General features: G+C 40.3%; 4 protein-coding genes and 1 pseudogene across 5 annotated transcripts in view; 3 read left to right on the forward strand and 2 right to left on the reverse strand.

The window, feature by feature from the left end:
- LOC133418472 (bromo adjacent homology domain-containing 1 protein-like) overlaps window positions 1-27992 on the reverse strand; it is a 30874-nt gene extending 2882 nt beyond the window's left edge. Inside the window, 5 exon segments of the mRNA XM_061707165.1 lie at window positions 701-860; window positions 2364-2722; window positions 7822-8573; window positions 9510-10530; window positions 27903-27992. Of these exon segments, the coding sequence (XP_061563149.1) occupies window positions 701-860; window positions 2364-2722; window positions 7822-8573; window positions 9510-10510 (2272 nt within the window). The 5' untranslated portion in view covers window positions 10511-10530; window positions 27903-27992.
- A 30365-nt stretch (window positions 27993-58357) lies between these two features.
- Window positions 58358-59293, forward strand: LOC133464809 (uncharacterized). The gene has a single exon (XM_061746997.1). It carries the CDS (start codon window positions 58358-58360, stop codon window positions 59291-59293), a length of 936 nt encoding a protein of 311 aa, XP_061602981.1.
- An 8354-nt stretch (window positions 59294-67647) lies between these two features.
- Window positions 67648-109992, forward strand: magl (MAX dimerization protein MGA-like). 2 transcript variants are annotated; one of them, XM_061746799.1, is made up of 22 exons: window positions 67648-68205; window positions 72945-74128; window positions 83680-84142; window positions 84387-84483; window positions 85551-85664; window positions 85772-85888; window positions 88260-88373; window positions 89293-89683; window positions 91882-92089; window positions 95349-95574; window positions 95724-95884; window positions 97575-97800; window positions 97901-98130; window positions 98627-98848; window positions 98991-99228; window positions 100769-101352; window positions 101444-101493; window positions 101635-101665; window positions 102577-102747; window positions 104212-104323; window positions 105585-106154; window positions 108250-109992. In XM_061746799.1, the coding sequence occupies exons 2-22, from the start codon at window positions 72972-72974 to the stop codon at window positions 108990-108992; spliced, it is 6225 nt and encodes a 2074-aa protein (XP_061602783.1). In that variant the 5' UTR covers window positions 67648-68205; window positions 72945-72971; the 3' UTR covers window positions 108993-109992. The 2 variants fall into 2 exon arrangements, with proteins under 2 accessions (XP_061602783.1, XP_061602784.1); XM_061746800.1 differs by having other exon boundaries at window positions 102580-102747.
- Window positions 109993-121985: 11993 nt separating this feature from the next.
- Window positions 121986-170547, forward strand: LOC133464584 (mitogen-activated protein kinase-binding protein 1-like; annotated as a pseudogene).
- On the reverse strand, window positions 170327-180978 carry LOC133464583 (galectin-3-like). The gene is made up of 6 exons (XM_061746655.1): window positions 180928-180978; window positions 178507-178550; window positions 177832-178329; window positions 174989-175077; window positions 174745-174916; window positions 170327-171096 (listed from the first exon to the last, which is right to left on the reverse strand). The coding sequence occupies exons 2-6, from the start codon at window positions 178543-178545 to the stop codon at window positions 170938-170940; spliced, it is 957 nt and encodes a 318-aa protein (XP_061602639.1). The 5' UTR covers window positions 178546-178550; window positions 180928-180978; the 3' UTR covers window positions 170327-170937.
- Between the last annotated feature and the right edge of the window lie 70449 nt (window positions 180979-251427).

Genomic DNA, 251427 nt, shown 5'->3' on the forward strand with positions numbered 1-251427 from the left:
TTCTTTGCTCATTTCTTTCTTTCTTTCTTTCTTTCTAGGCTCATTTCTTTTCTTTCTTTCTTTCTTTGCTCATTTCTTTCTTTCTTTCTTTCTAGGCTCATTTCTTTCTTTCTTTTTAGGCTCATTTCTTTCTTTCTTTCTTTCTTTCTTTCTTTCTTTCTTTCTTTCTTTCTAGGCTCATTTCTTTTCTTTCTTTCTTTGCTCATTTCTTTCTTTCTTTCTTTCTTTCTTTCTTTCTTTCTTTCTTTCTTTCTTTCTTTCTTTCTTTCTAGGCTCATTTCTTTCTTTCTTTCTTTCTTTCTTTCTTTTTAGGCTCATTTCTTTCTTTCTTTCTTTCTTTTAGGCTAATTTCTTTCTTTCTTTCTTTCTTTCTTTCTTTCTTTCTTTCTTTCTTTCTTTCTCTTTCTTTCTTTCTTTCTTTCTTTCAGGCTCATTTCCTTCCTTCCTTCCTTCCTTCCTTCCTTCCTTCCTTCCTTCCTTCCTTCCTTCCTTCACGTACGTTGTGCGTCGATTTAACACAGAACCATAAATCATCTTTACACAAAAACGTCATCAGCGGGAATTTATCATTTTTACCACGAGATGACAAATTCTTACCGTGGGGAATTTTTTTGACGGTATATCATGAACGGTAAAATATCGCCCATTCCTACCTGCAAGCAAACATCTTCTTTCTTTAATATATTCTTGTCTCATGTACCTGTCTTGGGGTCCTCCCACAGCGCTGAAATCTTTGCGACGTATGGGAGGGACTTCTTCCTGGGGCCGGATCGCAGCAGCACCGTGTCTCTAACGTGAATCACTTCTCCGTCCCTCTCCACTCCTTCATAACACTGCCGCATGGCTGCTTCCTCTTCCCCCTGACACAGGAGTGCACACATGCATCACATGAAGTAGAGCTGGGGATCGATTCAAATGTCAAGAATCGATTCGATTCCGATTCTTAAGATTCAGAATCGATTATCACCATTTGATTCGATCCGATCCGATTCGATATTGATTTGGGTTAGTGTTGCCTGGATTATATGACTGTAAAATAACTATTGAAATAATAATTTCACAATAATTATTGTGAAATAACTAAGAAATAAATAACTCAAATGGGCATTTCAATATCCATTTAAAGTGCAAAAAAAGAAAGAAATTGCAACAGCTCATACAGTAAACAAATTATTTTAGCTTGTCTGATTTATTCTGTCACCAGACACACAGCTTGCCACTAAGCACCCGGCATTTTTCAGGTATTTCATGACAAACCGTGTCCGATAACAGAGAAACCAAACAAGTTATAGTAAATATAGATCAGGGGTCGGCAACCCGCGGCTCCAGAGCCGCATGCGGCTCTTTAGCGCCGCCCTAGTGGCTCCTGGAGCTTTTTCTAAAATGTTTAAAGTTTAAACATTTTTGAAAAAGCTCCGGGAGCCACTAGGGCTCCTTTTTTTTCTCTTTTTTTCTTCCTTTTTTTCTTTTTTCTTCTCTTTTTTTCCTTTTTTTTCTCTTTTTATTTCTTTTTTTTTCTTATTTTCCCTTTTTTCTCTTTGTTTCTTCCTTTTTCCTTTCGTTTTTAATCTCGACATTTCGACTTTTTTCTCGACATTTCGATTTTTTTCTCGAAATTTTGACTTTTTTCTCAACATTTTGACTTCTTTCTCAACATTTTAACTTTTTTCTCAACATTTTGACTTTTTTCTCGAAGTGCATAATGAAAAAAACATCTTCCCCCAGTTATACAGTAACTAATATAGCTACATGCAGCATGTGTTGCCTTCATTCTAAGGCTGATACAAGACTTTTCATTTTTTGCGGCTCCAGACATATTTCTTTTTTGTGTTTTTGGTCCAATATGGCTCTTTCAACCTTTTGGGTTGCCGACCCCTGATATAGATTATATGAACTTCATTGAACTAATATAACATTTAGAAATTTAAGCTGAAATGTCCAGCATTTTCTCTAAAGAAAATTTAATTTAGTTCAGGAGTTTTCAAAACTACTGGGACTACTGGGATTAAAGTTCACCAGGTAAAAATGTAATGATGAAAAAAAAAAAAAAAAAAAAAAATTAATAATTTTTTTTTTTTTTAAATCAATCTTTAGACATACAAATCGATTTTTAGGAATTAATATGAGAATCGATTTAGAATCAGAAAATCGATTTTTTTTCAACACATGCATCACATGAAGCTCTGTGATCTCAGCAATAATCTTCTCCCTTTCTCTCTTTCCACATCTGTGATCCTGCTTGGGAGCTTTGTTAATGTGCACATCGGGCAGGGTATCATCATACAGTGAAATACAGAGACAATTAGAAGTGGCTCCCTAATCTCTCGCTCCTTTCGGCATTACAGTTTTGCAAAGGAACCTACCGCGATGAAGACCTCCCTCTCCGTGGGGATTCCGACCGGCCGCCAGCCGTTGGTGGCTCGTCTGCGACTGACTTTCTTCTGTTTGTTGCTGCCGAGGCTCGGCACGGGGGACGTCTGGTTCACGGGGAGCCGGGTGCGGCCCAGGGACAGGGACCCGTTGGTGGCCTGGGGGCTCTGCGGGCATTCCCTGGCCAGTTTTAACCGGGCCTGGGGCGGGTCTAGGCCCGACAGGGGGGTCAGCAGGTGGGGTTTAGTCTGAGTGGAAGTGGGCACACTGGGGAGAGGGTAACTGGAGAGGGGCATGGAGGGGGCGACCAGAAGGGAGGGGTTGTGATCACCCTGAGGGGAGGAGTAACCCTCTGGAAAAGAAAAAAAAAAGGGGGAAAGTGTCATTAATGATTAAAACACCTTTTGATTAGGGCGGGGATCGATTCAAATGTCAAGAATCGATTCGGTTCCGATTCTTAAGATTCAGAATCGATTATCAAGATTTGATTCAATCCGATTCCGATATTGATTTGGGTTAGTGTGATTAAAACAGCTTTTTGAGCTGTTGCATGAATTATATGACTGTAGTTATGCAAAATATTACTACTAGTATTATATTGAGATTAAACAGCAAGTATTGGCAGCTAATGATGCTGTAAGGACCAATCATCTCCCAGAATGCTGATAGAACTGCTTTCAGAAACATCATGTGGGTCAGAATTACCAAACAGATCCAGGGAGGAAACAGAGACGGATGAAATCGGTTTTATCGGTTTTATTTTTTCCCACATTCCGCTTTTTATTTGTTCCATTTTCGGCGTATTTTAGTTTTTAATTTTTGAACATTTGGTTTTCAGCATTTTTTGCAAATGTAACCCCAAGACAGTTTATAAAGTAATGAAATATAGACAATTTATGGAATTATAACCTAACACTTTAAATAATAATAAATAATATTTTGGGGATAAACAAAAAAATAACCAAAAGTTGTAATGTAATGATGGAAAAAAAAAAAAAAAAAATCGATCTTTAGTCATATGAATCAATTTTTAGGAATTAATATGAGAATCGATTTAGAATTGGGAAATCGATTTTTTCCAACACAGGCCTACTTTTGATAAAATATAAACCTCCTCTTGCAGATGATTGGTTGAATTCATAAGCGTTTTCCCTTCAACACAATAAACCAGAGGCTCTTTATCAAGGTTTAAGTCTGCTACCGTATTCTGCCCTCTGTCCACTCTCATATGGGTATCTTAGACAAAGCACTGTTGCTTGAATCCTCTCAATGGGCTTTCATTAATAGTGGCATGACGAGGGCACACACCCCTCTTTCAATAACTCTCCATAGGGGTTCCCCAAGGCTCAGTACTGGGGCACTTTCTATTTACCATTTACGCAACTTCATTGGGTCCAGTAATCCGCTCGCATGGGTTCTCGAATCACTGCTATGCAGATGATACCCAGCTTTTCTGTCGTCCCCAACAGTCGACCTTACCTGCCTCTGTGACATCTCCTCAAGAATTAAGGAACTGCACTCTCAACTACATATCTCCAAGACTGAGCCCTTGGTCACTCCTCCCCATCAGTTTGTCCAGCAGGATCATAAAATCAACATATCCTCTACATTTATTACCCCTTTCATGGTGGTGGAAGATCTGGGTGTCAAGATAGATGACCAACTATCGCTCTCTAACCAGGTTAGCATCGTTGTCAAACAATTATTACATGAAAAAAAAAAGATAATCATGGTTGTACTTAAATAACAATGCTACCAAAGCCCTGGTACTGGCTGTGGTTATCCTCCGCCCTTAACTACTGGAATGCCCTCCCGGTTGGTCCTTTAGCTTGTGCTGCAAAATGTTTACAGATGGTTGAGATCACAGTGGCGCATCTGGTCTTCAATGAACCTAAAAAAAAGGTAATTACCCTGAAGTGGCCATCAGTAGCAGCTCTAATCAAAGTTAAATCCCCTCTGCTGTGTCACAGATTGATATCGTGATTGGTTCCCACCGACTCAAGCATACAGGTTAAAGCCCCAAATCGCTGGTTGCATTCTTCACAGGAATATTGTCTGGCAGTGCCCCGCCCACAACCCCCCCCGCACAAGAAACTCTCAGTCCACACAGTTCTCAGGACGGCAGTAGCTCAGGTGGTAGAGCGGGTCGTCCATTGATTGGAAGGTTGGCGGTTCGAATCCCGCTCCGTCCCAGTTGCTGTCGTAGTGTCTTTGGGCAAGACACCTCACCCCGTGTGAATGTGTATGAATGTTTGGTGGTGGTCGGAGGGGCCGTTTGGTGCAATATGGCAGCCACGCTTCCGTCAGTCTGCAGGGCAGCTGTGGCTACAAAACGTAGTTTACCACCACCGGTGAGAATGTGTATGCACTTTGAGATTCATTCAATGTAAAGTGCATTACAAGTTAAATTCATTATTATTATTATTATTATTCTCACACAGGTGGAACAACCTGACAGCCGCTATCAGAGCAGGGGTGTCCCTCTCTATCTAACATGCTCTTGAAGATGCACCTTTTTCATCTTCATCTCTTTCTCTCCTAAAATAATCTACTATCATCCTCCTTTGCACTTTCTATTTGATGGGATCCTCTATCTGCACTTCTGACTGTTTTTCAGTTCACACTTGTGATTACCTTTCTCCTTTAGAAACTGCACTTCCGCACCTCTCTTTCCTCTCTACTTGACTGTGTTGTTTTGGACAAAAGTGTGTGCTGAATAAAATGTAATGTAAAATATCCAATAATACTAATAACTCCAATGATCTTCCCAGAGCATCCTTCACACATCTCTGGAACAGCATATACAGGACTGTCTCAGAAAATTAGAATATTGTGATCAAGTCCTTTATTTTCTGTAATGCAAAGATGTCATACATTCTGGATTCATTACAAATCAACTGAAATATTGCAAGCCTTTTATTATTTTAATATTGCTGATCATGGTTTACAGCTTAAGAAAACTCAAATATCAAATATAAAATTAGAATATTCTGGGAATCTTAATCTTAAACTGTAAGCCATAATCAGCAATATTAAAATAATAAAAGGCTTGCAATATTTCAGTTGATTTGTAATGAATCCAGAATGTATGACATTTTTGTTTTTTTTTTAAATTGCATTACAGAAAATAAAGAACTTTATCACAATATTCTAATTTTCTGAGACAGTCCTGTATACATGATTTTGTCCATTATTGTTAGGGATGGGAATCGAGAACCGGTTCTTGTTCAGAACCGCTTCCCAGTGTTTCAATTCCCTTTTCGATCCCAGTGGGCACAAATGTTGTCATCAAGCATGTTTCTATGCAATGTGGATAAGCCAGCAGTCAAAACTAAATATGGCGCCCAAGCGATACAAGCGCTCGAAAGTCTGGTTACATTTCAGTAAAAATGACGACAACAGGGCAACTTGCAATACTTGCCAAGTGAATATTTCGTCAAAGGGAGGAAATACTACCAACATGGAAACACATTTGTGCACACAGCAATATCAATCAATGAATATGGCGTTTTCGATCCGCTCCAGACCAACGTAGGTAACTCAACCCAGCAGCAGCAGCAGCAACGTTAGCATGTCCTTGGCTAATAATACTGCAGGTAAGTAATTAACTAACGGACACTGCTTATCATATTACTGCCAGTTGCCTCATTGTTGGCTTTTTTTTCCAAATGAGAATCGATAAGGGAATCAATAAAGAACCGAATCGTTAAGCAGAATGGAAAATGGTACAGTTTTGCCACTACCGGTTCTCCGTCTTCCCCCTAGATTTAGTAAAGTCCTCGTGCCCGTTCACCTCATGGCTCATTAATTTCTTCATAAGGTTGCTCCCGTTACATTTAGCAACATTTGTACCACTTCTGGGAAAAATCGCACCTTTGCATAATGAGGATTTCAGACTAAAAACACATCATACTGCTCACATGATATTAATGTTTATATGTTAACTCAATCCAACAACTCGTGTCATTTGCTGAATCAAACAGTAATTTGCAAAAACGCATAACAATGTGTTGGATTTTAGAAGAACAAGGAAAATTTGGGGGTCTGTTTATAAAATTGGTGCACCTAAATGCTGATAGATTAGCAATACCTTGCAAGTATTCAGGATACTGTTATCAGAATTGGGCCAATTTAAATACTCCCCATTTTTAGCACAAATGTATTTGACTCAGTAATCACTGAAACGAAAGATTTCTGAGTGCACAAAGTACATCAAATGTTGTGTGCCATCTTCAATGTCATGAAAATACATAAAAAGAGTCCGTCTGTCTGAGTTGTGGCTCTGTAACTCTGCCCCTGCTGAGTTGATGAAGTTATCAGCTCCGAGCCAGGCCTCGCTGAAGACACCCTGCTACGGTAAGGAGCCGCACTTCCTGGAAAGATTACAGCACGCTATTATCAGGTAGCTGGAACATCAGTTTGCTACCCAGCACTGATGAGAGCCTTGCATATCAGGGCTGTTTGATACCTGCATCCGGATGTACTCTGGTGATACCTAAACTCACAGATTTGAAGATAATGGAGCCATTTCTGCTTTTTTCCCATTCTCTCTATATACATTTATGAACGTAACACTAAGATTTGATTACTTTAAGACAGGGGTGTCAAATGTGCGGCCCGTGGCCCGCATGCGGCCCGAGAGAGGTTTTCATGCGGCCCGCGAGAAGTTTCCAACGCAAAAAACCGAAATGTTAATTTACTAAAAAGGAAGGCATAAATAATTGCCATGAATCGCAGCATATCCAATAATATATTTCTTCTACAAATCCATCGTTATTCCACAAAGAGAGCAGTTTGACATTTTTTTAGTTTTCTACTATTATATATTTTCGCAGGAAAAATATCACTGCTAAAAAAGATGATAGAAGATATTTATTCTGAGAATTTCAGTTTTGATTACGAGGATAGTGACAAAGTAAAACAGTTAAAAGAGAAGTGCTGACTTTTTCGGCACAATGACGTAAATATCTGTGCCAATATTTAAAAATAAATACACTTAATTGTACTGGAAAAATCTCTAAATCACAAAGAAACACTTTCGGATGTAATAAGAAAGAGTTAGCTTTTAATTCAATTTCCTATAAAAAAGCGAAATATAAAAAAAACACTTGTTTCCGTTTATCTTTGTAAAATGATATTAAAAGTACTATTAATTACTTTCATAATTTGAAAAAAAAAAACGAGAAATTTCAAGAAAAGATCCTGAAGAAATATATTTTACATAGAGTTTAAACAAAGTGCATATTTTCTTTAAAATTAACTAAACTGATATTTGATTAGATAACAATAGTAAAAAAAAAAAATTAGAATTTTTTTTTTCGCACCGTTTGTTATTTTGAGCGTGCGAGAAAAAAATTGGTCAAATCCGGCCCGCCAGGCAAAATGAGTTTGACACCCCTGCTTTAAGAGACGTTAAAAAGGGTTTGAAAGGGGTTCATGGGTTCCACTCACCTGTCTTGATGCCGTGTGTGCATCCAGTACATCCTGCGTTGAAAGAGCAGCCTCTGCTCGTGACCGGCGGCATCGATCTGTAGGTGTAGCCGCTGATCCCGCAGGCCTCGCCGTAACACGGGGAAGTCACAGAGTTGTAGTAAGCAGGGTGGGCTAGCCCTGAGGAGTGGGACACCTGCGGCCCCAGCAGCTTGGAGCCCGTCACCCGGTTGGGGTACAAGCTCGACGGGCTGAAGTTGAGAGGTCGCGAGGAGAGGGCGGCCGAGGACGCTCCAGTGTGTGTCGGGTGGGCGATGTGGACGTAGTAGCTGGAGAAGCAGGGGTCGGCGGCGCAGAGGCAGGGGTGAGGGCTGAGGGCGAGGGCCGCGTGCGGGTGGGGGTGTGTGAGTGACGGGGAGGTTACGAGGCACTCGCGCTTCACGGGGGTCATGGCTGAGTTGAGCGAGGGATCGTCCGAGTCTCCGTAGGGCTGCTGGCTGAGGAAGAAGGCCAGGCGGTGGCAGTACTCCACCGAGCCCTCGGGGGGGCAGCAGTAGTACGGGCTCAGCTCCGTCTCCAGCGGCTCCTCCTTCACCTGCTTCAGCGGGTACGCCAGCATGCTGCGAGACTGGTAGCCCGGCTTGGTCAGGCGGCGGACGCAGCTGCCCGCCTCCCACTCCACCTTGGGCTCAAAGTCGGCCTTCTTCTTGCAGGCCGTGCAGCCGACGGGTCGGGGGGTGGCTGTTTTCCCCGTCCGCTTCTGCACATGCTCCCTGTGTTTAGGGATGCAAATTATCGATTATTTCATTAATTGACAGTTGATAACCTTATCGATCGATCATCGATTAGTTGATAAGCGGCGTTTTTCCCCCATCTGAGATTCAAACATAATTTTTTTTGCTTATATAAAATACAAAGGACATTTTAATGTATTCCTTAATCAAATATTTATTTGATACAAAATAGGGCTGTTCGATTTTGCCCAAAAATAAAATCTCGATTTTTTTTCTCAAAATCCGATTTTCGATTACGATTATTTTGTGAATTGACAAAAGGCAAAGAAATGATTTCAAATATGCAGTTTTTTTATTGAACATTTGCCCCATTGGGCTTTAAGTGCAAACTTTGCTCTTATTAAACCAAAAATGAATGAATAAAGTGCAAAACTCTGTAAAATAAGTTGAAAAAAAGTTTTAAAAAATATAATAAAATATAAAGTTTTATCTCTGAAAAAAAAAAATCATCAAATCAGCACTTGCAAACATACAGTAAGTTATATTTCCAATTAAATAAAACAAGACATTTTCTAATTAAACTAAACTGGGTCTTTGCATGCTAAATAATAATGCAACCCATGAAGGAGGTAGAGGTGTGTAATGTCAGTCATTACATTTGCTATTCACATTTGCAAGTTTTTTGCAAGGAACACGAGCCGGTCTACCTGGTGGCATGTTACATGGCATGCCCCCTCCTACACTAAAGAGCCTCTCCGATGGGGCACTTGTCGCACGTATTGAGAGGTATTTCCATCAATCATTAATATGTGTGCAGACAAGGTAAAAAAAAAAAAAAAAGTGAAAAATCGATTTTACGATTTTCACGTTTTAACATCGTTCTAATTACATAATCGCGATTACGATTTAAAATCGATTAATCGAACAGCCCTAACGGCAATTAATCGAAAATCGATTAATTTTTAACATCCCTACCTGTGTTGGAGTCTGACCCGGGGCTGCTGCTTGGGGGCGGAGGCCGCGGCAGGAGCCGCTGCACCGTCCGAGCTGACAGTCGCCGTCGGCGCGGCCTTCACCCGCTGCTTACTGGTAGCGGAGGAGCTGGTTAACTTCAGCAGAGCTGCGGCGTTGAGTCCAGCCAGTCGTCTGGGTGCAGGAGCATCCAAACACGCCTGGCTCAGCCCGGCTGTTTTATCGACTTGTTTAACTTTGGCCTTCTTGATCAGCTTAGAGCTTTGGCAATGCTGACGCTTGGGAGATGTGGAGACTTTACTGATGTTCCTTCGTGAAGCCTTTGGGCCTCCGGAGACCCCGCCACTGGTTGCATCTGTACCCGGGGAAAGCCCTCCATCCGGGGATTCCTCCTGCTTCCTGGCCTGCTTGGCTGCGGGCTGGGCATCGGTGGGTCTTTCCAGCAGCAGAGTGTTGACGGCCTCGGCGTTGAGGGAGGCCAGTCTGCGCTTGCGTGGCTCTAGACCTCCCAGCCCAGAGCACTCGCCGTAACTCGGGCTGCTCTGCTTTAATTTGCTTTTTGGTAACGACTTTGCTTCTTTGCGTCTCCCCTTTTTGGATTTGCGAGCATCCTTCCCTTCCTTGTCTTTAGCCCCTTCCTTCTCACGTAAGCTTTCCTCCAGTCGCGTGAGGAGGACGTGGCAGCTGCGTCCCTCCTCATCTGAATTCCCGGCCCTCCCCCGTAGAGGGTACGACTTCCGGTCCCGTTTCTTTTCTCGAACCTGGTCAAAATGTCTGCTCTGATCTGTCGTTATTGCTCGTCTCCTCCTATCGTTCACCCGGACACCCGAGGCTTTCCCCTGTTTGGCGATGTCGCTGATTTTCTTCGTCCTGCCGAACCGTAACGTGCGCTCGGGCCAGGCGCCGCCCATGGTGCCACCATGGGGCCAGAGACGGCTGCTGTCCCCCCAGTCCACCCTGCAGGGGCTCTGCCTGAGGGACGTGGTCTGCCTGGCGTGAGTCATCACATGCTTCTCCACAAAGCCTGGGGATAAGAAACCCACAAAAAAAAAGGTCAAAATTCAAGTTTTAGTCCTCCTTACTTTTAACCAACTACCGAACGGCCAATACGCGGTACACTCATTGGATTATAACGTTTTAAACTTATAAACACAGAGAGCTGTGAATCCCAAAACAAATGTGCATTTTTATAACCTCTGTTCAATCATCATTCTGGAGACTTTAGCGTTGTTTCATATCAGAAGTCTTTAACTGCTACGACCTAAAACTACACAAAGCTGTAATAGCTGTTATAATGTCACATTAGGGCTGGGCGATTTTGGACAAAAAATAAAATCACGATTTTTTTCTCTGAAAACCCGATTTTCGATTTAGATTTTTTTGGTAAAACTACAAAAGACAATGGAATAAATTGTTTCAAATATTTTATCTTTATTTTTAAAGAAAAATAGCAAACAAATTTCCCTATTGGGAATGAAGTGCAATTGAAAGATACTGTAAATCCTCCTTGAGTTTAGTAAAGTGACAACATTTACAATTTTCTTCACCAAACAAAGATGACTAGACGAGCTCTGTCTGTAATGCAGCCAGCTGCAAAAAAGGAAAATTGATTTTCCGATTTCGTCTTGATTAGTAAATCCGATTTAGATTTGAAATGGATTAATCGCACAGCTCTATGTCACATAATCATAAACGGACCATCAGATTCAATACAGGAAGAGAGATGAGCTCAAATCTGTCCAGGGTGTACGCAAGGGTCTACATCGGACCTGCAGTTCTTTGACTGGCCACTAGGCGCTGACCCAAAACGTGAGTCAATTACCAATGACTCTCATGTGACATCGTCCAATTTTGTAACAGAAATAAACATATTTAAAGGGGACCTATTATTAAAAAACACATTTTTTCTTGCTTTAACATATATAAAGTGGTCTCCCCTCAGCCTGCCAACTCAGAGAAGGAGGAAAGCAACCAAATTCTGCAGTGTCTGTACAGCCGCCCGGATGAGCCGTCCAGTGTGATGTGGATCTACGAGCCGTTCAGATTCTGCTCCCGTCGTTACGTAACGACGGGAGCGATTTACATTGGTTGGCCTCCGATGCGTGAAACCACGCCCACAACTAACTCCGCCGGCCGGAGCTTCCGCCATTTTTCCGTAGCGGTGTATCGCGTCATCGCGTCAGGCAGCCAATCAGCACAGAGCCTCATTATCATAGCCCCGCCCCCTCAGAATCCCGCATAGATAATGAGGTTAGAGAATGGGAAGATAAAGACATGGCTCAGAGGCTGAATTTCTAATTTATTTAGCAAAAACAATCAAAAACTTGTTTTTCAAGACATTCAAGGCCTGTTTAAAATAGGTATTAGATGCCATAATAGGTCCCCTTTAAAGCGTGGTTAAAACAAAAACACCATAGAAAAACAACTGTGATTAGGGATGATGTCTTTTGATTGACAGACAACGTTAAACACCTTTCATTCAGGATATTTAGTGAACCTGACCTCTGAGCTGTAATAAAGTAGCCCAATATTTGGATATGTGGATATTCAGCCGTCATTCAGGTGGACATTCAATTTACAATTTGGTTATCCAGATTGTTTTTTTTCTTCCTTTCTTCCTTTGCAAACAGCCAGTTCCAGGGCCGTCACTCAGCGGCGCCTGTGAACACCACCTACAGTAAAGGCTTCAGTTCATTCTAGCTGTTAAGAAACATGACAGCATGATAGACCTCAGCTGTGTGGCACTCAGTCATTTTCTATCCGGCACATTTTCTTGCACCCTTTTCAGTTGGTTCTCACCACCACTAATAACTTGTTAGCTTTCATGCTGCTCTTCAGACCAAGACTATGTGACAGAGCAGCCTTCGCCACTTTATTTTCCAGTGGATACAACCTCCCTTGGGCCATACACAACCTCCATAGTTGATACAAACGACTAAACTTTCACCACTGAAGCGTCTGCGTCCTTCAAGCGACCTTCCAACATTTCCAGACCTTTCCAAATTGATAACCGTGATAAAAGGCCGACCTCTCACAGGGCGCGGTCGGGCTCCGCTAGTCCTACCAGGACTCATTTCAGATGTCGTTTCAGGTGACACATTTGAAACGACGATGTCTGGGCAGTAGGAATGGGCGGTATGGACTAAAACATTTATCACGATAATTTCTGGCATTTATCCCGGTAACGATAAAAATGACGATAGAAAAAATACCAATTCAACTCCACCTTTTTAACTATAAATCTATCACTACATTCAGTCTTTGGAGCCCCCAAAACACTGCTCTAAAAGATACTAAATGCTACTAAACTACACCAATTAAATTGAATTGTTTCTTTCTTTCAGGCTCATTACTTTCTTCCTTCCTTCCTTCATGTACGTTGTGCGTGGATTTAACGCAGAACCATAAATCAGCTTTACACAAAAACGTTGTCAACGGGAATTTATCGTTTTTACCGCGAGATGACAAATTCTTACCGTGGGGAATTTTTTTGACAGTTTATCGTGAACGGTAAAATATCGCCCATTCCTACTGGGCAGATTTGATCACAATGAATGTTAAGTAATAATAATAATAATTTGCATTATAGGTTAGAATAAGCTAACTGAGGCCCCGTTTACAAGGAGCAAAAACTGAGGCGTTTTCATGCGTTTTGGCCGTTCGTTTACACGAAAACGGAGCTCAAAGTCACCAAAAACGATAATTTCTGAAAACGCCGGCCAAAGTGGAGATTTTCAAAAACTCCGTTTTCACGTTTGCGTATAAACAGAGGAAAATGGAGGAAAACGGAGGAAAACGGAGATTTAGGCTCAGAACATCACAGAAACGTCACCAGCATCATTTGTGCGACCTGTGTTTACAATTTGTTTGGCCACCGTCAATATTTTCTTGTATTTTATATTCTAAAGTCACACTTAAAAAGTAAGACCCCGTCCACACGTAGTTGGGTATTTTTAAAACCGAATATTTCCCCCCCTCCGTTTATAAAATAATTTGTATCCACATTACATCGTTTTTTTTTAAAAACCCTTCCACAAATAACCGAAGATCTGCGTTTTCGACCACATTCATAAGCATTCTAAACCTGTAGATCATCTGCGCCTCCCGGGGAAGATGCACCTCCGCGGTGCGCAGCTTCCCCGGGAGGCGCGTCTCCTTCTCTGTAAGCCGCAGTTAACGAGCCCGAGTCCCCCCGTGTCCCGGCCGCCACGGAACTGCCGCGTTAATATTTTAATATCTTCGGTTTAGCACATACCCGGTGGACCATACTACGTGTGGACGGGGTCTAACTCCACTTCTCTGTCACTCCAAACGAAAGACTCTCGTTCAGTCTTGGAAGTAACTGGCAGTCAAGGCTGATTTATGGTTCCGCGTTACACCAACGCAGAGCCTACGGCGTAGGGTACGCGGCGACGCGCTCCGTACTGCCCCCTGCAGGTTTGGCTGCTCATAGCACCTTAACAGCGTTTTCATGCCGCTTCGTATAAACGAGGATTTTTTTGAAAACGTAGAGGGGGAAATATCCGTTTTTATAAATACCCGGCTACGTGTAAACGTGGCCTGAGTTGTGAGGGCCCTGTGATGGACTGGTGACCTGTCCAGGGTGTAACTCCTGCCTCTCACCTGAAATTAGCTGGTATAGGCTCCAGCAGACCCCCGTGACCCTGCAAAGGATAAAGCGGGTATAGATAATGGATGGATGGATGGAGTTGTGAGGGGGGCTTCCAGGGCTGCTCGTTCATTTGTCCATTTATGGATTAACTATAGTTGGGCGGGCTCAGTTCCTACCAACATGGTGCCATTTAGAAAGAGAAAATAAAGACTTTAATTTTTTGTCCAGTCCCTTTTATACAGTGTGTGTACCCCAACCTTTGCTTAGTGACACCTAGGACCCCTCCCCATTCATGACCATGAAGAAGCATAGAAAATGACTGGATGGTGAACTCCGCTATTTAATGTCTGTCTGCAATCCCCTTATCGTGAGAAGTCTTATCTGGCGTGTGTGTATGTGTTTGTGTGTGTGTTTGATGCCGTATTGGAGATGCTGATGCACTCATTCCCTGCGCTCGTTGCCTTATCACCCCATGTGCACACAGTATGCGAGTAACAGCTTGTTAAGGCCAATCGTTTACTCTGAAAAGAGAAAAATCCAGCCTCTAACCTTCAGCTCAATGAACATCGGACAGCAGCGAGACAAATGAACAAGCAGACTAAATGCCTGTTTAAACTTATGGCCATTTTTAATCACTTCAATTTAGCAGCTTCACAACGGCCGTGTAAATAACCAGACTGCTAACACAGAAAATCGTTACGTCCACCGTTCGATTCGCTGTGTATGATTACCCCACTGTGAAATTGTTTTTGCAGTTAAAATATAGCTGGAGAGTGGCTGGGGTACCGCTTCTTGAACATACTGAAACTGCAGCTCAAACAACAGAAGTATGTTTATTTCTAAAAAGACGATGCCACTTTATATCCTATGTCTTCAAATTTAGGTAATAGGTCGAAAGAATGAGGGGTCATGAAGCTTCTTTAAAGTACATTTCTTATGCAGAAATGCATCCCAAAGGGCTCTGCAACACAGACGCACAGCTAAAAGGACACAACTGAGGAAAATAAAAGAAACAGCAGTTTAAAAATAACAGTAAAACGGAAAATATACAGTCAGTGTTTGTGAATAGAAGCGCAAAAAGACTTCAGTCCTACTTTAAGAAATTATTCAGTCAGATTACAGGAAGACTAAATATTTTACGTGGATTTTAAATTCCAGTTTTGGGCTAACTAAGGCCACGTTTACACATAGCCGGGTATTTACAAAAACTGATATTTCCTCCTCTACGTTTTGAAAAATATCCTCGTTTACACAAACCTGCATAAATTCGCTGTAAAGGTGCTATGAGCATCCAAACCTGCAGGGGGCAGTGTAACGAGAAGCGTAAAGTCATGCTAGCCAATCGGAACCCTGGAAAAAAACGTCAACAAATGACACGTGTGAAGCCTGAATAATATGGTTCTGCGTTAAATCGACAGCGTAGCCTACATACGGTGCGCGTCGCCGCGTACCCTACGCCGTAAGCTCTGTGTTGGTGTAACGCGGAACCATAAATCAGCCTGGACTGCCAGTTACTTCCAAGACGGAACAAGAGTCTTTCGTTTGAGTGACAGAGAAGTGGAGTTACTTTTAAGTGTGACTTTAGAATATAAAACAGGTAAAATACAAGAAAATATTGACGGTGGCCAAACAAATTGTAAACACAGGTCGCACAAATGACGCTGGTGACGTTTCTGTTGCAGAATGTGACGTTCTGAAGCCTAAATCTCCGTTTCCCTCCGTTTACAAGCAAACGTGAAAACGGAGTTTTGAAAATCTCCACTTTGGCCGGAGTTTTCAGAAATGATCGTTTTTGGTGACTTTGAGCTTCGTTTTCGTGTAAACGAACGGCCAAAACGCATGAAAACGCTACAGTTTTTGCTCTGTGTAAACGGGGCCTAAAAGTAATAAGATGTTCTTTTATGGTTTGTTTTTTCCTCCAAATGTCACTTAAATATACTGGGTGTCTGCTGCTGAAGAGAACGACCATCTTTGGTGCCGAGCTACGACCTTACAACATCACCGAACCCTCGCTGCTCAAAAAAGCTGCATTTTAAAATATAGGCAAAAGTGTGATATGGCATTTTCCATCCATCCATCCATTTTCTATACCCGCTATATCCTTTGCAGGGTCACGGGGGTCTGCTGGAACCTATCCCAGCTAATCACAGGCGAGAGGCAGGGGTTCACCCTGGACTGGTCGCCAGTCCATCACAGGATAAGGCATTTTTAAAAAGATATATTTATAGTTACAGACGCCGCACCACAAAACATAGAAAATGACTGGTGCAACAGTTTCTTGTCTTTAAGCATTACTTTCCATGATTAGCCGTAATCAGATAATGAAATCCTCTCATTAAAGCCGAGTTGGGAAAAAGTTTTCCCCCCACAGGCTCATTTCCCCAAACTAGTCCAACGCTCACACTTTACACAGTTTAATAAAACACATCATTCTGTTTGTTATCACGTCTTATGATAAAAACCAGCTTCAAACGAAGCTTACACAACTGTTGCATGTAGGTGTACACAGTCCTCCCGGGGATTTAACTAGAAGACATTTTCCAGGGAGTTTTTCCTTCCTCTTACATAAAAGATAGAGCAAACCTATGTTGAACATGCTCGGTCTAAAAACATCCTTATGTACCCTTGAACATCACACCATCTTCACTCAAACACGCTGCTATGGACTGATGTGATCGATCCTGATGAGCATGGATAAATACTGCCACAAGAGGGCATTGCGATCGCAACAAGGTTCCTACTCACTGGCCCGGTATCGTCAGCGTTTTTTAAATGGACCCCGTTATCAGCCCGATGAAGAAGGTGAGTTTAACGTGCGCTGGGACGATGTAAATGCTGGGGGTGTTACTGCCTCCCCCGGGGCCTGAAGCAGAGTAGAGGGGAGGGGAGGCGAGTCAGGGGGCGCTATCGGCATAACATACCCCAGTAGGGATGGGCGGTATGGACTAAAAAATGTATCACGATAATTTCTGGCCTTTATCCCATAACGATAAAAATGACGATAAAAAAATACCAATTCAACTCCACCTTTTTAACTATAAATCTATCTCGCTCTCAGATCCGCCATGTTTGTTACACAAAAACGTCATCAACGGGAATTTATCCTTTTTTCTTTCTTTCTTTCTTTCTTTCTTTCTTTCTGGCTCATACCTTCGTTCCTTCGTTCCTTCCTTCCTTCCTTCCTTCCTTCCTTCCTTCCTTCCTTCCTTCCTTCCTTCCTTCCTTCCTTCCTTCCTTCCTTCCTTCCTTCCTTCCTTCCTTGTTTTCTCCCTTCCTTCCTTGTTTTCTCCCTTCCTTCCTTCCTTCCTTCCTTCCTTGTTTTCTCCCTTCCTTCTTCTTTTCTCTCCTTGTTTTCTCCCTTCCTTCCTTCTTTTCTCTCCTTGTTTCCTTCCTTCCTTCCTTCCTTCCTTCCTTCCTTCCTTCCTTCCTTCCTTCCTTCCTTCCTTCCTTCCTTCCTTCCTTCCTTCCTTCCTTCCTTCCTTCCTTCCTTCCTTCCTTCCTTCCTTCCTTCCTTCCTTCCTTCCTTCCTTCCTTCCTTCCTTCCTTCCTTCCTTCCTTCCTTCCTTCACGTACGTTGTGTGCCGGTTTAACGCAGAACCATAAATCAGATTTACACAAAAACGTCATCAACGGGAATTTGACAATTGACAAATGACAAATTCTTACTGTGGGGAATTTTTTTGACGGTATATCGTGAACGGTAAAATATCACCCATTCCTATACCCCAGCTACGTTTCTCTGCCTCTTATGCCTGATGTTACTGTGATCATCCGTTTACTTTTCAAACACCCAAAAACTCCCCCTGGTTGGTTGCACTCAGGTTACATCATCGACTTCCAGCCACTGCCATTCTGTGTACATTAGGCTTGATCCACGTTTCTGTATTACCCTTGGAGGCCAGTAATTGGCGTGGTCAGTTTGAAGTGTGACCTTTGGTCAGTTATGTAAAAAAAGGTCAGACAGCATGCTAGATTAAGTTATTAAACACGGGGGTATCCCCCACAGTAAAAGGGCTCTGGTAACATAAACGCAAGGCGTGTTATGTGTCACCTCGGCCCTGAGGGCGAGTTCAGGAGAAGGTGAGTCGGGAAGTGTTATACACATAACCTGTGTGGAATGACGTATTGTAACCACATCAGCAAGATTTATACGCTGTCAAAAAGGTGTGATTTTCAAAAAGAGGATGGCCGGGTTTTGCTTCTTGCAAAGCCCCAGTTTGTCATTTCTGTGATCAGTTGTTCAAACAATAGACAACAGTCTTGCAAATATTGCACTACCTGTGACTTCCTGCTGCCGTTACTTTCATCAGCCGTTTCCTTATTATATAAAATAATATATATATATATGTATATTGTTTTTTAATAGGGACTCTGTTTATAAAGAAATATTGTAACTGGAACTCTAATTACTACATAGTGGCTTTAAAGTAGGAATGGGTGATAATTTACCAGTAAAAACGATAATTCCCGTGGTGACGTTTTTGTGTAAAGCTGATTTATGGTTCTGTGTTAAATCCACGCACAACGTACGTGAAGGAAGGAAGGAAGGAAGGAAGGAAGGAAGGAAGGAAGGAAGAAGGAAGAAGAAGAAGGAAGGAAGGAAGAAGGAAGGAAGAGAGAGCAGGAGAAAGAAGGAAGGAAGGGAAAAAAGGAAGGAAGGAAGGCAAGGAAAGGGAGAAGGAAGGAGAAAAGAGGAAGGGAAGAAGGAAGGAGAGAGCAGGAGGAAAGAAGGAAGGGAAAAAAGAAGGAAGGAAGAAAGAAAGAAAGAAAGAAAGAAAGAAAGAAAGAAAGAAAGAAAGAAAGAAAGAAAGAAAGAAAGAAAGAAAGAAGAAAGAAAGAAAGAAAGAAAGAAAGAAAGAAAGAAAGAAAGATTCCCATTGATGACGTTTAGTAGTATTTAGTATCTTTTAGAGCAGTGATTTGCTCCAAAGGCTGAATGTGGTGATAGATTTATAGTTAAAAAGGTGGAGTTGAATTGGTATTTTTTTTTTAATCGTCATTTTTATCGTTATTGGGATAAATGCCAGAAATTATCGTGATACATTTTTAGTCCATACCGCCCATCCCTACTTTAAAGCATTCACTTCAGGTCTGATTTTGCCATCATTACTGACATATCTAGACAGCGCTCTATGCGCATATTAAAGTTAAACTGCAGTATAAAAAGTGGATTATTGACTGTAACCCCCCCCAAAAAATAACCACATTTTCTTTTCTTCTAAGAAGGGACAGAGTCGGCGGGGGCAAAGACACTTCTGGCCCTCTGGCCATGCAGTATCTCGCCTGTATGTGCTTAAGGCCAATTGGCCTGCATTTTATTGGCAGACTCATCTCTGGAAAAGTAATGGCTTTGTTGATAACAGCTCACACTTTTCCTTAATGAGTTTTAGATTATACTTGTCAATTCATGGCAACGATGCCACGTCTTATCGCAGTTTTTTTTTTTTTTATCAAGTTTTTTCTTGTGTTTGTTAAGATCTTTGTGTTTTGGTGCGAAGCGCTCCGAAGGATCGGCTTCGTCTGCAGCGTAAACACTTTTAATCGACCAAACTGAAAACTCATTAACAGTCAAATCCCGGAAGACTTTTCAGACGTGTTGGACTCTGTTGGACTTGTTCTGACGGGGCTCCTGCAGCAGGAAAGCAGTGAGCGTGTATGAGACAACCTGGCAAAAGCCAGTGAGACGTACAGTAAGCCGCAGGGCTCCTGAACCAGCCTGTCCACAGCAGTAGTAAACATTTGCATTTACATTTCTTAAATAGTCTCAATACCCTAAAACCCAAGAAGGCAATATCAATATTACTTGTAATTTGTTGACGAAACAGTGGGCACCTTCCGTGAATGAAAAGCTCAGCAGTGTGCATGTTTATGCATCGCTCTCAATCCTCGCAGTGTCACAGGGTAACTAACTCCCGGCTCTGCTTCTCAGGCAAGATGTAATTAGTTTATAGTGGTGCGACCTCGCAGGCTGACACCAACATTCTTCGAATCTAAAATTCAGCGGCGTTTGCACTGCATTTTTAACCAGAGTACAAGATAAGCGCGTAACATTTTGTCGCCGAATCTATCAGATGAAGGACCTTAAGTACCTGAATAATCAAGAATCAATCACTGCAGGCTGTTTTAAAGTTGCATTTGCATTTCTGTGCAAATATAACCCCTTTTATTGTTTTTTTTTTTTCTAACCCTGAAGCACAATGTTCCACCTGAAGAGAAGCGCTCATAGGTGTAACCTGGAAGACGTTCTTGTGTGTGCCAGCTTACGGACAAAGAGACAATTTGGTACTTTAAACACATGCCTGATGATTCTCAGGAAGTAATTTCACATTCGCAGGAAGATCAATGACCCTGCACTCTGTCTCTAATTGGTAGGAAAGCAGAACATCAATTCCTCAGTATGTAGACTGTTTCTCAAGTCTCCTCTCGAGGTGGTGTCAAACAGAAACCCAGATGATTCGACGACACGAGGACAAACAACTCTGGTATAAAAGTCACCTTATGTACTAGTCTCGAACAAAAGCTACACCTGAGCTAAGACAATAATTTCCGTTTTTTTTTTAAGTGTTTACTAATGTTTTTGTGCAAGTCCTCCTGGAAAAAAGCTATATCTGGTATATGCACAAAGATCATTCATTATTCAAGAAGAATAACATGGGATAACATCATTAATAAATAACTATTATAGGATATTTATATATTGGCTTCATCGTGGAGTCACTGCTTGTTATGTTAGGTACCTCCTGGAACTACGATTGGTTGGGTGAGGATTAAACGGTTAGTAGACAGAAATGCAGACAGACAGATGCTAAACATGGACAGAAAAAGAAAGAGAAAGGAGGAGACAACAGAGAGGAAATACAGCCAAAATGACACAGAAATTATAAATATACAGACGGAAGTGAGAGTAAAAGCGAGGTGGCCCCACAGAAAAAGCTAAGCAGTCTTCACGGACACTGTTTTAAATAGCAGTCTCTGACAGCAATCGGGGAAGATTTCTGATCAGGGTTGCAACTCGTGGCTGAGTCTCCCGATCCTGTTTAGTGAGACGTTGCCAGGCAACGTAGGGAGAAATTCTGATTCCAAGGTGCATGCAAAATTAACTTATATGTGCAAATGAATGACTGACACATTTAAAAAAAAAAACACATACATATATATATATATATATATATATATATATATATATATATATATATATATATATACATACATATATAATATATATATATATATATATATATATATATATATACATATATATATACACACACACACACACACTAGGGATGGGCGGTATGGACAAAAAAATTATCACGATAATTTCTGGCATTTATCCCGATAACGATAAAAAAAATACCAATACAAAAACGTCATCAACAGGAATTTATCCATCCTTCCTTCCTTTCTTCCTTTCTTTCTTTCTTTCTTTCTTTCTTTCTTTCTTTCTTTCTTTCTTTCTTTCTTTCTTTCTTTCTTTCTTTCTTTCTTTCTTTCTTTCTTTCTTTCTTTCTTTCTTTCTTTCTTTCTGGCTCATTTCTTTCTGGCTCATTTCTTTCTTTCTTTCTTTCCTTTCTTTCTTTCTTTCTTTCAGGGTCATTTCTTTCTCTCTGGCTCATTTCTTTCTTTCTTTCTTTCTCTCTCTCTCTTTCAGGCTAATTTCTTTCTTTCTCTCTCTCTCTTTCTTTCAGGCTCATTTCCTTCCTTCCTTCCTTCCTTCCTTCCTTCCTTCCTTCCTTCCTTCCTTCCTTCCTTCCTTCCTTCCTTCCTTCCTTCCTTCCTTCCTTCCTTCCTTCCTTCCTTCCTTCCTTCCTTCCTTCCTTCCTTCCTTCCTTCCTTCCTTCCTCCCTCCCTCCCTCCCTCCCTCCCTCCCTCCCTCCCTCCCTCCCTCCCTCCCTCCCTCCCTTCCTTCCTTCCTTCCTTCCTTCCTTCCTTCCTTCCTTCCTTCCTTCCTTCCTTCCTTCCTTCCTTCCTTCCTTCCTTCCTTCCTTCCTTCCTTCCTTCACATACGTTGTGCGTGGATTTAACACAGAACCATAAATCAGCTTTACACAAAACGTCACAAAAACGTCACCAACGGGAATTTATCGTTTTTACCGCGAGATGACAAATTCTTACCGTGAGGATTTTTTTTGACGGTTTATCGTGAACGGTAAAATATCGCCCATTCCTAATATACACCCTTCAAGTGGACGCAGTTTAGTGCACGAATAAAACATACAACGTGAAGATAGTACCCCTAAAAAGCAGAGGGAAACTTGCTGGTGTGTACTTAGGGATACTACTAGTAAATGTTACTGAAAACAAAAAAATCTTATTTAGATCAAGCCATGCACCCCCTTGCCTTTTTTTCTGCGATCCCTGATTGGATGCAGGTTCTTGTGAAATACTGACCCCCCCACACACACACACACACACCCCCACTCACTCACTTGATGCACTTGTGCGTTACTTTAACAATGCAGGAGAACAAGAGAACCTCACTCCCTTTTATAGTAGCAGCTATTTTACTTGACAGCTTTATTTATTTTGCAGTGGTCATCCATCCAGCTCGCTGGGCTATCGCAGAAGTTGATGCTACGGCAGAGACAACTGCGTACACAAACACACCTAAGGCCTATTTAGATAACCAGTTAACCCAACATGCAATCTTTTTGAACTGGAAACAACCTGTAGATGAAGTAAGAACACGCAAACTCTGCACGCAGAGGCTGCAGCTCGCTACTAGGTCCAAACCCAGAACCTTACTGGGGTGAGAAAAAAGTGGAAAGTACCTCTGTGTCAACCCTGGATTACCGGTTTAAAATATAAACAAGCCAGCAAGTTATATAACATTAATATAGATCAACCAAGATGCAACAGTAAAAAGATGTAATCATTACTAAATAATAACAACAGGCCTAATATTAAAGTAACATATGATTCTAAGATGGTTTAATTTACTTAATAGATGCGGTACTGTGCAAAAGTCTTAGGATGTGGCTCACTGGACCATCTGTACCAATCAACCTGTATACTGTGTCCGGGCTAGGGATGGGTGATATTTTACCGTTCACGATAAACCGTCAAAAAAATTCCCCACGGTAAGAATTTGTCATCTCGCGGTAAAAACGATAAATTCCAGTTGATGACGTTTTTGTGTGAAGCTGATTTATGGAAGGAAGGAAGGAAGGAAGGAAGGAAGGAAGGAAGGAAGGAAGGAAGGAAGGAAGGAAGGAAGGAAGGAAGGAAGGAAGGAAGTAAGTAAGTAAGTAAGTAAGTAAGTAAGTAAGTAAGTAAGTAAGTAAGTAAGTAAGTAAGTAAGTAAGTAAGTAAGTAAGTAAGTAAGTAAGTAAGTAAGTAAGTAAGTAAGGAAGGAAGGAAGGAAGGAAGGAAGGAAGGAAGGAAGGAAGGAAGGAAGGAAGGAAATGAACCAGAAAGAAAGAAGGAAATGAGCCAGAAAGAAAGAAAGAAAGAAAGAAAGAAAGAAAGAAAGAAAGAAAGAAAGAAAGAAAGAAAGAAAGAAAGAAAGAAAGAAAGAAAGAAAGAAAGAAAGAAAGAAAGAAAGAAAGAAAGAAAGAAAGAAAGAAAGAAAGAAAGAATAGACAGACTGAATGTGGTAATAGATTTATAATTAAAAAGGTGGAGTTGAATTGGTATTTTTTTGGTATTTTTTTGGTATATCGTCATTTTTATCGTTATCGGGATAAATGCCAGAAATTATCGATCGTGATACATTTTTTGGTCCATACCGCCCATCCCTAGTCCGGGCATGATGTTGGTGCACCCTCAGGCATCCCATTCCCAGGTTTTGTGGTTTTAACTACATTTAAATGACAATACATATGTATTTTACTGTCTCTTTATCAAGATTTAAAAAAAAAAAAAAGGGAAAATAGAGCCATAATATTAGATGATGATGACTTAAATCAGTTTGGCAATTATCCATCCATCCATTATCTATACCCGCTTGATCCTTTTCAGGGTCACGGGGGTCTGCTGGAGCCGATCCCAGCTATATTCAGGCAAAAGGCAGGGGGTACACCCTGGACAGGTCGCCAGTCCATCGCAGGGCCACATATAAACAGAAAACCAGACACACTCACACCTACGATTTAGAATCATCAATTAACCTAGTATGTAGGGCTGGGCGATTTTGGACAAAAATAAAATCCAGATTTTTTTTCTCTGAAAACCCGGGAATGAAGTGCAATTGAAAGATACTGTAAATCCTCCTTGAGTTTAGTAAAGTGACAACATTTACAATTTTCTTGCAAACAAAGATGACTAGACGAGCTCTGTCTGTAATGCAGCCAGCTGCAAAAAACGAAAATGGATTTTCCGATTTTCCAAAAAAGGAAAATCGATTTTCCGATTTTCCTTTTTTTTAACATCGTCTTGATTAATAAATCTGATTTAGATTTAAAATCGATTAATCGCACAGCCCTACTAGTATGCATGTTTTTGGACTGTGGGAGGAAACCGGAGTACCCGGAGGAAACCCACGCAAGCACGGGGAGAACATGCAAACTCCACACAGAAAGACCCTGCTGGGCCTGGGAGTCGAACCGGGGACCTTCTTGCTGTGAGGCAACAGTGCTAACTACTAAGCCACCGCACTGCCTAGTTTGGCAATTAATCAAATGAATATTAACCATGTTTTAATGATCCCTAATAACTATACAAGCCCATCTCATTCAAAGTCAACATCATGTGGACCCAAAACAAAGTCACACAATGTTCAGAACAAAATGACTCCAAGCAAAAACTATTATTTAGTGTGATGTCCTTCAAACCTAACACGGAATTAACCCTTTTTTAAAAGAGACTGCATATACAGACATTTACAATATTAGTTAGGATTCAGTTCCATTCAAGTTTAAGAGAGAAAAAGTTCCTGTATTGGCTATTTAGAAACCAGAATATAATATGAACGTCATTTAAACGTTAGTAAAAGAAAAGGACATGGTTTGCCTGAGACTTTTGTACAGTACTGTAGCCAGGCATTGAAGTGAGCTACGGTGCACAGTAAAAGACAGAAGGCAGGCCCAGTAAGAGAAGAGAAAAACTACAGCTGCCAAAACCAGTCAAAGTAGCACTTTTAACAAGACGACGTCGGCTAACATTAAACCATCTTAGACGACACATTACCCCTCAATTAACTGCTTCTAAGTCATTCTAAATTACCCCTGAATAGTCTCAAGTCCATAACGTAACATTTTCATTACAGGCAGTTAAAGTAAGCATTAGCTTTATTGTTTTATGTTCTGACTTCAGTTAATATGCTTTTTCCTCTTGAACTCACAAATAATATGCTAAATCAACACTTCTTCATAGAATTAATCCATTTTCATTCTATCCCATTAATTATGGCTCTAAGAATTTGTAATCAGCAGGTTTAACAAGCCTCCAAGGGATCCAACTAGCTGTATTTGCGTTCTCACTCACGGTGCAAAAACCAACCACCCCCTATTTTGAAACGATTAAAAAAAACAACAGAATAACCACAGTGTGTAAGTAATAATGTTGATACGTCAAAAAAGATGAAAAATAACAGATTGTGAACAATTATCTTAAAACGTTATGTCAACAAATGCACTATCTAGTGCATGATGGGAAAATACACCGGGCCGCTGGAATTCCTTAGCTAACCCAAATATGCTTTCACTTCGACTGTAACTACACTGCAACACACTACAAAACACTCTCAAACTCTCTGCCCTCACATCACAGTCTGTCTTCAATCAAAATCTGCAACAAATTACAGTTGACTCTTGCACCTGTTGATCAGACCGACTTGCCACATCCCATTGTCTTAATGTTTTTGTATTTATATTCATTGTACATATTTATTGTACTGATTTTTATGCAATTTTACATAACATGTTTTTTTATTTCTAGTACCCCCCTTCCCCTCTCCCCTCAAAGTGCTTATACTCTTTGTTCAGGCTGCATTTGCAAATAAGAATGTGTTCTTAAATTGCTTGCCTGGGTAAATAAAGGTTAAATAATTTATTTCACATTTCTTTTACATTATACTTAACATATCGGAGTTTATCATCGAAGTGAGTAATTTTAGACCCTATTATTGCCACTTTACTCAACTTAGGGCTGTGAAAAGCCCGTTTCTTCCTCCGCTGCTTTTAACTTTTCAAAGAAGACATCAGACGAGAGGTGACAAGGGTAAAGGCTCTTTCTGGTCGGATTGTTCACTTCACGTGTCAAATGATAGACACAACCTGCAGCAAGATATCAGCCAGGGGCGTCAATTGGGTATGGCAGCCGCCACACCTTGGCTTCAAGGGAAAATGTAAATGTTTGTTTTTTAAATACATTTATGGAATTACTCTGTGTCTATTTGTATTGATTATTCTATTACTTAATACATATAGAATAACTACAAATGCAAATCAGAACAACATGATTGATTTCACTAGTTATTATACACTGCAAAAACTGAAAATCTTAACAAGAATATTTGTCTAATTTCTAGTTAAAATGTCTAAGTTTTAGTAAAAAAAAATCTCATATCATTTAAGACAAGACTCAAAAACAACCATTTTCACCTGTTTCAAGTAGATTTTCACTTAAAATAAGTGGAAAATCTGCCAGTGGAACAAGATTTTTTTGCTTGTAATGAGAAGATAAATCTTGTCCCACTGGCAGATTTTTCTACTTATTTCAAGTGAAAATTTACTTGAAACAGGTGAAAATTGTCAAATTAGTTATTTTTTCTGGTGATGACTCTTGTTTTAAGTGTAATGAGATTTTTTTTGACTAAAAATTAGACATTTTAACTAGAAATAAGACAAATATTCCTTTTTTTTAAACTTTTTGCAGTGAGCGAGACTGCATTTGAAAAAGTTCCAATTTTCTTGACCACACAGATAAGCTACATAGACTTCTGTGATGAGTATTTGCTGTACGTGTTGATTGATACTCTAGTTAAGTTCTGTGACTTGTAACCTTGCCATACCTTAGCTTCCACTGAATTGACGCCACTGATATCAGCACCCGCTATATTCCAACAAGCTCTCAAAAAAAAAACCCAAAAAACAACCCAACATTACATGAGCAGTCAACTAATAAGCAGCGTTAAGAGGCGCCTTCACAGCCCGCATTACACCTGTAATTACGCCTCATCTTCTCCGCCTTTCAACGCCTCTGCCTTCAACTTTCAGGTAAAACCCCGTCAAAAATACCATATTTACACTAAAAGAAAAGGAAAAGGACAGTGTTAAGTGGTGAACTTGGCCTGTGTGGATCAGTCCGACAGGCGTGGACGGTTCGTGACGGACGAGTTGTGTTTAGGTCGGTCGAATTTGAACCATCGGGACTGTGTTTTTTTGTTGTTTTTGTTTTGTCACAGACTTCCACCTCAGCCTTGAGCTTGATCTCGCTCGGATTGGATGTCGAGGTAAGAAATGCACACCTAAAACGCACACTTAGTGGGTAAAAAAAAAATATATATATATATATAGGCTGTATAATAGAGCCTATGGGCCAGTGTGGCTGCGATCACCAGAGGTATAAACGCGGAGCCCGGCGCGCAGAAACACGCACATAAAAAAGCCCGAGTGTAATAAAAAGGGCCGTTCTGATCCTGATCACGGTCTCGGTTTGTCCGGGTTTGTCCGGGTCTCTCGGTCCGGGTTTGTCCGGGTTTCCTCCTCACACGCCCGGCCGCCGCTCCGGGAGCTGCTCGGGCTGCGGCGCGTCGGCGCAACTTCACACATCCGCCACATTCACGGAGCACATTTCAAATCAAATAAAATAAAACATGGAGAGAGAGAGAGGTGGCAACTTACTGGCCGCCACGCTTCCTCCTTCTCTGCTCGACGGGTTCTGGGTTGGCAGCAGCAGCAGGAGGAGGAGGAGGAGGAGGGAGTCGGACTGGTGCGATGGCAGCGAGGACTGGGAGAGCTGGGGAGGAGCGCAGCCACGGAGGAGGAGGAGGAGGAGGAGGAAGAGGAGGGAGGGGGGGGTGCATGCATGCGTGCATGCGTGCATGCATGCATGTGTGTGCGCTCTTCCTGGTTGGGCTCCCAACGCTTTTGCAGAAACTTCATCTAAACCAATTGCCATACGGACCAGCCTCGCTTGACACCCCGGTCCTCCAATGACGGACCAACAGCTGTGCAGGGGAGGGTGGGGGGGTAGGGGGGGACCGGAATATTGGCAATGATCGAGACAAGTTGGCTCCAGACATTCAGACTAACTGCGATGCATCCAGTCCCCCCACTCCCCCAACCCAACCCAAACACACACACACACACTGAGATCCAGAGAGATTTCACAATGACATTGATGTCAACCCTTTAGATAGCACACTTGTGTGGGCTATGGGGTGTCAACAACCGAAACACTCCCAAAACTTTGAGTCAACAGGCTTTACAACGAAAGTTAAGAATGTAAAGGCTGAATTATGCTTCTGCGTCAAAATGGCGCCGTGCCTACGGCGTGTGGTTTGGATCGACGCAGACCACACGGCGTCACTGACGTGCACCTCCCGAAAATTGTAACTACGCGTCGAGGAGACGCAGACCACACGCAGACAGAGAGGGCTGTGATTGGTTCGCTTGGAAGCAACGCATTTCCGGTTTACGGTTTGAATCAGTAGTGAACTTTCAGCGCTCTTTTCTTCGTTTATGTGTGATTTTTTTTTTTTTGCACAATAGTTGTCCTTATTTCTTTGATTTACTGTGACCGGAAAAAGTCAGATAAACCATTCAGGAAAAGATCGCTAACTAGCGGCCGCGGGGGGTACTGCACCGCGACGAAATGGAGTGACGGAGAACTCCGAAGGGTTTAGCACGGCGTCACGGCTGCGGCGTTTGCTCTGCGTTGGTTTGACGCAGAAGCATATTTCAGCCTTAACTACGGTTCTACGAATCCCGAATGACCGCCAGAGGCGGTGCTTCAAGCACTGAATATTCCCCTTCGCGCATGCGCAGTTCCAGTACAGCAGGGGTGTCCAAAGTCGGTCTTCCAGGGCCGGTGTCCTGCAGGTTTTAGATGTTTCCCTGCTTCAGCACACCGTGATAAAAGTAGCTGTGTCACCAACAGAGTTGTCCAGACCTTGATGGCAAGCTGGTAACGACCAGTAATGTGAATCAGGTGTGTTGAAGCAAGGAGACATCTAAAACATGCAGGACACCGGCCCTCGAGGACCGACTTTGGACACCCCTGATGTACAGTATACCAACATTGCACCTGTGACCCCTGGATGACCCGGTGAGGTCGATATCTTCCGGCTTCGTCAGAGGATCAGTTCCTTTTCATCTTCTCGCGTGCAGGTTTGCTTTGGAAGCGTTGAAGCCGCATTTCAACAAATCTGACTTGTAGTTCGTCGCTGGAAGTTCCGTGATCGTTGTCGGTCGGAGCAGCGGACAATTCGCCCTCCGGGAACTGCGACGGCAAAACTTTCTTCTAAGTTTGTTAGCCCGTCCCGGCTTGAGGGGGGTGACAGCACCGGCTTACCGGCGAACACAAGGACGCACCGCGTCCACGTGCTAACAAACTTAGAAGAAAGTTTTGCCGTCGCAGTTCCTGGAGGGGCGAATTGTCCGCTGCTCCGACCGACAACGGTCACGGAACTACCAGCGACGAACTACAAATCAGATTTGTTGAAATGCGGCTTCAACGCTTCCAAAGCAGAGAAGATGAAAAGGAACTGATCCTCTGACGACGCCGGAAGATATCGACTTCTCCGGGTCATCCAGGGGTTACAGGTGACATTGTTGGTATATTGTACATACTCGAACTGCGCATGCGCGAAGGGGAATATTCAGTGCTTGAAGCACCGCCTCTGGCGGTCAGCAGGGATGAAATAGAACCAGTTCTGTAAAAAAAAACTTAATATTGATTATAAAACAAAGCCCCCTCCATCAAGTCTTTTTTTTTTTTTATAAAATTCGTATGAGAGCTGGAATAAGAAATAAGATTAAGCAATCAAGTTTTGAGTCAAGCAGATACACGTAAATGCACACAGGAAAGTCATTCCTTCAACAGGAAATATCTAGAAAATTCTACTGGCTCACACGTTGTGGTGCTAATGGTGCAGGAAGCACGGCGGCGCAATCAAACGACAGCGAGCCACAACATTATGACAGCTGACAGGTAACATGAGGAAACACTGCTCATCTCGCTGCAATGCGATGATCTGCTGGCATGTTCTCCATGTTTCCTGGCTTTTACGTGGACATCATGTTGGCGGTCTAACAGTTTTTTGCAGATCACATCCCCCAACACGGCAAAATCATCCCCCTACAGCAGAGCTTCCTCCAGCACAGCGAGAAGGCAGCTACACAAATTATCAATTTAAAAAAAAAAAGGGCTCAAAGGGACACAACAAAGAGTCTGTTGTGTTCATGTTGTTTCCAAACTCCCCAGATACCAATCTGATGGGACCCGACGGCTCGCCAGACCGACCGTCCACATTCACTTCACCAAAAATCTATGTGAAATGGGTCTGGCATCCCCACCAATTCCCAGAGCCATTTCCACCATATAAAAATGTAATAAATAAATAAATAAAATCAAACAAACACAACAGGGCAGGGCGGGCTTTATTGTGTGACTAATACAGGAGTGTCCGTGGATGCAGAATCAGTTATTACACTTTGGTTCAACATGTTTTTCCAGCCATTACCGTCATTTACCAGCGTTCCTACTTCATGCATGCCCTTTCAGATGTTTTCTGTTGATACTAGTCTGGTTGCAGCTGTGTCTATGTCACGTGCTTCAGCTCTCTGATTGGTTCTATGTTTATATTCAATGATATCCAGAAACAGTTTCCCCTGGAAATAAAATCCAGAAAAACCAGACGGATTTCACTGTATTCGAGGAAAAATTAAAAAAAAAAGTGTGGACAGCTGGCCGGTCCTCATGATGACGTATGTGAGAAGGAATCCCAGTCTATAGAGATAGAACCTTAAACCACAGGACCCAGGGGATCCATCAATAACATCCGTTGCCAAATCACTTCAGGACACCCTCAGGTGTTCTGTGTTCGGGCTCCTTTCAAAGCACAAGGGGGATCTGCTCAACATGAAGCAGCTGGTTAATTGTATGTATGGTCAGTGCATTTACTGAGAATCCTGAATTCAGATCTTCACTCAGCGGGCTCACTCTTGGTGCATTTTAGCAGTGTTCAAATGCATCCCCAGAGAGATACCCTCAAAACTCCTGAAACGTCTTAGGTTCATTTTTATTTTCTCAAATGTTATGTCATTACATTGTAATGCTTTTTCACCGCTTCCTCCAACACATCCCACTAAATTCAATTGGGCACTGGATGATTAACGGACATGGGGGGTATTTTTACTGACTGGTGTTATGTGAACATGAAATCCCCACCGAAGTGGCCACAGCGGTACAGTCTTCCAATATCTGTGATGCTCTGTGACGATATTTACACTGCTGCTTCTTAGTAATCTCATTTGTCGAAAAAGAAAAAGAAAAAATTAAGACTAAAGTTTCTTTTTCCTCTTTTTGATATCGTCATTCATTACGGGTACAAAAAAGTAGGCCTGTGTTGAAAAAAATCGATTTCCCAATTCTAAATCAATTCTCATATTAATTCCTAAAAATCGATTCATATGTCTAAAGATAGATTTATTTTTTTTTAAAATTTATTTATGTTTTTTTTTTTCATCATTACATTACAACTTTTGTTTATTTTTTTGTTTATCCCCAAAAAGCAATGTTTTGTTGGACACGAGAATAACTGGTGCCATGTTTTTGCCTTTAAATATGTTTAAAGGTATGAAAACATTAAAGTGTTAGGTTATAATTGCATAAATTGTCTATATTTCATTACTTTATATTACTCTCTTGGGGTTATATTTGCAAAAAATGCTAAAAACCAAATGCTCAAAAATTAAAAACCAAAATAGACCGAAAATGGAACAAATAAAAACAGAATGTGGGAAAAAATAAAAGCGATTTCATCCGTCTCTGTTTCCTCCCTGGATCTGTTTGGTAATTCTGACCCACATGATGTTTCTGAAAGCAGTTCTATCAGCATTCTGGGAGCTGATTGGGCCTTACAGCATCATTAGCTGTCAATACTGTAATATTTTGCATAACTATAGTCATATAATTCATGCAATAGCTCAAAAACAGTTTTATTAACACTAACCCAAATCAATATCAGAATTGAATCGAATGAAATCTTGATAATCGATTCTGAATCTTAAGAATCGGAATCGAATCTTGACATTTGAATCGATCCCCAGCCCTACAAAAAAGGCATTTGTTGTACTCGGTGGGTACTACCCCTATCTAGAAGTCTATTTGTTTTTATTTCTGTTTAATTACATCTGTTTGGCTTATTGAGTATCTACATTTTGTCCCTTTTGTTCAGACTCCGTGAGCACTTAAAAAGAGGGAGGTTATGTAATCTCAGAGACGCAGACCTTGCCGTGAATAAACGGCCAATTTGCTGCTTAATTTAAACACCAGACCACTTTAATGTCAAGGAAGGGGTGATGGAAGTCAGAAAAGCTGAAAGAGTTAAATACGTAGTTACCAAATCTATTTAAACTCTCCCACAGAGACGTCAAGGTTTTAGTGCCATGGGGAACAAGGGTGTAAACCTACTTCAGTGTGGGGGAAGAGACGGTAATAAACTGAAAATAAAAAGCATCTCAGATCAAACTTTAGCTGAGGTTATGATCGTAGGTCCCTGCCATCTGGGCTGGCATTTAAAGTCTCAGGCTTTCTCTCTGACTCACAGAAAACACCTCTCACCAAATCCCAACAGTGCATCTCTAAAAGTAGATTTAAGCTTTCTGCCCTCAGAACCACCCATCAGACCATTCAACACAAAAGCAGGACTGCTGTCTTTAAGTGGGAACACTCGGGACACAAAAGAGCTCCACATCTCAACACCGATAACGGATCAACACCTGAGACTCCCTGCCTCCGTCTCTCTCTGAGCCGAGCTCTGGTCTCTCTGCTTTCTCATGATGACACCACCGTGAAACACTTGTCTCCTTTTCTTTTAAAGATGCATCAGTCTGTTTTATTAATCACTGGGTAAATGTCACTTTTCAAAGTATGTTTAGAGGATTGAACAACGATAAGATGTAATCTCAGTTGACCTGGCTGCTTAACAACAAGGCATTATGCAAAAGAGACAGGAGGAGCTAAATTGCTAAGCTAAATAAAATAAATGAAGGTTAATTTTCCAGAATCACTAGATGTCTAATATATTTCCAAGTGTATGAGTCCACAACCTCATGGAACCAACCAGAAACCTACTTGGTCTAGGAAGCCGACATAAATAATCACAAACCAAGTCAAAATTACAGAATAGAAGCCACTGAATATACATCAAGAAAATCATAAAGCATAAAAAGATCATGTAAAGATTGTTTCTTTAGTTAATATCATTTCTGTGAGACAAAGGGTACGGGAATTATTGGGATATACAAACAAGATTTTATTCAGCCAAGCTCACAGGACAATGGTAGTCTGGCCAGACCACATGAAAATTGGTTAAAAATCTGTTGCAACATGCTTTCCTGCAGGCATTCCCAAGCCCCATTCACACAGCCAGATGCTTTCACCTCTGTGCCGCCTTTCTTTCCCACCCGCTGCACTGTGTGAACCGAGTCGGAGCCGACTGCGGAACGTAGGAAAGTACAGAAAAGGGAAGGTCTTTTGATTGGGAAACGGCATAAAAGTTTTGAGAAAGCACACACTGGGGAGGCAACGTTGCACCCTCCTGGGATCACTGTGAATGCACAGCTGGAGACTGGAATGAAGAGGGGATTTATATCATAGCTGGTATGTTAAAGTGGCTGCAGAGGGTATATATATATATTCCACCCTACATTGGTGGCCCTGGCCTTCCTTTCTCTCCCTCAAAATTACTGTCTGACAGTTATTATAATAATCATTTTCACTTAAAGAGTTAATTAAACTTCCATTGAATTGAACTTAACATAATCAAATTCAATTAGACAGAATTTAAGCGTATGCGGGAACGCTGCTGAAATTATTGTCTCATTGTGTCAAATAATCAGAATCTAATTTTTCGAGAAGAAAACTCCATCATCTGAGCCATATTGTTAGATGACAAATAAATCACACTGTTAAGTGTGCAAAATTAATCTTCACTGACAAAATGTTCTCTTTAAACTTAGAATGGAGGGGGGGGGGGCAACTAAGAATATGCACAAAAAAGCAGAAACCTTGATATTCATGTAGCACTAGGGGTGTAATTCATAGCAAATGCTATAACAATGGAGCAGGTTTTACTGCTGCTTAATAATAAAACAAGGTTGTGGTGTTTTTGTTGTTGTGTTTTTGTTTTTTTTAAACACACAATCACTAGCAATCTTCCAGATCTGTATCATCTATGAATCCATCATTGCTTAAATGAACCAGTGCCATTGGCATCAAAACAGCTCAGAGATACCTGCCAGTAACCCATCAATTGCAAGACAAATAAAAGCCAGCCGTGCATGCCGATATACAACATTTTGAGTTACATGTCAAGTGGAAATGACACCAGAGCACATAGTTTTACAAATTAATAACAAAAGCAGCAAACAGCCCCGATGCTACCATGGACGCCAACACGACCGTCTTGGGTGAAAAGCCTCTGACACAGCCTCAAAATGTCAAGCTCATTCTAATGTTGTACCATCTCCTTTTTGAAATCATTTGTGTTTTTTTCTTTAAAAAAAAGGTAGAAAGTACATTCTGTCATTTGGTTCTCTAAGGAGAAATTATATTGTTGCATGGTAGATTGAGAGAAAAAAAAACAACATTAAAATAGCACAAAGGAGGTTAAATCACTTTTACAACGCTGTCCAGGACTATTCTCGTTTCTTCTCTAACTTGGTTGCTCTCTCATCTTCCCTTCCAACATTACTTTCTTGAGTCTCTTAAAGGAGCATGAGGCTCCTTTTAAGAAATGAGACTCTCTAGCGCCACCCTTCGCCACGACGGCCGTCAGGGGTACTGCAGCCAACAGTGAAGCCGGCACGGGAGAACGGGGAGAACGTGCATGCAGCGTCATTTGACGTCACATCCGCAGGACAGCGCGGGAAATTCGCTCCGAATTGCAGCACATTTTGCAGCACACAGCCTGTTCAAGGCAATGGAGAGATACACTAGAGAGATACAGAGGGCTCATTATTTTTGGTTTGGAACGCTTCATCTGACATTATTACTAGAAAACTTAAAACGTATACAAATTTTTTTCATAAATCCTGCCTCAATCCTGCCTCTTGCTCCTTTAACTAATGTTATCTGCCATGATGTCCTAGATGTAAGCTAGATTCCTCGCTGCGAATGCGTGACAAAAAGCTGCAAGTGATGCACCATAGTGGCAAGAGACGAGCGGGGCGGGGGTCCAAAGTTACTTTGGCTGTTTGCTGCAGATGTCTGGGACGGAAGACTGCAACAGCTGTAAAACACTTCCTAAAAGAAAAAATATTCGCTCAAATGAAACCCATTGTTTAGTATGAAAAAAGCATTTTACGCTGCTTTAATACAAAGAGAAAATCAGAAATCAGTAGACGGACTGCTGGAAAGCTGGATCTTTTTAAAAAACTGTCATTGCTGTGGGTAAATTGGAGCTTTTGGCTTTTTATTCTGGCAACAACTGAGATGATCTAACATCCAGCGATCACAGGTGGACTTTCTGTAGACACCATGGCGGGAAACTTGCAGCCAACAGCTGAATATGGAGGCACTCCTTCAAATGAACATGTCCTGGATTACACCATCTGTTGGTGCATCCCACCTTTACTTTTGCCACTCCATCTGCAGTCTCCATCTGCCTGTATAGTCTGAGAGCCACGCAGAGCGGCACTGCTCTGACCAAAATGTTCTTGCACCAACCTCAGTGAAACATGTAATAGTTCAGTTGCAATATTCCCCCTGTGACCAATACTCCAAGCTCTTCCATTTGATTTTCCAGATCTCACTTTCCCCGTGACATTCAAAAGGAGGCAATTGTTTAAATGTCCTTCTCTCTTTTGCCAAACATTCTTATCTCTTTATGAGGATGTAACCAGGAGCATCTGGTGGCATCGAGTATCATCCCCATATTGTCCTTGAAAAACTAATACAAAAGAATCATTTGAGGTTGCTTTAAGCATGATGGCAATTGATTATTAGATTATAAACTTACAAACGGAATCCTTTTTAAAATTTTGAATCATTTTGGTGTAAATCCAGAAGGAATTATGGAGCCACTGACCGAGACAAAGGGAGCTGAACGTTTCATCTGAAGATGAGCTATTCAGGAATATCACGATAAAGTCTGTTTCGTCACCATCTCGCTTTAGTGTAAAGGGCATCTAATACAGAAACTAAGATACACATCCAGATACTAAACTTTGTACACACATGCTTTTGAAAAAAAAAGATGTTAAAAATATGTAACTTGATGTTTTATCACCCACAATTTTTCAATTCATATCAATTCAATGTCAATCCATGATGATTTTTTTTTCTTTTTTCATCCCCGATTTTTTCCCATTTTCTTCCCCCAGTGCTCCTACCTAAGTCAGTCCTGGGCATTGCTCCCTCTACCAACCCCGGGAGGCCCCTGCACAGAGCTCAAGCCTCCTTCTTAATCTGCCAACCCCACCCAGGGTGTGGGTGCTAAAGTCATGGGGGAAGTAAATACACACTCAGAGAACACACCCCCGGCAGGAATTGAACCCAGGACCTTCTTCTGCTGTGAGGCGGCTGCACTACCAGCTGCGCCACCGTGCCCCCCAATTAGGGATGGGCAGTATGGACTAAAAAATGTTTCACGATAATTTCTGGCATTTATCCCGATAACGATAAAAATGACATTAAAAAAATACCAATTCAACTCCACCTTTTTCACTAAAAATAAATAAATCTATCACCACATTCAGTCTTTGGTGCCCCCAAAACACTGCTCTAAAAGAATACTAAATGCTACTAAACTACACCAATTAATAAAAAACAATTAAATGAGTAACACCTGACTGCAAAACTGTAATGACTCAGATCCGCCATGTTTGTTACACAAACACGTATCAACGGGAATCTTTTTCTTTCTTTCTTTCTTTCTTTCCTTCTTTCCTTCTTTCCTTCCTTCCTTCCTTCTTTCCTTCCTTCCTTCCTTCCTTCCTTCCTTCCTTCCTTCCTTCCTTCCTTCCTTCCTTCCTTCCTTCCGGCTCATTTATTTCTTTCTTTCCTTCCTTCCTTCCTTCCTTCCTTCCTTCCTTCCGGCTCATTTATTTCTTTCCTTCCTTCCTTCCTTCCTTCCTTCCTTCCTTCCTTCCTTCCTTCCTTCCTTCCTTCCTTCCTTCCTTCCTTCCTTCCTTCCTTCCTTCCTTCCTTCCTTCCTTCCTTCCTTCCTTCCTTCCTTCCTTCCTTCCTTCCTTCCTTCCTTCCTTCCTTCCTTCCTTCCTTCCTTCCTTCCTTCCTTCCTTCCTTCCTTCCTTCCTTCCTTCCTTCCTTCCTTCCTTCCTTCCTTCCTTCCTTCCTTCCTTCCTTCCTTCCTTCCTTCCTTCCTTCCTTCCTTCCTTCCTTCCTTCCTTCCTTCCTTCCTTCCTTCCTTCCTTCCTTCCTTCCTTCCTTCCTTCCTTCCTTCCTTCCTTCCTTCCTTCCTTCCTTCCTTCCTTCCTTCCTTCCTTCCTTCCTTCCTTCCTTCCTTCCTTCCTTCCTTCCTTCCTTCCTTCCTTCCTTCCTTCCTTCCTTCCTTCCTTCCTTCCTTCCTTCCTTCCTTCCTTCCTTCCTTCCTTCCTTCCTTCCTTCCTTCCTTCCTTCCTTCCTTCCTTCCTTCCTTCCTTCCTTCCTTCCTTCCTTCCTTCCTTCCTTCCTTCCTTCCTTCCTTCCTTCCTTCCTTCCTTCCTTCCTTCCTTCCCGTACGTTGTGCGTGGATTTAACACAGACCATAAATCATCTTTACACAAAAAAATCATCAACGGGAATGTATCGTTTTTACCGCGAGATGACAAATTCTTACCGTGGGGAATTTTTTTGCCGGTATATTGTGAACGGTAAAATATCGCCCATTCCTACCCCAATCCATGATGATTTATTGAACAAAATCTAAAGTCAGTACCTTCGTCTTGCTGCCAGCACCATCATTCTTAATGCTGTATAAGTGGACTTGAAATGCACAAGCCCGATCCAATTATAGAGCAAACAATCTTTCACTGCAAGTGGACTGTGGGAAGAGCCGGTTCTGGATCTCTCAGAAATGCAAACATGCTCACAGACCCCCTAGTGCTGCAAGACGGTGACACCTGGAGAGCCGAAGGGTCTGATGAGATGCCGCTGCCCCAAAGGATTGCAAATCCTTAGTCTGTCATTAACTCTCCCAGTGATTAAAATGTGACGGCAGCCGTGGAAGCCGTCAGAAGCGGAGTAAATTCAACCGTCCGAGGTGGGGCTTCTGCAGCGAGAGGGCCACTAAGGTTAATTATGAAATTATCGCAAAAGGGTGGCGCATTACACTTTGAGGCTGTATGCTATTTACGAGAAGTGGCAACACTCGGTAAGGTAATGGTAAAGGCTGTAATTACTTTTATTTAACACTAAAGGCAAGGGGGTGTCCTCGGGACAAAAAGAGCAAACACATTTCTCTGAATGGAACCAGGCAGTTACGACGGTAATGCTGCTCTTCATCAGAGCCGCTCCTCCACGGAGCTGCTGAAACAACAGACGGGGCAGTATAAAAATAAAACAAAAGAGACCATGCTGGTGCACAAAACATTTGATGAGGTGTAATATCCCACTGAGAGTAAATCTGCAATAGTTCTAACAGGTCTATCTCTAGGCCATCAAAGGCAACGGAGTCATCTGAGGTGTATGAAAACAAGATTTATCACAATAAAGGGTTCAGTGGAAGGGTGAAGACGCAGTGCCGAAGTCGCTTCAAACTCTTCCTTCAAAACGCTTGGGTCCTGTGAAGTTCCTGTGTTCTCGTCTGGAGTCTGTTCAAAGACTTTCAGAGACGTCTGGTTCTGGGCTGACGCTACAAACGGGACCGGTTCAGAGCCGGCTCAACGTAAGACCCTCCTAAGAGCCGGTTTGTTTTCCCAAAGCCAGGAGCTGGTTTATCTGCACTCATCACATTTTTGGTTTCATGTTCCATGAAAACTGATGTCTTGATATCGCGGGTTATAAACGCACTTGTAGGCAGTCTGCGTTTGTGCATGCTCTTTGCAGCGGGGACTAGTGTTTCCAGAAGCAGCCCGTTGCTTATGAACGCCTCTGGGAGCAGGATTTATACATTTCAAGCAGAAGCTCATTTACCACCTGTTATCGCTTCGATGACGCAGAGGAGATGCTCCACCAGCTCTGAATTTCTAAAATGGTGCTTTTCATCTTCAATACAAAGAATTAGGTCCTGTCCCAATACTATCACTACCCCTAGTTTTCATCCCTACCCCTAAATTTTGCGCGTTCCCGTGAGGGTAGTGGTGTCCCAATTCCTCTTTCCACCTAGGGGTAGTAAAGAAAAGTAGTGTAGTGGCTATGAATCTGTCTACGGATCGAGTGTTTTCGGATGCTCACTAGTTTGATCTAGGGACAGAAAAATTTCCCAGAATGCTTTTCGTCGTCATTTGCGGACTGAATCAAAAAAAAAAAAACATGGCGGACATTTCTTATTTTTTAGTGAATAAAATCTATATTTTGAGTTAGTTTCTGCATAAAAATGGGTTTTGATTACATTTTGTAGTGAGAAATATATATTTTACTTTTATAATATTCACTCAGTGAATGTACATAATCACTCGCTTGCCCGTTGTTGCGAAGTCTTTTTCAAACCTCGCCAGAATAAAGGCTGATTTATGGTTCTGCGTTACACCAACGCAGAGCCTACGGTGTAGGTTACGTAACCTACGCCGTAGGCTCTGCTTCGATGTTACGCGGACCCATAAATCAGCTCTGGAGCCGGCAGGCAGAAATCTCGAAATTTTCAGAGCAAATTTCTTAACAGGCGTAGCTACAACTGTTAGATTTCGTCTATTAAACCAACATTTATCTTCCTAAATGATTTATTTCAGCCAGTGGTAATTCTCAACAGAACTGCAGGTTTCTCTCCGGGACGACGGTGCAGGTTGACCTGGCGATCACGTCTGTACTCCGGCTGCTGCTGCTCCGAGCCGGCGGCTCTTATCATCTCCGAAAACATCGGGTCAAATTTCTTAATAGGTGTTATTTGTATAAACTGAGCCCAGGTTGGGGATCTTAATGGTTACTTTTACACCTGAAAAAATATTAAAACTTAATTAAGTGGCATATTAACAGCGCTACAGCTGAAATTAAAACAGCTTTTAGCTCTCAGCTTCCTGATTTTAGGGGTGGTGCTGAAAGTAGGAATAGGGGGAGTATTGGGACAGGCCCCTGGGAAGATTTCAAGTGCCCTAAAATGTTTCCCTTCTTTTTTAGGGGTAGTGAAAGAAAGTAGGGCTAGTGAAAGAAAGTAGAGGGAGTATTGGGATTGGGCCTTAGTCTGGTTCCTCGAGATTCGACTTTGGTTTCCAGAGGCCAGTACCAACGGATGCAGGAGAAACCAACCAAAGACATCCAATATGGCATCCCAATTAATGTTGATCAAATGCATTATAAGCCATTCTGCAGCCATCTTGGTTGCCTTGCAACTCTCGGGCGTTCCTGTATGACTGGTCAGATAAATCCTGTCCCCCTGCGTTTCGGTACATTCTGTACCAGCAGAAACCGCTGTGGATGCAACGGGTACCAGACTCATTTCACAGGAGAGAACATATGCTGAGTGAATGTCTGAGTCAGGGGATGGCTGGCCAAGCTATGAATTCAATTATCTGTCAATCAAGGCAGACACTCAACTTAACCCCTTTAAAGAGTAAGTGGGGCCCAAAGAAAAACCTGGAAGGTTTTATGGTTCTTGGGGCTGTCAGTTACTAATTTAATGGTGTGTTTAGGCTCATTATCTTATTAAGGAATCATCTTTTTTTCTTTTTGGAGAAAAAAACTGCCAGAACTGTTCCACACCACTTCCATCCATCCATCGTCCGCCGCTTATCCGTTCCCGGGTCGCGGGGGCAGCAGCCTCGGCAGAGATGCCCAGACTTCCTTCACCCCAGACACTTCCTCCAGCTCCTCCGAGGGGAGTCCGAGGCGTTCCCAGGCCAGCCGAGAGACAGTCTCTCCAGCGTGTCCTGGGTCTTCCCCGGGGTCTCCTCCCGGTGGGACATGCCTGGAACACCTCCCTAGGGAGGAGGGACATGCCTGGAACACCTCCCTAGGAAGGCGTCCAGGAGGATCCGGTACAGATGCCCAAGCCACCTCAGCTGACTCCTCTCAATGTGAAGGAGCAGCGGCTCGACTCCGAGCTCCTCCCGGGTGACCGAACTCCTCACCCTATCTCTAAGGGAGCGTCCAGCCACCCTGCGGAGGAAACTCATCTTGGCCGCTTGTATCCGCGATCTTGTCCTTTCGGTCACTACCCAAAGTTCATGACCATAGGTGAGGGTAGGTGCGTAGATTGACCGGTAAATCGAGAGCTTCGCCTTTCGACTCAGCTCCTTCTTCACCACGACGGTCCGGTACATCGACCGCATAACTGCGGACGCTGCAGTTATGCGTAAAAAGTAGATTATATTGAAAGTAAAAATACTAGGTGCCTTTGAGGGCAAAATCTGTTGCTTATGATTACATACGTGGCATTTTATTTGTGGAGTGTCAATATTGTCAAGTTACCCTGGGCGATTTGCTAAAGAGAGCCATTAATGAAGATTTACCTACAAAAAAAAAAACTATCCATATACAGTGGATAATCAATTTCAACCGATAAACAGCAAGTCTGTTTGGTTTGAAGGTGTTGTTTGATGTTTGGCGAGGAAGATTCTTTGAAGAAAACAATCTGACGAGTGCTGGAAGAATCCAACTGTCCCTACGAGGCACGCTGTTGTGACGCCAGTATCAACTGGTTCTTTCTGGCATGGTTCCCAGTCAGGCAGCCTCAGCTAAACACTTGCAGGATAATCTGTCTGAAAAAAATCATTTACAAAAGAAAGTTTTGCCACACAAATTTGAGTCCTTCCAGTGCACCGCCCCCCCCCTCCACACACACACACACACACACACACACACACACACACATGTCCATAAAACCTACAAAATGCACAAAGTAAACTCTGCTCCTCAGCATCGTCTTTTAAAAGATCATCATTTGTAATCAATTTTAATTGCAAATGTTAAATTGATAATTTGAGGTGTGGATTTTTCTGCTGGCAGAACTCTGTCGACCGTTTACACCGTGGTCGTCTTTATGGCTCGGTCATTAGTCCCGCCTGCGTGGCTGTTAAATGACGGGTCGAGGTGTGAGTCATTTAAAGACCTCAATATCAAATTTTACGACATTCCCGACGGTTTAGTGAGGTGGCGTGCGGTATGTTGGATCAAAGAGAAAAATGTGGGAATGAAGCGCAAGCGTGGTGGAAGAACGAGCCTGCTGGAGAAAACCCCAAAAAGATTCATGTTCAACCACAATAAAGCGGGTATGTAGCAGAGCAGCTCGCCGCAGGGCTGCCTCGCAGCAGCCCTGAAAAATTAGACTACATCTAAAAGTACTCATTTATGAGTGTGAAGAAGGGAAGCAAAATTATAAATGCCAAAGGTCAGTCTTTGTGAATACAAAGAGTGACCTTTAGTTTCTTTGTTCCACCCAGGGCTGCGGGACAAAGCCGGTGCATGGGAAGCTGATGAACTGGGTTTAATATATTCAAACCAAGTTGACGGAAAATTACGAAGTCACGGAAATAAAACAAAGAGTTTGTGAGTGCTGAGTTTTATTGTTCATACATCCACCCTGATGCGCGGTGCGACCGGGACCGTTACAGACGGATGAAGACAGGAAGAACAGAGGGTCAAACTGGTAGCGCAAAGGAGACGTTCAGAGGTGTCAAGTAACGAAGTACAAATACTTCGTTACCTTACTTAAGTAGAAATTTTGGTTATCTATACTTCACTGGAGTAATTATTTTTCAGACGACTTTTTACTTTTACTCCTTACATTTTCACGCAATTATCTGTACGTTTTACTCCTTACATTTTAAAAACAGCCTCGTTACTCTATTTCATTTCGGCCTTTAAAAAAAAACTATCCAGTTAAATTGCTCCATCCGGATAGAGTGAATTTGGTTGTGGTTGTTTCAGATGTTCTTGTCCAGTTTTGTTCTTACATCCGTTCCCTCAGATTCCTGCAACTAAACTTGGATGTACATTCCAATAAAGGTTAGGATAAATGATAACATGCCTCTGAAGTTTGACTTTTTGCACCATTACAATACTTATAGGCAACTAGTCATCATATCTTCTGCTCTCTGAAACACATGTTAATGCTCAATAGTACACATATATGGTTCTTTAATATATTTGCATTATACTAAGATACATTCATTTTCAATGGCTTTTGTCCTTAATGGCTTTTTTCCCCCTTACATTACTTTTACTTTTATACTTTAAGTAGTTTTGAAACCGGTACTTTTATACTTTTACTTGAGTAAAAAACTTGAGTTGATACTTCAACTTCTACAGGAGTATTTTTAAACTCTAGTATCTATACTTCTACCTGAGTAATGAATGTGAATACTTTTGACACCTCTGGAGACGTTTGAGAACCATTATTTTTAATTTAATAGGCGATCAACAGTAGAAGACCGATATAATCTGAAATTTTAAAAGGAAATGTTGTATTTTTCACTTCTCTATGCATTTTTTCCCAAAATTGTTTACTCCAATAAAAGAATGAAAGATGATAAATTAGCTTTTGAACTATTACAAAAGATCTGCATTTTATCTTAACGTCCTTATTATTATTGCAAAGCTGAACATTCTGCAAAAAAAAAAAATCTTCTACACATTATTTGATTTGAATTACTGTCTGGGGCTCACAGAAGAGTAATTATAATGTTTTACATTTAAGAAAAACAACAGCATTAATCTTATGTTCTCCCCAGTTTGTGGAGAACTGACGTATAAGTAACTAATAATGCAACAGTGCAGCCTAGTAGTCACAGGGAACAGTTTCCAAAGGAACCTTCTCATTTTAAACTATTTTTCATGACATTTTGCTCATAATCCTTGTATTTTTACTGAAGTGAAAGTTTAAAATAGAGATGGCTTTGGTTATGGCGGATCACTGATCTGATATTAATGTTAATCTTATTTTTATTAACAATTAAACTTTTAATTTTCCAAGTTTACATCAAATAAGAGTACCAATTGAAGAAATCCTGGAATTAAACTTCAAGTGCACAAAAGTGCAAAATAAAAAAATCATTCCTATTCAAATGCCGTCAAGCTGACTGTCTGCATTTCTTTTAGCCAACATGAAACATGTTCAGTCCACTAACGGATGGCAGAAAGAATGCAATGTGCTCTGCTCTCCAGCAAACTTCATTCAAAGACTGAAGCATGCCAGGAACCACTGTTCAACAGAGGCTCCGACTTTTTTAGCTTCTGACTTTCATTTAAAAAAAACAAAGAAAAAAAACAAACAAAACGCATGCGGCCAAGGCCATATTTCAGATGTCCATGACTCGTAAACAGCTCCACAAAAATCCGCTTTTCAAAATCTCTCATGGTTTCATTTCAATAAACTTTTAAGTGATCTAATATCCTCCCAAACCTAAAAGATCAGACAAAAAGTCGACAAACCAAGAACAGATGTGTATGTGTGGATCAGAACCTCATGTTTTTCCTCTTCCTCTGATCAATCAAATCTCAGGTCACTTCGACTCCTCTACTATACAAGAATGTGAGTACAAATTTTAAAAGAAAAGTGTAAAAATTAATGCCGATGCTTCTCCATTAATAATGCAGCTGTCATGAGAGGGATACGTACTACTGATCTGAGGTCAATATCAGATACAGAGATCAATACTGCTTAAATAGCTGGAGCAGGTATTAGATTTATTGTGCATATGTGATGCTGCAGTGTGTGTGTGTGTGTGTGTGTGTGTGTGTGTGTGTGTGTGTGTGTGTGTGTGTGTGTGTGTGTGTGTACATGGTGGCAAGAAAAGTGTCTTAACAACTTGGATTTGACTGGCCTGCTGGGTGGTACATTGGTTAAAGCAAGTGGACCATGTACTGAGGCTACAGTTCTCCTGCAGCATGCGCAGGTTTGAGGCCTGACTAGGCATGGGTGATATTTTACCGTTCACGATAAACCGTCCAAAAAATTCCCCCACGGTAAGAATTTGTCATCTCGAGGTAAAAACGATAAATTCCCCTTGATCCCCTGATTTATGGTTCTGTGTTAAATCCACGCACAACATACGTGAAGAAAGAAAGAAAGAAAGAAAGAAAGAAAGAAAGAAAGAAAGAAAGAAAGAAAGAAAGAAAGAAAGAAAGAAAGAAAGAAAGAAAGAAAGAAAGAAAGAAAGAAAGAAAGAAAGAAAGAAAGAAAGAAAGAAAGAAAGAAAGATTCCAGTTGTGTAACAAACATGGCGGATCTGAGTCATTACAGGTTATTTAGTTGGTTTTTATTAATTCAATATAATTGGTGTAGTTTAGTAACATTTAGTATTCTTTTAGAGCATTGTTTTGGGGGCTCCAAAGACTGAATGTGGTGATAGATTTATAGTTACAAAGGTGGAGTTGAATTGGTTTTTTGAAAAAAAAAAATGTATCGTCATTTTTATCGTTATCGGGATAAATGCCAGAAAATTATCGTGATACATTTTTTAGTCCATACCGCCCATCCCTAGCCCTGACCTGTGGCCCTTTCTCTCTCTCTACCCCGTTCCTGTCTACACTTAGAATAAAGGCCACTAGAGCCACAAAATATGTATGCATGTATGTATGCATGTACAGTATGTATGTATATATATATATATATATATATATATATATATATATATAATATATATAAATAAATAATATCGTGTTGGAAACCCCTTCACTTCTGAAAACTATCATCCAGGAACACAGTTCCGCCTTAAAAGATTTACTGTGCTGTTGTCTTTATTAGGTCTGTGTTCATTTAGGTTCAACTGATAGAAAAGATCAAAGTAGAAATGACAGCACATCTGGGATAAAGCATATAGACCACCGCAGGTCAGCATGAGGCGATACTGATGTTCATTTAACGTCTGAATCAGCAGAACCGTGTTTGAGACGATACCCAACAACAGTTTGTTCTGTTGTAAAGAAAGTAAGAGTCCAGGTTGGAAAGCTTTGCCCATCACAGTTACTTACTGAAAATACTCGGCATTAAACAAAAACTTAATTAAAGGAGGCTTTCAACTGTTAAGTACCTGAAAGATAAAGATACTTCACTTTCAAAACTGCAAGTTTAGAATCTTTTTCCAATCGCAGCAAAAACGTAATCTTTCCATTTTTAATTCATGTGAAAACTATATTTAACAGGCAATTATAAAAACTTAATGATTCAAATGTCTTCACTAACAAACTCCATTTGACTTAGAAAATATAAACAAACCTAGAATTAGATACCAACCTGTTTACCAGCGTATTATATTATCTCTCTCTATCCCCTTCCTGTCTACACTTTGAATAAAGACCACTAGAGCCACAAAAATCTTTTTTTTTTAAAACACTTGGAGTTGACTAAAAAAAAAAAAAATTTGGTCTTCAGCTTGCGCTGAGGGAACACACACACACACCTCCACCAGTGGGAATGTTTAATGGATGTGTTCAAGAGCAAGACCAAGAGGAAGAGAGTTTGCGTGTTGCCATCTTAAGCCAGTGGTTCTCAATTCTGGTCCTTGTGGGCCGTTGTCCTGCATGTTTTAGCTGTAGCTTTGCACCAACACACCTGATTCTAGTTAACGGTCCTCATTAGCTTGTCACCAAGATCTGCACAACTCTGCTGATGACACAGCTACTTGTATCACGGTGTGCTGAAGCAGGGAAACATCTGAAACATGCAGGACAGGGGCGCCGCGAGGAGGACCGGCATCCAGAACCACTGGCTTAAGCCCGTTAGAGGAAGACCGGATCACTTTTTACAGAAAATCAATGCACAGATCCAGCCGATTCACATACATTTCTGCAAATGTATTGTAATATTAAATAACAATTTAGAAGTCTGTTATAATAACTAAATAATAATAATAATAATAATAATAATAATAATAATAATAATAATAATAATAATAATAATAGGAAAATAATGTTTACAGGAGACAAATTGTAATTGAATAATCCTTTGATCAAAATATCACATTTATACAGTGCAAAACTTCTTTTTCAACCTTGTCTGTACTGCTCATTGCAACTGGTTTTAGGGGGCGGAGTCAGACACTCGGTTTCACTCCAACCCCTCCTTCATAGGATGTACTTTTGAAATCCAAGTTACAGCTTTGTACACACTTCCGTGGTACAATAAATGCAGCGGGATGGGATTTTAGGTGAAGATAAAGACGAGGAGCTGGTTAATACTTTGATCCGGGTCTGTGATGTCACAGAACCCTGCACATCTCATGGTTCCAGATCTAAACAAAGAGATAGGATTATTTTGCCTCAATTTCTTTAAATGGTGTTGACTTCAAATGCCAAAATAAGTGGTTTCAGCCTAAGAAAGTCTGATTTTCACAATATGTCCCCTTTAAATCAAATCTTACGCCTTCATTTCCTCCACACACCAATCCTATTGAATCAATAATGGGCCTCTTCTGTTATGCAAAGCCTGAATATCAGGATTTAAAAAGTGGGTTTGGTGAATCACTACTGTCCTCTGGGCTCTTCGCTTTTAATCAGGCTATTTCTGCATGGCTGTATAATTGCTCTACCTTCTCCAAATTGAATGAAGAGATAAAACATTTGTCAATTTCATGTTGGAATCTTTTAATGTAGGTTTTAAAAAAGTGGTTTACACACATTTGGGCCTGATTCGGGCTACTTGTGGTCCATGCAGGCCGGCCAGGGAAGAGATTTGTGTCTTGGTCTCATCCAGGAGTTTTTTTTCCCCTTTTCTCTAATTTGCTTTTGGGTCGACAGATTGCAGCCTACCTCTTAAATCAGACTGTTTTTTCCCACCACTATTTGCCATCATCGCCACTGGCAGCACGAAGCCAACACATGCAGTTTGGAAGGATCTTTTCTTTTTAGCCCACCAACAAACTCAGTGCTGCTTCGTCCTATAACAATACCATTTTCTAGTCGTCTCTCTACGGTTTCAGCTCCCAGTTAATGACCCAAACACTCACACAGCTTCCCATCCTAGCACTCTGCTCAGCGGGACGCATCCTTTGGTTTTCCCCCGTCAGAAATATTCAACAAAGACCACCGAATTAGCCACCTATTTGGTCCCAACATGGGGGGACCATGTAGAGTAATTTGCTCAAACCGGCCCTACTTTGGGCGGTTATGGTTCAGCTTCGGCACCGACGACGACTGCTACACGACAGACCAGATGTCTTCCAAAGTTCATGAACTGAGCCAGACGTGGGTTTTCCAGAGAAAATCAAGACTGTGGTCGTGTCTGGTGGATATGTGGCTGCTTCAGGCAGCTACACAAAACACACACACACACACACACACACACACACACACACACACACACACACACACACACACACACACACACAAAGACACAAAACTGTTCAAACAAAACAAAAGGGGGACCAAAGAAAAGTGTGGATTTGGGCCAAGTTTGGGCCAAACATTTCCTGTTATCAAGACAGTATGGACATGTCTACAGGAATATAGACATATCCAGGGCCGAAGAACATAACCTCCTATCTGCAAAATTGTCTGATTGGTGTTTTTCACTTTGGATGACATCACAAGGTGGGCTGCACCTATTCAGCCTGTCTGTGGTCCCAAAACAGTGAAATGTATAGGGGTGTCCCTAAAAAATAGCATTCTACAAGAAAACAACACAGTTTTTTGTGTTTTCTCAAAGAAGTGAAATTTTCAGATAGGAGGTTATGTTCTAGTGGCCCTTGCATGTAATGTTTACCTGGGAAATGGTTCATGTGACTTCCTACCTGTGCAGGGCAGGTGTATATCATTAGGAATTCCTGTTTGAGCAGTACCCTGAAGAAGGCTTGCGCCGAAACGCGTGGGTCTCTGCTCCCATGTTTTTAAATGTATTAGCCATATTTTTCCACAAGAAGAGTGCCTTGGACTCCCTTTTTTGACTAGATATTGTTTTTTTCCCCAACACCAAAGAGCACCTTCAAGATTTTTTCTGAACAATTCCCTGAGCACTTCGGATTTTTTCTTCACTTGAGGAGGTTATGTTCTTCGGCCCTCGATAAGCTTCTACTACCTCTATGATGCAGATGGGGAGCAGAATAACTTGGAAACAGACTAAAGGTTAAACGCGGCGGGCGCCTCGGCTGGAGTTAGGGCTGTGACGTCACCTAATTGCTCTGGAGCCTCGTCTTCACCTGAACGAAACCAGCGACGAATTCTGTTCTTTTTTCAGCCACTTCCACCTTGGATGGTCACGATCCCCCACGCAGTGGGAGAGACGTGTGCACCTTAAAGTTTGTTATCCCCCATGCAAACCCGCACACACACAACCTTGACGTAAATACAGTCATTATAACACCCCCCCGACCTCCCCACCGGTGATAACACACATCAGACCGGGCACCACTCCCTGGGCAGCTCCATCACCACAGCCATTATCTGCCTCTGCACCGTCCCCGGTGGCACCGGTGCACGACTTCCCCACACGCACCGAGGAGAGACGCTGCCTGCGCGGATAAAAGTGCAACATTTACGCAGCGACGCTTCTTACCGTCACGGAGGGTTGATTTTTGTGGCAGCTGCTTCCTCGTCCTTTCCCCGGGCGTGTGTCAGTATAGTAGTGGGATCCTCGTTTTCCTCCCCGATGAAGCTCTGGTGGAGGAAATGAGCTCAAGTCTGCAGGACAGCCAACTCTCTCCCCAGGTCCCCCGAGCACAGCCTGCTGAGCCTGCTTTTTTTTTTTTTTTTTTTTTTAATTATTATTTTATTTTATATTCCCCCGTCCCAAAGCGAGCACGAAGCCCGACCGCTGCCGCCGTGGAGACGCGTGCGCGCACGCCGCCTCTCTCCCCCCGTCGCTCCGCGGCTCAGCTCAGTTCTGCGCTCCCTCCGCCTAATGAACAACAAGCAGCAGCACAAAATGACTGACGGCCCGCAGCGCTGACAAGCTGGGTGGGCTGTGTGTGTGCCCCCACCCCAGGTCTGATCCACGATCCACGGCCAAAAGTCTCCTTCAAAACACGAGTGACAAATGTGTTTTTACATAACAACAACATCCTCATCCGACTTTTTCTGCCGGAGCATGTGATGACAGCGTGGGGAGGCTGTTAAAGGGGCATGGCCGCGTCACTGCAGACGGGAGGAGGGAGGGGGGTGGGAAAACTGTTATTGCGTCGGAGCTCTTGAACTTTCTGAGCGGTTAATTGGAAAAGGTGTGTTGTACAAGCTTATGGACTCAAAGTGGCAGTGTGGGGGGGTAAAGTCATTCCAATGGGCTGGGAGGTGTTATGTGACCGGCAGCCCTTCTCAAAGTCAATGGATTTTAAGTGATTGGGATGGGAACAAAGTTGGGACATTGTCTTCCTTGCAATATTCTAGTAGTACCCACTCCCGTGGAACCCGTGGCCATTAGGGATGGGCGGTATGGACTAAAAAATGTATCACGATAATTTCTGGCATTTATCCCGATAACGATAAAAATGATGATAAATAAAATACCAATTCAACTCCACCTTTTCAACTATAAATCTATCACCACATTCAGTCTTTGGAGCCAAATCACTGCTCTAAAAGAATACTAAACGTCATCAATGGGAATTTATCTTTCTTTCTTTCTTTCTTTCTTTCTTTCAGGCTCATTTCCTTCCTTCCTTCTTTCCTTCCTTCCTCCCTTCCTTCTCCCTTCCTTTCTTTCTTTCTTTCAGGCTCATTTCCTCCCTTCCTTCTCTCTCCTTCCTTCTTCCCTTCCTCTTTTCTCCCTTCCTTCCTTCTTTCCTTGTTTTCTTTCTTTCTTTCTTGCTCATATCTTTCTTTCTTTCTTTCAGGCTCATTTTGTCAGGGTTTGACACTTCCCCCCAGCGTTTTTGACTTTCAGTTCTGTCTTGCCCCGCCTGTGTCCCATCTGCCCTGATTGTGTCCGCACCTGTGTCTCGTCATGTCTCGTTATCCCTTCAGTATATCTTGTCTTGTCATTCCTTGGTTCCCTGTCGGTCCGTACCTCGTCTTCCTCCATGTCTCCTCGTACCCTTTTTATGATCCTGGTTTTTTGTTCATCCTGCTCTGCAGCGCCTTGTTTTGCCTTTTTGTGGATTAAATCCTTTTTGTTTTGAGAACTCCTGCCTCCAGCCTCCCTCTGTCTCCTGCACTTGGGTTCTAAGCAAACCAACCATGACACATTTCCTTCCTTCCTTCCTTCCTTCCTTCCTTCCTTCCTTCCTTCCTTGTTTTCTCCCTTCCTTCCTTTTTTCCTTGTTTTCTCCCTACCTTCCTTCTTTCCCTGTTTTCTCCCTTCCTTCCTTCTTTCCTTGTTTTCTCCCTCCCTTCCTTCCTTCCTTCCTTCCTTCCTTCCTTCCTTCACGTACGTTGTGCGTCGATTTAACCACAGAACCATAAATCACCTTTACACAAAAACCTCATCAACGGGAATTTATCGTTTTTACAACGAAATGACAAATTATTACCATGGGGAATTTTTTTGACGGTTTATCGTGAACGGTAAAATATCGCCCATTCCTAGTGGCCACTTTAGTAAGTACATCTTAACACTTGCTGGGTATCACATGGCAGCAACTCACTTCATTTGGGCATGTGGATAGGGTCAACTTGGTGAAATTCAAACTGAGCATCCGAACAGGGAAGAAAAGGAATTTCGTGGCATGGTTGTTCAGAAACTGCTGATATACTGGGAATTTTGCACAACCATCTCTAGGGTTTAAAGTGATTGGTCCAAACAAGGAGAAAAGCCCAGTGAGTGGTAGTTATCCGGACAAAACGGCCTTGTTGGTGTAAAATGGGTAAAAACTTTGCCCTGTCTGATTAATTTCGACTTCAGCTGTAACTTTCAGATGGTGGGATCAGAATTCAGCATAAACAACATGAAAGCATGGATCCATATTGCCTTGTGTCAATAGTTCAGGCTGGAAGTAGTGGTAGTGAAAAGGCTGAAATATGGTTCTGCGTCAAAATGGCGCCGTGCCTACGGCGTGTGGTTTTCGTCCACGCAGACCACACGCCGTCACCTGCGCCGTCACTGACGTGCACCTCCCGAAAATTGTAACTATGCGTCGAGGCGACGCAGACCACACGCAGACGGAGAGGGCTGTGATTGGTTCACTTGGAAGCAACGGATTTCCGGTTTGAAGCAGTAGTGAACTTTCAGGGCTCTTTTCTTCGTTTATATGTGATTTATTTTGTTTTGGTTTTTTGCACAATAGTTGTCCTTATCTCTTTGATTTACTGTGACCGGAAAAAGTCGGATAAACCATTCAGAAAAAGATCGCTAACTAGCGGCCGCAGGGGGTACTGCACCGCGACAAAATGGAGTGACAGAGAAGTCCGAAGGGTTCAAGACGGCGTCACGGCTGCGGCGTGTGCTCTGCGTTGGTGTGACGCAGAACCTTAATTCAGCCATAACAGTGTTGGGGATATTTTCGTGTCACACTTCGGTCCCGTTAGTACCAGTTACACATCCCACAGTCTACCTGAGTATTGCTGCTGACCACATCCATCCCTTTATGTGACCAGTGTACCCATCTTCTGATGGATACCTCCAGCAGGATGTCACATAGCTCAAATCATCTCAAACTGGTTTCTTCACTGTACACCAGTGGCCTTTAGTCACCAGATCTCAATCCAGCACAGCACCTCTTGGATGCGGTGGAATGAGAGATTTCCATTATGGATGTGCGTGGAAGAAATTTGCAGCAACTGTGTTAGGCTGTCATCCCAGTGTGGACCAAAAACTATGATGGATACATCCATCAGCTTGTTGAAGCTGTGCCACAAAGAATTAAAACAGTTCTGGGGGCCAAATGGCCTCCAACCTGGTACTAGCAATGGATACCTAATAAAGTGGGTATAAGGTGGGAACAAAGCTGGGGTTTAAAGAGTCTTCCTTGCAATAATCTAGTCGTAACCACTGCTGTGAAACATCCCCACCAAAGAACCCCAAAAAGATAACTTCCACTTGTCTGGGTTCAGGTCAAATGGACACGAGCCTATAAGCAGAGGCCTGGACCGCCCTCTCTTCAGAGGGATACCAAGGCATTCCCAGGCTGGCAAATCAATATAATCATTCCATCATGTCCTGGGTTTGCTTTGGGGCCTCCTCTCTGTTGAACATGACCAGAACACATCCCCAATGACATATCATAATTCAGATTCCTGGACCACCTCAGCTTGCTCTGTGTGAAATGCGGCAACTGTACTCCCAGTCCCTCCCGAATGACTCAACTTCACCCAGTCTTGAAAAGAGAGTCCAGCCCCTGTCTTGAGAAAACTTATTTCAGTCTTGTTCTTCTTCCTGGATTTTTTCTCTCCCTCTTTTTGGGCCAGCAGCCCATGTTATTACAAATAGTGAAAACTTTTGAAAATGTTGGTGTTTGGAGCTTGAAACTAGATGGTCCAGTTGAAAGACGGCGTAAAACCCACATTCTCCATGGTTTTCATGAGATCGACTCTTAAAAGATTTTTAGATTTTGTCATGAAATTCAATCTTGTATATGAATATGAAAATGATCATTCCTTTCTCTCTCGTTCAGCCACATGTCAGTGTTTTTCTGCCTTTTCTGTAACTATTTCACAGAATTAATTGCCTCCACCAATAAGCTTTTTGATTTGAAATTCACTACCAAGTGTCAAGCGGATGTTTTATTTTTGATTAACCATACATTAAACAAACAATTACATATTATACACTAGCTGATTGAAAAATGATGCAGTTTGAATGCGGCAGCTCCTACACATTAGCATTTTAATGAATTTTCATGTTGTATTGTAACCTTGTCAGCACAACTCAATTCCAAGCAGAGTCCTACTGTATATGTGTTATTTTGGTTTGAAAATAAAAGTCCTCCACAACATCAGTTCCTATTGAACCCCATGAACATTTATATGACATATTTAGTCACAGACATTTTCAGTTTCTGTAGAAGCACCAGTTTTGTATAAAATTACCTCAAATGAACACTGTCAAGAAGAAACCAGCTTAGAAATGGAATCAATTTTATTCACTTGAGGCCACTTGCACCAGCTGGTTTTCTTCAGTGGATTCATGTGGTATTTCCAGACTCATCTATCATCAACTGATGACTTGATGCTGAGGTTTTCACTTGAGCATCAAGTCATCTGAGAACTGAACTTTACCTTGTTCTGGATACCGGGGGGCATTTCACAACAACTGAAACTCTATTTCAAACAGCTTTACTGAGGACGTGTTGAAACAACCTCTATAGCTACTGTAGTTTAGCCTGCGCTCAAACTTTAGACCTCGTTTCTATTTGCCTTACATCATTCTATATGAAGTATACAAGATGTTTTCAACACATGTATGTTTTTGTTATGGTTCGTTTGACGCTAATGCTAACATTGCTAATGCCACCTCCTCCCTACCATGGGAGAAAAACATATTATTTAAGTTTTGACAGCCTACACTTGTAGCTTTTACAATTTTACCACATTGTCAAACAACTAATATAAGTTCATTTTTCTAAAGCTTGCTAGTTATGCTGTGCTAGCTAGCACTGGATGCGAGCACAGCGTACATTATTTCCCAAATCTGACCGAGGGGTTACAAGAGGTTACATTTTTCAAAGCACATAAGGTAAATAATGCTGTGAAAGAGACCAGAAGGTGGAGTTTCATATCTGTGTTAGAGATTGCGGAGGTTCTGATAGGAATTAATGGATTGACGGTCATTTAAAATGACTGAACAGAAGCAAAACTAAATGTGTCAGCAGTGTCACAACCATAGACTAAAATAACAATGGACGAAGCATAAGGTCACATGACCCAGGACATTCTGAAGACTGGTTCTGAGGCCTATTTCCTTCGTACGGAGTGCAGCCATGTTGCTCGGCAAGACAACAAGAACACGTGCACCGTGATTAAAGTTAGCTTTGACTATCGGGTCCTTCAGTGGATCCCTGCTGAAATATCTCCAGAGCTGCCGGCCAGCCGAGGAACTGCTTCTGAATGAGCCTCGAACCGAGATTTGAATGGTTGGTTCTTGGTCACAACAAGCACGTGTTCAGGAAAGCTAAATTTAGTTCCTGTTATGAATCTGTGGCCCAGCAAGCAGCTCTTTTACCAACAGCATAAAGGGAAACTATGCATTTGAAGCTAATTTCAGAGCTGTGATGACTGACACCATTTCCGGATTTAGCCTTTGGGGTCAGTAAAGCCACCTGCATGAACTTGTTTTATTTCTATATTATTATTTATATTTCACAAATTTTCTGATTGAATGGGCACAAATGCTGCTATATATTAACACAATTAGTGTCTTATTTGGTTTAGGAAATTACTTGAGCACCAACAACCTGGGTTGAAGTCAATGCAGATTAAAACACTTTCAGGTCTTCAACTGACCACTGCTCAATCATTTTTTTAAAGTTTGACATTTTAACAATGTAGTTAAAATGTCCAATTTTGTAGCATAAATAATCGTATTTACAGACTGGTTGAAAATAAAGAAAACAAATGAAGGTTTACCGGCAGCTTGTGCCAGCTGTGCGTTGGCTAAATGCCACTAAAATGGGAGGTCCTGTTGCAAATATTCACCAGAAGCTCCTCAGTTTTTCCAGCATGGATCAGATGAAGGAGCCAGGAGCCAGGGCAGACCATTTTAGGACCTTCCCAACCAAAGTCTGCAGATAACTCCACGAGTAGCAGGCCGAGTGACGGCGGGTCCCAGTGGAGCACTGCTAGACCTCTTCTCAGCCCTAATAGGTAGGTCTAATAGGTTGACATGAGGTTAAAATAGCTAACTGTGACTGAAACAAGGTGAGCGTGTTCTAGCTGGATGCCCAGGGATATGCTCTGCCATTTGCAACATGGCACTGCACAGTATGAGGGAAAAGAGGTTTAAAAGCACTCTTCAGACAACTTATGAGTAACATCCAGGGGGGGTTGTCCAGTTCTTTTTATACTGCATTAACCAATCGGGTTCAAGCAAACGTGAAAGAAAAGAGACATCTGGTGGTTGAGGTAATTTTCTTCTTTTTTTTTGAGGACACAGCTATTGGAATCAAATCTTTGCTGCAAGTTAAACCATAGGCTCTCTAGGGACAATGCAACTGGATATAAGAGATTGTATGTCTAATAGGGGAAATAACTGGATTAAAAACTGAACCATGTATTAAATAAAATGTATTTATTTATAGACCCCCTTTCACAGAAACTAGTCTCAAAGGGCTTTACAATAAAAACATAATAGCAATAAGAAGCAATAAAACATGAAACAAAATGCAACAGTATAAAACAACATAAAACATGCCTCACAGTGCTCTATCAATGAGAGCTATGAGAGTTTAAAAAAACTATTTTAAAATTGATCGTAAAAATTACTGGAAGCCAGCGAAGAGTTTTTAAAATCGGAGTGATGTGGAGTTGGATAAAAGGAGTCTAGAACAGCGTTTAGAACAGACTGCAGCAGACGCAGGGATCGTTTGTTCAGACAGGTAAAAGCAGAATTACAGTAAATCAGCCGTGACAAAATAAAAGCATGAACAATAGTTTCTATTTCAGAAACAACGTACGTGTCTTAATTTTGCTATGTTTCTGAGACAAAAAAAGTCAGTTACTGAACATTAGCGTAATGACCCTGAGGGTATGCAAACTAGATTTTACAAATGCTCCAACAGACCTGAACCTCAGGTTTATCGTTGAGATATAACCGTCATGAGCAAAAGACCAAACCAGCGATGGATCTTCTTTTAGCTTTTAGTCACAGTTAAGATGGTCTGCAGTGTGTGGTGCACATTTCTTTAAAAAAAAAAGGACGAAAAAACAGGTCTCTGACTGACTATTTTTGCATGGAGATAAAAGACCACAACTTCCTACACTGTCCACACTCATTACATAACACTTAGTTCATCCTTTTGCTGCCAGTGTAGGTCTTATCCGTAATTACATGCACACACTATGGGATTCACAATTAAGCTGAATCAGGCCGCAGGGCTTAGTTAAGGAGAACCTCTCCTAACTAGACAGCACCAAACACCAAAGTAGACAAGTTGGAACATGAATTGGTCCTGTGCCTACAGCAGGGTCCAGAAGCCCACGTCCCATCACACCTCGCCCTCCGTTTGTTCGCCACACGCACACAGTGACGTACGGCGGTGCCAGTCCTTTTTAATATGAGTTATGAGTGTATTGCAAGTGCAGTTTTTATGGAGAAAAGGTTTCCTAGAGAATTCTAGCTTGCCTGCAGAAATGGAGCACATTTCCATGAGATGTGCAGCTCATCTTGAATGTGTACCGAATGCTTTACAGGGAAATGAGAAGTGTGCACTAGTACGTGTGTATGTACAGGAACACAAGTGTGTGATCCATAAAAGTTAAGATAGATGATTGTTTGGTTTCTGGGCAATGGAAATTTCATGAATTAAAGTCAGTAAGGGGATGCTACTGTCGTACATAGCAGGTCTATACGGTGTTTCTAACACAGTATAATCAATAGTGACTCTGAGGATGTGTTGACTCATGCTCTTTTAAAGCACTGATCGTTCTATATTTGTATTATATCCCTTTCGGAGGCATGACACCTTTCGCATTTACCCTTGCAAATGCGAACATTTTTTAACATTTAAAGCTAGGAACAATTTTTAAGAAGCAAAATGGTTAGTACCCTAAGAGAGAATGTCATGCATTGTAATTTAACACACACAGGGACAGTTTGACCACAAAACAGCAACTATGAAGTAGAGGACACATGTCAAATGGTTTAAATAGGCCCTTGTAATAAGACTGGAGGAGAGGAAAAACATGTCACTGCTTTAAGTCAGACACTGTGTGAGTCTCAGGATGAAGCTTTGAAAAGCTCAGAGGTAAAACTTTAATGACTCCCAGGCTTCAGTGTTTCCAGCACCCTCTTGTTTTCCTGTCTCTATAATGAGCACAGCAAATCACCAATCTAGATTCTCGCTTTCCTTGAGAACTCCCTAACAAGGTTGGGTGGTCAGTGATGCGGCAAAGCAGGGACAGACAAAACTCATTTCGTGACTTTGCTCCAATCTGGAAGCTAATTTCTCCACCTTGTTGTTTGGCAGGAGCTCTGAATTGGCATCTTTTGCAGGATAGACCCAGCGAACGTTGAGGTATGGCTGAGTTTTCTGTCAACCTCCTGGGCTTGAGAATTTTTGTTTCTTGCGCAGGGTTTGTGGGTAACGTATTTTTCATCCTTTGCATCATCCGTAATAAGTTCTCCCACGTTAAATCGTTTGAGTTGTTTCTCCTGGGATTGACTGCCGCCAACTTGGAGGAAATCTGCATCATAAACATCTATGATGTCATCATCCTTCAGGCTTACTCCACCACCGGCACTTGGTCGTGTCGCTTACTTAAGTTTCTGACGTTGTTTGGTGAAATCGCCAGCATCCTTTTCACGGTCATCATCAGCATCTTCCGCTACCAGAAGCTGAGAGACGCCAACAACAGGGTCAATCCGATCTACCTGGACAGCATCAGATCAGCGTGGATGCTGAGTGGAGTTTGTGTGACGCTCTCCGTGCTCGTGTGTCTCCCAATTTTTACTATTAACCATCAGGGTTCTGCTGAAAATGTCACCAGAAACGACAGCAGCTATTGCCCTCCAGACTTCTTTCAGTGTGATGAAAATCATTGTCCCAAACAAAACCGCGCGTACAAAAACCTATTCATCCTTGTGTGCCACCTGCTGCCTCTGATCATTGTCACAGTCACCAGCTGCCTCATCATCTCAGTGCTGCTGAAGCAGAGGAAAGCTGTGACACCAGTGGTCAATGTGAGCCGGTCAAACCAGCACGGCAGGAGGAATAAAGACCCGAGGCTCCATCGAAGCACGGTGGCTGTAGTGGCAGCCATGGGGTTATTCCAGGTCGACTGGACCCTCCACCTGATCTTCCAGTGGAGCTTTAGCCCTTACGACCTTCCTTTTTGGGACGAAATTGAATTCTTCATCTCAATTTCCTACACATCCTTATGTCCATATGTGTACGGGATAGGGATTGGCCTGTTCTCTCTTAATAATTTAAATCTTTGCATATGTGAGACTTGATCTGACTTGATAAAATTGTCCTTAGCATTTCTTTTATACAATGAAATGTAAATAAATGAGCAAATTGCACTAAAAGTATACACATAAACCAACTTAAAACAAATTCATTTCAAATTACTGTTTGTTCATTTTTTTGGCTTTCAGGTGGATTTGAAGTAAAATAGTTTTTAGCCCTTACACCATACGTTTCTTTAAAAAGCTTTAAAGAATATGACATTCACCAGCTCTTAATACTTTTCATAGAAATTTTCAACAGACCGTTCAGCTCCTTTGCTGCCATCATTCACGATCTTAAGGTATACCGATGTGTTTTAGTAGCATGTATTATTGGTAAACCCAGAAAAGTCTGGTTCCACTGTGAAGCCTGTTCACAATATTTTTCTGACTTTAAACGTTGACCCTTGAGGGTTTTTTTAGGCAAAAAAACATTTTTATACTCCCTATACTTATTAATGGAAAGTCCATATCATATTAATATCAGGATATGATGCTGGGAGCCTGAATATTGTGTCTGTTTATGCAGTTCAACAGAAATTGTTTCTAGTACAGTTGTGACATGGTGCGTATGTTGAATGTATGTCATTTTATATTTGAAGTTCTTTTAACTGCAAATGATGAGCCTGCACAAACACGTTTTTTACCCATGTTACTGAGTAATATGATCTGACAATAAAGATTGATTGATTGATTTTGATTCTAAAGTGATAATCATCATTATTTTCAGTTTGGATCTTCCAGTCAATTCTTCATATTTTATCTTTTGTTTTCTACTATCATCTTAAAAAATTTAGATTTATGTTTCTATTGAACAAAGGGTGAAAGTTGTAGAAAGAAAATATTTTTTTAATTTCAAAAATATTTTTAAATAAACACAATGATGAATATTACTTATTTCTTATTAATACCTGTTAACGACCCCCCAATTCCCAATTTGATTTGAATTCCTACATTTTATTTTTCCACCAAATCAGTTTCCACAGTGAGAAGGCTGCTCTTAGTCTAACGTGATGTGTTTGTTTTGAACGAGTTCGAGGCTCCACGTGGAAATGACGCGGTATAAGAGTGGGATTATTGTTATTTTTTTATTTTATTTATTTCCTTGCTTTGGTTTTTCAGGCGTCGCTTTAATCCGACGGCGTCTCCGTGTCCCCCCGCGTCCCCGTGTGTCCTGTGTGCGTCGGCGTGAGTGTGAGCTCCGCGGCACAAACACGCTGAAAACTTCCACGTGGAGCGACACGAGTTTCCCACTTCCTCGTCGAGCTCGAACCGCCATGTTCTCACCAGCCGATCACGCCCTTTATTATCTATTTATTCTCCTCATGTCTGCCTTTACTTTTCTTTATTCACCGGAGAAGGTTCATATTCGCCCTTTTTTATTTTAAAGTCAAGCTGTCGACTTTGTTCAAGGGAAAAAAATAAAAAACAGACCAGAGGATCAAAACTAAAAATGCCATTTAAGGGTTTAAATCACTTGTATCGGTGTACAATACTGTGGTAAAAAAAAAACACCCTTTGTATTTTTGTTGTTTTAATTTGCTACTTATTAATCTAATAACCCGATTATTTTAAATTGAATAATCTTGGTTACAGCCCAGCCCCCTCCCCAGTGCAGATGGACATAGACACGCTTTCTTCCACTGCCTTTGTTATTCCAACACAACTAAAATATCTACATTTAAACATTAAAGCAGCCATCATCATGAAGAGACATCATCTGCAGAATTATTGGTTTGGTATGTGTTAGATTGCCATTAGAGAACTTAATTTTGGAGGAGGCAAGGAATGATGCAAAGATGACATAAAGCATCCCACAGGAGATTATCCCTTTGATGTGCAAGACTCACTTAAAAGTAGTTCTACGGAATTAAATTTAATGCTGTGGACTGAGTTGCATACCCTAATAAAAAAGATCAGTCCAATCCCACTCCATTCTTGTGTGGGATTATATTTATTATCACTCAATTTCTTGTTATTTATTTGTGATTCATTTATTTTGAAAGGATTATGCTAAATTGCTGTATTCCATTTGTACTTGGGGGTTGAAATAATTTCTAGCAAATAGTTAGTTAGTGGATCATAAAGTCAGAATTCCAACTCCAAAAAGTCCAAGAAACACTACTGTTATAGTAATGTAATGGCACTTTTGCACTAGGACTTACTCGGCCCGACTCGGCTCGTCACGCCTCTACCCGTTTGTTTTTCCACAGCCAGGGGGGAGGAGTGGGCAGGTTGGGGTGACGCTGCTGTGACGTACTCGATTGCGCAACCGCTTTGTTCATGTCGGCGCTGATCAGAAATCAGCTGGAGCCGCGAGCGGCTGAGAGTAAAACAGCCCGTCTACATCCCTTTTTTAATTCTCTCGTCAGTCACCAGGTTTATGAACATCTGCACCTCAGAGTTGGATCACCAAACAGACGTTTTGCGCTTTATAATAAAATCGCCGCGAGCCGCGGGTCGCTCTCGCTCTGACTCCCGCTTCCTGATTCAAACGTCTGACGGCCCCGCCCCCCGACCAATCAGAGGCGCGGAGGGTGGTGACGTCCCCGCCCCCCGACCAATCACTGGCGCGGAGGATGGTGACCTCAGAAATAGTCCCTGCTCAGCCCCGTATAGAACCTGGCCAGAATGGTTACAGAAAAAAGTATCGGCTTGGAGCGGCTCTACCCGTCTCAGCCCTAGTGCAAAAGGGCAAAACGGGTAGAACCGAGCTAAGGTGATACTAGTGCAAAAGGGGCATTATAGTGCTGTTATAGTAATGTTATAGTAAGGTTATAGTACTGTTATAGTACTGGTATATTGCTGTTAAAGTACTGGTACAGTACGGTTACAGTACTGTTATGGCGCTTTTATACTAGAACCACTCACCACGCCTCGTCTCGCCTTGCCCTCGTTTCTTTTTGGACATCCAGATGAGAAGTAGGCGGGTTAGAGGGAAGCTGCTGTGACGTATTTGATTGTGTGATCTAAACGAAGAAGACAACAACACCAAAGATGTAGAACCTGGAGGAGATGATAGATGTGCTGCTGGGTCTGTGTCTTGTGTTCAATATCAAGTTAAAAAATGAGAGTCAAAGAAGCTCCAAGCGGCAACGCTTTTTTTTTTGTTTGTTTGTCTCGGCGCTGCTGAAAAGTCACAAGCAGCTATGAAGTGACAGAGCTCCTGGTAGATCTTGTCGTTCCTTATCGCCCGTCTAGATCCCTTTTTAATTCTCTCCTCAGCCACCAGGTTTATAAACATCTGCACCTCAGTTGAAAAAGACTTTTGCGCTGCCATTGCTGGTTGAATAAAATGAACAAGAAGCCACGAGACACTTTTTCGCTGATTTCCGCCTTCTGACTCAAACGTCTGACGGCCCCCTGACCCATCGGTGGCGTGTAGTGTGATGATGTCAGATCCAGGGCCGACTCAGCACGCTTAGAACCTCGGCAGAATAGATACAGAAAAAGTACCTACTCGGCACGACTCCACCCGCCTCGACCCGTAGTGGAAAAGCCCCAAACCGGGGCGAGGCGAGTCGAGTCGGGCTGAGTAGGTACTAGTGGAAAAGCGCCATTATAGTACTGTTATAGTACGGTTTACTGAATGTTAATGGTATACAATGGCTACCAGTTGCAACAGTTAATCCACCACTTGAAGAGGTTCATTTGCTGATTTTTCAATTGGAACAAGGTCAACTTAGGACTGACTTGATACCAGTTCCAACGTCTGACTTTCAAGTAAAATGTAACGCAACCCTGGCCTGAAGTGGCATAAAGGAACTTTTGCAAATTTAAACTCTGGGTCTCCTTGTATCCATGGAGGTTAAGTGGCTTTTATAACACTGCCCTAGTTTTAATCTTATTAGGTCCAATTACTCTGTGACCCTCTCATTTTCCTCTACTATAATTACTTTCTCGAGTCTCTTCTCCCACTTTAATGTCCAATGGGTAAACAACTGGGTTAGCGGTCTAGTTACCCTGGTAACTAGTTACTCGCTGTTGGCAGGGGCCAAAGAACAATTTTTTTTTTAGCACTTTAAGATACTGGGCTGTCTGCTTCTCCTTTGTTGTCTTAGTGGTCTGTTTTTATTTTTTTCTTTTCTTTTATCATTGTTGCATTCAAATGTAATTGTACATCTGTCCAATGACAATAAAGGCATTTGATTTGATCGATTGATTGATGTCAATCAAAGTTAGCTTTGCTCTCAGCTCTTTCAGCTGAACCCCACCAAAATATTTGCAGAACTGCCGTCAGACTTACAGCAGGATATACCGTTTAACACGATGACTCAGCTGTGAAATCAAAAATTACCCTTAAATCAAATGGCTGATTGCTTCACTAAGCACGGTAGCATGACAGTTATTGATGAGGAAAGGATAACAGCTGAGGAGACTGTCAATCAATCATATTAGAAATAAATGTATTGCTTTATATAAACTCTCCTGGTGTAGTACAAAAAAATGTCACCCCCCTCAGAGTTCTCTAGGATGTGAAATCAAATAATGGAGACAAAAAAGATTTTTTGAACCAGGGTGTAAATATGTTTATTTATGCTCTAAAGTTGGACGTTTTGACATTGGAAACAATTGAGATTGACTCACTTTTGGATCCAGCATCTAGCGGCCAGTCAAGGAACTGCAACAAATCTTAGTTCCGCATGAGCCTCAGTCCGGAAGTAAAATGGTTGGCGTCTGGTCCCACCATGCAGCAGAAATACACATATTTACAACTGTGTGTGTGTGTGAATTTATACATAGCAATAAATAGGCTATGTATTTACAATAAGTGGCTCCAAAATGTACACAGTCTGATAAGCCAATGGCTAGCCATTATCACTTCCTCATCCGTCATCATTATGCTACAAAGCTTAGCGAACCAATCAGCAGTTTTTACTGATAGCTTCGGCTAAACGCAGCAGTCATTTCTGATTTCACCAACAAAACCACATTCTGAGAGGGATTTTCTGCATCAAATGTTTGCTGGCAGCTCCACAGCTCCTCTAGCGTGGATCGGTTGAAGGAGCTCGTGCCCATGGCTAGCTTTGATTGACATAGCTGGGCATGTTCCAGCTTGTTCCCGGAGAAAGTTTCTGGAAAAAGAGGCTTCAAAACTGCTCTCCAGAAAACGTCATGGCGAGTTTCTCCTGTAATTTTACAGTTTATATATTCTGGATTGTAGAAACATTTGGAGAAATGTCCACATCAGGGTACGGTGTGGTTCCCTGCTACTGTGTAAGTACATCATCAGTTTGACCTTGAAGCATCAGTCCTGCTTTAGCTAAATGGAAAATAGTTATCACTCCGAAGCCCATGTTCAAATTTTGTAAGGGGTTTAATTTTAAAACACTAATTACAACCCAGAAACCGCTCAACAACTGTCCTCCAATGTCCGGTATAAATATGAATGTGCACATTTTTGTTGGCTCAAACACATATCACGGCTGCAAGGCGGGGTCGCCATTTTAACCAATAAATGGACGCTAATCAGCTTTTCACAGTCTTGTGTTCTCAAGTTGGGAGTTGTAATTGGTTGTATCATAAAATAGTGATACGTTGCCGCGGAGTGTAATTTCAAAAGCTGTAAAGGGTTTAATTTTAAACCTCTAATTACAACCCAGAAATCGCTCAACAACTGTCCTCCCAATGTCTGGTAGGCCTATAAATGTGAAGGTGCACATTTTTGTTGGCTCAAACACATATCACGGCAGCAAGGCAGGGTCGCCATTTTCAATAAATGGACGCTAATCAGCTTTTCACAGTCTTGTGTTCTCAAGTTGGGAGTTGTAATTAGTTGTATCATAAAATAGTGATAGCCTACGTTGTCGCAGAGTGTAATTTCAAGAGCTGTAATTTTGGCGAAGGTAATTCATGAATATGCTTTAATTTTACATGGAGGGAGGGTCATGAAAGGGTTTCTCCTGTAATTTTACAGTTTATATATTCTGGATTGTAGAAACATTTGGAAAGATGTGCACACCAGGGTACGGGGTGGGTTATGGGTTATCGTTCCCTGCTGCTGTGTAAGCACATCAGTTTAACGTTGAAGCATCAGCCCTGCTTCAGCTAAATGGAAATTAGGTATCCCTCCGATGCCCATGTTCAATTTTTGTAAGTGGTTTAATTTTAAACCTCTAATTACAACCCAGAAATCGCTCAACAACTGTCCTCCAATGTCTGGTATAAATATGAAGGTGCACATTTTTGTTGGCTCAAACACATATATCCCGACTGCAAGGCGGGGTCGCCATTTTAACCAATAAATGGACACTAATCAGCTTTTCAGTCTTGTGTTCTCGAGTTATGAGTTGTAAGGCCCAATCCCAATACTCCCCCTACCTTTTTTCACTAGCCCTACTTTTCTTCACTCGCCCTTCTTTTCTTAACTACCCCTAAAAATGAAGGGACAGATTTTAGGGCACTTGAAATCTTCCCAGGTGCCTGTCCCAATACTCCCACTCCCCCTCGTTTTCATCCCTACCCTGATCAGGAAGCTGAGAGCCAAAAGCTGTTTTAATTTCAGCTGTAGCGCTGTTAAAATGCCACTTTATTAAGTTTTAATATTTTTTCAGGCAAAAAAGTAACCATTAAGATCCCCAACCTGGGCTCAGTTTATCCAAATAACGCCTGTTAAGAAATTTGCTCCGAAAATTTCGGGATTTCTGCCTGTCTGCCGGCTCCAGAGCAGAGCCTACGGCGTAGGGTATGGCGTACGGCGCGCGTACGGCGCGCGTCGCTGCGTAACTTACGCCGTAGGCTCTGCGTCGATTTAACGCGGAACCATAAATCAGCTCCGCTATCTTCACTTCAGCTTTATCTGAAAGTGTGTAAATTTGTGGTTTCTGAAAACTATTATATCAGAAACATCCAAAACAAATCTGACGAGTCACAGGATTATTTCTCTCTATTTCTCACAATAAAATGCTTGCTCCCTTGGTCACAATCTGAGACGAGTCTGCAAATGATGTTTGCCCTCGGTCAGCGAGTCAAATCGATGCAGAGCCTACGGCGTAACCTAACCGATCTTCACGAACAACGGGAAAAAAAGTGATTATGTACATTCACTGAGTGAATATTATGAAAGTAAAATATATATTTATCGCTAGAAATTTAATCAAAACTCATTTTTATGCAGAAACTAACTCAAAATATGGATTTTATTCCCTAAAAAATAAGAAATGTCCGCCATGTCAGCGAGTCAGCACTGTTGCTTCGTAAGGACATCATCAGCTTGACGTTGAAGCATCAGCCCTGCTTCAGCTAAATGGAAAATAGTTATATGTTGAGGGTATAAATATGAATGTGCAAATTTTTGTTGGATCAAACACATATATCACAGCTGCAAGGCGGGGTCGCCATTTTAACCAATAAATAAATAAATGGGCGCTAATCAGCTTTTCACAGTTTTGCCTTCTCAAGTTATGAGTTGTAATTGGTTGTATCATAAAATAGTGATACGTTGTCGAAAAGTGTAATTTCAAGAGCTGTAATTTTGGTGAAGGTTATCCATGAATATGCTTTAATTTTACATTTTACACCAAGGCGGGGTCGCCATTTTAACCAATAAATGGACGCTAATCAGCTTTTCAGTCTTGTGTTCTCGAGTTATGAGTTGTAATTGGTTGTATCATAAAATAGTGATACGTTGTTGAAAAGTGTAATTTTGGCTACCTGTAAAATTCAGAATTCAATTTAAAATTTTATTACTTGCATATAAAGCCCAAAACGGCTTAGCTCCGCAGTATTTACAAGACCTGATAGTGCCTTATGTTCCTGGCAGAGCTCTCCGCTCCCAGGGTGCAGGTTTACTTGTAGTTCCTAGAGTATCTAAATGTAGATTTGGAGGGCGGGCGGGCATTCTGCTATCAGGCACCATTACTTTGGAACCAACTTCCAATCTGGGTTAAGGAGGCTGACACCACCTCCACCTTTAAAACTAAACTTAAAACCTTTCTGTTTAGTAAAGTTGAATTGAATTGAATTTCAAGAGCTGTAATTTTGGCGAAGGTAATTCATGAATATGCTTTAATTTTACATTTTACACCAAGACGGGGTCGCCATTTTAACCAATAAATGGAGGCTAATCAGCTTTTCAGTCTTGTGTTCTCGAGTTATGAGTTGTAATTGGTTGTATCATTAAAATAGTGATACATTGTCGAAAAGTGTAATTTTAATCTTGCCGAATAATTGATGAATCTGCTTTAATAATTTCCCAAGCCACCATGGCGGTTAAAGAAAGCGGTCGGTCGGGTTGTCCGAGGGGAGCCATCATTGGCTGCAGGATCTGCCGCCTCGCTGAACGTGCTACGTCACAGCTCGGCAGCGCGGATGTGTGTACATGTGTGTGTGTGCGCGGGGGGGGGGTGCGCATGAGGAGCGAGTCCGAGCCGAGGTGGGTGAGAGAAAGAGAGAACGAGAGCGAAAAAAAAAAAAAAAAAAGGCTGAATAAGTAAAGGGAAAAACACGGAAAAGAGGACACTTGTCACGCCTGTGCATGTGCTGTCAGCCCGGAAACTCACACGTGGGAAACATTTGTGCTCAACTCTTGGAGGGAGTTGTGTTCACCCCCCGCGCCGAGGTGGGAAGAAGCGAGGGAGAGGGAGAGAGTCTCCGGACCGGGATGGGGCTGGACTCCCGCTTCGGGTCGGGAATCCCGCGCCATTAAATTGAGGTGTGTGTGGGGGGTGATACCGCCTCTGCCTCGTGTATCACACTCTCTCACTCACTCAGGTCGGCCGGTGTGAGCAGGAACGGCGTGGCTCTCTCTCTCTCGGCCTCCATTTGCCCGCCGTGTTTCTGCTCGAGGATCATCCCGCCGAGGGGGCTTCGCTTCGGCCGCGGTTGCGCAACAGTTCACCGTCGCCACGGTAACCGGACGTTTTAACGGCCGTTCCGCCGCGGCGCGGGAGAAGGAAGCGTGCAACTTTTCCAACTTGGTGAGTAAGTGGAGGGATTGAAGCAAGCGGGCCTTCCTCCTCCTCCTGCCCGCGGCGTGTGAGGAAGAAGGAAGGCTGAAATGTTATGATTTATGGCGACACTTCTTTGTTTTTTGTTATGTTTTTAAGTGAAACGGGACACCGTGAGGGGTTGGTGTTGCTGCTGATGGTGTCGGTGTTATTAACACCTTTCTGCTGCAGCATCTGTCCCGGTGTGACCGGGGGATCACACCACAGCTGGGGGGGCAGGTTCACGACAAAAACACGGAACCTGTCCCTGGTCCTGCTCGTGTTCTGTCCACGGAGGTTATTTTACTTTTAATGTCGGTTTTATGTGTGTTTCCTCTTTCCGCCGTGGCCTCAGCTGTGTGACACCGGCCAGCTCATTGGTCAGCGACAAATGTGTGTGTGTGTGTGTGTGTGTGTATGTGTGTGTGTATATATATATATATATATATATATATATATATATATATATATATATATATATATATATAGACAGCACATGCACAGGCGTGACAAGTGTATATATATATATATATATAATGTGTGTGTGCGTGTGCATACAGGACTGTCTCAGAAAATTTGAATATTGTGATTTTCTGTAATGCAATTACAAAAATGTGATACATTCTGGATTCATTACAAATCAACTGAAATATTGCAAGCCTTTTATTATTTTAATATTGCTGATCATGGCTTACAGCTTACGAAAACTCAAATATCCTATCTCAAAAAATGATGTGGTTCTGCATTATCTTGCTGAAATAAGCAAAGCTTTCACTGAAATATATCCTTTGTGGATGGCAGCATATATTATGTTGCTCCAAAGTTTATATTAATCATTTGGAATGAATGACACCAAAACAGATGTGCAAGTTACCTATACTCTTAGCATTACTGCACCTGCATCACGTGTGCTTTCAAATGTACAGGACTGTCTCAGAAAATTAGAATATTGTGATCAAGTCCTTTATTTTCTGTAATTCTGCAAAAATGTCATACATTCTGGATTCATTACAAATCAACTGAAATATTGCAAGCCTTTTATTATTTTAATATTGCTGATCATGGCTTACAGTTTAAGAAAACTCAAATATCCTATCTCAAAAAATTTGAATATTCTGGGAATCTTAATCTTAAACTGTAAGCCATAATCAGCAATATGAAAATAATAAAAGGCTTGCAATATTTAAGTTGATTTGTAATGAATCCAGAATGTATGGCATTTTTTATTTTTTTTAATTGCATTACAGAAAATAAAGAACTTTATCACAATATTCTAATTTTCTGAGACAGTCCTGTATACCTATAAAAATATACACACACGTTTGATTACTCTGGATCAAATACCTATTATTAAGCTAAACTTAAAAACACTTAGTTGACGCAGCTTCTTTTGCTGATATTTTTGTATGTACGTTTGTTTGATTTGACATAATAGTTTATGTGTAACACCCTAAAACAATAGGGTATTGTTATTTCCATATAATGCCACTTCTGTTTACAAATTGGATACATTTGCTACATAAAATTGTCTTTCTTAAGGTAAATGTAGTCCGATGTAGCTAAAAGTTCAAATAAACAACGGTCACATGACCGTACACGATTGAAGGTTTTAAATACATTTCAGGGCTGCGGCTTAAGGGACTTCTTTGCTCTATAAGTTTGAAGCAGAGACAGGTGGAGCCTTCCGTCTGTTCTATTTGTTTTTAAAATATTCATTTGCACGTCATCTAGGTGTTTGTGAATATAGGCGAAATGGAGCAATAGCGCTTGAAGTCATGGGGGCAGTATTGAGTCAGTTGACAAAATAAACACAAGAACGCGACAGAAAATTGGATGACATCCTGACGTATTGAAATAAACATTTGTTGTAAATTTTGTGCATAGGTAAAAAGATGGGACATTTCTTCAGTGGTCTGTTCGCACCGCTGTTTTTGTGTCCTCCAACTCGGAAATCAGAAGTTGATTCATCATTGCTCCCCTGGTGGATGTGATGCTTAACAACCATACAAGTCTAAACGAGACACAGAGGTCTCTGGATAACAACGTAAATGCTTGCAATGAACATTTATGTACTTAAGTGGAACATAAACTTAATCTCTAAAATTCTCCCCACAGGTGATATTACAGGACTCTTTAATGGGCAGAAACAGCAATTGTCTTATCAATGTCAAACCTTCCCATCTAGCTAACCATGCACCTCTTCTGGGTGGCAATCCATTCATGTTGTTTTAAAGATGATAAGTTGAGAATGTAGTTATGACATATGCCAAGTTTGTCTTAGGCTCTGTTTACACGGGGCAAAAACGGAGGTGTTTTCATGCGTTTTGGCCGTTCGTTTACACCAAAACGGAGGTCAAAGCCCCCCAAAAACGATCATTTCTGAAAACTCCGGCCAAAGTGGAGATTTTCAAAAACTCCGTCTTCACGTTTGCGTCTAAACAGACAAAACGGAGGAAAACGGATATTTACGTCACATTATGCGACAGAAACGTCACCAGCAGCGTCATGAGTGCGACCTGTGTTTACAATTTGTTTGGCCACCGTCAATATTTTATTTTATTTTACCTGTTTTAAATTCTCTCAGACTCTCGTTCCGTCTTGGAAGTAAAGCCTGAATTATGGTCCCGCGTTAAATCGACGCAGAGCCTATGGCGTAGGGTACGCGGCGATGCGCCGTAGGCTACGCCGTCGATTTTACGCGGAACCATAATTCTGCCTTTATTCACCCGCCCGAGACTCGCCTTTTATTCGCCCCACCAACCGCCCGTGCGCTCTTAAAAGAAACTCCTAAAAGAACTCCTAGACAAGGCGGCAGGAAGAAAATAGAAGCAGGTCTAACGTCCGACCAAAGTGGGGAAAAAAACGAACAAAATAACGGCGTGTGGTGACGCAATGAAACAGCGAACAGCTGGAGTGAGCGGCGTGTTCGTGGTGTTAAAGCAGCAAACATGTCAGATCATTACTGGGATGTGGGGGAAAAGCAGAGGACACGAGAAATGATCAAATAGGTACCAGATCTTGTTGGATCCGGCACAAATTAAGCCCTAATAAGATTAAGATAAGATGATACGATGATAATTCTTATTATATCTTATTATTTTATCAGAACCTTCCAGCTCTTTGACGATCTCCCTCCAGCAGTTGCCACTTTATTGAGGTTCTTGTATTGAAATGACTGTTTCCTTCAGCGCTTTCAACTTTTTTTCAACTTTCAACCGGCTTTCAAAGCGAGCAACAGGAAGAAAAGAAAATAGAAGCAGGGCGTGCGACAAAAGTCCAGCTCAAAACGGCGCCGCGTCGCTCGCAACCAGTGTAGACAGTGAAATAAAAAATAAAGCTCGCTCGCTCGCATGCAGTGTGGACATGGTGTAACGCGGAACCATAAATCAGCCTTAACTGGAAGTTACACGTGTCATTTGTTGATGTTTTTTCCAGGATTCTGATTGGCTGGCATGACGTTACCAGCGTTTTCATGCGAGTCTGTGTAAACGAGGATATTTTTGAAAACGGAGAGGGAAAAATATCCGTTTTTGTAAATACCCGGCTACGTGTAAACGTGGCCTTAGAAATGTACTTGGAAGTATTATCGAGTTTGATGTCGGAAATTTGAACTGGATCGACCCCTGAAGTTGAAATTCTAACCCAGAAAGTCAAAGGCTCCTCACCTAACACAACTTCAGAAATCATCATGGGTGTTACCTGCATCAAAAGCTCACAGAAGCAACATCTACACACTCACATCACCCAACAAACAAACCACACTATGACTCAGAACACCAAAATAATTTCATGTTTCATAATAATAAGAGTAGCGTCCCTCTCTTTTGATTTTATTCTTCCCTGAGAATCTGCTCTACATTGTAAAAATCTAATAACAAGCTATGTACTCTTTCTCATTCTGTCAAAATAACCATGGTAACTGATAGTGATTCCTTTCAATATGGCAATGCCTTCCAGAAATACAGCATTGGGTGAAAAACATCTTGATTTATCTCTTCATTGACAATATCCTGCCGTATCCATCTAATGTTGCATTTGATTTCACAGACTCTTATCGGTTGTCAAATATATTCATTTGTAAGCATAATATTGTAGTGCAGGACGATACGCTACAACTTACTGGATGGTTTCATCTTAGGTTAAAATCGACTTTAACAACTTGTAGTTGTTACACTTGCAAAATGTGTGTTTTATAGAGAATGGGGAGTTGCCATATGATGTTTTAACCTTATAATGAAAACACATACTGCCTGTCACAGTGGTTATTTTGACATCAAGACAATGAGAAATCAACAAACATTTTTTGGGGGAAGATCTGGAGGAGGAGAAAACGTAATTAAAGGGGCTTTAACAGGAAAAACTAAATACCAGGACCAACCAGCAATATTTTGAGATACTCCTTGAGATCGGTATCATAGATCTGTATGTGTCAGCTTTTATTGTCCTGGAATAACAAAGTCGTGACACAAAACCAACCAAACTCAACAGTAATATCTCTCAAACGCTGCTCATTCAGCTTAATCATTTAATTATGGCAGAAATTGATAAGTGATATCAACTTCTTACTCTCAATACTTATCACATCTTGATTGCTTTCTGCAGAAGTTTGTTTTTTGTGGATGAATGCTGTTAGACATCTCAGCATGTATTGTTTATTTTCTTCTGCTTAATTTCCTATCACGTTGAACTGTGCTTTGATATTTAGATAACATTATTTCATTCTCACCTAGGGGCCAAATGCAGTGTGATGATCAGAGATGTCAGTGACGCCAGCAACCGACTCTGAACTTGCATCCATGGAGGACAACCATGCAGTGGAGGAAAAAAGGGGGGGTTTGCCTGACGTGCCCGTCTCACCTCCCCCTTCTTCAGCGCCTCCTTGTCCAACCGATACAGGACTTACTTCCACCGACGAACCTGTACTTGAGAGTGCAGCCGTGTCCATGGCAAGTGATGATTGCAGCTCCGCTCTCTCTTCTCTGCTCTGCCTGGCTGAAGCAAGCCCAGCCAAGCCTGCGGGAACATCTACTTCTTCCTTGGAAGATTCGTTCGAAAGAAGTCCTGCTACCTCACGTACATCGCCCGAGAAAACAGGGAGTGGTCTTGTTGATTTATCCGAATCAACGCCGTGGACATATATTTCTCAGTCTGCCACATTTGGAAGTATGGATATGGTAGAAAGCATTCCTTCGGTGTTGGCCTTCAAAGGTGTCAGTGTCACTTTGGAGAACAACAGTGTGTGGAAGAAGTTCTGTCACTGTGGAACTGAGATGATTCTCACCAAACAGGGCCGTCGCATGTTCCCCTACTGTAGATATCGCTTGTCTGGCCTCGACCCTGAGCGGATGTACAGTCTTGTCTTGTCCATAGCTCCGTTGGGCCAGTACAGGTACCGCTGGAGCACTTTCAAATGGGAGGTCCACGGGCCAGCGGAGCATCAGACCCAGGGTCTGATCCGAGCCTTTCCCCACCATTACTCCCCATGCAAGGGCTCAGAGTGGATGAGTAGTTTTGTGTCTTTCTATAAACTCAAACTGACCAATAACCCCCAGGACCAGGATGGTCACGTGATCCTACACTCCATGCATCGCTACATTCCTAGGCTCCACATTATTCCCGTTCCAGATAAAGGTGCAGCCACGCCTGCCCAGGCCTGGGTTATGGGACCTGAAAGCATGACCTTTACGTTCCCACAAACGGAATTTATGGCTGTGACGACTTATCAGAACTTTCACATCACTCAGCTGAAAATTAACCATAACCCATTTGCAAAGGGCTTTAGGGAGGATGGGCACAACCCCCGCCTGAACAGAATCCATACAGAAGCTCAACCTGTGGCGAACACGGACGCAGAGCCTGCAGCTTTAACACCTGCTGAATCCAGTGAACACAAGGAGGAGGCGGTGGATTTCAGGTAAGGCGATTTGGTTTCACTTTTGATTAGCTCACTGTCCCACACACTGATGGTTATCTTCTGTCTTTTTTCTTTTTATAATTGTTTTTATGTTTATTGAATTTCTATAATGGAGGTTGGCTTATGGTTCTACTTTAATATAGCTAGAGGCTTTTCACAAAAATATTACGGCGTGTCATGACAAAGCATGACATGTAGGGCAATAACAGCTGTGATTGCTCTGATTTTTACACTGTGTCTGCAAGGCATATTGATTTGGCATATTGCCACTCACACCCACCGATTGAACATCAGCAATCAATTGCTGGTTATTGCTAAATTGAACAGTAGATGTCTTTCCATGAACTGATAAAACTCATTTGAGTTCATCAGGTACTTGGATGATAGATAATCTCAAGGCTTGGATACTTGAGTTAAAAATAAAACCCTAAGAAATGATCCCTTTTCTCTGTTCAAACCTGGAGCTAGGATGAGTTATGGTTTATTGGTTCACAAAGGAACTAGGGCTGCAACTAACGACTATTTTAATAGTCGACTAGTCACCGACTATTGAAACGATTAGTCGACTAATCGGATAATTATTAATTTTTTTTTTTAATTTAGTATGAGGTTGCTTTAATTATGTGGCAAATGATTATAAACGCAAGAAAGATGGCACTAGAGCCCTGATATAGCGGGAATGTTTTCTTCATCCTGCTCCCGCTGAATTTCTGACCATTACCGCCTGCAATGTGTGTTACACTCCCGCCCCTCCCGCAAAACTCTGAGAATTCATGCCCGCACGGCGCACAATAAAGATGCATTGATTTAGTGTCTTCTCCCGTCCCGCAAGAGAGAGGTCCAGACAAATCTATCTGATCTAATGTTAACATGATATTTGTGGAGTTTGATGAATAATTGACAGTTCATAGGCACCTGACTGAAAGTTAGATGCAAATCCATCAATTGTCATCAGCGCACAAGCCTTTTTTCGCCTTTCGCGCTGCATCAATTATGTGATTGAGGTTATAGCAACGAGAGTAGCTGTGAGTGGCTCAAAATAATACTAATAAATAACATAAAATAAACAAAGTTTAGAATGAAACTAATTAATTTAACAAATGAATCGCTTGGCCATTACATTGCTGTGGAGGGAGAGAATGCTGCTTACCGACTGCGGTCCCGTGCGTCTCTCTTCCAAGATGCGCCACAGACACTAAACGCAGTTTCTCCAAATATCTGACTTAATTTAATACTTTGTCAGGCATAACGTTAACGCTTTCTTTTAAAGCCAAAATATGCTTAATACCTTACCAAGGCGAGTCCGTTTCGTTCAGCACTCCGACGTGCTTTCTCTTCAAATGCATTACCGAAGTGCTCCCGTGAAAAGCAACGTCGGCTTTGCAAACCTTGGAAGTAATCTTTTTATTCACCGTATCGAGGCTAAAATGCTCCCAGACTTTTTATTTTATTTTTTATCAAAGTTTTATTACCCGCAGCTGCGCTCAGACCCTGTCGTGCACGCGCGACTCGACAGAGATTGTATTGAAGTGAGACGCCTCACTCCATTGGAAAAACACGTCTGGCGACAATTGTCGACAATGGAATTCATTGTCGACAATTTTGATTATCGATTTTTGTCGACAACGTCGACGAATCGTTGCAGCCCTAAAAGGAACATGTTTAAATATGGTTGTAAGCACTCTGAATGGAGAATTGGGGTGAATTTTGGTCGCTCAGGTTACATTCAGAGGGTGAATGTGGCCAAATTAAAGTTACGACTACTGACCTAACGAGGCATGGTTTTTGCGCTAATCCAGTGTTTGGAAGAACACTTCATATAGACACCAGATTTTCAACTTGCACAATTTATTGTGCAAGTGTGTCCGTATGTTAATTATATGGAATGAATTAGTCTTTTGCATTAATGTACCATTAAACGTAATCGTCAATGCCATAAAACATTCCAATAGTCGACCGACACAGTGTGCTTAAGCTGATGGCAAATGATGATTTCTCTTGTGTTTATTGAGCACCTTTTAAACATTCATTGTGCTGGAAGAAAAATTAAGTGAACCCTTGGAGTTAAAAGCGCGTTGAACCTCCACTGGCAGTAATGACTTCAAGTAAGCGCCTCAGTAGCTCTGGATCAGACCTGCATAACGTTCAGGAGGAATTTGATTGTTGCTCTTTACAGAACTCCCAAAGCTCAGATACCTTTGTTCGATGTCTAATGTGAGCAATTCAGAAGGTCAATCCACAGCATCTCTGTGGGGTTCAATCTCTTGGCTCTGGTTGAACCACTCCAAAAAGATGGTTTTCATTTTCTGAAGCCATTCTGTGTTAAATTTACTTCAGTACTTCAGTTATTGTTACATCACTTCTACATCAAATAAGCTTCAGGCAGCAGACAGCCACTCTGTCATTTTCCTGTAGGGTATTTTTTTGTATTTGGGAATGCATTTTCTTGATAAGTTGTACAGTCCCGGAGCTAGTGAGTCAAGCTGAAATCATGATGCTTCTTCCATCACTTGTGAACATGTTTTGATGTTTGTATGCACGATGCATAGTGCTGAGTCTTCTTCCCAGACAATTTATATATATATTATTTATTTATTATTATTTTTTTAATTTCTCCAACAACACCTCCAAAATCAAATTTAATCAATTAGAGTCAAAGTGTGCAAAGTATTGAAAGCTGACATCGTAGGAAATGTGCTTGTTTTTTTATTACAATCTTACAGCTTCAGTAGGCGTGTTTCCATCACCACTAGATTTGCACAAAACCAACTCTGGTAAAAATACATCCTGTAATGGTAATGGCACTAATCAGCTGTTTTTGACCTCATTAATACAATATAGTTGTCATGTAACACAACTTAATTATTGTACGCTACATTAGGGCGTTACCACTCAATAATCATTTGAATGATCCTCCGCTGCTTTCATCATCTGACTATTTTTCTCGACGGCGGTAGCAGCAATCGCAATAATTTGTCAAAGACTTGAGATAGTTGATTGCAATTTCTTCAACATTTAGATTTTCTTTTTCATTGTTTTGAAGTGAAGTCTTGTAGGACTCAGTTATGAGAATTACGATTATTCGGAAAACGGCAATCAATGGAAACACCAACCCCCTGCAGCCCTATTGAACTTTCAGAGATTCGATTTTCTTGTGTGCAAGCGTGTAATGGAAACGCGACTAGTGAGTTGGGTCAGTTATTTCATAAAATGTTTAAAATATAATTTCAATTTTGCCTCCCACCAGTCACATAAACAAGGTCAATGAGAGAGCAATATTTTTGCCACCTATTTTAGCTTGTTTTCTGAATGATGCACGTTTTAAGTTTTACGTTTTATTTGTTTTATCTTGTCTGGAAGTCAATTCTTAAAAAGTTTTAAACCAAATTTTCAGAGCTAAACCGCACACGAGGCATTTCTGCTTTTCGTAACCGGAGTTTTAACATCAGAACTTGAAACAGAGCACAGAAATGATGAGGGATGTGCTGTCTGTTGTTTCACACTGGAATCACACAGTCCATGGATGGAGATCAATAACACAGAGCAAACCTGCTGTTGACTGATCGTAGGATTTCATCCTTTTTTTTTAAATTTGGGAAAAATGACAGTTTAGTTGACTCAGTGTATTTGTTATTTATTTTATTTTTAGAAGACCTACCGTAGTTATGTCCTGTTTGTTGCTCTGCTGACTTTGCCATGTAGGTTACTTGTTAATTTGCATTTAGAGTGGGGTAACGGACATCGAATCACAAGCAGTTGCTCAAAATGCATGTGGGGGTGCGTTTTAATTCAAAATGTGAACATGTTTTCATAGCAGGACACACAGTTTATACCAGGCCTGAACATCTTTTTAATTTGTTGTGACTGGTCAGACAAAACCAAACGAATTAGAGTGTTAGACAGTAAATGATCCTGTAGTGAAATGCCCTAGTTTAATAATCACCATTATACCTGATGTACATGAGGAAGTGACTTGATGCTAATGTTAGTTCTGCTGCTGGAAATTACTACTCAGCAGGAACTGGTCTCCACAAACACTTCTACACCAACTTTATTAATCCAGGAAATCTGCCAGTATTGACCACAACAGTGAATGTGGGACTAATATACTCAGCTACAGCTACTGTCAGTGCTTTGAGGATCTGAAAAATCCCAGTTCAGCATTACAAGCACCTGTTAGCTTTCTATAACTCAAAACAGAGATTTTTAACAACTTGCAGCTGCAGGGTTCACCAGTTTGTGTATTTATTTATTTTATGTTTGTATGTGTGTGGGTGTATGTGTGTGTGTGTGTGTATGTATGTGTGTGTGTGTATATATATATATATATATATATATATATATATATATCGTATTTTCTGGACTATAAGCCGCACCTGCATATAAGCCGCGCCCGCTCTATTTTTAAAAAAACAATAAAAAAAGATATATAAGCCGCACCCACTTTTATTTAAAAAAAAAAAAGATATGCAAGCCGCAGATATTTATGTTGTTAGATTAGATATATACTACATGTACAGAAGGATTTTGAACTGTAAATGATGTACATGTTTGTACCTAAATAGATCCTTCCCCAACAGTGTCTTTTAACACGGCAGCAACTTTTCTGATTAAAACTGGACTGAACCAAGAGAAAATAACCGGTATCTATTTATCTGTTTGAAATCTGCTTCTACCTACTTCTATCTGCTAAAGAAGAAGTAGCGTATTCTTCTTTGCATTTATTTTGTCTTAGTTTTTATTCTAATTCCGGTTAGCACTCCCCCTAGCGGTGGAAGAAAAATCCACAGAATAGCCGCACCTTTTTATAAGCCGCATGGTTGAAAACCTATGAAAAAAGTAGCGGCTTATAGTCCAGAAAATACGGTATATATATATATACAAGGGGTGTAACGGCTCACAAAAATCCCGGTTCAGTACGTACTTCGGTTTTGAGGTCACGGTTCAGTTAATTTTGGGTACAGTAAGGGAAAAAAAACATAAAAAGCTTTTGTTTAATTTTCAACTTTTGCAAACAACGGTTCACACATTCCTTGCAGCACGGACATTCACATTGCCATTTCAAATGCATTATGAGGTTTGACGTGTTCCCAGAAATATGCCTGATTGCTGTTGAACAACGTCGGCACCCTGCTCTTGTCTTTTTGTCCGTTGTTGTTTTTCACCAGGAAACCAAAGTGTTCCCAATCAGGAGACCTTAACGATAAGCAAGGGTCTTCAAGCTACGGCTTCTTATTTGCATCACCCAAGACGTCTGCTTTTTATGTTATTATTATTATTATTATTGTTATTTTTATTATTGTTTTGTTGTTTTTTTTATGAGGCTGTAATATAGTATCACGCATGAGTATGAGATCAGAAAACAGGAAAAATACCATCCTGAAGAGAAAATATGCAACTGTAAGGGTTTTTAATTGATATTCATTAAATTTCAAGACATGGTTATTAGATATTAGTACAATACACGATTAAAAAAAACAACCAAAAACCCTGTCATATAAACTAAACAGCACAGATACAAATATTTTAAATAAAAGAAAAAAGTGTACTGTAAAGTTGGTAGCCAAACACCATCAATAAAACAGTGTGCATCTGAACAGCACAGTTGAAGTACAGGAGGTTTGGCATTGAAGGTGACCTGGATAAGCTTAACACCAGAGTCTGTGTAAACATCTTGAAAATAAAAAGTCAATGACTGAGAAAGGGACATGGTGTTCAACACATTTCTCTTAAACATTGGCAGGTTCTTTTTGAGGAATACGAGCATTTCTGCTCTCTGCTATCAGACGATTCCTCTTTAATCCACAATATAGGATGCTGTGCTAAACAGTCTTTCAGTTTCCACACTGGTTGAAGGAGCACTCAGGAAGTTTACTGCAACAGCAGCAAGGAGAGGAAAGGGAGCGTGGTGGTTTGCCCAGTACTGGAAAGGGCCATCTTGTTCACCCATTGTTGGTTCTGTCAAATATATTTGCATTTGGTTAACCGCTGCACGGGAACCTTGTGCAGGTCGTCATGTTCCTCCAGAGTTCTGCCAGACTGCTGAAGCTCCTCCTGCTTGTGCTTGGAGGAGAACCAGCCTCCATGTGAGCAACATTTTCTGTTGGCTCTGCCTCCTTTGTCCCTGCTTCATCAGCTGGTGCTTGCTCCACGGCGCACAATAATAGAGATGCATTGTTTTAGTGTCTTCTCCCGTCCCACAAGAGAAATGTCCAGACAAATCTATCTGATCTAATGTTAACATGACCATTGTGGAGTTTGATGGATAATTGACAGTTCATAGGCACATGACTGAAAGTTAGATGCAAATCCATCATTGTCATCATCGCGCAAGCCTCTTTTCGCGCTGCATCAATTATGATTGAGGTTATATAAACGAGTAGGCTGTGATAGGCTCAAATAATACTAATAAATAACAAAATAAACAAAGTTAAGAAAGAAACAAATTAATTTAATAAATGAATCGCTTGGCCATTAAATTGCTGTGGAGGGAGAGAATGCTGCTGACCGACTGCGTCCCAAATCCCGGGTTTCTCATCCAAGATGCGCCCACAGACACTAAACGCAGTTTCTCCAGATATCTGACTTAATTTAAAATACTTTTGTCAGGCACAGTCAGGCATAACGTTAAAGCTCTCTTTTACATCCAAAATACGCTTAATATCTTACCAAGGCGGGTCCGTTTCGTTCAACAGTCTGACATGCTTTCTCTTCAAATGTATTACCGGCGTGCTCCGTGATAAGCAAGGTCGGCTTTGCAAACCTTGCAACTAATCTTTTTATTCGGGGTATCCAGGCTAAAATGCTCCCAAACTTTTGAAGTTTTATTACCCGCAGCTGCACTGAGACGCTATCGTGCATGCGCGACTCTCGGCAGAGATTGTATTGAAGTGACACGCCTCACTCCGTTGGAAAAACACGTCTGGCATCAATTGTCGACAATGGAATTCATTGTCGACAATTTCGATTATCGATTTTTGTCGACAACGTCGACAAATCGTTGCAGCCCTAGAGTACAACTGTATTTGTTGGAACCTGCAACAAACACAAGAACCTGGCCTGCATGCATGCACACAGGCGGAGAGATCAGGTGTTACTTTTTCAATTCAATACGTAGCCTACATTAATAAATAGGGCATTAATAGAAATATGCCTCACCTGTCCTTTGTATCCAGCGTCCAGTAAAGTGGCAACTGTGTAGAGAGATTCACTTTCAATGCTGCTAAATCGCCTGCTGACAGCTTGGAGGAGTGTGCATGTCATTGTTTTGATGTGGCTGTTCTCTACGGCGAACAGGCGTTTGTAAAACTGTGACGGCTGGGATTACGCCGGCTGCCGTGGAGGTCGCTGAGCTGATTTCCCTCGTCAACTTCCAGCACCGTCATTGTATTTTCCAGTAAACCCCACTGGTTGGCTGACGGTGTTGCTGGTGAGTTGTGGTCGGCAGCATAAGCACAAAGAGGTCGCTTCTTCGCCACAAGCCTCTTGATCATATAGAAAGAGCTGTTCAATCTTTTCTGCACATCTTGAACGAGTCGTGCCGGGTGGTCGTGGTTCCCGCACCTCGCATTTCACGCTGCAGCTCTTCCAAGCGAGACTGTGCCAGTCGAGTGCTTGAAATGTGCAACGATCTTTCTGCTGTTTGCTAATGCATCGTTAATCCTGCGTTGTGACATCAGCCCCTCGTTCACAAGCTGCAGCTTGTGAGCAAAACATCCCAGACTAGGAACTGCCATGTCTTCCATAGCAGCTTTCATGTTACTTGCACTGTCCCGAAGAATGACATGCACTTTTTCCAGAGGGATCTCCCAGTGATTTAACATCTCTGTAATAGAGCTCGATTGTGTGACCCCCCAACCCCCACCCCCACCTGCACCTTTTTACCTGAAGCACTGCATCAGAGGCTGTGTGTATCTGAGTCAACCCAGTGCACTGTGAGACTTATCAGCGACATTGGGCAGACATCTGAAGTTCAAATATCTGTAGTAAAGTTCAGGGCTGGAGCTCCTTTTAACTTATTGGCTAACTTGGTTGACACTTGTTTGTATAGTTCGGGCAGCACAGTCTCTGATAAATATCTCCTGCATGATAAACTACACCTTGGCTGTAAGTGTTCGATCAGGCTCCGAAACCCCTCGTTTTCCACAACCAGTAACAGTTGGTAATAGAGTACGACGAAGTTGAGCAACTTCTCTGTAACCCCCTTGGCTTTTACGTTGTCTGCTGAAAGTTTACTTTAGTTTTTGAATGACTCCAGAAGTGATTCTTGGCGGCTCTTTTCGTCTTTCTCCCCACTGGTTAACAGGTCATTGTTCTCCCTCTCTCTCTCTCCCTCAACCTTGATGTATCAACTGCTTGTCTAGTATTTAAATTTTTCTAAATCATCATAGGCCATGGTGGAATAATATTCAGTTTTTATTGACACAGGACGGTTTGTTAGTTGTAGCAAATAAGACCCAGGGTTGACGCTGACACAGCGAATGCCTCATTGGTTGTATTTTGTGTTGATGAAACACAGGTGCTTTAGTAAACCCAAATAGGGCTGGGGATATCAAGTATCAATATCAAATATCAAGATCCGATTCTTAAGATTCAGAATCGATTATCAAGACTCGATTCGATTCCGATATTGATTTGGGTTAGTGTTATTAAAACTGTTTTTTGAGCTGTTGCATGAATCATATGACTGTAGTTCTGCAACATATTAATACTAGTATAATATTGAGATTCAACAGCAAGTATTGGCAGCTAATGATGCTGTAAGGACCAATCACCTTCCAGAATGCTGATAGAACTGCTTTCAGAAACATCGTGTGGGTCAGAATTACCAAACAGATCCAGGGAGGAAACAGGACGAATTAAATCGGTTTTATTTTTTCCCACATTCCGTTTTTATTTGTTTCATTTTCGGTCTATTTTGGTTTTTAATTTTTGAGCATTTGGTTTTTAGCATTTTTTGCAAATGTAACCCCAAGACAGTATATAAAGTAATGAAATATAGACAATTTATGCAATTATAACCTAACACTTTAATGTTTTCATACCTTTAAACATATTTAAAGGCAAAAACATGGCACCAGTTATTCTCGTGTCCAACAAAACATTACTTTTTTGGGGATAAACAAAAAAATAACCAAAAGTTGTAATGAAATGATGAAAAAAAAATACATAAATAAATACATTTTTTTAAAAAAATAAAAAAAATCGATCTTTAGACATATGAATCGATTTTTAGGAATTAATATGAGAATCGATTTAGAATTGGGAAATCAATTTTTTCAACACAGGCCTAAACCCAAGGGACTTATCTGATCTCTTGCTTCCCTGCATTAAAGAACATCAGATGCAAAATTAAGGACTACATACAATAATTTGATCACATCAAAGAAAAGAGACGGGAATCAGCGTTTTGGCCATTAAATGTCTTAAATGAGCTTGTTATAATCTCATTGCCAAATGTTGTCCCTTCTTAAATGTGTTCCAAAGAGATTATCATTTTTTTACTTTTCGTTAGTTTTGTGTGTGCTAATAAACTTTTTGTTTTTTTACAGCACGAAGAAAAACAGTGGCTCTGCTTCCTTGTCAAGTAATCAAATGACCGGACTGGTGCTGAAACCCATAATGTCCAACCCTGCCAGTACCGGCGCCCCATATGTTCCCTGTATAAGGGGCAAACATGCCCTGGGGGAGCTTGTGCTGGTCCAAAAACCTGCTGAACCCCAAGAAGAAAACGCCACTTGTGCAACCCCTGAAATGCAGCAAGGCTTGAAAGGGTCAATGTTGGCTAAAGCGAGGTCCATGACCCCCTCTTCCTCAACATCCACCCCCGGATCATCACCCCGGTGTCGCAAGAAGAAGAGGAGGATGAAGAAAAGGTATTGGGCTAACTACAGAAGAGTTTGGAAGACTGCAGCCGCTTCCCGCCCTGTAGTCCACAGCCCATCGTTGACTGTCGCTATGCAACCGGAGCTGGATGAAGTGGAAGGCCTGCTGTTTGTGTCATTCACCTCAAAGGTAGAAACACAACTGGAAACAAGGCTGAGCGCTCATCAGCATGTCTCCAAAGAATGTTTTCATTTAATTATGTGTGCTGTACCTCCCTGCAGTGGAATATTTTTAATGATGTCAAGTGTGTGTTTGTGTTTCTGTCTGTGTGTGTGTGTGTGTGTGTGTGTGTGTGTGTGTGTGTGTGTGGTTTTCTCTTAGCCTGCACAGGTTCTTGTGAAGTCTTTAAACTTTAATGTTCTTAACGTTTCAGGAAGCTCTTGACGCTCATATCAATGACAAGACAGCCTGCACCGCTTCATCAGAGTCTCCAGTTTCCTTAACAACGCCGATCCAGTCAGAACAATCAAGTAAGCAAGGAATCTTTTTTTTCTTTTTTTTTTTTTTTTCCCTTTTCATTTTATTTAAACTTTATAAGAAATATTTTCATGAATTGTTCAATAAAGTGAAGATTTCAGATATTTGCAGAGGTGGACAGAGTACTCGACTCCAGTACTCGAGTAAGAGTACAAATACTACTGGTCAAAATGTACTCCGTTACAAGTAAAAGTAGCTCAGTCAAAATATTACTCGAGTAAGAGTAGAAAAGTACTTGCTTTTAAAGGTACTTAAGTATCCAAAAGTAAATGCTTTTAAATTTACTTTAAGTAAAAGTAAGAGTAAGAGTAAATTTCTTATTTTCCACATCAGTAAATTACTATATTTTTTCTAAATTAATTTAAGGATCTTTTAACTCTTGTTTCTGAGAATTAACTCTTTGAAACCAGCTGCACTGATGTGCTGCTTTTAGAACCACAATGTTATATAAAACCTGCAGAAACACCAAAAACAAATCAAATGAATGGGATCATAAGAGGACAGCAGATGATGCAGAGTTTATTAACAATCATGAACTGAAACCAAATGAACCCGCACCATCCAACTAACATCCACCATCCAACTAGCCGTTGTTGCGGCTCTGTCTTGACAAACGCAGGCTACTTTGGCGGTATTGTTTTGAGGAGGCTTGACGTATTTCCGCTTTACGTACATCCCAGTGGAGAGCGTGCACTGTGATAGGTCTCCTCCTTTGACAAAAACAGCTTGTGTCCAATAGGATTTTAGGGAAGAAGAAAAAAGAGCAGACCTGAAAGTAACGAGTACTTTTCAGCCTTCCTAGAAATGTACTCGAGTAAAAGTAAAAATATTTGTCTTGGAAATGTATTCAAGTAAGAGTAATAAGTACCAAAGAAATCTAATACTCAAGTAAAGTACAAATCCTCTGGATATGTACTTAAGTACAGTACTCAAGTAAATTTACTCCGTTACTGTCCACCACTGGATATTTGTCTGTCCTGTTATTTCCCAGTTCTGTGTTGTATATCTGAATAAATGGCCACATAAATGAGCTGGTGTGAACATTTCTGTGGCTTCTCAGTGGAGGTGAATCCCGAGACGGAGGAGGAGAAGGTAGCTCGCCTGGAGTCTGTCCTGCTGACTGACCTCCAGGTTCTCAAACACAAGCAGATCACCCATCCTGTGCTGGAGAAGGGTGAGTTCACACACATGCAGACACACACGCCCACACACACATCGCAGTGGTTAAACCAGTCACACCGAGTGTGGTGAAATGAATGAATTCTTTATTTCCATGTTTAGTGGGCCTAAAGTTGAGCTCCTTAGTCCCCGCTTTGTCCGTTGACCTGCAGTATCTCGGTGTTTGTCTGCCACTACCTCCTCCAGAACAAAGCAGCACAGCAGCTCTGTCTCCTGCTGGTAAGTTGGACTGATCTTTGACGGGTTGTTCATATTTGATTAAAGGTTCATGCTTTGGGGCACAGTTTCTTGTTTGGGATACGGAAAACGAGTTGTTCCAGTTCCTTTTTTTTTTTTTTTTTTTTAACCCTTGTAGTTACCAGCCTCTTCTTAGGGAAGGTTTAGTTTATTTGATTGTTTATTTACTACTAACCTTTAATGACAGTCAGGTGATTGTTGCCAAACATCACATTCTCTGGTACGGCCCTCAATTAAACCAATTAAACCAAGTCTTCAATTAAGCAGCAAAATCTGACATTTTCAACAAATGACCTACGGATACATATGTTACTGTTGTGACTTTCTGGCTTTCTTCTGAGCGTTTCTCTCATTTCTGAACAGCAAACACTGGGTAAAATAGGTCGCGCACATCCAATATCTCAACAGGTGCTGGTCTCAAAGCATAGATCCAGGAAAAACAAGAGAGGAGCCCGCACACTTTTGCTCCCCAGTGCAGATTTAGTGTGATGTGCTAAATAAATCTGCACTGAGGAGCAAAAGTGTGCGGTCTCCTCTCTTGTTTTTCCTGAACAGCAAATAGAATTTTTCTTTTTCTTTTTTCTTTAAAAAAAAAAAATTGTTATCCCCGATTTTCCCCATTTTTACCACCCCGGGCTCCTACCTAAGTCAGTCCTGGGCGTTGCCACAGTATCTGCTACCTGTTATGTATTATTTAGTATAACAACTGTTATTATACTGTAGTTAATCTTTCTTACAGTTCAAGACTTTTAGATTATGGAGGTGGATACATTGTGAGGTAGAACAGTCGAGGCTTTCTGTCTTCAGGTATACTAAACACGGATTTCTTAGTGAATGTAATGGAGTCTATGCTCAACAGAGTTAATTTAATACAGGCCGGTGTTTTTAGCTTTGATAAATGAATGCTAAGAAAGGCCATTGAGTGTGAAACCTTTATCAAATGATTTTGCAGAACACGATGAATCATTGTGCCAACCTCTACTTTTATATAAAATAATTAAGAGGGCAGGGGTTTGTATTCGAGGGGGCTCTTGTAAATCTAGGATCCCCATTGTTTTCAAATGAACCTTCTCTCTGAAGTTATTGTGTAGTGTAGGGATGGGCGGTATGGACTAAAAAATGTATCACGATAATTTCTGGCATTTATCCCGATAACGATAAAAATGACGATAAAAAAAAATAGCAATTCAACTCCACCTTTTGTAACTATAAATCTATCAACACATTCAGTCTTTGGAGCCCCCAAAACACTGCTCTAAAAGAATACTAAATACTACTAAACTACACCAATTAAATTGAATTAATGAAAAACAATTAAATGAGTTACACCTGTACTGTAATGAATCAGATCCGCTATGTTTGTTAAACAAAAACCTCTTTCTTTCTTTCTTTCTTTTGCTGAAACACGTGCTGAGCGTTGTCGCTGCTCACCTGCACTGACACTACGACTAAAACTGCAATCGGTCAAGTGTTTGTCAACTGGAGCTCAATTCAGTCTTACTCAATAATAATTAACCTCTGTTGGAAACATGAGTTTCACGGGTAACAGCTGTGATTGCTTCCATTCTTCCTCACTCAGATCTCCTGCTTCGCTACGTGACAAATATGACTTTAGTTGATACTGACACATACCAAATGGTACTTCTGTTGCAGATGTGCTGTTTCAGGGGCTGCTCTAGTTATGTACGTGAACCACCAAATCAGAATAGTACCAGAGCTTGACAACATTCAGATTCGTATTCAGATTCAGACGACTTTATTAATCCCTTTGGGAGGTTCCCTCTGGGAAATTGACATCTCCATCTCACACACACAGCACTGTCATATACAAATCAAACACCCCCAAAAACCAAACGCCTATAAAAAGATAAAAATAACAAAAAAATAGAAAAATAAAAAGTGCACTGCCATAAATAGAATTATATGGATAGAAAAGAAAAAAGTGTCGTGTTATATTGCACAAAGTTATTGCACTGTCCTGGTTATGGCACATTTCTGCTAGTGTGAGTGTAATGTATCAGTACTCGAAAACCTTGGTTCTTTTATCTGCTACAGATAAAAGTTGTACAGCGAGAAGCTCTCCACGATGATGCAGAATTATTCTGCTGCTTAAGCTCATCTCAAAGACCTTGTGTTTTGTTTACAGTAAATGGCCCGTTTTCTCCCAAATGCTGTAAAAAACAGCAGTAAAAATCATTATGATGAGCAATCAGTAGGGATTCAGTTTGTTGCTCAGTTACACCGCTCATAACATACCGTATACTAAAATGTATCATTTATTTTGAGTTGTTTCGTGATAAAAGGATGTTGTAGACTTGGCAGTCTAACTGAAGGCTGCGTGTGTCTTTCACAGATGAGGGACTGCCATTTGTCTCACGAACAGGCAAGACAAGTGACATGACAAAAATTAAGGGATGGAGAAATAAGTTTGTCAAAAGCAAAGATACCGCCACTTCCAACTGTGAAGGTAAGGTTTTTCTTCATGTTTTTGTGGCTTCGGTGCCGTGTACTTCGCGGCCATCCGTTTTTTGTTTTGAAATGACAAAATAAAAATAGAGAAATAATCCAAAATAATCCGTTTCCCGTTTTTTGTTTTGATAATAAAAAACGGAAAATGGATCGTTATCCGTTATCCGATTTCATTGATGTGTTTGAAAATCGAAATTGGGAATTAAAACAGCGAGTGGAAAACTTTTTTCTCTATTTCCTATTCGTTTCAGGGGGGGGGGGGGTGTCAGTTTATGTTATTTATTGGACGCTGCTTTTTTTTTTGGATGCTGCAGCTGAACGGACTGTCACAACATCACTGCAGTTTCATTATGGAGTGAAGACAGATTACAGATTAAACTCATGTTTCACTCCCAGGCTTCATATTTGATTTATTTTCTGTTTCAACATTAAAAAAAGTCTAAAACTGTTAATTTTCAATCTGATCAACAAAAGAACCAGAAACAACTTTCTTCATTTATTACTGCGCATGTGCAATCCCCCCATTTGTCCAATCCTTGTTTTCAGTATCCTTGGAAACGAATAGGAAATAGTTTTCCACTCGCTGTTTTAATTCCCAATTTCGATTTTCAAACACATCAATGAAATCGGATAACGGATAATGGATAACGATCCATTTTCCGTTTTTTATTATCAAAACAAAAGATGGGAAACTGATTATTTTGAATTATTTCTCTATTTTTATTTTGTCATTTCAAAACAAAAAACGGATGGCCACGAAGTACACCGACTCTTCGGGGTCCTTGTTTCTATCAAGCAGTGAGGCCGTTACAACACTTCAATTACCAACAGATTAACTGAACTGAAACCAGCTGAAACGCGTCTGATTCATTGTTCTTCCTCAGTATATAAGAGGTTTATTTATTCTTTTCTTCCAGATGGATTACCAAAGAACCTCTCGGCGTTCTGCAGCAACATGTTGGATGAGTACTTAGAAAATGAGGCTCAGCAAATTAGCGAGCGTGCTGCTGCCTTCTCCACCAACCCCGAGGGCTCGGTGGCCTACCAGCTGCCCGCTAAGAGCTCCAGCTACGTGAAGACCCTGGACAGTGCGCTCCGACATCGCAACGCTGCTTCAAAGATCACAGTAGGGGACAAACCATGTCCCCTTTCCTATAAACCCCCCGTTAGCTCTGCTCCAGCAGTGTCTGCTCCCCCACTAGCCAGTCCCTCCACCCCCAGTCCAGCAGAGGCTCAGTCCACGTACCAGTCCTCACCCGCACATAGCCATCCAGGAGCTGCTGCTTTTCCTAGTGATGCTTCACAAAGGTAAAACTGTGTTGTTTTTTTTTGTATAGATGTCTTTATTGAAGGCATTAAAAAAAAAGAAATAAGATTTACAATAACAATATAATTATCAATATTTCCCCCCCTTTTTTAACTTTTCATAACATTAATTAAACCAGAATAAATAAATAATAATAATAATAAAGTAAATAAAAATTTTAAAAAAAACAGCACACCCTCTCCCCTTCCCTCCCTCATATGGTCAATAGATTACATCATTCAAGATTATTTAACATATGTCTATCAATACTAGAACAAAAATGAATAATACATTAAATAATCAAGTCCTGTGTAAACACATTCATTAATATAGTCGATAATTCAGATCATTAGTCCAATAAAGGCAAAAAATACAAAAAAAGGTCCCCAAATAAGGTCAAAGTCTCTAGTTTTTTTTCTAACAGAATACAATATTTTTTCTGGAGTACTGTATGATCCAAGTTCATTGATCCACTGTTTGGATGCTGGGGGGTTTTCTGATTTCCAATTTTTTTAAATAAAATTTTTTGCCGCGGTGCCGGCAAGCAGAATGGAAAAACTGTGTAAAACTGTGTTTTTAAAATAGTCTTTATTTTTTATGGTTCTCATCACATTTCTCCACTACAGATTGTAATTATGCATGTTGTGGTTTAGTGATGCATCAACACCATCAATCATCACAGCCAACACAGTGGACTGGAAAATAGGGGAACGCTTGCTCGGTTACTTTTTTGGAAATTTCAAAAGACAATTTTTTTTAATTGGGTCTCCAGATCTTTAAACTCTATTTTGACACAATTACACTTATTACTGAACACTCAGGCCCTGTTTACACGGAGCAAAAACAGAGGCGTTTTCATGCGTTTTGGCCGTTCGTTTACACGAAAACGGAGCTCAAAGCCCCCAAAAATGATCATTTCTGAAAACTCCGGCCAAAGTGGAGATTTTCAAAAACTCAGTTTTCACGTTTGCTTGAAAACGGAGGAAAACGGAGATTTCAGGCTCAGAACGTCACATTATGCAACAGAAATGTCACCAGTAGAGCTGGGTATCATCACTGACCTCCCGATACGATACGATTCCGATACACTAGGTCCCAGACGATACGATTTCCGATACGATACGATTCGATATCGATATTCTGGTTACAATAAGGGAATAACATGATCCTTCCACGCGCCACGTCCGGCCAGAGAAACCCCACCCTGCCTGGTGAAAAGAAGCAGCCTGCTCACTCCTCAAGTAAGGAGGAGACTTGAGCTCATTGCAGGGCCTCCCGGGGTTGGTAGATGGAGCAATGCCCAGGACTGACTTAGGTAGGAGCACTGGGTGATTATAATGGGGGAAATTTTTTTTTTTTTTTTTTTTTTTTTTTAAATCGATACTTGGATTTATGTATCGATAATTGTTCCTACACATGCATATCGATAAAATATCGATATTTTTAACCCACCCCTAGTCACCAGCATCATTTGTGCGACCTGTGTTTACAATTAGTTTGGCCACCGTCAATATTTTCTTTTATTTTACCTGTTTTAAATTCTAAAGTCACACTTAAAAGTAACTCCACTTCTCTGTCACTCCAAACGAAAGACTCTCGTTCCGTCTTGGAAGTAACTGGCAGTCAAGGCTGATTTATGGTTCCACGTTACACCAACGCAGAGCCTACAGCGTAGGGTACGCAGCGTTTTCATGCGGGTTCGTGTAAACGAGGATATTTTTGAAAACGTAGAGGGGAAAATATCCGTTTTTGTAAATACCCGGCTATGTGTAAACGTGGCCTCATTCAGGAAGCTTTTTTACATGTTAAAAGTCTATCCCTGCAGGAAAACCATCTTTAATGTTGGGGTTATTTTTTTAAATTGGGTCTCTGTTCTGTACTCATCTGGCCCGGGCGTGATTTTCGTGAAGTATGTTTAGACACATGCAGCTTTCTCCTGTAAATTGATACTTTTTTCATCTCAGAACTTTGGAAATTAAATTTTTGGATTATACAAAGTATTTTTTTTTTTTTTTTTTTTTTTTAATTAAATGAAAGTTAAACCCTGTGATAGACTGCTGGTGACCTGTCCAGGGTTTACCCCTGCAATGAGCTGGGATAGGCTCAGGCTGATCACTGGGACCCTGCATATTCAATGGGTATAGAAAACGGATGGATGGATGGAAAGTTAACAACTCTAATTTTATTCTGGCTGCTGCAGATCGTCAACATGGCAACCCGCTGTCAGTCCTAGAGCAGCGGTGAACCATGGTCTGATCCAAGGGATGGCACACAAACATGCAAGCCTCCCCAAGGTCCAGGCCAAGCTGAGGGAGATGGAGGTCCGAGCTGCAAACCAGGGCCTTAGCAGGACCCAACTGACCCCAGAGAGGCTGAACATGGCTCTGTCTGTGCTACTGACTAAACAGGTAAACTAATACTCTGCTTACAAGGGTGCGTTTAGGCTTAAGTTATTTGCCCAAGACGATAAATATGTTGACTCTGACTTCATTTTTTTTAGTTTTACAGAAAAAAATTAACAGAACTAAATAAGTACTAAAGGCTCAGACTGGATCATTATGGACAAATTAACTCAGATTTTACACTTGCCATAATACCGTATATAGTAGACTTTGTGAATCCTGCATTAGGATGGCTCTTAAAATCACTTAATTCATTAGGTCAACTTGGCTTGGGTTGCCCCCCCCCCCGCTCCATCATATCTAACCACAGGACTGTCTCAGAAAATTTGAATATTGTGATAAAGTTCGTTTATTTTCTGTAATGCAATTTAAAAAATGTCATACATTCTGGATTCATTATAAATCAACTGAAATATTGCAAGCCTTTTATTATTTTAATGTTGCTGATTATGGCTTACAGTTTAAGATTAAGATTCCCAGAATATTCTAATTATATATTTGAGTTTTCTTAAGCTGTAAGCCATGATCAGCAATATTAAAATAATAAAAGGCTTGCAATATTTCAGTTGATTTGTAATGAATCCAGAATGTATGACATTTTTGTTTTTGTAATTGCATTACAGAAAATCCCAATATTCTAATTTTCTGAGACAGTCCTGTATAGCTGATATTTATTCCCTGGTAGTTGGAGGGTTTGTAATGTTTCTTCTCCAGATAAGTCAATCCTTGCCATCAATGCGAGCACCTGGTCCCATTTGCTGCAGCAAAGATGTCCGATTTGTGTCTGCGTCGGTTAGAAAACTCCACATTTACGTCAAAGAACTGAATCTCTGATTCATAGCTTTTGATCTTTCAAACGATTTGACAAAATTATCTTGAAGATTTGTAAAAAAAAAAAAAAAAAAAAACACTTGAGAAGAAATTCTGGGGGAAAAGTGACAAAGTTCACGCGTATTAACTTCTGTGGAATTGAAAGCTATAGATAGGGAGACAAAACATTTTTTTTGTTTAGATTTTGACAGGGTACACTTGCAAACAAATTTCAAAGAACACTTAAAGTGGATGACCAAACGGGACAGTCAGATTCATCAAAATGATGTCCCTGCAATGAAAAAGATCAGGTTGTTAATGCTGCCTGAGTGATCCTCGGATGAAGAAGACGACATTCACTCCAGATTGTTAAAGTTGGATAACATTCATGTTAGAAGTTGGTAGCCGGTCGGTGATGAAGATGAAAGCTTTCAAAGGTCACGTGGCCACTTTATACTGGTCACATTACTGTTATGGATAAACTAATAATCCACTGCGGATGCTGAATTGTCATTTTAGTTTCCATTAGCAGGATGCCGGGGTAAAAACCTGGCAGGCTGGAACTGTAACAGGGCCGACCTCCTGCCTGGTTCTTTCAGTTCAGGGATGAAGATGGTAGGATTTCCTGATTCACCTACCACTCCATACACTCAATTCGTTGTTTGCCACCCACCTTTTAAATAAAAGATGAAAAATAAATCTTGGAATTACAAGATGCGATGGTTGCTGCATTTCTATATGCTGTCCGCCCACAGTGCTAATGATGTAAGCAGTCTCATTGTCCTCTTCAAGTACAAATTGTCTTTTCTCATTCATCTCCTTCCCAGTGCACACTTCACTTCCACCCAGCAGTTTATCAGGGCTGCTCTGAGCACTGAGCCTATCCATACATTGGTGCTGAAAGATAGATACTTTATTAACCCAGAGGGAAATTCTAAATAGAAGTAGGGCTGGGAGATATATCAAGATTTTAATATATATCGATATATTTTCAAACGCGATATGGTACGAGACAATATCGTTTATATCGATTTATGAATTTTTTTTTTTTTTTTTTTTTTTTATGATTTTGATATAGCTTATTTTGTGACAAATTTACTTGAATGTTTTATTTGAGATTTGCAGAAATGTTTTGTTATTTGCACAACTGTCAACCTCAGTGGAAAAGTCTACCTGTTACTGTCTACATTGTATTAATTGCACAGTGTATTTTAATTTAATTGTTATGCAGGAAAGGGATATTTGTTTTACTTTATTCAAGAAGCATTTGTATTCTATATATGCAGACAGTTTATTTTTATTTCATTAGTTTTATACATTTTGATATTGTGCAGACCTCTGTTAATAAAGGAACCTGTGTGACATTTGGCACGAGGCTTTGTATTAAAACTGACTGTTTTTTTAAGGGTTTGCCTCAGAAAAAAATGAAGCTAACAGAGATGCTATGCTATAATGCTTTGGGGGAAACCCCAATTATGGCACAGAAAAAATATCGATATATATCGAGTATCGCCATTCAGCTAGAAAATATCGAGATATGACTTTTGGTCCATATCGCCCAGCCCTAAATAGAAGTAATGTTATTGTACCACATTTTTTTAATGATGTTGTTGTACCATATTGCTTATTGTTTCCACTTGATTTTGGAACAAATTAACACGTTCAATGGAAAAAGACATGATAATAATTGACCCTTTGTCAAGCCCTGCCCCTGTTGCTAGGTCGGACAAAACTGTCATGTCTCCCGTCCACTTCCATTGTTAAAATGGGGTTTACATCACTTTATTTCCAATTATTGTACCAAAGAAAATCAACATCAACTAGATATAAATAAAAAGGAACACTTCGGGTACCGTGTAGTGAGGTTTTCGGCAAAAACGAGATCTTTTGATTAGTTTAGCCGATAGCACGGTGGAAGGGTTGAACTTCGAGTCTGGTTGTCCACATAGCTTTATCCAAAGCAGACATTTTTTGTAAATTACTGCTGGTTTTGGGATGAAAAGTATTCCTTTGATTCTCTCTGGTTAGCTGGTGTCACTTTAAAAGTGCCCCAAATACGCCGCTTAACCATTTTAAGATAAATAAACGCTTTCCCAGTTGTAGCCTGCTGCCGAGCCGACTTTGTTTTGGTAGTACGGATCGGATTTCTGCCAGTTTGGGGATAAAAAATACGCTGCACCCTCACCACACCGTGTGCAGTGTGTTCCTTTTACAAATAAAAAGTTTAAAAAAAAATAATCCAGTGATTTGAAATTTTGATAAAGCAAGTAAAAACAACGCTTTTTCCATTGATGTGAACGAGAGAGACAGCTGTTTAGTCCAACCGAATATTCTGCCCGGAAGTAGCAACGGAGAAGGATTTTTCTGATTGGTCAGTCAGGGACCAATCAGAAGGCTAACAAAGGGTCAATTCTGACTATTTTGAGGAATAATTCCGTCTTTCCTTTTTGAGCAGATGCAGCCCGGCGTTATCAAAGTCGCCCCCTTTCCCAGGAGTGATGCCGCGGCACCTGAATGTGGTCAAGATTTCTGCAGGCTGGGATGTTTGTGTTCCAGTCTGGAGACGGTGAACAGACGCTCCGTCCACTGCAGACGGCCCGAGTGCCTGCTCAGCTGCACCTGCCAGATCTCTGAGCAGGACAACGCAGGAGAAAGTGACCAACAAAGCCCTCCCGTTAACTGTGAGATTGAGTTATTTTAGCACCATCAGTTGATTTTTAATACCATTAAATTATCTGAAGTTATGCACTTTTTGTGAAAGAAAATCTTTCTTTTGCCTGTGCTATTGTTTGTTTTTTGGTTAAATTTTCACCTTTTTATCTGTTAACAGCTCAGACCAGTCATCGTCAGCTGGATTCCCACAGTCTGAAACTGTGGAACAGAGCCGGTCTGTGTGGAGACCCAGAACCACTTTTTACTCCCAAAAGTGCTCCTCTTCCTCCTCTGTTCAGAGCAAAACCAAAACGCCTCCTACCTCATCCAACACAGCAGGTAAATCAGAAATTCTCTTTGATATGGTTGAAAATGTCACAACAAATCACATATGTGGTGATTAGGGCTGGGCGATTTTGGACAAAAATAAAATCCTGATTTTGTTATTTTTTATTTTTTTCTCTGAAAACCCGATTTTCGATTTCGATTTTTTTTGGTAAAACTGCAAAAGACAATGAAATAAATTGGTTCAAATATTTTATCTTTATTTTTAAAGAAAAATAGCAAACAAATTTCCCTATTGGGAATGAAGTGCAATTGAAAGATACTGTAAATCCTCCTTGAGTTTAGTAAAGTGACAACATTTACAATTTTCTTGACCAAACAAAGCTGACTAGACGAGCTCTGTCTGTAATGCAGCCAGCTGCAAAAAAGGAAAAACGATTTTCCGATTTTCCTTTTTTTAACATCGTCTTGATTAATAAATCCGATTTAGATTTAAAATCGATTAATCGCACAGCCCTAGTGGTGATATCGCAATATCATAAACCGCAATTTTGTAATGGCCACGTGACCGATTACAAGGTTGTGACGCGAGAGTGAGCACAGGACTCGACTGTATCAACTTTTGATGCGGCACTTTAATCTATTGGACAATGGACGCTGGCTCAACAGAACAGTCAGAACCTGGATCCGCTGAAACTTTGTCTCAAGTACTATTCCATCCACAGTGTAGATATATTTGGGTTTAAAAAAAAAAAGGATATGCTGCGTAGCGTCAGGTGTTCAGAGCATGTTGGGCAAACTTGTTCAAGCACTTTAAAAAAACACCATAGAGCCATGTACGACAGTTGTTTGACTAAAATGTTGAGTGCACGTGCGCCAGATAAGTCAACAAGCCACAGACGGGGATCATTCCCCGAAATGTCTGAAAGCGTCGCTCCAGACGAGCGGAATTTTAAATGGCACGGAAAATAACTTTGTTAATAATCTAGTTCTTTCGCTGACGATATGGTGCCAGCAGGGTGACCAGGTCTGGGTCCACGACATCGATAAACGGCACAGCAGAGCAGGAGTTAAATGGGTCCGGGGCTGAGCCCTGGACAAAAGCTGCTGCTGCATCATGGGACATGCATCTTGTGAAAATGCTATAATGCTTTTTCATTGGTCCCAATATTAAATATGTTGTAAAACCAGAATTTTGGTAAAAAGTTGTATACGCTTCATTGTTTTGTTTGTAATTTCGTATTTAAGCTTAATGTCTTTTAGTTAGTAGATCTGTCGGTTGGTGGTGTTGAAGTAATCTGTTTAAAATAGGTATAAGATGCCATAATAGCTCTCCTTTAAAAAAAAAAAAAAAAAAAAAAAAAAAAAAGCATTACTTATATTATTAATCCATTGTATTTACTGACTAAATGAAAAGATACCAGACTTGAAACATAGATGCCCGTCTATGGAAAGAACACTATACTAAATGTATAAATACATGTGTCTTAGTTTTAAACTCATCCATTAGGTTTAATCGAAAAAAGGGAAAACATGCATATTAAATTGCAATCGCAATATCGGGAAAAAATATTGTAATTAGATTATTTTCCAAAATCCTACAGCCCTACGTTCCGCTCTTATGTTCATGTATACGTCTTGAAGTTTACATTAATATCTTGAATGTATAAAAACGTGACAGGGATATGTTTGGTAAGTTCATAAATATGTCAGCTTGTTAATGAAATATCATTTATGACTGCAGATCCCAGAAGAGGAAAAGGATCCAGTTTATAAATATCTGGAGAGCTTTATGACTTGTGCACGTGTGAGAGAGTTCAACAGCAAGCTGCCACCTCCAAGGACTTTAAATAGCAAGAATCCTGATTTCCTTTCTGCACTGACCGACACAGCAAATGCACAGGAACGCCCGAGTTTGCCCGAAAAGCCCGAAAAGCCCCCCAACACTGTATCGCATGGCGAAAAAGCAGGTAAGAAAAGAACACGTGCAGTTAATGTTTAATTTCCAGATTCTGTTTCTTTACAAGTCTCCCACATTCATCATTTTTGTTTCAACTGTGTTTTTCTCAGTGGAAAAGCAGCCACAAAAGACTGTACACAGCGAAACGGGAGCAAAGATGCAAATACAGATCCAGTCAGTGTGTCAGTGGAAGAACGACCGCAAAATGGTCCTGGAGGGTTTATGCGAACGCATGAAGCAGAATCGGCTTAATCAGCGTTTCTACATCGGCCCTTACTGCGTAAGCCCGGTCTCCAAGATCTTCATGCGGAAACCCAGCGGCTCCCACATCACCTACAGGGTGGGTCTCAACACAAGTACTCATCTAAGAATTGTTGTTGGAAAACTGATGGCTAGATTTATAACATTTATTTTCAGAAATATGTATGTAATGATACTCCAGGGTTTTAAAAAGTGATAAATGAAAATTGCCAAATTTAAGGCCATTAAAAGTGTTAAATTCACTGTCAGAGGTATTATTTTTTTAAATTGGTATTATTTTTTACCTTTTACATTTTAAGCAGTCTATTTTATTGTCATTCACAAAGTAAAATAAATATGAAACATCTGGTCAACATCAATGAGTCTATAAATCTGTTCTGTATAGTGTTCTATAGGTCAAAATCTGTATTAATGTTAGGTTCGTGATTAACACTTAATGTTGTGACATTTTTTAAAAAAAATCTGAAGGTAGTGAAAAGGGTATTAAATTGGTATTGAATTTAACATAAGGATTGCTGTATAAACCCTAACTCCTGCATCTGTGAATTACATCTGCTGTCTCCACATTCCTCCAGGTACAAATCGCTAAGCCATCAAAAGCCAGCGACTACGAGGAGGATGAATCTGAGAAGTACTCGGATGAAAGTGTTGACGATCCTGAGGAGGAGGACGATGAACCTATTCACGAGCCAGAGAAACGGTTTGGGCTCACACCTTTCCTGGGGGGAGTGATTCCCGCAGGCAGCCTGACAGCCAAGAAGAAACAACCTAGCTACCAAGGATCTGGGCTCATAAAGGTTATTAAAAAGTTCAGTTTTTTTGGTTCCCGAAACAACTGTTACTATTTATGCTTTGTGACTGCTTAATTCACACGTTATTTTTAAACACTTGAATTTGAACACAATTCTTTTTTTTTCTTTTTTTTTCTTTTTTAAATAGGTTAATGGCAAATACTACAATCAGGCCAGACTGTTGCTGGGAAACATGGGATCCCTGCACCCAGCCAACCGCTTTGCAGCCTACATCACCGGCCGACTAAAACCTCCTCATCCGATTATTCCTAAAACCTTTCAGACACCAGAATCCGCACACAGAACCAGTCTTTCCGGATCTCTTCACATTAAAGCACCCGTCCCTCCGGTTACCGCCACAAGTAAAGCTGCACATCCGAAGAAACGTAAGATTCTCTGTTTTCATGTAACACAGAAGACAAGCACACTACACGTACACTACATGCGCACTGATATATCATCCAAGACTTTCATGACTCTATATTAGGGCTGGGCGATATGGACCAAAAGTCATATCTCGATATTTTCTAGCTGAATGGCGATGCTCGATATATATCGATATTTTTTCTGTGCCATAATTGGGGTTTCCCCCAAAGCATTATAGCATAGCATCTCTGTTAGCTTCATTTTTTTCTGAGGCAAACTCTTAAAAAAATAGTCAGTTTTAATACAAAGCCTCGTGCCAAATGTCACACAGGTACTTTTATTAACAGAAGTCTGCACAATATCAACATGTATAAAACAAATGAAATAAAAATAAACTGCCTGCATATATAGAATAAAAATGCTTGAATAAAATAAAACAAATATCCCTTTCCTGCATAACAATTAAATTAAAATACACTGTGCAATTAATACAATGTAGACGGTAACGGGCAGAATTTTAATAATCGATATAAACGATATTGTCTCGTACCATATCGCGTTTGAAAATATATCGATATATATTAAAATCTCGATATATCGCCCAGCCCTTACTCTATATGTTCATTTTTCAGATAAATGAAATATTGTTTCTATTTTTTTGAGTCACTTGTTTTTATGTTTATTTCTCCTACTCTTCAGTGTCTGGTATTGCAACTGTTCTTTGCACAAACCGTAGTTGTTTTTTTAAGGAAATTATAATGCACTGAGAAACCATGATAAAATACTGGGGCCACTTGTTTCTTTTCTTTCTTTTTTTTGCCAAATCCACAGCTAGGGCTGGGCGATATATCGAGATTTTAATATATATCGATATATTTTCCAACGCGATATGGTACGAGACAATATCGTTTATATCGATTATTATTCATTTATTTATTTATTTATTTTTTTATGATTTTGATATAGCTTATTTTGTGACAAATTGACTTGAATGTTTTATTTGAGATTTGCACAAATGTTTTGTTATTTGCACAACTGTCAACCTCAGTGGAAAAGTCTGCCTGTTACTGTCTACATTGTATTAATTGCAGTGTATTTTAATTTAATTGTTATGCAGGAAAGGGATATTTGTTTTATTTTATTATATTATAAGAAGCATTTTTATTCTATATATGCAGGCAGTTTATTTTTATTTCATTTGTTTTATACATTTTGATATTGTGCAGACCTCTGTTAATAAAGGAACCTGTGTGACATTTGGCACGAGGCTTTGTATTAAAACTGGCTGTTTTTTTAAGGGTTTGCCTCAGAAAAAATGAAGCTAACAGAGATGCTATGCTATAATGCTTTGGGGGAAACCCCAATTATATCACAGAAAAAATATCGATATATATCGAGTATCGCCATTCAGCTAGAAAAATATCGAGATATGACTTTTGGTCCATATCGCCATATCGAAGTTATGTATCCCATGGCTCTGATTAATTATCAAGATTATGTGGAAATAAGGTGGTTAAGTCCATGTCTCACCATATTTCTCTGCATACTTTCTTTCCCCAGTTTGTAAGATAGCCATGAAGCCCAAAACCCCTGAAAAACCACCTTCCCCGATTAATCGCACCTCAGCCCCCAAGAAGAGCTCAACGCCGTCAGCCGTCTCCCTCACCGTCTCCCCGGCACTGAAGAGCCCCAGCTTCCTCGGAGACAGTGGAACGTGTTCATTCAGAATCTGTCCTCCATCGTGCCAGACCAGCGAGGACCAGAAGTTCCCTAGTGTCGCCCTGCCTGGCGGCTTCACCCTCATTCAACTCCCACAACATGGGGCTGTTGGGACCGCACAACAATCAACACCTGAAAACACTCCAAACACGCTGAGCGCAGCTGACGCCCCGGCTCCAAAAAATGGCATTTCTAATCTTCACCAACTGGCCAAACATTGGCTTGAATCTAATGCCCTAAATAAAGTTAAAAGCTTATTACGCGGCAAATTAGCTGAGCCTGGCTCCTCCCTGGGAGCGCTGTGTGAGGAGATGCAGCCCGATGAGAATGAGGTCGACTGCAAGCACACAGTGAAACAGGAGGATTGCAACTTGGATGCTGCCTCGGAAGATTTAAGCTCAGAATACTCGGACTATGACGAAGATGTAAGTTCAAGCATTTTTTTTTGTTTTGATTTCTTATTGAAATTAATAATTTCCATTGTTCTGACTTCAAAATCTTTTTTTTTTTTTTCAGGACGAGATTATAGACATCGAGACTGTAGAAGAAGAGGACATCATTAAAATGTACGATTCTGCCTTTAAAATTCACAATAATGCATTAAAATGTTTCTCCTTACTCGTGGACCTATGAATTGATTTTATTATTGAATTAGAATTATTAAAATTATTATCAGACTTAACAAAGGTTTTGTTCTCTACTTTCAGAAACCACGGTGATGGCTGTGGTTCATTGAAGGTATGGCTTTTAAAACAGAAAACAGTATTTCTTATCGCACTACAGAGCTCATATTTACTTGGCAACACTTAATTATCCTAGAACAGCGGTCGGCAACCCAAAATGTTGAAAGAGCCGTATTGAACCAAAAACACAAAAAACAAATATGTTTGGAGCCGCAAAAAATCTTGTATAAAAGTCTTGTATAAGCCTTAGAATGAAGGCAACACATGCTGCATGTTTCTATATTAGTTATAACTGGGGAAAGATTTTTTTTTTTCATTATGCACTTCGAGAAAAAAGGCGAAATGTCGAGAAAAAAGCCGAAATGTTGAGAAAAAAGTCGAAATTTCAAGATTAATGTTGAAGACTTGAAGTACAATTTCGAGAAAAAAGTCGAAATGTTGAGAAAATATTCAAAATTTCGTGAAAAAAGTTGAAATTTCGAGATTAAAAAGGAAAGGAAAAAGGAAGAAAAAAAGAAGAAAAAAGAAAAAAAAGAGCCGCATGCGGCTCTAGAGCCGCGGGTTGCTGACCCCCGTCCTAGAATATACAAATGCTGTTACTTTAAAGGTAGGGTAAGCAGTTCTACACAATTGGTAACCCACAAGATTTTTTTTGACAAATTGACTGAATATCTCCTCACCATCATCTGGTGGGTCCATTGTTATTCATGCAAACATACAAACCTCTGGCTTCATAAACACTGAAAAAACAACAGTGGGTCAGGCTTTGTACTCACTTGCAAAAGAGCTCATGATTAGGTGTTTTGTCCCCTGGATTTAAGGGGAGCTTTCAATGTTTTTAGATGTTTTATTCAAATATTAACAGACATGACTTCTTCCACAAATGTCTTACCTGCTCTTAACTGATGGTCGGTGTTCAGCGCATTGATGATCTTTTCTGTCCCTCTGTTCCCATATCAAATGGAGGAGGAGGAGGAGGAGGAAGAGGAGGAGGACAATTGGATGAGCAAAGGTATTTCCAACAGCCACACTGATGTGGAAAGACGGAGACGCTCGGAGCAGCGAGTCCTTTACACCAGACTCCAGGTGGTTCTGAACAGTCCTCACAGAACGTCCAGGCTCCACCTCCTCTCGCTGGTCAGTGCTGCGTCCGTCACACACAGTGTTTATTTGAAATGTTCAGAGTGCACTCCATCACCTCTACAGCGCTGCCTCACATTCACCAAAGAAAAGATGAAGGAGCGTGTAACTACTAGGGGTGTAACGATACACTAATCTCGCGATACGGTACGATACACGATATCGAGGTCACGATAACGATACGATACGATATTATAGCAGTATTTTTTTTAACAACCTTGCATGAGGAACATATGACTGGAAGAAATTGTCATTTATTTGAAAGACATAAAATACAAAACAATGCTGTGCATTTGCACTATTGTTACAGTTTGTAATGCTTTATAACTGTTTAAGTTTTAAAGAGAAAGCCAGGCCAACCATTTTCCACAAACTGAACTAAAAGTAAATGTCAGGTTTGCATTATGCATCTTCAGTTTCATACAAGTACAAATATTTTGCCACAAACTGAATAGTTTCTCTCATGTATGATTTGACTTTTTTCTTTTCCAGAAATATAACAACTAAAATTAAATAAATAAATAAATTGATTCATGCTCACCTTATAAGTGTAAGAGGAGATTTATTTTTGTTAAGAAGGTTATTTTGGTAATTCAGGGTTCATTATTTTATAAATATATTCTTAATATTCTGATGTAAATCAGGGACTATAATGACACTAGTCAGTTTATCTGTAGTGATTAGTCTGTTTTAGATTGGGCGGAGTGATACGCCACAGTACGGCACTAGGTGCTGTGTTGATGTTCTAAAATCCTACGCTGTTGAGCGGACATTAAAGTACACTGGAGCTCAGCAGAAGTTTTCCCGTGTTTATCCTACTCACGACCCGAAAAAGGTTTAATCTAATAAGGTAAAGCTTAACTCTAGACCAGACTTAAAAGTTCAGAGCTCAAAACCCAGCTAGAGTCCCGTGATCGGGACCGCAAAACGGTACTAGTTTCTTCTGAGCGGAGTAAGATTTCCGTCCGCGGGTCGAGCCGCGGTCGGCACCAATACACTGCGCGTTTCTAGTCAACACAATAGATTAATATTAATAACCCAATATCGCGATACAGTTTGTCACCTCCACGACACGTATCGTGACGTTTTTGTATCGCGAAATTTCGTGGCACGATATATTGTTACACCCCTAGTGAGCAAGCAACGAAGCTGGTGTATAATATTTAATACCAGAAAGGTGACTTTCACTTTTACCTCACACTTTCCCAAATAAACAAACAAACAGAAAAAGAAAGTGTTTTAGAAGTTGGTTTTTATTTTCATACTTATTTATTTTTGTCGACTGAAGACATTAAGTCATCAGACAAGTATAGACACACATTCTACATTGTATACTGTACATTAATTCACATATAACAACACTTAAGCATGCATAGTTGTTCAAGCTTGAATATTATATATTTTATAAATCCTGTTTTCACATTGCTATCATTGTTGGTCTTTATCTTTCTTTGTTTTTAGGCTGAAAAAGAAATCCAGAATCAGACGAAAACCTCCCGATATCTGGAAGAGCAGAAGAGGAGGCTAATGAACATCCAGGCCGTCTATGTGAAGACGCTGTCCCGTTTGGCCGGTGTGTAGTTTGCTTTGTATTTTTTCCTTATTTTCCTCTTTGCACTCGCCCTGGGACTGTTTGAGTGTGGTGTGCACGGGAGTTGTTGAGTTGTTTTTCTGCAATAAAGCACAAAGTCAAAACTCCTTTTACAAACAGATCTTAAGTAAAAAAAAAAAAACAACATAATACCCTCTTTCATTACCTATGAAAACATAATGAAAGATAATTTGGTTGCAGTGGGTCTTGGGCCAAAACAAGCTCCCGAGACCAGCATCAGCAAACATATTCTTTATTTTGCACAAAGACAAACTTTTGGGGGATATGAAGTATCCCCAGGATTCAACAGTTTTTGGATACATTTTGAGTATCGAAAATGTGAATGTATTGAAATGACATTTCCTATATTACTTTATTAGTTACATGTTCGGCCATTGCACATGTTTGCCCTTAACCCTCCCAAAAAAAAAATCATAGCACTAAAAGAATGCGTTATTGTTTCATGACTGTGTGCCTTTAGTTTAGTTTAGTTTATTTATTTATTTAGCAATATAAGACAAATATAAACAAAAAATGAAAAACAATGAAATAACATGCAAGGAAAGGAAGAAGCCTGGTGGCTTATATAGAATCCTTTCCATATATGAATAAAAAACAAAACAAAGCTACACAAGGGAGAGTAAAAAAAAAAACACAAGAAAATGTAACTCAGATCAAATAATGAACATTACAAAGATGAAACAATAAGAAAGTTCTTTAAATGTTTTTTGAATATTGGCAAGGATGGTGATGAGAGAGAGAAGAGATTTATTGAGTGAATTCCACAAGTGTTCCACACAATTTATGTAAGTGATGAAAGATTGATGTTTCCATGTTTTACAAAACGGTAAATTAAAATCATCTTTGTGCCTTGTGGCATAAGAATGAATATCGGAATTAACACAAAAGAAATTATGAAAAGAAGAAGGAAGATCTTGTATATAATTTTTAAATTTGAACATAATTAAACATGTTTTAAAAATGTGAATTTTATTGACTGATAATAATGAATAATTAATGAAAAGGAGAGCAGATGGCTCATATCTGTTTGCGTGTGACATCATTCTGAGAAACCTTTTTTGAATGATCAATAATTTATTAATATATGTTGAATGTGTCGAAGCCCAAACAAACTTTATTTAAACTGGCAACATCTCAGACGTACAGATACATGTCCTCATGAACAGAAACGCTCTGCATGTGATTTCCACCCTTAAACCTAAATCTTGTCTGTTAAATTTAGGGAAACCAGAGGTCGTGATTCAAAACAAGCTGAAGGAGATCTGTGAACGACAGAAACAACGGGAGCAGGCGATGAATTGGAAGCCCATCTTTTCCCAAATGTTGGAGACTAAAGCAGCTCTTGTGCAGGCCACGGCTCCCCCCTCGGATCTCCAGCCGCGACCCGCACCACTGCTACCACTCAACCCCGGGCCTCCACCTCAAGACGGCCCGCCGGCAGCGGCCCCAAATATGTTGGGGAAGCTACTAGCCTTCCTTCACGACAAAGGCCAAGATAAAGGTCAGGCCCAGCATTACCTCATGCACAAGCCTCAGGAAGGCTCCTCCCCCATCACTACACGACCAACACAACTGGCCGTCGACCAAGGGGAATCTGCCGCCATTCAGCCTCCTTCCACACCCAACGGCGAGGCTCAAGCCCCGTCGGACGGAGCTGCACTCCAGCACACGTCAGCACCAGAGCAAGCTTCACCCGGAGAGCCCAAAGTTCAGTCTGTAGTACCCTTCACTCCTCTTCCGCTGATTCGCTCCAAAACTGGTAGAATCATACTCCCCGCATCTCTGAAACCACGTAAGTTGATACCAACTAGGGCTGGGCGATATATACCGAGATTTTAATATATATCGATATATTTTCAAACGCGATATGGTACGAGACAATATCATTTATATCGATTTAGAATTTATTTATTTATTTATTTTTTTTCTTTATGATTTTGATATAGCTTATTTTGAAACAAATAGACTTGAATGTTTTATTTGAGATTTGCACAAATGTTTTGTTAAAAAAAAAACTACGGTTTGTGCAAAGAACAGTTGCAATACCCGACACTGAAGAGTAGGAGAAATAAACATAAAAACAAGTGACTCAAAAAAATAGAAACAATATTTCATTTATCTGAAAAATGAACATATAGTGTAGGGCTGGGCGATATATCGAGATTTTAATATATATCGATATATTTTCTTTTTTTTTTTTTTTTTTTTTTTTTTTTTTTTTTTTTTTTTACCTTGTCTGCACACATATTATTGATTGATACCATGACGGTAGAAACCAAAAGTGTATATATGTGCATTATTACTATATGTAATATATACATATATATATACGCACACATATGCGTACACATACATAAATATACACATACAAACCCAGTGTTTTTTTTTTTTTTTTTTTTTTTTTTTGGGGGGGGGAGGGGGTGGGGGGGGGGGTGGTGACGACATCCACTGCCAATCCAGGAAGCAGGAACACACGGAGACACACGTCAAGCACTGGAAATCTGCAACAAAAAAACCACAAATCGATATATTTTCAAACGCGATATGGTACGAGACGATATCGTTTATATCGATTACTAAAAAAAAAAAAAAAAATTTTTTTTTTTTAATGATTTTGATATAGCTTATTTTGTGACAAATTGACTTGAATGTTTTATTTGAGATTTGCACAAATTTTTTGTTATTTGCACAACTGTCAACCTCAGTGGAAAAGTCTGCCAGTTACTGTCTACTAGGGCTGCACGATTCTGGACAAAATGAGAATCACGATTTTTTTGCTTAGAATTGAGATCACGATTCTCTCACGATTTTTTTCCAATATAAAATTTATTTCACTTATTACTTTAACTTTGCAACAGCTGAACAAAAATATAATAACAATAAACATCTCTTGTCTTCTTTACACAAACCTTTGAATAATTTAAACAATAATAACAATTTTGAACAATATTTGTTCCTCCCTGAGTTGAACACCATTTCAGAAAGGGGACTTGTAACAGATCCTGTAGTTCTGAGGCAACAAATTATTCCTGCTGCTTTTTGCTGTAACAGCTGACATTGAACATAAAAACAATAAACATCTCTCTTGTCTTTAAATAATTTTAACAATAACAATTTTAACAATATTTATGTGCAATATGTGTCAGGTGATGAGAAAGGTAGATGTTTCTCCAAATGTAATCCACAATCATTAACAAAATATAATAAACATGACAACATGATAGTTGACCATGACAGGACTACAACAACCTAGAACATAGGCCTAGTCCTTTTTTTATGCAGCCATCTTTAAAAAAAAAAAAAAAATTTTTTTTTTTTTTTTTTTTCAAATCGTCGTCATTTGGAAATGAGATCGCGTTCAAGCATGAATCGAGATCGCGATTTTTTAACGATTAATCGTGCAGCCCTACTGTCTACATTGTATTAATTGCAGTGTATTTTAATTTAATTGTTATGCAGGAAAGGGATATTTGTTTTATTTTATTCAAGAAGCATTTTTATTCTATATATGCAGGCAGTTTATTTTTATTTCATTTGTTTTATACATTTTGATATTGTGCAGACCTCTGTTAATAAATGTACCTGTGTGACATTTGGCACGAGGCTTTGTATTAAAACTGACTGTTTTTTTAAGGGTTTGCCTCAGAAAAAAATTAAGCTAACAGAGATGCTAACAGAGATGCTATGCTATAATGCTTTGGGGGAAACCTCAATTATGGCACAGAAAAAATATCGATATATATCGAGTATCGCCATTTAGCTAGAAAATATTGAGATAGGCCTCGGTCAATATCGCCCAGCCCTAATACTAACCTATTTATTTATTTATCCTTAAATGTAGAATGATTCCATTTTTAACTGTATTTTTTTTCTTCTTCTTCTCACAGTTGGTCACGGCTACTACACGCTCATGGTGATGAAACCCAAGCAGGATGGAGAGGGGAAGGAAATTGGTTCTTATGGTTTGATGCAGCTTGCTAAAATAGACCCGTCGGCACCTCAATCAGACGCAGACCCCGGACTCGTTTCAGAGGACAAAACCGCGTCACCAAATTCTGATCCGAGGCATTCGGGCGGGTTGATCCCCCTCGCTCAGTTTTTACGGCAGAACAATTTGACCACGAGGCATTCTGACGGCGGTCAAGAGGGAGGTAGCGGCACGAGCGCAGACACATCTGGTCTTCTACCAGACCTCAGTCCAAACCCCGGCACCTCTGGTGGTCACCGTTCCGTGGGGAGGCCCCGGAAGAACTTCTCTACCGAGCCCAGGGTGAGGGTCCCCAAGGCTCGAGGGCTTCTAACGGTGAGAAAGATGCACATTAAAGCGATTCCTAGCGAACTGGCAGGGCGGAAGAGGGAGGGGGATGGTGGAGCAGTCGATAGTCCTGCTCCCATCAAAAAACGCAGAGGAAGACCTCCAAAGATGAAGATGGGGCAAATGACGGCGGCCACGCGGACCGACGCCGACTCCGTGGACGACCGTCCTGTCACGTTTTCAGTCAACAGTTTTAAAAACGGCGACCTGGTGCGGCCGTTAACCCGCGGCTCTCTGGGAAAAGACTTCCCCAGTGAAAAGAGGCGGTCCTGGATAGACATAGAGAGGGAACTGGACCCCGAGTTGGAATTTTAATCGTTCCTCCGAAAGAAAAAAATGCACATTTGAGTCATTTGAGCTCAGTTAAGTCTCACACTGACGGCTCTCTGAGGCAGCAGCGTGTTCTGTCATCATTCTCAGGAGATTCTGCACTGTTTGTCGGTGTCGAGTATCAGAAGTAATTAAAAGCTTCACCCGATGTGCCTGTCCAAGAAGCCGAATGATCAGGGGCACAGTTAAGAACTTAATGCTGCTCTTAATGGCTTACTGGACTCTCATAATATCGAGAGAGACACGAATAGCATTAAGTGACCTGCTGAATGTACGAGTTGCGTCTCTTGTTACTGCCACCATCAGTTTTTTTGATGTGGATGATTTCTAAAATGATATTGTCTATATATGTCACAGGTATATTTTCATTTTTTTAACCACGGATTACTCATGCTCCAATTATGTTGTACTTGAAGTCATCTGTTAGAGATCTGTGTCCAGAAGAGAATCAGAAGGTACAGATCCTATGCATTATTTAGCCTTGCAGTGTATGTTAAATGTATTTTGACTAGAGCTAGATGGTAACATCCTTTCGTTCTTTAAAATATGTCAGTATAGACTTTTTTTCTTGAACGACATGCATTAATTCTTGCTTTTTGACTAAAAACCCTGAAATCATCTGTAGTTGCACTTTAAATTCCCGGTAGAAAACCACCCGTGATGAGTTTTTTTTTTGTTTTTCTTCCTGTGAGTACAGTTATTGATCTGCAATTTGAAATGGCGGCTGCGTAAACGGCATTATTATAACTGGATATGCTGTAGACACTTCACGTAAACTAGCCGTGTGTTTTATCCGACAGAAGCCTGTGGGAAATTCATGGTTTATTTTTAAGAACTTTGTTAGTTTGGGTTAGAAAGTCCTGAAAAACAAACAGGGTGCTTCTACAAGGCACCGATCAGTTGCTCATTAATAAAGATATTCTGTTTTTTTTGTTCCATTTTCTGTAAAAAAATGTATCTTTTGGGATGAATTTGTGATTTCAAACAAACAAATAAACTTGATTTTGAATTATCTACTTTTTTCTTTCTTACCTGCAACATCTTTTTGCTTTGACAGCGAGTCACAACCGAAGTCACACAGAAAACAAACATTGAAGGCCCTTTGATTGCAGTCCACTGGGTTCACAGGTCGTATCAGTAGTTTCCACTGCAGGACAACACAGATACCCCGCACTCATTTCAATGCTTTATTTACAATGGTCAAACCGAACATTGATTTTAACAAATGTTTACACAGTAAGACTTAAAAGAAATAAACACATGCACGCCCTGAACACTATCAGCAGTGAAGACCAATCAGTTTTAAAGACTGCTTGTTTTCAGTTTGTTCCTGTCGTGGGTTTTTTTTTTTAAAAGCATGGGCCGACAAAGTGTTTCTATGGTACAGGAAACTGTCTGTGGGGGTTTTCAGCCACCTGGCACTTAAAACCTTTTCAGATATGTCTTGACATGCCATAAATATTCCTAACGAGGGCTGAGCCTTAACTGATTTCGAAGAAGGACCGAAGAAACTGGTTTCCGATATGACGTAAGCAGAGTGGTGACCAGATCTGGAAAAAGAAAGCCTAGAGTAGCTGAAGAGGAGTAAGGCTGCGTCCCAATTGTCCCCCTCGCCCTCGTTTTCTTCACTCCCCCTAACTTTTGCGCGTTCCCGTGAAGGTAGTGGTGTCCCAATTCCTCTTTTCACCTAGGGGGAGGGGGCATAACGAGGGTTAGGGGCTGAGAATAGCCCCTTCAAATCGAGGGTTTTCACATGCTGACTTCGCAAGCGAGGGGGTATGAAAATTTCCCAGAATGCTTTTCGTCGTCATTTGCGGCCTGAATCAAAAATAAAAACATGGCGGACATTTCTTATTTTTTTGTGAATAAAATCAATATTTTGAGTTAGTTTCTGCATAAAAATGCATTTTGGTTACATTTCTAGTGACAAACCAATATTTGACTTTCATAATATTCACTCAGTGAATGTACATAATCCCTTTTTTGTCCGTTGTTCGCGAAGAATCGCGCCGGAGTAAAGGCTGTACGCCGTAGGCTACGTAACCTACGCCGTAGGCTCTGCGTCGATTTCACTCACCGACCGAAGGCAAACAGGCAGACTCGCCTCAGAGAAATAGAGAGAAATAATCCTGTGACTCGTCAGATTTGTTTTGGATGTTTCTGATATAATAGTTTTCAGAAACCACAAAGTAATCCAGCTGTTATCTGGGTAATTTACACACTTTCAGATAAAGTTGCCGAAGATCACGCCAGAATAAAGGGATTTATGGTTCCGCGTTACACCAACCTACGGCGTAGGTTACGTAACCTACGCCGTAGGCTCTGCGTCGATTTAATGCGGACCCAAGCTGCGTAGCCGGCAGACAGAAATCTCGAAATTTCGGAGCAAATTTCTTAACAGGCGTAGCTACAACTGTTAGATTTCATCTATTAAACCAACATCTTCCTAAATGATTTATTTCAGCCAGCGTAATTCTCAACAGAGCTGCAGGTTTCTCCCCGGGACGACGGAGCAGCTTGACCCGGCGGGCACGTCTCTCCCCTCGGGCTGTGAGCTGAGGCTGCTCCCCGGGGCCGATGGCTCTTCTCATCTCCGAAAACATCGGGTCAAATTGCTTAACAGGCGTTATTTGGATAAACTGAGCCCCGGTTGCAATCTTAAAGGTTAAAGGACCTTTATACCTGGAAAAAATATTAAAACTTAATAAAGTGCCATATTAACAGCGCTACAGCTGAAATGAAAACAGCTTTTGGCTCTCTGCTTCCTGTTCAGGGTAGGGATGAAAACGAGGGTGAGTAGGAGAAATGGGACAGGCACCTGGGCCAAGTGCCCTAAAATCTTCCCCTTCTTTTTTAGGGGGTAGGGAAGAAAAGAAGGGCGAGTGAAGTTGAATTGGGATTGGGCCTAATTAAGTTATCAGCAATTCTGCAGGCAGTCTTTGCTGTTTTAAATCGTCACATAGAGGCCGCCCCTGCCCCGGTGCGATTGGTTCGGTGTGTTTTGTACCAGTGGGAATATGAGGTTTTCTTGTTCTCCCTGTGCTTGCAGAGTTTCAGCAGGAAGGTTATCCGACATAAACCACCCTGCAAAATCTGCAGTTTGCAAATGTCTGGTGTGGCGACCATAAACCTAAATTGTAGTTTTAAAATGCGTTTAAACACCTTAGTCCGTTTTGGCTTCCGGTTGGTGAGCAGATGGAGTAGACGTGTTTCGTGAGTGCTCCCGTAAATGCCAAACTTTTTAAACCACCAAGCCCTCAAACTTTCAAACTTTTTCCTTTAAAAGGGATTCCCTGTTGCTGTTTTTCTTTTTTTTTGTCTCGAACGAGCCCATTTACCTCCGAGATGGCTTCGAAGAGCGGCAAGTCGGGAAAAAAGGACGAGGCTGGCGCTGTCTTAACCCTGGCGGCCATTACCACGTTGCTGGAAGAACACCGCGCTGCCCTGGCCGCCGAGTTCAAAAATACTTTCCGTCAGCTCGACTCCAAACTCGACCAAACGCGGCTCGCGGTCGAGGACCATGGCCAACGGGTTTCGTCCCTTGAACTCGCCACAGAAGACCTCAGCCAGCGAGTTACGGACCTTGAAGGCATCTGCTCGACTCTACGGGATGATAATGCTCGGCTGAAGGCTAAGGTGGTGGATTTGGAAAGCCGAAGCAGAAGGCAGAACATCCGTATCCTGGGCTTACCGGAGTCGACCGAGGGCGGGTCTCCAACGGCTTTCTTCTCCAAGCTGCTGTGTGAGGTGTTCGGGAACGATACGCTGCCGTCACCGCCAGAGATAGACAGAGCGCACCGCTCGCTCGCCGCCAAGCCGGCCCCGGGACAGAGACCGCGTCCGGTCATCCTCCGCCTTCACCGGTACCAGACGAAAGATATCCTCATCAGGGAGGCGCGCCGGAGAGGAAAGGTGGAATATCGCGGCCACCCCATCCGGATAGTGGAGGATTACAGCCCCGAAGTTGCCAGCCAACGAGCGGAATACAGCGGAGTCATGTCGGAGCTCTACCAGCTGGGTCTGAGGCCGGCTCTGCTCTTCCCCGCCCGGCTCCGGCTCACGCTGTCCGGGGGGGCCAGGAAGTGGATCGGCTCCGTGGATGAGGCGCGCAAATTCATCACGAGTCGCAGCAAAACTTCAAACCCACCGTAACGGGACCGTTGGAGGCTGTCACGGCTCCGCCTGCAGCCCGGTGCGGCTCACTGACGCTCACGGACTGACTTTTTTTTTCTCTCTCTTTTTTTTTTTTTTTTTTTTTTTTTTTTTTTTACGTGGGCCACATTATTCCTGAGGGGAGGGTGAGTAACCCCGCGACAACCAGTATTTTCTCTGTTGTTAGTTTGACTGCCCTTTTGCAAATATTATTAATTTGCAGTTCTTTTTGGCTATTTGAGGGAAGGGGGAAAATAAGTGGTGAAGAGGGAGAGAAGGAAAGGAAGGGAAAAAAAAAAAAAAAAAAAAAAGCTTTTCCGATTTACCTATAAGTTTTGTAATAATTGTAAGCTGTTAACCTTACTTTTACGCTGCTTAAGTCGGACGTTTTATATTTTATATTTTTGTACAAATATTTCTGGGCTCATATCGGGACTTCCAGGTCAAGATTTGAGAGGGTATTTCTTTTTTTTATTTATATCTACACGTTTTAAGGTGCTAATATGTATACACCCATGATACGGGAGCAAAAGCTATTAGTGTGTAGGATTGGAAGATGCGTTATTGCACTTTGTTTGTTTTAAAGAGCTTGCTGCTTTTTTTTTATTTTTCTATAGCAGCTGTCTTAGTTGGGGGGGGTGGGTCGGGGGGATATGTCACTGCCAGAAACTTTGCATTAACTCTTTTCAACTCATTACTTAATGTGGGTCACATTCAACCTCCTTTCCGTTTTCTTTTTTTCTGCCTAGGTCATTGTGCACACCTAATTTTTCTTCTTAGATATTATGAGTAGATACTTGAAGTTGGTGAGCTGGAATGTTAAGGGTCTGAATCACCCTGTTAAAAGGAAGAGGATCTTCTCACATCTAAAACACCTTAAAACAGAAATAGCCTTTCTACAAGAAACTCATATTCGCAGTTCTGATAATAGCCGCCTGTTCCCGAGGTGGTCAGGGCAGAGATTTCACTCCTCCTTTCAAGCTAAGGCCCGAGGAGTTTCAGTTCTGATCAGTCAGGATGTTTCATTTGAGCAGCACAATGTGATTTCTGACAAGTTTGGTCGCTACGTGATCGTTTCTGGGAAATTATTCAATACATTGGTCGTACTTGTGAACGTTTATGCCCCTAATTCAGATGATGCAGTCTTTTTTGAACGACTGTTTTCACTGCTCCCTGACCTTAATACATATTCTCTCATACTGGGTGGTGATTTTAATTGCTGGCTCGACCCAGTCCTAGACCGATCCTCTACCAACCCCGGCACAGCAAGTAAGTCAGCCCGTCTTATTCAGGCGTTCCTTTCTGACTACGGTGTTTGTGATGTGTGGCGTTCTTTACATCCATGTGACAGAGAATACTCCTTTTTCTCACAAGTGCACCACACATACTCGAGGATTGATTATTTTTTTATTGATAATCAACTGATTCCCCTGGTTCATTCCTGTGCTTATCAGAGCATTGTCATTTCCGACCACGCTCCTGTGGTTCTAACCATGTCCCTTCCTGACCTACCTCAGAGAGACAGACAGTGGCGATTCAATTCAACTCTGCTGTCGGACACAAATTTTGTTAAATCTATGGAAACGGAAATAGCCTTTTTCCTATCCACGAATATGACTCCAGGAATGTCTAGTCTAACTGTCTGGGACTCCCTCAAGGCTTATCTCCGGGGACAGATTATATCCTACACTGCTAGGGTGAGGCAAAAATCTTATAGGGAGCGATCAGACCTTGCCCGCCAAATCAAAGAGGTCGATGAAGAATATTCTCGGACTAAATCCCCAGATCTTTACAAAAAGCGGCTAGAACTTAAAACTAAATTTGACCTGCTTACCACTCACCCAATTGAACAGTCACTTCTGAAAAGTAAAACCAGGTTTTATGTTTATGGAGACAAATCTGACAAATTATTAGCCAACCAACTTAAAGGCTCTAAGGCTAAACAAAATATTTCTAAGATTCGATTACCAAATGGCCATGTAACTACAGACCACTTACTCATAAATGAAGCATTCAGGGACTTTTATACCCAGCTATACACCTCGGAATCTCAGACTGATCGAGATGAGATTGCGGACTTTTTAAATAGTCTTAGTATTCCCAGTCTTTCACCAGATCTAAGGAAGACATTAGAAGAACCGATATCCCTGATGGAAATTACTCGAGCCATTTCTTCACTGCAGTCGGGTAAATGTCCTGGCCCTGATGGCTTCCCGGCGGAATTTCTAAAGAAATTTTCTACTCTGCTTTCCCCACTGCTATCTACAGTTCTTTCAGAATCCTTCAGCCACGGTTCCCTCCCTCCTTCTTTTTCGGAGGCCTGCATCACCCTCATAGCTAAAAAAGGGAAGGATCCTACTGAATGCGCCTCCTACAGGCCCATCTCCCTATTAAACACAGATGCTAAAATCCTAGCTAAAGTCCTAGCCCATAGGCTGGAGAATGCCCTCCCCACAATTATATCTGAAGACCAAACTGGCTTCATTAAAGGTAGGCAGTCTTACTTCAACACAAGGCGACTGTTCAATATTATCTACTCTGCCTCTGAGGCTATCCCTGAATGCGTTGTCTCTCTGGATGCGGAGAAAGCATTTGATCGCGTTCAATGGGATTATCTCTTTGCTGTGCTGGACAGGTTTGGTTTTGGTCCGAACTTTGCTCTGTGGATTAAACTTCTCTATTTACACCCAACAGCCTCAATTCGTACTAACTCTCAACGGTCAAAACCATTTAATCTGCATCGTGGAACCCGTCAGGGGTGCCCCCTTAGTCCCATGCTTTTTGACATGGCTATCGAACCGCTTGCCACAGCGCTCCGATCTTGTGAGGATGTGTCCGGTATCTGGAGAGGTGGCAGGGAACATAAGGTCTCGCTTTATGCCGATGACCTCTTGCTTTTCATCTCTCACCCTCTGGCCTCATTACCCCCTGCGCTGTCACTTCTCAGTCAGTTTGGGAAACTCTCAGGCTATAAACTGAATCTCAGCAAAAGTGAGCTTTTCCCTACCAATCTCGAATCGCATGCTTTAGACCTTTCCAATTTTCCCTTTAAAATCGCAAATGACAAATTCTCCTATTTAGGCATATCTGTGACAAGGAAACACAAAGACCTGCTCCAAGAGAATCTTATCTCATTGTTAAATGAGACCAAACAAACCCTTACACAATGGTCACCCCTGTCAATGTCTCTTGTGGGTCGCATCAATTCAGTTAAAATGACCATTTTACCTAAATTTTTGTACCTTTTCCAGACCTTACCACTCTTTATTCCTGGTTCTTTTTTTCAGTCCCTTGACTCAGTTATATCTACATACCTATGGCGGGGTAAACGGCCACGTTTGAACAAAACTCACCTTCAAAAAATTAAGTCTGCAGGTGGTCTGGCCCTCCCAAACTTTCGTTATTATTATTGGGCTGCTAACCTGCGCTGCCTTGCATTCTGGTCCTTCTACTGCGACGGCGCTGACCGCCCTGACTGGGTGGCGATGGAGTTACATCCAACTGATGACCTGTCAATTCCTGCCCTACTCGGCTCCTCACTTCCACTTCCTTCACTTAAATCAATCAAAAACCCAGTGGTTAAACATTCTCTTAGAATTTGGGCCCAATTTAGGAAGTTTTTTGGTTTTCACAGCTTCTCTCTTCTTAGCCCCATTGCATCAAATCACTCTTTCAAACCATCCCTTGAGGACCCCACCTTCCAGGAATGGCACAGGAGGGGTATGATTCGTTTTAGCGATATGTTCATAGACGGCACCGTGGCATCTTTTGAGCAGTTAAGTAGTAAATTCAGCCTTCCAAAATCACATTTCTTTAGGTATCTTCAGGCTAGACATTTTGTTCTTTCCCAGACACCCAGCCCTGGTGCATCGATAGGCTCGACCACAGTTGACAAAGTTCTTGCCACAGACCCATTCAAAAAGGGGCTCATTTCGTCTTTCTATGACATGTTGCTAGATCTTAGGAGTGCCCCTACAGATAAACTCAAAGCAGCATGGGAGCAGGACTTAGGGCTTCCCTTATCAGAGGATACCTGGGAGTCCATACTCAAACTGGTTAATACAACCTCCCTGTGCGCACGTCACTGCTTAATTCAGTTTAAAGTGGTACACAGGGCTCATATTTCAAAAGCAAAGTTATCCTCCATGTACCCAGATATTAGTCCATACTGTGTAAGATGTAAGGTAGCAGAAGCCTCTCTCATCCACATGTACTGGTCCTGCCCATGTCTAAACAAGTACTGGATGGAAGTCTTTCATACTCTCTCTCTGGTGCTTAAAATCAGATTAGAACCAAACCCACTGACTGCCCTGTTTGGGGTCATGGAGGGAGGAAGGAAGTTAACCACTGCACAGGGGCACACTTTGTCTTTTGCCTCCCTTTTGGCTCGTCGGGCAATTCTGTTCAGGTGGAAGGATCCCTTCCCTCCTACTCGTGCGCAATGGCTGGAAGACATCATGTCCTGCTTAAAACTGGAGAAAATTAGATACTCGCTTCAGCAATCAAATAAGTTCCAGAAAGTGTGGGGACCTTTTCTAGAAGCATTCCAGACCCTGTGAACTATACTTCATATTTCTTTTATATTCCTAGTGCAGGCTTTTGATGTTAGAGTGACCTCATATTGTGATTAGTAATCTGGCAGTGACAGGGGAGGGATTAGTTTGGTCTGTAGTTTGTTTTTGTTACTATTTTATATTTTTTCATACTGTTTAATTGTTTTTTATATTCTGTACACTGGTGTATGCTATGATTAACATGCCCATGCCTAATCAAAATGTTTGTAATTGACATGCAGCATTTCACCTTTTTTATTTTGTGAAAATTTTAATAAAAAGATCTTGAATTAAAAAACACCTTAGTCCAGATGAAATGTAGCTAAATCAGCAGACACACCCTGATAATTCGACTTGAAGTCCAGCTAATCTTTCTTTTAAATGTTCAGCTGGACTGAAACTGGTCTACACGCCCCGCTCATCGCCACAGTGCCGGCACTTACCTGGGGTGGAAAAAGCAACTGAAGACTACAAGACAAGACAAGTGTTCATTCACTGTTCACCGTTGCTCCCATCACCCCCACCAGCTATCTAGTTCTAGTGTTGTGGTGCTAACAGGCTTAGAAAAAGAGGAATATTGGCCTCTGTGTAGCGAAGACAAGCCAATATTTGCAGATTATTTCAGTCCATTCGGCCCCATCTGAAGTGCCCACATGGGTTCCCCTATACATGGCTGGCCCAAGTAAGAGCTAACCTGGACAGCCATACTCATTCACCCCGTGAACTAGGCCTGTGTTGAAAAAATCAATTTCCCAATTCTAAATCGATTCTCATATTAATTCCTAAAAATCCATTCATCTGTCTAAAGATCGATTTTTTTTATTTTTTATTTTATTTATTTACCGGTATGTATTTTTTTTTTCATCCATACATTACAACTTTTGGTTATTTTTTTTGTTTATCCCCAAAAAAGGAATGTTTTGTTGGACACGAGAATAACTGGTGCCATGTTTTTACCTTTAAATATGTTTAAAGGTATGAAAACATTAAAGTGTTAGGTTATAATTGCATAAATTGTCTATATTTCATTACTTTATAAACTGTCTTGGGGTTACATTTGCAAAAAATGCTAAAAACCAAATGCTCAAAAATTAAAAACCAAAATAGACCGAAAATGGAACAAATAAAAACGGAATGTGGGAAAAAATAAAACCGATTTCATCCGTCTCTGTTTCCTCCCTGGATCTGTTTGGTAATTCTGCCCCACATGATGTGTCTGAAAGCAGTTCTATCAGCATTCTGGGAGCTGATTGGTCCTTACAGCATCATTAGCTGCAATACTTGCTGTTGAATCTCAATATAATACTAGTAGTAATATTTTGCATAACTACAGTCATATAATTCATGCAACAGCTCAAAAAATAGTTTTAATAACACTAACCCAAATCAATATCGGAATCGAATCGGATGAAATCAAATCTTGATAATCGATTCTGACTCTTAAGAATCGGAATCGAATCGATTCTTGACATTTGAATCGATCCCCAGCCCTAGCGTGAACGTTGTCTCTCATGGGTCCAATTCACATTTTCACCTGTACTGAACAATCGCAACAGAGTAGTGGTGTTTTTTTTTGTGTGTCCCTACTCCACCGCACGCCATTTTGGACGTCTTTTCTCGTTTCTAGTCTGGGGGTCACATCATTCTTCTGACTATTCAAAGGCCTCCAAAGACAGTTTCTTTTGTGTATGAGGAACCAAACAAGTTATTTGCACTGAAGAATAAAAGATGTAACATGACTGAACCCCAATAAAACACCTGTTTAGGACCATCTTCTTTCAATGCTTTTGTACATGAGTATTACCATTGCAAGAATTCACACGGGGTCATCGCAGAACCCACGGAAATCCTCAATGGAGTCTCGTTATTCAGTCTATATCTCAAAAGTGCTTCCCATGAGGCTGACAGACATTGGGTGGAAAACAATTCCCTTAAAAGCAGGTATACCTGGACAAAGACAGTAGTACAATTCGATAGCCCCATCAAGATATCCCAGTAGCTGACAAAACAGTTCAAGCAGACGTAGTGGCGCTGTCGACCAGACCTGGGTTTTCAGATCTTTGCCGTTCAAACCCAGCTAGGATGTCACTCCACACTAGGAATGGGTGATATTTTACCGTTCACAATATACCGTAAAAAAAATTTCCCACAGTAAGAATTTTTCATCTGGTGGTAAAAACGATAAATAACCGTTGATGACGTTTTTGTGTAACAAACGTGGCGGAAGGCAGATCTGAGAGCGAGGAGCTCGTTGTTAAACGAGGCTCCAGCTCCGTCATCTGGAACTGGTTTGGATTTAAAAAGAGAGACGACGAGCAAACATCATCTATTATGTGCAGAGTCTGCAAAAACAGAAGGAAATGGTTGTTACATTTTGATATAACGTTTGACTATTAAGAAAAAAAATTGCAATAGTATCTAATTTGTGGCATGTTCCACACAGGTTAATCTGCACATTTTATTTATATTAGAAGAGGTCATCACTGATTGGATTTTATTTTCAGTGAACTTTTATTTATTTGTCCTGTTTCTTTATTTATAAGGTTGTATTTTTTTGTGATTTTATAAGCTAGGAAAACTTGAAGGACAAGGTACTTTTGCTGTTTGCACTGTTATCCCACTGTTTAAGCCATACAGTTTGAATAAAAGTTGAATCTGTTCTTACATTTCAAACTTGTTTTTTTTTTAGTCATTCCAGTTTTGCAGTACAGGTGTACTAATTGAGTTGGTTTTTATTAATTCAATTTAATTGGTGTAGTTTAGTAGCATTTAGTATCTTTTAGAGCAGTGTTTTGGGGGCTCCAAAGACTGAAGGTGGTGATAGATTTATAGTTAAAAAGGTGGAGTTGAATTGGTATTTTTTTTTTATCGTCATTTTTATTGTTATCAGGATAAATGCCAGAAATTATCGTGATAAATTTTTTAGTCCATACCGCCCATCCCTACTCCACACCCTATCTGGATTAAAAGGGGGGTATATAGGTTCAGATGACTGGTTTTGGGCTTGAAATGGACAAATGTCACTGGTCCCAAGTGGGGAACCTGTGTGGACTCAATAAGGAACAGACGTCCGTCAAATGAGCACGAGATAAGAAGAAGGGGCATTCTCTGCCCTTTAGGGACCTTGGACCTCATATAACGTAAAGCTATATTGCGTAACACCTAAAAACCAGGTATCCACTCAAGTGTCTATAAACACAAGCACCTGTAGACAAACCCACTTGGGACCAGAGGTGTCAAGTAAAAAAGTACAAATACTTTGTTACGTTACTTAAGTAGAAATTTTGGTTATCTATACTTCACTGGAGTAATTTTTTTTCAGACGACTTTTTACTTTTACTCCTTACATTTTCACGCAATTATCTGTACTTTTTACTCCTTACATTTTAAAAACAGCCACGTTACTCTATTTCATTTCGACCTTTAAATAAAAACTATCCAGTTAAATTGCTCCATCCGGATAGAGTGAATTTGGTTGTGGTTGTTTCAGATGTTCTTGTCCAGTTTTGTTCTTACATCCGTTCCCTCAGATTCCTGCAACTAAACTTGGATGTACATTCCAATAAAGGTTAGGATAAAAGATAACATGCCTCTGAAGTTTGACTTTTTGCACCATTACAATACTTATAGTCAACTAGTCATCATATCTCCTGCTCTCTGAAACACGTTAATGCTCAATAGTACACATATATGGTTCTTTAATATATTTGCATTATACTAAGATGCATTCATTTTCAATGGCTTTTGTCCTCAATGGCTTTTTTCCCCCTTACATACCAGTACTTTTATACTTTTACTTGAGTAAAAAACTTGAGTTGATACTTCAACTTCTACAGGAGTATTTTTAAACTCTAGTATCTATACTTTTACCTGAGTAATGAATGTTAATACTTTTAACACCTCTGGATAAAACAAGAAAAGTTAGATGATTGGTTGAAGTCCCAGGGTAACCGTGGTAGTGCGCAGGCGCACTGGCCGCCTTAAAGAAGCGAAAACTCCAAATAATTGCTTTAACTTTGGCAAATATACCCAAAGACAAGGACAAGCATGAGATAAGATCCTGACAAACAGCCAAACAAACACACACAGAGCTCCGTGGCACCCAAACATCCGCCAATCAGCCCAATCCCATTAAAGCGCTTTGCGCAGCGGCGACAGACGCGCTCATTGATGCAATCACGAGACTGTTATTGATGTAACTCAGGTCACTACACGTAGTTTCTTTTTCTCTCTCCTGCCATCTCCCAGAGCAGATCTGAGCTGAGGAGAGAGGCAAGAGTGATCGCTCTGAGATCAGCCGGGAGATTAGAAACACACATTAGATTAGAAACCTGCAGAGGAGGAGGAGAGAGGTCTGGCTGCAGGATCAGCTGCTGCGCTGTTCACGGCTGTTTCCCGGCTGTTTCCCGGCTGTTTCCCAACTATTTCCCGGCTCAGCAGTCCCAGGACGGAGACAGGAGCCCCAGGGCTGCAGGACAAACATGCCCGGAGATGGACTCACCCTTACAAGCCGTCTCAGGAATCTGCTGCGCTCTCCATCAACCAGGATGAAAAAGAGCAAAGAAGCGCTCGGAGCCAAGGTAGGAACTCCCTCGCTGCTTAGGGAATTAAAAGTTGCGTTCCATATTGAACCAAGGGCGTAGGTTTGGTCTCAACATTGGTAGGGACGATATAACAGCATAACCTGCATGTACTTTTTGCTGGGGACGGGACATTAATAAGACCAAACAGATTGGGTGAACGGGGGTCAGGGCTACATTTGTCACGAATATGAACCTAATTAATTGATAGGCTAAATGATCAATGCAAAATAAATCTGAATTGACTTATACTAACTTTCATGTGTATTGGTTCACCTGATACACGGTTCGATTCAAACGTTTGTTTTCAAAAACTACTAAAGAAACATTTTGAAAACTTCCAGAATATTCCAAGATTTTATTAGCAATTTAAATTGCAATATTTGAACATAACTTAAATTATTTTAACATACACAATAAATGTATTAATTGTACTTATTAATAATCTCTTAACTATCCAGAATGCAAAAAATAAACATTTGTCTAAGACCATCAGCCAATCAAACGTGTGTTTGAGGGAGAAAAAATGTACCGGCACATTCAGCAAGTGAAAAGGGGTAAATGTAAGTCTGAACATAATGAAAATAATTAACTTAATAATGGTAGGGTCAATTCTATCCTTACAACATTTGGGAAGACAATCTAAATTACCTATATATCTGAACTCATTATATAATGCAAATAAGGTTGCTTAAAAGTTGGTGGGGACAATTTGAGGCCCCTGAAAAGTTGGTAGTGTTATGTCCCTACCGTCCCTATGCAAACCTACGCCCTTGCATTGAACCAATACGGACATATATTATGCTCTTATTTATTCATGTAATAATATACAGGTGAAGGTCGGAAAATTTGAAAATATTGCAAAACTTCATTCGTAGTAAATTCAACTAAAGGTGAAACAAATGTATTGTTTCCCACTACATGCAAAGTGAGATATTTCAAGCCTTTATCTGTTATAATTTTGGTGATTATGGCTCACAGTTTATGAAAACCCCAAATAAAAAATCTAAAAAAAATTGGAATATATTATGAAATCAAATCATCAAAATTATAACAAATAAAGGCTTAAACATATCTTGCTTTGCCTGTAATGAGACTATGTAATGTGCACATGTATTAGTTTCACCTTTTAAGTTGAATTATTGAAATAAATTAACTTTTACACCATATTCTTCACCTGTAGCTATATTCTACATCTGGGCTGATGTGGACATACATAACATAGGAGGCTATTTCAGTTGCTAGTATGGTTGCTAAGTTCAATGCTATTAAAGCACTTTAAACTTTAAATCAAAGCATTTTGTTTTTTCATATAAAATAAATACATTTCTATGCATTTTAGAAGTTTTGGGGATGTCCCTTTGGCGCCTGCGCTGCTGAAATCGGGGTGTCCCTTATTTCTATTTCTGAAAGGTGGCAACCCTGCTGCTGGTTTCTGACTAAAGCCACCTGAAAGGCCATGAAAGTCTGCAATGTAGTCACAAATTGAATTAAATCACTGGTAATAAACAAAAAAACTGCAACTAAGAACCCCCTGTATAATTAAATATCTTAATGTCCTTGATTCATAACTGATCTATTAATTCTTGTAAATAACTTTTTACTCAAAGGTCCTCCCATTTCTCCCCTAATGTTCCCTTCGGAAGCCTTTATTTGTGTTTATTATAATGAGTAAATGTGTGTCAGTAGGACACCACAGTTACACTCATGTCACCCTAATTCAATGAGAGCAGCTGTTTATAATTCCTGAGACAGACACAGGACAACAGCAGGACCTGCCAGGCCAGCTGTCACGTCTTTTGCTCTTTTGTCTTATATACAATTTATATTTTCACTTTACAAGATTGAATTTTTTGCAAAGTGGGAGGATTTAGCCAGCGAGGCTGGTCCCATTCTCCGTTAGGCTAAAATGTGATTTTCAGCAGACTTTATAATAATACCAACAATATCATTTCTTCTTTTTCTTTATTGGTAACATTATTTTTAAAGATAAGTACCCGACTTTGCATGCTCACGGTGTCGGATAGTATATTTCTGTACATGTTTGCTGCTGCACCAGTGCAATAACTTAAAATTTTAAATCTAAAATGAAAACTTATTTATTCAGGGTGGCTTTTAATACCCGGCAGTGTGGCGACACTTTTTTATACCGTACTTGATGTTTTATATGTTCATATGTTTTATTATTGTTTTATTTTGTTGTATGTTATGTAAAGCACTTTGGTTCACCTCTAGGTTGATGTAAAGTGCTATATAAATAAAGTACATTTACATTTACATTTATACGTCAATGCTGCTTTAGATTTGGCCACTGTCACAAGACTGATTCATCATCATCATCATCATCATCATCATCATCATCATCATCCCTTTTTTCTGTTTTTTTGATAAGGAACTGCTCTCTCTGTCTTTATAAAGCTCAAGTCAGGGTTTCAGACACAATGCTACTCAAGACAGATTAGACTTTACCCTAAAGAGGCGTAGCCTGGCCATATTTCTCTGTCCCTTCACAGCCATTTCCACCGGTACACAACATACCAAACCAATCACAGCAAGGCATGGGCGGGTCTTATTTCATGGCACAAACAGATGCCTGCAGAATGACTGATAGCACATTGGGTCAGAATATTTTTACTGCTAAATAACAGTGTTGATCCTGCTGTGTCTCCACAGGTGACCCTGGAGCGGGTGCTGGGCATCACCACCACAGGAAACAGCGCGCTGGCCTGCGATCCCCGATCTGGACTCGTGGCCTATCCTGCAGGGTGAGACGAATGCGAGCACTTATTCACCACTATCTCCACATCTGCCCTTTGACTTATCAGCGCTCCACCCGCTCCCGGCTCCCTTATCATATCTGTCTCTCGCAGAGGTTCAGTGTGCAAATTTCTTGCCTGTGAGCGTTATCTGTGCTCAATCTCAGAGTAGAAGCACTGTGAGATTTCTCATCAGTGAAACGCCAAAGCTTCTTTTTTCCTCTGTTATCATCCTCAGGGAGTCTTTTTTTTTCTCTCTTTGTTGTTGACTCTCTCTGTGATGTCATGCGTGTTTCCATAATTTTCTACGAACACTGGAGCAGTTTCTTCAGAGGTGAAGCCCAGAACCTTAGGAGCTGCAGCCCCGCTGGAGTTAACGTTAACTAACAAACCCAGGTCCTGCAGGGCTGTAAACTGATCCTGAGCTGCTCTGGTATTGCTCTCACTCTCCTGAAAAAGCTGCAGTAAATACATAACAGAAGAAAATCTCATGTCTGAAGCGTCTCTGATGTACGACGGAGTATTAGGGCCAAACTAAGACAAAAAAAAGGGAAATTACGAAAATAAAGTCATAATAGTATGAGAATAAAGTCGTAATATTACGAGAATAAAGTCATAATGTTGTGAGAATAAAGTCGTAATATTACGAGAATAAAGTCGTAGTATTACGAGAATAAAGTCGTAATATTACGAGAATAAAGTCGTAATATTAAATATATTATAAATATATAAATATAACTTCACAAGATGCTCAATATTCAACATTTTAACACAGGGAGAAGATGCTCTTCCTGTTAGAGTTCTCATAAATTAACACTTTATTCTCATAAATTACCACTTTATTCTTGTAATATTACGACTTTATTCTCATAAATTACCACTTTATTCTTGTAATATTACGACTTTATTCTCATAAATTACCACTTTATTCTTGTAATGTTACGACTTTATTCTCGTAATGTTACGACTTTATTCTCGTAATGTTACGACTTTATTCTCGTAATGTTACGACTTTTTTCTCGTAATATTACGACTTTATTCTCGCACCATTATGACTTTATTCTCGTAATTTTACGACTTTATTCTCGTAATTTCCAATTTTCTTTTGTCTTAGTTTGGCCCTGATACTCCGTCGTACTGATGTGTGTCGGGCTGTGTTTGTCCTTTTTAATTGGCAACATTTATATGTTTCACACAATAAGAAATTAAATCCGGACAAGCTGTTTTAGCAGGAATGTAGTTTCTTGGCACAAAGATCAAGAATCCGCAGCAAAAGTGGACTATGGACAAAAGTGGTCGATTTACGGAGCTGCTCGGGAACAAAACACAAAGAGGTCGCTTTATGAACAGGAAACAATCACACATCTGCAGGATTTGAATATGGAAATGAACGTGAAAAAGTGTTTGAATGTTTGAGGAAAAGATCCTTTTCTTTTCTCTTCAATCATTTATCTTTAATCTTTAATCTTGCGCTCAGGTGTCACAAACAGCTGCCGAGCTGACCGACCTCTGGGTTTGCTCAGCGTTGCTTCAGTCAGACATAACGAATGCCACCGTTTTCACAGCGGCTACCTTGTCCCCTGGCGTTGTTTGAGGTCAGTTGGAGGTACAACGCCTGGGAACGGTCCCTTGGTCACTTTTGGCCCTTGAACCTGTTGGAAAACAACTGTTCAATGTTGTAATTACAGAGGGACAAACACCAGGGAGGCTTCAACCCCGACGCAGGTCCTACATGTGGAGCACATGTGTAGCTGCTACAGAAGTGTAGCTCATAAATAACCCAGACTTATAGTCTCAATTCATACCATAGCACCGCCAAATCAGGTTCAAGCTTTGATCCTCATGAGATCTAATGGTCCTGAGGTCAGTAGTTACGTAAAAAATGGGTCAAACACGCCAACTCAGCGATAAACCCAGACGTGGTAGAAGACAACGGAAGCTGAGCAGGACTGGAGGAAAGGTCATCTTTGCTCCGTCGAGAAATAGCAGGGCTTGAAAAGTAGAAATATAGGAAATCAGAGAAGCAGCAGGTGAGTCTGAAGTGACGGGAATGAGAACCAGCATTTCCCCCCCTCCAGTAGAGGAGTTGAGGTATCTGGTTCACCGGGGAGGGAAGACTGGAGCAGGAGAGGAAGTCCATCCTGTACACCTCCCAGCCTGAACCCAGACAGGTGGAGTGTGATGGATGGATGGATGCACGGCCGCCGATAGGGGGGACAAACGGGTCTGTTGTCCCGGGCCCAGGGTAGGGGGGGGGGAAATCATCACCCGAAAATAAACCCGAATAAACCCGAAAATAAACCCGAAAAAACCCGAACACACCCGAAAATAAACCCGAAAATAAACCCGAAAAAACCCGAAAATAAACCCGAAAATAAACCCGAAAAAACCCGAAAATAAACCCGAAAAACCCCGAAACACACCCGAAAAAACCCGAAAATAAACCCGAATAAACCCGAAAAAACCCGAAACACACCCGAAAATAAACCCTAAAATAAACCCGAAAAAACCCGAAACACACTCGAAAATAAACCCGAAAAAAGCTGTTTCAAAATATGCCTATTTGTGGAAAAAATATGTAGTATTTGAGTTACATAAAAGCTTGTTATTTGTTTTCTTCCTAATTGTCCTTGTGGTCAAGAACCCCCAACACAAAAATGGTTTGGCCGCTGATCAAAATTTGATGTTATCATTTAATTCAACCATTAGAATGGTCAAAATGTCCGGTCAGCACAAGTCCGGTGCTCAGAAAAGAAGAGAAAAGAGAAGAAGAGAAGAAGAAAATAGAGGGCTCAGAGATTCTCTACACAAATATTTTAAAAAGGGTGGTGACGGTGAAGCTGGAATTAATAAAGTCAGCATAGAGCAAGGTAAGAAACAGCACAGCCAACGTTTACCAACCTTGTAACTTAACCTAACTGGCTCTAATGTTAACGTCCATTAGCTTGTATAAAAACCTGAAGAGCAGAGGGAGAGGAGAGGAAGAGGAGAGAAGGAGAGATCCGGGTGCAGGGGGGCCCATCTTAGATTATTTTGTCCGGGGCCCCGGCAAGACTGTCAGCTGGCCTGGATGGATGGATGGATGGATGAAATGATTAAAAGCTCCCTTGTTGTATTCCCCCGTGCTTCTGCAGGTGTGTGGTGGTCCTGCTCAACCCTAAGAAGAACAGACAGTACCACATCATCAACGCCTCCAGGTGGGTCACACGTGACAACAATCTACTTTAATCAGAGTAACATAAAACAGATTCATATCCAGGTGTTCTTCTCCGTTTCTTTTGAACAGAAAAACCATCACGGCTCTGTGTTTCTCCCCCGACGGCAAGTACTTGGCGACCGGAGAGGTGAGTCTGCTCCCTTTCTTCCTCCTCCAACGCTTCTTCTTTTGATCGCTAGGGTTGAAAAGTTCACATTAGTCTAGGATTAGAGGCTTTAATGATGAAGATTTTCATGTTTACTAGATTATTTAGCAGATCACATGCTGCAGTTGTGCACGGCATAAGAAGGGGGATGGCGTGTCTTTTTCTCCCGGGGGGGGAGCGGGTTTGCAGCAGAAGTCCAATTATTCGGCGGAGATCCTGCCGTCTCCGTGAGCGTTCAGCCCGTTAGAGCTCGCTTCTTCAAAGCTGCCAATTTGTTTTGTTGTGGTTGTGTCACAGTGTTGTGTCACAGTCCAACGCGTCCGTTTTGTTGTGGTTACAACTTGTGCCTCAGCACAACACGCCACCTTAATCCTCCCCAGCCAATGAAAGCCGATTAAAAACTTCGCTGTGTAAGTGGATGGCGGTGGTGGTGGTGGTGGTGGTGGGGGGATCATCGGTTGCCATGACTGCAAAGATCAAAGTTCAAAGGTTCAAAGTTCAGCACTGTTCTGCAAGATCTGACACTTTGTGGGTGTTCTGCTGCAAATACTGGGACCAATGAGACACGCTGCCGCTTCAAGGTGAAACACTAACAAACAAGGATATCAGCGTTCGGCTGCTGTTAAGTAAATAGGCACGTAAAAAGAGCTGGAAGATATTCCTGAGTGAATTATCTGATGTCCTTTTCATGTTCTCATCCATCAAACGGGGAGACGATTTGCATACGAGGGCAGGAACAACTGTCTGTGTTTTTCTTCTCCTTCCGTCTCTCTCGTATGCAGCTTTTTTCTTTAGCTCAATGTCACATTCGACGTCCTCCAGCGCGTTCGTCCTCACACCCGTTCGCTGCGTCGTTCTGCCACATTAAACCGAGAGGCCGTGCGAGTAGTCCGCTGACCTTTTGATCCCCGGGAGGGAGTGATGTGTGCAGGGTCGAGGGATAAGTGAGTGTTGTCAAAGGACAGGGAGGATAATCTCTGGGAGAGCTGGACCGACCGGTGGTGCAGGTGACGGCTCTGGGGTGTGTGGCTGGTAGGGATGGGCGGTGTGGACTAAAAAATGATCACCATCATTTCTGGCATTTATCCTGATAATGATCCAATACAAAAACGTCATCAACGGGAATTTATCTTTCTTTCTTTCTTTCTTTCTTTCTTTCTTTCTTTCTTGCTCATTTCTTTCTTTTTGGCTCATTTCTTTCTTTCTTCCTTCCTTCCTTCCTTCCTTCCTTCCTTCCTTCCTTCCTTCCTTTCTTTCTTTCTTTCTTTCTTTCTTTCTTTCTTTCTTTTTGGCTCATTTCTTTCTTTCTTTCTTTCTTTCTTTCTGGCTCATTTCTTTCTTTTTGGCTCATTTCTTTCTTTCTTTCTTTCTTTCTTTCTTTCTTTCTTTCTTTCTTTCTTTTTGGCTCATTTCTTTCTTTCTTTCTTTCTTTCTTTCTTTCTTTTAGGCTCATTTCTTTCTTTCTTTCTTTCTTTCTTTCTTTCTGGCTCATTTCTTTCTTTTTGGCTCATTTCTTTCTTTCTTTCTTTCTTTCTTTCTTTCTTTCTTTCTTTCTTTCTTTCTGGCTCATTTCTTTCTTTCTTTCTTTCTTTCTTTCTTTCTTTCTTTCTTTCTTTCTTTCTTTCTTTCTTTCTTTCTTTCTTTTAGGCTCATTTCTTTCTTTCTTTCTTTCTTTCTTTCTTTCTTTCTTTCTTTCTGGCTCATTTCTTTCTTTTTGGCTCATTTCTTTCTTTCTTTCTGTTTTTCTTTCTTTCTTTCTTTCTTTCTTTCAGGCTCTTTTCTTTCTTCCTTCCTTTCTTTCTTTCTTTCTTTCTTTCTTTCTTTCTTTCTTTCTTTCTTTCTTTCTTTCTTTCTTTCTTTCTTTCTTTCTTTCTTTCTTTCTTTCAGGCTCATTTCCTTCCTTCCTTCCTTCCTTCCTTCCTTCCTTCCTTCCTTCCTTCCTTCCTTCCTTCCTTCCTTCCTTCCTTCCTTCCTTCCTTCCTTCCTTCCTTCCTTCCTTCCTTCCTTCCTTCCTTCCTTCCTTCCTTCCTTCCTTCCTTCCTTCCTTCCTTCCTTCCTTCACGTACGTTGTGCGTGGATTTAATGCAGAACCATAAATCAGCTTTACGCAAAAACCTCATCAACGGGAATTTATCGTTTTTACCGCGAGATGACAAATTCTTACAGTGGGGAATTTTATGGATGGTTTATCGTGAACGGTAGGGCTCAAATAAAACGATCCAGGTGTCATCAAAGTGTAGATTTTTCAGATTTAATTTAAATGATTCCACAAACAAAATATTGATTTTAGCATTTTAGAAATTACAGGAATTTTAAGCAAAAGGGTTTGGACGGTTGACTGAATATAAATTGACCAATTTTCTCGTTATTCCAAGACAAGTGAAGCAGATAAAAAGGTTTGTGTCAGGTATTGACTGGAACTGCCAAAATAAAGGCCGGGCGGGGAGATCTCAGTGCAACTGAGTTGAGGCCGAATCAACACATTTACGACGTCTTATAAGGAAAGAAAAGCCCGGAGAGTTCAACATCAAAAGACTGGGAAAAGACCGTGGAGGAAAACTGAAGCAGATGTCTGCAGAATCGTTTCTCTGGTCCTTCAAAACGTCACAACTCAAACAACTCGAGATCATTGTCAAAACTTACAATTAAGAGTCCATCCAAGTGCTAAAATGAAGGTTGCATTTGCAATAATCAGAGGTGGGTAGTAACGAGTTACATTTACGCGGTTACATTTACTTGAGTAAGTTTTGGGATATGTTGTACTTTTAGTAGTAGTTTTGAATCACTATACTTTTTACTTTTACTTGAGTAGATTTGTGAAGAAGAAACTGTTCCTCTTACTCCGCTACATTAGGCTACGTTGAGCTGTTACTTTTCTTTTATCCCTTTTATCCACGTACGCGTCAATCTCATGACATCACTGGGTGATTCTTTGGGAAAAATGTTTGTTTTTGCATGTTTTGTCACATTTACACAGACTCAAACACACACAGAGTTTCTATGAGTTCATGGGCTTGTTCTAGTTCTGCCTGCTTAAAAAAGAAAAGTACAAAGGCTTCAAATTTTGTGCTACTTGTGCTTAATTAATTTTTGTATTCTGTTATTATTTTATTTATTTTATTATTTATTAAAGTACTTGAATTTACTTTAAGATTATTTTAATTTAAGCTATTTTTTATTTTTTATTAATTTTAATTTATTTTATTATTTTATTTATTTAATTCACCTGAAGATGATTGTTTTGTACTTTTGTCTGTTTGAATGGTTGTGTTAAAAAAAAAAATGAGACTTTACTCAACAGTTACTCAGTACTTGAGTAGTTTTTTCACCAAGTACTTTTTTACTTTTACTCAAGTAATTATTTGGATGACTACTTTTTACTTCTACTTGAGTCATATTATTCTGAAGTAACAGTACTTTTACTTGAGTACAATTTTTGGCTACTCTACCCACCTCTGGCAATAATTCAGTATTTTCAAACACTTTGGAACCCTGAAAAATGAAATAATTGGCAAAAAATGCCCATAAATCATAATTTATGTCCTGAATCTCATATTTTTGTGAAGCATCTTAAATTACAGTCTGCACTTTGATCACATCTTTTATTTCAAATAATTCATGAAGGCAACATGATTAATAAAATCCTGTCCTTGTCCAAATATCTGGACCTGCCGGCATGAGCTCAGGGAATCAGACCCTTATCACCTAGCTACGTTTGAGCTCATCATGTTGTTTTCCCTTTCCTCAGAGCGGGCACCTGCCGGCGGTGAGGCTGTGGGACGTTGCTGAGCGCAGGCAGGTGGCGGAGCTCCAGGAGCACAAGTACGGCATCTCCTGCGTGGCCTTTTCTCCCAACAACAAGTACATAGTCAGCGTGGGAAACCAGCACGACATGATGGTCAACGTCTGGGCGTGGAAGGTCGGTCTCACCCGGGACCTCTGCAGCCGCAGAGGCCCACTCTTTTCTGTTCTTCCCGTGTGACTGGCAATGCCACAAACTAAGAATAAATGAATACATACATGATCATCTGGCTACTAGGGAATGGGCGGTATGGACTAAAAAATGTATCACAATAATTTCTGGCATTTATCCCGATAACGATAAAAATGACGATAAAAAAAATACCAATTCAACTCAATCTTTTTAACTATAAATCTATCACCACATTCAGTCTTTGGAGCCCCCAAAACACTGCTCTAAAAGATACTAAATACTACTAAACTACACCAATTAAATTGAATTGATAAAAACCAATTAAATGAGTTACACCTGTACTGAAAAACTGTAATGACTCAGATCTGCCATGTTTGTTACACAAACACGTATCAACGGGAATTTATCCTTTTTTCTCTTTCTTTCTTCTTCTTTCTTTCTTTCTTTCTTTCTTTCTTTCTTTTCTTTCTTTCTTCTTTCTTTCTTTCTTTCTTTCTTTCTTTCTTTCTTTCTTTCTTTTCTTTCTTTCTTTCTTTCTTTCTTTCTTTCTTTCTTTCTTTCTTCTTCTTTCTGGTTCATTTCTTTCTTTCTTTCTTTCTTTCTTTCTTTCTTTCTTTCTGGTTCATTTCTTTCTTTCTTTCTTTCTTTCTTTCTTTCTGGCTCATTTCTTTCTTTCTTTCTTTCTTTCTTTCTTTCTTTCTTTCTTTCTTTCTTCTTCTTTCTTTCTTCTTCTTTCTTTCTTTCTTTCTTTCTTTTTCTTTCTTTCTTTCTTTCTTTCTTCTTTCTTTCTTTCTTTCTTTCTTTCTTTCTTTCTGGCTCATTTGGTGTTTCTGGCGCATCAGTCACCACTGCTTTCTTCTGGAAAAGTGAGACCGGTTAGACCGGTTAGACCCGGCACTCTGTATCTGCAGTAAACGTTGACCTAGACATGAACCCTTTGGCACAACAGGAAGTTGAACTGCCATGCTGGTTCCTCTCGCTCCAAATCTCTGAGGTAGAAATGCCAACTATCTCTCAGCATCAGAGTATTAAAAAACTTTAGTTGTAGCCACTTCAGACACCAATATCAATGCATGCCTTTGAATGAAGTCAATATGTTGCAAAAAACACAATATTCAAGATATAAAAGAGCTGATTCATGAACTCGTCCTGACATGCATTTGTGCCTTTTTGACATTTTCTTTTTCTTTTACAGAAAGATGTGGTGGTGGCAGCAAAACAAGGTGTCCAGTAAGGTGACAGGCGTCTCCTTCTCCGAGGACAGCTCCTACTTTGTAACGGTCGGAAACAGACACGTCAAGTTCTGGTATCTGGACCACTGCAAGGCCAACAAGGTAGCTTGTTCGCCTGCATCTGTTTTCCTATTCTTTACTTCTTCTGGCCACTTCTGACTTTCTTATTTTCATGCAGACTGAGTTTTTCAGTTGAAAATAATGTTATCAGAGCGATCGCAGCCACTCAGTTCAGTGTTTGACCCTCCTTGTGGGCAGAGGTGTCAAGTAACGAAGTACAAATACTTCGTTACCTTACTTAAGTAGAAATTTTGGTTATCTATACTTCACTGGAGTAATTATTTTTCAGACGACTTTTTACTTTTACTCCTTTACATTTTCATGCAATTATCTGTACTTTTTACTCCTTACATTTTAAAAACAGCCTTGTTACTCTATTTCATTTCGGCTTTAAAAAAAAACTATCCAGTTAAATTGCTCCATCCAGATAGAGTGAATTTGGTTGTGGTTGTTTTCAGATGTTCTTGTCCAGTTTTGTTCTTACATCCGTTCCCTCAGATTCCTGCAACTAAACTTGGATGTACATTCCAATAAAGGTTAGGATAAATGATAACATGCTCTGAAGTTTGACTTTTTGCACCATAACAATACTTATAGCCAGTACTCGAGATGAGGGGGGATGAGGGAGGATGGCATCCCCCCTGAAATAAACACGGTCCAAATCACCCCCCCCTGTAAAACTGCCATCCCTCCTTCCCATCCCTTATGTCATTTCATCAATGAATGTGGTTTTACTGCTATTTCAACATTTAGAGTCACCAGAAAAATAACACCAGAAAAATAACTTATTTGACAGTGTTCACCTGTTTCAAGTAAATTTTCACTTGAAATAAGTAGAAAAATCTGCCACTGGGACAAGATTTATCTGCTTGTTCCACTGGCAGATTTTTCTACTTATTTTAAGTGAAAATCTACTTGAAACAGAGTGAAAATTGTTTTTTTTTTTCCCAGTGATGAGTCTTGTTTTAAGTGTAATGAGATTCTCTTTACTAAAATCAGACATTTTAGCTAGAAATAAGACAAATATTCTTGTTAAGATTTAGAGTTTTTGCAGTGATCCATTTTACTTATCCTGTGAAGGACAGAGTCATATTGATAAGTTCAGAAAACTGTTTTTTATTGTTGTGTTTTGATGTATTAGATGTAAGCCCAGTGGATATTTAAAGCTTACAGAAGGCTGCATTTAACTGCTGCTATGTCATTCCTGCAGTATTTCTGCAGCTGTTTTGGTGAGTGCTATTATTTGTAATATATTATATTATTTGTAATCAGCACAAATTATCTGTCCCCATGTGATAAAATCCACCATCCCCCCTGATTTCTTTTTACAACTCGAGTACTGCTTATAGGCAACTAGTCATCATATCTCCCTGCTCTCTGAAACACATGTTAATGCTCATTAGTACACATATATGCTTCTTTAATATATTTGCATTATACTAAGATACATTCATTTTCTATGGCTTTTGTCCTTAATGGCTTTTTCCCCCCCTTACATTACTTTTACTTTTATACTTTAAGTAGTTTTGAAACCAGTACTTTTATACTTTTACTTGAGTAAAAAACTTGAGTTGATACTTCAACTTCTGCAGGAGTATTTTTAAACTGTAGTATCTATACTTCTACCTGAGTAATGGATGTGAATACTTTTGACACCCCTCCTTGTGGTTGTTCAGGCCAGCGCCCCCGTGCCTCTGCTGGGCCGCTCGGGGCTGCTGGGAGAGCTGAGGAACAACTTCTTCAGCGACGTGGCCTGTGGGCGAGGCCACCAATCCGACTCCACCTTCTGCATCACCTCCTCCGGCCTGCTGTGTGAGTTCAACAGCAAAAGGATGCTGGACAAGTGGGTGGACCCTGCAGGTGAGCGGAGAGCCGTTTGGACCGACCCCTGTCAAATGAGGGGGAAAACCACAAGTGCTGTGTTTGTCCATTAAACCGGATCGAGTCCGGTCCTGAATCATGTCCGCTCAGCCAGTTTCACGCGTACACGCTGTCGCTGCTTTAGCTGAGCATCCATCTGTGATGCTTACTGAAGTGTGTGAACATGACGGCCTGTCGGTCCTGCTCTCCCGCCTTCTGTCAGAGGATCAGAGGAGAATTAGCATCGTGCCTGGAGGTGTTCCAGCAAGGAGGCTTTTGTACTCCTCTGTAACCTGAACCACATTAAATGACACAGAAGTCACAGACTTCGTTTACATGCAGTCAAAATTCGGGTTATTGCTAATATTCCGGTTACTGAAACATTCTGAATATTCTGTATACATGGTAATTAATCATTCGGGTTATCTGGATCAAACACAGCGACAGCGCGGAGGAACATCATGACGCAATTCCTGTCATTTCCGCTTCTTCTTCCTGTATCCAAATTCAAAACAAATGCTGCTTTGCACAACTTTTCACTCACCTTCTTGTAAATCTGGCTATCCCAGTACTTTCTACCGTCTACAAATGCCAAAATGTTCATATCCTTCATTACATTTGTGAAGTGATTAGTAGGAATGGGCGATATTTACCGTGTTCACGATAAACCGTCAAAAAAATTCCTCACGATAAGAATTTGTCATCTTGCGGTAAAACGATAAATTCCCATTAATGAAGTTTTTGTGTTAAGCTGATTTATGGTTCTGCGTTAAATCCACGCACAACATACGGGAAGGAAGGAAGGAAGGAAGGAAGGAAGGAAGGAAGGAAGGAAGGAAGGAAGGAAGGAAGGAAGGAAGGAAGGAAGGAAGGAAGGAAGGAAGGAAGGAAGGAAGGAAGGAAGGAAGGAAGGAAGGAAGGAAGGAAGGAAGGAGGAAAGGGGAGAAGGAAGGGAGAAAAACAAGGAAAGAAGGAAGGAAGGGAAGAAAGGAAGGAAGGAAGGAAATGAGCCTGAAAGAAAGAAAGAAAGAAAGAAAGAAAGAAAAGAAAGAAAGAAAGAAAGAAAAGAAAGAAAGAAAGAAAGAAAGAAAGAAAGAAAGAAAGAAAGAAAGAAAAGAAAGAAAAGAAAAGAAAGAAAGAAAGATAAAATTCCCATTGATGATGTTTTTGTGTAACAAACATGGCGGATCTGAGAGCGAGATAGATTTATAGTTAAAAAGGTGGAGTTGAATTGGTATTCTTTTTATCGTCATTTTAATCGTTATCGGGATAAATGCCGGAAATTATCGCGATACATTTTTTAGTCCATACCGCCCATCCCTAGTGATTAGTCTCCTCCTCACTCCAAAAGTGTGGCGTGGTCTTGCGTTTCTCCGTGTTTATAAGAACTTCCTGGACTCAAAAGACCAAGATTCCTTGCGAACAGAGCATGCACAGAAAACAAATTCATGTTCCGTTTGATGGGGATATTCCGTTTGGCGTTTATATGACCGAATATTCAGGTTTTAAAAGGAATAACCCAGAGGTCATATTCGGGTTTTTAAAAACCTGAATATGAGCAAATTCGGGTTATTCAAAGGGGTTACTGGTGTTTACATGGCCGTGCAAATTCGGGTTATTGCCAATATTCAGGTTTTAAAAGGGTTATTGAGTGCATGTAAACGCAGTCACTGACTATGTTTACATGCAGGTTATTGCTAATATTCTGGTTACTGAAACATTGGAATAATCTGTTTCCATGCATGAGCAAACAGGGTTATCCATGTATTCATGGTAATTAATCATTTGGGATATTTGGATCAAACCAGCGACGAATGGAGAACGTGATGACGCAATTCCCGTCATTTCCGCTTCTTCTTCCTGTATCCAAATTCAAAACAAATGCTGCTTCGCGCAACTTTTCGCTCCTTGCGAACAGAGCATGCGCACAAAACAAATTCCTGTTCCGTTTGATGGGGATATTCCGTTTGGCGTTTACATGACCGAATATTCAGGTTTTAAAAGGAGTAATCCTGGGGTCATATTCGGGTTTTTAAAACCGGAATATGAGCAAATTTGGGTTATTCAAAGGGGTTATTGGTGTTTACATGGCCGTGCAAATTCGGGTTATTGCCAATATTCGGGTTTTAAAAGGGTTATTGATGCATGAAAACGCAGTCACACTTTGTCTCTTTTTGTTCACTTTTATTCATTGCAGACGGGTGTGGCCCAGTCCCTGTCCCTGTCCGAGGACACCATCTTCTGCGGCTGCGCCGACGGGACCGTGCGAGCCTTCAGCCCCGTCGACCTGCACTTCGTCTGCACGCTGCCGCGGCCGCACCCCCTCGGCTCCGATGTCGCCGCCATCACGGAGCCCAGGTGCTGATCCATGGTGCTGACGGGCTCAAGTGTACCGAGCGCTGGAAGCCATCCAAATCTACAGCTCCCTGCATCTTTTAACTTGCTCTTTTTGTCACTTCGTGGTCTTTAAAAATACAATTCCAACCCTTTCTCCCTGCAGCCATCTGTTCAACAGCAGGGCAGGCGCCCCGCTACCCGGACGTCACGGCTGTGACCTACGACCCCGTCAGCCACTGGCTCAGCTGCGTCTACAACGACCACAGCCTGTACGTGTGGGATGTGAGGGACGTGCACAGGGCGGGGAAGGTGAACTCAGCCCTGTACCACGCCGCCTGCGTCTGGGACCTGGAGGTAAGCTGCTGCAGGAGGAGGCGGTTGCGTAACACCTCTCTAAGAACTGCGACACCGGCCGCGCACTTTAAATAAGCCCCCGGTTCAGTGAAGACTTAAACAACAACGCGGTCGATTTGAGCGATTAGGTCTGTGATTTGTGCCACGCTCGGGGATTCGTCAGTCTCAGACCAATTTAACAACCAAGTTGCTTTGGGAGTACAGATTATAATGAATATTACAATCTGTTATTGGTCAGTACATTTACCAAAGAAACTTAGTTAAACAGAAACCAATGCATGCTGGGTAGAAACAGCCTGCATCTATGGTGATGCTGTACGATCAAAGGGGCTGCAAACAGTCCTGCTTTTCTTTCATATTTTATGCAATAATCCCCTTTTTTTTATTTCCACCTTTCATAATCTTTCAAAATAAAGCAAAATATCTTGAAGTAAAAGGTCAGTGCTTCCTAAAAAAAACCCTTAAAATAATGCTGCTTATGTATACTTTTAAGAGTCTTAGTTTTTGGGTTGAGAGATTTGTCCAATTCCTTCTGCACACGATTTGCATATTTTTTGGGGAGTTTTCTGTTGCACACAGCTCTTGTGAGCTGGAGCTGCAGATTTTTTCAGGTGACTATGAGGCCATTGCAAAACCTTGAAGGTGATACTCTTTTTGAAAACAATATGATGTTTTTCTGCAGAACTAAAGGATGTTCTTTGTGCCACAGGCTGCAATGAAACTTAGACAGCTGTTCCAATAAAAGAGGCTTGTTTTATGCTTTTTTTTTCAAAAGCTGACACAATTGTGTGGGGTATTAATGAACTTTCTGGTACATACTAAAGACTGCAGTACAAAAGCACCTTTTTTCAGACCCCCCCTTTAGACACCTGTGCAGGGGCATCAATTGGGTATGGCAAGGTATGGCAGCCGCCACACCTTTGCTTCAAGGGTTAAATGTAAATGTGTTTTTTTAAATAAATTATACATTTATGGAATAACTACAAATGCAAATAAGAACAACATGATCGATTTCACTAGTTATTATACACTGCAAAAACTCAAAATCTTAACAAGAATATTTGTCTTATTTCTAGTTAAAATGTCTAATTTTTAGTCTCATTTTTTTTTTTTTTAAATCTCATTACATTTAAGACAAGACTCAAAAACAACCATTTTTCACCTGAGATTTTCCTAGATTTTCACTTAAAATAAGTAGAAAAATCTGCCAGTGGAACAAGATCGTTTTGCTTGTAATGAGAAGATAAATCTTGTCCCACTGGCAGATTTTTCTACTTATTTCAAGTGAAAATTTACTTGAAACAGGTGAAAATGGTCAAATAACAAGTTATTTTTCTGGTAATGACTCTTGTTTTAAGTGTAATGAGATTTTTTTGACTAAAAATGAGACATTTTAACTAGAAATAAGACAAATATTCTGGTAAGATTTTGAGTTTTTGCAGTGAGCGAGACTGCATTTGAAAAAGTTCCAATTTTCTTGACCACACATAAGCTACATATCAGACTTCTGTGATGAGTATTTGCTGGACGTGTTGATTGATACTCTAGTTAGGTTCTGTGACTCGTAACCTTGCCATACCTTAGCTTCCACTGAATTGACACCACTGCACCTGTGAATACCAGCCGGGTTTAGGGGAGTGAAGTGGATCGCTCCACTGCAGGGTGTGCCTCTTTAAAATGCGGCGTCACGGTTTTGTGCTGCTCTTTTCTGAGCAAATGCAGCACCATGTGTGAAGCTGGAGGGACACGAAAATGACGACTCTAGATGGTTTTACTCTGATCTGGGTCTGTGATGTCACAATCTGTGCCAACCAGTTAATCACACTGATGCCGGTTCGGAGACACCCAGGGAACTGCGGCTCCCGAAGCAGAAAAATGAATAAACTCAGAACTTTTTTTCCCCCGATGATGCAACTTTGCAACTCTTGACAGGAATTACTTAGATGTTCATTTGTGGTGAGGACTTGGCAAAGGTGTCCCGAGGATGACGATTACGTGATGGTAACACAGTATTTGTGCAGCCTCATGAAAGAAAAGTGGATTTTAAATGTACCTTTTCGGTAATCATGTGAACTTGATGTTAGTACAAGATGAGCTATGATGCCTCAGGATGCCCAAACTACTATTTTCTCATTAAAACGATGAAAACAGTTTCATCTTCCCTCAGTACTCGAGTTGTAAAAAGAAATCAGGGGGGATGGTGGATTTTATCATATGGGGACAGATAATTGTGTGCTGATTACAAATTATATAATATATTACAAATAATAGCACTGACCAAAACACCTGCAGAAATACTGCAGGAATGACTTAGCAGCAGTTAAATGCAGCCTTCTGTAAGCTTTAAAATATCCACTGGGCTTACATCAAATACCATCAAAACACAACAGTAAAAAACAGTTTTTCTGAACTTATCAATATGACTCTGTCCTTCACAGGATAAGTAAAATGGATCACTGCAAAAACTCAAAGTCTTAACAAGAATATTTGTCTTATTTCTAGTTAAAATGTCTCATTTTAGTAAAAAAAAATCTCATTACACTGAAAACAAGACTCATCACTGGAAAAAACAACAATTTTCACCTGTTTCAAGTAGATTTTCACTTAAAATAAGTAGAAAAATCTGCCAGTACAAGATTTTTTTGCTGGTAATGAGAAGATAAATCTTGTCCCACTGGCAGATTTTTCTACTAATTTCAAGTGAAAATTGACTTGAAACAGGTGAGAATTGTCAAATAAGTTATTTTTCTGGTGATGACTCTAAATGTTGAAATAGCAGTAAAACCACATTCATTGTAAAATGACATAAGGGATGGAAAGGGGGGATGGCAGTTTTACAGGGGGGATGATTTCGACTGTTTTTATTTCAGGGGGGGATGCCATCCCCCCTCATCCCCCCTCAACTCCAGTACTGGCTTCGGTGTAATTTTGCCTTTTGGAGCGCTCTTTTGTAGGAGCAAACGTTGGGGGGGGCCCCAAACTTTTCCATGCCGTTTTAAAGCCAAACTGCTCATCCCATAAATCTGTCATCCCTCTCCAGATGTTTCCAGACGTTCCTGCAGGATTTGTGGCGGGTCTGTCAGAGGGTGCGTTCGTCACCTGCTCAGCTGATAACACCATCAGGCTGTGGCGCACCGAGGACGGGACCCAAACTCCACCCCCCTGAACATCCTCAGCAGGGTGAGCTTTTGCTTCAGGGGCCAGATGTTTGCAGACGTTTCCTGCACAAATGCTGCTTGTGGTGGATTATAAGTCTGTCCATGATCTGCTTTTTGCAGGATCTCTTAAAAATAGTCTACATGGATGGAAACACCAGCACCTTGCTTGGATGCTGAGTGTACAGCGAATGTGAGCGCAGACAAATCCGGGGACGGACAGACAGCGGAGATCAAGACGGGCATCAGGACCATCTGCGTCAGCCCGGACGGCAAACACCTGGCGTCTGGAGATCGTAACGGGATGCTGAGGTAAGCCAGGAGGACTGAACCGGAGACGCTGGACATGCAGTCTCGGGTGACGTCCTGTCTGACACCTGAATGGATCTGGTGCAGGGTTCACGACTCGGCAGCACGGAGGAGATTCTGAGAGAGTGGCAGCTCACGATGCCGAGATCCTCTGTCTGGAGTACAGTAAACCAGAAACAGGTCAGTGTGTGTGTGTGTGTGTGTGTGTGTGTGTGTGTGGTGTGTGTGTGTGTGTGTGTGTGTGTGTGTGTGTGTGTGTGTGTGTGTAAGAATTTGTCATCTTGTGGTAAAAACGATAAATTGAGGAAATGAGAAAGAAAGGAAGAAAGAAAGAAATGAGCATGAAAGAAAGAAAGAAAGACAGAAAGAAGAAAGAAAGAAAGAAAGAAATGAGCCAGAAAAAAAGAAAGAAAGAAAGAAAGAAAGAAATGAGCCTGAAAGAAAGAAAAGAAAGAAAGAAAGAAAGAAAGAAAGAAATGAGCCTGAAAGAAAGAAAGAAAGAAAGAAAGAAAGAAAAGAAAGAAAGAAATGAGCCTGAAAGAAAGAAAGAAAGAAAGAAAGAAAGAAAGAAAGAAATGAGCCTGAAAGAAAGAAAGAAAGAGAAGAAAGAAAGAAAGAAAGAAAGAAAGAAAGAAATGAGCCAGAAAGAAAGAAAAGAAAGAAGAGACAGAAAGAAAGAAAGAAAGAAAGAAAGAGAAAAAAGGATAAATTTCCCGTTGATATGTGTTTGTGTAACAAACATGGCGGATCTGAGCATGAAAGAAAGAAAGAAAGAAAGAAAGAAAGAAAGAAAGAAAGAAAGAAAGAAAGAAAGAAAGAAAGAAAGAAAAGAAAGAAAGAAGAAGAAAGAAAGAAAGAAAGAAAGAAAGAAAGAAAGAAATGAGCCTGAAAGAAAGAAAGAAAGAAATGAGCCTGAAAGAAAGAAAGAAAGAAAGAAAGAAAGAAAGAAAGAAAGAAAGAAGAAATGAGCAAGAAAGAAAAGAAAGAAAGAAAGAAAGAAAGAAAGAAAGAAAGAAAGAAAGAAATGAGCCAGAAAAAAAGAAAGAAAGAAAGAAAGAAAGAAAGAAATGAGCCAGAAAAAAGAAAGAAGAAAGAAAGAAAGAAATGAGCCTGAAAGAAAGAAAGAAAGAAATGAGCCTGAAAGAAAGAAAGAAAGAAAGAAAGAAAGAAAGAAAAGAAAGAAAGACAAGAAAGAAAGAAAGAAAGAAAGAAAGAAAGAAAGAAAGAAAGAAAGAAAGAAAGAAATGAGCCTGAAAGAAAGAAAGAAAGAAATGAGCCTGAAGAAGAAGAAAGAAAGAAAGAAAGAAAGAAAGAAAGAAAGAAAGAAAGAAAGAATGCCAGCTCTAATTATAGCGTGTTCTAAGAACATCTGGCCCTCGGCTGAGCTTAACGTGCTGTTCCTGGTCAGGTCTGGCGCTGCTGGCCACGGCGAGCCGGGACCGTCTCATCCACGTCCTGGACACAAACGACGACTACAGTCTAGTGCAGACTCTCGACGAGCACTCCTCCTCCATCACGGCCGTGCGGTTTGCTGGTGAGCCGCTCTCTTTGTAATCCTCTAACATCTCCTCCCCGTCCACCTTTAGATCCCCGCTTTTATTCACCGGCATCAAACACGATTATCAAAATCTACATCCTCATGTGACGCTTGTTGGAACAAAGGCTTTTCTGTTGCACCGTGTTCTCTCATTTTCAGATAATATATCGTATTTTCATCAGTTATTGTCACTGATATGCTACAAGGCATACTGCACTACTGATGCTGCATGTCACAGATCTTTAAGTTTCATAACTGGTTGTAAAACCCCTTACTCATCACTGCACATTGTACTCTCTCACTGATTGGTTTTCACTTTCCATGCACACAACCACCCACTGGTATCTATTTGTCTATTAATCCATCCTTGGACTACTCCCCTCATATTTGTCCACATACTTGACAAGGAAACAGTCTGATCACATTTCATTTGCCATCCCTTCAGTCCGTACTGAACTTGGCAAAAAGGCGTTCTCCGACGCCTAGTCTGGAACCTGGAACAGAAGCTGAAGCTGTCCAGTTTTTTTAGTTAGGGGACTTCAAATGACTTGTAGGAAGACTGGTGAGACTGTCAGTGGGGGTCTGCACGTGTACTGTATTTGACTAGTTCCTTTTTTACTTAATTTTATTATTATGAATTATCTTATGTTTTGTTTTTGTCTCTTGTACGTTCAGTTAGTCTGTAACTTAAACATTTAAAGGAGCTTGAGGCAGGATTGAGGCAGGATTTATGAAAAAAATTCGTATACGTTTTAAGTTTTCTAGTAATAATGTCAGATGAAGTGTTCCAAACCCAAAAGAATGAGCCCTCTAGTGTATCTCTCCTTTGCCTTGAACAGGCTGTGTGCTGCAAAATGTGCTGCAATTCGGTCCCGAATTTCCCGCGCTGTCCTGCAGATGTGACGTCAAATCACGCTGCATGCGCGTTCTCCCCATTCTCCCGTGCCGGTGTCGTGGCAAAAAGTGATTGCCTGCCAGAATCTGATTTCTCCCCTGAAAATGGGTCTTTTTTACCTGCCAAAAATTGATTGAAGGCCAAATACAATTAATGAAAAGTTGTTTCTAACTAAATATGATATGATCTCATTCTTGAGCTTCATAATATAAATACTAGAGCTCACATGATTGCTTTTAACTCTTTTAAAGGACCATTACAACACAAAATAGGCATTTTCACCTGCCAAAAATTGATTGAAGGCCAAATACAGTTAATGAAAAGTTGTTTCTGCCTATATATGACTTGATCTCATTCTTGAGCTTCATAATCTGAAAATCTGACGTTTTAGCGCTATCATTCAACGGGCTGCTGTGCGCGCTCCCGCAGCCAGAAATCAGAAGAAATCAGATTCTGGCAGGCAATCACTTTTTGGCACAACACCGGCTTCGCTGTTGGCTGCAGTACCCCCGACGGCCGTCGTGGCGAACTGTGGCGCTAGAGAGTCTCATTTCTTAAAAGGAGCCTCATGCTCCTTTAACAAAAATGAAGCCAAAAGGAAAACACATCATGTGGTTGTTGCTGCACATCAGATAGGAAAGAGTTGTGTATAAAACCATCTCCACACAATTTAAAGGTGAGGTGACATTATTCCCAGGCGTGGACATCCCAGCACGTACACCTCAAGGTCGGGCCGTGCAATGCTCGGAGAAATGCAAAGAGAGAGTACCAGGGCTCCATCCCCGGCCGTGCAGGTCTCACTGAGCACGTTAAACCTTTGTGACAGCACAGTTCCAGGAAGACTCAGCGAGTAAGGTTCGTTTTGAAAGGTTGCCAGGGGGGAAAGTGGAGCACAGCGGGGGGAAGGTCGTTGAATGGGCCGTGAACTCCTCTGAGTGGTTTTGGGTCAGTGATGGGAACAGTGATCGGTAGCACCGCAGGCGTCGACGCCAGAGTGTCTGCACGATAGAAGGAACAAGGTTTCAGACCCCGACCTATCTGAAGATGCTGTGGCAGGACCTTAAAAGAGCTGCGTATGAGCTAACACACAGAAACCTCCGGGAACTGAAGTAAGACTGTGAAGAAAGAAAGGAACAACCGTCCTCCACGATGATGGTGATGATGACAATATTACCTCAAGTAATTGCTGTTAGTAAACCTTTGAATCAGGGGGATGCTTAGTATTAACCAGAGGTGTGTAGTAACGAGTTACATTTACTCCGTTACATTTACTTGAGTAAGTTTTGGGAAATGTTGTACTTTTAGGAGTAGTTTTGAATCACTATACTTTTTACTTTTACTTGAGTAGATTTGTGAAGAAGAAACTGTTACTCTTACTCCGCTACATTAGGCTACGTTGAGTTTGTTACTTTTCTTTTATCCCTTTTATCCGCGTACGCGTCAATCTCATGACATCACTGGGTGATTCTTTGGGAAAAATATTTGTTTTTGCATGTTTTGTCACATTTACACAGACTCAAACACACACAGAGTTTCTATGAGTTCATGGGCTTGTTCTAGTTCTGCCTGGTTAAAAAAGTTACAAAAAAGTACAAAGGCTTGAAATTTTGTGCTACTTGTGCTTAATGTATTTTCTTATTCTGTTATTATTTTATCTATTTTATTATTTATTAAAGTACTTGAATTTACTTTAAGATTATTTTATTTAAGCTATTTTTTATTAATTTTAATTTATTTCATTATTTTATTGATTTAATTTGCGTGAAGATGATTATTTTGTACTTTTGTCTGTTTAAATGGTTGTGTTAAAAAAAATAAATCAGACGTTACTCAACAGTTACTCGGTACTTGAGTAGTTTTTTCACTAAGTACTTTTTTACTTTTACTCAAGTAATTATTTGGATGACTACTTTTTACTTCTACTTGAGTCATAATATTCTGAAGTAACAGTACTTTTACTTGAGTACAATTTTTGGCTACTCTACCCACCTCTGGTATTAACCCATATTTTTGGGGCTCATTTCTTGTTATATGAATGATGTGAAAAAAGTGTTTTTTTTAGGATTAGTTTAAGTTTAGTTTTTTAGTTTAAGTTTATTTCAGTCATATATACCTTTCAAGGCAACAAGGAAGAAACACATTTTACAATTTGACTGAAAAAGGCTCATAGGAGCATCTTTTAATCCCAAACATAGGATTAAAAGACAGCTTTAAAAAACTTGTGCAAATGACTGTGATCCGTGATTAAATGATTCATTTCCTCTCTTCAGACTCATCCGCAGGTTTTAAGTCATTGTCAAACACTACCAACATCATTTTGATTAAATACAGCAGGGTATCTCACAGGCTTTGATTTGGCATTAACGTTTATAAAAGAATGTGACTAATTAGCTGTAATTGTTTTTTGTTTCGGTAGCCAATGACAACAAGGTGAGGATGATCAGCTGCGGAGCAGACAAGAGCATCTACTTCCACACAGCACACAAGGTAACGTTTCCTCTCACCTCTCATCAAAAGTGTGTCGTACAGCAGACAGATGCACCGGCTAAAAATATTTTTCCTGCGGCTGGACTGTTACATAATTAAATCTGGATTAACGGTGATTATTGTTTTCTAAATATGGAGCTGAATGTCAGAGATGGATTAAACATTCGCCCCCTTTTTTCCAGCCCTTTTAATGCGTGAAACCACATTTAAGAAAAGTGGAATGAAAAGATTTAGGAAAAGTGGTTAAGAAGTATTATTTTTTTCCCTTCTTTTGACTTGAGAAGCTTCGTTATTTTGTCCAATTAAAGACTGACTGTGCAGCACAACAATCGTGCAGCACGAATTAAGTAGTTGCACTATTTTCTGTGTAACTCAAATGTAGAAAAAGAGCTTTGTTCCTTCCTCTGGGATTGCTTCTGGTTTCCAGGGCTGATCTGTGCTCAGTGAGCGTTGCAACATCAGTTACAACATTAATCCAACATGTAGGTCACCACGTTCTTCTAAAACTTCTGACATGATTCAGTCCTCGCTTGTAACTCCGTCTCAAACAATGCAGTAAGTCTTGTTAAAGTAAAATCCTCATCGGTACTTGGACGTGGAGTCCGTTACTCAACGTCCAGCCCGTTACTCAACGTCCAGCGCTCGTTTGTAAACTCATTGTGAAATGAGCATGTTCCGTGCTGCTTTCCAGCAGTCCTTGTTGTTTTCAAGGATCCTAAATGAACGGTTGTCTTCCAGTCTGATCATGTCTGAATGATGATGATGATGGATGAAGATGAAAAAGCAGACGTTTTTTTTTACTCTGTATTTATATATCCTCATTTAAAGAGCACCCATCTATGTGAATACATGCGTATAATCCCTGCCATTATTGTAATGTAGATAAAACTACAGTTCTTATTTGAAGGTTTTGTTTTAAGTTCCTGTTAGGAATGGGCGATATTTTACCGTTCACGATAAACCGTCAAAAAAATTCCCCGCGGTAAGAATTTGTCATCTCGCAGTAAAAACGATAAATTGAGGAAATGAGAAAGAAAGAAAGAAAGAAAAGAAAGAAAGAAATGAGCATGAAAGAAAGAAAGAAAGAAATAAAGAAAGAAAGAAAGAAAGAAAGAAAGAAAGAAAGAAAGAAAGAAAGAAAGAAAGAAAAAAAGACAGAAAGAAAGAAATGAGCATGAAAGAAAGAAAGAAAGAAAGAAAGAAAGAAAGAAAGACAGAAAGAAAGAAATGAGCATGAAAGAAAGAAAGAAAGAAAGAAAGAAAGAAAGAAAAGAAAGAAAGACAGAAAGAAAGAAATGAGCCTGAAAGAAAGAAAGAAAGAAAGAAAGAAAGAAAGAAAGAAAGAAAGAAAGAAAAGAAAGAAAGAAAGAAAGAAAGAAAGAAAGAAAGAAAGAAAGAAATGAGCCAGAAAGAAAGAAAGAAAGAAAGAAATGAGCCAGAAAGAAAGAAAGAAAGAAAGAAATGAGCATGAAAGAAAGAAAGAAGGAAAGAAAGAAAGAAAGAAAGAAAGAAAGAAAGAAGGAAAGAAAGAAAGAAAGAAAGAAAGAAGGAAAGAAAGAAAGAAAGAAAGAAAGAAAGAAAGAAAGAAAGAAAGAAAGAAAGAAAGAAAGAAAGAAAGAAATGAGCATGAAAGAAAGAAAGAAGGAAAGAAAGAAAGAAAGAAAGAAAGAAATGAGCCTGAAAGAAAGAAAGAAAGAAAGAAATGAGCATGAAAGAAAGAAAGAAGGAAAGAAAGAAAGAAAGAAAGAAAGAAAGAAAGAAAGAAAGAAAGAAAGAAATGAGCCTGAAAGAAAGAAAGAAGGAAAGAAAGAAAGAAAGAAAGAAAGAAAGAAGGAAAGAAAGAAAGAAAGAAAGAAGGAAAGAAAGAAAGAAAGAAAGAAAGAAAGAAAGAAAGAAAGAAAGAAAGAAATGAGCATGAAAGAAAGAAAGAAAGAAATGAGCCTGAAAGAAAGAAAGAAGGAAAGAAAGAAAGAAAGAAAGAAGGAAAGAAAGAAAGAAATGAGCCTGAAAGAAAGAAAGAAAGAAAGAAAGAAATGAGCATGAAAGAAAGAAAGAAAGAAATGAGCCTGAAAGAAAGAAAGAAAGAAAGAAAGAAAGGAAGGAAAGAAAGAAAGAAAGAAAGAAAGAAAGAAAGAAAGAAAGAAAGAAAGAAAGAAAGAAAGAAAGAAAGAAAGAAAGAAAGAAAGAAAGAAAGAAAGAAAGAAAGAAAAGAAAGAAAGAAAGAAAGAAAGAAAGAAATATTCCCGTTGATGACACTTTTTGTATTGGTTAAATGCCAGAAATGATCGTGATACATTTTTTAGTCCATACCGCCCATCCCTAGTGAATACATGCGTATAATCCCTGCCATTATTGTAATGTAGATAAAAGTACAGTTCTTCTTATTTGAAGGTTTTGTTTTAAGTTCCTGTATAAGATCATTAACAACCTCTGACTCAGTTTGCAACGGTCTATAACTCCGGCTCAGCGACCCTGAGCTTCCTCCAGAGCAGGTTTCTCCTGTCCAGTCCTGTCCTGCATGTTTTAAATGTCTCCTTCTAGTTAATGGCCCCCGTCAGCTTGTCCTCCAGCTCTTCGCAAGTCTGTTAATGATAAAGCTACTTGTGTCAGGGTGTGCTGAAGCAGGGAAACATCTAAAACATGCAGGACCGGGGGTTCAGCGGACTGGAACTGAGAAACACATCTCCAGAGGAAACAATTACGCTACGACACCGTAACCGTATGAGAAGAACTGGACAAAGTCACCGTGACATCACCCATAGATTTTTTTTGAAAAGTGCTTTCGAAGCCTCTTTTTTTCTTCAAACTGTGTAGAACCAGGTTGCAAATGTGTCCTACGAATGGACCTGGGACTGGAACACTCCCACCTTATGTCAATCAGTTAGCTCTTTTAACTTAGAGTTAGCCTATGCTAAAATACAGTTCAAATGGTTTTTCACTTTTTTTCTTTTACTTTATTACCGTATATGAAATATATATCACTTTTAGACATGTTAAAATCAGTGGTTGAAGCGGTCTAAACCGACATAGGTAGTAGTTGTGTTTTATCTTAAAGGAGCTTGAGGCAGGATTGAGGCAGGATTTATGAAAAAAATTCATATACGTTTTAAGTTTTCTAGTAATAATGTGAGATGAAGCGTTCCAAACCAAAAAGAATGAGCCCTCTAGTGTATCTCTCCGTTGCCTTGAACAGGCTGTGTGCTGCAAAATGTGCTGCAATTCGGGCCCAAATTTCCTGCGCTGGTCGGCAGATGTGACGTCACATGACGCTGCATGCACGTTCTCCCCGTTCTCCCGTGCCGGCTTCACTGTTGGCTGCAGTACCCCCGACGGCCGTCGTGGTGAAGGGTGGCACTAGAGAGTCTCATTTCTTAAAAGGAGCCTCAAGCTCCTTTAAAGGTGTTGTGCCAAAAAGTGATTGCCTGCCAGAATCTGATTTCTTCTGAATTTTGGCCACGGGAGCGCGCACAGCAGCCCGTTGAACGATAGCGCTGAAACATCAGATTTTTAGATTATGAAGCTCAAGAATGAGATAAAGTCATATATAGGCAGAAACAACTTTTCATTAACTGTATTTGGCCTTCAATCAATTTTTGGCAGGTGAAAATGCCTATTTTCTGTTGTAGTGGTCCTTTAAAAGAGTTAAAAGCAATCATGTGAGCTCTAGTGTTTATATTATAAATCTCAAGAATGAGATCAAATCATATTTAGGTAGAAACAACCTTTCATTAAAGCGACACTACGTAACTTTTCCACCTTAATATCATATTTCCAGAGTCATTGTGATGGAACATCAACTTCCAACAGGTTTAATGACACCTCTGTCATGATCTCAGGGATCTGTATCGCCTTCACTGGCACTATGTAACTTTGAGGAGCATGGTAGGAACCCTGCCACACTAAAAAACTACAAATCGTTGCGACTTTGACTTCTTTACGGCATACGTCACTTCCCCCTCCTTCCCGATTCGCAGTCGAGACGAAAATGGGCGGGGCTTGGAGCGCAGCTCCGCAGAAGCTGGTAACCCGTTGCTGCGTCGTGGCTGCAGCAGCTCCACATAACAGACGTGGGGAAAAGATCCTAATGGTTTAACTTTTGAACGGTTTCCTGCTCGGAGGCATAACCACGGAGGCCAAGTATCTGAGATAACAGAGTAAAAGAGTCGTCGGCTCGCTTTGGATCGCGGCTGTAACGACCAAACACCGGCTTCCACACAGTAAAGCCTGAATTATGGTTCTGCGTTAAATCGACGCAGACCTACGGCGTATGGTACGTGGCGACACGCAACGTACGGTGCGTGTCGCCGCGTACCCTACGCCGTAGGCTCTGCGTCGATTTAACGCAAAACCATAAACAGCCTTAAACCACAAACACTCACACAGACGGGTCGGATCAAAACACAGGTTTTATTCCCCACTTCGCCAGCTAAACGCAGTTGCTGACCAGCTCTCTGCGGTGCGATTAACCCCAATCTTCAGATAAAACTAGTTTGTTGAGGAAACAATATTAACTCTTATTTGTAGCTGCAGAGGAAAAAAATAGTCTCACGAGGAAAACAAAAATATTGCTCACGCCTCTTCAACATAATATAGCAGTCAAAAAAAAAGAAAAGAGAAGTAAGAGGGATACAAAACATGTACTGTATGTTGTACTATTATACACATTTATTGAAACACACGGCTCTTCAGTAGTGATTTCATATGGATTCAGACCGTTAATAATCATTATTTTCTCCATATACCGCTCCCTGGCTTCCTTGTTTAAGGTATCCCGGTAAATTCCAGTTCCTTTCCAGCAGTTTAACAGAAAAGCGTCCCGTCTGCTCTCATCAAAACAAATAGGCTACACGGGACAGGAGTTTTCCGGCAGTACGCGCTGGTGCTCATGGGAAACGTAGTGTTCTTTCTGGTAAAACAATACCGCTTTTGTCCAAAAGATGCCGCCAAACTCAGAAAAGCTGAAAGTTACGTTGTGCTGCTTTAACTGTATTTGGCCTTCAACTAATTTTTGGTAGGCGAAAAGACCCATTTTCAGAGGAGACATCAGATTCTGGCAGGCAATCACTTTTTGGCACGATACCGGCACGGGAGAACGGGGAGAACGCGCATGCAGCGTCATGTGACGTCACATCCACAGGACAGCGTGGGAAATTCGGCCCCACAATTGCAGCACATTTTGCAGCACACAGCCTGTTCAAGGCAAAGGAGAGATATACTAGAGGGCTCATTCTTTTTGGTTCGGAACGCTTCATCTGACATTATTACTAGAAAACTTAAAACGTTTACAAATTTTTTTAATAAATCCTGCCTCAATCCTGCCTCAAGCTCCTTTAAAGAGATATTTATTTAGTAATTTATGTGAAGTACTTGTTATGAGTAGTTGGTGTCTCACCTGAAGTACAGCAGATCGGGGCCACAATGCTCTACTTTTTATTTACAGTAAAATGTCCATGTGTAAAAATGAACTTTTAGCTACGGCTGTTATTGTTATTGATGACACTCAAAAATGGGTTCCTACCGGACACCACATGCGAAGCAATGGAGAAAAACCCCTGTGATGTCACAGTTTCCTAAAGATTTGTTCTGAAGCCTATTTTTTTCTTGAACTGATGCTAAATGTTAGGTGCGCTCTTTAAAATCTGAAAGAGTTTTATGTCTTCATCTACAGCTCAGAAATCAAAACAGAAGTCAAACACTAAGTAGCAAAAATGATGACAGCTCGTCATTGGCTCCTGCCAATTAAATGATATGATAGGAGCACATTTGCTGCTCTTACATTGTTTGCACAGTTGTCATGGATGCAAAATCTACCTATTGAGACCAAAAAATGTATTCATCTTTTTTAACCAATGGGTGAAAATGTTTATTTCTGCTGCAAAGACATTTTAACTTGGAGTCAATGGAGACTGACGCTCCTTTGGAGCCTCTAGTGGTCAGTCAAGGAACTGCAGATGTTTTTGGTTGGACATAAGGATTCTGGTGTTTGATTCCAGCTCCATATTTCATGAAGAACTATTATTCATATTTTATGTTAGGGCTGTTATAGTTGTAAATGATTCCCTAATAAATATAAAAATATACAGAGGAAATCAACAATATTTGAGATTAAATGCTGCAGTGACAGCTGAAGTGGAGATCCTGCTGTAACCTGCTAAAGTGTTACGTTACTGACTTGTTGGCGACTGTTAAGCAGTTATCATGAAACCAATAACCTTATGAGGGATACAGTATTTTAAGGGAATCAATCAGTGGCGTCAATTCAGTCGAAGCTACGGTATGGCAAGGTTACGAGTCACAGAACTTAACTAGAGTATCAATCAACACGTCCAGCAAATACTCATCACAGAAGTCTGCTATGTAGCTTATCTGTGTGGTCAAGAAAATTGGAACTTTTTCAAATGCAGTCTCACTCACTGCAAAAACTCAAAATCTTACCAGGAATATTTGTCTTATTTCTAGTTAAAATGTCTCATTTTTGGTCCAAAAATCTCATTACACTTAAAACAAGATTCATCACCAGAAAAATAACTTGTTATTTGACCATTTTTACCTGATTCAAGTAAATTTTCACTTGAAATAAGTAGAAAAAATTGCCAGTGGGACAAGATTTATCTTCTCATTACAAGCAAAAAAATGTTGTTCCACTGGCAGATTTTTCCACTTATTTTAAGTGAAAATCTACTTGAAACAGGTGAAAATGGTTGTTTTTGAGTCTTGTGACCTAAATGTAATGAGATTTTTTTTGACAAAAAATTAGACATATAGATATATATAATATATATAATAGAATAATCAATACAAATTCCATAAATGTATTTAAAAAACAAACATTTACATTTTCCCTTGAAGCCAAAGTGTGGCGGCTGCCATACCTTGCCATACCCAATTGACGCCCCTGGAATCAATAAAGAATAAAATCAGAATGGATGCTTTGCAAACTACATGAATAAATCTTTGCATCCTGATATTAGTAGGTTTGATTTTTTTGCACGTTTTGTTTCTGCAGACTGACCGAGGAACCGAGTTCAGGCGTTCTCACCACATGGTGAGGAAAACCACGCTGTACGACATGGACGTGGACGTCACCTGCAAGTACGCGGCCGTCGGCTGCCAGGACCGCTGCATCCGGTGAGTCTGTGGGCGTGTCGGCCTTCACTCCTGCCAACAGCGGCGCTTTGAAACTGTTGCTGAGAGTTTTTCTCCTCCTTCTGAACGCAGGGTTTTCAACATCAGCAACGGCAAACAGAAGAAGCTGTACAAAGGGTCGCTGAGTGAAGACGGCATTCTGCTCAGGGTAACATTTCCCTCCCCCGTGGACGCTCTTGGAAGCTTTTCTTCTGTCTAAATACAAGTCTAGGAATAAAAGAACTCCTTTACTTCATCCAAAAGGTTCAGATCGATCCTTCGGGTCAATATGTGGCCACCAGCTGCTCCAATAAAAACATCAGTATCTTAGACTTCTACACTGGGGAGTGTGTCGCCACCATGTTTGGACACTCAGGTGAAAGAACCTACTCACCGTGTATCAAGTTTCTTACAGCCATGCTGAGACTGCGCTGGTGTCAGGAAGGCGGCATCATATTTCCTTTCTAACGAGCCGGATGTTTTGTTTTGCAGAAATTGTCACTGGGATGAAGTTCACCAACGACTGCAAGCATTTGATCACTGCATCAGGCGACAGGTGAGACGCCATTCTGCACGTGGGCGATATGGACTAAAAAATGTATCACGATAATTTCTGGCATTTATCCCGATAACGATAAAAATGATGATAAAAAAAAAATACCAATTCAACTCCACCTTTGTAACTATAAATCTATCACCACATTCAGTCTTTGGAGCCAAAACACTGCTCTAAAAGATACTAAATACTACTAAACTACACCAATTAAATTGAATTAATAAAAACCAATTAAATGAGTTACACCTGTACTGCAAAACTGTAATGACTCAGATCTACCATGTTTGTTACACAAAAACGTATCAACAGGAATTTATCCTCCTTTCTTTCTTTCTTTCTTTCTTTCTTTCTTTCTTTCTTTCTTTCTTTCTTTCTTTCTTTCTTTCTTTCTTTCTTTCTTTCTTTCTTTCTTTCTTTCTTTCTTTCTTTCTTTCTTTCTTTCTTTCTTTCTTTCTTTCTTTCAGGCTCATATCTTTCTTTCTTTCTTTTGTACGTTGTGCATGGATTTAACGCAGAACCATAAATCAGTTTTACACAAAAACGTCATCGACGGGAATTTATTGTTTTTACCGGGACGTGCATCTGTAAAAGGCACATGTGCATGTTAAGTTCTGATGTCAGACCTACTCACCCTGCTTTCAGGTTTTCTGTTTCTATACTTAAAGTACATTTGTTATAATTGATAAAAGTTGTCAAGTTAAATGGCATGTTATACGCTCATTTTATATACATTTGGGATGGGGGGTTTCGCCACGTTTCGCTTAAGGGCCCAATTCAGTCAGGGACGGCCCTTCTCATTCACCTGCTCCATCTGATTCATTATAAGAATAATCGGGGCCACCACGTCACTAAATATTAATACTTCTTACAACTTGCCTTCAGTTTTACGTCAAAAGAACGGCTGATAACCGCAGGTATCTGTCTTTGACTTTGCTCAGGACACCCATGTGGCCCAGATGACCTAAAACGTCACAGCATCTCTGTTAGATTTAAATATATATTTGGAGATGATGACTTAAATTCAGATTATTCATCCTAAAGTCCAGCTTTCTGGAGAACCTCAAGTTAAAGTTTTTAGAACTTCATAATAGATTTTTTATTTTTATTATTTTACTTCTTTTCTTATCATCTTATTCATAATTTTATTCAATCTTATTTGTTATTTACTGTCTAATATGTCTTGCCGCTTTTAATGTCAATGTAAAGCACTTTGAATTACCTTGTGTTGAATTGTGCTATATAAATAAACTTGCCTTGCCTAGATATAGATTTTTTTTAAAGTTGAGGAACCATGGGTGGACGAGGGAAGTCTGGGATTCCCTGCAGTAGAAGATGGATGGATGGATGGATGGATGGATGGATGGAGAGATGGATGGATGGATCAAGTATTAGTTGTGGTTTTTATTTCAAGATAATAGAGACAATGGGATTTTCTAAGATGACTGTTTTAGCAGCTGCAGGGAAAATGGGGAGAAAAAATAATTAGGACCGGAGCAGCAGCCAAGTGGAACTAATCTTCAGGCTCTGCATCAGAGGAAATGACTCTGGAAATGTGTTTGCAGATGGTACCCTCAATACTCCCACTGAGGGGAAATCTTCAATATTTAATCCCTGTATGCTTTTATCTCCCAGCTGTATTTTCGTTTGGCGCCTGGCTCCGGAGCTGACGATGACCATGAGAGAGAGGCTGTACCAGCTCCAGCAGAACCCGGGCTCCCCCCCGTACAAGACCTCGGCGCTCAGGTAAGTAAAGGCACGCCGGTGGTCACGCACGCACCGGGGGACTGTGTTTACGTGTCCTTACGTGGCCATTCTCACAGATAACTCATTCTAATTGGCTCTCTGCCTTGCTGCAGGCGGGAGGTGTACAGTGCTCCAGTCCTAGCTGGTCTTTCCTCCGACAGCGATCACGAGCATGAAGAGGAGGAGGAGGAGGAGGAGGAGGAAAGAGTGGAGGACGGAAACGCAGATGACCATGACGACAACACGAGCAGCATTTCCTCTGACGGCACTCATGGAGACGAGGACACAGGTACCATCTCATAGAATAAAGTGGCCCATCAAGGGGGACATGAACCATTTCGGACATTGAGGCCAAACTATGTGGAAAGCATGTAGTACAGGGGTCGGCAACCCGCGGCTCTAGAGCCACATGCGGCTCTTTGGCGCCGCCCTAGTGGCTCCTGGAGCTTTTTCAAAAATGTTTGACCTTTTTTTTCTTCTTTTTTTTCCCTTTTTTTCTTCTTTTTTCTTTTTTTTTTTCCTTTTTTTTCTTTTTTTCTTCTTTTTTTCTTCTTCTTTTTTCCTCTTTTTTTCTTCCTTTTTCCTTTCCTTTTGAATCTTGACATTTCGACTTTTTTCTCAACATTTTGACTTTTTTCACTAAATTTTGACTATTTCCTCGACATTTCGACTTCTTTCGACATTTTGACTTTTTTCTCAAAATCTTGACTTTTATCTCGACATTCGACTTTTTTCTTTACATTTCGACTTTTTTCAAGACATTTGACTATTTCCTCGACATTTCTACTTTTTTTTGACATTCTGACTTTTGTCTCAAGATTGTACTTCAACATTAATATTGACATTTCAACTTTTCTCTCGAAATTTTGACTTTTTTCTCAACATTTCGACTTTTTTCACTAAATTTTGACTATTTCCTCGACATTTTGACTTTTTTCTCAACATTTCGACTTTTTTCTCGACATTTCGACTTTTTTCTCGTCATTTCGACTTTTTTCTCAACATCTTGACTTTTTTCTCAACATTTGACTTTTTTCTTTACATTTCGACTTTTTTCATGACATTTGACTATTTCTTCGACATTTCGACTTTTTTTGACATTCTGACTTTTGTCTCAAGATTGTACTTCAACATTTATATTGACATTTCGACTTTTTTCATGACATTTGACTATTTCCTCGAAATTTTGACTTTTTTCTCGACATTTCGACTTTTTTCTCGAAGTGCACAATGAAAAAAAAATCGAGTGGCTGCCTGGAGCTTTTTCAAAAATGTTTGACCTTTTTTTTTCCTTTTTTTCTCTTCTTCTTTTTTTCCCTTTTTTTCTTTTTTCTTTTTTTTTCCTCTTTTTCCCTTTTTTTCTTCTTTTTTATTTTTTTTCCTCTTTTTTTCCCTTTTTTCTTCTTCTTTTCTTCTTCTTTTTTCCTCTTTTTTTCTTCCTTTTTCCTTTCCTTTTTAATCTTGACATTTTGACTTTTTTCTCAACATTTCGACTTTTTTCTCGAAATCTTGACTTTTTTCTCGATATTTGACTTTTTTCTTTACATTTCGACTTTTTTCATGACATTTGACTATTTCCTCGACATTTCGACTTTTTTTTGACATTCTGACTTTTGTCTCAAGATTGTACTTCAACATTAATATTGACATTTCAACTTTTCTCTCGAAATTTTTACTTTCTTCTCGACATATCGACTTTTTTCTCGAAGTGCAAAATGAAAAAAAAAAATTTCCCCCCAGTTATCACTAATATAGAAACATGCAGCATGTGTTGTTTTCATTCTTAGGCTGATACAAGACTTTTCATTTTTTGCGGCTCCAGACATATTTGTTTTTTGTGTTTTTGGTCCAATATGGCTCTTTCAACATTTTGTGTTGCCGACCCCTGATGTAGTAGTGCAGTATCAAACCTTTATTGTGCACTTTTTTCCAACAGGAGGATCAGACGAGGGGCAGGACTGGGACCTGAGACAGGTAGGCCTGGAAAACAGTCAAAAAGGTTCTTTAAATCTGTACCTGGTTTCCTTGTTGACGTCCTGCTTGTCCTCTCCAGGATGAAGCCGGCGGCCAGGTCGTTCCCGACCCAGCCAAGCGTCCGCGGAGGCGTTGGTCCCGTCGCATCGGCTCGCTGGAGCTGATGGTTAAATCCATGCTGGACCTGCGGCAGCTCGACACCTTCAGTTACAAGAAAAACCCCGGCTTCCCCTGTCACGACAGAGAGCTGCAGAGCACGTGCAGCCTGCAGGAGCCCCTGGTACGGAGGGTTCCATGATTACATGCTTCCATGGAGCCCTAGTTTCTCCTCGTAGTCACTTATGCTCATCTTTTTATTTCACAATAATTTTCACAATTCACATTTTCACATTCACGATTTCTATTCTACCCACATTCCTACCCTCCCCATAATTACCCTGGGGGGAAAAAAAACAAAACAAAAAAAAAATAAAAAATTAAGGGAGAACAAAATTAAATAAATATTAAAAAAAATAAAAAATAAAAAAATAAAATATATAATGGCAGCAACAGCGATATCAAACTATATATATATATATCCATACATACATACAAACATACATACATATAAGGCACAAGTTCTAAAATAGAGATACTCATTGGTCCCCTTTGGAAAATTTTTTCCAAAGTTAATTTTTCCAATGGTAAAAAAACTGAAATTTGATCCAAAAAAAACTTGAAAGTTGGAGGGGAATCATCTTTCCAAAGTAAAAGTATGCATTTCTTAGCGAAGTATGTGATCATAATTAATATCCTGCTTTTTTTCCAGTCTAACTGAAGATCCAGTGTGTCATTTACTAAATACAAATTGGAGCTTAACTCAAAATTAATTTCTAATACTGATTGTGTGAAGGAATGAATTGATTTCCAGAAACTTATTAAAAGATCACATTCCCAAAACATATGTACAAATGTTCCATCGATTCTTTTACATCTTGGACATTTTGAAGAGATATCCTTTGAAATTTTGTGCATTTTAATTGGAATTAAATACAGTTTGTGAATAAATTTAAAATTAGCCTCTTTAATTGTATTACTAGTAAAAGGAAAATGTATTTTTTCACATATATTTAACCAAGTATTTTCTTCAAAGACCATCCCCAACTCCTTCTCCCATATCTTCACTAAAGTTTGGAAAGTTGACAAAGCTCATCTTCCTCACCTATGCTCATCTTCTGCAGCAGCAGGACGAGGACAAGTCCAGGAAGTCCTGGCTGACCTCCCCCGCGTTCAAGAGAATCAAGCGGACGGACGGACCTGTGCTCTTCCCTGAGGAAAACGATGACGCGACGGGCCTGTTAGACGGGTAACTGTCCAACTAAGAACAGTTCAAAGTGATGAGAACTTTGCTTTTCATGGTTAAAGATTCCTTCCACGTTGCTGTTTTCTCTCCCACCAGTGGTTACATGGTGAAGGAGCAGCCCTGCGCCACGCAGAGTCGAGGGATCCGCGGTGAGAGCCAAGACAGCCGCAGCCCGGACAGCGCTTGCTCGCTGGGCTATGACAGCAGGGAGCCCAGCCCGGATCACGTCCTAGATGGTGCAGTCCCTCATAGACCAATGATTAGGACAGTATGCAGTTGAAAGTGAAACAAAAACCCCTAAATTAAATGTTAAAAATGTGTACTTTAATCAATGTAAGAAGCTTAAGTTATGCTTGGTGCTGCAAATAAGCTCCAGAGTTCAGGCTCTGGTCTTTTCCCAACCTCGCTGCACGGTGTGTGCATCCACCGAAGCCAGTACTGGAGTTGAGGGGGGATGAGGGGGGATGGGGGGGGATGGCATCCCCCTGAAATAAAAACGGTCCAAATCATCCCCCCTGTAAAACTGCCATCCCTCCTTTCCATCCCTTATGTCATTTCATCAATGAATGTGGTATTACTGCTATTTCAACATTTAGAGTCATCACCAGAAAAATAACTTATTTGAAAATTTTCACCTGTTTCAGGTAAATTTTCACTTGAAATAAGTAGAAAAATCTGCCAGTGGGACAAGATTTAACTTCTTATTACAAGCAAAAAACTCTTGTTCCACTGGCAGATTTTTCTACTTATTTCAAGTGAAAATCTACTTGAAACAGGTGAAAATTGTTGTTTTTTTCCAGTGATGAGTCTTGTTTTAAGTGTAATTAGATTTCTTTTACTAAAATGAGACATTTTAACTAGAAATAAGACAAATATTCTTGTTAAGATTTTGAGTTTTTGCAGTGATCCATTTTACTTATCCTGTGAAGGACAGAGTCATATTGATAAGTTCAGAAAACAGTTTTTTATTGTTGTGTTTTGATGTATTTGATGTAAACCCAGTGGATATTTAAAGCTTACAGAAGGCTGCATTTAACTGCTGCTATGTCATTCCTGCAGTATTTCTGCAGGTGTTTTGGTCAGTGCTATTATTTGTAATATATTATATTATTTGTAATCAGCACAAATAATCTGTCCCCATATGATAAAATCCACCATCCCCCCTGATCTTTTTTTACAACTCCAGTACTGACCGAAGCCTACGTTGAAATGATTTCTCTTTCTCTGTTTTCCATCTAAATATTCCTCCCTCTGCCTTCTGGTTGTGCAGAAGTGGAATCAGTGAGTCAGGGCAGCTCTGATGAGGAGAATGAAGAGAAGGAGCCGGAGAGGAAAATGGTCACGGTGACGAGCATGGACGAGGCGCTGAGGACGGTGAGCGACGCCGGTGACCACAGCCAGGAGGACTTCCTCAAGCAGAACTTCGAGACGCTGGCAGACAGCTGCAGCACCGGTAGGACTGGAAAAAACTACACTCAGATTCCACTGCACTTCAAATATTTGAATTGAAATTTGAAAATTGAATTAAAACCCACAGAGTCGCCTCAGTCTGGGGGCTTTCATTTTCCAGGACATACTATATATTTTTAAGGCTGTTTCATGTAAGAATGACACTTAAAAATGTGTGAATGTAAGTACATAATAAAGAAAAAGAAAACTTTTTGATGCCACGTTAAAGTGACTGTATGTAGCAATACCACTTCTGACCACATGGGGGTTTATGTGTCCTTCCCTGGCATAACACAGAGGAAACTGCACCTCTAGAGGGACAATGTGGTATTACAAGACATGGAAGATCATCACCTATCATTAGCATAATATCAGAAGGGTATTATCAGAGATGGGTAGAGTAGCCAAAAATTGTACTCAAGTAAAAGTACTGTTACTTCAGAATAATATGACTCAAGTAGAAGTAAAAAGTAGTCATCCAAATAATTACTTGAGTAAAAGTAAAAAAGTACTTGGTGAAAAAACTACTCATGTACTGAGTAACTGTTGAGCAACGTCTGAAGTACAAAATAATCATCTTCAGGCAAATTAAATCAATAAAATAAAATAAAAAATAGCTAAATTAAATTAAATTAATCTTAAAGTAAATTCAAGTACTTTAATAAATAATAAAATAATAGACGATCTAAATCATCTCTGGTACAGAAATAAGAATATTTTCCCGCAACATGTCCCCTTTAAATTATTTCACAGGCAAGCGCTTCCTTCCAAGTCTCACTTTCACTTTCACTCTCTGCATCTGTCTCCATTTTCCTCCATGTTTCGCTCCGGGTTTCCATCTGCAGTTGAGCAGACCCGTCCCCCGAGGCTCAGCATGTCTTCATGCTTCCTGGCCAGAGGACACAGTAACAGGTATGTTCACCTCACAGCAGTTATGAATATAAACCCTTGTTGACTCTTGTTTAGCTCAACATAGGCTCTGATCTAACCAAGCTGGTACCGTAATGCCTGTCAGGAGATGGAAGTGTTTCATTTTCACAGGGAACCTGTAGGGGACATGGGAAACAGGAAAATAGTTATGTAGTTTTACATTACGGGAGTCAATGAGCTTTCTTTGTGGGTGTTAAATTAAATAATTGAGTCCACAGTGTGTATATATGCAAAGTATATGCAGCTCTATATAAAATAATTAAAGCCACTCTATGTAACAATACCAGTCGTGACCACATCGAGGCATAGAGATCTGATGGTAAGTGGATTTCTAAAACAAAACAAAAGCAAAAGTAAAAAGAATTTATTACACGGGGGAGTCAGTGTTTCCATTGAACTAGGGCTGGGCGATATGGACCAAAAGTCATATTTCGATATTTTCTAGCTAAATGGTGATACTCGATATATATCGATATTTTTTCTGTGCCATAATTGGGGTTTCCCCCAAAGCATTATAGCATAGCATCTCTATTAGCATCTCTGTTAGCATCTCTGTTAGCTTCTTTTTTTTCTGAGGCAAACCCTTAAAAAAACAGTAAGTTTTAATACAAAGCCTCGTGCCAAATGTCACACAGGTTCCTTTATTAACAGAGGTCTGCACAATATCAACATGTATAAAACAAATGAAATAAAAATAAACTGCCTGCATATATAGAAAAAAAATGCTTCTTGAATAAAATAAAACAAATATCCCTTTCCTGCATAACAATTACATTAAAATACACTGTGCAATTAATACAATGTAGACAGTAACAGGCAGACTTTTCCACTGAGGTTGACAGTTGTGCAAATAACAAAACATTTGTGCAAATCTCAAATAAAACATTCAAGTCAATTTGTCACAAAATAAGCTATATCAAAATCATAAAAAAAAATTTACATTTTTTTTTTAATCGATATAAACGATATTGTCTCCTACCATATCGCGTTTGAAAATATATCGATATATATTAAAATCTCGATATATCGCCCAGCCCTACATTGAACAGTGTTTTTCTTTGTATGGGTGTAACTCTCCTGGTTCTCCCTCCGTATCCTCGTAACTCTCCACATCTTGTACTGCCTAGAGTTTTGGACAAATTGTTGTGACTGCGGCTACCTCTGTAGTGAAAATAGTCGACAGAAGACAAAAGGCAGCCGGTGATCATTCACGTGATTATTCAAATGCAAAGCCGTGATGAAATGCAGTTATTTAAAATGATTAATTAGTGTTATAGCCCAACTACATCATATTAATGAGGAGAATCAAGTGCTGCTAGAGACGTGCAAATGCGATCATTGCATTTTTGTGATAAACTGGATTGTCCGCACGTCTGAAAAACCCCCATTATAGGCATTTCCATTGCAGGTTTTTCTTCACGATAATTAGGTTTTTGTGCAAGGGGTAATGAGTGGAGATGGTCACATGTTGTAATACCGATTTGTCCCATTAAAGGTGCACTACATGGTGTCTTACACTGACACATGCACTTTCTTGTGATAAACTCCCCCATGGGGTAATAAGTGGTGTTGTTATGTATAGTGGCTTTAATGTGGCATGTCTTGCTTAAGCTGTACAGATTTATGTTTATCTCACAAACCTGAAAGTGTTTTATTGATTTAATGTATAAAAGTGATTGACTTTAGAAAGCAAGTTAAATGTTTCTATTTCAAACGACTGCTTCTTACGCTCCTATCCCTCTGTGTAGAGATTTACCTCCGTTTGCCAACATGACTGGAAAGGAACAAGGCGGCCACTGTGCTAACCCGCCGGTGTCCAAAGTCCGGCCCTTGATGGACGTCGGCGAGACCAGAAGGACGGAGGACAGGATCCCTCTGTCTCCTGGCAGAACTGAGGGGTGAGAGAAAAAACACCAGATGAGGATCAAATGGGATTTGTTTTCACAGAAGTGTTGCTGAAATTGAAAAAAAAACACAAATCACACAAGAAATAATCATAAAACATTCATGCGTATTAACTGAAATAAACGCAGGCATCGTGCACATTGTGACTTTAAGTGATTGGGGAAAACCTGGACTACAACCAGAAGCCTTTAACATTGCACAGGTGCACAGCTTTTCTGTGGGAGAGATAGTGTTTAGTGTAGAGTATAGTGTTAAAAAGTATTTTAACGTCTCTTTCAACTTATTCTGTGGCATCTCTGCAGGGCTCCAGAGAAACGAAGACCCCCAAAGAAGACCTCTGGGTCCCACCTGTGGAGGTCGTCCAACCCTCAGCCCAAGGCCTCGTTCATGCTGGACAGAAACGCATGTTTGCAGAAGTCCCACTCTGATCAGAACTTTGCCACTGACTGTATGTTTCATCATCATTTAGTCCTTAGAAATATATGATTATGTTTCTAATATTAGACCCTGACATTACATTGGTTAGAATAACTTAGTTTAAAATGTTTAACCTAATCATTGTCTGGCTCCTCGTCTCCTTTTCCAGCTCCTCACTCCCTCACGCCCTCCAGTGGACAGATGGAGTCATTGCACCAGAGACCTCAGCAGCTTTTTCTGTCTCAGAACACTCTCCGACCTTCCTTTCACATTTCCTCACCATCGTCTGGGTCTCCACCGTCCCCGCCGTCTCCCCTGCCATGGGAGAGCCCCAAACTGAAGCCCCAGCAATCCTACATGAACCCCACCGCCAGCTCCACGGCCAAAAGCAGTCGCTCCTCCTCTCTGGGAGACGAGCTCCAGTCCCCGCCACGCTCCCCACCCCTCACCAAAAGCAGGAGATCATCTGATGAGCTGGACGTAGAGGCTCCCCTGCTCTCCTCGTCTCCCGTCAGCGCTTTCCCGTCCTCCTTCTCGTCCACGTCATCCCTGTTGTCGAGTCCTCCGTCCAACAGCCCCTCCCCGACTCCTCCTCACCTCACACTTCCGACCTCACCCAACCGCTCCACCCAGAACGGCCCGCCGTCTCGCATCCCGCTCCCCAAGCAGCCTCTCAGCCCTCGGCGCAGCTTGTGCCTGGAGATGAAGGCCAGTTCCAGTTGGTCTGGAGCCCCGGCGAGGTCGCCGACCCCTCCGGTGGAAGTGGATGGCGACGTGGCACCTTCTCCAGTTAAAATACAAGGTCAGAAACACCCAGGAGGAGCCACATTTCTACATCACTTGGGATTAATTATTGATGGGGAGCTTACATTTAAAGCACACATAAAAAATTTGGTCTCTAAACCAGGGGTGTCAAACTCATTTTGCTTGGCGGGCCGGATTTGACAAATTTTTTTCTTACACGCTCAAAATAACAAAAAGGGTGCGAAAAATCTTTTTTCTAATTCTTTTTTTTTACTATTGTTATCTAATCCAATATCAGTTTAGTTAATTTTAAAGGAAATATGCACTTTGTTTACACTCTAATTATGTAAAATATATTTCTTCAGGATCTTTTCTTGAAATTTCTCGTTTTTTTTCTCAAATTATGTAAGATACTTTTAATATCATTTTACAAAGATAAACAGAAACAAGTATGTTTTTTCTATATTTCGCTTTTTTATAGGAAATTTTTATAGCAAAGCAAAATCTTTCTTATTACAATTACATTTCTTTGTGATTTAGAGATTTTTCCAGTAAAAAAAATTTGAATATATTATAAAATCAATAAACAATTAAATCATCAAAATTATAACAAATAAAGGCTTAACATATCTTGCTTTGCCTGTAATAAGACTATGTAATGTACATGTATTAGTTTCACCTTTTAAGTTGAATTATTGAAATAAACTAACTTTTACACCTTATTCTTCACCTGTAGCTATATTATACATCTTGGCTCATATGGACATACATAGCATAGGAGGCTATTTCAGTTACTAGTATGGTTGGCTGTCTGTACAGTCATGCAAGTTCAATGCTATTAAAGCACTTTAAACTTTAAATCAAAGCATTTTGTTTTTTCATATAAAATAAATACATTTCTATGCAGTTTAGAAGTTTTGGGGATGTCCCTTTTTTGGCGCCTGCGCTGCTGAAATCGGGGTGTCCCTTATTTCTATTTCTGAGAGGTGGCAACCCTGCTCACTTCTTAAAACCGATAACGAGAATCCTTTCGGCAGTGCCTGTGTTTTTAAATTTTAAATTATTTCTGTTCTGCTGTTAAGTTGTTGTTTTTAACATATTATTGAAGTCACCACTATTGCACTTTATTCGCTAACAGTTTGCACTCTCATTTTTAATGTTTATTACGTGATTGCTGTTATTTGTGTGGGGACGTGTGCTGCTGCCTTCTTTGGCCAGGTCACCCTTGGAAAAGAGGTCTTGACCTCAATGGGTTTTTATCTGGTTAAATAAAGGTGAAGAATCACTTAGGAACTCACAACACTGACTGTTATCTTCCTGTTTCAGCACGGTCTAGGCAGATGTCTCTGAGCGTGGACTCTGCATTGCCGAGTTACCTGCCGGTCAAGCAGAGAAAGAGCTGCGCATCTGAGAGGTACAGTTTCACCGGGGCCTGTGAAGTGGCTTTTCAGCAGATTTAAGCAAGTGTGTCTTCGCCAGGGCAGAAATCTTCAATCAAATTCAGCACAGGAGAATACTATGTTTCTTTTCCAATCAGTCGGTTTCACATTAAAGGATTAGTGCCACCACTGCAACTGACAGACCTTTCTGACATGTATTTCCAGCGCCAAGGGGGGAGGTCAGATGGCTGCAGCCAAAGAGCGCCCTCTGGTGCTGGAGGAGGTCCACGCATCCATCCTGCAGCCAGGTCCGGCCTCTCACACTTGTTTGCAAATCTTAATGGATGATTCTCACCTTTCACACTCAGGCTTCCTTGGAGAGCCTGAAAGGATTCACCTTTTCCATCCAGGCCTCACACCACTCGTGTTATGCTGCTTTTTATTATTTCAGAGAATGATTGCACCCAATCCTGAGTTAATTCCTTAATAAAACAAAGATGATTTCCACATTTTGCTCTCTTGCCATGGAGTATTAGGGCCAAACTAAGACAACAAAAATGGAAATTACGAGAATAAAGTCATAATAATATGAGAATAAAGTCGTAAAATTACGAGAATAAAGTCGTAATATTACGAGAATAAAGTCGTAATACTAAATATATTATAAATATATAAATATAACTTCACAAGATGCTCAATATTCCTCATTTTAACACAGAGAGAAGATGCTCTTCCTGTTAGAGTTCTCATAAATTATATTCTAATAATATTACAACTTTATTCTCATAATATTACTACTTTATTCTCCATAAATTACTACTTTATTCTCGTAATATTACGACTTTATTCTCATAATATTACGACTTTATCCTCGTAATATTATGACTTTATTCTCATTATATTATGACTTTATTCTCGTAATTTCCAATTTTATTTTTTTTGTCTTAGTTTGGCCCTAATACTCCGTCGTAGAAAATAGACGTATCTGATGGATGCGACTTTTTAAACCAAGGCAACACATTTCACTTTATTTCATTTCAATTTGAAAAACACTGAAACCCTAAATGCCATTAAGTGATATAAGCTCCACATTTGTTCCCACGACTGGTGGCAACTTGAGGATATAAGCTGTGAAATCATTTTTCTCAGTTTCACGCCTCACGCAGCTCTCTGGCTCCGTGCAGCAGCATCCTCGTCTCTCTTCTTCTTCTTCTTCTTCTTCTTCTTCTTGTCCTTCGTTAAATGCTCCTCTTTTCCTCTTCTCCTCTTTTGCTCAGTGTTTATGGCGTGCCATGTCACTCAATAACGGTGTGTATTTGTGTGTGATTTGCTGATTTGCTGGAAAATCATTGTCTCCATCTCTCTGCAGCAGATTGCTCAGTCACCTTGGAGACATGCAGGCAAACCGTTACTGATCTTCACAGCAGTCTGAGAAAAACCATCATGCTCTACACTACGGTCAGTGTGTGTGTGTGTGTGTGTGTGTGTGTGTGTGTGTGTGTGTGTGTGTGTGTGTGTGTGTGTGTGTGTGTGTGTGTGTGTGTGTGTGTGTGTGTGTGTGTGTGTGTGTGTGTGTGTGTGTGTGTGTGACAGTGAGAGAAACAGGTGAAAGGTTGTGGAAGGGTAGAGTAGGGAAAAACAAAAAAGGGGAATAGAATCAACGATAAAAACATCAATTATTACCTGAAGTCGAAATGTTTCTGAGGGATTTTAAGCGAGATGTTTTTGCGGTTTCCCTTTTTCAGAGGAGGAAAGTTTGAGCTAAAGTTTGCTGCCAAGTTAAGTCTTTAGAAAAACAGCTTGTGAAGATTTCTTTCAGCAGAAACGTCGGGTTCTGTGAGATTTCTGCATGAACAGTTCAGTTTAGGTCGTGTTGTGCTGATATTCAGCCTCCACATCTTGAAATGGCCTGTATGTTTCTGAGGCGTGTTTAGGATGATCCTCTTAAAAGATCCCTCTTTTCACTCAGAGCCTTTTTTTCATCTTTTTGTTTGCAACTTAAAACAATTCTTCCTCTTACATTTGCCTGTAAGCCCAAAGCATTATGGGTCCACTCTCGTGCAGGAGAGGAAAAGGTGTCACAGAACTTGCAGGACGGTCTTTTCCTTCAGTCAACGGGATTTTTGTGTCCGTCTGAAGGAAAAGGTTGTTACTTTTTCATTCTTTACTTTTACAATCTCCCCAATGCTTATCGGCTCTTCAAACATCTCCTCAGGGCCGGTCCCAGGATTTTGGTGGCCCTGAACAAGATTTGTATTTACGGCCTCAGAAACCCCCCAGCAGACACTGCTCACAACTGAAAGAACAGACACATATAACAGAGACGGAGAAATTAATTACCAACACGCACTAGTGGAGCAGGCGGGGGGCCCACCGTCCACGCCGAAGGGGGAAAAAAGTGTGCTGAATAAAATAAGGAAAGTTGGACTATATAACAAATGCGTTCATAAGGATAAAGTTGTTTAAAAAATAAAAATGAAAGAAATAGTCCCTTCTCCCCTTGTGTGTCTGCCTGTCATGCACGGTACGTGCGCGCGCATGTTCTCTGTTTACTTTTAGCCAGTTGTCGCATCAGAACCTTAAAGCAGGAAACTCATGCTGCAGGCTGAAAAAAAAAATCGAAATTATGAGATAGAAAAGAAAAGTAGATAGAAAAGTCGAAATTATGAGATAGAAAGTTGAAATTATGTGATAAAAAAATCGAAATTATGAGATAGAAAGTCGAAATTATGAGATAGAAAGTCGAAATTATGAGATAGAAATCGAAATGAGATAAAAAGTCATAATTATGAGATAGAAAGTCGAAATTATGAGATAGAAATCGAAATGAGATAGAAAGTCATATTATGAGATAGAAAGTCGAAATCATGAGATAAAAAATCGAAATTATGAGATAGAAAAGTCGAAATTATGAGATAAAAAATCGAAATTATGAGATAGAAAGTCGAAATTATGAGATAAAAAATTGAAATTATGAGATAGAAAGTCGAAATTATGAGATAAAAAATTTAAATTATGCTCCGCCCCTGCCAACACGTCTTACTTTATGTGGAATTCAAAAATATTATTTTAATCAACGTCCATAAGGACCAGAATATGTTTGTGCTTTTAATAAATTCAACCACCACCTGCTACCTGGATGCCTGACTTTCTTTCCATCTTCATTAAAAACAGCTGCTGGAGGGCGGCCGACATCTCGGGGAGGATCAGGAGGAGATGAGGAGGGTCCTGTCCGAGACCCTGGCCACAGTTAAAGCCGAGCTGGACTCGCTGCCTCGCTGGCCCTCGCCGTGCGACGGGCAACAAGAGAGCGGAGGGGCGACCTGCGAGGGGGACCAAGCCCTGGCTCTGCTGGAGCAGTACTCTCAGCTGCTGCTGAAGTCTGTGGTGAGGAGACTCGATACCAAGACCTGAGCAGGCGGACGACCCCGACTCACGCAGGACTAAAGCACTGTGAACCGCACTCTTGGTTTCTTTTTGCACACAGATCTCAAGTCTGACGCCAGATGAGATGTGGTGACATTCGGAGAAGATGAAAGAGTAGATGTTGAGAATTATGCACTGAAATCATAATTAGCTTTTTTTATAACCGTTGCCTTTTTTCATGTTCTTCCTTATCCGCGCTCCACTTTTTGAAAACCCAGTTTCATTAATTAATTTAATGAATTGCAAAGGAAACCACTAGAGGGATTAGAGGCAATTAAGTCCCATCTCAAAAACAACAGGATAAGATGTAGTTGACTTACTTTTCTGGTTGTGGGGTCGAACATATTATTTTTTAATCATATAAAATAATTGATATTCCCCGGGATATGATTCCGCCAAAGTTTCATGAAATTTGATGAATCTAAGTTAGATAGTTAAATTAGATAGACATATTCGTGCCAAATATTAAAACTAGAGTCATTTTATGAGCTATTAAGAGAGCAGGAGGATAGAGAAGTTAGGCTGTCAGCTGTCCGGAGGTAACCTGGCCCACCAGTTCCGCTCACGCTGCAAAGGTTTCCCGCACTCAAGCCTTTTATTCAGACATTTCCACTGGTACAGAACGTACCGAACCAACCCCAGGGCGAATATAGGTTTATGCAAAAACTCACACAAGTCACAGGTCAAATATGAGGGTAGAAATGGTCATGTACCGCCAGGAGGTTGGAGACAAGAATGAAATGAAGGACAAGGAACGATGTTAAGTCTGATGTTTAGTTTATTTCTGTCAACAGTGAAATTCATGTTTTTGTGCCAAAATATCTGTAACTTTGGTGCATTTTTTACAATTTAATATGTTACTAATTCATATTTGTTAGTTTACATTTTAGTATTTGTACATTTGCACAAATTTTAATGTTCTTTTTTCTCTAAAAGAGTTTTTTTTTGTGTGTTTTACTGTTAAAAACAGTTTTATGCTGCTGCATTGTACCGTTAAAAATAAACAGCGAGAACACTGGAGCGTATCTCTCTCAGGTCATTTTATTAAATGTTTGATTTAAGATTTTTATCTTATTTTGACATATAAGAAGAAGTTTCAGAGTATAGAAAATATTTTACACAATAAATACTATTAAACTAAAAAATAAAATGATTAATTCTGTGGCAGAGGGACTAGTTTGAGTTTAATGAAGCATCGGGTCTTTAGTGGTATAAAACACAGAGAAACATTAAATTAAAGCTTCACAAAATTTGGTTAGAAAGGTTTTGGTTTCTGCAGAATGTAGAGCATTAAAGTCGTGTGCAGAGTTCATTATGATTCTTCTCAACTAGCAACGCAGGCCGGTCGCCCCAGTACGAGGCGTGAAAGCAGAATTCTTAGGGAAGGTTCTCCACGTTGACGTAGGTGAGCACGACGTCGTGCAGGATGTTGATCCGGTTGATCTGGTTGAGCTCTCGGATGCGGTGGCGGAACTCAAACAGCGGGATGTTGTTCACCGCCACCCGGAACGTCTCGGGGGTGCACAGGATCTTCATCTGGAGCGCAAAACAAGGGCAAACTGCATCGATACACAAAGGGATCTTTCAAGTGAACTGGAAACTCACACATTATTACTTTACTTTGCAAAAGCTAAAAATGAAGGTCAGATCAGGGGCCGGATTCACCAATATGTTCTTAAGAACGATCTTAAGAAATGTCTTAAGATCTAAAATTAAGAAGTTCATAAGAAAGTTCTTAAGTGAAATTCCTCAATATTTTCTTAAGAACCGTCTTAAGAACTGTCATTTCTTACGAATTTCTTATTTTTCCTACTTAAGAACTTCTTAAAATATGTCATTGCATTGCACACGCCAACAAACAACATTTATACAGGTAGTTTGCGTCTTAACCGTCAGTCACTCACTAAACATGGAGAAGATGAGATGAGAAGAGAGATGCAGGAACTTTTCAAGGTTATGGTGGATGAGATTAATGTGCGAAAAAAAATACTATTGGGGAAAATGAATAATAATTAACTACCACGCTAACTAACATGCTAACAAAGAGTTAACAGGCTCTTTGTGTAATTAATTACAAAGTATATCGTCAAACTATGACCTACTAGTCTAAACTTGTCTAAAATGTGTTGAAAAAGGTGATATTAGAGTCTTACCTTTTCACAGAAGAAGTTTTAAGACAGGTCAAGGTTGTCTTAAAGTTAAGAAAAAAGTCAAGAACTAATTTGAGAACTTTTATTTCAAGAATACCATTTATTCTTAAGTTTTTTTCTTAAGAAGAAACTTAAGAAAGTTGAGAAAATACTTAAGAACTTTTTTGGAGAATATGACTTCTTCTCTCTTTTCTTCTTAAGACTGAATTTAAGAGGATTTTTTTTCTTAAGAATGTTTTGTGAACCCGGCCCCTGGTCAGTAAGTATACAGAGGAAGACTGGTGCTCCTCAGATTAGAAACATCTCACCACGGGGGTTAAACGCAGTTGTTATTGATGTTAGTGAGCAACATGAGACCCCAGCTGACCTCCGATAGCCACTTTCCAAGCTTTTGCACTTTTTCCAATCGTTAGCCTGATGTTAACCAAGAGAAAGCCACTCGGAATCAGTCAAGTGCATCACGTGTGGCGTTTTAATGCTTTAACAGGATTGTAAAATGTCAGTGATCGAAACGATTTAGTGGAAACTAAGAAAAAAGGAGGTGAACCCTTTGTAATCAACTAGTTTTCTGAATTAATCTGATCTTCACCAAGTCACAAGAGTAAACAGATGTACCGTATTGGCCTGAATATAAGACAGTGTTTTTTGCATTGAAATAAGACTGAAAAAGTGGGGGTCGTCTTACATTCGGGGTCTAGACGTTATACCCATTCACAACGCTAGATGGCGCCAGATATCTTTAAAGCGAATGCTGAACTTAACTCCCCAGGCCAAAGCCAACCCCTGTCACGAAGAAGAAAAATAAAAAATAGTATAAGAAAGAAAAGAGAAGAAAATAAGAGAAGAGATAACAGAAAGTGGAGAAACGTAGTTTCTCCAATCTGGAGAAAAGAGGGTGGAAGTTCGGCAGGTAAACCGGCAGCTGAGGAGAAGTTATGATGCAAACTTCAAGATAATGATTTCAAATAGTCAAAATAACATGCTTTTTCTCTCGAATATATTGTTATAATCATTTGTTTTAGATGTACTGTAATTATTTTCTGTATAAAAATTGAATTTGGTGTTCAAAAAGTCTTTCTTCCAACTTGAGTCTTGAAAAAGAGGGGGTCGTCTTATAATCAGGGTCGTCTTATATTCGGGACAATACGGTAATATGCTTCAGGTAACATAAGAATTAATTTCTTGGAGTCAATAGCTGAGCTTGAGCAAAGCTACACGGTTTTCACAGTCTCTCTCCGACGGAGCCGGAGGGTCCAAAAGACATATTTTCTGTTTCTGAGCTCCACCACCAGACCCCACCGTTGTGATTATGTCGTGGTGCAGGTAAACTGTGAACCTTTTACTGTGGTGAATATTCTTTTCAGACATTTTTAACTTATGTGTCATCGCTCTACAAGACACTTTCCCGGTACCGTGGCCTGCGCAGGGCTGCAGCTTTTTGTGGCGTGTTCGGCCTCAGATATGGGCTCAAATTAAAGCCATAAATATTTTGTATCTGTAAATAAACTTTGTACTTGTAGAAATATTTTGTGCGTGTGTAAAAAATATTTGTACTTGCAAAAAATATTTGTACTTGTAGAAATATTTTGTGCGTGCATGTACAAAAAATATTTGTTCTTATTTGTAAAACATTTTTGTAGCTGTGAAATTAATTTGTCTGTGTGCAACATTGGATAAACAAAGCTACAAACTTTTTTTACAACTACGAATTATGGCACTGTTTTGACGTGCCAATAATAAGAGCCAATCAGCGATCTTTGGCACAGGTTTCAAAGCGTTTCTGGAGAGCCAATCAGCACATTGCATCGCCTACTGACGTCGCCGCCATATTGGATGTGGCAAGACTGCGCTGCAAACTAATACAAGTAAATGGACTAATACAAGTAAATATGTTTTGCAAGTACAAATATTTTTTGCAGACGCACACAATATTTATACAAGTACAAATATTTTTTGCAAGTACAAATATTTTTTGCACACGCACAAAATATTTTTACAAGTACAAAGTTTATTTACAGATACAAAATATTTATGGCTTTAATTTGAGCCCATACTCAGACAGCCTCAGTGATTTATGTGTTTGATGGTGGACTCATGAACAGAGATGCCTGTCATGTCCTGTCACGTCTCCAACCCTTTACATTCTTCTTTACCTCATTGAGGATACGTTGAATCTTTCACTTTTCTCAGCTGAGTGCCCACGAGTGCCCATGAGAAACCACTTCTAGAGCACCCACAACCCTAAACACTTACAATTTATTGATCTGCCTCATTCAACTACTCTTGATAGTCTCCAAATACCTCTTTTTTTTATGAGGCACCTACTTTTTATGAAAAGGAAGACTTTTTATTGATCAGATTAACTCTGAACCTAAGGCTAAAACTAATTTCACTAAGTAGACTGGAGGTGTGACGCTTCGTTGACGTAGATTCACTTCCATTTTCCTCCAGCTTTACAAATGTTTAGTGGGCATTTTCAATAAAGATAACCAATATTTATAATTGCTTGCATGGTATCTTTTTGAGCACGCAGTGTTTTATCTGTTATTGTGACTAAAATAACGGTCAGATCACATTTTATGACAAATTAATGCAGAAATACAACAAAATTCAAAGGGTTTAACCGTAACTTGTCACTGTAGCTCTTATTATTTATATTATATTTATCTTATTATTGGATTTAGTTAGCTTCACTTCATTGATTGTTTGTTTTTCTGCAGAAGGCAGCATCTGGTTTTATCTGGTTAGTTTCATCTTGCGTGCATGCTGGTGCAGCTAACTCTCAAAGGCTTGAAACAAGGCAGCTGGACTTCCTGTTCTTCTGCTCTTGAGGATGTTTCACCGTCTATCTTGCAGACTTTGTCATGTCAAAGTTAAATTAAACTGGCGAACCCTTGAGGAAGGTGAAACGTACTGTTTGAAGCCTTTGAGAGTCTTCCACACGTGTAAATCAAGTGTTAATGGTGTTAGCCCGTTAGCATTTCACTTGGCTCCTCAGTCGGCTGCTGCCGCCAGTCAGATTCCTGTTTCTCACCTCGAAAGGGCTTCCGAGAGCAAAAGGGAAGGACCCCTTCAGGTCCCGCTCCTCCGAGCCCCAGCGCTCGCCCAGCTTGTGGTTACGGATCAACACCTGCTTCCCGCCCTCGCTGAAGCGAGGGTTGATGTGCAAAGCAATGTCGTTGCCCCTCAGGAAGTTCACGGTGAACCTGAGAGAAACCAGGTCGGGGGTGTTTTATCCTTCTTTATGCTACATGAAGAAACTGCAGAAACCAGCTTACATTTTAGCATCAGGCTTCACGTGACCCAGGATGGTCATCATCATTTTGTCGTACACGCCGCGGGCCAGGTTTAAGTTGTACGGTACACTCTAAAACAGCAAAGAGAGAAGCAAAGTGAAGCTGCCCGACGGCCAACGGATACACGTTTACGGTGTGGATAGGCTTGCCACCCTTCCCTTGAAATACGGAATTGTTACGTAATTGGGAATTAAAAGTCGCGTTCCGTATTGAACCAATACGGACATATATTATGCTCTTATTTATTGATGTCATAATATACAGGTGAAGGTTGGAAAATTTGAATATATTGCAAAACGTCATTCATAGTAAATTCAACTAAAGGTGAAACAAATATATTATTTCCCCACTTAGGAATGGGCGATATTTTACCGTTCACGATATATCGTCCAAAAAAATTCCCCATGGTAAGAATTTGTCATCTCGCTGTAAAAATGATAAAAAGAAAGAAAGAAATGAGCCTGAAAGAAAGAAAGAAAGAAAGAAAGAAAGAAAGAAAGGAGACTGAAAGAAAGAAAGAAAGAAAGAAAGAAAGAAAGAAAGAAAGAAAGAAAGAAAGAAAGAAAGAAAGAAAGAAAGAAAGAAATAAAAGAGCCTGAAAGAAATGAGCCTGAAAGAAAGAAAGAAAGAAAGAAATGAGCCTGAAAGAAAGAAAGAAAGAAATGAGCCTGAAAGAAAGAAAGAAAGAAAGAAAGAAAGAAAGAAAGAAAGAAAGAAATGAGCCTGAAAGAAAGAAAGAAAGAAAGAAAGAAAGAAAGAAATGAGCCTGAAAGAAAGAAAGAAAGAAATGAGCCTGAAAGAAAGAAAGAAAGAAATGAGCCTGAAAGAAAGAAAGAAAGAAAGAAAGAAAGAAAGAAAGAAAGAAAGAAAGAAAGAAAGAAAGAAATGAGCCTGAAAGAAAGAAAGAAAGAAAGAAAGAAAGGAGACTGAAAGAAAGAAAGAAAGAAAGAAAGAAAGAAAGAAAGAAAGAAAGAAAGAAAGAAAAGAGCCTGAAAGAAATGAGCCTGAAAGAAAGAAAGAAAGAAAGAAAGAAAGAAAGAAAGAAAGAAAGAAAGAAAGAAAGAAAGAAAGAAAGAAAGAAAGAAAGAAAGAAATGAGCCTGAAAGAAAGAAAGAAAGAAAGAAAGAAAGAAAGAAAGAAATGAGCCTGAAAGAAAGAAAGAAAGAAAGAAAGAAAGAAAGAAAGAAAGAAAGAAAGAAAGAAAGAAATGAGCCTGAAAGAAAGAAAGAAAGAAAGAAAGAAAGAAAGAAAGAAATGAGCCTGAAAGAAAGAAAGAAAGAAAGAAAGAAAGAAAGAAAGAAAGAAAGGAAAGAAAGAAAGAAAGAAAGAAAGAAAGAAAGAAAGAAAGAAAGAAAGAAAGAAAGAAAGAAAGAAAGAAAGAAAGAAAGAAAGAAAGAAAGAAAGAAAGAAAGAGTTGAATTGGTATTTTTTTTATCGTCATTTTTATCGTTATCGGGATAAATGCCGAAAATTATCGGGATACATTTTTTAGTCCATACCGCCCATGCCTATCCCCACTACATTCAAAGTGAGATATTTCAAGCCTTTATTTGCTATGATTTTGGTGATTATGGCTCACAGTTTATGGAAACCCCAAATAAAACATAAAAAAATTTGAATATTTTATCAATAAACAATTAAATCATCAAAATTATAACAAATAAAGGTTTAACATATCTTGCTTTGCAAGTAATGAGACTATGTAATATATTAGTTTCACCTTTTAAGTTGAATTATTGAAATAAATTAACTTTTACACCATATTCTTCACCTGTAGCTATATTATACATCTTGGGTGATGTGGACATACCGTATTTTCTGGACTATAAGCCGCTACTTTTTTCATAGGTTTTCAACCATGCAGCTTATACAAAGGTGCAGCTATTCTCTGGATTTTTCTTCCACCACTTGGGGCGCTCTAACCGGAATTAGAATCAAAACTAAGACAAAATAAATGCAAAGAAGAATACGCCACTTCTTCTTTAGCAGATAGAAGTAGGTAGAAGAAGATTTCAAACAGATAAATAGATAAATAAATAGCCGTTATTTTCTCTTGGTTCTCATCCTTTTTATGTACTCTTGTTATCACTTACAGGTTTTGTTTTATTCTGTTTATTTACTAATTAATTAATTTTCTTTTTACATTATTTTTCTAAAGTTGAGGGGGGTGGGGGAGTTGTTGGAAAGTGCTGCTCTGTTCAGGTTTTAGCACGCCTTTCTCGGAAAATGGGGGAAAAAATATGGAGGACCATGTAGCTTGTGTTTGATTTCTGTATGTCGTCGGTTCCCAATAAAAAGATGCGGAAAAAATGTTTCTCTTGGTTCTGTCCCGTTTTAATCAGCAAAGTTGCTGCCGTGTTAAAAGACACTTAGGAAAGGATCTATTTAGGTAAAAACATGTACATCATTTACAGTTCAAAATCCTTCTGTACATGTAGTAAATATCTAATCTAACAACATAAATATCTGCGGGTTTTTTTTTTAAATAGAGCGGATGCGGCTTGTATATCTTTTTTTTAATTATTTTTTAAAAAAATAGAGTGGATGCGGCTTATATGCAGGTGCGGCTTATAGTCCAGAAAATATGGTACATAACATAGGAGGCTACTTCAGTTGCTATATGGTTGGCTGTCTGTACAGTCATGCAATTTCAATGCTATTAAAGCACTTTAAACTTTAAATCAAAGCATTTAGTTTTTTCATATAAAATAAATACGTTTCTATGCTTTTTAGAAGTTTTGGGGATGTCCTTTATTTCTATTTCTGAAAGGTGGCAACCCTAGTGCGGTGTGGATGCAAATATGGATTGTCTGAATTTGACTCACTAAAGGTCCGGATGTGGGGGTAAGCCAGTTTGAAGGCATGAAGGATGGATTCTGTCCAGGCCAGCCCGACTGGCCGGGGTTGTAGGGCCAGCCCGGGTTGGCGGGCCAGCCGGGTATGCTGGGGTGGACGGTGGCGGCCGGTGCTGCCGGGACCGGGGTCTGCATGGGAGCCGGCGGCTGGGCCGGCTGGTACTGCATCCCCGGCCAGCAGGGCTGGCAGGGCTGCGGCACCACCGAGGCGGGGACCGTCGTGGTCGGCGTCGGCGTTACGACCTGAGCAGGCACCGTGACCGTAGTGGGAACCGGGACGGAGGCCGGGGACGGCTGCATGGCGGGCCAGCAGGCCGTGTTGGGCTGGCCGTTCCAGCACGGGCCCGGCTGGGCGGGCTGGCCCGGCCACGCGGGGAACCCGGTCCCGGACGGCGGCAGGCTGGGCCAGAGGCCGGCCTGCTGGGCAGAACCAGAGGACGGGCAGCTGCCACAGAGAGCGTCAGCATGCTGGGACAGAGGAGGAGACGGGGGCGATGGAGAGAGAGAGGGGTCAGGAGCCAGGAGAGAGAGACGGGGCAGGGGGAGGGTGGACAGGATGGAGGACACCAGCTTGCAGTCGCAAACATAAACAGAGAGTTGAGGTGGAATAAATGTGGAGAAAACAATGAAACCTGCAGTTCTTACCAGCGTAGCGAGCTGAGAATTAGAGGTACTTACATCCATCCTGCCTGGTGGGACAAGATTACAGTCACTTTTATTTATCAACACTTTACAGCACAAACAAGCCTGAAAATGTATAAAAAAAAGGAAAATTATTTTATTGAAAAAGTAATTGGAACTAATAGGGCTGGGCGATATGGACCAAAAGTCATATCTCGATATTTTCTAGCTAAATGGCGATACTCGATATATATCGATATTTTTTCTGTGCAATAATTGGGGTTTCCCCCAAAGCATTATAGCATAGCATCTCTGTTAGCTTCATTTTTTTCTGAGGCAAACCCTTAAAAAAACAGTCAGTTTTAATACAAAGCCTCGTGCCAAATGTCACACAGGTTCCTTTATTAACAGAGGTCTGCACAATATCAAAATGTATAAAACAAATGAAATAAAAATAAACTGCCATATATAAAATAAAAATGCTTCTTGAATAAAATAAAACAAATATCTCTTTCCTGCATAACAATTAAATTAAAATACACTGTGCAATTAATACAATGTAGACAGCAACAGGCAGACTTTTCCACTGAGGTTGACAGTTGTGCAAATAACAAAACATTTGTGCAAATCTCAAATAAAACATTCAAGTCAATTTGTCACAAAATAAGCTATATCAAAATCATTAAAAAAAAAACATTTTTTTTTTTAAAATCGATATAAACGATATTGTCTCGTACCATATCGCGTTTGAAAATATATCGATATATATTAAAATCTCGATATATCGCCCAGCCCTAGGAACTAATCTGTTTATTTATATGTTTAATACGTCCCGTGAACAGCAACAGATTCTGGTAAATTGTTCACTGAGACCATCAGAAGAATCTGGAGCTGGTAGGCCGGTTGTGACTCAGCCCAACAGAGTCCAGGTTCAGAGTTTGTATAATCAACTCAGCCAAAGAACCAAACAGAGTTAATCAAATCATCCCTTCGGTGCTCCTGCAGCATATACTTTTAAACTTTACTTTAAACACATTTAGAAATCTGTTCAGCGTCAGAGTTATTTATCATTTGGTGTCCAAACCCAAGCACGTTTTCAATAAAGTTATTTCAGGATTCCTTACTGTGCTGCTTTTTCCCGGCAGCACTGGTCAGCAGAGGATCTGCTTCATCAGAATATACGTCCAATGCAAGAAAAAGGGGGAAAGCTTCAAGCTACACTGTAAAACCCGATAAGTTAATTCAACTCAAAAAAATAGTTGAAACTGATTACATCGAAATTTTTAAGTGACACGGGCTCAATTTTATAAGTTAAAGAAACTTACTTAATTAAGTATTTTTAACTAGGTAATTTTAAGTGACACTTACATTCTTAATTATGTTATTTTTACTCAGTATCTTGTTTTCAAAGTACTAACAAAAATTAAGTATAGCTAACTGTAATTTTTTTGTTGCTTTCAACAGAAAACATTTAACTTTCCCGTAAGGCAATGTTCATTTTATGTTAACTTAACTTGTTTAAGTTCAATCATTTGGTACAAACCTCCCTATGCTCAACCTTTTCACATAATTTTTACTTAAAATTCCATGTGATTCAAAAATACAAACATGTTTTGAGTAAACATTAAAAACAGATTAACACAGATTTAAATGCAGGTAACTCTTTTATTAGCTGAAGAACATTAACAGTAACACTGTTGATTGATAATAAAAAAATTCAAAAACAGTGCATGGGCCTTTGGGAAATGGCCTCAGGAATGCTTTTCAAACTTCACTATCACTTGTAGTTTGAAGTGGACAGTCTGTAGTTTAAAGTTTAAAACAAGTGCAAATAAAAACAGTACCATCAAAAATGAAATAAAAATATAATACTCATATTTATAAAACAGTGCAAAACACGATTTTTCTGAGAAAAAAAAAATCAATTAAGAAACTAATTATGGATAGAATAACCAGACAGAAATATCTATGTTTGGCCAATTCAGCAATTTGAATATCTTACAAAGCCAAGGCACTTTCTCACATTGACGTTAAAACTGTTGTTACATCCTTTTACATTTACTTTACTGTTATCCAGATTTGAGTTATTTGTCCTCCACTCCAGAGCTCTCATGCTACACTGTGTTTCTGATGGAAATATAATTTCTACTGCACCAGTTTGCTGACAGCTCTAGTTAGTAGCTTTAAGATTTTATGTTCTGTTTCTTCTTTCCTTTCCCATCTATCATCTCACATTGCCTCAAATGTGGTGTAACTGCTTATAAAAATGCATATAAAGTAGTTAAATCCAGCACTAACCTGCCTCTAACCCCCTTCTCTTTTTTTTTCTCATTATTAACTATTTCATGATTGCAGAATTGTTATTTTCCACTAAATAAAAGATGTGAATAGATCTTCCAGTACTGCCAGTAACCTGCAACAGATACTGAGAAGATTAGCTGTTACCTTTTTTCTTGTCTTGAGTCCAGAAAGGAGCAGGCTGAGGTGTGATTTGGGTCAGGATGTGTTATCTAGTGAAGCTCAGAGGAAACAAGCTTTTATAGCTCCGATCTCCTCACACCACTCCGCCCCGCCTCAGTTCCTCACTCTGTCAGGGAAACGCCACTCCCTAAGCGGGAAGACACGAGCTCGAGTTATGATGTTGACGAGGGCCGATATATGTTATCGCCCTCATATCGATGCAGCAGAAAAGGAATTTCATTTTATTCACATTACCGTCATTTTATGATCCAAATCCAATCATCCTTGTTGGCAAAAGTTGGTGTTATCTTAGAAATAAACATCATGCACAGAAAAGAGGAACTTGATTTCTAATAATAAATCATTTCACATCATCAAAATTTTTTTTGAAATGTCCAGCTCGTGATGTTTCGGTCCACCAGCTGACGTTCCCCTTTATTTACTTAAACTCAGCCTAATCGCAGCACAATGACTCATGTTTGAGCTGATGTGGTTCATTTCACTGTTGGGAGGTCATGGGACTGTGAAACGCTCATCTCACACGGAGTAACGCAATTACTGGAGACGGACACGTAGGTGGGGACTTTCCTGCACGGCCAAATGCCTCAAATATCATCAGGTGAAAAGTCAGAGTTGCCTACCTTACCTCTGTTATTTATTTAAGATAAGATAAGATAAGATAATATAAGATAATATAAGATAAGATAAGATAAACCTTTAATAGTCCCACAGAGGGGAAATTTGCAGTTTACAGCAGCAAAGGGGATAGTGCAAAAATAAGAGGCATCAATAGAGCAGTAATAACACAGTAATAATAATAACACACTATAAACAGTAAACTGGTATATACAATAATAATAAGAAAAATAAATAATAAAAAAATATTAGTATATAAAAAGATAACAGATGGATATTTACATAATTGCACGTTGCAGTGAGTGAAAGATATTGCACATTTTTTCCCTTATGTACATTTATTGTCAGGTTGTATGTGGTCTACTGTGAGCAGTGCTGGTTGTGTTATTTATTTTTGCTGAGTTTATTTGTGTATTTGTGTATTTAAAAGGGATCCCCATTAGTCTTCAGCATTGGAAGACTATTCTTCCTGGGGTCCACACATAGACATACAAAAGATGACAATAATACAACTCAAAAAGGGTGAAAAACATTCACTAGAATTCCTGAAATAATAAATTGAAACAAAAATAAAAGATTGAGTAACCCACCATCCACATCTTAAGTAGCAATATTTGCTACTATCACCAGATCTGTATCCACTTTTGAGCAAAATAGTTTGCAACGACTTTATAATTTATAATATACCCATACCTCTATTTATAGTAGTATAAATATACTACATATCATAATATACTCATACATTATAATATACTCATACTTTTATACTATATATACACTCATAGCCTACAGCAGAGATATTCAATTGGCGGCCCGCGGGCCACATGCGGCCCGCCAGGAGCTTTTATGTGGCCCCTGGTCATATTTAAAAAAAGGGGGTGTTTGTTGAAAAAAAAAAAAAATATATATATATATATTTTTTTTTTTTTAATAATATTTTTATAACTGGCTACTTATGGACTAAAATGGTTGTGCTCAATGCTTAATATAATATTCAAATAAGGAAATATTGGTGGAAAGTGGTGCTTTGTCATTATGGCGTGTTTTATTAAAAGTAGGTCAATATCAATTTCATTAAGTTTGCACAATGCATGGTTTCAAAATGAACTTGCATTCAAAATAATATTTCTTTATCTGAATATTATATTTAACATTCACAATTACTAAATCTGGAGACAATTAATACGTAATTCATATGTAAACTAGATATATTCAAATGTATAATACAAATGTATTATATATACATAAGTCTTTGTCTTTGAGTGCAAAATAAATTTTGAAAACCCCCACATTTTCAAATTGTGCGGCCCTCTCCATACAGTTCTTTTGCAGATGTGGCCCCCGGCCGAATCTAGTTGAATACCCCTGGCCTACAGTGATTTAGAATATATTTACTATTAAATTTATAATATACATACAATTTACACAATAATCACAATATATACCTAGGGCCGATCATGACTTCCTTCTGAACCAGTGGGTTTATAAGAGACCAAAAAACTCTCCAACTTCTTCCAGCATGCTATTTTTTCATTCCAACATTTTTGTCGCACAAGGGAGATTTTAGGGCTCAGCCACAAAAATAAAATAAAAAGAAATCTCAACATAGTTATCCAATAAATCTCCAGGCCAACGGCACCACAACAAATAACACCAGTATATGTTGATCCACACAGTTGCTGCGGTTGTCCTCGCCACATTATTAGATTAGCTGTTATCTGAGCTGAAAAATGTCAGAAACTGCAAAATCTCTCACAATGACGTCCTCCCCCAAGAATCCAGCGTCTGACAGCCGTCCTTCTTGCTTTAAAAGTCTAAAATGTCTCGCGACAGACATGAGAAACCTCTGTGGACCCGGTGATGACAGTTTTCACCAACTGATCTTTCAGGTACATGTACGTACCCCCCCAGGGGGATTTCACTTACTGCTTCCTGCTGTTCCGTTCAGTGGGACAAGTACGAGCAAAGCACCATCACATGATGCTTCCTGTGTCCTGGCAGAAGTGAAACTTCCATGTGAATGAGTTTACACCTCAGTTTGGTGAATTTAGATCAATTGGAACCCATTTTACAGAGATTCTGTCCACCAGTAACTGAAATATAAACCCTGATACAATTTCCTGGGATTACAGAGGTGTCAAAAGTATTCACATTCATTACTCAGGTAGAAGTATAGATACTAGAGTTTAAAAATACTCCTGTAGAAGTGGAAGTATCAACTCAAGTTTTTTACTCAAGTAAAAGTATAAAAGTAGTGGTTTCAAAACTACTTAAAGTATAAAAGTAAAAGTAATGTAAGGGGGAAAAAAGACATTAAGGACTAAAGCCATTGAAAATGAATGCATCTTAGTATAATGCAAATATATTAAAGAACCATATATGTGTACTATTGAGCATTAACATGTGTTTCAGAGAGCAGGAGATATGATGACTAGTTGCCTATAAGTATTGTAATGGTGCAAAAAGTCAAACTTCAGAGGCATGTTATCATTTATCCTAACCTTTATTGGAATGTACATCCAAGTTTAGTTGCAGGAATCTGAGGGAACGGATGTAAGAACAAAACTGGACAAGAACATCTGAAACAACCACAACCAAATTCACTCTATCCGGAGGGAGCAATTTAACTGGATAGTTTTTTTTTTTAAAGGCCGAAATGAAATAGAGTAACGAGGCTGTTTTTAAAATGTAAGGAGTAAAAAGTACAGATAATTGCGTGAAAATGTAAGGAGTAAAAGTAAAAAGTCGTCTGAAAAGTAATTACTCCAGTGAAGTATAGATAACCAAAATTCATTCATCTCTCTATACAGTTCTATGTTGACAGGAACTGACCCAGCTGTGGTTGGTCCCAAAATAGGAAAATGGGAGTTTTTGAATCAATCCATCTTCATTTCCGACTGTTCCAGCTGTTGCTGGGCCGACTGGATGGAGGCCGTTCACCAGTTAGCAAAGGTAGCAGCTTACGTTCGGACAAAAGTAACGGCCGTCTGCCGATTAACGGAGCTTCGTCCACAGATGCTTCCAGGCCAATCCCGAGTTGGTCTTGGTTTTAGTACAAACAACAGCAGAACAAAACATCTTAAATTTATACTAGGAATGATTTTAGACTGTTGTGTCACATCTTAAGTGTCAAGTTAAAAAAAAGTGATAATTAGCCGAAGTGATGACTATGATCTGTTATTACCATAAACTTTAGTACTGCTTGCCTCATTGGGCATCCAAATATTACAAGGGAGTATTAGGGCCAAACTAAGACAAAAAAAAAAAGGAAATTACGAGAATAAAGTCGTAAAATTACGAGAATAAAGTCATAATGTTGCGAGAATAAAGTCGTAATAGAATAAAGTCGTAATATTACGAGAATAAAGTCGTAACATTACGAGAATAAAGTCGTAACATTACGAAAATAAAGTGGTAATTTATGAGAATAAAATTGTAATATTACAAGAATAAAGTGGTAATTTATGAGAATAAAGTCGTAATTTATGAGAATAAAGTCGTAATTTATGAGAATAAAGTCGTAATTTATGAGAATAAAGTTTTAATTTATGAGAACTCTAACAGGAAAAGCATCTTCTCCCTGTGTTTAAATGAGGAATATTGAGCATCTTGTGAAGTTATATTTATATATTTATAATATATTTAATATTACGACTTTATTCTTGTAATATTACGACTTTATTCTTGTAATATTACGACTTTATTCTTGTAATATTACGACTTTATTCTCGTAACATCATGACTTTATTCTGGTAATTTTACAACTTTATTCTGGTAATTTTACAACTTTATTCTCATATTATTATGACTTTATTTTCGTAATTCCCTTTTTTTTTGTCTTAGTTTGGCCCTAATACTCCGTCGTAAAATATAGACCCTGAAGCAGAGACTCTTCTTTTTATCATATTATATTGCAATAAATTTTTATATTTTTTTTATAAATTACAAATGCAGTAAAGTTAAATATCGCTTAAGAATCATTGTCATTCATGTTTTTTATGTTGCTGTTTAGAAACAGAGCTTTATGCTATTTGTATACATTTTTTACACAAGAGCACAAGTGACACCTTAATAATCGATGTCGCTTTGACTTGTGCATTTATGACATTTTATGGCTAATTTTACACATCACAAACACAAACCACCTGAGACTGTCTGGTTCTGTATTATATTATTATACTACTATTATATTATACTGCATATTACAATACAAAATAAGAATTATAGCTCTCTCCTGAGACTGTATAAGTGCATGCAACCAAATTAGTGGCAGCAACTCCTGTGGCATATTGATTGACCATAAAAACTGTCAGCACAGGGCATTACAATGAAATCAATAAAAATAAGAGAATGGCATAGGACCCCAACTAACAGAAATAGATATAAATACTTCACTTAAAATGCCACGAGTGCAGCTCAACTGACGGTCCAAGGACACGCTCGCATTCATGTTCATGAAGTGTTTGTTTTGGCCCGACGTCGGGAGCTCAGCTGTGGTTCTGCAGCAGCTCATCAGTCAGCGAATGTAACAGCCTCGGGGACCATTTATGGCTCCACTTCTGTCTAATAAACTGAACATCTGGCCGGAAAAATGCCTGAATGACTCATCATTTCAGGAAAGCTATTACTGTACAAGCAAATTATACATCTTTTTTTTTTTTTTTAAATGGACCTTCAAGTTTTTACATCTTAAAAACATGCATCTCTGTTAGTTGATGATTAAGATATTTATATATTCTGCCGTTGTTGAGAACCTGCGGATGATTATTGCCATCCTGCGCTGCTTTTAAACTTTATAGAAAACCTCTGATTCTTTGTGCTTTTGATTGAAGGTTCAACTGCTCATCTGCTTAGACCCATTTAAGGCATTTCCATCAGCATCTTCTTGGAAACAGCAACAACCAGCAAATAAACTCAAAATAAACACAAAAAAATAATGCTGATTGACAACATGGAAAGGTTTCATGTTTCTCTCAGCAAAACAACCCACAAACCTTTGGACAAACTCTTTCTGAGCCATTGATCCTACTGGTTTAAAATAAGGCCACTGTATTTTTGTCAATTTGATTTGAATCAGCATTATTATTTAGCACCAAATCATGACAAATGTCATCTAAAGGCCCCTCAAGAATACGATTAAACTTACTCCAGATCAGTCCAAATTATACAAAGGTAATAAAACAACAATAACAATTATTGCTTCGGTAAGGAAAACAACGGATTGCTTTAAAACTTGTCTTCGTGGGACACGGTGGGGAGCTGGTAGTGCAGCCGTCTCACAGCTAGAAGCTCCTGGGTTCTTTCTGTGTGGAGTTTGCATGTTCTCCCCGTGTTCCCTGGGTAGCTAATGTGAGCTACCCTCACAAAAACATGCAACAGTGCTGGGCTACACATGCCCCCTCTGGCCAACCGGGGCGCCAGATGGGGGGGGGGGGGATCCGGCCGGAGAAGCCCCACCCTGTCTGGTGAAAAGAAGCGGCCTGCTCACTCCTCAGGAAATGAGCCATGTCAGCATCTGTTTTCAGTCCCAATTCAAATTGAAGCTGGCTCCATGACTCAAACGCGTATCCAATGTTTACTCGTTTGCCTATCTGTTTTTGATCGTAATTTCTTTTCGACTCGCGACTTGTCTCTGATAAAGGCTTCGTTTTCTTCTTGGTAGCACTTTTTAGTGGGCTTTGAGTGGCGCTGGGTCGTTTGCCGGCAGTGGAAGAATCCATGTCTACCCAAACAGAAGTTTGGATCCACCGCGCTCGTCTTCTTCGTGTATCCAAGCCGAGCGCTGTCGAGAACGCGCATGCAGCGTCATGTGACGTCACATCCGCAGGACAGCGCGGGAAATTCGGACTCCGAATTGCAGCACATTTTGCAGCACACAGCCTGTTCAAGGCAACGGAGAGATACACTAGAGGGCTCATTCTTTTTGATTTGGAACGCTTCATCTGACATTATTACTAGAAAACTTAAAACGCATACGAATTTTTTTCATAAATCCTGCCTCAAGCTCCTTTAAGGAGACTTGAGCTCAGTGTGGCTCTCCTGGGGTTGGTAGAGGGAGCAATGCCTTAGGTTGGAGCACTGGGTGAAAAAAATGTGAAAGAAATCGGGATAAAAATATCAAAAAATAAAAATAAAATACATTTCTTCAAGACAATCCCCCGTCCTGAGCAAGCAGCCGGCGACTGTAGACAGGAAAAACTCCCGCTTCACTGGAAGAAACCTCTGGCCGATTCAGAGTCAGGAAGGTCGGCCATCTGCCTTGACTGGTTGGGGTTGAGGGGAGAGCAGTATCTGTTAAAAGTAAGATACTTAAAGGAGCATGAGGCAGGATTGAGGCAGGATTTATGAAAAAAATGCGTATACGTTTTAAGTTTTCTAGTAATAATGTCAGATGAAGCGTTCCAAACCAAAAAGAATGAGCCCTCTAGTGTATCTCTCCGTTGCCTTGAACAGGCTGTGTGCTGCAAAATGTGCTGCAATTCGGTCCCGAATTTCCCGCGCTGTCCTGTGGATGTGACGTCACATGACGCTGCATGCAGGTTCTCCCCGTTCTCCCGTGCAGATTTGCTGTTGGATGCAGTACCCCCGACGGCCGTCGTGGCACTAATGAGTCTCATTTCTTATTCTTGCCTCAAGCTCCTTTAAGGCATATTCACACTGCTGAGAAGCCACCCAAATACCTTTTTTTTTGCCTGTATCTCATTCTGAACAGCTCAGATATCCTGAAATCAGACCTGGATCGCTTTCATATGTGATGCTGAATAAGATACGATGTATCTGATGTTTCCCAAATGCTACTTCAGCCTGAACTGTCAGGTCTCATTTCCTCCATATTTGATGTCACTGTTATGTGATTAAGTGTGTATTCGCTAGATTTTGTTTTTCTTTGGGATGAAATCAGCTTCAGTGGAGCCGGTCACGTCACGGTCCTCCACTCTTGGCACCCATCCCTCATCCACACTCCTCTCTGTACAGAAGCCATCGCGCCACACATGTCAAAAATGTTGCTCTACTTTCCCTCTAGTTCCTTCACATAATAATTAGTTTGAGATTTATTCCACTTCCTCTGTAGAAAAACATCCTAAAGAACTCAGACGATCTCCCTGCATCTGCATCCTTGTTTACACCTGATATGCAGGTCATGAGACTCCACAAAACCACAAAAGAAATTGGATCTTGGCAACAAAAATCTGTATTGAACATTAAAACCTTCAGCACAGGGCGAAGTTGTGTGAAGCTAAACATGGAGAGGCTGCACGGCTCTACTCTGATCCAGCATGGATCTGCAGGGCGAATGTGGCCTCGGTCTCTACCTGGTTGTATCCATCGAATGTGATATATATCACTCAGGTGACATCCTAAACCAAGTCATGGTTTCTAATGACACGGGCGTGCACTCTAATGTTTCACCACTGAATCTCTGATTAAATTAAAAGCTGCTGATGACGACAAAAGTAGCTTCCTTTATGGATCCTCGGGGAATGTTGTTTTATAGACTCCAGATTGATGGTTTTTTTAAGGATATATCTTGCTAAGAAACACGCCACAGCATTCGGAAAGTCTCCTGTTAAGAGCCTGAAAGGTGTCAGTTAGGATTTACCGCTATCATAGTTTAAGGCCTGTTAGCCGTAGTTGTGGCTCACTTGGACCTCTATTGTTTTACGTTCTTTTACATTCACGATCATAATATAGGTACATTTACACATCAGAGACTGTTACAGAGCTTTGCTCCGGTGCATGTTTACCATGTGGTCATGGCTTTTTCCTGTCAATAGGAGAAGGAGAGAAATCTCCTTTTGTTATTTCACCCAATGAGGAAGCTGTGGAAAAAGGAGGGCATTCTGGCAGTAGCAGGGTTGTCTAAAGCGAAGATGGACGTATTAGTCTCCGGTTAAGCTCCGGGTCTTTCTCCAGTACTCCAGTAAACTGTGGCCTCCTTGTGTCCTGCTAGATTTGACTTTTTCCATGTGACTTCTTTCTTTCTTTTTTTTTTTTTTTTTTAATATTTTTTTATTATTTTTCCCAGCAAAGCAGCAAAAACAACACAACGAAAACAATACAGAGCTCATGGGTACAAGTGCACATACAGTGGAGGATCTTCATGCCAATGTATACAGTACACTCAGATCAGGGGTGTCAAACTCATTTTGCTTGGCGGGCCGGATTTGACCAATTCTTTTCTCGCGGGCCGCACGCTCAAAATAACAAAAACGGTGCGAAAATGTTTTTTTCGAATTCTTTTTTTTTAACTATTATCTAATCCAATATCAGTTTAATTAATTTTAAAGTAAATATGCACTTTGTTTACACTCTAATTATGTAAAATATATTTCTTCAGGATCTTTTCTTGAAATTTCTCTTTTTTTTTTCAAATTAGGCTATGTAAGATACTTTTAATATCATTTTACAAAGATAAACAGAAAGTATGTTTTTTTTATATTTCGCTTTTTTATAGGAAATTTAATTAAAAGCAAAATTTTTCTTATTACATCCGAGAGTGTTTCTTTGTGATTTTTCCTGTACAATTAAGTGTATTTATTTTTAAAAATTGGCGCGGATATTTACGCCAGTGTGCCGAAAAAGTCAGCACTTCTCTTTTAACTGTTTTACTTTGTCACTATCCTCGTATTCAAAACTGAATTTTTCCGAATAAATGTCTTCTATAATCTTTTTTAGCAGTGATATTTTTCCTGCGAAAATATATAATAGTAGTCAGTTAATAAAAATAAACAACCGTCTACAAAGAAATAAAATCGGTAAATGCATTCTAGAAAACACAGACACCCCTGACTTAGATTCTTATTCCAAGCCAGTTCTATAAGTCCAGACTTTATCCTTTGAGATGTGGCGGCATCTAGATAGTCAAAGAAAGGGTCCCAAATCCGGTAGAATGAAAAGTGTTTGTCCCTCAGGGCAGAGGAGAAGGCTTCAAACGGGATGACATTTGTCACAGTTTGCAGCCATTGAGATAAAGTGGGAGCATTATCAGAATTCATTTTCAAGCACAGTACAGAATATGTAAAAGATCTCTGTTACTGAAGTTGCGCGACTTCTTTCTGATCAAGTGCACAATAACTAAGAGAGACGGGCGTAAGGAGGTCATCCCCAGTGCGGGTGATATTCCTTCATTCATACAGTGGTTTTATATGATCTCTGGCTGCTCTGGTGCCTCCACACAGGGGCGTCAGTTGGGTATGGCAAGGTATGGCAGCCGCCACACCTTGGCTTCAAGGGTTAGATGTAAATGTTTGTTTTTTTAAATACATTTATGGAATTAGTCTGTGTCTGTTTGTATTGATTATTCTATGACTTAATACATATAGAATAACTACAAATGCAAATCAGAACAACATGATTGATTTCACTAGTTATTATACACTGCAAAAACTCAAAATCTTAACAAGAATATTTGTCTTATTTCTAGTTAAAATGTCAAATTTTTAGTCAAAAAAAAATCTCATCACATTTAAGACAAGACTCGAAAAAAAACAACCATTTTCACCTGTTTCAAGTAGATTTTCACTTAAAATAAGTAGAAAAATCTGCCAGTGGAACAAGATTGTTTTGCTTGTAATGAGAAGATAAATCTTGTCCCACTGGCAGATTTTTCTACTTATTTCAAGTGAAAATTTACTTGAAACAGGTGAAAATGGTCAAATAACAAGTTATTTTTCTGGTAATGACTCTTGTTTTAAGTGTAATGAGATTCTTTGACTAAAAATGAGACATTTTAACTAGAAATAAAACAAATATTCCTGGTAAGATTTTGAGTTTTTGCAGTGAGCAAGACTGCATTTGATAAAGTTCCAATTTTCTTGACCACACAGATAAGCTACATAGCAGACTTCTGTGATGAGTATTTGCTGGACGTGTTGATTGATACTCTAGTTAAGTTCTGTGACTCGTAACTTTGCCATGCCTTAGCTTCCACTGAATTGACGCCACTGCCTCCACAGAATAAGTGAAACTTGAAATCAGAGTAAGGGAGTAAGAGTGAGGGTGATCGTTGTAAATAGGATGTTGCTGCAGTTGCCATGGGGACAGTCTCGTGTTTATAACGGGGCTTGAGTGTGTTTTTGTGCAACTATTTCGGTGTCAAAATCATTGTCATATTTGGACCGCCACGAGATCAGCTCAGTATAACAAAAGGCATCACTGTTCCCCCCCGGGCACCTCTCAGAGGTGGAGTTTGGGTCAGAACCGGCAGCCGGCAGCACACATAGGGTTGCCACCCGTCCCGTAAAATACGGAATTGTCCTTTATTTGAGAAAAAAATGTTGCGTCCCGTATTGAACTAATACGGGACGCGATTTGTACCGTATTTTCATTAACTTTTACACCATATTCTAGTTGAATTGTTGAAATAAATTAACCTTTACACCATATTCTAGTTGAATTATTGAAATAAATTAACTTTTACACCATAGTCTAGTTGAATTATTGAAATAAGTTAACTTTTACACCATATTCTAGTTGAATTATTGAAATAAGTTAACTTTTACACCATATTCTAGTTGAATTATTGAAATAAATTAACTTTTACACCATATTCTAGTTGGATTATTGAAATAAATTAACTTTTACACCATATTCTAGTTGAATTATTGAAATAAATTAACTTTTACACCATATTCTAGTTGGATTATTGAAATAAATTAACTTTTACACCATATTCTAGTTGGATTATTGAAATAAATTAACTTTTACACCATATTCTAGTTGAATTATTGAAATAAATTAACTTTTACACCATATTCTAGTTGAATTATTGAAATAAATTAACTTTTACACCATATTCTAGTTGAATTATTGAAATAAATTAACTTTTACACCATATTCTAGTTGGATTATTGAAATAAATTAACTTTTACACCATATTCTAGTTGGATTATTGAAATAAATTAACTTTTACACCATATTCTTCACCTGTAGCTATATTATACATCTGGGCTGATGTGGACATACAGTAGCATAGGAGGATATTTCAGTTGCTAGTATGGTTGGCTGTCTTTACAGTCATGCAAGTTCAATGCTATTAAAGCACTTTAAACTTTAAATTAAAGCATTTTGTTTTTTTATATAAAAATTTTATATAAAAATAAACACATTTTTATTCAGTTTAGAAGTTTGGGGGCTTTTTTCTTTTGGCTCCTGCGCTGCTGAAATCAGGGCGTCCCTTATTTCTATTTCTGAAAGGTGGCAACCCTAAGCACACACCTACAATCCACCACTAGATGGAGACGTCAAATCCTCATGGGAGGATCCTGTGGAGAGTAAACCCCAGATTGTTTGTTCTCTCCGGTCAGCTGACATCTTCAAAGCAATGGCACCGCACTGCCAAGAGAAACCCAGCAGTTTTATGATCAAATGCAATTCTTGCTTAAAAACTGATGAACCAGCCAAAATATTTATTTTAAGGATGCAAGATTAAAAGGCTTCTGTTAAACAGCAGTTTCTGTAAGACTGGGGTTCAATGCCAACATGTTTATGCCAGTATTACTCTGTAAACCGCCTACGTTACCATTCGAACATGGCAACTGATCAACGGACGCTCCATTACAAACACGCAGGAAACCAGAAACTTTACTGTGTTTGTTTGCACTTCAGGGTTTGTCGTGTGCATTTCGGACCATTTGAGTGTGATCTCCGAGAGGTGAAACGAGTATCAGAAGCCTAAATGTGCTGTTCCACCCAAAAACACACAGACTGTATCTATAATTCATGTGGAGGGAAAGACGGCAGCCCCTCCCCCATCCCCTGAGTTGCCATATGTGAAGGATAGATGGTGGATGCCCGTTGAACCCATAATAAACGTGGCTGGGCCTGGAATAGTCCTGGGGTGTAGCCCCTGCCTCCAGAGTCCCAGCTCACATTTCCCATCAGGATTTATGGGTGCGTGAAGGGGTCACATGAGTGACGGAGCAGGAGATAGCGGGGGAAAAGGGTCAAAATTGAGGAAGTGCACGCCTATGTTTGACATATGCAGCATAGATGAGCAATAATAGGACGCAATACCTCTCAATATCTCCACCCCTGGGATCAAAAGATGATATTGGATACTTTCCTTGTCCTCCACCACGGTCTCCCACTGTTAAAAAGCTGTTGCCGTCACAGTGGCCCCCAAACTACGACGGAGTATTAGGGCCAAACTTAAAAAAGAAAATTACGAGAATAAAGTCATAATGTTGCGAGAATAAAGTCGTAATAGAATAAAGTTGTAATATTACGAGGATAAAGTCGTAACATTACGAGAATAAAGTCGTAATTTATGAGAATAAAGTCGTTATATTACGAGAATAAACTCGTAACATTACGAGAATAAAGTAATATGAGAATAAAGTCCTCATATTACGAGAATAAAGTCCTCATATTACGAGAATAAAGTCGTAATATTACGAGAATAAAGTCGTAATATTATGAGAATAAAGTCGTAATATTACGAGAATAAAGTCTTAATATTACGAGAATAAAGTCGTAATTTATGAGAATAAAGTCGTAATATTATGAGAATAAAGTCGTAATATTATGAGAATAAAGTCGTAATATTATGAGAATAAAGTCGTAATATTACGAGAATAAAGTCGTAATATTATGAGAATAAAGTCGTAATATTACGAGAATAAAGTCGTAACATTACGAGAATAAAGTCGCAATTTATGAGAATAAAGTCGTAATATTACAAGAATAAAGTGTTAATTTATGAGAACTCTAACAGGAAGAGTGTGTTAAAATGTTGAATATTGAGCATCTTGTGAAGTTATATTTATATATTTATAATATATTTAATATTACGATTTTATTCTCGTAATATTACGACTTTATTCTCATATTATTATGACTTTATTTTCGTAATTTCCTTCTTTTTTTTCTCAGTTTGGCCCTAATACTCCGTCGTACCAAACTGACTCTTCCTACATTTCCCTGACTGTCATCTGGGGTGGAGCCGTCCGCCACAAACAACCTGTCAGGAGCTGAGATGGGAGATCAACGAGGCCTGTGACACCCTGGGAGCCGGCAGACTCCGGCGTGTGCGGCGTATGTGTGTTAAACGCTCCGGGGCGACGGCCCGTGTCTCTCCTCACACGCTTACACATGGACTCGTCCCTGATACACTTTCCCCTCGCGTCTTGTGATGACTACTTTTTCAGGCTGATTTCTTTATCCCCTCAAGTAACAGTTCAGATCTTTGCACTAAACCCAGATCTACTGCAACTTCCAGAACTGCAGAAGTCAAATTAAAATGTTTCAAAAGTCTTTATAAAGTAGCTCCCATGTTCCTTGAATGACGCCCGAGGCTGTTCAGGCCCCATGTTATTAATTACTGACGTGAACCTTCAAGGATTTGTCAGAGCGTCTGTTACATGGTTTGCACACGAGTTATGAGTCAGCAGAACAATGTGACGAAAGTGAATATCTGCATGCTCATTGTTCTAAATTACAAGTGATAAAGCTTCAATATGGTTTTGGTGGATGATTTTCTGTCAATTTATGACTTCAAACCACATTTGCAGAAACATGTGCATATGCTGTGATGTTTCTGGGATGTTGGATCACCTGATGCTGAGTTTGGGAATTAAAATCCTGATTCACTTGCTGTTCTACTCAATTTTTTTAAGAGGGAGGCGGTTGTTTTTCTTCCCAGTTTCACGTATAATTGAACGCATGCATATTTATGATGGTTTTAAGCTAGCAGATATGTTTTGTTGTTCAAAGTGTTACTCTGACAGGTTCTGAATGTGGGTTTAGGAGCCACAGTTGTCATCTTATGTTACCAGAGTTATATGCCATGTCAGAATCTTTTAGTTTGGGACTGTTTCTGCCCATTTTTCACCCTTGCTTTCAAACTTGCTTTCAAACTCAAAAGTTGAGCCCCATGGATCAATGAACTTGGATCATATTGTACTCCAGAAAAAATATTGTATTCTGTTAGAAAAAAAACTAGAGACTTTGACCTTATTTGGGGACCTTTTTTGGATTTTTTGCTTTTAATGGACTAATGATCTGAATCTACCATGTTAATGAATGTGTTTACACAGGACTTGATTATTTAATTTATTATTAATTTTTGTTCTAGTATTGATAGACATATGTAAAATTATTTTGAATGATGTAATCTATTGACCATATGAGGGAGGGAAGGGGAGAGGGGTGTGTTGTTGTTTTTGTATTTTTACTTACATTTTTTATTTTTTATTTTATTTTTTATTTATTTTTTTATTTTTTTTTAAATTTTTTTTTATTATATATATATATATATATATATATATATATATTTTTTATTATTATTATTATGTATTTATTTTGGTTTAATTAATGTTATGAAAAGTTAAAAAAAAAGGGGGAGAGATATTGATAATTATATTGTTATTGTAAATATTATTTCTTTTTTTGCTATGCCCTCAATAAACATATCTATACAAAAAAAAAAAAGTTGAGCCCCCCATTTTTTGTTTCCTTTACACTGTTTCAACATTGCATACTTTTGATGTAACTTCCACGAAAAAGGAACTTAGGAACGCTGCAGTTCCTCAACTCACCACTGGGGGTTGGGGAACATTTAGCAGCAGAAACAAGCATATTTACAACACGATTCGAAACATCCATCCATCCATTTTCTATACCCGTTTTATCCTGTACAAGGTCACGGGGGTCTGCTGGAGCCTATCCCAGCTCATCACAGGCGAGAGGCAGGGGTTCACCCTGGACAGGTCACCAGTCTATTGCAGGGCCACATATACAAACAACCACCAGACATACTCACACTCACACCTACGGGCAATTAAGAATCACCAATTAACCTACTACGCATGTTTTTGGACTGTGGGAGGAAGCCGGAGTACCTGGAGGAAACTCACGCAAGCACGGCGGAGTCGAACTAGGAACCTTCTTGCTGTGAGGCAACAGTGCTAACCACTAAGCCACCGTGCTGCTCCAATTCAAAACATTGGGGTGAATTTTATTTCTAACACTTTCAGGAAGTTTATATAAAACAACTCATTTATGGGGCACAGACTTATGTTATTGTTATGTGTCTGTGTGTTGTTTTCATGTGAGCAATTGTGATAATGTGTTGTGGTGGTCGAATGTGGACGGGTTCATTTTTTTTTAAATGGTGCTTTTGTTCTAGTTATGTAAAGCACTTTGTGTTGCACACGTTGAATGAAAAGTGCTATAAACTAAGCTAAATTAAGCTAACTAATTCATCCATGTGTCTATGGTTTTTAAAAATTGTCCTTGTTGATTTAAACTGAAGTTGACATTTGGAACATGTATTTATTATGCTAAACTAAGCTAAGTTAAACTATGCTATGCTAAACTTTGCTTAGTTAAAGGTATAGTCTGTGATCGTATTCAAAAACATTTATTGTTATACTGGGTGAAATGATCCTTCCATCCTGAGAGTAGCCAGTGAATGATGTGTTCAGAAAAAGGAAAGAAAAACATCAGACCTCTCTGACAGCTTTAATCCTGTAAAAACTCTGACCAATCTGTTATTTGCGCACCGAATGAAACGGATTGGTCCAGGACCAGAGGCTTGGCAGGGGGGAAAGAACCAATCAGATGCCTTCATTTTAAGTCCCGCCCACGCCCCCCTCCGTCCCATGCGCGCTCTCGTCTCGTCTCTCTGCTTCCAGCTGCCTCCAGCCCCCGTGTCCACTTCCCACGGGTCTTCCTCGGCTCAGAGTGCCCCCCCGCTCCTCCAGACCGACTGGCAACCGCGGCCTGACATCGGAGGGCCCCCGCCGATCCCGGCTTCACCGCCGGCTCGCGGTCGGGCGGTCACGTCGGATGTAATGGCTCGCCCTGCTAAAAAGGCTAAAAAAAGAAAGCCAAAGTGCGATTCTGCGGCGCAGGTTGTCCGCTACTAGGGGTCTGCCACGGACCCCCGTGGCAGACCCCCAGTAGCGGAGCGCCAGTGCGTCGGTGCGCCGGTGCGCCAGTGCGTCGGTGCGCCGGTGCGCCAGTGCGCCGGTGCGGAGCGCCGGTGGCAGTGGCGGTGGCTGCGGTGCTGCAGTGCTCTGCTGCAGGCTCTGGAGCCACGGCTACGCCGTAGCCTACGGCGTAGGGTACGCGGCAACCCGCACCATTCTGCGTTGGTGTAACGCGGAACCATAAATCAGCCTTCAGTGTGTGCTCCGTCTGCTGTTCTGAACTTCTCTGTTGTGCTCATTTTGCTGGGACGTCGGGTCCCTCTGCCGAGACACAACTTTTGCGGTATGCGTTCATTGTGTCTAAAGATGATGCGCAGTGGCCACCCAATCAGAAACGGTACAGATATTCTGTGATATTTTTTTATATTTATAAAAAAATTAAATTATAAAAAAATAAAGGATCCCCATAACTTTGATTGGGTGGGCAGGATGCACGTTTGGGTGGGCACAGCCCACCCCTGCCCCCCCCCCTAAAACCGGCTTTGCTTACAGGTGAATGAGACATGGAGTAGTTTTGTTGAAAGTGTGCTGTCCAAAATGTCCTGGAAGGAGGTGGCGGGGAGGAGGGGGCGGGGCTTAGAGGAGGTGCCACTTTCTCTTGCCAGCTCTCTAAAATCAGGGACCCTACCTTTAATTGAACAACTCACTCAGGATCTATTTGCCATACTGCTGTGAAACATACATTACATACAGACTATATGTCCTCACATCCCATTTATGTATCTTCACTATGTAAATACACTTATTTCTTTATTTTATTTATTGATCTAAACTGTAAATAAGCCATATTCACTGCTTTGCCACTGTTCTGCCAATCCTTGCTAACCGCCGAGAAATGCTACTTTGTGGTTCTACGCATGCGCACAGTCGATTTTCAAAGTTTGATTGCCACGCCCATCATTTCTTGTACGATGTAAAATGGATAAGTATGAGTATGAGTATTTGATCCTTCAAAATACACTACCCATGACATGAATTGCATTACACTTTTTGAACATTATATGATAAAGAGGAAATTTGATATTCATTCAGTCATTCGCCTTTATTTTAACCAGGCAGGTCATTAAGAACATTCTTATTTACAATAACGGCCTGGCAAGCGACAAGGACCATTTGGGGGAAAAGGAAGTGGGCTAGGGAGTAAAACACAGTAAAATTGTAGCTCTACAAAGGTAGAAAACCATTAGTTGCATTTTTTGGCAAAGCAGCAGAAATTGGCAAAACACCACATTGACATTTCTGTTTCAAATCTTTTTTTATTATTTTTCACAAAGAATATAAAAATACAATGTTACATTGAGAATGTATATCCCGACCACAAAAAAAAAAAAAAAAAAAAAAAACCCACTGAAGGTCTTGCTGGTAGTTGTCTTACAAAACATATCAAGAAAAATAAAAAATAAAAGGAAATCCTGAAATCCTGAGGTAGTACGGTGACCCCACCAGCCCACCCCCCACCCAAATCCCTAAAAATGTTAATTAAAAGGCACACAAAGAGAAAAAAAAAATATATATATATTTTTATGATTTTGATATAGCTTATTTTGTGACAAATTGACTTGAATGTTTTATTTGAGATTTGCACAAATGTTTTGTTATTTGAACAACTGTCAACCTCAGTGGAAAAGTCTGCCTGTTACTGTCTACATTGTATTAATTGCACAGTGTATTTTAATGTTGTTATGCAGGAAAGAGATATTTGTTTTATATTATTCAAGAAGCATTTTTATTCTATATATGCAGGCAGTTTATTTTTGTTTCATGTGTTTTATACATTTTTTTATATTGTGCAGACCTCTGTTAATAAAGGAACCTGTGTGACATTTGGCACGAGGCTTTGTATTAAAACTGTTTTTTTAAGGGTTTGCCTCAGAAAAAAATGAAGCTAACAGAGATGCTATGCTATAATGCTTTGGGGGAAACCCCAATTATGTTACAGAAAAAATATTGATATATATCGAGTATCGCCATTCAGCTAGAAAATATCGAGATATGACTTTTGGTCCATATCGCCCAGCCCTACATTATTTGATGATTGCCCCCAATTTTCAACCTGCATCACTTTTGTGCTTATTTTCTTGCTTTTTTCACTCAAATAAAACAGCTGAAGTAGAGAAAAGGTTATGTGTGCAGATCTTTGAGGTGTGGGTTTGGGGCTGCAGGGCCAGGATCAGGTGGAGGAACCACAGGTGCTCCACATCTCCACAGCTCTCTCCGCCTCCCAGCCTCCACTCCGCCGCTCATTCGCTCCCCCAGCAGCCCGGATGTGGCGCACAGCGCCGCACACTGCTCCGCTCACCCACAATAACATGGCGCTGGCAGACACATAGCGGTGCCCATCACTGCCACCGCATCCACCGTAACGGAGGGACCAGCAGCGGCGGCAGCGGGACATGTGAGCTGCTCGACCCCCCGACGCAAGCAGGTAGGTGCGGGTCGCTGCGCGCCGGAGACGCGCTTTGACGCGTCTCGCTGTAGAAATGTGACTGCTGCTGCTGCTGCTGCTGCTGCTTCGTCTTGCAGGGAGGGAGGAAAAAAGAGGAGAGAGAGAGAAAAAAAAAAAGAAAGCCGCCCTGGTGAGTGCTTTTGTGGGGGGTTATTGGCGTGTGTGGCTCCGTGTGCGGGGCAGGTGTCTCTCGGGGAAACGGCAGTGTCATCCCGGGCTTGGGTCGCGGGCGGCGCGGGGAGGACGCTGTCATGTTGGAGCGCGTTGTCATGGCTGTCAGCCGCTGTCCTTGGTGTTGAACTGGGTGGCCATCGCTCCCCAGCATGCTGCAAATGCCTTTTATATTCTAGACAATACTAGATAATTTCAGGGATGCTGAAACTAACAAATAGATGTCAGTGGTTGGAGGTCGAAGCCAAAAAAAAAAAAAAAAAAATCAAAAAATCATCACAATATGGGATCCGCTGCACGGTGCTCAGTGTTGGTGCCATCAGTGGACTTCCCTCGTCGCCAATTTGAGTCTCTTTTACTGTAGCATCCACTGATGACACTGCAAGACGATTGCTCTGCCCTTTTATTTATTTATTTATTTATTTTTCTGTTTTATATTTCCCTCTTGCAGCCACACAGTTTTAAGTGCGCGCGGGCTAATGTAGGCCAGGTAGGAGCAGATGGCTTGTTTTCAAGTTCAGTGTGGATTACAATGTGTAGACGAAAATTAAAAGTGGTGGCTTAGCCCTCTGAGCAGGGGTTCCCCTCTTAAGCTCATAATCGCCCTAATAGCAAAACTCTATTAATAGGGGTAATGATAACACATTGGATAAACATCTAATGCTGTCTGGAGGCCTCTGTTTTGACCTAGAATACCGGACACTGATCAGCACTGATTACAAGAGTTCACATCTTTCAGACTAGGAGGTGTCAGGGTTGAAGTCTGTAGATATTTCTTTCGTCTTCTGCAAGGAATGATTATCCTTATGTAAATATCTTTGGCACAAGAAGTTAGCCAAGTGATCTGAAACCATTCTGATTATATTTAAAGGCAGGGTAAGCGATTTCTAATCCAGAACACTTTTTGTCATGATCACTCTTCATATGCATCCACGACTTTGTAAGCTGCAAAAAAACAGATTGGGGGCAGGCTGAATGGCTGATCTAGGATTCTCAGTTTAAAGGATCCCATGTAAACATTGTTCAAGCCAATCATAGAATGGGGGGGGGGGGGGTCCTGCCCGTGATCCTTCCCGTGATCCTGCACAGGAAGTGTGAGAGAGTTGTATTTTCTCTAGCTGACCATGTTTGTCATTTGTTTTTAAATATGAACAGTAGGAATGGGCGATATTTTACCGTTCATGATAAACCGTCAAAAAAATTCCTCACGATAAGAATTTGTCATCTCGCGGTAAAAATGATAAATTCCCGTTGATGAAGTTTTTGTGTAAAGCTGATTTTTGGAAGGAAGGAAGGAAGGGAGAAAACAAGGAAAGAAGGAAGGAAGGGACAAAAGAAGGAAGGAAGGAAGGAAGGAAGGAAGGAAGGAAGGGAGGGAGAAAACAAGGAAAGAAGGAAAGAAGGAAGGAAGGAAGGAAGGAAGGGAGGGAGAAAACAAGGAAAGAAGGAAGGAAGGAAGGAAGGAAGGAAAGAAAGGGGAGAAGGAAGGGAGAAAACAAGGAAAGGAGGAAGGATGGGATAAAAGAGGAAGGGAAGAAGGAAGGAGAGAGCAGGAGGAAAGAAGGAAGGAAGGGAAAAAGGAAGGAAGGAAGGAAGGAAGGAAGGAAGGAAGGAAGGAAGGAAGGGAGAAAACAAGGAAAGAAGGAAGGGAGGGAAAAAAGAAGAAATAAAGAAAGAAATGAGCCAGAAAGAAAGAAAAAAGGATACAATCCCATTGATGACGTTTTTGTGTAACAAACATGGCGGATCTGAGAGCGAGATAGATTTATAGTTACAAAGGTGGAGTTGAATTGGTATTTTTTTTATCGTCATTTTTATCGTTATCGGGATAAATGCCAGAAATTATCGTGATACATTTTTTAGTCCATACCGCCCATCCCTAATGAACAGACAGGGTGTTACCCAGAAATCGCTTACGCTACCTATCATAAAGAAATATTTGCTAATTTGTCTGTTTTTGATAACTGAATATGCGACTGACAAACTACTGATTACATGTGGGGTGGTCGCATGTGTAGTTGTGGTTCAACGTATGGCATTTACTCGCCAATTATACCAATAATAATAATGATAATACATTTTATTTGTAGTTCACTCACCCATAATAAAATTATGCTTAATCAGTTAAGAGACTAGATGAGCTGCTTCAGTTGGCCCGGCCCCAAACAATATGTGGTAATTCATTTGGAAAGTCAAAAATAATGAAAGTAATAATAACAGTTACTGGGCAAACAAGCAAACAAGTCTTATAATTAGATTTTAAATAAAAACAGCATTTCATATATGTGTAAATACTGTCTTTAAGTGACACCAAGGAGTTTGAAAATCAGTTTCAAATTAATTTGAAGGAACATTTGATTCATTTCCGGATGTATCCCACAGCTTTCATGATTTCCCTTCCTTAGTTCCTGCCAAAACCTTGCAAAACATCTTTGGACTACCGTCCTCGTTGCCTCTTACAAGAATTTTGTATCACTACACAGCACAATGTCACACATCAGCAAAGATTGATTTAATTCGTGGAGATGTAGTGGACGTGAAGTCAGAGGAAACGTGGAAAGTACTGATGGAAGAGAAAACAAGAGAGTGACTAAAGAGACCAGACAAGGGCCTTAACCCCCACGCGTAGAGGGGGGATCCTCTGAGTTAAAACTTTTATTTATATATATATATATATATATATATATATATATATATATAATTTAGCCTAAAATTTTACCAGATTCTTTTTTTATAGAAAGATATTGCAGATAATCTGACCATTAAGCTGCTCTGCAGAGGTGTGACTCCACCGGTCCCACATTTTGATTTGATTGTGATTCACCTCTTCATGATTTGTTGCATTTTAAAGATGCATCTTGATGTGTTGCGTACTTCAAATTCATCTATTCAGTCACATCAATCCGAATACCCTTTATAATTAATTCTAAAATCTGAAAAGGGTTTTAAAAAGAAAACAGCACCTTTTCAGTCTGAATGGGCCACCTCAGTGCTGTAAATACTGTATGTCACAGACACGTCAGTTGCTACAGAAGTCTGCAGATCTGATGTCACGATCGCAGCGAACGTTGCTCACGACCTTCTGACCTTTACTTCGACTGCAAACGGCGGGCTGGATCTCCACGATGCCCGGTGAAACCCGGTGTTCCTCACAACCGATTGAGGCCCCGTTTACACGGAGCAAAAACTGAGGTGTTTTCATGCGTTTTGGCCGTTCGTTTACACGAAAACGGAGCTCAATGTCACCAAAAACGATCATTTCTGAAAACTCCGGTCAAAGTGGAGATTTTCAAAAACTCTGTTTTCACGTTTGCGTCTAAACAGAGGAAAACAGAGATTTAGGCTCAGAAACGTCACCAGCGTCATGTGTGCGACCTGTGTTTACAATTAGTTTGGCCACCGTCAATATTTTCTTGTATTTGACCTGTTTTATATTCTAAAGTCAAACTTAAAAGTAACTCCACTTCTCTGTCACTCCAAACGAAAGACTCTCGTTCCGTCTTGGAGGTAAAGCCTGAATTATGGTCCCGCGTTAAATCGACGCAGAGCCTACCGCGTCAGGTACGCGGCGACGCGCGCCATACGGTGTGCGTCGCCGCGTACCCTAGGCCGTAGGCTCTGCGTCGGTGTAACGCAGAACCATAAATCAGACCCCGTCCACATGTAGCCGGGTATCTGCTAAACCGAAGATATTTTCCTACGTTTGGACCTGATGATCTACAGGTTTGGAATGCTTATGAATGTGGTCGAAAACGCAGATCTTCGGTTATGTGTGGAAGGGTTTTTTAAAAAAAACGATGTAATGTGGATACAAATTATTTTATAAACGGAGGGGGGGGGGATATTCTGATTTAAAAATACCCGGCTACGTGTGGACGGGGTCTCAGCCTTAACTGGAAGTTACACGTGTCATTTGTTGATGTTTTTTCCAGGATTCTGATTGGCTGGCATGACGTTAACAGCTTATTTATGCAGATTCGTGTAAGGTTTTGAAAACGATCTTGTGTAAACGATGGAATTTTTCAAAACGTAGAGGGGGAAATATCCGTTTTTGTAAATACCCGGCTATGTGTAAACGGGGCCTTAGTCCTTAGATGCTCTGAAAGCTGCAGCATGCTTTTGTGATTCTCCTTTATCGCTCGCAGCAGGAGCAGACCGTTGACAGCTACCTGTTAATTCACGGCCGATGGGTCAGGGTGACCGTATTTTCTTGAGGTTGCAGACGCTGCTTATAGTTTTTGCGAGGGCAGTTTTACACTACTTCTGATTGGGTTTCTGATTTTTTTTTTGGTAAGTTCAGTGGCCAGATGGTTCCCATGGTGCATCCTGGTGGGGGGGGGTTTGTTAGTGCATGCTCTCTGTTACAAACGCGTCTCTACGTGAAGCTGTGATGATGATTATATTCTTAAACTTAACTAAACTTCGCCTGAACCGAAATAGAAACGTTCCTTCTGTAAGTACGCTGATCTTTACGATCAAACTGGCAGCGTAACGTTTCCAGTTCCCCCTCGTCAAACTGAACCGCAAAGCAGAGATTAAAGGTGCTCCGTAGTGATGACGGGGCGTGTTATTATAAAATCTGAAGACATAATCTGAGTCAATGTGTTGGCCCGTGTTCTCTCGCATGCACTCTCGCTGGTTAACCACTCCGTAATGTATTCAGCGCAAGCACTGATCAAAACAGCTTTACATAATGATCAAAGCTTGAGGGATGCCAGAGCATGGCTTCTGCCTGCAGTAGTAGTAATAATAACAACCTTTGAAGTTATCACAATCCCACAACCTCATTCCCCCCTCATCGTCTCTGTTTCACGAGTCACAGATCCACTGGAAAGTCCTCTCCTGCTGAACGTTTCTGGATACGGGGTGCACACTTAAAGAGAGGATAACGATAATGAACACATGACAAAACTATTTTCAGTCCTTACAGCTCTGCACTTGACTGCTCTGGCTGTCTGTGAGGAGGCGGCTCTCTCCGCTGCCCGCACAAATTCACAATTACATAAGAGTCGGAGGGAGTCGGTCGTTGAATAATGGAGCCAGAAGAAGATGAGCCGATGCTCCTTTGGCCCGCGTACAAAAAGCATGTCCTCTGCCGCCGCTGCTCTCTCCTCCAGCCGTCAGGACCGAAGCTCGTGTGTAGTTTCTGCGAGCATCTGTACCTTATCCATAGTGTGTGAAACGAACAGATGGTTCGGATCCAGCTTGAATTTCTACGGTAACTATTGCCAACTTTTGGAGAAGATTGTTGGAGTAAGGTCTTGTTAATCAAGAAGCCGAGTCAAGAGTCCTGGAAGAGAGGGTTGAATTAGAGGGAGACGGAGGAGAACGAAGGTTGAAGGCAAAATGAGAGGGAGGGAAAAAAGTAGGACAGGTGGCCAAGGTGAGAGGAGACGAGGATGGAGAGCTGAGCTGCAGGGCTGGGGATCGATTCGATTGCCATTCTTAAGATTCAGAATCGATTATCAAGATTTGATTCGATCCGATATTGATTTGGGTTAGTGTTGCATGAATTATATGACTGTAGTTGTGCAGCATATTAATATTAGTATTATATTGAGAATCAACAGCAAGTATTGCAGCTTATGATGGCTGTAAGGACCAATCGCCTCCCAGTATGCTGATATAATTGCTTTCAGAAACATCGTGTGGGGCAGAATTGTCAAACAGATCCAGGGCAGCAAACAGAGGTAGGGCCCTATGAAATCGGTTTCATTTTTTAACACATTCCGTTTACATTTTTTCCATTTTCTGTCTTTTTCGTTTTTTTTATTTTTGAGAATTTCGTTTTTTAGCATTTTATGCATATGCAAGTATGTATTTACAGTATGTAAAGTAATTAAAAATAGACCATTTTTGCAATTATAACTGAAAACTTTAATGTTTTCATACCTTTAAACATATTTAAAGGCAAAAACATGGCACAAGTTATTCTCCTGTCCAAACAAACATCCTTTTTTGGGCATAAACAAAAATATACCAAAAGTTGTAATGTAATGATGAAAAGAAATTTGATCTTTAGACATACATATCGATTTTTTAGGAATTAATATGAGAATCGAAAATCGATTTTTTTTTTTTTTTTTTTTCAACACAGGCCTACTGAGCAGCAGGAAACTATGGATTACAGTGTAGAGAAAAACAAACAAAAGAAGGAAATGAGAGCACGCAGAAGGAGAGCTGTAAATGGAGGGAGTACCTGTCCACCTTTCCGTATTATGGGGTTGCTTTTTCCTGGTCTGTCACGTCGGTTCATTTCAGTTACAAACCGGCAGTCTGAATGCCAAACCCATCTTCAGATGTCAGCACTTTTGTCCGAGGTTATTGCATTTTGCTGTTTTAGTCGAGGATTTAAAAAAAAGAACGAAAGAAAGGAGGAAAAAAAGCCTCTTCCCTGGTGTATTCTGCATGACTTGGTTTGTCAGTGACGAAATGGGTTGTGTGTGAGTCTGTGTGTGTGTGTAATAGTGAGATGACAGAGTTGAAGCTTATGAAAGAGACATGATAGCAGAGGAGGAGAGATGAACAAAGACAGTTTGCTTCCAGGCTGTGGATATGGGCTGCAAACTTACACATGCTGCATATGAACTAAATGATAAAGTTGTTGTGTCATGGTTTTATGATGTGCTACCTCCAACTTCTACCCCTCATGTGTTCATTCTCTGACACATAACTAGGAATGGGCGATATTTTACCGTTCACGATATACCGTCAAAAAAATTCCTCACGATAAGAATTTGTCATCTCACGGGAAAAACGATAAAAAGATGGAAGGAAGGAAGGAAGGAAGGAAGGAGAGAGCGGAAGGAAGGAAGGAGAGAGCAGGAAGAAGGAAGGAAGGAAGGGAAAAAAAGGAAGGAAGGAAGGAACGAAGGGAGGAAGGAAAGGGGAGAAGGAAGGAAGGAAACAAGGAAAGGAGGAAGGAAGGGAGAAGAGAGGAAGGGAAGAAGGAAGGAGAGAGCAGGAGGAAAGAGGGAAGGAAGGAAGGAAGGAAGGAAGGAGAGAGCGGAAGGAAGGAAGGAGAGAGCAGGAGGAAGGAAGGAAGGAAAAAAAGGAAGGAAGGAAAGGGGAGAAGGAAGGAAGGAAGGAAGGAAGGAGAGAGCGGAAGGAAGGAAGGAAGGAAGGAAGGAAGGAGAGAGCAGGAAGAAGGAAGGAAGGAAGGGAAAAAAAGGAAGGAAGGAAGGAACGAAGGGAGGAAGGAAAGGGGAGAAGGAAGGAAGGAAACAAGGAAAGGAGGAAGGAAGGGAGAAAAGAGGAAGGGAAGAAGGAAGGAGAGAGCAGGAGGAAAGAAGGAAGGAAGGGAAGAAAGGAAGGAAGGAAGGAAATGAGCCAGAAAGAAAGAAAGAAAGAAAGAAAGAGAAGGATAAATTCCAGTTGATGACGTTTTTGTGTAACAAACATGGCGGATCTGAGAGCGTGATAGATTTATAGTTGAAAAGGTGGAGTTGAATTGGTATTTTTTTTATCGTCATTTTTATTGTTATCGGGATAAATGCCGGAAATTATCGTGAAACATTTTTTAGTCCATACCGCCCATCCCTACACATAACGCAAATATGAACCCTTAGCACCACGGACTCCATCGTAGCCTACATCTCTCTGCACTGAATGAGGCTGCTCTACTTCCTTCCCAATAGCTCTCTTTGTCCAGAGCTGGAAAAGCTTTGCAGGCTCTGTGCTGGAAGTGTGTGTGCACACTGGTCATGGGGTTAAAGCATCAGAGGGCAGTGACGAAGAGGCCTAGTTAAGCTTGAATAGCCAGGGATGGCCTCGGGCATCTGAGTCCTGCATCTGCCTCTTCTGCTCTGAGGGCCACGGAGCCGACCCTCACAGCTCCGTCACCCGCCCTCGGGGCCCACGAGCGCGGACCGGAGTGTTTGGCCAAATCATGTGCGAGAGAGCTGTAGTTTTCAATATCACTTGACATGATTTTTATTTTTTCCTTTAACACAAAAGCTTCATTGAACTTGTGTTTGGTGCTGAGGAAAGACTTGTTTGTGTCGACTTGGTGGAAGGTAAATGTGTCACAGCCTTGAGAGGGAGAATTCTGTGTTTTTAAGGAGGAGCAGGTTCCCACCGCACCAATGAAGGCGGACAAGGACAAAAGCAGGGCTGAGTCGCCTGGCGATGCAAAGATTTAGTCTGGTTCCTCTGGGTTTGACTTTGATTACCAGGGGACGGTTGTGATTGGTCCAGGGATTGGGTCGTCGAGGCACCCCGCCACGACTGCTACCCAGCCCACATTGCACCAGCCTCTCACGGTCCTTCCTGCGGGTGGTGGGCCTACAGGAAACAGTTATGTGGTCGATGTACCGGACCGTCGTGGTGAAGAAGGAGCTGAGTCGAAAGGTGAAGCTCTCGATTTACCGGTCAATCTACGCACCTACCCTCACCTATGGTCATGAACTTTGGGTAGTGACCGAAAGGACAAGATCGCGGATACAAGCGGCCGAGATGAGTTTCCTCCGCAGGGTGGCTGGACGCTCCCTTAGAGATAGGGGGAGGAGTTCGGTCACCCGGGAGGAGCTCGGAGTCAAGCCGCTGCTCCTTCACCCGGGAACGGGAACGACCCGGGAACGGATAAGCGGCGGACGATGGGTGGATGGATGGATGGTTGTGATTGGTCTGGTACGTTCTGTACCAGTGGAACTGGAGCTGATTGGGAGGAGTGCCCGACTCTTTTCAGGAGGCAGAATGAACTTCTGTGCCTTCCAGCCTAAGATATTTGATATTTTAAGGCAGAATGATGAGACATGTTATCTATATAGAAGGTTTATCCAAATATATGACTATAGTACTTTAGAATACTATTTGCATTCTCCTTATTATCAGAAGTGAACATATCTGCTCTTACAAGTTGTGTTTTAACGCTAGTCCTAACTAAGCTGCTATTATTCATATTTATCTGTTTCTGTTGTCTGGCATCACAATGAGCCAGAAACAGTGATTGAAATGCCCCTAAATTTACTTCACTTGCATCTGATTTATCATCACTTAAAGTAATAAAGTTGTCGTGGATGTTTTCAACCAGTGACACCACACCGCTGAGGAGACTCTTACACTGAGCTGAAATGGTACGAGTGCTCATGAATAATGTACAGTATGTATGAACGCTAGGGATGGGCGATATGGAATAAAAAATGTATCACGATAATTTCTGGCATTTATCCCGATAACAATTAAAAAAAAATAACAATACAAAAACGCCATCAACGGGAATTTATCTTTCTTCTTCTTTCTTTCTTTCTTTCTTTCTTTCTTTCTTTCTTTCTTTCTTTCTTTCTTTCTTTCTTTCTTTCTTTCTTTCTTTCTTTCTTTCTTTCTTTCTTTCTTTCTTTCTTTCTTTCTTTCTTTCTTTCTTTCTTTCTTTCTTTCTTTCTTTCTTTCTTTCTTTCTTTCTTTCTTTCTTTCTTTCTTTCTTTCTTTCTTTCTTTCTTTCTTTCTTTCTTTCTTTCTTTCTTTCTTCACGTACGTCGGCGTGAAATCGTGAGAGGTAAAATATCGCCCATCCCTAATGAACGCTACTATTATTTTGTGGATTTCTGAACAGTGTGACAGAGATGTAGCTGGTTACGCTGCTGGTTTTCAAGGCAAAGAACTGGTTAGTGACAGATGACCAGACAACCAGCCCTGGCGTCAACAATTGTCGGTGAGAAATTGAATTGTTTATTTTTAGTTATCTTGTCTCTATAATTCATCCAGAGCAATTATGGTTACTGAAGAAAATAAAATATGAGTAATTACATCCGTCCTAGATGAGTATTAGAAGCCTAAATCTGTTGTGGTGTGTGTTTGCAGCGATTGTATCTGCCTGTGAGAGAGAGAGTATGTTCTGGTAAACGGCTGTAGAAACCGGTCCGGGCCTAATTCCTGTTTAATTGCTATTAAAGCGATGCCTGTCTGGAGTGGAAATCCAGTTGCTCCGTCTGCTTGTCACCCCTGAAGCACTTTTTTCAAAATATAACTTAAGGCTATCAAAGCAGTAGACTTCCATATCCATAAAGATGTAAAACAGAGTTATTACTCCCAATTTATCTCATATCCAGTGAAACATGGAGTGCCAAATGCAACCTTTTGTGATAAAATTACGTTTTAAACTGAGACTTGAGACAGTTGTAGTCATTATCCATCACATTAAAGATTTCTTCTCTTGTTTTTTGTAAAGGGTTAAGTGCAGGCCAATTTCATCAGCCACAGGGACTTCCTACGACTCCCTGAGATATTGTCATCACACTAGGGTTGCCAGGCAACCAGCAGAGACTCGGAGGACTATTGATCTTATCATCTAACTCTAACCATCAGAGTGAATAACCACATTTCTCATGATGGCAAAACTTTTCCTTTGAGGACTTAGTTGCAGAAATTGCTGAAATCTAATTATTCTGAGACCGACTTTTAAGGCAGCTAATAAAAAATGACTGACACAAAAGCTTCAATATGACGCCCACCTTGTCACATCCTTAATGCTCAACTTAATTTGGGCATGATATACCTCTTTTGGTTTTGTCTGAAGTGTCATCTCCCCATAACTCTGGATTTTATTGCAGCTTTCAAGAAAGCTTTACTGCACTGATTTTCTTCCAGTAGAAAAAACCAAACGTTTCGTAGGAAAACATCCCAACGACAATCTGTAAACCTAAGCTTTCGCAGCTGGTTGGTTTTATCCACTACTAAATGTTGGTGGGATTTATACTTTATGAGATTTCCCTCATTTACTGCATCTTTTGCTACCCATCTATTAAATATTCCTATAAATCTGAAGTATAGCAGGTTAGTCGGCCTCATCGGCAGTAATTTTACTTCCACTTTTCCGCTCACACGTATACGCTGGAAGCATCGATCGCTATTCTTGACTTTGAATTGGGCGACATTGAGTGTTGTCGAACTGAATTGTGGGGGAGTTGCGTCGCGTTGCGATCATCGCTCCTGTCAGAAGTTGGGAAAAGTCCAACCATTCAGACGAAGAGCGTCGGCCAATCAGATCCACAGCTGGTGTTGGCCAGAACAATCATGCATGGAGGCGGGAATGTGTCAAAGCACCCGTCTTACTTGTGTCCCATTAAGAATACATTTGATTGGTTGTTTCTTGGTATGATGAAAGCACAAGCTTTGCTGCAAGGCTCCTGTGTGAATGCACGGCTGGTAATAATGACTGTGCATTTTTAAAATTGCTACCAGTGATTGATTTGATTGCAGATTGTTATGTTTGTGAGTAGGGGTGTAACAATATATCGTGCCACGAAATTTCGCGATACAAAAACGTCACAATACGTGTCGTGGAGGTGACAAACTGTATCGCGATATTGGGTTATTAATATTAATCTATTGTGTTGACTAGTAACGCGCATCCGACCGCGACCCGCGGACCAAAATCTTACTCCGCTCAGAAGAAACTAGTCCCGTTTTGCGGTCCCGTTTTGAGCTCTGAACTTTTACTTATGTAAGGCTGGTGTAGAGTTAAGCCTTACCTTATTAAATTAAACCTTTTTCGGGTTGTGAGTAGGATAAACACGGGGGCAACTTCTTCTGCTGAGTTCCAGTGTACTTTAATGTCCCTCAACAGTGTAGGATTTTAGAACATCAACACAGCACCTAGTGCCGTACTGTGGCGTATCACTCCGCCCAATCCAAAACAGACTAATCACTACAGATAAACTGACTAGTTGTATTATAGTCCCTGATTTACATCAGAATATAAATATATTTATGAAATAATGAACCCTGAATTACCAAAATAACCTTCTTAACAAAAATAAATCTCCTCTTACACTTATAAGGTGAGCATGAATCAATCTTTTTTATGATGTAAAATGTATGTATTTATTTACTTTTATTTATTTATTTATTTAATTTTAGTTGTTAAATTTCTAGAAAAGAAAAAAGTCAAATCATACATGAGAGAAAGTTTGTGGCAAAATATTTGTACCTGTATGAAACTGAAGATGCATAATGCAAACCTGACATTTACTTTTAGTTCAGTTTGTGGAAAATGGTTGGCCTGGCTTTCTCTTTAAAACTTAAACAGTTATAAAGCATTACAAACTGTAACAACAGGGCAAACACACAGTATTGTTTTGTATTTTGTGTCTTTCAAATAAAAGACAATTTTTTCCAGTCATATGTTCCTCATTCAAGGTTGTTAAAAAAATACTGCTATAATATCGTATCGTTATCGTGACCTCAATATCGTGTATCGTACCGTATCGTGAGATTAGTGTATCGTTACACCCCTATTTGTGAATTATAGTTGCATTTTTTTCAGATGGATGGCGGATGGATGGATGGATGGAAGGATGGAACTAGTTTACATTTGGGTATATTCTTGTATCTTATGTAGTCAGCTCTCTGTGAGTGAGACTGAAGGGGCACGGTAACCACGCAGGAGTAGAAATGTCTCTATAACTCATCCGATTCCATCCTACTCGGTGATCACAGAGGAAGAAGGAAGTGTTGGAGGGTGAAAGCACAGGAAAAGTCTGAGCTAAGTATCCCGGAGGGGTCCATGGAGCCATTCAATATTCCCCATCATATTGCAAGACCGTCTAGCTTTCATGACAGTTGTAAGCAAGCTGACACTGCTTTGTTCTGTGATTTGAGATCAGTCAGGTGGAATTTCATCAAAGCAGACCTGAATGGGGACATTCATTAGGGCTCAGCTTGATTCATTACCAAAGCCCAGATCCCACACCTCCGTGGGGGGGACTTCAAAGGGGACGGAGGGTGATGAAGCAGGATGTTGCACTGAAGCTTACATCATAGTGTCCTCTTCACATCCACATAATATCTACCATCTGGGAGGTAATGATGGATAAACAAGCAACAGAGGCTCAGTGCCACTGTGTTTGAACCGGCTGAACTTTACCTTTCACCCCTTCCTCTTTCCTCAGCTGCCACACCCGGCAAGCTTTTTTCATTGTTGTGCCAATAGAACTTGATAAAAGAGCGAATTCACCTTCTGAAAACTGCCGTTTGATTTCACATACAGGCGTATGTAGTAGGGGTGGGTATTGGGAAGGACCTCACGATACGATACGCATCACGATACTTGAGCCACGATACGATACACATTGCGATATCCCGATTATGCGATATCCCGATTATTATATTCTACATAGTTCACCGAAAAATGTAAAAATGCATTACACATCTTAAAATCCAAGTTGTATATATGTACATCAGATGATAGTGATGGATCTTAAAATCCAAGTTGCACGTTCATCAGATTATAGTGACAATTCATGGGACAAACTGAGTCAAAACAATGTTTTATTATAACTATACAAGCTAAAGTTACAACATATTTGTATATGTTTTTCATATTATTTACATCATATGAAATTAACATTAAATTTAGTATGAGGTTGCTTTAATTATGTGGCAAATGATAATAAACACAAGAAAGATGGGTACTAAAACCAAGGACAGGCACAGTGATCAGTCAGTATAGATATAAATCCATAAATAAATAAACCTCTCTCCATTATTTTTATTTTTTTAAGGACAGGCAATTGTGTTATAGGAAAAATAAATTATAAAATGAAATAAAACGTGAAATAAAACCTGAGCTCAGTGCAGGGCCCTCCCAGGGTTGATAGAGAGTGGCAATGCCCAGGACTGTCACTTAGGTAGGAGCACTGGGTGATATAATGGGAAAAAAATCGGGGATAAAAAAAAAAATCGATATTCAAATTTTGAATATCGATATTGAATCGGCTGGAAAAGTATCGCGATATATTACCATATCGATATTTTTGCCCACCCCTAGTTTGTAGAGTCAGATTTGGCAACTCCAGAGATGTTTTTTGAACTCTATTTCTGGCCAAAGATTTGGGAGTTGCTGTAAAATAAGAAGACAGAAAGAAACAGAGGCTAGATGGAAACCTAAAATAATGAATCCCTGTGAGGAGCTGACGCCAGTCACATTTAAATGGGAATCACGACTAAAGCATCAGCGGTACAAGACCAGCGAGTGGAGAAAGGGGGACTTGTGTTTCAGCCAAAATATGTGACAGTCTGTGGTTTCTAAGCAGAACATGTGTGCAGAAGAGAAGTGAGGGGATTCACTGCTGGTGGAAACGCAGCACCGGTTAGTTCAGCGACATTGTTGAGTGCTGTCTGTGGCTGATCTGTATTGACATGAGCAGCTTTCCAGTGGTCTTAAATAAGAGCGTGATAACTGCTTACGTTCATGCTGCTGAAAGGTTGGAGCTTGACTTAAGATGCAAAAAGAAGTTAAAAAGACAGTTTTTCTTATTTGCTATACGAACATAGTCCCTGGCCTTTAATGTCGACCTGTTATGTGTGAATGCAACTTCAGGATGTGTCTCTGAGAAAACTTTATTTATTAGTTAGGCAATCCGAACAGACAGTTTTAGCTACAAGTTGATTTCTTGTTTAGCTTTCTATGAATACCTCACATTTTCAGAATATTTTCACTTTTAACATTTCATTTCATTTTAATTTTATTCTTTATTTAATTCAAAAAACAAAACAATTCAATACAAATACAAATACAAATGTTCCTAACTTGTGAATGAAAAGGGAGCAGAAAGAAAAAGAATCTTATCTGATCTGCCCCTTTCACAAATAACATAAATTAAAAATAATAATAAAAAAACAACTAAGTGAATAAAAAAAAAAAAAAACTAAAATTAAATTAAATTAAAATAACATTAAAATAAAATTACCGCCGCCTAGGGGTATGTCAATCGAACTCAACTAACATTTTTCATTATATTTCCTTAACATACAGGCTTTAATTGTTCTTTTGAATGTAATGTTTGATTTGGATTCTTTGTTTTCTTTATTCAGAAAAATCTCTGTTCCTTTTAAGTCATACTTGCTTTCTCTTTTTTCAAATCTTTTCTGAATGTTGATTGGTAAAGTTTTTTTATGAGCTTTAAACATAATTTACAGATTACTTGCATAACTTGTAATTTTCTTTTCACAAGAAGCAGCAAATTTAGTACGCATAACACCATCTCTGATAAATTGGGCACAGTAAATGTTAATATTTGATGTGAATAAACATTAATAGTTTATAGTTTGACACAGTCATTGGTAAGTCATAGTGTTGCTCTCATATCGACCAGAACCTGCTCAGAGTCCCATTTGTTCAGACGGAATGAGTGAAATCCATTTAATCGGCATCACAAATGACAGAGAGCATCCCGTTGTTAAACTAATTAGACAGAACCGATCAGTTTCTGAATGGACAAAGCCAGCTGACAATGATTTATTTGAGGCGAGACAGTCTAACCTGGCCCAACGTGTGATTTATGGCTCAATAAAAACGGGCTCCAACCACTTCCCAGAGTTTGCAATCGAGATTCACGACTCTGGTGGAGACACACGTGGGTCCACATGTCGGCCTGTGTGTCACTGTAAACGCTAACAAAGCTGTTTTCACTGGATAAATGTGCTGGATGTATCAACGTCACCCTTCTGGGGGCGGGAGATGTTCTAGTATGGAGTAAGATAACTTCCAAAAAGATGTGTCCATGTTATAACTATTCGTAATGATAAACATTTGTATGTACTGTAGATAAAAAAGTTGTACCGAAAATTCTGCTGTCAAACACATGAGTCTGATAAATTATTAGGGTTAGGATTGTTTTTATTTGAGTATGAATCTAAAAGCTGTGAGTGCAAAGTCTTGTGAATACAACTCTAATTTCTACGACTACGAGTCTTCACTGTGAACACGAATTCAAGTTTATGGGTACGAGTTGAAAAACTGTTGAAATGACATCACAGGCAGGTCACAGCATAGACATAAGAAAAATAGAGAAACATATTTTCTCATCAACAAAACATTTCTAAATTTTCAAGTAACAAAATAACATATTTTAACTACTTTTCAGATTTTTTCAATTATTTTATTGTCTGAAAAATGGTTCAAATGTTATTTTATTGCCTGAAAAATGGTTCAAATATGTTATTTGAAAAATTTTAAATTTGTTTTGTTGATCTATTTTTCTATATTTTTCTTATTTTTGTGAGGGGGATATATATTGTTTTTCGGCACTACCTTGTTCTGTATAGCTGATATAACATGAATTACTCCTATGTGGGATCAATAAAGTTCTTATTTTGGCAATTTTTCAGACAATAAAATAACATGTTTTGTTGATGAGAAAATATGTTTCTCTATTTTTCTTATTTTTGTGAGGGGGGATATATATTGTTTTTCGGCACTACCTTGTTCTCTATAGCTTTTATAACATGAATTACTCCTATGTGGGATCAATAGTTCTTATTTTTGCCATCTGAGAAAATTAAATATATATATTTGGTGCCTAACTGTTTCCCAAGTATATTAGTGCGTGTGTGAATGAATAAATGAGACGTAAAACGTAAATTTCTTTGTAGAAAGGCGCTTTATGAAAATAAGTCCATTTACTTGTATTAGTTTACAGCGCAGTCTTGCCACATCCAATATGGCGGCGACGTTGACGCCATATTGGATGTGGCAGTTGGCTCAGCACTCGATGGGGCGTGTACGTATATATGTCTATGCTTGACCTGCCTGTGACGTCATTTCAACAGTTTTTCGACTCGTACCCATAAACTTGAATTCGTGTTCACAGTGAAGACTCGTAGTCGTAGAAATTAGAGTTGTATTCACAAGACTTTGCACTCACAGCTTTTAGATTCATACTCACATAAAAACAATCCTAACCCTAATAATTGATCACTCATGTGTGTGACAGCAGAATTTTGGATACAACTTTTTTATTTATGTACAAATGTTTATCATTACGAATACGAATAGTTATAACATGGACACACATCTTTTTGGAAGTTATCTTACTCCATATTCTAGCTGGTTTAAAACCTCGTGCTGGTCTTTTTTGACTGTGAGCGTGGTCATTTTTCATCCATCACCAGTCAAAAGCAGTAATCTGGACCTAAATTTAGCTGCTGCTTGTAAACTTGACAGATTAGCATTGGTGATGTAATGTCTTGCCACGAGCACGAAGACCAACACGACCTTTGGCATAAAAAGACTCTCGTGTCATCTTTTTAATGAACTTCTTTGTTATTGTGCATGTTGAGTGATTTCTGCAGAAGAACACGCACAGACTCATGGGAGCGCACGCTGTGTTTGCATGACTGAATGCATATGCCCTCACATGACTGCTCACTAGCCACACACACACACACACACACACACACACACACACACACACACACACACACACACACACACACACACACACACACACACACACACACACACACACACATAACTAAGCACTTTAAGGCAGCCTGCTAATGACGTAGCGTAAAACAGAGCACACAGATACGCTGGCTGAAGAGATTAAAGCATCCATGCAGGGAGCCATGCTCTCTTTGATGCCTCTGCATGAAACTGAAGGAAATTACTACAAAACTAGGATGCAGGGACTTAGATGATTTAAAAAAAAAAAAAGAAAGAAAAAGAAATGCACTTTGATGTTTATAACGTGTTAATGCTGTGTAAATGATCAGAGCAGCCGCAGGTGAACATGAATTCAGCGGTTTTGAGTATCCACCCCATGGCCAGATGTTTGCAGTCATTCATGCAAGAAAACAGGAGCTGCGCTCTTGTGCATTTGGGTTAAATGTGCCTCTAAAAGTGTGAGGAGAAGCAAAACGTGCAGCATACAGGTTGGCCAGTTATTTGTGGCCGGTGCATATTCGTTGTGCGCATGCTTAATGGAGTTTATTTTGGGAGAGGATGCAGCACGCTGGTGCGAGGCTTTGGTCGGAGCAAAATTCACAGCTCGACTGGTGCAGCTCTAATAAACCCTGGAACCAGATTCCTATAAACACCCAGAGTGTCTCAAAGACACAAATCCTTAGTTGTGAGGAGGAGGAGGAGGAGGAGGAGGAGGAGGAGGAGGAGGAGGAGGAGGAGGAGGAGGAGGAGGAGGAGGAGGAGGAGGAGGAGGAGGAGGAGGAGGAGGAGGAGGAGGAGGAAGAGGAAGAGGAAGAGGAAGAGGAAGAGGAAGAGGAAGAGGAGGAGGAGGAGGAGGAGGAGGAGGAGGAGGAGGAGGAGGAGGAGGAGGAGGAGGAGGAGGAGGAGGAGGAGGAGGAGGAGGAGGAGGAGGAGGAGGAGGAGGAGGAGGAGGAGGAGGAGGAGGAAGAGGAAGAGGAAGAGGAAGAGGAAGAGGAAGAGGAGGAGGAGGAGGAGGAGGAGGAGGAGGAGGAGGAGGAGGAGGAGGAGGAGGAGGAGGAGGAGGAGGAGGAGGAGGAGGAGGAGGAAGAGGAAGAGGAAGAGGAAGAAGAGCTGGAGCTGCTTCTGAAATATAAATTGGCTGCTCATGTTTGTTTTACCACAAAAAAAAACTAATTAAATACTCACCTCCACAAGACAAACAGGCCACATCTCTAATTGGCTATTGGTTTATTCACAATTTGTTCATTAATGTTGTCATTTGGATCACTAATAGCTACAATAAATACACCAGCCACTGTTCCTGGAGTACACACAAATAACAAATGAACTGAGTCATACTTAATTTAGATCAAAAATGTAAAAATGTTGCGTTGACAAACTGTTGGAAAGTGTAGCAGTGATTCTGCAGAGGTCACGGATATGTTGAGGTGTTTGTAGCTTGGCAGCGACTGAGTTTACGGCTTTGTGAGCAGGTACTGTACGTCACGTGAAGTCTCAGCAGAAATGGACAGAAATTCAGAGCTCAATAGTTCGATATGCAGGTACAATTTAAAGGATTGCAGCGTCTGTTGTTAAGAAACACTGCAGTCCTTCCAGCTTTGAGTCTGGAAGAAGTTGCTGCTATCAAATCCCCCTTTATCTGTGCTCCTACATTTTATTTGCTACTAAAGTCACATTTCCCAATAACAATGGAGGGAAGAAACTGATTAAACGTGCTCCTCCTTGTTCTCCATGTCGCCCATCCCCCAACGTCTCCTCTTCAGCCCGTCTGGATTAAAGGTCTTATTACATGTATTACTTGAGCTTTGCAAAGCCCACTCGGCTGCTTCCTGTGTTCATTCTTAGTTATTATCAAAAAGAGGTGTGTAAAAGTGTCCGAATTACCGCCTGGAATCCTGTAATAAGCAGCACAATGTTCAAATCAAAACAGAAAAAATCGTTCAATTGTCGATGTTTGAAAGTTTGGAAAGTGGTTCAGTAGAAAAAATTCCAAGTCCCGCTTCAGAGACGGCCACTTGTGTGGCTTCTTATTTATTTTCTACACCTGCTTTGAAATGATGATTAGTCCTGGGTTCATTTGGGTGGAGCCGCCTTGTCACCAGTGCAAATACCTGCACCTGTGCACGGCTTCAGCATATACAAAATACTTCTTTGGCCGCGTTCAGACTGCAGGCAAATCTGATTCATATCTGATTCCTTCTCATATCCGATTTTCAGGGCTGACTGTCCACACTGTTTTTAGCAAGTGTCCAAATAGGATCTGGCTCTGTTCAGACTGGGCCACATCATTGACTGATCTGACGGGTTGCCGTAGCAACGACGTCAGAGCGGAGGCGTCACCCAGCGCGTGTATTGTGTGAAGTCATGTAATTGCGACATCAAAAACAATATGGAGCCAGCTCACATGCTGCTCCATACCTGTAAAGCTGGGCATACACTGTGCAATATTTTAAATCGTTTGAGACTGCCCCATCTCACTCTAATCCTCCCGTCGGACCTCTGTTACTGGAACTCGAGGCTGGTTTTGGGGCAGGGGTGGGCTGTGCCCACCCAAACGTGCGTCCTGCCCACCCGATCAAAGGTTATGGGGATCCTTTATTTTTTTATAATTTAATTTTTTTATATATATAAAAAAATCCCAAAATATCTGTACCGTTTCTGATTGGGTCGGCACTGCGCATCATTTTTAGACATAACAATGAACGCATACCGCAAAAGTTGTGTCTCGGCGGAGGGACCCAGCGTCCCAGCAAAATGAGAAACAGAGAAAAGTGTTCAGAACAAAACCACCAGCAAACTAACAAACCAACCAACAAAGCTCAGAGTTAACAAAACGAACCAGCAATGAACAACTGGCAGCCCCGCTCTCTAACCTCTCCTCCTGATGAGCTGACGGGCTGCAGGTTCAGGCTCACAGCGCGACTAAAGGCTGATTTTTGGTTCCGCGTTACACCAACGCAGAGCCTACGGCGTAGGGTACGCGGCGACCCGCACCGTACGTGGAAATGCGGTCTTTTTTTCTGCTATTAAAACATGATTTGTAATGTGAATTTGCAACACTTAAACTACAAATAATAGTTTTTGATGTGACATCAGAGATTGTACATGCTCTCTGCGAAAGGATAAGTAGCTCCACAACTGGAAATGGGCGGGTGGTTTGGAGCGTCTGGGACAGTCATATCCGATCTGAGTGTTTGGAGCTGTTCAGACCGAGACGCATCTGCCCAAATGCGATTTGAAACTACCTCCCGGAGGTGGTTTCGATCTGGTTTGCAAAAATCGTATCTCATACGGTTTGGGACTGTTCAGACTTCAAAACAGTCATCCGGTTTCAATCTGGATGGGCTAAAAATCGGATATTGGCGGGCAGTCTGAACGCGGCCTTTGTCAAAGATGTCAATAATTGATTTCAGTTCAGTTATGCATCATTCTTCTTTCCACAATCAGCTGTAAGGGCTGCAGAAACGACCCCAGCACAGAAACAGCCTTCTTTATCCTTTAGCTTATTGAGTCACTGACGTTGACGCTGCTGCCTCAACAGATGGCTTCAAGCAAACTTCCCTTTCCACTTCCAGGAGATGGTCCTCCACCTCCTCCACCTCTTCTCCAAGTACAGAAACAGTGTTTGGCTTATTCTCCGGTCCTGCGAAAATCCTCACTCATCCATTCAGCTTTTGTCTTGTTCACATTGTTCGGGGTCTGTAATTCACCTGTGTAAGCCTTATAGCCAGGTGTTTTGTTTCTTTTGTAAATCTCTATGAAAAAAAAGAAAGGACTCTGTCGTTATGCATCTCGCCACAATGCTTTATGAATTATTTGGCTTTGTTTCCTCCCTGCAGTCGTATTACCCTTCTAGCTAAGCCTCTCCGTTTCCTCCGCCTTGGACGGCCGTGCCACAACGCATTTCCCTCCCTGTAATTTATCCATCTGCAGAAATGGGTCGTGCACGGGTGAGCGTGCGTGCGTGTTTGTGTGTGAACACGGAGTAATGGGAAATGTTGTGTTTAAGGGCGATGATTATGTCGGGCCCTTCTGGTTTACAACCAGACGAGGATACGGCGGCTGTAACTTTCTCCATCTCGCAGCCAGCCGGCTGACGGGAGCTGATGTGTTTGTGTGTCGGAGTGCTTGTTTGTGTGTTTAGTAGTATGAGCTCAGGGGTGTCGCTTCTCATCCCTGTGAACAACATCGCGTCTGAAGGAATGAATCACAAAGCCCATTGAGCAGTTTCTCTGCAATCTCTCCGCCTGAATTGACGCACGCCTTGATGCCATGCAACTATCCACGTTTTCATTCCTGTTAAACCCACGTACCAGTTAAAGTGTCCTTCACAACAAGCAAGGACCAATATCAATGAGACTGTTGGTAATAAACAAAAGCTGAAAAGCGGTGTATTTGTATTTGTATTTACGGTGTAAGCAGTATTTTCTACAATTTTGATACCAATCTTGATATTTTGAAATGTTGATAAAACTCATCAACTACGTTTCTGCAGCCTCTTTTACTGCCATTATTTTCGCTCTAAAGGACGCAGACGGCTGCAAACATTGGTGGCAAGGCACATCGCTTTCAGAAGAGCAGATAGAGAAAAGAAGATCCATCTGCAAGAGAAGTTGAAAAGTTGTTTCTTTTCTGCAGCTGGTAAACATATTGCGCCTCGTCAGATTAATTTGTTGCCCCTCAGGTGGTTAAAACTAGGGCTGGGGATCGATTCAAATGTCAAGAATCGATTCGATTCCGATTCTTAAGATTCAGAATCAATTATCAAGATTTGATTCGATTCGATTCCGATATTGATTTGGGTTAGTATTATTAAAACTGTTTTTTGAGCTGTTACATGAATTATATGACTGTAGTTATGCAAAATATTATACTAGTATTATATCGAGATTAAACAGCAAGTATTAGCAGCTAATGATGCTGTAAGGACCAATCAGCTCCCAGAATGCTGATAGAACTGCTTTCAGAAACATCGTGGGTCAGAATTATCAAACAGATCCAGGGAGGAAACAGAGACGGATGAAATCGGTTTTATTTTTTCCCACATTCCATTTTTTGCAAATGTAACCCCAAGACAATATATAAAGTAATGAAATATAGACAATTTATGCAATTATAACCTAACACTTTAATGTTTTCATACCTTTAAACATATTTAAAGGCAAAAACATGGCACCAGTTATTCTCGTGTCCAACAAAACATTCCTTTTTTGTGGATAAACAAAAAAATAACCAAAAGTTGTAATGTAATGATGAAAAAAAAAAATACATAAATAAATAAAAGAAACCCCCCCCCCCCCCCCCCCAAAAAAAAAAAAAAAGACATATAGACATATGAATCTATTTTTAGGAATTAATATGATAATCTATTTAGAATTGGGAAATCGATTTTTTCAACACAGGCCTAGTGGCAATGCACATCGCTTTCACAAGAGCAGATAGAGAAAAGAAGATCCATCTGCAAGAGAAGTTGAAAATGTTAAAAAGTTGCTTCTTTTCTGCAGCTGGTAAGCATATTGCGCCTCGTCAGATTCATTTGTTGCCCCTCAGGTGGTTAAAACTCTTGACTTTGAGAACCTCTATCACAGAAAGTGCATGGAAGCTGCTGCTCACATAACGGCTGGAGACTGCTACTTGGGTGGGTGGGGGGCGTACGGTGTACGGATATCTGCAGCTCTTCAGTGGGCTCGTCAAACAGACACACAGTTCCGTACACACCCGGGTACAGACACACCGTGGTCCTAATCCCGGGACTTTATCAGCGAGCATCAGTGTGGGAAGTCATGCGGACTGGTATGAGTCTGCGGCTGAGCTTCAAATGCGGCGCAGCTGAGATCTGCTGATGAGAACATCTCCACTGGAGGCATGTCATCCTTTCACACCGAGGCTCACCACTGCCCGGCGGCCCACATTAGCTCAGAAGCTGCTTGGTGGAGAGAGAAGACGGGCTATATTTAGTGTTACATGTAGTCAAGCCTCTCGGTTGTCAGGAGACCAGTAAAAAGCAGATGCAGTCAGAAGTGTCAACTTTTGTTGCACCATCTTGCCACCGTACCCTCGTCTGTTACATTGGAATGACATTGATCTTGTTACGGACTCCTGGAAACACCTGCGTCCTGACATCCGCGTGCATTGAGCTGTGACACGTCCTACCTAGCATAACGTTTTTTCAGATCAGTTTAGAAATTAAGAAAATTAGTCTAAAGCCACAACTGAATTGAACTTTAGTATCCCCTAGGGCTGGGCGATATGGACCAAAAGTCATATCTCGATATTTTCTAGCTGAATGGCGATACTCGATATATATCGATATTTTTTCTGTGACATAATTGGGGTTTCCCCCAAAGCATTATAGCATAGCATCTCTGTTAGCTTCATTTTTTTCTGATGCAAACCCTTAAAAAAACAGTCAGTTTTAATACAAAGCTTCGTGCCAAATGTCACACAGGTACCTTAATTAACAGAGGTCTGCACAATATCAAAATGTATAAAACAAATGAAATAAAAATAAACTGCCTGCATATATAGAATAAAAATGCTTTTTGAATAAAATAAATATCCTTTTCCTGCATAACAATTAAATTAAAATACACTGTGCAATTAATACAATGTAGACAGTAACAGGCAGACTTTTCCACTGAGGTTGACAGTTGTGCAAATAACAAAACATTTGTGCAAATCTCAAATAAAACATTCAAGTCAATTTGTCACAAAATAAGCTATATCAAAATCATTAAAAAAAAAAAAAAAAAAAAAAATTAAATCGATAATCGATATTGTCTCGTACCATATCGCGTTTGAAAATACATCGATATATATTAAAATCTCGATATATCGCCCAGCCCTAGTCCTACCTACCATAACGTTTTTTCAGATCAGTTTAGAAATTAAGAAAATTAGTCTAAAGCCACAACTGAATTGAACTTTAGTATCCCCTTATTGGGATTGAAGAAGGCCGACGAGAGATGTAGCCTTCGGAGCGCTGCTTGATTTTGCATTTCTTTTGAACCAGTCCCTAAATTGAATTTCCACTTGTCCAATCAGTTTATATTTATAATGCAGGGTATAATGTATAATCAGTTTATATAGCTTATATTTTTAACATCTTGCTTTTGTATCTCTGCCACTTTTTCCTTTTTTCCTTTTTAGGCTTTTTCAACATTTTCTGACATTTTGTGAAATACATTATACATCGTATCTGGTGCACAGCTTATATGCTGTGCAGATAACACTGTCTCCCTATCCAGTTTTAAATGTCCAGAAATGTTTTCTTGCTCTATTATTCCTGTGCCAGACGTGAAAGAGTACCTTGCACAATCACAATCCCATCCTGACACGGTGCAGTTTAATCAGATTGCTGATGTGGCCTGCAGGGAACAGCGTTCGTAAGAACCTGAAACCATGATACCGGACCGTGTTTTCACACAGTGGCAGGGGTTAGTTTCCTCTCTGGTAATAGTCAATGAGATCTAGGTCAATATTTTTAGGGTGCTGAGCAATGTTCGCTGCCCTGCCACAGCTGCTGTGCCATAAAACGTAGGAGACAGCATGTGGATAACCGGCCGAGTAAGTCACGACTGACTAACATTAACCTTCATTCAAAGATAGATTATCATTTTTAAAAATAATCTTTTTACTCGACTCTGACATCGTGCACCACTGACGATATTAGTATATTAGAAGTATATTAGGCTACTTACAAGACAGCTCAACCTTTTATTGAAGTATTATTAGCTCAACAAAGGTGCATTTAACTTCTGGGAGACGAATGCTCTCCTTTATTCAGTAAATGTGCCTTAGGTTGTCAATTATTTAAAAAAAGAAAGATAAAGGGATAGGTCATATTTAATTTATGTTTTTGGCAAACATTTGTTTGACAGACATCTGGAATTTATTGAAGGCAGGAAAGCAAAAAGCACCAGAACGGTGCGAGGAGTCTTCTCCTCAGTCCTTCCTCCTCTGTTAAGTCTGACAACACAATATTTTCTTTATCATCTATCATCTTTATTCTTTATCTTATTGCTTTGATGTCATAACTGCTCCTTAAGTCTGAAATAGAGCTTTTTTTAAAATAAAATCTCTCCACCTGTCACCTACATAGAAAAACCATCTCCTGCACGTTATTGTCATCTTTTCCATCCTTGTAAGACAGTTAAATCAGTTACTAGATAAATGCTTCCATTTAAAGTTCAGATCAGAAGGAAAATGTGTAACATCATAGTTGAAAATTGTGACAATATAAACCACTACTTCAGTGTACGGTGCTAATATCTTTCACCTTTTCAGCTAAAAGTGATCCATGACAGTAAATCTCCTATGCAAGCACGCATAAAGAAGAGATGTTTTATAATAAATAACTAGAACATTGTTCCTTGCAGTAACAGTCTTCTTGTAAATAAGCTGAAATTGGCAGTTTGAGTGGTAAAGTTAAATCTGACCATTGAAATATAATATTTACCTTTTAGAGTGTGACGCTTGTAAAACAACAGAGTACTATTTATTGTGATATTTTTGGTTTCTGGGATACTGAAATTGCAATAACGATAATTTTTCCTTATATTGTGCAGCGGTAAACCAAAGCATGTGGTATGTTTTCAGAGCAGACTGTTGCCATGTTCAGTTTTTTATGACCCTACTTTGTTGGCTTTTTTGTTGTTGTTTTTTTCAAACGTTCAAAATATATACAGTAGATGTATTTACCGTATTTTCTGGACTATAAGCCGCTAGTTTTTTCATAGGTTTTCAACCATGCGGCTTATATAAAGGTGCGGCTATTCTGTGGATTTTTCTTCCACTGCTCGGGGCGCTCTAACCGGAATTAGAATCAAAACTAAGACAAAATAAATGCAAAGAAGAATACGCTACTTCTTCTTTAGCAGATAGAAGTAGGTAGAAGCAGATTTCAAACAGATAAATAGATAAATAAATACCGGTTATTTTCTCTTGGTTCTGTCCCGTTTTAATCAGCAAAGTTGCTGCCGTGTTAAAAGACACTGTTAGGAAAGGATCTATTTAGGTACAAACATTTTTTTCAATAGAGCTGATGCGGCTTGCATATTTTATTTATTTTTTTAAATAGAGCGGATGCGGCTTGCATATCTTTTTTTTTTTACATAGAGCGGATGCGGCTTGCATATCTTTTTTTTTTAAATAGAGCGGATGCGGCTTGCATGCAGGTGCGGCTTGCATATCTTTTTTTTTTTAAAATAGAGCGGATGCGGCTTGCATATCTTTTTTTTTTACATAGAGCGGATGCGGCTTGCATATCTTTTTTTTTTTTTAAATAGAGCGGATGCGGCTTGCATATCTTTTTTTTTTTAAAATAGAGTGGATGCGGCTTGCATATCTTTTTTTTTTTTTTAAATAGAGTGGATGCGGCTTGCATATCTTTTTTTTTAAAATAGAGCGGATGCGGCTTGCATATCTTTTTTTTTTTTTTTTTAATAGAGCGGATGCGGCTTGTATCCAGGTGCGGCTTGTATATCTTTTTTTATTTTTATTTTTTAAAATAGAGCGGATGCGGCTTATATGCAGGTGCGGCTTATAGTCCAGAAAATCGGTAAATAAATGAAATTAACCAGAGAAGAAAAAGCAACGTAATATCTTGGGTTCATACTGTCTGTAAAGAGAACAATGTCAAAGTAAATGTAGGACCTACTGCATATTTTATTTTATTTTTCAGTTTTCATCCCATCCCAACATTTTCTGATTTGGGTTTATGTCTTCTGCAGCAAATGGAGCTGAAGGGAAGGTAGAGTGATGCTGGCATCAAGTAAATGGATTGTAAGGGGGAGGAGGAGGAAAGACATGGTGGCAGATGATTGGTCCATAGACTACAGTGGTGGCCTGATCAATGTTTTATGAGTATCACTACTCCGCTTGTAGGTTCGACTTATCTCTGAGCTCCCATGTGTGGGCTAATGGTGGAGCCGTGAGTCACAGTGGGCTGTGTTGCTGAGATAAGTCCCTGTGTTGTCTGTGGTGCGTTGTTGTTTATTTCCAGCACAATTAGCCAGCAATTCCATTAACCAGCGCCTCTTTCAATTTACAACATGAAAACATTTAATTTATGAAGGTTTAGACTGAACATTGATCTATGTGGGCAGATTTGTTTATGTTGCCATGGTTGCGGCTCTGATTGTGATGTGTTGACATGTTACTCGTATTTTTTATTTATTTTTTAAAGTCAACTTTCAAACTTTCAACTCTGAACAGCTCTTAGATGTGTTTGCCGTTGCTGCAAAGTCAAGATATCTGACCTGTTCTCTTTCTCTTCCTTTGTGTCCATAAGAGCGTGGTCACATGACCTTTAACTCATTTAAATGAGCTCCCACTTCACTCTGCCTCTCTGCTGCTCGTATGCAGCTTTTTAAAGATTAGAAATGCCTCCAAGCAAACGGTTTAATCTGAAAAGTTGTGAAACTCCCAGGCAGCATCGACTGTTAGAGCTGTCTCACGTTTTCTTTCGTGTCCTTGACTGATGTACTGCCAGGACGGCGTTATCTCGTTGTTAAACAGCTGGCGTCGCCACAGCTACTAGCGAGACACGGCCAGGACTCAGCAGCTTCACAGACTGTGTCCTGTTTCTGTGCATGTCTCAGGACACGAATACAGTCTGTGTTTACATCATAGTTTACGAGCTTCAAAGATGCCGAGCATTAACAGTGTTGATCTATCTCGTTTTCTCGCTTGCTTCCAAGGTTGGAAGGTTTCACAAGTTAACAAAAGAAAAAAGAAAAAAAGACATGTTCACAAAAGCCTTTTTCCTCTTTGTAGTTATCTCCACTGCATCGAGGCTCTGTGAGTTTACACTGCAACAAAGTCAAACCTGTCACGTGGGATAGCTTTTATTGTACTTTAGCTTTTGTTTTTCATGCTCCTTTTTTATGGTAGGCTTAGTTTAAAAAAATAAGTGCATAAACTTTAGCATTATGGGTTTTAAATCATGGTACCTGACAGACAAATGTTTACAAGCCCCACAATGCAATTTTTCCCATGCATGGAGCTCAAGATGCATGACAATGGGACTCTGCAGGGGAAGGTGCGTTTGTAACAAAGTACTTTTTACTACAGATATTAGGGATGGGCGGTATGGACTAAAAAATGTATCACGATAATTTCCGGCATATATCCCGATAACGATAAAAATGACGATAAAAAAATACCAATTCAACTCCACCTTTTCAACTATAAATCTATCTCACTCTCAGATCCGCCATGTTTGTTACACAAAAACGTAATCAACAGGAATTTATCCTTTCTTTCTTTCTTTCTTTCTTTCTTTCTTTCTTTCTTTCTTTCTTTCTTTCTTTCTTTCTTTCTTTCTTTCTTTCTTTCTTCCTTCCTTCCTTCCTTCCTTCCTTCTTTCCTCCTGCTCTCTCCTTCCTTCCTTCCTTCCTTCCTTCCTTCCTTCCTTCCTTCCTTCCGTCCTTCCTTCCTTCCTTCCTTCCTTCTTTCCTCCTGCTCTCTCCTTCCTTCCTTCCTTCCTTCCTTCCTTCCTTCCTTCCTTCCTTCCTTCCTTCCTTCCTTCCTTCCTTCCTTCCTTCCTTCCTTCCTTCTTTCCTCCTGCTCTCTCCTTCCTTCTTCCCTTCCTCTTTTCTCCCTTCCTTCTTCCTTTCCTTGTTTTCTCCCTTCCTTCCTCCTTTCCTTGTTTTCTCCCTTCCTTTTCCCCTTTCCTTCCTTCCTTCCTTCCTTCCTTCCTTCCTTCCTTCCTTCCTTCCTTCCTTCCTTCCTTCCTTCCTTCCTTCCTTCCTTCCTTCCTTCCTTCCTTCCTTCTTTCCTCCTGCTCTCTCCTTCCTTCTTCCCTCCCTTCCTTCTTCCTTTCCTTGTTTTCTCCCTTCCTTCCTCCTTTCCTTGTTTTCTCCCTTCCTTTTCCTCCTTCCTTCCTTCCTTCCTTCCTTCCTTCCTTCCTTCCTTCCTTCCTTTCCTTTTTTTGACGGTATATCGTGAACGGTAAAATATCGCCCATTCCTAACAAATAACATCTGTACTGTAGATACTTCAGCATTTGTTATAACACTTTAAAAACAAAAATGATCCATCATACACTTTGATGCTTTCCCCTCTACATTTTCCTCGTACAGCCTTCACACATATACATGTATGTATATGAGCATGTTTGGGGTCAACTTTCCCAGTAAAATACAGCCATGCAGTGGGCGGCTTTACAAATCCTTGAGCTGCTTCTCTTGCATCTCAGCCTCAACCATTTTCCTATAACACCACGAGACCCGGCCTCTTGCTAAGCTTTCAATAATAAACGAAGACGTTGAGAGTTTAACCTGCTTGTGTAGATAATGGGATGGAAAGACGGAGGCTTTAAAACACTGAGTGCTTTTAGCCAAGAAAAACAAGTAGGAAATACTCTCTCTTTCTCTTTCTTTTTTTAAAAGCTTCACATTGGTCTTGGGCTGCAGTCCAAATGACTTCCATCACCGATGTGTAATGAATTGTTTTATTTTAGCTTATGTAAAGAATCTTTTCATATTCATTAAATATGTATATATCACCATGCCGAACTGAGTTCAGAGTCAGTCAGCGGCAGAAGCAAAAAAGAGATGAGACAAGTTTATCTATTCTTCAAATGCCTGACAATCTCTCAAAGGTTATGCCATGTTCACAATGTCGGTAGCATCAGCGTTGCCGTTTCACTCATGAAGCAACCTCAGTGCAGTTTTTGACTCCACTGATCACGATATTTTATTATATGGACTTGAACACTTTATTGGCATCAACAGTCCTGCTTTAGGGTGGTTTTGGTCTTATATATCCGACAGACTTTAGTTTGTCTTTGCTAATGGTGAGTCCTCTATACATTCCAGAGTTGGCTATGGTGTTCCACAGGGTTCTGTACTTGGACCAATTTTGTTTATTCTTTAGAGTAATTGTTTAGGTAACATTATATTAGAGGTGGGTGCAATTCATCGATGTGTCGATGCATCGCGATGCGTCACGTGACGATTTGGAATCGATTTAATAAAAAAAAAAAAATAAAAAAAATTAAGTTATCCTATCCAGATTCCAGACTGAATTTGATGGAAGTACATATCTTATTTACTTGAATTAATGAACTCATTAAATCCAGGGCTCTCATGCAAGTGCAGCTTTCCCTGGTCAAAGTTAAGTAAGTCAAAGAGGAAATGTTTACATAGTCATAAAATAAATGATTTTGTGTCTTTGAAAAATACATGTCAAATGTTCAAAAAACCTTGTTATTTACTTAATGAGTGTTGTTAGAGGAACTGAGTTAATTGATTGGCTATTTATTTACAAATGTAGCCACAGATGAAGACAAAATCAATCTTGTATGGAAAAAAGCATTAAAAATCACAATAATCGAAGAATCGAAGCTCCAATAATCGAAATCGAATGGAATCGTGAGGTACCCTTGTTTGCACACCCCTACATTATATGTTATGATGCTGCATGTTATGCTGAGGACACCCAGCTCTGTGACTGTGAAGCCCCGTTACACTAACACATTTCTAAAGCTATAGGCCTGTCTTGGAGATATAAAAGTGCGGATTACGCATACGTTTCTGCTCTTTAATTCAAGCAAAACTGAAATTATAATTCTTTACCCAAACAATTCAGGAATTAAATATCCAGCAATGAATTTATTTTGATGGCATCAGTTTGACTTCCAGCACTACTGTGAGAAACCTCGGAGTCATTTTTGACCAAATATTGTGATTTAAACCACAAATCAAACAGGTAATTAGAATGGCTTTCTTCTAGCTCTGCAGTATTTCAGAAATGAGGAACATCCGTTCCCATTCTGTTCCCCAAAACTAATTAATGCATTTGTTACATCAAGGCTGGACTACCTGTACCGCAGTGCCATTTTAGTTGAATGTCCAAATAATTCTAGTCAAATGCTTCAATTAATCCAAAATGCTGCTGCCAAAAGAGATCATGTCTCCCCCGTTTTAGCTTCGCTACTTGTTCGGTGAATTCAATTATACATTCTTCTTATGACATATCAAGCCCTGATTGGCTTGGCCCTATCTTAGTTTAAAGGCCTCTTAGTTTAAAGGCGACGCGCACGTACGGTGCACTTCGCCGCGTACGTTACGGCGTAGGCTCTGCGTCGATTTAACGCAGAGCCATAAATTAGGCTTCACTTTGAACGGCCACGTCACACCGGCCGTTCAAAGTGAAGCCGGCTGGAAAGGTCTCTTTAGGCAGTCTTTCTTTTAAAAATCACCATAGTTTCTGTCCATCAGTGTGGCAACCAAGCACAACAGTGAACGATGACTTCTACTCTACTCAGTTATCGTGTTCAAGTTATTGATACAAAATAAACGGGACTTATGCATTTACAGTCAGAGCGATGCAGTGCGGTTTTTAATTATATTTTACTCTGGGGTGTCGTGAGATTTTATTCACTTTTGAAAGGTGTCATGACTGAAAAAAGGTTGAGAAAGGCTGTTTTAGACAGATTATTAATAGGAAAGCAGTGAGAATGCACTTTTTTCCTTAAAATGCTGTCCTACACGACTGATTTGGTGCCCGCCCTAATAAGCCTCGTGCCCCCTCTGAATATTTGCTCTGGCGCCGACCCTGCACCACAGCCGGCGTCGTTCTTCTATCGTCACTGCAGTCAAAAGATCCGTTGTTCTTTTCATAATCAGCACTAAAAGCTACATAATGCACGAAATGTAGGCTGCTGTAGCTTCGTCGAGGTGCTCGGACGCCATCTTTCTTTCTTGTTGTTGTTAAGCGGAGGTCAACCGGAAGTGGCTCTTTGTTGAAATGGTTACCTTGGGTACAGCGCCACCTAGCGTGACGGAGTCAGCCATGCTCTGGTTACAAGTGGGTTATTCAGTCTGATCTCTGAACAGCATGTATACTCAGACAAGTGATCCGATCTTCTGCATGTCATTATCTGATCCGATCTGCAAACCGATTGAACTGCTGCATGTAACCGCACTGATTGTTTCACATTAATCTACCAGAGCACCTCAGTCTCAGTCTGCTGGTTTACAGGTCCCAGAGTGTCCAAGTCCAGAATGGGAAGCAGAGCTTTTAGTATTCAAGCTTTTTTGCTGTGGAACCAGCACCCAGTCCAGATATGAAGCGCTGTCTCTGCTCTACAGGCTTAACTCAAGACCTTCTTTTTTGAGAGAGCCTCGTTGATTTCATGTTTTTTTTTCTCTTTTTAGCTTTACTACACTTTAATTTATTTAATTATTAACTTTAATTATACTATACTTTTATGTGTGCACGTATTTTATCATTGTTTTATCTTTACATTTTTCTCAAAAGTTCCCCAATCTCTTTAATATTAGGATGGTTTTTTAATGGTCCCTAGAAGGGTAATTCATGAAACATAAAGTCCTCATGAGACCAAATGTGAAGTGTTTATATATGATCTTTTTTGGACATTATGTCTTTTATACATAAAAACTGCCATTTTCTAGAAAACTAGCAGTTTAAAAAAAAAATCCTGAGCACTTATTCAGAGGATCAGGCCACTGGAGCTGACCAATGAGAACAAAGCAGGCTTTGTGGGCGGGGCCAGTCTTTTCCTAAATTCTTATCCTAATAACCAGGAGCAAATAGTTCCCTGTTGATTTTAAGCTATCGTCCTAAAAATACGAGTCTGCGTTGCTTCACCGGGTCATAACTACATGTGAAACGATGTAATTGTGTTGCTGTGGCTCTGGTCATATCAGTAGCTTGCTATTGCTCAGGACTGAAATTTACATGCACACACACACACACACACACACACACACACACACACACACACACACACACACACACACACACACACACACACACACACACACACACACAGATGCTAAGACAAACAAACAGTCACAGGGAGCCCTGCGGTGTTCGCTGTCACTCTCTTTATGTCTGAATGTTTTTTATTGAAATGGCAAGTCTATGAAAAGACAGATCTCCTTTAGAAAAAAAGAAAAAAAAAGAGGCAGTTGTCTCTTCAGTGTGGATGTGGATGTTATCGGCATACAGATGTGAGCCCTGGGGCACTGAAACTAATACCATATGGCAGAGGCCTCTCTTCACATGCTTGATGATGTTTAATGCAGGACTCAAAAATAGTTTTTTTCTGCCTCTTTCTCCATTGTTCAGATAAGGAGCCATCTTTGACTCCGGCATCCAGTGTTGTCGTTTTTCTTCAGTTCTTTTGATTTCTAGCTCACAGTGGAGTTTCTTGTTTCACCTTTAAAGTTGTATTATCATAAAATACGCATTAAACCCTGCAGATGCTGAAAGTTGAATGCATTAGAAAGTGACTTTCTTTTTTTACATCTAAGCTTGAACCAGGAGGCAAATGCAGAGAGAGAAAATACCTAATCTCTCCCTGATATATGTTTTCAGCTGTCACATGTTTCTGTGCAGCTCAGGCTGCAGAAAACGTTGCTGGGTAAAAGTAATTCAAAGTTTTGAAATCATATAAAAAAATATTTCAAAACAAAAACGAGGTAGCAAAGAGTAAGATCGCAGTTCCCGTAGGGCTGGGGATCGATTCAAATGTCAAGAATCGATTCGATTCCGATTCTTAAGATTCAGAATCGATTATCAAGATTTGATTCGATCCGATATTGATTTGGGTTAGTGTTATTAAAACTGTTTTTTGAGCTGTTGCATGAATTATATGACTGTAGTTATGCAAAATATTACTACTAGTATTATATTGAGATTAAACAGCAAGTATTGGCAGCTAATGATGCTGTAAGGACCAATCAGCTCCCAGAATGCTGATAGAACTGCTTTCAGAAACATCGTGTGGGTCAGAATTACCAAACAGATCCAGGGAGGAAACAGAGACGGATGAAATCGGTTTTATTTTTTCCCGCATTCCGTTTTTATTTGTTCCATTTTCGGTCTATTTTGGTATTTAATTTTTGAGCATTTGGTTTTCAGCATTTTTTGCAAATGTAACCCCAAGACAGTATATAAAGTAATGAAATATAGACAATTTATGCAATTATAACCTAACACTTTAATGTTTTCATACCTTTAAACATATTTAAAGGCAAAAACATGGCACCGGTTATTCTCGTGTCCAACAAAACATTCCTTTTTTGGCGATAAACAAAAAAATAACCAAAAGTTGTAATGTAATGATGAAAAAAAAAAAACATAAATAAATAAATAAAAGGAAACCCCCCCCCCCCCCCCCCCCCCCCCCCCCACAAAAAAAAAACAAAAAACTAAATATAAATATAATATGAAAATCGATTTAGAATTGGGAAATCGATTTTTTCAACACAGGCCTAGGTTCACGTTGGCATGAATGTGATGTAACCTGGAGGGCTTGAATGGGCTCCAACCCTCTTTGGACCCTGAAAACGATGCAGCGGGTGTTGACGTATCCTGATTGTGTTGCATACTCTTACTAGACCTGCAAGTCCAAACAAAGATGGGAAAGTTAAGTGGCGCAAGCATACACCAAGGCCGTGGGAAGATGATTTGGGTTGGGGGTGCCGAAGAGAGGTTTCCAAGTAAATAAAAGACAGCGACACACGCCCACAATATTTAAACACCACAATTTATTTAGGCTACATCATACCTTACAATGGTGGACACTTGAACATTTCTGCTTCTTAAGCATTAATTTTGTATGTCTTTTTGGACATTCATTAGTGAAAGATGCATCTCTTCTGTGTCACAGTGGACCGTAATCAAGTTTTTAATCTCCTCAGTAGGGCTGGGCGATATGGACCAAAAGTCATATCTCGATATTTTCTAGCTGAATGGCGATACTCGATATATATCGATATTTTTTCTGTGCCATAATTGGGGTTTCCCCCAAAGCATTATAGCATAGCATCTCTGTTAGCTTCATTTTTTTCTGAGGCAAACCCTTAAAAAAACAGTCAGTTTTAATACAAAGCCTCGTGCCAAATGTCACACAGGTTCCTTTATTTACAGAGGTCTGCACAATATCAAAATGTATAAAACAAATGAAATAAAAATAAACTGCCTGCATATATAGAATAAAAATGCTTCTTGAATAAAATAAAAAAAATATCCCTTTCCTGCATAACAATTAAATTAAAATACACTGTGCAATTAATACAATGTAGACAGTAACAGGCAGACTTTTCCACTGAGGTTGACAGTTGTGCAAATAACAAAAAAATTTGTGCAAATCTCAAATAAAACATTCAAGTCAATTTGTCACAAAATAAGCTATATCAAAATCATAAAAAAAAAAAAAATAATAATAAAAAAAAAATAATCGATGTAAACGATATTGTCTCGTACCATATCGCGTTTATATATTAAAATCACAATATATCGCCCAGCCCTACTCCTCAGTATGGACGAGCGCTACAACGAGGCCACTGGTGTTGGAAGTCAGACACAACTGTATGAGTTAATTTTGACACTAATCCAGCAGGCACCCCCACTTCCCAAGTCTGTGACATGTACTGTAATGCATGAAGTGATCATTTAGATACTTGAACTTGGTTAAAAGTCTAACGAATCCAACAAAGCAGCAACAGTTTGCACAGATGTTTTCCTCTGTGCAGTAACTATGAGATTGAAATTCCAACTCCTTCGGGGATCCCAAATCCAGCGGTAGCGCTTGTCATGAGCTCCAAAATTATATTTTATTGCACAACTCAGAGGGAGGTTTTTACTCTGCAAGACTTAAGCTTACGTTGAGAATCCAGCGAATTAAAAAAAAAAAACACACAAAAAACCCACCATGACGCGGCCCTGGGGGAACCAGTGGGCGCCAACTCGTATGCTGTGGCGGCTGTGGGTAAACAATTCAGAGGGTTTTACAAGAGATTTGAATTGGTTTTTAAGCTTACCGTAGTTGGCAGCACTCATCCCTTTTATTTTAATGGAAAAAGTCACGGCGAGACGTAGTTAAACGAGTAGCCTAACGCATGGTTATGAGTAAACTCGTAATCTGGGGGATCCGGCCAAGGGGGCAGCGCTTTTGAAGAGCTCCTCGTGGGAGTTGAACCACCCTGAAATTGGATCAAAACCACAGTGAAACTGGACCACGGCACTTCCAGCTCCCTGTGCCACCCTGACTCTGCACAGGGTTGCCCACTTAAGACCCTTAATGAGCCACTTATACTTGTTTTAAGGGAGCTCTCACCTCACGCACAGCTAAAGGTTCAGTTAAATCAGCATTTTGTGACATTTTAGAAAATGTTCTAGCTTTTCTGGAAATGGGGATTTGTAGATATCAGAAGCTCGGACATTCTTAACTTTGCTGAGCTTTCAAAGCGGACACGCTCCTTCACGCAAGAACATGGTTGCGTATTGCACGTGGCCACCCCCCGAGTGCAAGTGGTGTACATTCTTCCTTCCTCAAGACGGCAAATATCTCATTTAGATAGTTCTCCTGGTCTCCCAGCAGTAGTCACTAGAGATGGGCGGTATGGACTAAAAAATGTATCACGTTAATTTCTGGCATTTATCCCGATAACGATAAAAATAACGATAAAAAAATACCAATTCAACTCCACCTTTTCAACTATAAATCTATCTCGCTCTCAGATCCGCCATGTTTGTTACACAAAAACATATCAACGGGAATTTATCCTTTTTTCTTTCTTTCTTTCTTTCTTTCTTTCTTTCTTTCTTTCTTTCTTTCTTTCTTTCTTTCTTTCTTTCTTTCTTTCTTTCTTTCTTTCTTTCTTCCTTTTTCCCTTCCTTCTTTCCTCCTGCTCTCTCCTTCCTTCTTCCCTTCCTCTTTTCTCCCTTCCTTCCTCCTTTCCTTGTTTTCTTCCTTGTTTTCTTCCTTCCTTCCTTCCTTCCTTCCTTCCTTCCTTCCTTCCTTCCTTCCTTCCTTCCTTCCTTCCTTCCTTCCTTCCTTCCTTCCTTCCTTCCTTCCTTCCTTCTTTCCTCCTGCTCTCTCCTTCCTTCTTCCCTTCCTCTTTTCTCCCTTCTTTCCTCCTTTCCTTGTTTTCTCCCTTCCTTCTCCCCCTTCCTTCCTTCCTTCCTTCCTTCCTTCCTTCCTTCCTTCCTTCCTTCCTTCCTTCCTTCCTTCCTTCCTTCCTTCCTTCCTTCCTTCCTTCCTTCCTTCCTTCCTTCCTTCTTTTTCCCTTCCTTCCTTCTTTCCTCCTGCTCTCTCCTTCCTTCTTCCCTTCCTCTTTCCTTCCTTCCTTCCTTCCTTCCTTCCTTCCTTCCTTCCTTCCTTCCTTCCTTCCTTCCTTCCTTCCTTCCTTCCTTCCTTCCTTCCTTCCTTCCTTCCTTCCTTCCTTCCTTCCTTCACGTACGTTGTGCGTGGATTTAATGCAGAACTATAAATCAGCTTTACACAAAAACATCATCAACAGGAATTTATCGTGTTTACCACGAGATGACAAATTCTTATCGTGTGGAATTTTTTTGATGGTTTATCGTGAACGAAGGTCCCCGGTTCGACTCCCAGGCCCGGCAGGGGTCTTTCTGTGTGGAGTTTGCATGTTCTCCCCGTGCTTGCGTGGGTTCTCTCCGGGTACTCTGGCTTCCTCCCACAGTCCAAAAACATGTATATTAGGTTAATTGGTGATTCTAAAAATTGCCCGTAGGTGTGAGCGTGAGTGTGCATGTGTGCATGGTTTGTGTGTTTATATGTGGCCCTGCGATGGACTGGTGACCTGTCCAGGGTGTACCCCCTGCCTCTCACCTGAAAATAGCTGGGATAGGCTCCAGCAGACCCCCGGGACCCTGCAAAGGATAAAGCAGGTATAGAAAATGGATGGGAGGATGGTTTATTGTGAACGGTAAAATATTGCCCATTCCTAGTAGTCCCCCATCTCTGCCATATTTATCCATTACGCTACCACAAGTGGATAACAACTGGAACCCATGCTTTCATTCAGCGATGAACGATCACAGAGAGACTTGAGGGCGGTGTTTGAACTCCTTTGTGCCAACTTTTCATTTTCCTCGGGGCATTGCTGTTTACTACATGACACATGAATAAGAGCTTGCACTTTGCACTTAAATACTTTTACAAGAGTTATTGTATTGTGACAGCTGTGATGCAGCCATCAGTTAGCCATATGGAGGGTGATGCATTGTTGCTCTTGAAGTGAGGGCAGTTTAGCTTCGCCAAATCAGCCTCAACCTCCGTAATTCTAGATGTCTCTTTCTCTATTTAGTCTGCAGCTCCCCACCTCCACTGTGCTTATGTTACTCCTCCGCGTGTGTGTTTGTGTTTGGCACCGAGTGAGAGACGGGGACCCTTGAAGGCGGCATAGGTATTTATATCCAGCAGCGCTTCTGCAGGGTTATGCTTCTGTCTTCAAACCATCAAACTCATTTTCTCTCTGCATAATGTGACTGAATAACAGTTGATCCTGGTTTTCCAGGCTTTTAAAAGTTTCTATGGCTTTTTTTTTTTTTTGTCAAACTTATTTTTTTTTTTAATTTAAAAAAAATTTAAAGGAGCTTGAGGCCGGATTGTGGCAGGATTTATGAAAAAAATCCATATACATTTTAAGTTTTCTAGTAATAATGTCAGATGAAGCGTTCCAAACCCAAAAGAATGAGCCCTCTAGTGTATCTCTCCGTTGCCTTGAACAGGCTGTGTGCTGCAAAATGTGCTGCAATTCGGGCTGGAATTTCCCGCGCTGGGCTGCGGATGTGACGTCACATGACGCTGCATGCACGTTCTCCCCGTTCTCCCGTGCCGGCTTCACTGTTGGCTGCAGTACCCCCAACGGCCGTCGTGGTGAAGGATGGCGCTAGAGAGTCTCATTTCTTAAAAGGAGCCTCAAGCTCCTTTAAATGAGGATAAGTAGACTATAGGTGGATTTCCAGGACACTCTTTCACAAAACAAAACAAATTATTGCAGATTTTTTTTGTATTTTTTCTCTCGAATTGTAAGCGTTTCCATAACAGCTTTTTCTTTGCCATATTCAGGGATCGTCTAAACCAGGTGTCGGCAACCCAAAATGTTGAAAGAGCCAAAAACACAAAAAACAAATATGTCTGGAGCCGCAAAAAATGAAAAGTCTTGTATAAGCCTTCGAATGAAGACAACACATGCTGCATGTTTCTATATTAGTTATAACTGGACGGAAATTTTTTCATTATGCACTTCGAGAAAAAAGTGGAAATTTCGAGAAAAAAGTGGAAATGTCGAGAAAAAAGTCGAAATTTCGAGAAAAAAGTGGAAATGACGAGAAAAAAGTCGAAAATTCAAGAAAAAAGTTGAAATGTCAAGATTAATGTTGAAGTACAATCTTGAGAAAAAAGTCGAAATGTCGAGAAAAAAGTCAAAATGTTGAGATTAAAAAGGAAAAGAAAAAGGAAGAAAAAAAGAGAAAAAAGGAAAGAAGAAAAAAGGAAAAAAAAGTCAAACAATTTTGAAAAAGTTCCGGGGAGCCACTAGGGCGGCGCTAAAGAGCCACATGCGGCTCTAGAGCCGCGGGTTGCCGACCCCTGGTCTAAACCTTTGGGTAATGAACCATTAGCATTTCAGTTCATGTTTGGTACATTTTCATTTATTTTTCTTGCATAAGACTTCTCAATGTGAAAGTCTCTGCAATTACTTTTTATTTTTAGATGTATCAAACAATTTTTGATTATCTTTAGGTTGGAACTGTGAGGGCAAGATGTAAAACCTTCTTCCTGCACCTGTTCAGTTGATTCATTGTGAATTTGCAGTCACTTCTAGCAGCTCAGGCCCAAATCATGGCTGACCGACCCCTGTGCTGTTCTACAAACAGTCACAAATCTCTATTTTAGTCATCGAAAACTACTGAAATTTCATGTTTAAAGGAGCTTTGATATGTTTTTCTTGTATTTTGCACTTTTTTTTTTTAGATATTTTTTCTTGGTGTTCAATACCTCAACTTGTCCATCCCAGATTCTGTTTTTTTCAAAGTGAAAGGTAATTGCTAAGAGGATCCCATAGCAGCTGCTGGTTGGTTCAAGGTCTTACTGTGCTAAATGCTGTATTTTACAAAACTTATTACTGTACAACACAATGCCAAACAGCCACCTGAGGTGCTTTTTCTCAAGTCCTGAGCGTCTCAGATGAGGCTTCACAGAGTAGATCTGTTTTAGTTGTATTGAATTAGTGTTTTAATTCACCACAATACCAGTTCACCTCACAGCCTTTTTTCATCCGACCTTCTTTCTTTGTCAGGGACAAAAGCCGTACATGATCTTGAAAGCCTGGCTCTGCTTCTATGAGAGGATGCATTTGTCCTCTTCAGACGCCTGTCCCTGACTGCCACCGCCGAACGTCCGCTTAGCGTCGGCAGGCGGCCAGACTGGAACAGCCACTAACTGCAGCAGCTGTTTCTTTCCCTTTCTTCCATCCTATCTCCTCCGTCTGTTGTCCTCCTCCTGGCTTTTTTCTTGTGAAGGAGGCAGCGACAGGGCGCCCGGTGCAACAGCTCCTAACCCCACCGCACACCGACACACACATGTCTCCATCAGAGGAAGACGACAGTTTTGCGTATGTGTGCTTGACTGGTAAGCCCACACAGGGACGCAGTGGATTTTTGAAGGACAGCAGACACTTACAATGTTTTTTTTTTCTGTGTGTTTCTGCTGATGAGAAACGTGAGCGAGTGAAGGACAGTGAAGGTCTGAGGGGGTGCACGGTTCAGGACGCGCCTGTCCAGTTAGCCAAACAATAAGTGAGACGGGGTTGGGTCTGGGCTTAAGCTGTCTGCCGTCCCTCGGTACGAGCTGCTGGCGTAGGCATTTTTTTTTTTTTGTTCTGTGCATCTCACATTGGGAATTATCGGAGCATGCAGGCAGGGTAGTAGTAGCAGCTCCCGGGGGACTGCAGTGGGACCTAGAGTTGACCTGATTTGTCAGTTTGATGGCTCCACAGAAGTGTCACTCCTCCAGAGATTTATTAGGTTACAGTGCAAGCGAGGGACTCCCTCTTTCATGTATTGTTGAAAGCAAATCAGGGTTCATAATGGATTTATCACAAGACACATTCAGCATCAAAGCACAACATCTGAGGAGGCACTAATTATCTGGGACAGTCTGATCATGGCTGATCCAGAGCACTTTGACTGGTTGTTTCCAGGTAAGCGTCTGTATGTGTCAAGTAAATGTTGTCAAAGTTTGCCTCAGGGAAGTATATTGATGATCTGATAGTTTACTGCGATCAAACCAGCCACTTGTATTCATAACATCTTTATGATTTCATAGGAGCATTAGTTTTTTTTTTTTTTTTTTGACAGTTATCCTTCTGAAATGGTTATAAAGTGAATGCAACCTGTTAGGGCTGGGCGATATGGACCAAAAGTCATATCTCGATATTTTCTAGCTGAATGGCGATACTCGATATATATCGATATTTTTTCTGTGCCATAATTGGGGTTTCCCCCAAAAGCATTGTAGCATAGCATCTCTGTTAGCTTAATTTTTTTCTGAGGTAAACCCTTGAAAAAACAGTCAGCTTTAATACAAAGCCTCGTGCCAAATGTCACGCAGGTTCCTTTATTAACAGAGTTCAGATTGGATTCATATTTGAAACTAGCGACAAAGAAAAAAAAGAAAAAAACTAGCGTCAGCGACAAAAACAATTCCATGACTTTATTTTCTATTGGACTGTCCAAACTGGCCGCGAGCGACGCAGGGCGACGCAACGCGCCGCACCGTTTTGAGCTGAACATTTGACGCCCTGTTTCTATTTTCTTCCTGTCGCTGGTGTTGAAAGCGCTGTAGGAAACAGTCATTTCAATACAAGAACCTCAATAAAGTGGCAGCTGGCTGGAGGGAGATCGCCAGGGAGCTGGAAGGTTCTGATAAGATAATAAGATATAATAATAAGATAATAATAGGATAATATTTCTCTCTGCCACTTTATTGAGGTTTTTGTAGTGAAATGAGGACGTATCATAGAGATAACTTCTCATTTCAACTAACTGGATCAGCCGTTCCTCATCCATGACCGTTTCCTACAGCGCTTTCAACCGGCTTTCAATGCGAGTGGCAGGAAGAAAATAGAAGAACATTTAAATATCACAATATCAAGCTTGTTTTCTGTTTTAGAAAGTACAAACGTAGGAAGATTACAAGTACTCACCCATCTTTTACTTGTCTCTTTACTCTTTTAGGAGTTCTTTTAGGAGTTTCTTTCAGGAGCGCACGGGCGGGTAGTGCGGCGAGAATAGGCTGATTTATGGTTCCGCGTAAAATCGACGGCGTAGCCTAGGCGCACCGTATGGTGCGTGTCGCCGCGTACCCTACGCCGTAGGCTCTGCGTTGGTGTAACGCAGAACCATAAATCAGCCTTAAAAAGTGAGTTTCAGCTGTCAATCAAAATAACGTGGGGGGCCCATAACGCTTTCAGTGTGGACAGAGAGCGTCCGATGTAAGGCAGATAGTCGGACGCTCGCATGCAGTTAGGACAGGCTGTGAGAGTTGGAATCAGGTGTGGAATAATACTTTTTTGTGTGGTTTTTATGCCATTCAATCTAGATACTAACCTAATATGCCAAGAATCAGATATGTGATGGGATGAACATAGCTACAGTTTACTTTGCTTCTGGAAGTAGCACAACAGATGCAAAGAGATCACCGTCACACTTCATGTCCAGATTCGCCCAGATTTCAGATCAGCGGTTGTCTAGTCTCTGTTCACCGTAATCTGTCCACCAGCTGTGGAAATACAGACGTAAAATTACACTGAAAAACTACCGGGTTGATACCAGGCTGCAACAGGTCCCACTAGCATTGCATTTGTGTAAGTATCACAGCATGTAGCACAGTTGAAAACCTGCGACCCACGATCAATCATCAGGACTAGTGCTTATCTTTGTTGGCGTCAGCTCGGCTAGTACTGCTGGTGAAACGAAACTTTATGACTCAAAGAGTTAATACTAATTTTTTCTTATTTGCATCAAGAGCTGTATTATGTTTAGTACTTGTTACAATACTGCAGTTATCAACAGAGGCGGACAGTTTGTGAGTCTGGGGTGCAAAGACTCATAAAACAAGGTTAAAAAGGCTGTTGTGGTGTTGGATTTGGGAGTGTTTTTGTTAGTAAATGCAGCTTTCATGTTTTCACAATCAGTGTCCAAAGACGTTGTTGTGATTTGGTTTATAATGTGCCATAAAGACAAAACTTGCTGGTGCTGGTAGTCGTGTGGAATTCACAGTCACACTGTAAACGTGTCACATTCACACGTTTACCGTCTCAATGTGAATGTTGGCAGAGGTGGATTTCTAAAGTTTAGAAAAGCCTGGCATACAGGTAGGGCGGTTCAAATTAGAAGATTATAAGGACCTCTCGTCTTTAGTAATAATTTTACCTGAGGTAAGGTTCTCTAAAGGTGTGGAGATTTAGTCACTTTTATAATAAATATTTACTCTTGTTCAGTCCTTTTACTGGACAGTCTCTCCACGGGAAAGTCAGGGGTGGTTCTGTGAGTTAGGGTGCTTTCACACCTGTCCCGTTTGGAGCAGTTGTTCCGAAACAGGGAGCGTTTAAAGATTGGTTCGTTTGGTATCTATGAACACAGCAACTCGCTTCCATTCCAGACCTGGAGCGGTTCGTTTGCAATGAGAACATAATCGACACAGCAACCGACACAACTCACTCATAACTCAAACTGTGGTTCGATGCTCCATAGTTTTTTCCCGGGGTACGGAAGAGGAATCTCCTTCCGCGTTCATTTCTGACCAATGAGAGAACAGTTGGTTCGCGCATGGCATTTGTTAACAGCTTTGAACCGCTACAGACGGTTGCCTTGTGAACCCAAACGCCACAAACGAAAAACAAAACAACTGTATCGATTTAGCCCCTGAATCAGAACAAAACAAACAGGCCACAGGTCTGAAAGCACCCTTAGTTTCATCATTGCTGATGTTGGACATAGTGGCGTGAAGCGATAACGCAGTTGTAGGATGAGACATCCGGGATGGGACTTGCACATTTCTTTGTGTCGTTTTTGCTGATTGAAGCAGCGGGAGCTGCTTCAATCTGCTGCTGCTGATACTTCCTCAGTGCAATCCCATATTTCTTCAAATAAACTGAGATCAATAAACTGCTTAAATTTAGGTTAGATCTTTATCAAGGAGCTGTTGGAGCTGTTGCAAAAGTATGAAAAACTGCAATTCATCAAACGATGACTAAGCTAATTTCTTTTGAACCTCATGTTCAAGGGTCAAAGTTTGCTCCTGAAATAAACGTATGTACAGCCTTGTGCTTTTGAGTGACAGCTCAAATATAGCCGTCATCACTTTAGTGCTTACCATTTTTGGTATTTTAAAGATTATGCCGCCAAAAAGTGTGCAGTCTCTGGCTGAGAGCCGAGGCGGAGGACATCTGGCTGGCTAGCTACGCCCAGGAACGTGCAGCCACGGGCCAGATGGGTTGCCCTGTTAGCTGGCTGTTCTGGCTGAGCCACCGCCAAGACCCACCCCGAAGGGTCAAGGTGACGGTTGAACCCCACTGCTCCTGCTTCACCTAGACCAGGGGTCAGCAACCCAAAATGTTGAAAGAGCCATATTGGACCAAAAACACAAAAAACAAATATGTCTGGAGCCGCAAAAAATTGTTTAAGCCTTAGAATGAAGGCAACACATGCTGCATGTATCTATATTAGTTATAACTGGGGGAAGATTTTTTTTTTCATTATGCACTTCGAGAAAAAAGTTGAAATGTTGAGAAAAAAGTCGAAATGTTGAGAAAAAAGTCGAAATGTCGGGAAAAAAGTCGAAATGTCGGGAAAAAAGTCAAAATGTTGAGAAAAAAGTCAAAATGTCGGGAAAAAAGTCAAAATCTCGAGAAAAAAGTCAAAATGTTGAGAAAAAAGTCGAAATGTCGGGAAAAAGTCAAAATCTCGAGAAAAAAGTCAAAATGTTGAGAAAAAAGTCAAAATGTCGAGAGAAAAGTCGAAATGTCGAGAAAAAAGTCGAAATGTCGAGATTAATGTTGAAGTATAATCTCGAGAAAAAAGTCGAAATGTTGAGAAAAAAGTCGAAATGTCGAGAAAATGTCAAATTATTTTGAAAAAAATATGAAATGTCGAGATTAAAAAGGAAAGGAAAAGGGAAGAAAAAAAGAAGGAAAAAGAAAAAAGAAGGAAAAAAAGGAAAAGGAAAAAGAGAAGAAAAAAGAAATAAAAACAAAAGAAGAAAAACAGGAAAAAAAAGGTCACACATTTTTGAAAAAGCTCCAGGGAGCCACTAGGGCGGCACTAAAGAGCCGCATGCGGCTCTAGGGTTGCCGACCCCTGACCTAGAGCAACAAGAGTCCTCTGTTCAGCTTTGGCAGTCCTTGTTTCAGATGTCGCTACTGAAATGACTCCGAAAACGAAGATGGATTCAGATTCAGCGTAGTGTGACTTTAGTTAGCATCATAACTTAGCATGAGCTAAGCTTAAAAAGGTAGCTTGTGGTAACTGAGATGAGCCGGGCAACATCCGTCTGAGTGCCGGGCCTGCTTGTTCTGCCCAATTACGTATGCTGACATGTCAAAAAAAGGAAATTTAATCAACATATGTTTACTTCGTTAAGTTGACGGCACTTGTTAAATTAAAGATTAATTCATCACCAGAGTTTGATAATGAATCTTCTAGATCAAGCCCGATTTGAATTTTTCAGGATTTTATGAACAGTTTGCAAACGATAACAAGCCCGTTCAGCTGAAGTTCTTTCCTCCTTCACACATGCGTCTACGGGGAATTGAGGACAAAATGCATGTCTGTGTAAACACTTTTTGGGCCAATTAAATCATCTGAAGAAACGGGGCAGGGGGAGAACAAGGGAATGCAAATGAGAGCCGAGCACTGACAAAGAAGACAAGGAACAACGGGGGTAACAGAAACTCTGATTATGATGCACAGTCAAACTAGTGCATGTTCTGACATGCTTAACGGAAGGTGTATCGAGAGAAGATTTGCACTTTGAATAAACATAACATGGCTCATAGTCTATCTCTCCAAAATATTAGATTTTTATTAAAATTAAATTAGGTTTTCTTCATCTTCCCCTCAGGAGAAAATGAAGGAGAAAGCATTGCCATTAGTACATTTATCACAAGGTATTTCTTTCGTTTTTTTCTTGATTTTTAGGTTATGTATGACATGTATTTGCATATTTGTGCTTAGATGGACGCTGTGCACTTCACTACCAAATTACACAATGACACTCTTGGGGATTCAAAGTGAAGCCACAACTGCCACTTGCGTTAGAATGCAATCAGGGATCAGAAGTAGCTGCAGTCCACAGTGATGCCAACGCACACGCGTGTCCAGAGTCCCCGTTTCACTGCAGCGTGCGTCTGTCGAGGTGTTGTTGCGCAGAAGGGGAAGTGCCTGTGGAGGTTCAGATGGTGACAGATGGTTTGGAGACAAATAAACGTGGGAGTCAGGATCTCTGCCCTGGGACCAGCAGCCCCTTTTAGCTCTTTTTGTTTCAATGTGCTGATACATGTGTGTGTTTTTATTAAATCCTTTGTAGGTTTTGTCACGTTAATACCAAGCAGGAGCTCTGTACACGGTGAAACACGCACCGTTTTCAATGTTTCCTAATGTGCACCGAAAATGATGGACGCATTGAAATGTATTGCCTTTACATATTCAAAGCTATATATATTCATGTGGCATCACATGATCTATTTTTGGTTACTTGTGCAGCACTGGGTGCCAGAACCCGTATAGCTGTAAGTAATCCATACAATACTCATATACTGTCTGAGGTTTTTCCAGCGCAGGTTGGCTTCCTTCAGCTCTGATGCCTTGGCTTTGGATGTCTGATGGTTCTGAGATTCAGTTTGTCAGCTGCTTAGAGCATCTATGTATCTGACTCCACTCCTCAGACTGCGGTGGCTCATGTGAAACAGACATCTGTAATTTGCTTTGTAAACTCAATTCAAGGTTTGGTTTTCTTTATCGTGATAAATCTTCGTTGACGTGCTGCACGACGCAGCTTATGGTTAAAATGTCCTTCCAATACTAGACTTTAGAGATCAGGGCCGGATTCACCAATATGTTCTTAAAGGTATTGTGACATCATTTTTAAAATGCTTTTAACACTATTAAAAGTCTTGGCCAACATCCCTCAAATGTGTCTAAAAGAGTGTAACAAGAAAAACTTCACTCTAGTACTCTTTTCCTGGCTTTTTATTACAGTGTTTTTTTGCGCCGTGAAAAATGCTTCCTTTCCCCCCTTTCCTGTCAATCATTGCTCCGCTCCTCCTCCAAACCTCCTCCTCCTCCAGCCATACGCTCACAGCGGCGTCGGAGCGACAGGCGAAGCATGCACGGAAAAGCAGGAGGGCGAACCACAGCAAACAATCATAAAAATAAAGGCATGCAAGCAGCACTGTCCCCTTATCTTAAGTCCAGTCAGTGGCCGCGGGTCTTCTTAGCAGTTTTCCTCCGGTGATTAGAACAAAAGAGGCGTGTTAAGCCTCATTTATGGTTCCGCGTTAAATCGACGCAGAGCCTACGCCGTAGGGTTCAGCGTACGGTGCGCGTCGCCGCGTAACCCTACGCCGTAGGTTCTGCGTCGGTGTAACGCGGAACCATAAATCAGCCTTTATGGTGCGCTGGAGAGGAGAGGAGACAGGGAGCTGGGTGGAGGGGGCGGTGATTTAGCGGATCGTTACGTAACGATCCGCCACCAAACCACATGCGCCGTTTTTGCATAGTTATGCGGAAAATCCAGAAAGCACACAATACACTGAATGTTAAAAGTTCGTTGTTTTTTGGGTGTAATTGATGTCAAGACACCCAACAAAACACAAAAAATCAAGAAAAATGTGTTTTTCATGTCACAATCCCTTTAAGAACGATCTTAAGAAATGTCTTAAGATCTAAAATTAAGAAGTTCATAAGAAAGTTCTTAAGTGCAATTCCTCAATATTTTCTTAAGAACCGTCTTAAGAACTGTCATTTCTTACGAATTTCTTATTTTTCCTACTTAAGAACTTCTTAAAATATGTCATTGCATTGCACGCGCCAACAAACAACATTTATACAGGTAGTTTGGGTCTTAACCGTCAGTCACTCACTAAAAATTGAGAAGGAGAAAAAGAGATGCAGGAACTTTCAAGGTTATGGTGGATGAGATTAATGTGCGAAAAAAAATACTATTGGGGAAAATGAATAATAATTAACTACCACGCTAACAAACAGTTAACAGGCTCTTTGTGTAATTAATTACAAAGTATATCCTCAAACTATGACCTACTAGTCTAAACTTGTCTAAAATGTGTTGAAAAAGGTGATATTAGAGTCTTACCTTTTCACAGAAGACATTTTAAGACAGGTCAAGGTTGTCTTAAAGTTAAGAAAAAAGTCAAGAACAAATTTGAGAACTTTTATTTCAAGAATACCATTTATTCTTAAGTTTTTTCTTAAGCAGAAACTTAAGAAGAAAGTTGAGAAAATACTTAAGAACTTTTTGGAGAATATGACTTCTTCTCTTTTTTCTTCTTAAGACTGAACTTAAGAAAAAAATGACACTTAAGAAGATTTTTTTTCTTAAGAATGTTTTGTGGTTCCGGCCCCTGATGCAGAGATCGGCTCCTAAAACTCTCCTGCATTGGATGCTAGCTATCATGGCACCATTGGATTGGCGCCATTGGATTTGTTGCTGGAGCAACACCCACCTGTATTCACTGTTTTAAATGATTGTTAATTCATTCTTGTAGAAAAACACATTGGTGTCTGTCCACTCTGATCAGCAAAACACCACTTGATCTCCACTCATTGGCCATTATCCACCCCAGTAGTCACACACTTCATTCCAGTAACCGCGTTAACTAACTCGTCCCCAAAGCCCACACAGTTTTTGGTCTTCATATCTGTTTTCTGTGACTGGAAATTGCATGAAAAAGACATTATAATTGATTTTCTTCATACCACGTTCATCTATGAATATTTAATGCAAATGTTAGTTTGTGATCGTTGCACCTGCTTTTAAATAAGTTTTATCTACTTATACATTTTATCTATCTACACCGTCACTGCACAAACTGTTATGAATTTTGAAGTATGGTTTTGTTAGTCTTACTGTAAATGTTAACTTATTTGTTTGCTCTTCCGCTTGGCCAGGTCATCATTGTTAATTAAAAGTGGTTCTCAATTGAAATATCAGAGTAAATAAAGGTTAAATTAAGAAAAATAAATGTTTGACTAAACCGAGATCAGAAAAAAACAGGCCTTTCAATATCCATTTAAGTGCAAAATAGAAGAAATTGCAACAGTTCATGCAGTAAACAAATCATTTAGCTTATCTAATTTATTCTGTCACCAGCGCACACATATTGCAATGAAGCACCTGGCATTTTCAGAAGTGTCATGACAAACTGTGTGTCCGACTACTGGGATTAAAGTTCACCTGGCGAAAATGATGAAAAAAAAAAAAAAAAAAAAAAAAAATCGATCTTTAGACATGAGAATCGATTTTTAGGAATTAATATGAGAATCGATTTAGAATCGGAAAATCGATTTTTTTTCAACACAGGCCTAGTTAGAAGTCCAGATGTCTGTTGTAAAAGTTGATTGCATGCATTTAATTTAGCTTACACGAAATATGTTCAGTCACAATCCCATACGGACTGGGGAGAGCAGCAGTCTCAGAGATGTATTTTCTGATCCCCAACTGTGCAGCGACTGCAAACGTCCAATTAGGTGGTGACATCCAATATCTTTGACCACCGACAGGATCTGGTCATCCAGGATAATGAATTACACAATTTTACCTGCTATTGCCGTTGTTTTCCAGCTTTCTTTGAATAATTTCTATCAATCCTGAAAAAGTAGACTCCAGACCTGGCTGCAGTGGTTCATCCATCTTTCCCTTTGACCCTAAAGAACTCACTTTACATTTAGCAACAATCGTGCCACCTCTGACAGACGCAGCCTTGCATCATGAGCATTTCAGCGTGAAATAAAGCCATGTTGCCAAAACAATTTTAATCCTAACTCAGTAGCTCAGTCCAACAACTGATGTCCCACTCCCTCTCCATCTGCCCACTCAAAACAAGAGGTCGCGAGGCGGTATTGTGTAACTTCCTGTCCCAGCTTTTAGAGCACTATAGTATAGAAGAATTGGAATTCTGTTTGGAAAAATTGCGCACAAACAGGAAAATTCACAAATGTCTAAATTTTGTACAAAACATGTCCACATGAAAAGAGGCTATTATTTTTTTTTTATAAAGTATCTGTTTGCTTTGCATTCATTAGTTTTTGTTTCATTAGTTGAATCTCTGTTTGTATATACCAGCAAGAAGAACATACTAAAATACCAACGTTTCTGCTGGCAAGCATGCTTCTATTGTCAGTAGGGATAGGCGGTATGGACTAAAAAATGTATCATAATAATTTCTGGCATTTATCCCGATAACGATAAAAATGACGATAAAAAAATACCAATTCAACTCCACCTTTTTAACTATAAATCTATCTCGCTCTCAGATCAGCCATGTTTGTTACACAAATACGTCATCAATGGGAATTTATCTTTCTTTCTTTCTTTCTTTCTTTCTTTCTTTCTTTCTTTCTTCTTTCTTTCTTTCTTTCTTTCTTTCTTTCTTTCTTTCTTTCTTTCTTTCTTTCTTTCTTTCTTTCTTCTTTCTTTCTTTCTTTCAGGCTCATTTCTTTCTTTCTTTCTTTCTTTCTTTCAGGCTCATTTCTTTCTTTCTTTCTTTCTTTCTTTCTTTTCTTTCTTTCTTTCTTTCTTTCTTTCTTTCTTTACTTTCTTTCTTTCTTTCTTTCAGGCTCATTTCTTTCTTTCTTTCTTTCTTTCTTTCTTTCTTTCAGGCTCATTCTCTTTCTTTCTTCTTCTTTCTTTCTTTCTTTCTTCTTTCTTTCTTTCTTTCTTTCTTCTTTTCTTTCAGGCTCATTTCTTTCTTTCTTTCTTTCTCTTTCTTTCTTTCAGGCTCATTTCTTTCTTTCTTCTTTCTTTCTTTCTTTCTTTCTTCTTTCTTTCTTTCTTCTTTCTTCTTTCTTTCTTTCTTTCTTTCTTCTTTCTTTCTTTCTTCTTTCAGGCTAATTTCTTTCTTTCTTTTTCTTTCTTTCTTTCTTTCTTTCTTTCTTTCTTTCTTTCTTTCTTTCTTTCTTTCTTTCTTCTTTCTTTCTTTCTTTCTTTCTTTTCTTTCTTTCTTTCTTTCTTTCTTTCTTTCTTTCTTTCTTTCTTTCTTTCTTTCTTTCTTCTTTCTTTCTTTTCTTTCTTTCTTTCTTTCAGCTCATTTCTTTCTTTCTTTCTTTCT

This window comes from Cololabis saira, chromosome 18 (genome assembly GCF_033807715.1).
Source record: "Cololabis saira isolate AMF1-May2022 chromosome 18, fColSai1.1, whole genome shotgun sequence".
In the NCBI taxonomy this organism is placed as follows: domain Eukaryota; kingdom Metazoa; phylum Chordata; class Actinopteri; order Beloniformes; family Belonidae; genus Cololabis; species Cololabis saira.

Excerpts from the sequence above, each read along its gene's own strand:
- LOC133464809 (XM_061746997.1), top strand. The coding sequence starts at position 58,358 with ATGGCTGAGTTTTCTGTCAACCTCCTGGGCTTGAGAATTTTTGTTTCT.
- magl (XM_061746799.1), top strand. The coding sequence starts at position 72,972 with ATGTCAGTGACGCCAGCAACCGACTCTGAACTTGCATCCATGGAGGAC. Across the intron at positions 74,129-83,679 it reads GAGGAGGCGGTGGATTTCAG|CACGAAGAAAAACAGTGGCT; the intron begins GTAAGGCGATTT and ends GTTTTTTTACAG. Across the intron at positions 104,324-105,584 it reads GACGCTGTCCCGTTTGGCCG|GGAAACCAGAGGTCGTGATT; the intron begins GTGTGTAGTTTG and ends TGTTAAATTTAG.
- LOC133464583 (XM_061746655.1), bottom strand. The coding sequence starts at position 178,545 with ATGGATGTAAGTACCTCTAATTCTCAGCTCGCTACGCTG. Across the intron at positions 174,917-174,988 it reads GTGAAGCCTGATGCTAAAAT|GTTCACCGTGAACTTCCTGA; the intron begins GTAAGCTGGTTT and ends GGTTTCTCTCAG. Across the intron at positions 171,097-174,744 it reads CTCTCGGAAGCCCTTTCGAG|ATGAAGATCCTGTGCACCCC; the intron begins GTGAGAAACAGG and ends TTTGCGCTCCAG.